The sequence below is a fragment of the Carex rostrata genome, chromosome 30 (genome assembly GCF_964058835.1).
Source record: "Carex rostrata chromosome 30, lpCarRost1.2, whole genome shotgun sequence".
NCBI lineage: Eukaryota > Viridiplantae > Streptophyta > Magnoliopsida > Poales > Cyperaceae > Carex > Carex rostrata.
Window position 1 is genome coordinate 5,910,772 of NC_135947.1, and position 288,358 is coordinate 6,199,129.

General features: G+C 34.2%; 19 protein-coding genes, 2 long non-coding RNA genes and 2 pseudogenes across 30 annotated transcripts; 10 read left to right on the plus strand and 13 right to left on the minus strand.

Annotated features, from left to right (window-relative positions):
- Window positions 1-31,791: 31,791 nt before the first annotated feature.
- On the plus strand, window positions 31,792-32,994 carry LOC144546768 (protein trichome birefringence-like 8 pseudogene; annotated as a pseudogene). The gene is made up of 3 exons (XR_013508876.1): window positions 31,792-32,268; window positions 32,411-32,553; window positions 32,644-32,994. The product of XR_013508876.1 is annotated as a protein trichome birefringence-like 8 pseudogene (transcript).
- Window positions 32,995-35,518: 2,524 nt separating this feature from the next.
- On the plus strand, window positions 35,519-40,054 carry LOC144546708 (uncharacterized). Its single transcript, XM_078295248.1, has 8 exons — window positions 35,519-35,985; window positions 36,452-36,680; window positions 37,292-37,534; window positions 37,903-37,992; window positions 38,305-38,454; window positions 38,847-38,971; window positions 39,075-39,213; window positions 39,701-40,054. Exons 1-8 carry the CDS (start codon window positions 35,690-35,692, stop codon window positions 39,824-39,826), a joined length of 1,398 nt encoding a protein of 465 aa, XP_078151374.1. The 5' UTR covers window positions 35,519-35,689; the 3' UTR covers window positions 39,827-40,054.
- Window positions 40,055-49,600: 9,546 nt separating this feature from the next.
- Window positions 49,601-55,819, minus strand: KIN10 (SNF1 kinase homolog 10). Of its 2 annotated transcripts, none has more exons than XM_078295305.1 (11): window positions 55,682-55,819; window positions 54,863-55,060; window positions 54,264-54,448; window positions 53,784-53,966; window positions 53,570-53,701; window positions 52,669-52,854; window positions 51,299-51,388; window positions 51,133-51,216; window positions 50,586-50,735; window positions 50,092-50,328; window positions 49,601-49,985 (listed from the first exon to the last, which is right to left on the minus strand). In XM_078295305.1, exons 2-11 carry the CDS (start codon window positions 55,050-55,052, stop codon window positions 49,872-49,874), a joined length of 1,551 nt encoding a protein of 516 aa, XP_078151431.1. In that variant the 5' UTR covers window positions 55,053-55,060; window positions 55,682-55,819; the 3' UTR covers window positions 49,601-49,871. The 2 variants fall into 2 exon arrangements, with proteins under 2 accessions (XP_078151431.1, XP_078151432.1); XM_078295306.1 differs by lacking the exon at window positions 55,682-55,819 and adding an exon at window positions 55,391-55,608.
- A 6,953-nt stretch (window positions 55,820-62,772) lies between these two features.
- Window positions 62,773-67,426, minus strand: WDR55 (transducin family protein / WD-40 repeat family protein). The gene is made up of 15 exons (XM_078295351.1): window positions 67,218-67,426; window positions 67,080-67,112; window positions 66,914-66,981; window positions 66,743-66,830; window positions 66,411-66,483; window positions 66,162-66,268; window positions 65,659-65,701; window positions 65,497-65,553; window positions 65,325-65,401; window positions 65,186-65,231; window positions 65,043-65,089; window positions 64,845-64,918; window positions 64,550-64,605; window positions 63,618-63,753; window positions 62,773-63,025 (listed from the first exon to the last, which is right to left on the minus strand). Exons 1-15 carry the CDS (start codon window positions 67,310-67,312, stop codon window positions 62,958-62,960), a joined length of 1,068 nt encoding a protein of 355 aa, XP_078151477.1. The 5' UTR covers window positions 67,313-67,426; the 3' UTR covers window positions 62,773-62,957.
- Window positions 67,427-73,529: 6,103 nt separating this feature from the next.
- LOC144547047 (citrate synthase, glyoxysomal-like) lies at window positions 73,530-79,077 on the minus strand. Of its 3 annotated transcripts, XM_078295655.1 has the most exons (13): window positions 78,760-78,901; window positions 77,290-77,470; window positions 77,183-77,210; window positions 76,657-76,742; window positions 75,969-76,073; window positions 75,827-75,889; window positions 75,366-75,475; window positions 75,122-75,241; window positions 74,972-75,047; window positions 74,707-74,780; window positions 74,370-74,588; window positions 74,172-74,295; window positions 73,530-73,844 (listed from the first exon to the last, which is right to left on the minus strand). In XM_078295655.1, exons 2-13 carry the CDS (start codon window positions 77,377-77,379, stop codon window positions 73,713-73,715), a joined length of 1,227 nt encoding a protein of 408 aa, XP_078151781.1. In that variant the 5' UTR covers window positions 77,380-77,470; window positions 78,760-78,901; the 3' UTR covers window positions 73,530-73,712. The 3 variants fall into 3 exon arrangements, with proteins under 3 accessions (XP_078151781.1, XP_078151780.1, XP_078151782.1); XM_078295654.1 differs by lacking the exon at window positions 77,183-77,210 and having other exon boundaries at window positions 78,760-79,077; XM_078295656.1 differs by lacking the exon at window positions 77,183-77,210 and having other exon boundaries at window positions 77,274-77,470.
- Window positions 79,078-79,546: 469 nt separating this feature from the next.
- On the minus strand, window positions 79,547-81,670 carry LOC144546769 (uncharacterized). The gene is made up of 3 exons (XM_078295318.1): window positions 80,621-81,670; window positions 80,131-80,550; window positions 79,547-79,609 (listed from the first exon to the last, which is right to left on the minus strand). Exons 1-3 carry the CDS (start codon window positions 81,668-81,670, stop codon window positions 79,547-79,549), a joined length of 1,533 nt encoding a protein of 510 aa, XP_078151444.1.
- A 9,857-nt stretch (window positions 81,671-91,527) lies between these two features.
- RLP29 (receptor like protein 29) lies at window positions 91,528-93,147 on the minus strand. Its single transcript, XM_078295503.1, has one exon. It carries the CDS (start codon window positions 92,939-92,941, stop codon window positions 91,562-91,564), a length of 1,380 nt encoding a protein of 459 aa, XP_078151629.1. The 5' UTR covers window positions 92,942-93,147; the 3' UTR covers window positions 91,528-91,561.
- Window positions 93,148-110,378: 17,231 nt separating this feature from the next.
- On the minus strand, window positions 110,379-113,508 carry LOC144546914 (integral membrane protein (Protein of unknown function DUF92, transmembrane)). The gene is made up of 5 exons (XM_078295505.1): window positions 113,076-113,508; window positions 112,443-112,696; window positions 111,339-111,462; window positions 110,757-110,861; window positions 110,379-110,649 (listed from the first exon to the last, which is right to left on the minus strand). The coding sequence occupies exons 1-5, from the start codon at window positions 113,448-113,450 to the stop codon at window positions 110,554-110,556; spliced, it is 954 nt and encodes a 317-aa protein (XP_078151631.1). The 5' UTR covers window positions 113,451-113,508; the 3' UTR covers window positions 110,379-110,553.
- A 5,290-nt stretch (window positions 113,509-118,798) lies between these two features.
- On the plus strand, window positions 118,799-126,314 carry LOC144547048 (uncharacterized). Of its 2 annotated transcripts, XM_078295657.1 has the most exons (5): window positions 118,801-119,001; window positions 119,116-119,173; window positions 120,146-121,938; window positions 124,404-124,608; window positions 125,882-126,314. In XM_078295657.1, the coding sequence occupies exons 2-5, from the start codon at window positions 119,169-119,171 to the stop codon at window positions 126,144-126,146; spliced, it is 2,268 nt and encodes a 755-aa protein (XP_078151783.1). In that variant the 5' UTR covers window positions 118,801-119,001; window positions 119,116-119,168; the 3' UTR covers window positions 126,147-126,314. The 2 variants fall into 2 exon arrangements, with proteins under 2 accessions (XP_078151784.1, XP_078151783.1); XM_078295658.1 differs by lacking the exon at window positions 119,116-119,173 and having other exon boundaries at window positions 118,799-119,001.
- Window positions 126,315-126,444: 130 nt separating this feature from the next.
- Window positions 126,445-128,138, plus strand: LOC144547049 (oil body-associated protein 2B-like; annotated as a pseudogene). The gene is made up of 2 exons (XR_013508974.1): window positions 126,445-126,948; window positions 127,526-128,138. The product of XR_013508974.1 is annotated as an oil body-associated protein 2B-like (transcript).
- A 1,615-nt stretch (window positions 128,139-129,753) lies between these two features.
- On the plus strand, window positions 129,754-131,221 carry HVA22F (HVA22-like protein F). Its single transcript, XM_078295606.1, has 5 exons — window positions 129,754-129,949; window positions 130,351-130,377; window positions 130,484-130,606; window positions 130,741-130,987; window positions 131,097-131,221. Exons 1-5 carry the CDS (start codon window positions 129,903-129,905, stop codon window positions 131,124-131,126), a joined length of 474 nt encoding a protein of 157 aa, XP_078151732.1. The 5' UTR covers window positions 129,754-129,902; the 3' UTR covers window positions 131,127-131,221.
- Window positions 131,222-132,939: 1,718 nt separating this feature from the next.
- Window positions 132,940-136,760, minus strand: LOC144547053 (GDSL esterase/lipase At4g18970-like). Its single transcript, XM_078295661.1, has 5 exons — window positions 136,471-136,760; window positions 135,377-135,501; window positions 134,357-134,602; window positions 133,679-133,931; window positions 132,940-133,369 (listed from the first exon to the last, which is right to left on the minus strand). The coding sequence occupies exons 1-5, from the start codon at window positions 136,724-136,726 to the stop codon at window positions 133,146-133,148; spliced, it is 1,104 nt and encodes a 367-aa protein (XP_078151787.1). The 5' UTR covers window positions 136,727-136,760; the 3' UTR covers window positions 132,940-133,145.
- Window positions 136,761-158,732: 21,972 nt separating this feature from the next.
- LOC144546571 (protein FAR1-RELATED SEQUENCE 5-like) lies at window positions 158,733-161,550 on the plus strand. Its single transcript, XM_078295106.1, has 3 exons — window positions 158,733-158,826; window positions 158,917-161,115; window positions 161,452-161,550. The coding sequence occupies exons 1-3, from the start codon at window positions 158,821-158,823 to the stop codon at window positions 161,548-161,550; spliced, it is 2,304 nt and encodes a 767-aa protein (XP_078151232.1). The 5' UTR covers window positions 158,733-158,820.
- Window positions 161,551-165,419: 3,869 nt separating this feature from the next.
- Window positions 165,420-167,669, minus strand: LOC144547082 (putative methylenetetrahydrofolate reductase (NADH)). Its single transcript, XM_078295687.1, has 3 exons — window positions 167,072-167,669; window positions 166,327-166,579; window positions 165,420-165,771 (listed from the first exon to the last, which is right to left on the minus strand). Exons 1-3 carry the CDS (start codon window positions 167,580-167,582, stop codon window positions 165,435-165,437), a joined length of 1,101 nt encoding a protein of 366 aa, XP_078151813.1. The 5' UTR covers window positions 167,583-167,669; the 3' UTR covers window positions 165,420-165,434.
- A 6,701-nt stretch (window positions 167,670-174,370) lies between these two features.
- LOC144547052 (GDSL esterase/lipase At1g28640-like) lies at window positions 174,371-178,729 on the minus strand. The gene is made up of 5 exons (XM_078295660.1): window positions 178,467-178,729; window positions 177,912-178,127; window positions 175,829-175,980; window positions 175,210-175,486; window positions 174,371-174,735 (listed from the first exon to the last, which is right to left on the minus strand). Exons 1-5 carry the CDS (start codon window positions 178,711-178,713, stop codon window positions 174,464-174,466), a joined length of 1,164 nt encoding a protein of 387 aa, XP_078151786.1. The 5' UTR covers window positions 178,714-178,729; the 3' UTR covers window positions 174,371-174,463.
- Window positions 178,730-180,063: 1,334 nt separating this feature from the next.
- LOC144546868 (adenine phosphoribosyltransferase) lies at window positions 180,064-181,583 on the minus strand. Its single transcript, XM_078295454.1, has 2 exons — window positions 181,074-181,583; window positions 180,064-180,349 (listed from the first exon to the last, which is right to left on the minus strand). The coding sequence occupies exons 1-2, from the start codon at window positions 181,515-181,517 to the stop codon at window positions 180,182-180,184; spliced, it is 612 nt and encodes a 203-aa protein (XP_078151580.1). The 5' UTR covers window positions 181,518-181,583; the 3' UTR covers window positions 180,064-180,181.
- A 7,638-nt stretch (window positions 181,584-189,221) lies between these two features.
- Window positions 189,222-195,415, plus strand: LOC144547050 (subtilase family protein). Its single transcript, XM_078295659.1, has 10 exons — window positions 189,222-189,345; window positions 189,423-189,517; window positions 189,605-189,702; window positions 190,448-190,636; window positions 190,755-190,866; window positions 192,651-193,215; window positions 193,298-193,395; window positions 193,623-193,980; window positions 194,322-194,535; window positions 194,725-195,415. The coding sequence occupies exons 1-10, from the start codon at window positions 189,256-189,258 to the stop codon at window positions 195,252-195,254; spliced, it is 2,349 nt and encodes a 782-aa protein (XP_078151785.1). The 5' UTR covers window positions 189,222-189,255; the 3' UTR covers window positions 195,255-195,415.
- An 11,660-nt stretch (window positions 195,416-207,075) lies between these two features.
- On the plus strand, window positions 207,076-207,456 carry LOC144546770 (protein S40-1-like). The gene has a single exon (XM_078295319.1). The coding sequence runs from the start codon at window positions 207,076-207,078 to the stop codon at window positions 207,454-207,456; it is 381 nt and encodes a 126-aa protein (XP_078151445.1).
- A 17,460-nt stretch (window positions 207,457-224,916) lies between these two features.
- On the minus strand, window positions 224,917-227,444 carry LOC144546568 (uncharacterized). The gene is made up of 3 exons (XR_013508834.1): window positions 226,674-227,444; window positions 225,991-226,391; window positions 224,917-225,889 (listed from the first exon to the last, which is right to left on the minus strand). It is a non-coding gene; the product is annotated as an uncharacterized LOC144546568 (long non-coding RNA).
- A 24,317-nt stretch (window positions 227,445-251,761) lies between these two features.
- Window positions 251,762-252,148, plus strand: LOC144546772 (protein S40-1-like). The gene has a single exon (XM_078295320.1). The coding sequence runs from the start codon at window positions 251,762-251,764 to the stop codon at window positions 252,146-252,148; it is 387 nt and encodes a 128-aa protein (XP_078151446.1).
- Window positions 252,149-258,550: 6,402 nt separating this feature from the next.
- LOC144547036 (uncharacterized) lies at window positions 258,551-259,049 on the minus strand. Its single transcript, XR_013508971.1, has 2 exons — window positions 258,907-259,049; window positions 258,551-258,774 (listed from the first exon to the last, which is right to left on the minus strand). It is a non-coding gene; the product is annotated as an uncharacterized LOC144547036 (long non-coding RNA).
- A 1,466-nt stretch (window positions 259,050-260,515) lies between these two features.
- On the minus strand, window positions 260,516-266,453 carry LOC144546957 (condensin complex subunit 2-like). 4 transcript variants are annotated; one of them, XM_078295548.1, is made up of 13 exons: window positions 266,159-266,453; window positions 265,536-265,637; window positions 264,799-264,916; window positions 264,401-264,474; window positions 263,533-263,593; window positions 263,102-263,302; window positions 262,349-262,668; window positions 262,116-262,260; window positions 261,772-262,028; window positions 261,645-261,675; window positions 261,258-261,406; window positions 260,984-261,094; window positions 260,516-260,879 (listed from the first exon to the last, which is right to left on the minus strand). In XM_078295548.1, exons 1-13 carry the CDS (start codon window positions 266,435-266,437, stop codon window positions 260,661-260,663), a joined length of 2,067 nt encoding a protein of 688 aa, XP_078151674.1. In that variant the 5' UTR covers window positions 266,438-266,453; the 3' UTR covers window positions 260,516-260,660. The 4 variants fall into 4 exon arrangements, with proteins under 4 accessions (XP_078151674.1, XP_078151675.1, XP_078151673.1 ...); XM_078295549.1 differs by having other exon boundaries at window positions 260,518-260,888; window positions 261,772-262,010; XM_078295547.1 differs by having other exon boundaries at window positions 260,518-260,888.
- Window positions 266,454-280,910: 14,457 nt separating this feature from the next.
- LOC144546773 (protein S40-3-like) lies at window positions 280,911-281,261 on the plus strand. The gene has a single exon (XM_078295321.1). The coding sequence runs from the start codon at window positions 280,911-280,913 to the stop codon at window positions 281,259-281,261; it is 351 nt and encodes a 116-aa protein (XP_078151447.1).
- Window positions 281,262-288,358: the final 7,097 nt, after the last annotated feature.

Consider the following 288,358-nt stretch of genomic DNA (forward strand, 5'->3'; position numbering starts at 1 on the left):
TTATAAAAATAAGAAAATAATAAATGGTGTTTATATTTGAAACAAAAATGATAAATAAAATTGTTTACCTTGATTGAAGTAGCAAAGCAGCGCTAAGGGGTTTTGATAAGAATATGAGCCCAATACTTATTAGTTGGGAAAATGACCTCTCTGCAAATTCTCCTCCAATCAAGGTATCGGCATGAATTGAAAAAGATTAATTCAAGTCAAAACAAACCAATATTTTGAACAAATAAGAGCTTCATTAATTTCAGCGGTTATAGAGTTGTGCAAGTGATCCGTCAACCGACTCGTCGCATTAAAAACTGACTCAGGTGTAATGATCGAGACTTAAATTGTCAAAAAATCTCTTGTCACCTTTGCTAAAGTAGGGAACAAATTCGAATTTCTTTTCCACCATTGTTAAAAAACAATTTTTTTTATCGGATTCACCAAGACTTTTAAATCAGAACAATTATATATAGTCAGTTAATACGTTAACAAAAATAATAATATTTTGATTAATATATATTCTTGTAATTCAATTGTTTTCTAAGATATTTTCGAGGTCATTTTAAGTTGAAAATTGATGTTCTATAACTAACTTTTGTTCTTATTTTTATGTAATGAAATATTATATTTCAAAACACACTCGCTCTCTAGTATTTTTGTTGTTGTTGATTTTCTCTAGTTTCTTATTTGAAATTATATATACAATATCATAAATATGAGTAAGGCTACAATGCATTGCAATGTATAGGTATTTTTGTGCATTGGACCATAAATCACCGATTCAAAGTCCAAATGACCGATTCAAACCGTTCATCTTGTTATCCATATTAATATGTGATTGGAGACCAAATTTTACATTTTTGGAATTTGTTACTATTTATTAAGCTACTTTGAAAATCGCTGATCTAATGGTAACAGTAAAATCAAAAGGCACTGTTGGATAAGAGATTTTCAAAGTGGCTTAATAAATAGTAAAAAATATTTCAAAAAATATAAAATTTGGTCTCAAAGCACATATTAATATGGAGAACAAGATGAGCGGTTTGAATTGGTTATTTGAGCTTTGAATCCAGTAATTTATGGTCCAATGCACAAAAATACCTATATATTGCAATGCATTGTAGCATTACTCTCATAAATATAATTAATTAAGACATGTTTTAAATACATTTTATTTAGAAAGTGAAAGTATAATTCTTTGCTACTTGTTCACTTCTTTCTACTGTAACTGTACAGTTGATTAATATTATTCACATATTTTAAACAAAAAAATGAGCAACACATGCATGACAAATCACACAAAACTCTTCTCTTTCTCTCTCCCTCTCCTCTCCTTCTCTTATTTTTGAAAAATTATCTCTCATCAGTCATCACACATGTCAAACTTCTCTGGATGTAAATAAAAAAAATAACCATATTTTTAAAAGAAGATGATATTTCTAATTACTCTAGTTTACTACTTAAATTAGTAAATATAAATTAAAAAGAAAGATAAATACGATATATTATTTTATTCGTTTTTCGTTCTTATTATATATGAAAGTGAATTATATAACAAATGACAATACAAACAAAGCAACAAATAACCGAAAAGTATTGATCTTGTGATATTCTATAGGTTCAACCTGGCTGGACTGGATTTTGTCTTGCTATATATGCTTTCTAAAAATTTTGGGCCGAGTTTGTCTTAATCATCACACTCCAAATAAGTGTTTAACACTAAAGAATCGACAATATATCAGTCAAATTAAGAAGCGCTTTTTCAAGGTATTGACTGCACTAATATCAAATAATTATGTGATTATTCTTCCAAACATGCAAATCAGCTTGGTCACAACGTTTAATAATGACGTCCAACATTAACTTCTTTCTATATCATTCTTCCGATATTCATGTTTGTTGATTTTATGAATTCTGAGCAGATTATTGTATTGAAGTATATTTGTTGTGTTTATTACAAGAGTTTCTACATCTATTTATACTAAAATTCTATCTAAGTTACTGTTTGTACTATTTTGCTATTTATGTCAATACGGTACACGTTATCGTTTATTTTATTTCTAAAAAAGTATATTTCTTATTTCCTTTATTTTTGACCTCTTGATCTATGATGAGTGTTTGAGATCAATTCTTCTATGTTTCTTCTTTATTTTCAACACTCCCTCTCAAGCTAGGAATGTATATGTCATACAATCCGAGCTTGCTAGTGATAACCTCAAAATGTGTTGGATCCAAACCTTTGGTAAAAACATCCGCTAATTGATCTTTACTTCTCACAAATGGTGTTTTTATTTATTTGACTTGGACCTTCTCTCTAATAAAGTGGCAATCCACCTCTATGTGTTTTGTTCTTTCATGAAACACCGGATTTGATGCAATATGTTGAGTGGAATTATTGTCGCAATACATCTTCATAGGTTGATCAAATTCGATGCTCATATCTCTAAGTAGTTGTTTAATCCATATTAGTTCACTTGCGGTGGATGCCATGGATCGGTACTCCGCCTCCGCGCTAGATCGAGTCACGACATTTTGTTTCTTATTTTTTCATATGACTAATTCCCGCCTACAAATGTGCAAAAGCCGGTGGCGAATTTTCTATCAAAGCTACCGGCCCAATTTGCATTGGAATAGCCACATATTTCATTAGAATTATTGTCACACCCCGCGGCCATGGGTCGTAACAGTCCCCCGCCGTAAGCATACAACGCCGTGCATGCTTACAAGGCAATTAACAATTCAAACCAAACAACACGCAATTCAAAACAAGTTTCTAATAGAAAATCAGAGTACACAGTCTGGACAGTAAATAATACAACATAAGTATCTCATCCGGATACCAACCATGAGGCCTACCCTAAAACTATACACCAAAATATCTAGGGTCCTGAGATGGTAAGCTACTATGGCCTACTACTCGCGTGCCTCTCCGGAATCAGTCGCACCAGTACCTGTAAAATAACCGGGAGGGTGGGGGTGAGAATAAATTCTCAGTGCGAATTTGCCACAGTTTAGATTATTGGACTTGCAATCAAACTCTATATTCAAAAATGAAACCCAAACAATAACAGTTCAAACAGATATATATAATCATAAATAACAGAATGCCAATGCTCGACAATAATTTATCAACCTGAAACACAGTTTACGGAATTCCCAAGATGGATTTCAAAACACAACATATCTTTTGGCTTAACTCATTTCATTAGGACTGGTAGCAACCACAGATGTTCTTTCGAGCTGAACCGTTATCAAACCCACATCTGTAGGGTTACAGACGCCTACAGATGGCCAACCGCTGGACCCTTTATCAGACACCCATCTGCAATTGCTGTTTGGCTTAACCATTTCTTAAGGTCCGGTTACAAGTCACCAATACAGGTCAACTTGACAAATGCAATCACACGGAATCAAAGTTACCTATACAGGTCAACTTTTGCTAAATCTCAAGCAAATATATATCAAAGCCACACATATAGGTCAGTCTCGCAAAATCATAACAGGTCAAACGCATAAGTCAGCAGCGTCACCCTATCCAGCCACCTAAACAGGTCGGTCTGGCAAATTCTAACAGGTCAAACGCATAAGTCAGCAGCGTCACCCTATCCAGCCACCTAAACAGGTCGGTCTGGCAAATTCTAACAGGTCAAACGCATAAGTCAGCAGCGTCACCCTATCCAGCCACCTAAACAGGTCGGCCTGGCAAATTCTAAAACACAGGTCAACGGATAGGTCACCGTTACCTTATCCAGCCACCTAAACAGGTCGGCCTGGCGGATTCATTCACATCAAGAACAATTAATAGAACTAATCAAATAATAACCATACCAACATGCCAAGTAATCTTAACCAAACAATTCAACTCATTCTCAGTTATGCAAGAATCAATCTACAGCATGAATTCCAAAATATGCAACAATTAATCATTCAACATGACAAACGAATAAACAGTTTAATTCCTGAAAATAAAGTATCAAACAAGTCCAAGAATCTCGCACCTTATATTGATGAGCGTACCGCTTAGTTACGGATCGGGCGTCTCGAATTGTCTCGCGATATCTTGCTCGACCGAGCCTACACCTATATTATACGTTTACTTGGTTTAATTCAGGTTCAGTGGTCTATACGTTTACTTAGGGTTGGTACAGTCCCAAATCAATTCTTTTCGGTTCCTTCTTTCTTATTAAAAATCCCATATAACGGTGCACAAATGCATCTAGACCCTCTAGCCATATACCATTTCACTTTGGTAACAATCAATCACCGTTTTACTACTTTGGTTCTCAGATCAATTCAATTTACCGATTGGTTAACCCTAATTTGGTCAAAACCTCAAATCAGTCGTTAAATGTTCTAAAAATTCACGATCAGGAGGCAACCCTACCGATTATAAGTCTAATTGGTCGGGTTAAACAAATCAAATCACGATTATGCCAACTTTCAATTTTGGCACGAAACCCTAGAAATCAGATTTCACAAATCGGAAGAAATCGGGAAAAAGATTGACAAACAAACTAGTAAGGAGTGTAGAGGAACTAGTCCTCGAGCAATTCGAACACAAATCTCGAGTTTAAAACGAGAATATGAGAAATCGAGAAAATTCGAGGTTTCGATTGAAAGAAGGAGAGAAAGAAATACCAAATAAGAGGGTTCGGAGAGATCCTCGGCTGCCTACTCGGTTCCAAACTCGATTTCTCGCAACAATCGGAAGTCTGGAAGAAACGGGAACTTCTCACACTCTTTTTCTTCTATTTGGGCGAAAATCTCATGAAAATGGGGAATGGTGAAGAGAGAGAGAGAGAGAAGGTTGGATTTGAGTTTTAGGGTTAAAATTTCTCTGAATGCGGATGCACCCATCCGCACTGCGGGTGGCTTGACCCGCACTCAGCACTTAGTAGATTTTTGGAATGAATTTTAACACAGAAATCACCCGCAGTGCGGGTGGCTTCACCCGCAGTGCGGGTCACTCACCCGCACTCGGGACTTAGGCAAGAGGTCAGAAAAAGTCCGAGCGTAGTGCGGATGAACTCCACCCGCAGTGCGGGTCAACCTCATCCGCACTCAGTACTTAGCCGATTTTAGGAAATTCAGTTCAATACAAGAATTCATGAGTGCGGCTGAACCCATCCGCAGTGCGGGTCACTCACCCGCACTCAGTACTTAGCTAATTTTTCAGAATTTCAAATCAACACATGTTTGAATGAGTGCGGATGCACCCACCCGCAGTGCGGGTCAACCCATCCGCACTCAGCCTATAAAATCTCAAAATCTCGAAATTTCAACGCGGTTTTGATTCATACTTAATTTACTTATTTAGGGGAACCTTAATTAGGGTTTAAACTTCCTTTTTATTAGCAAAATTTTTAATTCTTGCTTTTAAATCCTTTGACTTTAATTACTAAAATTTCGTAACGTAACAATTATTGTTTTTCATTTTTATGCCTTTTTCGTGATTTCTTTTTAAATATCTCAATATTCTATTTACAGCCTCCAAATGAAACGTTCTTGGTGAATGCATAAATTTACTAATTTGACTTACGGAAAAGGAAATATCCGGACCTGTTACCGTGAGATAAATTAATTTTTCTACAAGTCTTTGAAATTGGTTTATGTCTTCTAATGGTTCACCATCCTCGGTATTTAATTTATATTTGGTATCAATTGGTGTAGAGACCGGTTTGCAACCTAGTTTGCCGGTTTCTTTTAGCAAGTCTAAAGTATATTTTCGTTGTGAAATGAAGAGGCATTTATCCGAAAAAACTACTTCTATTTCTAAAAAATATTTTAAGTATCTTAGATCTTTAATGTCAATTTTTTTTTTAATTGGGATTTGATTTTTCTAATTTTCTCTAAATTATTTCCGATAATTATTAGGTCATCTGCATACACCAACACAAGGATTATATTTTTTCCTTCATTTTTGGTAAACAAGGGGTGGTCGGCACTACTTATCTTAAAATTATATGAATTTAAATATGAGCTAAGTTTGTCATATCATGCCCGAGGAGATTGCTTCAATCCGTAGATTGATTTGTTTAACCTACAAACTATATTAAAATTGTTTTTCATTTTATGGCAGGGTGGTGATGTCATGTACACATCCTCTTCCAGTGTTCCTTGAAGAAAAATATTTTTTACATCCATTTGGTGTAGGTTCCAATCATTGTTTACCGCAATAGAAAATAAAATTTTAACGATATTCATTTTTGCTACCGGTGCAAAGATTTCGTTATAATCTATACCATAGGTTTGAGTATATCATTTGGCCACTAATCTTGCTTTATACCGTTATATGGAACCATCACTATTGAACTTGGTTTTATATACCCATTTGCATCCAACATATTTTTATTTTTTGGTAATGAAACAATTACCCAAGTTTCATTTTTCTCAAGGGCTTTTAATTCTTCTTCCATGGCCTTGCACCATACCGGGTTTGTTATTGCTTCTTGGTAATTATTTGGCTCAATTTCTTTTTCAATGAAAGTAAGAAATGCATTGTATTCGGATGAAATGTTTTTGTATGATACAAATTCTTGTATCGGATATTGTACCGTATAGGTTACAAAATCCCTAAGTCCAGTAGATGGTTGAGTTATTATTGAGGATTTTATTGTCATTGTAGTTTCTTCTTCCTCATTATTATTGTTATTATTTTCTTCTTCCTCATTATTGTTATTATTTTCTTCTTCTTCCTTATTATTATTGTTATTATTATTTATTGTTTCTTCATGATTATTTGATTCATTTTCATAGTCCTCATTTGGTATGAAATCTAACTCATCTAAGAGAGGTGCTATTGGTCTAACTTGATCATTTTTAAGTGGTTTATCATTAATCTCACTCTTTTTAAAATATGGTTCATCTTCACAAAATATCACATCTCTAAATACAAATATTTTTTTTATTAATTGGGTCATAGCATTTGTAGCATTTTTTATATGGTGAATACCCTAAAAAAATAGCTTTTGTTGACATAAAATCAAACTTGTTTTTTCTTTTAATGTGAATAAAACATACACAACCAAAAACTCTTAAGTGATCTAGATTTTTTTTTGTTGGTAAAGAATTTCGGTTGGACTCTTATTTTCTAAAGTAACACTAGATAATCTATTAATTAGATATGTAGCACAAATGATGGCATCCGACCAATATATTTTTGGAACATTATTTTGAAATAGTAATGCACGTGTTATTTCTAATAGATGCTTATTTTTTCTTTCCGACACTCCATTTTGTTCGGGAGTGTTTATGCAAGTTGTTTGGTGTATAATTCATTTTTCTTTAAAAAGATTAGTAAAATTTTTATTTACAAATTCCGTTCCATTATCCGACCTAAAAATTTTAAGTTTAGCGTTGAATTGAGTTTCTACAAGACATAGAAATTCTCTAAAATACATAAAAACCTCATCTTTTGATTTAAATAAATACAACCAAATAGATTGACAAAAATCATTAATAAATATCACAAAATACTTAAATCCATTATACGAATTGATTGGGGCCGGACCCCATACATCGAAGTGGACTAAATCAAACGAGGCTTCCCTTCTACTAGTGGAAAGTGAAAAGGGAAGTCTCGTTTGTTTTGCCAACTTACATATATCATAATTAATATAACTAGAATTTGAAATTTTTAAAACATTATTTAAGATCTTGTAGGATGGATGCTCAAGTCTCTTGTGCCATCTATCATAATTAATTGAGCTTGCGGAAGCACAAAATTTTAATTTTTCTAAGTCCAAAAAATAATGTCTATTTCTAAGAAATCCTTCTCCAATCTTGTCCCCAGTTACCTGGTCTTGAAATATTACATTTTTATATGAGAATATTACATCACAATTAAATTCTTGTGTCAATTTTTTAACCGAAAGTAAATTTATAGGAAAAGTTTTTAAAAATAATACCTTACTAATTTTTTTGTTGCTCAAAATAATTTCTCCTATACAATTGATTTTTTCTTTCATACCATTTGCTATTTTTGGGTATTGTCAAATTTTCAAGGAAAATTTTATTTCCAAACATGTGATATGTTGCATCACTATCAACAATTATTTGGTTAAATAAATTAAAATTATTTGAGTGAGATACAATACCACATCAGCTAGCAGAATTTTGAGCAAGCAACACATTGAGCTGTTGGAGAATCTGCTCCATTTGATCTCCTGATCCATCTGACCCGCCAACTCCTTGGCTACTTGAACTTGGTTCATTCAAACCATTGGGTTTATAAAAGAATGGATTTTCACCCGAACCATTGTTTTTATTAAAATATTGGTTTTCATTTAAAAGTGGGTTTTTGGTTTGGGCAGAGAAGCCGATTTTTTTAAAAATACCCAAAACAAAAAATAAATAATTTAAAATATTCAGGTTTCGGACAAAATTTTAAAAATGCCCAAACCACCTCAAAATTCGGCGGTCCGGAATTTTAATTCCGAACCACCAATAAATTCAGCGGTCCGAATTTTTTTTTTTTTTTTTTTTTGCAAATCAAATTGTTTTATATATTCAGATTTTTTGCAATAAAATGTACCTCTGATTTTCTTAGCAAAACAGCTTGAAAAATCATGAAAATGTACCGACATGTAGTCTCGACATCCTAGAACAGCACTGCCAAGTTTCATGTAGAATCTCTGAACAGAACATGAGATATAAGCTCGTAAAAATGGCCCCAACTGATTAATGTTTCATCCGGGGTCCAACTTTGCACTTCTGGTTTCCTTGGTAAAAAATCTCCAAAAATCATGAAAATTTACCGACATATAATCTCGACATCCTAGAACAGCACTGCCAAGTTTCATGCAGAATTTCTCAACAAAACGTGAGATATAAACTCGCAAAAATAGCCCCAACCGATGAATGTTTCTTCCAGGGTCCAACTTTGCACCTCTTGTTTTCTTAGTAAAACATCTCCAAAAATCATGAAAATTTACCGACATACAGTCTCGACATCCTAGAACAGCACTGCCAAGTTTCATTCAGAATTTCTGAACAAAACGTGAGATATAAGCTCGCAAAAATAGCCCCAACCGATGAATGTTTCTTCCGGGGTCCAACTTTGCACCTCTGGTTTCCTTAGAAAAACATCTCCAAAAATCATGAAAATTTACCGACATACAGTATCAACATCCTAGAATAGCACTGCCAAGTTTTATTCAGAATCTCTGAACAAAACGTGAGATATAAGCTCGCAAAAATAGCCCCAACCGATAAATTTTTCTTCCGGGGTTTAACTTTGTGGTTATTTTTATTAGTGTTTTTTTGTTCTTATTTTTGTTGTTGTACTATTTTATTTTAGTGTTATTTTTGAAGTATTTTTGTGTTCTTATTTTTTTAGTGTTTTTTTTTCAAAATTGTTTAATATTTTTTTATTGTACGAATACTATCATAAAACATAGTTTAACCCAAAACTAAAACTAAAACATAATAAAACATAATAAGCTAACTAAAATATAAAACATAATAAGCTAACTAAAATATAAAACATAATAAGCTAACTAAAAACACAAACATAAAACATAATAAAATATAAAACACTACATAATAAACCCCGGAAGTAGTACTGCATGCCGTATGCCCGATTCTTACATTCTAGGAGGTCCTGACTCTGTGTTGAAAAAAAAAACAACATAAAAACTTAAAAAAATGAGCAATTAGCAAAAATTTAAACTTTCAAAAAATAAAGGAAAAAGTAATCAAGTACCTCTCGGGATGCCAGTGAGACTCGATGCTCACTATGAGGTATCCATAATAATGGACTAAAATGCTCCGTGCTGTCCACGGAAATGGGATCATCAGTATGGTCGGGTGGTGGTGGTCTCCTAGGCCGTCCCCTAGCCATCCTACGTTTGAAAAAAAATTAGACATGCTACAATTGGTTAAATTACGTTAATATGAAAAAAAAAAATTGTTCTTTGGGCAAAATATACTAAAATATGCTAAAATACGCTTATCACGGTAAAATATGCTAAAATACATTAATTACGACAAAAATATACTCAAATATGATAAAATATACTCAAATATACTCAACTATCACTAATTATAACTAATTTTGTACCTACATTAACACTAATTACCACTAAATTGGTACCGTAATTAATTAATCCTAATTATAACTGATTAACAATAATTACTATCAAATTTTGGACTAAATAATCCAAAATAAAATTACAACTAACTTTGGCCTCCTCAATTATCACTAATTAAAACTAATTTTGTACCTACATTAACACTAATTATCACTAAATTCGGTACTTTAATTAATTAACACTAATTACCACTAATTAACACTAATTACGATCATAGCTTGGACTAAATAATCCAAAATAAAATTAAAACTAACTTTGGTACCATAATTATCACTAATTACAAATATTTTAGTACCTACATTGACACTAATAACCACTAAATTGGTACCGTAATTAATTAACCCTAATTATAACTAATTAGCACTAATTACGATCAAATTTTGGACTAAATAATTCAAGTTACAATTAAAACTAACTTTGGTACCATAATTATCACTAATTATAAATATTTTGATACCTACATTGATACTAATTACTACTAAATTGGTACCGTAATTATTTAATCCTAATTATAACTAATTAGCACTAACTCAACTAACTAAAAAAAAAATACTAATTTTGATACCTTACTAACATAATTGGACTAATCTACAACTTTTTTACACTACAAATGAAATTTCAAAAAAATCTAGGGACTTACTTGCAAATTGGAAGAAGAGAGAAGAAGAGAGGAGAAAAGAGAGGAGAAATTCGGGTGGGGAGGAGAGAGAGTGAGATTTTGAGAAAATGAATTGTGAGGAGAGAGAAACAGGCTTTGGGGGGTATTTATAGGCCCGGACCGCTGAATTTATTGGTGGTTCGGAATTAAAATTCCGGACCGCCGAATTTTGAGGCGGTTTGGGCATTTTTAAAATTTTGTCCGAAACCTGGGTATTTTAAATTATTTATTTTTTGTTTTGGGTATTTTTAAAAAAATCGGGCAGAGAAGCCCCCATGCACGTATCCCTCTTTCTCTTTCTTTTTCTCTTCGTTCCAGCCTACTCCGCCTCCTCTCTTTGAATCCATCTCTTTCCACCACTTCGACTTGAGGTTTGGATGAAGAAAATAACACTTCTCGGCCTTGTGACCCTCCTCCTTGCAGTGAGAGCATTTCTCACTTCTTGAATTTGGCCAATTTTGATGATTTTGAGAACTAGGGTTTTGGTTATTTTGGGAAAATCTTGCGGAGTGGCCGTGGGGCTCGTGTCCCTCACCATGGCTGGCTTGTGGACCCCCTATAGCCTCTCGCAAAGAGTCTTCTCTTTGAATTTGGTTTACTACCTCGGAAAAGGAAGGAAGGTCGGGTGCTCGAATAATCTGTGACCGAATGACCTCATAGCTTGAGTCAAAGCCAGCAAGGTATGAGAAGATTTAATCCTCCTCTATTCTTTTTTTGAGTTCTTTTGGGTTGGTTGTGAATGGCTGATAAATAGCGAGTTCATCGTATTTCTTTTTGAGAGAGGCAAGGTACTCTAAATGGGTTTTGGTTCCTTTTCTTTCTTGCTGAATTTCTAATTGGAGGCGGTAGACATGAGAATGGTTTTTTTGTTGCCTGTAAAAGGATTCAATCTCCTCCCACAGTTCTTTTGATGTATTACAACTTTGGAGAAACAAATCAGTGATTTGTTGCTCCATAGACCTGTATATTAGAGCCATTATAGTATGATCTTCTTTTTGCCATTTTCGAATTTGGATTTTTCCGGCATCTGTTGGTTTATCCAATTTTTTTGGTTCGAGTCGTTCTTTATCTCCTGTGATGAATTCTATTTTATCTCTGCTACTAAGAGAAATAGTGACTGATTTGGTCCATGATAGATAGTTCATACCGTTTAGCAAAGTCGGGTATAGTTTCGATAGGTTGATAGCCTCGCTTGCTTGTTGCCCCCATTGATCCATTTCTGATGTTGCTTGATTGATGAATCTCTACTATGGTTTTTCTGTTTCTGTTTATAAGTTTATCAATTTACTAGTAAATATCGATTATCGGGTTATAGGTTATCAGAATCGAGCTTGAAGCTCTGATACCATGTTGATTTTATGAATTCTAAGGAGATTATTGTATTGAAGTATATTTGTTGTGTTTATTACAAGAGCTCCTACATCTATTTATACTAAAATTCTATCTAAGTTACTGTTTGTACTATTTTGTTACTTGTGTCAATACGGTACACGTTACCGTTTATTTTATTTCTATAAAAATCTATTTCTTATTTCCTTTATTTTTGATATCTTGATCTATGATGAGTGTCTGAGATCAATTCTTCTATCTTTCTTCTTTATTTTCAACAATGTTCAACAAAATTAAATGCATCCAGAACGGATTTGCAAATATTAGAGTAAACCCAATAATGGACCCACTTTATTCATAATTATGAAACATTTCTATTTTAGTACAACAATATAAAAAGCAATCAAATTTCCTCAGGTTCCCAAGTTTCAACTATAACACCATTGTGTTAATTGTATATTTGTATGATGTTGTTTTTCCTTTTCATTTATTTTTTCACATAATTTTCTCCGGAATTCTGTCAGCCAAAAAAAAAATCAACATTGGTCCCATTTTCAAGGAAAAAAAAAGAGTTACAATAAAAGGTCTTTAATGATAAAAACGCCGCCAACATATTATTAGATTATTTTTCACTTAACAAATTGATATAAGATTTTTTATAAAATTAAAAAATATTATTGACAGTGGCACTTTCAGTTCTTTTTCTTATTGTATATCTATATTTTTTTACGATATAAATCCTATGATTATAAATAAAATCACTATATATAATAAGAGTTTAATTTATCACGTTTTCTTCTTATAAAAAATTTCATTTATTATTGAGTAGTAAAAAAATAAAAAGATATAAATTACTCAGATGACTTCGCATTAATTTGGTATTAAATCAATATATCTTTTTTCATTGTTTTTACCACGATTTTCTTGTTGGTTAATATAGTCTCTGTTGATCGAGTCATTCCATGTAACTGTACGTTATATGAAGCATTTACTTTGGTTTTCAACTTTTATTGGTGTTAAATTGTGCCAAATTGATGATGATTCGTTAAGGAGGAATCCAAGAAGAATTCATTTGAAGTTGTTTACATGATTGTTGTTTTTTTTATTAGATTTCCTTGTAATTTTACTAATGGAAGGTCTAAAAATTATAATCATATAAATACAACATATTTGCACATCAATCGAGGCGTTATACGAGAAGTACTTAGTCTAAAATTGTTACTATACGAAGAATAAATGCAAATATTTAGTAAATATTAGGTTTTCTAAGATTTGAGAAGAGGAAGAGAGCAAGAGATAAAGAGATAGATAACTCAAAGTGAATTGTATTAGGCTTAATTCTCTTTCATACAAAGAGTCTATATATTAAAGATACAAAGTCCAACGAATCCTAATAGCAATTTGAGTCAAAACGTAACAATTTTCACTTTGATTCAAATTGTATCTAAAACAAACTAAAACATAAAACAAATGCATAAAACAAACATAACCTAAACAAAGGTAAACATAAAGATACACTAGCAACATGCTAGAAACAGAACTAGCTCAAACTAGCTAGAAACAAACTGACACCAAGCTTGAACAAAGTTTGAACTTTGCAATTGGAAGAGACTTTGTGAGCATATCGGTCGGATTTGACTCGGTACCAATCTTCTTCACGGCAACCTTGTCTTCCGATATCACATCTCGAACAAAATGGTACCGAATGTCAATGTTCTTCATCTTCTCATGGTACATGCGATCCTTGGTCAAATGTAATGCTCTTTGATTGTCACAAAACACCGTAATAGGACCCTCTAAAGAAGACATCTCACCAACAAACGCCTTGAGCCAAATAGCCTCCTTAATAGCGTCGGTAATTGCCATGTATTCGGCTTCAGTACTTGAGAGTGCAACGATTGCTTGAAGTGTAGACTCTCAACTATTTGCACAATCTCTAAAGCTAAAAACATAACCCGTCAAAGAACATCTCTTGTCCAAATCACCCACAAAATCCACATCCACAAAACCCGTTAGTACCTTGTCATTACCAAACTCCAAACGAGCATCAATAGTACCTCTCAAATAGCGGAAGATTGACTTCATCGCTTTCCAATGCCCTTTCCCAGGATAAGAGAGATATCTACTTACCATACTAACGGCTTGAGCAATGTCGGGTCGAGTACACACCATCAAGTACATGAGACTCCAGACTGCACTCGAATATGGAACCTTTTCCATATATTTCTTCTCATTATCGGATTTTGGGCTTAAAGCGGCTGAAAGCCTCAGCAAGAGGTGTTGAAACAACCTTCGCTTTCTCCATGCTAAAACGGCGTAATACTTTTTCGGTAAAACTCTTTTGTGAAAGAAACAACTTTCTTTTAGACCTATCACTTGTGATCTCCATCTCGAGAATCCTTTTGGCGGCCCCCAAATCTTTCATCTCAAATGCCGAACTTAGTTGCTCTTTCAACTTCCTAACTTTTTTCAAGTTTGAGGATGCAATCAACATGTCATGCACATAGAGCAACAAGTAAATGAACTCACCACCATCCAACTTCTTGAAATAAACACAACTATCATAGTTGGAACGGTGAAAATCAATACTCCATGAATGAGTCAAATTTCTTGTATCATTGCCGCAGTGATTGCTTATAGCCATAAAGGACTTCTTCAAAAGATACATACGGTCCTTCTTTCCCACAACCTCTAAACCCTCCGGTTGACTCATGTAAATTTGCTATTCCAAATCACCATGCAAGAAGGCGGTTTTCACATCCATTTGCTTCAACTCCAAATCTTTCATTGCCACCAAAGAGAGCAAAACTCGAATGGAGGTATGCTTAATCACGGGAGAAAACATATCATTGAAGTCCACACCTTGGACTTGACTATACCCTTTAGCCACAAGCCTTGTCTTGTATAAAAAATTCGCGATATTTGAGCCATCAATCTTCCTTTTAAACACCCACTTGCAATCCACAATTCTCTTACCACTAGGAAGCTTCACAGGAGACCAAGTCTCATATTGTTGCAAGAATTGTAACTCTTCATTCATAGCGGCAACCCAATTGGCTGCATCATCAGAAGAAATAACTTCTTTGTAGGAATATGGCTCACAATACTCCACATCATCTGTAATTGCCAAACAATAAGCAAAGTCGGAGTATCCATACCTTGTAGTGTTAGTTTGTAATAATCTAGAAGTCAATAATACGATAAATTAATCATAAAGCTGTGTTCATGAATTGAATGTTTATTTATATATCATTTTGTTGCCTTGAGTATTATTGCATTTATGGATCATTTCGAGTTCATGACTGAAATTGTGAAACTCCATAATATAGATGATATATACTCTTAAAAGGTCACTGACCAAGGTAATTAGCAGGAACACTAATTACCGCTATAAGGTTAGTATGTGGATTAAAAGATGGTTAAGTTTTACAAACCACCTGACACGAGATGTCATTTTAATCACATAGATACATGTTCTAGGAACATGGTATTTGACAGACCCCGAATGAAACATTAAATAGAATTGTGTTCGTGTCATTAATGTTTTCATTCAGTGTCAAAGTTCTACAGTATGAGGTATTTATCGTTCCCACTAAGAAATATATATGAGTAAGTGTTATCTAACGCTGTCTGTAAAAAGCAGCCATAACGGTAGCATTTCCATATACATAGCTTAGCTGAGGAAGTGATAGTCTGCCAAGAATACTACTTGTCCCTCGTATCTCTATACGAGCTATAGCATCACTGGGCCCCTTGATAGAGTTAGATTATCTGCATGCGGTATAATTACAAGAGTAATTATATTTGATAATCTACTCAAGATCAAGAAAAGATACAGTTAACAAGGATGACACATATCTACCTTAAAACTGATATGATAGCTATGAGACAGAAGAACTGACACAAGTAAATTGTTTACTGGATCGTGATATTGTACAGTACAGCATCATCTGTGTAATTGGATGGTCATGATGTGTTGCCAGATGCCACCCACGACTAACAGAAGTTAAAACAGTTTTAACTCTGTTTACCAACATAACACAGATCCTATTGGGTCACACCATATAGGAGCTACTCGGAGAATCTTACTGATTAATTATAAATTGATTATAATTAATATTAAGATGGTTATAATTAATTATACGTGATATAATTAAATTATAAATGTCATTTAGAATGACAAGCAGAAACAACGGTTAATTTATAAACGTACACGTTACGTTGTATAAAAGTTACCGAACAATAACCGAAAAGAAATATAATTGTACATGACAATTATATATATATGATTTGGAATTTTAATTGTTAATTATGGATTTGAATTATGGGTTTAAAAGCCCAAAATAATCAAAGCCTTAATCAAAATTAAAGGCCCAAAGTCAAAGCCCAAAATCAAAGCCTTTTACTATTCATGCCTTAATGGGCCAAGTGCAAAATGGTCATTTCACACCTATGCCACCTTGCATGACACCTTAGGGGTGTAGAAACATGGAGAAGAGTGTGGAAGGGTGTGGAAGGGGTATTTTGGTCTTTTCACATATTAAAGGATGAGGTGTCAAGGGCTTTTGGTAAATAGATTTGTTTTGAGGGGTATTTTGGTCTTTTGCGAACCTCCTCAAAACACTATAAATAGAGGGGTGAGGGTAGAGAGAAAATTTGCTAATTCACATGTTAATCTGATTACTTTGTTAATCGGTTTTTCTCTCTTCCCTGATTTCGGTTATTACGAGATTCGGAAAAATATATTTTTGCAAACTCTGCGGTATTTCGTGTTTTGCTTTTTAAGTGAAACTGAATAACTTGGAGTCTTAAATATATTTAATCTGTCCCTATTTCGGTGAATAGTGTTTCTGCAGAATTCCGCGGTTTACGGTATTTCTGGCAGAAGAAATAAATCGCTATCCGGTTAGTCCTGGTGGATAACCAATAGAGGTATCACACGTGTGATACTGCGAGTCGATTCCATCCCTGGTGAGGCTCTACTCACTCGGTCTGCATTCCAACTGAGATTTGGAATCAAGGTATAAATTGTTATATTAATATATTTAATTTGTAAATAGATTTAATGCTTTAGGAAATCAATTATGGAGTAGATCTGTGAATAGGATTAAACGAATCTTCTTGATTCATTTAATCCGTAGCTTAAGTTAGATGTAAAAATTTTTGTTTTACTCTTTCCGCAGCTTAAGCTAATTAAATGGGTTTGAACCGTTCCTCGAAACCCAACAGTGGTATCAGAGCACAAGGCTCTCCCGCTATTGATTTTCTAAAGTTATAACTTATGCAAATAAGGTGCATGTACCGCGTATCAGTTTAAATTCTGACATTTGCAGCACAAGTCCAAAACCGATTAGAAATGAGATTTTCTTGGTTCGGTTTTTCCGACTAAGAAAGTTAAATTAGATTTACGCTTTCTTTATGCTTTCTTTATATTTTCGTTTTCAAAAACTTTTGATCGCGTTAAAGTTCATCGAAGAATGTGATGAAGCAATAAAGTACCTTAGTAAGAGCTGTCATTTCCACACCGTAAAAGAGATGGTTCTGTCTAGGAAAGATTGAGTCTAAGCGGTCCTTGTGACCCCGATCTTTCCTGGGAGCCCCTTTTACACGTCCTAATGGCTGGCCGAAAAGGAACTTTGTCACATTACCAAATTGCTTTAACGCTTTTGAAATGGCAAAATTTAGTGTAAATCTTTCGCCTTTTTCGAAAACCTTCGGAAAATAAAGTTCATCGAAGAATGTGATGAAGCAATAAAGTACCTTAGTAAGAACTGTCATTTCCACACCGTAAAAGAGATGGTTCTGTCTAGGAAAGATTGAGTCTAAGCGGTACTCGTGACCCCAATCTTTCTTGGGAGCCCCTTTTACATGTCCTAATGGCTGGCCGAAAAGGAACTTTGTCACGTTACCAAATTGCTTTATGGAACGAAAAGAATATCTGTTTTAAAAACATGTAAACTGTTTATATGCTTTAAACGGTATAGAATAAAGAACTGAGCATAGCTGCAAAATAAAGAATTAGGAACTGATAAATAAATATACCTGACTTGGTCCCGTATATAAGTAAATTAGATTTACTGCTTTGATATGAACTGAATAAATTAGATTTATCGCTTTCATGGAACCGTGAAAGAACGTGATGTCAAAGAAAGATTTGTGAAGGAACTCACCGTTGTCTTTCTGGCAAACGACTTTCACGTGTCCGCTAGAATGTCTAAAGTCAGTTGCAAGAACTGACTGCTTAACAAAAGCTAAGTATATGAAAGAGATACTGCTAAAAGAAAAGAAAGTAATGGAGATCATATTCGGTATTCTTTCTAGACTTCCTTTCCACGACTGCTTAATGAAGCATATGAAAGAGGTCTCTTTAAATACGAATAAAATCATATTAGTCGTTCTTTCTGGCACGCTAAGAATAGAAAGTAATGGGGATCATATTCGGTATCCTTTCTAGACTTCCTTTCCACGACTGCTTAATGAAGCATATGAAAGAGGTCTCTTTAGATACGAATAAAATCACATTAGTCGTTCTTTCTGGCACGTTAAGGATAGAAAATAATGCGATCACATTTCGTACTCTAGACTTCCTTTCCACGACTGCTTAATGAAGCATATGAAAGAGGTCGCTTAAAGATACGAATAGAATCACATTAATCATTCTTCCTGACATATCTCTTTTAGAGATTGCTGGCACTGTTAAGCATAAACACCAACCCATTAAATACTAAGTAGTATGCCCTTCCCACTCTATCCTCCTCAAACCATTGTTCATTGGTTGATGATTAAACTACTCAGTAGACATCGCCTTTTACCTTTGGTGGTCGAGGGTTATGTCCGACATATCAAACCAAATAGAGTGAGGTTACTTACCAATGATTTCCAAAACAGTTTTGGGCTTGGGGCAAAGTCTTCGTTAAATACACGTGATGTTTTAACGAAACCAAGAATCACAAAGAGGTGTGATTAGCAAGTTTGCTTACCTAAGATAACTAATAGCCATGATATGCATACACTGCCTTGGTTATTGGTGAAAATAGGGATCTTGGTCCTACTGCAAAACGGGAATAGAACAAATTTGCAGTGGGAGTTTTATTATTAGAATAAAACATTACATGAACAAAACTAAAATCTTTACTTTTAAAAACGTTGTAGAAATATGGCTAAAGAAACGTCCTTCTCTTTACGCTCCCTACTCGAAAAGATAGACATACGTGAGAAAAGAGAATATATCCTAAATACACCGGTCCCTGCTGAAATAGTAGAGAGCAGCTCTGTCAGTACTCACACGCTTCGTATGACAAGCGATGATGAGAAACTGGAGAAGCTTAACTGTCCGTGGAGCCACGAGTTGGCCATGGAAGTTATCCTGAACTCATTTCCTCCTAGCTATTCGGAGTTCATTGTGAACTCCCATAAGCAAGAGTTGGATAAAAGCTTGCAGGAGCCCCAAGGGATGCTGAGGATCACTGATAAAGACATTGAGAATAGCTCTCATGTCCTCATGATCCAAGAAGGTGGGAGGAAAATAGAGAAAGCCCCAAAGAAGGTGGCTCCGAAGTACAAAGGCAAAAGGAAGTTGGTTCTAGGAACGAACTCTCCCAAGATAAAAGTTTCTGCTAACTTTGACTGCTATTTCAGCAATAGCAAAGGTCACTGGAAGAGAAACTGCCCGAAGTATCTTGAAGATATGAAATTTGAGAATGTCTCAAAAGTCTCAGTCTCAAGTATCAATGTTATTGAAGTTAACGTTGCAACCTCTATTAATGATTGGGTACTGGATACCGGATCATGTGCTCATATTTGTTCAAATATGCAAGCACTGAAAAATAGGAGGAAGCTACATAACAAGGAGATACAACTCCAAGTTGAAAACGGAGCACGAGTTGCAGCCGTAACAGCTGGTAATATAGAGTTGTGTCTACCCAGCGGGATTGTAATGGAACTAGAAAATGTATATTTTGTTCCTAGCATTTCCAGAAATATCATTTCAATCTCATGTTTAGAGATGAATGGTTTCTCTTTAGTAATAAAGGACAATAGATGTTCTATATACAAAGATGAATTATATTATGGATCTTCATATATGATGAATGGTCTTTATATACTGGAAATGAATAAACCCGTGTTTAACATAAATAACAAACGACTCAAAGCATCACATGAAAGCACGACTTACATGTGGCATTGTTGCCTTGGTCATATAAATGAGAAACGCATCAAGAAGTTACATAAAAATGGACTTCTTGGTAAATTTGATCTGGAATCAATTGACACATGCGAATCTTGTATACGAGGTAAAATGACCAAAGCGCATTTCTCCAAAAAGGGCGAAAGGGCAAGTGACTTGTTAAGTCTTATACACACGGATGTATGTGGACCTATGAGTACTTGCACAAGAAATGATTTTTCTTACTTTATCACGTTTACTGATGATTACAGTAGATACGGTTATGTCTACTTGATGAGACATAAGTCTGAATCCTTTGACAAGTTCAAAGAATTCAAGACTAAAGTAGAAAATCAATTGAACAAAAGTATTAAGGCTCTACGTTCTGACCGTGGAGGCGAATACTTGAGTTTTGAGTTTAAAGAATACTTAAAGGAATGTGGGATAGTCTCACAGCTCACACCTCCAGGGACACCACAATGGAACGGTGTTTCTGAGAGACGGAATCGAACTCTGTTAGACATGGTTCGTTCCATGATGAGTGAAGCCACCCTTCCGAAATCGTTCTGGGGGCACGCACTAGAAACTGTTGCACGAACAATAAATATGGTTTCATCCAAGTCAGTAGAAAAGACTCCATACGAGTTATGGTTAGGGAAACTCCCAAATATGTCTTATCTTAAAATATGGGGTTGCGAAGTATTTGTCAAACGTCCGACGTCTGGCAAACTTGATCCCAAAGCTGACAAATGCTTTTTCGTAGGGTATCGTAAGGAAACGAAAGGATATTACTTCTATTACCAATCCGAGAACAAGATAGTTGTTGCTCGACATGGTATATTTTTGGAGAACGAGTTTCTCGCAAAAGGAAGTAGTGGGAGTAATGTAATACTTGAAGAAATTCAAGATACATCACACAATATAATATCTGAACCAGATCAGATTAACCCACCTCTTGATACTTCGGCTGATGAGCATCTGGAAGTACCAAATCCACAAGTAGCTGTGGATGAGGTTCTAGTCCCGAGCTCAAGTACTTCAACGCAAGTTGAAGGAGAACTAGATCCGCAGACTGCTGTGGATCAAGTTCAACAGCCTGAAGAACAAGTGCTACGTAGGTCAACAAGAGTAGTCCATGCACCTGAAAGGTACTTGGGACTGCACGAGATCTCAGCCTATGACACTGAAGATCCTTTGACCTATGCAGAAGCAATGGATAGGCCCGACTCTGATAAATGGCTGGAGGCCATGAGATCCGAAATACAGTCCATGTATGACAACACGGTCTGGAACCTAGTTGTACCACCTGATGGGATAAAACCCATAGCTAACAAGTGGGTTTTCAAAATGAAAACAGACATGGATGGTAAGATGACTATATACAAAGCACGGCTAGCAGCGAAAATGTTTCAAACAAATTCTAGGAATTGATGAAATTTTTCGTCCGTGGCTATGTTTAAGTCAATTCGGATACTCCTAGCAATTGCCGCATTTCATGATTATGAAATATGGCAAATGGATGTCAAAACCGCATTCTTAAATGGAAATTTAAGAAGAGGATGTGTACATGACACAGCCTACGGGATTTGAAGATCCAGAGAATGCTGGGATGGTATGCAAGCTTCTTGAATCCATTTATGGATTGAAGCATGCATCACGGAGTTGGAATCTACGATTTGGCGAAGAAGTCAAAAACTTGACTTCATCAGATGCGAAGAAGAATCTTATGTGTACAGAAAAACTAGTGGGAGTGCCATCGCCTTTCTTAATCTTAGATGACATACTCTTAATAGGAAACGATATTCCTCTATTGCAATTAGCCAAGTCTTCATTAAAGAAAAGTTTTCTCAATGAAGGACTTGGGCGAGGCTGTCTATATATTAGGCATAAAGATCTACCGAGATAGATCAAATAGACTTATAGGTTTAAGTCAAAGCACGTACATTGACAAAGTGTTGAATCGGTTCAGCATGCAGGATTCTAAGAGAGGATTCCTGCCAATGTCTCATGGTGTTCAGCTAAGCAAGACTCAGTGTCCTTCGACTACTGATGAGCGAAGCAATATGAGTAGAGTATCATACGCTTCGGCTATTGGCTCTATCATGTACGCCATGTTGTGCACTCGCCCTGATGTCTCGTACGCTTTGAGTGTGACGAGTAGATATCAGGCTAATCTAGGCAAAGAGCACTGGATTGCTGCAAAGAATATCCTTAAGTACTTAAGAAGAACTAAGGATATGTTTCTCGTCTATGGTGGTGATTCCGAGCTTGTGATTAGTGGTTACACTGACAAAGTGCTGAATCAGTTCAGCATACAGGATTCTAAGAGAGAATTCCTGCCAGTGGATCATGGTACACAGCTTATCAAGACTCAGTGTCTTTCGACAACTGATGAGCAAAGCACTATGAGTAGAGTACCATACGCTTCGGCTATTGGCTCTATCATAAACGCCATGTTGTGCACTCGCCCTGATGTCTCGTACGCTTTGAGTGTGACGAGTAGATATCAGGCTAATCCAGGCATAAAACACTGGAATGCTGTAAAGAATATCCTTAAGTTCTTGAGGAGAACTAAGGATATGTTTCTTGTTTACGACGTTATCACCTAAGATTATAAACATAATAAAATGTTTATAATTAATTATAAAAGATATAATTAATATAAAGGTGATGTAAAGATATGCAAAAATTGACACAATCAGCAACACAGCTGATCCACTCACAAAACCTCTTCCCAAGCCAAGCACGAGATGCTTAATGCTTTTATGAGTCTGGAACACATAGAAGATTGGCTGTGAGATTTTCTCATGATCTACGAGATCTTAGAGAATATAGAGTTTTGTATATAAGTAGGGCCTACGATGATTGGCTCCTAGCTTAAGTGGGAGATTGTTAGTTTGTAATAATCTAGAAGTCAATAATACGATAAATTAATCATAACGCTTTGTTCATGAATTGAATGTTTATTTATATATCATTTTGTTGCCTTGAGTATTATTGCATTTATGGATCATTTCGAGTTCATGACTGAAATTGTGAAACTCCATAATATAGATGATATATACTCTTAAAAGGTCACTGACCAAGGTAATTAGCAGGAACACTAATTACCGCTATAAGGTTAGTATGTGGATTAAAAGATGGTTAAGTTTTACAAACCACCTGACACGAGATGTCATTTTAATCACATAGATACATGTTCTAGGAACATGGTATTTGACAGACCCCGAATGAAACATTAAATAGAATTGTGTTCGTGTCATTAATGTTTTCATTCAGTGTCAAAGTTCTACAGTATGAGGTATTTATCGTTCCCACTAAGAAATATATATGAGTAAGTGTTATCTAACGCTGTCCGTAAAAAGCAGCCATAACGGTAGCATTTCCATATATATAACTTAGCTGAGGAAGTGATAGTCTGCCAAGAATACTACTTGTCCCTCGTATCTCTATACGAGCTATAGCATCACTGGGCCCCTTGATAGAGTTAGATTATCTGCATGCGGTATAATTACAAGAGTAATTATATTTGATAATCTACTCAAGATCAAGAAAAGATACAGTTAACAAGGATGACACATATCTACCTTAAAACTGATATGATAGCTATGAGACAGAAGAACTGACACAAGTAAATTGTTTACTGGATCGTGATATTGTACAGTACAGCATCATCTGTGTAATTGGATGGTCATGATGTGTTGCCAGATGCCACCCACGACTAACAGAAGTTAAAACAGTTTTAACTCTGTTTACCAACATAACACAGATCCTATTGGGTCACACCATATAGGAGCTACTCGGAGAATCTTACTGATTAATTATAAATTGATTATAATTAATATTAAGATGGTTATAATTAATTATACGTGATATAATTAAATTATAAATGTCATTTAGAATGACAAGCAGAAACAACGGTTAATTTATAAACGTACACGTTACGTTGTATAAAAGTTACCGAACAATAACCGAAAAGAAATATAATTGTACATGACAATTATATATATATGATTTGGAATTTTAATTGTTAATTATGGATTTGAATTATGGGTTTAAAAGCCCAAAATAATCAAAGCCTTAATTAAAATTAAAGGCCCAAAGTCAAAGCCCAAAATCAAAGCCTTTTACTATTCATGCCTTAATGGGCCAAGGGCAAAATGGTCATTTCACACCTATGCCACCTTGCATGACACCTTAGGGGTGTAGAAACATGGAGAAGAGTGTGGAAGGGTGTGGAAGGGGTATTTTGGTCTTTTCACATATTAAAGGATGAGGTGTCAAGGGCTTTTGGTAAATAGATTTGTTTTGAGGGGTATTTTGGTCTTTTGCGAACCTCCTCAAAACACTATAAATAGAGGGGTGAGGGTAGAGAGAAAATTTGCTAATTCACATGTTAATCTGATTACTTTGTTAATCGGTTTTTCTCTCTTCCCTGATTTCGGTTATTACGAGATTCGGAAAAATATATTTTTGCAAACTCTGCGGTATTTCGTGTTTTGCTTTTTAAGTGAAACTGAATAACTTGGAGTCTTAAATATATTTAATCTGTCCCTATTTCGGTGAATAGTGTTTCTGCAGAATTCCGCGGTTTACGGTATTTCTGGCAGAAGAAATAAATCGCTCTCCGGTTAGTCCTGGTGGATAACCAATAGAGGTATCACACGTGTGATACTGCGAGTCGATTCCATCCCTGGTGAGGCTCTACTCGCTCGGTCTGCATTCCAACTGAGATTTGGAATCAAGGTATAAATTGTTATATTAATATATTTAATTTGTAAATAGATTTAATGCTTTAGGAAATCAATTATGGAGTAGATCTGTGAATAGGATTAAACGAATCTTCTTGATTCATTTAATCCGTAGCTTAAGTTAGATGTAAAAATTTTTGTTTTACTCTTTCCGCAGCTTAAGCTAATTAAATGGGTTTGAACCGTTCCTCGAAACCCAACATGTAGGTGGTCGAATTTCTCTTCTAGTTCGGTCCCTTGTCAATGCATATGGTTGTGCCTCTTCTTGACCTTCCTCCAAATTGGCATCATCATGTGAGATCACATCATCACCTTCTTGGACCGGCTCCTCAAACTTCACATTCTTCTTAACCTTCTCATTCTTCTTAATAGTCGACTCGGATGCAACATCATTTGCCTTCAATATTGCCGACTCATTGAAAATGACATCTCTCGAGATAAGGAACTTGGATGATTCGGGACACTACAACTTATACCCCTTCATATTTTCGGGATACCCAAGAAAAACACACTTCTTCAATCTAGGCTCCAACTTTCTTTCATTCACATGTGCATAAAGGGGACAATCAAACACCCTCAAATTCGAATAATCGGCCGGCTTACCCGACCACACTTCTTCGGGTGTCTTCAACTCAATTGAAGTGGTAGGAGATCGATTCACCAAATAGCAAGATGTGTTAATGGCTTCCGTCCAAAACTCCTAATCCAAACCCGCAAAGCATGCTGCTAAACCTCTCAAGTAGTGTCTTATTCATCATTTTCGCAACACCATTCTGTTGAGGAGTGTTGACCACCGTTTTATACCGAACAATCCTTTTGGCCTTACAAAAATTATCAAACTACGGTTGCAGAACTCCAAACCATTATCGGTTCTCAATCTCTTAACTTTCCTTTCCATTTGATTCTCCAAATATGACTTCCATTCTTTGAAGGTACGCAACACATCACTGGTTTCTTTCAAGAAATAAACCCAAACCTTTCTTGAGAAATCATCAATGAAAATAAGCATGTACCGATAACCATTACCTTTAGAAGGCTCACGAGAATGTCCCCAAAGATCTGAATGGATATAGTCTAATATTTCCTTGGTCGAATGAATGGCTGTGGAGAAACTCAACCTCTTATGCTTGCCAAATACACAATGCTCACAAAACTCCAAGTTGCATGTGCATTGGCCACACAACAAGTCTCTCTTGCTCAAAATGGTCATTCCTCGCTTGCTTATATGTCCCAATCTCATATGCCACAACTTTGTAGCATTCGCATCTGAGATAGTACCCAAACACGCAATGGCGGCCAAGCCTATGACCGTGGAACCTTGTAGAAAATAAAGAGTTCCAATCTTTTTTGTCTTCATAATTGTGAGAGTCCCTTTAGAAACTCCAAGGACTCCACCTTCACTTTGGAACTTGCACCCCTTTTCCTGAGACCCCAAAGAAATCAAATTCTTTGACAAATCGGGTATATGCCTCATACCCGTCAACCTTCGGACTTTTCCATCATGGAACTTAATTGTTACCAAATCAATTCCGACAACCTTACACATGTTATTGTTCCCAATGAGAACCTTACCATCTGTAGACTCATAAGTTTCAAATCAATCTGTATTTGGAGTCATGTGTTGCGAAGCACCCGTATCCATCACCCAACAATGCTTATTATCAACATTGGTATCTATCACACAAAGAGTATCAACTGTGTCACACTCGGCCACATTGGCCTTCTCCTCTGAAGTACCTTTAGTATCAACCGTGTCTCTATTATAAATCAACATGTCTCTAAATGTCTTATATGATGTGAGTAATGAGCACAATAACAAAAGCGCTTAATCCTCATCCTTCACCTTAACATCAATGTTACCTAAATCATTCAAAATAGATGCAAACTCTGAAATATGATCAGAAATTGATATACCTTCAACCATGCGAAGGGTGTAGATGCGTAATTTCAACCGCAACCGATTAGTAAGAGACTTCTTCGTATAAATGTTCTCAAATTTCTTCCACAAACCCTTAGCAGTCTTCTCCGATAGGACCTCTTGCAATGTCGAATTGCTAAAACACAATTGAATAATGAAGAGTGTCTTATCATCCATATTTCTCCATTTACTATCCGTCAACACATCAATCAAATTATCTCGATCAAAAATGGCATCCTTAACCCCTTGGCTTGACAAAATTGCCACCATACGCACTTGCCATAATGCAAAACTCGTCTTCCCATCATACTTCTCAATATCATACTTCGCCGACATATCCATTCAATTTCTCAAACACCTAATTAATCAATTCCCCAAATTATCAAAAAATTACTCTAATTACTGAAACATCACAAATCCAAATTTGCAGCGATTTGTTAAGTTTTTTAGGATTTGAGAAAAAGAAGAGAGCAAGAAACGAAGAGACAACTTAAAGTGAATTGTATTAGGCTTATCTCTCTCATAGAAAGAGTATATATATTAAAGATACAAAGTCCAACGGGTCCGAATAATAATTTGAATCAAAACATAACAGTAAAGATATTTTTTTCAGCATACCTTTTCTCCAACATATACATGCACATCACAGAACATTCACGTTTGCGATTAATTTAGCAGTTTGAAATTACTGCAAATTTAATTTTTTTAATTAAAATAGTGAAACAATATGAACTAATGACTATCCTGAGCAGCTAATCAACCATCTATATATTCAAAACTAAATTTAAAATAGCTCAATAACTTGAATTATTGCTATTGATATGTGGTCCAAACATATCAGAAACAAAAACTTCCGGTCTCTATTCAAAATAGCAGAGGCCTAAAATAAAGGCCCAATCGTTATCTCGTCCCAATAAACAAGAGCACACAAATAGTCGTCCATACTAAAAAAAATAAAAATACATCAAATAAAATCATCTCCTAATCGCCAATCTTGTTACTGGAGGTATGATGTTCATTAGAAGCACAGTGTCCGCTAGGAAACAATCTTTAAAAAAAAAAAAAAATCATTTGGTTCATCTAAACGGCTAAGTCAAGAACTGGATAGGAACTAAAGATGTTCTTATAATGGAAAGTTATGTTTCAATACAACCATAGATATTATTATCTATTTTAACCATAATTTTGAAATATTTTTATTTAAATACAACAATGTAAAACATTCTGATTTTCTCGGTGTTGGATACCAAGTGTAAGTTTGAAAAATGCTGACAAGTGACAACCTAGATAACAATAATATGGTGCCATTATTCCATTAATCATCACAAATATATTTCTTTTCTTTTAATTATCATTTGGTTGATATAAACGCTGAGTAAAGAACTGGTTTTTTTTTTTTTATAGGAATTGAAGATATTCTTATAATGGAAAATTACGTTCCAACATGAGTACATGGCCATAGATATTACTCTCTAATTTAACCACAATTTTGAAATATTTTTATTTAAATACAACAATATAAAGCATCCAAATTTTCTAGATGTTGGATATTAAGTACGTAAGTTTGCAAAATGCGGATCACAACCTAGATAACAAAAATATGGTGCTATTAACCATCTGACATTAATATGTGATTAAATTGCATCAAGGGTTTTAAAGCATTAACTGATTCTAATTTTTTTTTTTTGATAAAACAGTAGGGTCAAGCCCTTACTTTCATTAACCTTGATTGGTTACAGAGAAAGGGTTTCTGAGAAGAAACCCTGTTGCAAAATAAAAGTACAGTGCATAATAAAAAAGAAACCAAAAAAATTTGCTAAAAGTAAAATAGAAGTCTCTGGATAAAAGAAAATTAAAAGAAATTGTTGGTAGTGAAGAGCTGTCTTTGTTACACTTCTCGCAGCATGGAATTTCTATCTCGGGCCTGTGCCGTTGATGCCTTCCATTGATCAATCACTTCATCGATCAGTTGTTGTGTGCTCTTTCTCTCCTCCTTGAAGATTCTGTTACATCGTTCCCTCCATATTGTGAAGTTTGCGATGAGTATCAGTTCTTTGTCTGTCTTGGGTGTATTTTTGTCCGTCATCTTATTTATGTTATTTTGGCCTGCTGTGTATCCCTCTCCTCGGTGCAACACTCCTCTGTATATGGGTATTGTCTGTGGGCATTCATTGAACATGTGTTGTGATGTTTCATCTTGGTTCCAGCACAAGTAACATATGCCTGCTATTTGAAATCCTCTTTTTTTTAGGTTGTGGGCTGTCAGTATCTTGTTATGTATTAGTAGCCAACCAAATATCCTGTATCTCGGTGGACTTCTTAATTTCCAGATTTTATGGGCCGTTGTTCTTATCCTGGGGCCATTTAGCATTGCCTGATACGCCGATCTCACTGTGAAAACTCCATTCTCCGTCACTGTCCATAATACAGTGTCTGTTGCTGATTCTGGTACGCTATGCTGTTGACTTCTGTACCGGTTTATTTCCTGTTGCAATGTGGTTAGCTGCCTCGATGCTTGGTCTGACAGGTTTGTTCTAAACTGCTGTATCATATCCGGCATCTGTAATGCCTGTTGCAAGTTAGATTCTTGTTGTATTGAGAAGGTATATAGCTCGTCGAATCTATTTTTTAATAGACCCATCCCCCAGTTTTGTTCCCAAAATCGAATTGTGCTGCCCTGATTTGGCATCCTGAGAAAGAAACATTCACACAGTTTGGTAGAATTCTTCAAGTGTGCTTGGAAAAGGTATGATTTGTCTACCCCATAAATGTCAGTATTGCAGTATAGCGCTTGAAAGAGTCCTTTCCATAGTGTGGTTTCATGTCGCTGCCATTGCCATTGCCATTTTGCTAGCAAAGCTTGGTTGAAAAGCGCAAGATCGATTACCCCGAGCCCCCCTAACTTCTTTGGCGTACATATCATACCCCAGTTTGCTAGGTGTATTTTATTCTCATTTTGCTCTGCTCCCTGCCATAGGAAATTCCTTCTTATTCTTTCCAGTTCATTTAGAACCCATACTGGTAAACTGAATACCGACATGTAGTATATTGGTATTGATGAGAGGACCGAATTTATCAGTACCAGCCTTCCTGCCATGTTCAAAAGTTTCGAGCTCCATCCTGTTAGTCTTGCGCTTACTTTTCGGATTAGTGGTATGTAGTCTTGCCTGCTTAGTCTTGAGTCTGACAACGGTAGCCCAAGGTATTTGAAGGGGAATGAGCTTTGTTTGCATCCTATAAAGGTTGCAAGCTTGAGGACTTGAAACACATTTTAGTATTTAGAATTATCATTATGGTGGCTTGTAGTTCAAATTTATAAAAATTGGTCATGCATTTTGAACACAAATTAAAGTCTTTATACTAATACTTTAACATATCAGCAAAATCAAATTTAATTGATAGAGAAAATTTAATTCAATCATAAAATGACTTAGATGTTGAATCATATGAAACTGGTCCAAATCGAATGAAGATAAAATGAGAGACCCAAAATAATTATAATGATCTCAAATTAGTAAACTGATTGCAGGAAAAGTCTCCTATTGGTTAACAATAGTATCTTAAAATTAATTTCATTCGTACGTGACCATAAAATTTTCTGTCAATTTACAAGTTGAACCTAGAAATATTTGGTCTCTTTGTTTAAAAATAATTAATGTGAGTAAAGGTCCAATTTGAGTACATTTGAAATAGATCCGTATAAAGATTGAATGTATAAAATTACACTTCTTATTCTGTATATTCCATATATAGCAAAAAGTATTGAAACAATATATTATAAATCTATCTAAGCAATCCCAAAAATTTGTTTTCTTTCCATAACCTATGTATTTCCACAAGGAAATCAAGCCATTCATTTCCTTCCCTCTCATCCTTCTCATCTCTATCTCTCTCTCTCCTATTTTTCCATTTTTATACCTCCTTTAGCCCTTTCAAGTTTCTTCATCTATTCTTGAACTCAAAAGCAAATTTAGAAAATGATTTCTGTGATTATTCCAATGGAAAATGGGTGTATGATAAGAGGTTTATTGGTTGGTACACCGAGAATTGTCGATTTCTCGATCCAGGATTTCAGTGCAGGAAAAATGGCCGCAATGACACGGGATTTCTCCATTGGAGATGGAAGCCTCGTGGCTGTGATCTTCCCCTGTATGTTATACACAAATTCTAATTGTTTTCTTTTTTATATTTGTTTTCTTCGGTACTTTTTCATTGGCATAGATTTCTGTAATTCTGTTTGCACCATTAAATAGAAGCTCGAAACTTTTAATTGAAAGGCAGAAAGCACGGCGAGCGCTCAAACAATATAAATTATATATTCTCTCTGGCATTTTATAGTAAAATCTAATTAAATAAAATAATTACAAATTGAAATAAAGTTATTAGGTGCATATATACGAAAAGACCTTACAGACTTATTTTGACGGGAATCAGGAGTTTTATGATTAAATATAAATTAATTTGGAGAATCATAATTAATTTAGTTATTAATTATTGTTTCGTGATTGACTGTAGATTTGAAATTTAATGTCTGTATTGAATATGAATTAATTTTTTTTTATATTCGTCCCATTATATATAATTTTTTTTTTACTAATATGATACATAGATGCGACTTCATAAATTGTTATTATTATTTTGTTTTGGAAAAATCATTTTCTCTACTATTGTTACTTTGGTATTTAGATCTACATATATACCTACAATTTGCATGGAAGTTACAATTACAACAGTAATTAGTTGCTTTATATGAATTAGTAATCTTAGTTTACGCATTGTCTAATGAAACTTAACAGGCCATATATAACATACCATCCTGATTTTCATTAAAAATGGAACCAATTTGTAATACCACAAGGATTTATGTAGATAAAGAATAGTGTAATATTCTCCTCATGCACTCCTTTCACCTTTATGATCAGTATACAAAATTCAAACTTGCCTTAAATGATCTATAAAAACAATAGTGACTTGGTTAGTTAACTTTACTCAGATTCAATGCGAAAGAGATGCTAGAGCGAAGCACAAACAAGAGAATAGTATTTGTTGGGGACTCAATTGGGAGAAATGAATGGGAATCCCTGAATTGTATGTTATCTATCAACGTGTCAAACCCGTCAAATATCTACGAGCAATTTGGAAACCCCATAACCAAGCACAGAGGCTTCCTATCCATAGTTTTCAAGGATTACAACCTAACCGTTGAATACTATCGTGCACCTCATCTAGTGGTGGTTGATCGATTCAAACTGCAAAACGTCTCTTTTTTTGGTTTGCGAGGAGCAATACGGGTTGATAAACTTCCGCACTTTGCTTACAAGTGGGCTAGTGCAGATTTACTGGTACTAAATACTGGTCATTGGTGAAACATAGACAAGACTTAGAAAATGTAAGTTTAATTGAAGGGTAATAACCTCTCATGCATCTAAACGACCTCTTTGTCAGAATCTTCAATTTAAGCTATTAATTTTATTTAAATGGGAAATTTGGGCTAACATTTTTCAGATGGGCCAAACTCTCAATCAGACAATGGATATTAAAGAAGCATTCCAAAGATCTATGGAGACGATTAAATCTTGGGCCTTGAATAACCCAAAATTATTTAAGAGTTACATATTTCTTCGGAGTTATGCCCCCATTCATTTCATGTAAGTACGTGGTATCTTGCAAGTAAAAAAGAATTGTTCGCCAAACAAGAGGTAATTTTTCTAATTTGGATTTGTTGGCCTAAATTGTAGGAACGGTTCATGGAAGCATCACGGGACTTGTGCGTTAGAGTCAGATCCCTACCTATACTAACACAAATGGTTTCCGACTCGAATTATGGACCAACCCGATCATATCGAGTACAATAGAACATATGAGAAACCATGGCATGAGAGCTAGCATTTTGAATGTCACATAGATGACAGAATTCCGAAAAGATGGTCATCCTTCGAAGCATCGCGAACCAGGAACACCGCCTGGCGGACCTGAAGACTGTAGCCATTGGTGCTTGCCAGGCGTCCCCGATACATGGAATGAGATATTGTATGCAAACCTCTTAACGTATGGATATGAGAAGTCAAGAACTTCATGATAATTCTTTTCACAGTTGTCTATATTGACGTTAGAAAAAAATACATTGACCAACCAAAATTATTGTAAATTATATCTATAGCATCACGCATTCTTTTTTTTCTTCTTCTTCTTCATATTTTTTTTACATTGTTGAGATAGAGTAATATGATTAAAACAAATTGACATCACTACAAGAATGCGACAGTATCCGCGAATGTAGCTTAAAAAATTGACATCAATTCAAAGATTCGGATATAATGACAAAGTTTAGGGACGTATGTAGAAAATTACCTCTATAGTAATCCAGTGGTCACCTGTAGAATGGTCAACACATGTGACAAAAAGTTTAGACTTTTTATTCTTAAAAAGTTTGGATTTCCTAAGGGTCAACACATATGAGACCCAAATAAAAAATAACTATCATTTGTCTTATTAATTATAATAGTCAAATCTCAAAATCTTTAGCCTATTTTAATAAAACAAAAAGTTTTGAATAGCAGGTGGTTTATTAATGAAGTTTGGATTGTCATAGAGTGAGAGTGTATGTAACAAACGGAGTGGCCGTCATATAATGATTAACAAAGGTAGGATCTGATCAGGGGCAAAATTGTAAATAAAAAAGGATACACCTGGCATTAAGACGGGCGTTGATGCAACTATTTCATGGGTATCCTTGTCAGTAACTAACCTTGTAAGAACTGTCTGGATGCAAAGATCTCCTTCGTAGGTGAAAATGTGAAATGTTATTGCACGTGCATCAAAATGAATATGCGTGTATTGTTTCGGACAATGCAGACCGTTGGATTGGGGAGTAGCATTGTCCATCGTAGTCGTAGATCTTTACTTCTTGCTTCTTCTTCTTCTTTCTTTTTGTATCTTAGTGTACTTAATTACTTTGTAAAAGCTTTTTGGTTATAAGTTACATTAATTTGTTGCTGCCTGTGTTTTTGGTCAGATTACTCGATCGGATGATTATATTTTTGGTATATATATGCTCCACTCTGAATAAGGGCAGCTGAAAACACGTTAATAAATGGTTAACAAAATAAGTACATATATATAACGAAAATGTATAGAATTGTTTTTCTTTTCTTTTCTTTTCTTTTCTTTTTTGAAAATATCAATGCTGAAGTTTAATTAAGAAATGAAAACTTCAATAATGTCATTGTGCAAAGGAACCAAAAGTAAATAATCTGTTAGTATACTTTCTTGATGCATTGACATTTATGGCTCTTGTTGCTTGCACCTTGGTACAACTAGGGTGTTCTTAAATAGCTAGAGAATGTATATTTTTGTACATTGTGATTATTAAAGAACCAAAATACATACATTATCACTTATCCCTTTTATAATATATGCTTTATATCAAATATCTGACAGAATAATTTATTTGGGCTAAAGACATATATATTTAAAAAAAAAAATGAAAATCTTTATATGACCATCTTTTAGATTGTTTGATTAATATGAAATAAGTAGAAGCATATTTCAGCTAAAATAAGAAAATATGTAGACAAAACCATGCGGAGAATAAATCTCCATGGCAAGCAAGGGAAGATGTTTTTTTATTTTTATAGGTGTAATATAAAATATTTCTTTTACTATTTTTGTGTGATGAACAATTTGGAGATGTGATTAACGTTAATTCTATACTTTGTTCATATTAAATGATCAAATAATTAGAGGACAGAGAAGAGGGTGCAATGTGCTCATCCAAAATACATAGCACTAATTCTATGCCAAAAAATAATTGTTACATTTTAGTAAAGTTCTTTTTTCAGGTAGATTTGTTTTCATCCGTGGCCGTGGATCTATGTTGCATTAATACGGGTAAGGATATCATATCGGATACAATACGAGATACAACGATACGACAATTTTTAACATGATATAAGTATTGGGTAATACGATGTGAGTATCGATACGGTAATATGATACGTGTTAGATACGGGTAGACCATGTATAAGGTATCGGGTAATACGATATGAGTATCGATATAGTAATACGATACATGTCAGATACGGGTAGACCATGTATAAAGTATCGGGTAACATAGCCGTGGATATTTCCCTTTATATATCTACTGGAGAAATAGGTGTCTCAACATTAGATTTACCTCACAGGACCATTATGGCCCAAAATGGACCTCTATTTTAGGAAATGAATAAACTGGGGGTGCTTTACATTCAAACAGATAAGAAGGCCCAAATGTCGGCTTATCTAGTCACAATAAAACAAGCGCACCCCAATAATTATCGATAATGGATAGACCTTAGCCCGTCGCTGTGCGCCACTAGGCAGAAGACTTGCCGCTTTCACTCTTCACAACTCACAACTCACGGGCTCATATCGCATGAGGTAACATAATATTTCTGTTAAAATATATACCGTACGATCAGAATCCGCACGATTATTAAAGGATACATTTCATTCCAACTCCGTCCGGATTCTGACCGGACGGTCCAAATATAAACAGAAATATTCCGTTATCTCAGAGGATATGGACTCCTCACACGAGAGTTACAAAGCATTTATTTTCCCTATCCCCGATAAAAAGGAAAAAGAAGTTTTCAAAAAAGAAAAAAAAAAGGGAAAAAAACTCAAATCTCAAACTCGCCAAAACGACGCGCAACACATAAATCCTTTTAGATTTTTTTTTTTACTCTGCCCCTATCCCTCTCTCTTTCTACCAGACCTAACCCTAGAATCTAATCCTGTCGTCTAATGGAGAGGTCGTTCGAGGCTTGGGATGAGGTACAGCGCCATGGCCAAGACTTGATGGATAGAGTGGCGCAGGGAGTCACTGGATTCATACAGTCGCAGATCGTCACCCCTCCAGTTCCGTTCCAGTGGCCTCCCACCCCGGTAAAGGCGCCATTTGTGCTAGACGAGATCGGAGGTCGCCTGGGCGAAGCTGGTGCTGAGATCGGGAATTACTTCAATGGCGTTGTGCAACAGTTCTTTAGACAGCTCCCTCCTCCTTTTCGACTCGAGGAAGAACAGTCATTCATCGAGCCTAGGTAGGTCCTGATTACTGGGAAGTTTAAGTGAAAGGGTTATTTGAGTTAATTTCGAGAAATCTCAGAGAATTGGTAGTTTTTTTTTTTCTAGTTATTGCTGATAAGATTTTGAAGTATATAGTTTGCAAGCGTAGTATTATGTTTATCACTTCTATTGATGTGCTTGGCACTAGGTTAGACTTATCTGATTTTTAATGATTTAGCACTGAGATTGATTTAGGCCTTGGGAACTTTAGGTTTTTTTTCAATAAATAATATGATTGTCCGAGTAGTTAATAAGCAGATAATTGAAGAAGTATTTATGGTTTGGTGTATGGGAAGAAACCAATCCAAATCACAAAGAAAATTCCTGCCACGGGGTGATTCAGAAACTAATCAAAACAAAATTTTACTCTGAAATCCAGATTTCTGATAAGTAAAAGAAATTCTATTCTTATATTCCTACTCTTCTCTTGGGTTATGCCAGGTTAGTTTCTCATTCTTCCACCTCACCATCAGCAGTTGGAAGGAGGTGGGATGTTTCCGATATGGGATTAGTTGTGGCACAAATTGGGAACCAAAAAGTTATTGAGACAGAACAGGTGGTTGATTTGGCAATTGGGACAGTTGGCGAGATGCCAGAGGATGATAGAGATGAAGACTTGGAAAGATTAGATTCTGAAGTCAGCTTTTCTGGGCCGCTCAAGAAGCCTCATGTAAGAAAATTTGATGGCAGTAAAGCATGTTTAGATTTTGATAATCTTATTTATGCTCCCCATCCATAAAGGAAAAATTATTTATTTGTGACCTAAAGTTTCTAGAGTAACTTTCAGGTGGCAGGGTAACTGGTCAATTTCTGTAAAATGACTTCTAGTATGTGTTCTAGGTGTATCTTTCTTGCATGGCAAGCTATTATGCTTCATGCTTATAGTGTGAATCTCTTGGCGTTATCTTGCATGTACATGTAACTGTATGGTATTTGTGGTGCATTTGTTGGTCTGTCTGTGCATGGTGTTTTGCCTGTCTCAGAGTTGCTAAAGGAACAATTTTTGAAAGAAAAAAGATTGAATTTTTTTTTAAAGAAAATTCACTCACCAGCTCTTTCGATCACCTATGCTGGAGCCACTCAGAAGGCGCCACATAGTGCAGTTGACTTCTAAAGAATGGTATGTTGAAGTGTTGGGACTTAGACACTGTACAGGCCATCTCCAAATGCAATTTAGTTGTGCAGCTAAACCCTAAAACTTGGTAGCAGTAGCAGATTGCTAAAGAATGGTATATTTTGACTAAGTTGGTGTAATCAACTGATGACATTATTATAAAACAGGGTACAGTAAACATAACGGCAACCTATGACAGTAGAAATCGGGAAACAGAAACCTCTGTAATGGCAAGAGGAGACTTGTGGAGAGTAGAGGCTTCTCGTGGCGGCAATCTTAGACCTGGCAGCGACAGCTCATCTCTTTTCCTCGTGCAGCTGGGGCCTGTATTGTTTGTTCGTGACTCAACTCTTCTTTTACCTATCCATCTCTCGAAGCAACACCTCCTTTGGTATGGCTATGATAGAAAGGTACAGTTTTTTTGTTTCCTTTTATCATGATGTCATATAATCAGTTAAGTGTACATAACCAAACTAGTACAGTATTTTTGTGGTACTAGACTGATATTTGATGGATGATGAAGTGTTTTTTGGCGTGATGTTGCTTTTCAATCATTGATTGTGCCCCATTGTTACAAGTATAAAACATTAGTAAATATAAGGGGCTAACCAAAACGATTAATAAATGAGTAAATCAAACATGTGTTTAGACCAGTAGCCAACCTATGTAGGTGGAAATGAGGTCACCATGTGATTATTTTTGTTGTGGATTGGAATAGTTGCTTGACAATGGGTTAAGATGATAAATATATTTCATTTCCTGTTGGTTTCTTTTGCAGAATGGATTACATTCTCTTTGTCCAGCAGTATGGTCAAAACATAGGAGATGGTTGCTGATGTCAATGATTTGTCTAAATCCGCTTGCCTGTGTGAGTATTACATTTTTCATTTATCATATTTATTTTCCTTTGATGGAACTATAATAGCCTTGCTCGTACTAAAATATTGAGAATCCTAAATTTAAACAATCATATTCAAGTTAATTACACATCTCTCCCTCATTCATTTATTCGTTTGTTTGTTTATTATTTACTTTTTACTTATATTTTTTGTTTGAGAGGGTTTGTTTGACTGGGAGTTCATGATTGTCTTTCACACACTGTGTTAGGGTGATTATAAGTAAATAAGATCTGCATTTTGGTTGATTCACTTATTGAATTGATTATTTTTTTATGTTTCAGTCATTCATGGATTTGCAATGCCCAAATGGGCAGCTCACATATGTTGCCGGTGAAGGCTTCTCAACTAATGCTTTTGTACCAGTTCTAGGTGGTTTGCTTCAAGCTCAAGGGAAATATCCCGGTGAAACTAGAATTAGCTTTTCTTTCAGGGTTAGTGTCCATATTTCTCCTTAGTTCTCTTTTGCTCATTATTTTGAGAGCTTGTGGGATGTTTCGAGCAAAATGAGAATTATCACTTTTGACATGATAGAAGTTGGAAATGATCTTCATGCTTATCTAGTTTGGAAAAATTCTTTCCTCCTATTCTAGCTTCTTAATTAGTATATAGACACAGCCCTCATATTTCTCCCCTTTATTGAGACAAAACAAGAAGAACAGTTTGAAAATTTGACACGGTCATTGTCACTTTTTAGTTATAGTTTTGTAAATACTAGTTCTTGTTATAAGGTTGTGTGGTATTTTGAGATGTTGCTTGGTGTCTATGAAATTTCTTATCCTCACTCACATTCTTGGACTAACTCTGAACTTTTTTTTCTCAATAGAATAAATTCCGTACCAGGGTAACACCAATGGTACGATGGCCTGATAATTCGTTCTCAGTTGGAGTCGAGCAACCCATGGCATGGAAAGAAAATGGTATCATGATTAAACCTAGCGTTCAACTCAGGTTCGTAGACTGATCATAGTTGTCAATGGGATGTATAATTAACTAGCATATGTTTCACAATTACTTTAGCTGAATAAGTGATAATTAAGATTTTTTGAATCAGCTTATGCCCCACCTTTGGAGGGAGCAACCCTGGTTTGCGTGCCGAGCTAATACACTCGATATATTCCCTGAAAGAGGATATAAATGTGATTTGTGGTTTTGCTTCATCTACACACCCCTCTGTGTTTGCTTCTTTAGCTGTAAGTTAAATTTACTAATAAAAAGGACTAACATAAAAAATAGTAACAAGGCATCAATCAGGCTTCTTTTAAGATCACCAAGTTTAAAACTTCAAATGTTTATATTTGGTCCCTAAAAACTATTGTTTATATCAGTGTGGCCCTAATGTTATCTTGCAGTCATAAATGTAGTATTGAGGTTTGTATTGTGTATTTGGCATTGATAAATATGCAGAAAATGTGAAATGGAGAGAAGTCAATGGTTAATAAGAAGGGGTTGTCTGTAAATCCCCTTCTTACTGGCCCCACCCAAGAATGAATATTAGAGGTTTTTGCTTTGGGAACAAAATAGGAAGATTGGAAGAATGGGGATTGAATAAATTTCTTGTAAGCTGGCAGGGTCCTTTTGAAAAAAAAAAATTGGGAGATGCTACGAGTATTGTCATGTTTTCCAGGGAATACAGGTAATTTTAATGCTTAATCGTTTGTAACTTTTTTGTGTTTACAGATTGGAAGATCAAAATGGAATGGGCATGCGGGTAAATCAGGGGTAGTTATCAGCCTTGAAACCCCTCTTAACAATATTACAAATCCAGCTCTATCTGTTCAGTTGAATGGTAATTTTGAGTTTTGACAACCAACTCGCCAGCTGTACAGACTGTTGTATATATAGGAAAAAAATGCACTAATAAATAGCATTGAAGAAAGAACTAGCACTCTTTATAGTGCATGGAAAATGGTACTCGGTGTAAATAGTGACGCAGTACTTTTTAATCCCCACTAAGCGTGAAATTGTAGTGTATTATTTTGTTACCAGTTAGAGCAACACTTACCATAGTTGACAAATATTTAATGAATTTAAGACGGGTGTGGTAAAGAAGAGCTTATTAGCATGCCAGTGAATGAAACAATGTAATTTTGTCTACTTTCCACGTTAAGGACTCTGTTATCTTGGATGTTACTTATATTGAAAGTGGAATTTTTTTGTCACAATTTTGTTGGCATTTATCATGTGGTTCCACTTATATCTAATAAAAGAATTTGGCTGGGTTCTATCAAACTTAAAAATGCAAGTCTAGATTTGATGTTAGTTGTGACCTCGTGATCGACGTAGTGCTTCATATTCTTGCCACATATTTCTACCATCTATGAAGTAACTAGGAGATTTGATATTGTAAGTTGTGCTTCATTCTTCAACTGAAATCATAAGCAGTACTTCATTACTCACGGATTAACTTAGAGTCTATCTTACATATATATTAAAAATTATAAAATTTAATAGGTACTTTTAACGTTGATTAAATCAAATAGAATTTTGTGACGGTCGTATATTTTTTGACATTTGATGAAACACTAATCAACATCCAAATTATATAATACTAAAGCCAATAATAATTAAATAATTTTAAGTACATGACAATAATAAAATAAGGGAATCCGTGTTCTACCTTTGGTAAATCATAACTTGTTAGCATATAGGTTTTGCACAAATTCTCTGAAATATCTTCTAATATCTTCTACAACTACTTTAAATTGAAATATGTTATCAACATTTTCAATTGATATATGTCATTACTAATTTCAATTGAAATATATCGTTAGTAATTTTAATTGAAATATTTTGTCAACAAATATCTGGCTTTAGTCATGGATAATAAACCATCCAAGAATGAATTAAAGCAATATGTTAGTAAAATTAAGGTTAGGCAAAATGTGTTTGGCTTGTGTATAAATACAACAAACTACTTGCTTCAAAAAGCGGAAAACTAATACTTGAAACGTAAGTTTGATATATTGTGTTAAACAATTTCAATACTATTTTGATGTAATTTTTGTCCATCACTATTAAGTTTTTTTCTTATTTTTGTTGAATAAGAGCTAAATATTAGTTGTATTTTTTTTTGTAAATAAAGTATACCATCAAAGGAGAGAGAAGATATTGCTTGATGTAGCTGATGCATTAGAAGCTAATGAAGCTAAAATCAGAGCAAAAAATAAGGCAAATGTAGTAACTGCGCAGCAAGCCGAGTATGAGAGGGCTTTAGTTTCTAGGTTGACTCTTCAGTCAGGAAAGATAATTGCAAATTGTTCCAAGTTTGTCATTACATGTTTCAAAATATTTATAAACTTTACCAATTTTTTTCAATGTATGCTCCTTTGAAGAGATAATCTTGTAGTTAATTGTATTGATATGTATATCAATTGTTTCGATGTGTTTTTCTACATTCTGAACATATATCAGCCTAGCAAAATCCATCAAGGTACTTGCTAACATGGATGATCCAATAGGCCTAATACCGAAAAGAACAGGATGTCAGTTTTTATATTTTATGGATAAACACTTAAGCAAAAACAATAAAAGTTTACGAATTTTAATAGATTTTGTTCTTTACTTGTGTAGACAAAAATAATTATTACATTAACATGTATTTTCAAGAAAAGCAACTAGGATCAATAATAATAAGAATATGAAATAATAATTCAATATTTTTAAGTACAAAATAATAATGAAATAAGATAATCCGTACAGTCCACCTCGAGCTAATAATAACTTTTAGCATATAGGTCGCACAAATTTGCTAAAATATTTTTCTATAATTAGTTTTAATTGAAATATGTCGTTAATATTTTCATTTGAAATACGTCGTCAACAATAAAAACATGTTTTTATATGAGCTTTAATAGTGTTTTGTTCTTACTTCAAAAATAATTAAATATTTTTAAATAAGAAAAGAAACTAGGGTCAATAATAATGAAATATTTTTAAATACAAAATAATAATGAAATAAGAGAATCCGTACATTCCATCTCGAACTAATAAAAAACATGTTTACACAATTTGTGTGATATTTCAACAACATATTTCACCTTATTTGTATCATTTTGAAAATTATCACATTATCGTATCTGTATTGTAATTGATACAATACTCATACCCGTATTCTTACAATATAGCTTCAAACGAACACTATTCCAACTACAATCAATATTATTTTGCATTATAATCAATCAAATGTTTGAATGCTAATGTGTAATTTTAGTTACTGAATTTGCTTTAAGGGAAAAACTGGGTTCTCTAAAAGTTAAAAATTAAAATAAACTTTAAAATTTCAAAATTTTAATGAATGGGTTATTCTAAGTAATCAAATAAAAAAAATTAGATTGAAGAAAGGAGAAATGAAAAAAAAAAATTGTTTTTAGTGAGCAAATAAATAATTTTAAAGTTTTTATGGAAAAATTGAATATTTAGAATTGTTTGGTGGATATGACAACAATAATCCCTTATAATTAATATCCAGTCTTTCGAATCTCCTTTGGTAAAATGTCGACATCACAAGTTTAAAGATTCCCCAACATTTGAAAATAGTAATTTCTAGATACTTAAAAGAATAATATTTTTTTAAAATATATTAATATACAAATCATTTATGACAAAATAGTATGCCGACAAACTCTTTTATCCGTCAACAATGATCTCACACGAGAGATTTGTTTTAATTTATCAATTCCGCTTGATATAGGGACTTATCCGCATTGATTTGTTTTGCATGTTATAAACGGAGTACAGCATGGTTGGAAGATAAGGATCCAGTGGAAATATTTTTATCCGTTAAATTAATGACTTTATGGCAAATTATGGAATGGATCAAAAAAAATATTTTGATCCATGACAGCATCACTCTTTTTTAGAAAAATTTTACTATTTTTTAGATTTATTGAAAACTGTTGTTTTTATGGTCCAGATTTGTCTGAAAAATAATGATTTTAAATAAATCTAAAAAATAGTAAAAAAAATTTCAAAAATATAAAATTTGGTCTCCAAACACATTAATATTAAGAACAATATGAACCGGTTTGGGTCGGTTATTTGGACTTTGAATCCGTGATTTATAGTCCAATGTATAAAAATGTATATGCATTGCAATGTATGGTAGTCTTACTCTATATATATATAGAGAGAGAGTAAGGCTACCATGCTTTGCAAATTAAAGCGGGTGTTTTAATTTGTACTCATATCTCTAGTTTTAAAGTTTAAAACGTCGATCTGAATTGTTCAAGTTGATATCCATATTAAATTGTGCTTGGAGACCAATTTTTTTTATTTTTTGGAATTTTTTTACTATTTTTTTAGAATTTTTCAAAATCAGTGTTTTTCAAAAAATTCATTCATATTCATATTTAGTAACTAATGAAATTTTTGTAATCATATTCAACTTATTGAATAAAATACGGATATGATAGAGATAAATAAATAAAAGGATGTGAATTAAACCCCCGTTCGTGCTTTCAGCAGAATATGTTTGAAAGTAAAGAGAAAGAATAAAGAAAAATATAGTCATCAAATCAAGGTTATAAATAGCGATTATAGCGGTATAGCAGGGAGAGAAAAAAATTATTGCGAATAGCGTAGCTATAACGAAAGCTATCATACATAGCATTTTTTTTTCAAATTTTATATTCTATATTTCTACTGATTATCAACATAATCATTGGAGAATTAAATAACAATTAAATGACAACTAATTTAAATGTATAATTTTCATTAATTACACAAATAAGAAGAAAAAAAATTAAAAAGTAAAATTACTTAATAGTTCATAGTATTACATATTATAATAGGGAAATAAATCTGCTGTGATTCTAAAGGGATCGCAGGATCTTGTGATTCCAAATCCATCTTTTTACTTTTTGGAATGCACAAATCTCAACAACACTTATTTTTATGCACGAATCTCCAGACAAATAAATGGATGGATTTGGAATAACAGGGTCCTGCGATCCCTTTAGAATCACAGCAGATTTATTTCCTTATAATAGACGGAGAGCAATTAATTTTATAAAGTAAATAAAATCAGTATACATATTTAAATATTTTATATATTATAATAATAATAATAATCAAAATTAGCTTTCAATTGAAACGAAAGATAACAATTTTACAAATGAATATTATACGAAGAGCAATCAAAAGGGAGAATTAATATTTGAATATTTCTCGATATAGAATGAGAGAATAAATCACAAATAAAAACAGAAGCACATAATTTGATTTAGCATACTTATCGTAAAAGACCATGTAGCATTAGAAATAGAAATAGAAGTACATAAACCCATATAAATTGTAAAAAAAAAACTCATGTAGCATAGCGGTAATAGCAGTCAGCTATTACAGCTATAACGATCGTAGCTGAGTTAGCGCACTTTTATCTCGCCACTATAGCTAGCTATTTAGAACACTACATCAAATAAATAATTTTTGTATGGCATTCATGATTCATGCAACGAATTAATGAACTTTAGAATATTTCTTGCGTTGCTAATCAGTTAGGGGTGAAAACGGAGCCGGATTATCCGATCCGAATCCGCTCCGAATCCGAATTATGCGGATCGGATAATAGACGGATACGGATCCGGATAATTTCTTAGTATTCACAATATATCCGGATACGGATTCGGATAAATTCCAATACCCGTAAACGGAACGGATATCCGAATAAATCCGAATTTATCAGCGAACCCGCAAACTCTTTATCCGCGAACCAGTTGGCGCCGAACCCGTGAACCCGCTGCTCCAAACATGGAAACCCACTTTTATTTGAAAATATTCAAAAACTGCAGTTGGTGTGAATCGAGCCCAAGACCTCATGTTTAAGAACCATAGCACATAGCCACTGCACTAAACACCCTTTTGTGTAATTGAAGCATGAATATTTAATATTGGCTATTCTTTTATTTTTCCATTCCCTACAATTTCTTCTATTCTCCCTTTTCCATTTCAAACCTTTTATTTCTTTTCTGATTTGTTTTTCATTTTTTTTTTGTTATTATCTAATATAGAAAATCTTGTATCTTTATATTATTTTTGTATTCCCCACATTATTTGTATATAAAGTTTATGTGACTCAATTATCCGATCATTATTCGTTTTATATCCGTATTCGAATCCGTATCCGTGGACTATCCGTTCCGTATCCGTATCCGTTTAAGGCGGATTTGGTTTTAAATTTTGATATCCGTTTACTATCCGTATCTGTATCCGTATTCGTATCCGCTCATTATCCGACGGATGCGGATATGATATCAACATTATCCGCTCCGTATCCGCTCCGTTTTCACCCCTATAATCAGTGCTAAGCCACTATTTGGGAAAGCAGGAAGTCTTATGATTTATCAATGGTACCTTCAAGGCTTCAACTAGCCAATTAGATTAATCCAAAACTTGTTGACATTCTACTTAAAAAAAAAAAAAAAGGTAAACTATCAACGAGATTGAAAGATACTATCTGAAGATTGTTGAAGCAAACACGAGGCGTGCCTTCTAGAATAATCTACCCAAGGTCCATGGTCTAAGATTTGATAAGGTCCGGATCCTCTAGAACTGACGATGGCAGTTACACCGTGTGGTCGGACTCTGACTTTGGAATTCTCATTTTATTTTTACTTTTACGTTTGTAATTATATTTAGGAGGCTTTATGGGAATTTTTTTCATAAACCATAATTAATAAAACGTTTTTGAGGGAACCAATATGATTGATTTTTTTTTTCAAAAACCATAAGGACCGTGGGGTTCCCACGGTCTCAAATTGTTTTTTTTTTTTTTCAGACCGCGGGGTTCCCATGGTCTCAATTTTTTTTTTTTTATAAAACAGAATTTTTTTTTAATTTTTTGTATTAAAATATTAGAAATGTTGAATATATTTCTTTGAAAATAGATGAAATACAATATAATTTGATTTATTAGAAATACTGCAATAAATAACCCGGATCAATATTTTTCAGGTCGGGTTTTTCGCGGCTGTAAGAAAAATTAATATATTTCTTTATGTGTTATTAGAAAAAAAAAATGCATAGATTCTGAGTTATTGATCCCGGTTCAAAAATCACTTCTAGGTAATCCAGAAAATATTGTGATCCTTCTAGGACATTTAATTTATAAAAAGTTATATCTATTTTGATAATTCTTTTTGAATAACAATTATTAAATAACTTAAAAGTTATTGTTTTTTTTTCAAAAATAGATACAACTTTTCATAAATTAAATTTACTAGAAAGATCACAATATTTTCTGGATTACCTAGAAGTGACTTTTGAACCGGGATCAATAACTCAGAATCTAAGCATTTTTATTTTTTTCTAATAACACATAAAGAAATATATTAATTTTTCTTACAGCCGCGAAAAATCCGACCTGAAAAATATTGATCCGGGTTATTTATTGCAGTATTTCTAATAAATCAAATTATATTGTATTTCATCTATTTTCAAAGAAATATATTCAAAATTTCTAATATTTTAATACAAAAAATTTAAAAAAATTCTGTTTTATAAAAAAAAAAAATTGAGACCGTGGGAACCCCATGGTCTGAAAAGAAAAAAAAAAAAAAAGAAAAAAAAAAACAATTTGAGACCATGGGAACCCCGCGGTCCTTATGGTTTTTGAAAAAAAAAATCAATTATATTGATTCCCTAAAAAACGTTTTATTAATTATGGTTTATGAAAAAATTCCGCTTTATGGTGGCTGGAACGTGAGTGCGTGACATGCCAGATAGGCAGAGACTGTGCTACAAATTCCCTTGAGGCCCTGAATAAACTATAAATTACCTCCGCTTCACAGGCTCACAGCAGATCCAACATTGGATTGTAATTTCATGTATCTCCCTCAAAAACCTTGAAATTCCGTATTTCCCCCTCAAAAATTCATAATATCATATTTACCCTTCTAAAGTTCAAAAACTCACAAATTTACCCAATTTATTGATTTTTCTAATAAAACTCATTTTGATTTTATAAATTACCCATTTTACCCTTCCTCCATGTTTTATTTTTCTCCTCTCTTCGTTCCCAGTGTACCAAACCACTCTAGTCAGGTGCATGCTGCGATCGACAAGCCAGTTGTTAAGACTACATTAGATGTCTCCAATACAAATCCAACTGGAGAGCTAACTGATTAGTCTCCAACGGCTCCTCAGATACTCAGAAGATTATTCCATTGTCGAGTAGTAAAATATAATAATAGTTAGGGTTCTCTGTTTAGTCTCTATATATATATATAGAAGCACTGATGTAATCGATAGTACACAAGATGAATGAATGAAAATTATTTCAAAATCTAATTCTGGATAATTGGTGCATTTCAGTTATAGACCATGCATTAGTTTTAACTGGATATGAAGTTCTAGAGTTTAGTATATCACAAACCAATAAAGCTACAAAATCCCTTGTCTGCTCTTTAGGAATCCCCAATTCAAACCTCAATCCTGCAAATTTTTTTGAATATTTTTGAATTATAATTTAATTCCATCTAAAATAGAATAGAACTGAAAATCGATATAAAATTCCTAAAATTCAGAATATTTTGTCCATTTCGGCCGAATTTGACTTGAATAATACTTGTTACAGAGTAGGTACCTTTTTGTTCCTTTTTCTAACCGGAATAAAGCAAAATAAATGTATTTGACAACCCTTACTACAGTAATAATGTTATGGAAGATCATTTATCTAGAAATTACTTTAAAGTCAGCCTAAAATATTAGAATTAGGAGACTAACAAATTGAAGAACTAACCAAATTTTAATTTTATATTTAGTCTGAACTCTGAAGTAAGGAATTGTTCTGTCTGCAAGATTTAATAATCTCAACTCTAGTAGTAGTTAGTAGTAGTTATGGTAATTAATGAACAAGAAAAATATAATATCAAGCATTTATACGGAGAATACTACAGTAATATTGGTAAATTTGCGATCGAGATCATTAACATAACTGGGCAGCTATTTTTGGGTTTGGCATTGAGAAAATACTCTTTTAAGTTTTATCTTAAAAACATGGAGTGGATGCTCAAGAGAAATATGTTGTTACTCTGGAGTGTCCAGATTACATTAAAGCCGGTAATTCCTTATCGTTGCTTTGCTAAGGAATAAGCTAGGATAAAGTTTAAAATTGACTCTACCATATGACATAGTACTTATAAGATCACATTGGAGTACCTCCATGAGTTTTAATAGAGAAATCTCAATGAGCGAAGAGAAAGGAGAAAAAGAAAAGATGGAGGAAGGGTGAAATTGGTAATTTGTAAAATCAAAATGAGTTTTATTAGAAAAATCAATAAATTGGGTAAATTTGTGAGTTTTCGAACTTTAGAAGGGTAAATATGATATTATAATTTTTGAGGGAGAAATATGTAATTTCAAGGTTTTTGAGGGGATACATGAAATTGCCCCAACAAAAAAAATATAAGGAACCGTAAACTCTCCGTCTCTCCCATCATCCACCCCATCTCTCTCTTCTCTCTACATTTCCGAACCAATGACGGTACCTGTAGCCAAGATCCTGCTATCGCTGTGCCTAATCCTGTCAATTCACATGGTGGAGGCGGGAAAGGAAGTGGGGCCCAAGTGCAGAGAGATCGGAATTGTAAGCGAGTGCCGGATCAGATCCAAGTTTTGTAGATGGTGTCGAAGTGAGGTGCTTGACGATATGTGCTTTGAATTGGCTGAGGCACTGAGGTTGCCTCGCCAAGTTTTCTCTTGTGATCCCGCCATCTCGTAGATTAGATCTGCTTTTTTTTTTCTCCGCTGTTTTGCGATTGTAAAAAGTTTGGTACTTTCTTTTTGTTTATCTGAGGGGTATTTTTGACACCGAGTGTTTCCACTGATCAGTGATGGGTTTTCAGAATTGGTATTGACTATTGAGACTAGATTTTGAGTTGAGGATTCTTTTTGTTATTTGAATTATGGAACTTATTATATGTCATATTGTTATGTACTCATGTTTGAATATGATCGTTCCTCTTTATCTAGATTTCGTTTTCCAATCCTCTCTTCTTTCTACGTATCATGTATGCTGTAATTGAAGATAAAATAGTGAGAGTACGCTGGTACGGAGGGAGTCAGAGAGATCATGTGGTTATTGTAATAGACTAATAGTGTAGTAGTTTTTTATTTTGTAATTTTAAACTTATGATTAAGTAATATTCTAAGATTAGCTAACTCCTACATAGTTAAGTTGATCGAATATACTTTATGTTTTAACTTTTTTTAGCAAATTCTTAACTCATAGCTTGATAGCTTTTCCTAAAATAGAAAATGCATTAATTCACATTAGATTAATTTTATCAAATCAAAATCTTATAAATATAGAGTATGATCCGGATCCCCTAAAGTAACCCAATCTTTGGATTTTGGATCGAGACCGTTCAATTCAAATCCGTCATTCAAAATTGCTTCGCAATTCAAATTCATCTTTCAAAATGTGTGCACTTCACTTCAGATAGATTATCACGGATTCAAATCCAACGGTTCTGATTTAAAACCCAATCTTTGGTTTACTTCCCATTAGCAACAGCCAACAGGCATTGGCTTAAACGTTTTAGGACCTAGTTTTTTCGCAATTCATGCAACAAAAGAAGATTTTGAGATAGCTTAGATATAAAATGGATTTCAGAAGTCCTTATCCATCCGGTGGAAGCTTCAAAAAATTCAGAATCTTCCCTTCCCATCTCAGGTAGCGAACATTACAGCCACCAAATTTTTACGTAGTCCAGTCAGAAAAAAAAAATAGTAAAAAGACAACTCTAGTACAAGCAGCTATATGTACATGTCATGGCAGTTAAAACCAAAGATAGATAGCTACTGATCAGGATGTCGATAAATTAAAATTATAAAAATAAAGTAACATAATTCACAGGACTCTAAGCTGGAGAAGGAAAGCAGCACATAGGTCCATGAAGAGTAGCTGGGGCCCACCCAGCCTCTGCAAGTCTAGTAGATATCTCTCGTCTCTCGTCTTGTAAAGCTACATATTACAAATAAATAAATAAAACATGATGCTTGGTGTAAATCAAGGATACCATTACTTGGAATTTTTCCAAGTCTTTCTTATAGGATAAAAGGCAGCTCACCTGAATTTCAAATTTGACAACATTTTGCAAGTTATCAGTACCACAATCATCATTTTCAATGATTCCAGTCTCCTCCCCAAAACCATGGTTCAAATTCAGCATGGTCTCATTCTGACCAGGGATGTGCCGGGCCCACCTACACTTCATGTTGTAATGGCCAATCTTCTTCCAATACACATTCAGCTCTTGTAGCGCCTTCAGTACCTCTGTCATGATTTCCCGAGGATGTGCTCGAGACTATAAAAATTCAAAATATCAAAAGTAAAGATGGATTGCAATTTAGTCTTGCAATGAAAAATTTAGTACAGTTTTCAGTTCAGTGCAAGTTGTTGTTGATATCAGCATGCATATTTAATGTTTTGGGGGCTCAGGTTTCTCAGTTTATAATAAAAACGAAGGTTGTTGACAATTCATTCTGTTTTATTATTTTTCTAAGATGATTACTATTGATCAGGCACGCTGATACGTGGTCAAGTTTTACAAAGAAAACAGACCTGGAGACCTAGTGCCCATTTTCTTTCTGAAGGAAAGTGGGGTCGCATGGCACCAGACCCTTGTGAATCCATGTAAATGGAGGACCGGGCCGTAATTGTTGAAGTTGGGGCTTCATATGAAGTCATTCGAGACAAAGCCGAAGCAGAATCCTAAGAAAATTCAGACCATCAGATGTTAGTAAATCGTCACCTATAACAAACATTTGACCACAAACTCACCACCACTATTATATTTTGGAATGCATTTCCCCACTGGATATGTTCCATTCCATCACAGACGTCAATCAAGCAAAATAACGAACTTCATTACAAGTATCACTTAACCCTTTCAGACTCTAAATTGAACCACTTGTTATGCTTCAATCATACAAATTAAACTCTTTCTCAAAGGAGGACAATGAAACAATAAATAAGGACATGCCTTCATTGGTATATTTTGGCTGGCACATGCAAGTACCAGAATTAAAATTTAGCAAGGGTAATTTTGCCAAACTTGCAATGGGTAGTAACCATTTTCGTAATAAAAGTTTAGCAGAAGAAAACGAACCATGGCTTCTTGATACTCGGCACCGAGATAGCCGCTAGTGGCACGGAGGCGATTATCTAGAAGTAAATAATATGCCACTGTTGCCTGCACATAAATTAAAAAAAGTTAGAGAGAGAGACAGAGACAAAGACAGAGAAAGAGAGAGAAGGCTTGCTACAACAAGTACCTCATTTTGCATTCTGATTTGGAGTGAATCAACAACCTGGTTTTTGTCATAACCCATCTTAATAACTTCTTGCAGTGTATCTTCATCGATCTACATTATTTGAAGAAAATTAAATGCCAAAATGAACCATTACTAATTAATAGCCATGCAATGCCTATAACGCAACAGAAACCATATAAAATATGACCATTCAGAATAGTGGATAATTATCAAAAGGAATATTGTACAAGAGAACAAGATGCGTCAGAGATTCAGGCACATCAATTATGAGTGCTTATTCAGAAGTGGTTCTAGTATACGTAAAAGATACATAAACCCCTGGAAGTATCATTTCACACACACCCTTCTATGTATATATTGCACTTCCTGCAATAGGTACTAACTAGATTGATACCGGTATGTAAATTTAGCTGGATCAGCTTTCCTATCATAAAGCAACATAGTGATTTTCAAATAAAATTGCAGAAGCTAAGGGTGTGGCTCACAACAGATGGTATAACTATAACCAAATGAGTATTATATAAAAAATAAATAAAAAGGGTATAGGTAATTAACCCACAAAGGAACCCTCGTGGACTAGCAATATAAATTATGGTTCCAGGGAGTAGCCACAGATACTGTCATTTCCTATCAAACTGTTATCCACTTCGAAAGTTCACCTTTTCACCTTTCTAAGGTGACCTAGTCTTTTTATCAGAAATTTTATTCTTTTGGAGATTTTCTTGCGAATTAGACACAAAAATTTGCTATGTTTGGAAGAACACCAAAGATTCGTCATAGCTAGCAACTAATCCAATATTTTTGGAATATTAAAATTATTAAAGAAAAACAATCTCCCACAAACAATTAATTACTGTAGCAAGAGATGGGCTGATGTACATCGCGAATTAAAGCAGTCGATCCGAACTTCATAATAATATTAAATTATTATCATATTTTCGCGTTCGACATGATAATAATTTAATATTATTATGAATTTTGGATCGACTGCTTTAATTCACTATGTACATCAGCTCATCTCTTGCTAAAGTAATTAATTGTTTGCTGGAGATAGTTTTTCTTGTATATTGACAGTGTAACTATAAAGTAATATTATTACGAAGTTCAAACTTGTCCAGTTAGATAGCGAAATACCATTGCGAGTTTGATAATAATCTATGGTGCTATTTATGATATTTTAGTGGGCTTGTAGGGTAACCATTTATTTCAAGTTTTGCAGGGGTACGCATGACATTCTAAGGTTTTAAGAGCATATTGAGAAAATTCCACCTTTTTCTTATAATATGGCATGGTGACTATCAAATGTAAACTGTTCTAACAAGGGTCGTGTTTATACAACATGGTACCATTATTTGTATAGAAAAGATTACCTTTTTGGCTTGTTGAGTGGTGTCGGGAGGCGGCACGGCAAGGTAGCGAGGTAGGCGGGCCTGGAACCAGGGATGCTCTCTTATCTCGCGGATTGTGATTCGCTTCATTGGGTCCACCACCAGCATCCGAGGTATCAGATCACGCGCCAGTCCTGACAGGTGGCTTGGCAGTGTGTATATCCCTCCCTGGAAAAAAAAATAACAAATCAGGAAACATTTCTTTTGATATATTACCTTGTAGTTACAAAGAATTTAACATTCATTTGGTTTCCCCACAAAATTACAGTTCATTGTTAAATAATAAGCGCCAATTTTAATTGCGATACCATAATGAAAACTCAACTAACATATTATAAAGGCCAAAAGTAACTCAAAGAACTTACATAGTTAAATTCTTTTGGTGGGTCATTGTAGAAAACCTCATGTTAATCAAAGGGTGAAAATTAGCTGATAGCTAGGTGAAAATTAAGGTTGATAGCTAATAAAATTCTTAAATGGATCATTGTAGAAAACCTCATGTTAATCAAAAAGTGAAAATTAATGCTGATAGCCAATAAAATTCTTTTAGTGGGTCATTCTAGAAAACCTCATGTTAATCAAAGGGTGAAATCAATGCTGATAGCTAGGTGTATGTTACTATTCCATGGTATTGGAACTAACTTCAATTAAGCCTCAGTTTATAATTAATTCTGGCTGCCTTTTAATATTGCAATAGCCATTTGACCCTCACCAAGCGTTACAAAAGGGTATTATCGGCATCTTTTTGTTAATATAGTAATGGCTGCAAGTCCATAATTTTCTAAGGTTTTGCAAAGATATATTTAAAATTGCACATAGGAATTATGCTTCTACAGAAGTAGAATATCAATATATATTATTCGATGGTAGACTGCTCATTTGCCTTTATTTTCTTGAAAAGGTTGGGGATGTTTTCATCGTCAAAGGGAAGAGTTCCACACAGAAGCGCGTACAGGATGACACCACAGCTCCACACGTCCACCTCGGGCCCGGCATATAGTTTACCCGAAATCACCTTTACCAAAAAGCTTATGTAAATAACATATACTAATCAAGCAATACAGTATACTTTTTAATTATTAATATAGAAACCATACCTCAGGTGCAGCATAGTTGGGGCTGCCACAACTTGTCTTGAGAAAATGGCCATCACGCATTACATTACTTAGGCCAAAATCGGCTATTTTCACATTGCATTTCGAGTCTAATAACAGATTCTCAGGCTTCAAATCTCGGTGCACAACCATGTTTCTATGGCAGTACTCCACACCTGATATTATCTGTTAGTACATTTTTAATTATGTCAGTAAGGAAGTTGAGGTATTACAAGGATGCAATATATAGAAATACATGCAGTGCGTTAAGGCATTTCCTTTGGTATAATACAAAAGTTATACGAAACGTGGGCAGATAATGTGTTTACCATAAATTGCTAACAGTTTCATTGATTAGTGAAGTTTTAAAGGATGCGACTAGCACCTACCAAAATCTATTTCGATAAAAAAAGGAATTGAAGAAGTCTGTCCTGTTATCAGCATAATTTCAAATTAGAGTGTATAGATAGCAAGAATTCATACCTGTTGGAAAAATCGGCGAGCCTCGTCCTCTTGCAACCTACCTTTCTCTACAATATAGTCGAATAATTCTCCTGATTTAACATATTCCATCACCACATGTATATCAGTTGGTGTATCTATGACCTCATACAGGCGTATTATATGAGGGTGCATGAACAGCCTCAATATCTTTATCTCTCTCTTCACTGCAACAAGGAAAGGCACGTCAAATTTAATGTATATTCCTAGTAAACCCTTCCACTCATGTGGATTGCCAACTCTGATGCTATTAAATAGCAAATCCTAGTGAAATAAATATCAATACTCTCATTCTTGTTAGTGAGTTACAAGCACCTGTGTTTCATTACATTACCAGTTGTTAAATACTTTCTAACTTTCCATTCATGCAGGCCTATTAGCATCATGTAACAAGATAAAATAAAATTTTAGACATAGCTTTCTCAGGTTTTGGATGCTTATAAATTTTTCATTGGAAAGTGCGTACAACTAGCACCAAAAATCAATGCACCGAAACAGCTCATAATGTATTTTTATACCTCGAAAGCAGTAAAAAAAAGAGAGTTGAGTGAGAAGATAAAAACAAATCATTGTAAAATTACCTTTTTCTTCCATCTCCATGCTTTTAATTTTACGCCGGTTGAGCACCTTGATGGCTACCTTATGCCCTGTCAGAATGTGCTCTGCAATTTTTACTTTGCCGAAAGAGCCAATACCCAAAGTTTTACCAATTCGGTAGTTTCTCGACAGTGCCTCAGCACCACTGCTACCTCCTTTGCCCGATGCATCCATCTTTCAATCTAGCAACAAGTTAAAAAGTTAAATGTATAAATTTCAGAATATGGTAAGATTTGTTAGACATTGATGGACCTCAGTCAGCAAATAGTAAACAAATATCCAGATGATTCCAGTTATTTTCTAAGTATGCGCTTTAAATTAAGTACACTAAAGAATATCCATTTATACATTGGAGAGTGAACTAATGACAGCAATCTTCCCAATCATAATACGAAAAATTCATGAGCAAATCAAAAATCCGAACAAGTTAATCTCTCATAAAAATTGAACAGTATTTACAAAATCAATTAAAAAAACGGCATAAATTCACTTCCAAAGAAAGAAGAATCCACCGAATTCAACTTATTACTGCGTATTCGAACCAATTTCAGACGGGGGAATAAAATTAGATCAGGATCTATGCGGTTCGAAATTTTCAATTTTGTCTCAGTTTAAAGTTTATACATCCCATGGCATACGACTCTATTACATTGAACGAGCTAGCGCAAATAGATCTACTCATAAGACACACAGATGCTTAAAAGGAAGGAACAAATCCAAAAAATCAGCCAAAACTTAAACGGAAACTACAGGTTAAGAAGCTATATTTAATCCAAAGAAAGAAACACATAGATAAAGCAAACCTTATACGGAAAAGCGGGGAAAGAGAACTGACTCGAGGGCAAGAGAAGGGAATCTGAGAAGGGAGGAGGAGGAAAGGGGAAAAAAAGAGAGATGTGACGGAGGGAGTGATAATAATAAGCCAAGACACATTTGATCGCATCCAGATGCGTTGAACCATGACGTGTTGACACATCATTTGTTCATTTTAATTTTTAAGTAACAAGGATGGAACGAACGGCTATGATGTGGGGGTTAGGTTGAGATGCGATCGCGTCTGTGTTTGAGAATTGAGAATTGAGAATTGAGAACAGTTTATCGCTTGCGAAAAAGGGAAAAGCGATGGGGTACGAATTGGTGCGTTGGAGAGCCTAGCCATTGTCGAAAGTGGAAGGCGGGATCTGAGTAGGCCCACCAGAAGGGACCCTGATTGTTCCAATCCGACCTGCACGAGTCCAGCCAATCATCACAATTCACAATTTTTATGAAATAACAAATACAGCGAGGATAAAGCTAATTTTAAGAGTCAGAATAGTAACTAATTTCATATTTTAATAGATTAGTAAAATAATGAGAAAAGTCACAAAAGATAAATACAAAATACAAATTCGAATTAGTAACTATTCTTCACTCATTCAAGCTCATCTGAATACGTTTGGATCACTCAAGAATAGAGCTAATATTGAATTAGATTCACTTTTCTCAAATCCTGGTGATCCAAATACCAATTAGCAAATTAGGTTAGCATAAAAATAACTCTATTCTACTAACCCACATTTATAATAGCTAGAATAGTGAAGAATAGTTAGAAATGATTGGTTAGCAAAAATAGAACTAGTGGAGTTAGTGATATTAATAAAATATTTTATTCCTCTCAATTAGAATTAGTTTAGATATTACATTAGTATTAAATAATATAATATAAAATTAGATTAGTATTAAATAAATTATTAATTAAAAATATATATTAGTATTAAATAAATATAAAACTAAATTAGATTAATATTAAATAAAATGTTAGATTAAATATCATAGTGCAATCATTTAAATATTAAATGTAATATAATTTTAATATTTACATTTAGAATAGCTAGAATAGTGAAGAATAGTTAGAAACCGATTTTTTTATATATATCCAAAACTTCAATCAAATTACAAAAAATAACCGAAGCACCGGTGAAATTCGATTTTTACCCAATCCGGTTATCCAATAACCGGATTTTATAGAAATGTCCGGTTAACCACTCCCCGGACTCAAAATGCACAAATCCGGTTAATGGTTAACCAGATTTGTGCATTTTGCCTTTTTTTTTTTTTTTTTTTTTTTGAAAACAGAAATTTTTTATTTTTTTATTTTTTGTATTAAAATATTAGAAATATTGAATATATTTCTTTGAAAACAGATATAATACAATATAATTTGATTTATTAGAAAGACTGCAACAAATAACCCGGATCAATATTTTTCAGATCGGATTTTTCGCGGCTGTAAGAAAAATTAATATATTTCTTTATGTGTTATTGGAAAAAAAATAAAAATAATTAGATTCCGAGTTATTGATCCCGGTTCAAAAGTCACTTCTAGGTAATCCAGAAAATATTGTGACCTTTCTAGTACATTTAATTAATAAAAAGTTGTATCTATTTTGAGAATTCTTTTTGAAAAACAATAATTAAATAAATTAAAGTTTTTTATTTTTTTCAAAAATAGATACAACTTTTTATTAATTAAATGTACTAGAAAGGTCACAATATTTTCTGAATTACTTAGAAGTGACTTTTGAACCGGGATCAATAACTCAGAATCTAATTATTTTTATTTTTTTCCAATAACACATAAAGAAATATATTAATTTTTCTTACAGCCGCGAAAAATCTGATCTGAAAAATATTGATCCGGGTTATTTGTTGCAGTCTTTCTAATAAATCAAATTATATTATATTATATCTGTTTTCAAAGAAATATATTCAATATTTCTAATATTTTAATACAAAAAATAAAAAATTTCTGTTTTCAAAAAAAAAAAAAAGGCAAAATGCACAAATCCGGTTAACCATTAACCGGATTTGTGCATTTTGAGTCCGAGGAGTGGTTAACCGGACATTTCTATAAAATCCGGTTATTGGATAACCGGATTGGATAAAAATCGAATTTCAACGGTGCTTCGGTTATTTTTTGTAATTTGATTGAAGTTTTGGATATATATAAAAAAATCGGGTTAGAAATGATTGGTTTGCAAGAATAGAACTAGTGGAGTTAGTGATATTAATAAAATATTTGATTACTCTCAATTAGAATTAGTTTAAATATTACACTGGTATTAAATAATATAATATTAAATTAGATTAGATTAGTATTAAATAAAAATATTTAATTAGTATTAAGTAATATAATATAAAATTAGATTAGTATTAAATAAATTATTAATTTAAATATGAAATGTAATATAATATTAATTAAAAATATATATTAGTATTAAATAAATATAACAATAAATTAGATTAATATTAAATAAAATGTTAGATTAAATATCATAGTGCAGTCATTTAAATATTAAATGTAATATAATATTAATTTAAATATTAAATTAGTATTGAATAAATAATATTAGATTAGATTAGTATTAAATAAAATACAAGATTAAATATAACATAATATTATTTTAAATATTAAATGTAATATAATATTAGTTTAAATATTAAATTAGTATTAAACATAATATTACATCAGATTGGTATTAAATAAAATATCAATATAAATATTAAATGTAATATAATATAATATCAATTTAAATATTAGATCAGTATTAAATAAATATAATATCAAATCAGATTAATATTAAATAAAGTGTTAGACTAAATATAATATAAGATTAACTTAAAAGTTTAATGAAATATGATATTAGTGTAAATGTTAAGTGTTGAATAAAATATAATGTTAGTTTAAATATTATATTAGTATTAAATTAATACAATATCATATTGGATTAGATTAGTATTCAATAAAATATTTTATTAAATATAATAAATATTAATTTAAATATTAAATGTAATATAAGATTACTTTAAATATATATTAATATTAAATAAAATATTAGATTAATATATAATATTACTTTAAATATTGAATGTAATATAATATTAATTGAAATGTTAAATGTAATATAATATTAATTTAAATGTTAAATGTAATATAATATTAATTTAAATGTTAAATGTAATATAATATTAATTTAAATGTTAAATGTAATATAATATTAGGTTAAATATTAATGTAGTATTAAATAAGATATTAGATTAGTATTAAATAAATATATATTAGAGTAAATTAGTATTAAATAAAATATTATATTAATATTAAAAGTTTTAGCTTAAATGTAATGTAATATTAATTTAATTATTATTTTATTCATTCCATCGCTATTTCAAATATATAATTCAAACGATATTTTTACTAAACCTAATAGTTCAAAGTTATCACTATTAATAAACTACTCGGGTTAGTACTATTCTTATCTACTAACTTAAAAATCGCTATTCTTGTGCTAATTCTTAGACGATCCAAACATATTAAAATGCTCTGAACAGGAAACAAAACAATATATCTCGGCCGCAGTGGCCCTAGAAGATCAAAATAGTGTGCATGGTCTCTCCTGAGTCCTGACCCTGTAACAACCAATGAGGTATTGAGGTGCAGTTGCACTCCAGTCTCAGTCTCTGTCGCCTCCTCCGATGCGTTTGGGTCCTTTGGGACCTCATGAGTCATGATCTGGTCCAGGGGTAAACTTTTGAGTGAGACTACACTTCTCGGTTGGGTTGAGAGAGGAATTTTAGGTGCGTGAATAAGTTTAGGTGAGAGTGATTATGGTATTATGCTTTACGATTTATCAAAACAGTATTTTTTGTTTCTTTGTTTCTTTGGTTTTTAATTAACAAATATATCGTGCTTTAAGCTTCTCTTCAACATATGGTCCTTTTTGTAGTAAGTATTCTCCATTTTTCAACACGTGATTATTTTACTGGATTCAGTCTTTTCGGTTTAAATTATACGGCCTCAATTAAAATAGAAAAATCCTACTTTTTTTTTCTAAAAGTATACGGCCTTAATTTAAAATAGTAAAGTTCTACTTTTTTTGTAAAAGGCAGTGAATAAGAATTTTTCTTTTCGTGGGAGTTCTTTTACTTTTTCATGTGAAACCTTTTTTTTAACTATAATTTTTTTAAAACACGCATCTTATTTTGGACACAACAATAATATTGCTTTATTTTCCTCTTTCGCAAATTATTTTTTCAAACTTCAAATTATCATGGTCTTTAAATTACAGAATTCGTTTGGCTACAATTGCAATAGCAGAACAGTAGTAATGCATTACTGTGACTTCAATAATTGTGAAAAGCGTATTGGAGAGTTCGAGATAAGACGAAAATATGCTAATTTATTATTCTAGCGAATGAGCCGAATAACGAATTATAAATACACGGATTAGTGACTATTATTTTTATATTATCTATTCCTATTCCTAGTCATCGTAATTATTATTTTAATATTCATTATCATCATAAATATTAGATAATTATTATATTTATGGACGTGATAACAATCCCTCATATTCAATATCTTGTCAAATTTTCCGATTAACTATTTTGATTGGGACCACTTTTCAAAAAGTTGCTAGCGTCTTCACATTTGGTGCGTGTAAGTCATTGTACATCAGTTAACAACACTAAAGAATACTTGTTACAAATCTTTATACATACCAAATAATGGGTCCGGATCTCCTAAAGTAATTCAACTTTTAGATTTTAGATCGGAACCGTCCGACTTGAATCCGTCACTCGATATCGCTTCGGATTTGTTACTCGGGATATGTGCTCTTTACTTTGTATAAATTGTTGCGAATTCAAATCAGACGGTCCCGATCTAAAACCCAAAAACTGGATTACTTCACTGGATCTGAATTCTCAAATAATCTATCAAATTTTAAACTTTTTCACTGTTGACATACAAATTTATCTAGTTAACAACACTAAAGAGTACTTGTCTCAAGTCTTTATACCTATCAAATAATCTATCAAATTTTAAACTTTTCACTTGACCCATCTTAAACCGTTAAGATTCAACAAAAACGAAATCTACCTAGAATATGAAACAACAAATTTACAAAGTCCTAGCTTTAAAATTTTATTAAATTTGAAAAAATCAAAAAATAAATACCTAACACATCAAGTTTCGCTGTACATATTATATCAAAAGGATGTTTATATACCTAACATTTTAAGTTTTTATAAATAGCATATCTAAGTCTCTATAACATATCAATTTATAACATATCAAGTTTTTATATATTGCATATCAAGTCTTTAAAAAAAATTAAATGCAAGTTTTTATATCTGCATTAATAGCTCTTATAACATATCAAGTTTTTATTAAATGCAAGTTTTTATATCCTTTAAGTTTTTATATATTGCATACCATAGGTTATGTTTGGTTATGGAGTAAGAGGTGGAGTAAACCCCTTACTCCACGCTTAAGGAGTCAAACGAGAAGTAACAAAGGCGGTTTAAGATGGAGTAAGATTTGAGCTAAACCGGAGTAACTTACACCACCTAGAGATGTGGTTTAGCTTACTCCACCAAACATGATTAACTTACTCCGATTTAGCTTGAAGTAAGAAATTTAATCCGGTTTAACTTTACTCCACAACCAAACATGACCTATAGTTTATACTTAATACCTACCAAATAATCTGAAAAAAAAAAGTGTGCACTGAGAAAAAAAGTTGAAAAAAAGTTACAAAAGTCGTTAGCAACTTTGACTGTGCTTGGGAGATTGGACGGGAGATTAAATCCGGAGGACAAAATAATTTCTCTTATATTTAATATTATTATCATCCACTACGCAAATGATTAGTATCATCATTATTCTCATAATTTTTATTAAGACAATATTATTTTCACTCACAAAAATAATATAAAAAATAAATTATTTGGACTCCCATCTAAATAATATTGTTACGCACTATTAATATTTGGTGTTCGAATAGCACTATCAAGTGCTTTCTCTTGCCAAACAGACAAATGTTTTACCTTCGTGCCCGTTGCAAAATCTTGCAAACGAACAAAAGAGAAATACCGCTCAATGTAACCAAAAATAAAAAATAAAAATCATTTGGGCATAATTCTTAGGGGTGTCAATGACACTCTTTTACTCGTTTATTCAATCCGTATCGTATCCGAAAACACGGGTAAGAGAGTAAGAGTAAGATTTTTTTTTTTTTTTTGATTAGCTCATTAGGTACGAATAAGAGTAACGATTTTTTTTCATTATATTACCCATTTTCTTATAATATAATTTTATTTTCATTATATTATCCATTTTCTTATAAGATAATTTTTAAAAATAAAATTATATATAGACATTTATATGAAGATGATACATGATGTAATAAAAATTTGTATTTTATTAAATTTTCATAATACAAATTAGTTGTATTTTTTTTCTTGTTTTGAAAAATATTTATTCGAAAGCACAAATCGAAACATCAATGACACTTTTTTATTCATTTATCCGATCTATATATTTAAAAAAACAAATAAGGATAAAGAATTTTTTTTTTATCATAACAGGTACAGGTATGAAAATGCACCCAACCCATATCATACCCGTTGACACCCCTAATAATTCTTTTCTGACGTAACCACTTGTCAATATGTTGGTTACAATTGTCTAATGTTCCAGCAAACGAAATTCATTTATGGTCTGTAGAGCAAGATTCATCTATGTTTTGAACAAATGAAACTAGCCCAATAAAAGAAAAAGGTTTGGAAATTGAACCCTTGTGTCAGAATAAGAAAATGCTTCTAACCGAATCATGGCTACTTTGAAGAAAAGAAAACTGGCCCCATCCCCACACAATTTAAAAGTTTATTGGTCATCATCAGATAATTTAAAAAATGGACATTTTAGTTTTATAAGACCTTGATAATTGATATTACGGGCTATATAAATAATAAAAAACACATCCACAATTTAATTAATTTCGACAAAATTGGACGCAATTTAATGTAAAGGTATGCACAAAATGTTCTGCATGCAACTAAATTATAAACATAAAAATGCAACTAAAAATGAAATTTAGGACAATAAAACAAGCTTTACTCAACAATTTTTCAGAAAACTCTATACGCTAAATGCAAGGACCAATGACCCTTCGTGGCCACCAGTCAAGATTTAGGACAAATTTCAACTCAACACATAATGCTAATTATAATATAAAAGGCTCTCGTGCATGACATTTGCTACAAATCTGCAAAGAACGAAGAAGTCTTCGAGCTTCCTCCCTTGCTTGACTTTTTACTCTTGGATCCTATTTAGAAACAAGAAATCACAACCCAATATTGAAAGTAGGATTAACACATGAGAATGTCTATTTCAGAGAACAGATGAGAATTTGTATTAATGTTACAGCTGTTCAAATATAAAGTGTGCTATTAAAACCAAGATTAACCATTCCACTACTTAAATAGGATGACTGGGAAATGTTGTACAAATATCAGCATTTTTTCAAATTAAACATCAGGCTGAATCCTTCCACACTTGTCAATTGTCATCCTTATCGTGGGTCAGATCAGGTCATACCACCATATTATAAAGAAAAGAATCATTTCATATATACCCTTACAAAAAATGCACATGCATACCCCTTAGTATGAAAAAAAAGCATCCAATAAACCCCTCTAAACATGAAATATTTCACATCATCTCTCATCTCCAACTTTCTCTGAGAGTTTGCTTGAATCAGCATCTTATTCCTCACTTGCCCAAAGATGAAAAGCAAATAGGGGCACTTTGGATTTTTTTTTTTAAAGAAAAATGAGGGCAGGGGTACCTAGTATATATTTTTATTTTAAGCCTACAGAAGGGGTGAAATTGCATCATCAAAAGTTAATTCCAATTACCTGATGATTTAGGGGGAACTATGTCAATATCCATCTCGTCATCATCGTCGTCATCATCACTATCAGCTTGAAGAGCTTCATTTTCTTCCTGATTATTTTCTTGAGGTGTTTTCAGTAGTTCCTCTAAATCCCATAACTGTAAATCGTACATTACATGAGAAGACGAAAACAAGGTTCCTTGCAAACATGACTCAGCATTTGCCATATTTGCATATAAAAGAACATTTTTTTTGTAGTTGCAATTAACAGCCCCTCATTTGCGAGGTTGTTTGCAAATAAAACAAAATTGGCAAACTGAACTACATATCAATTAAAGAACAACCAAATCGCACAATGACCTTATCTCAACTACAACAACAACAAAGCCTTTAGTCCCAAACAAGTTGGGGTAGGCTAGAAATAAAACCCAACGGGAGTCACAAAACCAAATCTACCTGGCATGATATTCGTTCGGATTGAAGTTTAACTTGCCAAGTTGGAACCACAATTATCAATAGTTTAAGGCAGAAGGGTAATTCGGACATCTTAACGTAATGGCTCACTGACTGTACATTGCAAATGTCGCCAAATGTGTTGAGTGCACATTGCAAATACAAGATACGTTCAGTGTTTTAGGCAATAAGATAGAACATAAATTTTCATTTTGCAGGACTACATCCCATTGAAGTTTGAGTCTGCAGCCTGTGAGATATGTCAAATTTTCAGTTTATCTAAAGCCAGGCCAAAAAAAATTTACGGTGCCTATTTGGAATGCGGGGGGGGGGCATTATTGTGCTTTGAGAGACGTGTAGAAAGGGTTTTAACAGTCTAGATTTTCCACAGATCAGCTCAAAATGTGAGATATCTCAGAGGATGAGAATTCTTGAAATTTGAGGTCTAGTGGCAACAGATATTGTATTTTCCAACAAAATTTGAGGAAAAAGTAAAATCACCTTAAGCATTTGGTCATGTGAGATGCTTCCCATAAATTTTCTATCAGTTGAGACAGCTGCACAACATAACCAAATAAAACATGGTAATGAAGCAGTCCAATAGCTTTTTAATGAAATTTAATCGAGAGGAAAGAGTTAATATTCCCTGTGTTTTGTAGAGTTATAATAAGTATTTTTTTCTCATTTGCAATGTTACGTTGGAACTAGACTATATTGACGTTTTCAACAAAACAGATCTATTCCTAAAAGACAATAAAATAAGAAACACAACAAATTTTCAGAAAGTAGGAATTACCGAGGCGCTCAATAGGGAATTCTGAATGCTCTGCAAGAGGTTGAATTATTTTATTTGGTAGTATTCCCACCAACCTGTACAAATTTCAAATATCAGGTTATTAGACAATCATAAGCAACCAATAAACAGGCTACAGACGTAATATTATTCTTATTTTTCTGTTAAGCCAGATAAAGAAACATTAACGAGAAATTTGACCTGATCACACCATCATATGATCCGGATATTAATCTATCTTCGTCAAGCTGAATAATAATAAACAACATGGAAAAAATGTTAGGAGTAACAGGAAAACAAAAGTTTGTTTGGAATGAAAAGATTTACAATTAAGCTTGCTTCACCTTCAATAGTGTATCAATTGACATTGGATGGCCTACAAACCGATCACTTAATAAACAAAAATGCAAATAAAGTTAAATTGCATGGATAAAAAAATTTAGTTTCAATTAGCATACAAAAAGAAAAATTAAGATATGGTACCTGCAATCTTTAAAATAGCCCCAAGAATACAGCAACAGAGCTCCGGTCTGAGTTCCACAAATCACCTTTTTACCATTCTGAAGAAAACATAATAAATTATAAAACACGTGCTAACCACTTTTATAAAGCTTGAATTATTAATCATAATTAAGCATTAAAATAATAAGATTACCTTCATCACAACCACAGAGAGAAGTTCATCTTCTGAAAACTCAGACTGGGATTTCACCTAGCATAAAAAAATAAAAAAAATCTAAAGAACATAGGAGAATTGACAATCAATTCAAAACCAGAGAAACATCTCAGTAGTTTATATGCAATGAGAAAGGCTTACTTTCTTTTTTTTCAAGCTACAAACTGATAGAGTTCCATCACCACTGTAAATGTGAGAATCACAAGAGATTAGTTAGGTACAACGTTTTTTAAAGAGAAGATCCACATAACTGAAATAATTTAATCTATGACCTTACAAAAAATGTCAAAAAAAATATCTATAAAAGAATGCACTCCTACAATGTGTCCGTGAATCTTTCCTTCACAGTACCCTTTTTCCTTTTGTGAAGTACCTATGCATTCCTCATTTTTCACAGAGAGGAGTATGAAAAATATGCAGCTCAGGGTCATTTGAAGACAGAGTATGAAGATGATAAATTTTTCATTTTTTGGAAGAGAGAACCTATCTTTTTTAGGGTTAGGGGTTAATAAATAAAGAAAATCTCACAAGATCGCCCTGATCAATTTTCTTTAGACACAATCTGGTCAACTGTTTTGTGATTCCTTAAACAGATAGGACAATAATTGCAAGTAAATAATTTGAAGGGCTGAAAAAGATAGTACCTGGTACCCAAGATTTCCTTGGTATCTGGCATATAGGTCAGGTCAGAGACATAATCTTCATGGGCATTAAAGGAATTGCAACAAGCATGCTGTCGGGTATCCCATACCTATAAAACAGTAGAAATTATAAACCAGCAACAAATTAATAAAAATGAACTATTGCCGTTACAAGAAAAAAATAACATTATGCCTAATGAGCACCACAAAAAATCCAAAATACTTGTCAGAAAGAGTGTTCATATTTCATACCTTAATACATCCTTCATCATCACCAGATGCAACTGTTGTCTCTGTCAAAGTAACAAGTCGGTTTACAGCATCCCTGTATTTGTATTTCATCCAATATACAGGTCAGCTAAAGGTATTTACTTTGATGGGCTTAGGCTATAAAAATGAATTAGAGTTTAGATAGGAAACTATGACAATTTCAAACTTTTGGACGGCAAACCGGTAATTTCACCAAACACATACATTTCATGTTTTTCCCTCTAGCAGAGTTGAGTGGTAAGTGGTAACCCAAGCAACAATTCTGAACAGCAAAAAAGGGAAACATAAGTGTGCAATGTGTCAAGGAAAGTTACTCATGAGCATTTTCTAGGCGAGCAATGGTCTTTCCAGTCTCCACATCAGTTGCGAGAATTGAGCAGTCCGGTGAAGCAGTGAGAATTACTATAAAAATATTGGCACACATATTATAAAACTGTAGTATAAAAAGTGTTCAAGTAAAGAAAAGAAAATTACGAGCTCCTTACTTTTTCCAGAGTCAGCAAAGCGAACAGCTCTACAGGATTCCTCTCCATGTGCGTCAATTTCAAACACTCTATAAAAGAAAACATAGAGCAGAATAGTTTATCAAAACAAAATTTACCAAGAAACTAAGAAAACTGAAACGAAATGAGATTTCATCTGTCAATTTACCTCTCAGGTCGAGAGCCCGCTGAGTAGCGATACCTAGAACACAGAAATGAAGTCAATTACTAATACAAGGAAACAAGAATCACAGCTCAGTCTAAATTACTAAAATCAGCATTTGTTCAAGCTAGGTTTTAGACTTACAAATGGAGATCTCCATTGATCAGGCCAGAAGCAACGATAGGAGAGGAAGGATGAAAATCGAGGTCGAAGGGTATGGCCCCCAGGCTCACCTCCATTTAAGATTTTTTTTTTTGAGAGAAACAATGGCGCCGGAGATTATTTTTGAGAGAAACGCTTTATCGTAGGATTTGTATTTGACAGATATTATTTTTCTCCGGTGGCCGCTGCGGAGAGAATTTAGCAAAAAGGCAACGGCACTTCAAAATTAGGGTTTATGTAATTGTGTTGTTTCGCGGGGTATTTTCGGTACTTCAAATTAGAATTAGTATGCACTATCGGGTTCGGGTTGGGTTAGGACAAACAGATTTTTAACTAGTTTTGGTTTATTTCGTTTTAACTACTCGCGCAGAGGAAGGGACAAGAGACGAAGGAAGGAACATGAACAATTTTAGAACTTTGTACGTAGAGTTTCCCTGTAACAGTAGGGTTTTCATTCCTCTGCTCTCTGATTTCTTTGTTTCTGGAGCGAGTAAGCGTGGCAGGCAGCTCCGATCTGAGAGCGTCTCCCCTTCTCTTTAATGAAGGATTTCTCTCCCTGATTGGAGCACAACCTAAGGGAGCGTTTGGTTGGGTCTATCGGAGGTTGATTCCCTGCTATCTAAATGCCCTGAAATTGGATTCCCGCGTTTGGCAATATGAGGAAGGGAATAGACCCGGTAATCAGTGATTCCCGGCTATTCTGATTACCACAAATCTGGCTATCGCGATAGCCAAAAAAAGACGGAATTTTCATTCCCGACTGACGGGAATCAGACGAGCGGCGCGCTTCTTATTTTATTCGCGAGAGAAAACCTTCTCCAACTCCGACTTCTCTCTTCGACCTCCGTCACCGATTTCTCCGATTGCAGGTTCTCTCTCTGCACTACCCTTCTCTTCTATTGCAATCTATCGCTATTGTCTCTTCTCTTGAAAAACGCAGCCAATCGGTTTGTAAAATCGCCAAAATTGATTTGATCGTGGCTGCCAGGACAAAACAAAAGTAGAGATGCGTTGTTTCTCTTTGAGTTTTGGGTGTCATAATAGTTCAATATCGGAACTAAATTGATAAATTAGATGCTTTATTTCCCAGAAAGGGTTGAAGATGGAAACTTTGAATTAAGTTTAATACTGGTTTTATTTGGTCATTCTCTACAGGGCAGGTATATCTATATAGAGAAATTAATATATTGGGTTGTGATAGGCGCTTTTGTTTCAAATTGAAGGGCCAAATTGGATCATGGGCAATTTTGAATCCACAATTTCTCTTGTTATTCTATATACTGAAATCATTGACTGGTACCGTGACCATAAAGTTCTACTAGTACAACACTTGTCTTAGGTAACGGCATCATAAGTTCTACTGGTACTGTCACCTTGTGCTACTGGTGCATGTTGACAAAATTAAGTATGTAGAATTATAATGTGTTTGATTTGTTTGATTATATAGATGAATTCTGCCTGCACTGTGAAACAATGGACGAACCAACCAATCTCCACACAGTTCCTGTTACAGTTTCTGTTACCGCTTCATACTTTGAGATGCTCTACTTTCAGATATTTCAAGCTATCTTGTTATGGTTGGTGTTGATGTGTCGTCGGACCTCGTGGGGTGGTCGTTATGCTTTGGAGAGACACTCTATTCGATATATAACTCTACGAAAAATGATATTTGATAGTGATTTGGTTTGTGTTGAAAATACACGCATGAACCGAAGAGCCTTCTATAGCCTGTGTGACTTGTTGTCAAGTGTGGGGAGGTTGAGATGTGATGGGAGTATATCAGTTGCAGAGGCATCCAACTGCTACAGGATTAAGAACAAAGTCATTTCCCTTTTTGGAGCAGTGGTCTGTTGTCTTTGGCAAGGATCGTGCCAATGGATTAGGAGCAGAGTCCCTAGCTGATGCAGTAGAAGATATTGACCGAGAGGAAGCAACTAATGAAGGTAGAGGAAGAAATCGTGAGGTAGACATGAACAATAATTTAGACAATGAGGAGTTGGATGATAATCCCGTTGACGAAGGCCAATCAATCAATTCACCAACAGATAGAACTGAGAGTAGCACATCTAAAGGAACTAGAAAAAGAAGAATTTCGAGTACAGACTCACTTAATGAGTCAATTGCTAAAACAATATGCTCTATGGAGAATAAGTTTGGAACAGCTAGTGACAATATCGCAAAATTAGCCGGCTGTTTTCAATTCATGGCAGATGATGCAGCTAAAAAGGATGGAGTGTCTGCTGAGATAGATAAAATACAAGGCTTATCTTTATTAGATCGTATCAAAGCTGGGGCTATCATTTCAGGAGATACTAGTAAAACCAATTATTTCTTTTCTTTAGCGGATGACAAAAAGTCAAAGTATGTGATTTGGATCCTAGGTGGTTGTCAGATGTAGTAATTTTCATAATCAACTATGCTTTTATTTTTTAATTTAAGACAAAGGGATGTTATTTTATATTATTACTTTTTTTTTGTTGCTGAAGTAATTTTCAATGCCTAGGATGTTTTTTTTAGTGTTTTCACGTTATGTGTTTTTTTTTTACATTAATATAATTTCTGATTATTAATTTATCTTCGAACAATACATAAAAAATTAGATAACATAATATTATTTAGTTAATAATTAAAAAATGGTGAAGTTTTGTGTATAGCCATTGTAATACTTATAACGCGAACCAAACATGGGAATGCTCATTCCAGGGAATATTGAAGCAATGGTCATGCGCGAACCAAACATGGTAATGATACATGCCCTGGAATGACATTCCCTGGCATTACATTCCCTGGAATCCTTCTATTCCCTGGAATGACCTATAGCGCGAACCAAACGCCCCCTAAGTGTCTCGGAAGGGTGAAAACAGATTCAAATTATTCAATTCGAATTCGGCCAGATCTGAATTTAGATAAATGGATTTGAATAATTTTTGGGTACAAATCCAGATAATATTTTAATAGGAAGAAAAAAATTGAATTCAAATTCGAATAATTTGTTTATTTGGTAAACATATTGGATATTCGAATCTATCTGGATCAAAAACTCAATTAGTGGTAGCACACATTTCATGTGTGCCATCACAGTGGCAGTTTAGAATAACTAGTAGAACCGAGAGAGATTGAACATAAAGCGCAAAAGCAATCAAACGACAAAAGACTAAACAATGATCAAACACAAAATATATATCAAAGTATCATGAGTAACAAGGTTTATGGCCTAGCTCTGAGAAATATGCTTAGCAGCAGAACGACATGTTTATACTCCTCTTAACTAAACTATAGAGAAAAATACAAAGTAGATCTAAGATATCCTTTCTCTTCAGTCCAAAAGTGTATTTATAGGAGGCAGGGGCGTTGACAATGAGTTGGAGTCCAATAGATCTGATCTGGATACAGCTGGAGCAGTTATTCTCCAAAGGACGCCTCCGATTACAGGCTACTTTTACCCGATTATCCAAATCCGATCCGGAACCAAACCGGATCTGATCCGAAATCAACCCGAATCCGATTAATTTGGATGGGATATGGTTTAAAAAATATAACCGATTAAATTATGGATATGGTTACAAAATTAATAATTTAATATCTGAACCGGAATCGATATTATAATGGGTAGGATATGGGTTTCATTTAATTATCCGACCCATAACCGAACCCGACCCGATACCCGTATAAATACCCGATAAAACATATATTAATAACTATTAATATATAAAATTACAACTTTGCATATTAATTTTTGCATAAGCCGTGGTGAGCCTAGTACTTTTTCACAACTTGAATGTGAGAAAATATAATGCAGTCACATATTCGCTATGTTTATACACACAGATGGATGCCAAATTTATTCCTTCCGTAACAGCTACATTAATTTTTTAAATAAAATTTATTGCTATGAATACATCATTCAACATTTGCCTTAATATCCTCTGCATAGTAATGAAAATTTATTGCTCTCATTGATATGTCATTTCTACAAATTATTAGTATTTTATTCATTAATTTTTTGAACCATTGAAAAGGAAATCGTCATCTCCAATATTTTACTTTCTAAAAATTATATCTATTATTCAATATTTTTATTTTCAAAAGCTATTTCTCTCCATCCTATTGAATTCAAAAGCCATTAGCAAAAAACAAAAAACTTTTCAATATTTTTTGTTACATCATGAGTACTCCAAACATTCAACAATCAAATTCTAAAAATAATCCTACCCAAGTTCCACAAAATATTATTGAAGACTCTAATGAGAAAAAAGAAAAAAAAAATCTGTAGTATGGAAGGAGTAATTGCAAATGTTGAATCAATAGGGTAGTATTTTTTAATTTAGATAGATAACTAATAATTTAGAGTTATTATTTTTATTGTGTTATCTAGCATGATATATTTTATTATTTATGAACAAGATCAATAGTATAATTTTTATTTTGCAGTAAATTTTAATTTATATTTTAATGATTTATTATATGAGATGTTTAAGAAATTATTATATTTAAATGTAAATGATTTTTCAAATGTTTTGGAGTTGTGACATATACCCGCTCTGGATTCAGAACCGCCCCGTATCTGAACTGAACCCGATAATCTACAAACAAGTTATGGGTATCTATCTACCCGGAACTGAAAGACTAGACTCGAAATATCTACAGGTAGATAGGTATCCGGATCTAGACCCAACACAATTTGAAACAAATAAGTATATGGATCGAAATTCGGACCCGAACACTTTTAGGGTATGGGTCCAAATATAATAGTATCCGGACCCGACCCGATCCGATAGCACCTCTAGGCTGATACAGTTTGTAACCATACAGTGTCGCTGCTGGATTTGGCTATCTCCTGGTCCGTAATGGGCTTGACCTCATATTGGTTGATACAGCCCGTAACAGAGCCCTAGAACCGATGCTGCGTTTTTCCGATCAACCTGATTCTTGCTCCATTTGATGTAAAATAGCCTTAAAACATAGTTTCCGCATTTAAACATAAACTTGAGCAATGATAAGTGGACTCAATAATAAATAGAGCATAAATGTGAGAAAACAATGCAAAATCTAAGGCAAAACCCTACGTAATTTCGTCACAAATAAATATGCCTTGATCAATTCAATGAAATCCTTAGGTGCATTCGGAACACATAACCTCTCGTTTGTATCTATGTGATAGAAGGGTAAAGTCAATTTGAATAAGATGTATTTATTTTCTTGCAATTTAATTTTTCAATAAAGTTGCATTTCTACTATTAGCACACTCAGACTACAAATCTTTCTATTCAAAGAAGGGATCAAAATTCAAGTAGGATGGAAAAATTGAGTATTTATTGATTTTAAGATTTTTTTTACCATAATGATTTTAAAACAAGTTGTCTTCAAATTATTTATAAATAAAATCAGAATATTGTGAATACAAAGGTTTTCATTTTCTACAAATTTCACATGTACAAATATTAGAAATTAATTGGACATTTTTGTATTAAGCCAATACTTACGAATTTTATTAATAATTTCAAAATCATGTTTTGAGAGGATACTTTAGTAAACCTAATCCATAGTTTTTACTTTATTTGTTCGAGGATGAACAAAAGTTTAAGCTTGGGAGTGTGATAACGCCAAATTATATAACGAAAATCATTATTTTTTAGCACGAAAAATGGCAAAAAAGCGAATGCAAAGTAACATATTTTCCGAATTATTTACCGCAAACATGTTTTTATGCTATTTTGGCAGGTTTTGTAGAAAGTTGAATATTTAGATAAAACATAGCAAAAATGTCATGTTTAGACGATTTATGAAGATGGTGCCAAAATAGAGCATGCAACACCTCACACAAAGTGCACAACATACAAAATGGTGAAAAACACAAAAAATACACTAAGTTAGGAGCCATACGGCTTAAGATGAGTCCACATACAGGTTAGCCCAATGGTCACACGAGTCCATCCGTGGACTATCTTAATTGGATTAAATCTCAACCGTTGACGCAAATTGTGAGTAGAATCTTTCTAGAAGGACGCACACATTTCACCTCCAAGTTTACTGAGCTATTTTTGGCTACATCTACACATGATGAATGAGCCCCCTCCTCATCCCATGATCTCCACTACTTCTACCATCCCTACACCTTTAGGATTGCTATAAATGTTCCTTTTGTAATGGAATTTAGTGTGCGTGAATTTAGCGTGCGTGTTTAATTGTGTTAAGTCCAAAAATTAGGATAGACTAGAGAGTAAAATCTAAAGAGAGAAGGACAGTCATCGAAGCCTAAAGCAAAAGAAAAAAGACGTCATCTAATAAGACAAGTGCCGTCAAATGCTTAAAGCATATTTTGAATAAATAGCTCAAAATCAAATAACTTTGTCGTGATACATGACTACAAATATATACCATGGAAGAGATTATTGATCTTATTTTCCAATTCCAGTGCACCACCAAACTGCCATGGCGATACCTAAAACTATTTTGTTATTTACATGACATAATAATCTACATCTTAGACCCGGAAAGCCGCCTCTTGCTTGCATTAGAAACAGCGAGCTGACCAAGCTTGTCAGATTCACCAGTAAGCATTCTTTCTTGGACGTGCATATAATGCCTGAGCCATACGCCCGTGTAAACCTAGGATATCATATAAGAGGAAATAGTTACTCATATATAGTACTTACTGAGTACTAATTCATTCAGTACCAAGTTGGCACAGATAACGGATATATTTTGCACATTTTCTGGCTTCCTTTGCCTTTCATAATTTGTGCTGTGCAATTAATCAAGGCAAGTTTAATTAGATTATTATAGAAAATTGGAGTAAATTGAGGCTCAATTGGGCTTGACAAACATATCATAAAACAGGAATCTATACCATATATACAGACCAAATTAAACAGGACTCTAATTCCCCAAATGCAAAGCTGAAGAAAAATAAAAAGGATACAAAGTTTAACAAACTTGTTGAGGCCTCATTATCTTAGTATCAGGATCGTCAAGCGATTCCCTCCAATGCGCCAAGTAACCAGCCATGCGTGGCACAGCAAATAACACTGGGAAAAACTCAGTAGGAAATCCCATAGCCCTAATAAAAATTGAAAAAAGTTAATCACACTATCAACAAGTAACCTTATGTTCAATTATCCACTTATACACTACCTATAAATTAAACCCGAATAGAAGTCAACATTGGGATAAAGCTTCCTTTTCACAAAGTATTCATCTGATAATGCGGCCTTCTCCAATGCTACAGCTACCTCAATAAGTGGGTCCCGCCCAACGATGGAGAACACTTCCTCAGCTAATTTTTTTATGACCTTGGCACGTGGGTCATAATTTTTGTACACCCGGTGACCAAAACCTGACATCTTGCGCTTTCTAGTGCAAAGATAAATATAAAAAAAGAACAAAAATCAACAAGTAGAAGCATACCAAATAACTTAATATTAGCTGAGATAAAAAAAATAGCAAAAATCATCTATTAAAAAAAAATTACCTATTTTTCACTCCTCCAATAAAAGTAGGGATGTTTTCCACACTTCCAATCTCACTAAGCATTTTAAGTACAGCCTACAAGAAAACAGACAACAAACAAAAAAAATGCTAAAATTAAGAGTTAAACCTACTTTCAGTAATGTTAGGTTGAGCTTATGGGCTACAATTCAAAAGATTACCTTGCAATTACCAAATTATTTTAGATCCCTATTCAACGAAATTAAACATAACTACAAGAAATTTGCAATTAAATATTTGAAAATGACCTCATTTGCCCCGCCATGAAGAGGCCCATAGAGTGCTCCAACTGCTCCCGCAATGGCAGTATAAACATCCACCCCACTATAAAAATATAGCAAAATATTAAGAAAAACAATACTGAAAATTTGCCATGATTTGTGGACCAATCTATGTACCTTGAAGCAAGATGCCTTGCGGCAGAAGTAGAGCAGTTCATTTCATGCTCAGCGTGTAATATAAAGAGGATATCAAGTGCTCGAGCTAGCCGGGGGTTAGGCTTGTATGACTTATCACCCCTGCACCAATTTAAAAAGTAAAATAGAACTGTTAATGCTCCTTGAAGAACAAACATCCATTTTTCTTCTCTCACCAGTGTTCTTAGAAAATGCATGATTTTGCATAGGATATAAGTTAACTTACAACGAATCTAACATATACAAAATATTCTCAGAATAAGAGAGATGTGACGAAGGAAGAACTGCAGGCCTCCCTGCTAATCTCAAATAAGCTGCAGCAGCAATCGTAGGTGCCTGTAAATGCACAGGTTTATATCAACCAACATTGTATTAGATGTGAAATGTTTGTTCTGTGAATTTGAAGCCAATTTAGCACAAGTAGAAGCAAAAGGCACAGCTTTTTGTCTTAAACGTGGCTTCTATCACTTCATGTGTACCCACCTGTACCCTTGGTATTTTGAATTCTGGTAAAGGTGCTAACAAAGGAGTTAATTTAACAAAACTAACCAAATATTTAAAGACTCAACTGAACATGAAGTTTATCAGGGGCAACAGTTAACAAAAATTGGGAGTTTAGAACCCAATTTCTTTTTTGCAATTTCCTTAGTTTTATATGTATTTGTAATGTGTAAACTCCACGAAAACCTTTGCAAGTATCCGCACGATCTGTTTGTCTCTAACTTGCTTTGACTTGTACAGATCCTGACCCTGCCAAAAATAGAAAAAAAAAACATGAAATTTTTACAAAATATTTGAGAACCTAATATAATGCAAGGTAAGTGCTCACCCTCAGAGCAGGATTAGCATCTGGATGGAACACCGAAAGAGCACTCATTGCACTAATAAGCACGCCCATAGGATGCGCATCATGAGGCATGTCTTGTATTATATTCTGCTTGTAGAAAACAATTTTTCAAACTCAAATATATCAAAAGAAAATTCAACCTCCACGATTGCTTTCAGAAAGACCATTGAGCACTAAAAAAACTCCTTTTCTGACTAAATCTAATGTTGCCTCCTCTTATTCTGGAATATAAACTGCACAGTGTTTAGTTCTTAAGGTTTTAGTTTACAATTTCATGGATTAAAATAAAAAGAAAAAAGAAAGGAAAGCAAGCAATGCTAGAGGGGAAGGATCAAATGAGAAAGAGATCAGACAGAGTCACGGTCTCACGGAGACAGCATGAGAGAGAGATGGGGGTCGGGGGGACACAAAACGGATACAGTACTTCAGAAACAGCACCGTCAGATTTTAGTTTTGTTCAAAAAGAGTTTTACGTTGCTGGTCCAATTCCAGACATGCTAATGTTGGGGCATCATTTTTTTATTTTGCAGGGTCCAAAGGGTCCTGCTAATGTTGCTAATGTGATCTCTGGAATGATTTCAAAAGGATGGTCGAAATGGTTACCGTTTACAACAATTTGTTATTTTAGAACATTTCATATGAATTTTATAAGATAGATGAATGTGTTTACCAATAGACCCTGAGGCACAGCAGAGTGTTGTGAAATGGCAAACTCCCAATCTGTCAATTGACTCTCAGAAGGCAAATTTCCATACACTGCAGTAAAGGATAAAGATCAAACATTTGCTGAAAATACACCATGGATAAGGTATCAGTGTACCAAAATTTGCTACTGTTTGAGACGCACACAAAGTTTGCGAAAAATAAACAGCAACGTCACGGGGTCAATAAATGATCAAGCAATATACTCATCAAATATGAAACTTACAATTCATACTTCTTCTTTTTTTTTCTCAGAGAAAATATAAATTTGTGCAGCTATGAAACAGCTCAAGGTGCAACATGGCAAAATAAGGTTTGACATATTGGCATGCTTAACCAGACATGTTGTAACATGCCAATTTGGAGCCCGACACAAATTTCCATTATGTTAGTGGTTTATTGTTGTTTAATTTACGAGATTCTGTAAATCAACTGTTTCATTTTACTATTAACTTCAGTTCATGTGACAGATGACTTTCTGTTAGTAAGCTTACTGGTCAACCACTGCAAGAACCCAATTCGCGGAAATGAACAAGTATTAATAAAAAAAAGTATAACAATAACCAAGATAAATAAAAATTTTACTGTTTAGTTGGCTTACTGAGTAGATATGCAACCTCCATAAAGGTGCTATTCTCAGCCAGTTCCTCAATTGGATAGCCTCTATACCGAAGAATACCCAAATCTCCATCAATATAACTTATAGAGGATCGAACTGGAGCTGTGTTGAGATATCCAGGATCATAAAGCTTTATTCCCTTGTCATTCTTCCCAGTTGTTATCTAAAAGTAAACATAGTATAAATTAGCTTTTTTTTGCTTCTAAACTGACAAGAAAGCGAGTGAAATCCATACAATATGCTTTGATAATGTCTTCAAATCCATTTTGTTGTCTTTTGCATTAAAAAATGGACATTTCTCATTCTTACATACACGATCCAGAATTTTGAGGTTTGTGATATTATTTGAACATTTGCAATTTATACCCAGAAGATAAAAGAAGTTGATGGAAAGGTATATATGAACAAATAATAATTGTCCCTAACTTTGTTGAGCCATTTTTAAGCCTAATACTAAAATACAACAAAGCCGTGAAGATAAGATGTCTTTTCATAAGTTCATATGAGCTAACTACGGAGAGATCCGATTTTAATTAAGATGAACAAGTTATAGCATTTTTTGTCATTTTGTATTGATTTAGTCTTGTTTTAAGATCTGGGAATTGTTTGCAGAAGTGAGAAAAATAGGAGCTTTTTCTGACACATACTGATACTAGGTGCAATTTGCAGAAAATAATAATAATAATGTAGTTGGTTTACAATAGGGTCAGCAAGTGTAGTTAAAAATATCAAATGCATGCTTCTGATTTTGAAGATAGCTACTTTGAGGCTCTGAAAAAGTTCGAGATTTCCATTTTAAAACATTCAATTATAACACTCTTACCTTTAGCTCTGTTGGATCACCCAGTAATAAATTTCATCAGTAAAGTCTAATTATTTCTCAAAATTACTTAAATCTGCACTTATACAATGTCAATAGGCCAGTTTGGCCATTGACATTGTATTAATAAAAAAAGAGTTTGTACACACTATTTAGCTTATGTATGAAACTTTAACTGCAGAAAATAAACTATTCTATCAACAATTCACAACCAAATAGAGTGGAAAAACGTGCCGTGCCGTGACTAACACACCTTGACTGGGCAGCTGGGCCATGGGCCTCGTGAGTTGTCCTGTGGGCGGCTGGGCCATGGGCCTTATGGCGAGAGAGGTAATAAGCGTAAACCAGTGATTATTTTAGTAAATGATACAACAATCGAAGTGGCTTTTTGGTTGCAGAGCGAATGAGTATAGAAAAGGGGGCATTATAGGCCGCGGGGTGGGGGGGATTGGCTTTTGCACCTTATTGGCGGCAATTAGGGCTACCTAGTTGTCCTTTTACAATTTTTTCTAAGACATGTTATCTGGGCTGATTGGCTTGTTTCAATTTTCTGTATATAACTCTTTTATTAATGTCAATTCAAATGTTGGTTCGCCCAACCTTCAAAAACAAAGATTGTGAAAAAAAACAACCTTCTTAAAATCAGTGGCCTTAACGGTGCCTTCTTCTGAAACCTTGATCTCAGAGCGTTTCCCAGTTCTCCAGTCGATGACAGTCAATGATCCGGCAAGGTTCGCCGGACCGCCGTCTTGTGCGGACACCAGAGAGAGCTCCACGATCGGCGCGACATCGCCTGAGAAGGAAATGGCAGTGAGGTGGGAGGAAATCGCCGCGAGGCGCGCTCGAGCTCGGCTTGACTGGTCTGATCTGTTCGCCATGTGAAAACTCGTCTCTTCTTTGCTTTTGATCGAGCAGGAAATCGGGATTCGGGAATCAACCGGTTAAGCTCTCTACTATATTTTATTTTTCTTTGCAAAATTAGGAGAAATGCACTGTTAGGCCTGTTCGGCAGCTTACTATTCATCGTGGCAAAAAAAAAATTCACTCAGAGCCAAATTATTTTTCCCACGATGAACAGTAAAAAAAATTTAGTTCAAAATTATTGATTTCCATTCTCATTCTCATTTCTTAGCAGGCCGCCGAACAGGGCCTTAGTGTTAGGCGGTGCCGAAATTTTTAAATATACTATTTTAAGAAAATAAATAAACCAAAACACCATCGGTGGCTGGATTTAATAAAAATAGCATGGCCGCTTTGGCGCGAAGCGGGTACCCTGAACGTGGCCGCTATGGTGGGAATCGGCCACTATATTGGGCCGGCTTTAGACTCAGCGGGGTGGCCGCTTTGGGGGGTAGCGGCCAGGGCCGCTTCTTGGGGTAGAGGGCACCCTGATAAAATATATATATATACAGAGTTGTATTATTGAGGAGAGAGATATTCATTTGACGCACAGAGGTCATATGCCACTAGTGCCGCTTCACCCTGTTGTTTGTTTTTGTACTTTTTTTACTCTAGTGTTGTCATATACTGTGATTTGTTATATCAGGATGCTTATCTTTCTTTCATGTTGTTATTTATTGTACTATTTTGCTTTTATCTTTCATCATTTTTCGTCACAGTAAATCTGAACGTAACGATTTGTAAAACAAACAATAAAACAACAAATAAATCACAAATAAATCAAAACAAACAATAATAGTGCGCCTAAATAGGTGTATGCATGTTAATACAATAAACGAGTAAACAAACAATAAATCACAAATCTAAACTTGACCGTCGGATAAAAATACATTGCTTGCCTCTTTCTCAACTTGAAAATTTAATAACAAAAATGTATTGTTACTCCTCTTTCTCAACCTGAAAATTTAATAACAAAAATGTATGAGTTAACTACCTCGTGCATCTCGAGCAGCTCTATTTTGTTGTTCTTGTGTATCCCGGCGAGTCTGATGTCCTCTCCTTCTATTATGAAGTAAATCAAGCCACATCGGAATCCTATTAACTCGCCTTCGACCCAAGGTAATATTTTTGTCATTTGGAACAAGGATTGGGCCTTCATTTTCGGGCCAATCAGACTGATTCTCATACACATGCCATTCACCCAGCCATGTGTTGATAAGTGTCTGTATGTGGTAGTAGTAATGTACAAACCTTCCAGGGTCAATGCCACGGAGACGGCACACTGCCAGAACATGAGAACACGGTATTCTGTTTAATTGCGGCTTCTGGCATGTGCATGTAACCGTGTTCTCATCCATGATTACCACCGTGTATTTATAATTCGCTTTGGTAGACCGGCCAGAAGCGTCTTTCATGTATGCATTAACTTTCTCTTGTGTGGATGTTATCTCAAACTCGTTCCAGTTGCCAAATCCACCGAGCGTCGTCATAGATTGTGACCTCCCGCACCGTTTGTTAATCAACTACGAAAAATACATTGCTTGAAATTAATAAAAATTACAAAAATAAAATAATTTAATTAAAATAACATACCTCGTGCACACGACATGAGAACTGTTGACCCTGGCTTGCTTCAAATTGCGCTTTTGCCCTCCTTTGAGCAAACCATTGCTGACATTTGTAAAACGTGTCCTCAATTATTGCTGCTACCGGCAACCTACGAGAAGATCTAAAAACATTATTGAGCGACTCGGACCCGTTCGTCGTCATAATTCCCCAACGGAAACCCCCATCCAACGCCTGGAATATCTTCCATGGTTTAGGACATTCGTTCTCATCTTGATCTAGATACTTACCCACACCACCCAACCAATTCAGAGCCCGATCACATACATCTCCCATTGCTTGCATTCCTTGCTCATATCTCCTCATTTTTCTCTTCGCCACACATATCCTGAAGTACTTGATTGCTTCTTCATTGCAATGATTCTTTTTCATATTTTCTGCTATGTGAGTAGCACAAAGACGGTGAACGCACTCATCCTCATCTTCCTCATTCCATCCCAGATCATCCTGTCGAAACACCTTTTTTATGCCCTTACCCCTATCAGTGATGACACACACAAACCTGGAGCGAATTACATTGCGCCTCAACCATTGCATGAACCATGCACAATCTTCAAAATTCTCTGTATCTACCAATGAAAAAGCCAACGGGAGGAGCTGATTTTCTGCATCGTACCCGGTTGCAATCAACATTTTACCTTTGTACCGGCCTGCTAAGAAACAGGCATCAACAGTGATGACAGGTCTCAGGTGTTGGAAAGCCTCTATGCATGGTCCAAATGCCCAAGCCGCCCTATTAAAGTACCTGTAAGGTCCAGGCTCACCAGTTGGATATGAGGTAACATCAAACAATGTACCTGGATTTTTTCGCTTAATTGCCTCCAATAAGGGGACTATAAGCGCATATGACCCCTCCCAACTACCAAATTGGCGAGCAATTGCCAACTCCCTTCCACGCCACAATTTATTGTACGCTGGTACCTGACCGTTGTACGTTTGTGCACATGCTATTCTGACAGAAGTGATACTTAAATCTACGTCATTTCTCATGTGCGCCGAGATGCAATCGGCAACCATAGCAGCGGTCAACTGTGCATGATCTATTCTTGTGGCATCCGCATGACAAACATGTTTTGTTGGGCACTTGGATACTTTCCATTGTGTACCAAAACCAGTGACCCTTGCATTAATGTACCAACCACATCTGGGGTCCTTGCACTTGAACCTAATCCGTTGTTTGTCACTGTGCGTATTCTTAATCTCTTTATTACAAAGAATGTGAAACTTGTAAATTGCAGCTTTCATTTCCTCCTTTGAATCATAGGTTTGTCCCTCTGACAATTCATTTTCAAACTCTGCATGTCTACCAAATAACCCCACATTTGCTTCCTGAAAACCTGACAGGTCATTGAAAGCTGCAATCGGGTGCTCAACCCCGCGACCCATTATCCGAAACCCTTTATCAACCTTGAATTTTTTTGTCTGCCCGAGCACAGGCCTCGTATCTGCTGTGTCACTGTGATCGCTCATGCAATCATGATCAACATCCCCCCAATTTTCCTCTGCATCTTGTATTTCCGGATCCACCGTCTCCTCAGTTTCCTCCGGATCACAAGGCTGGGTTCGGGATCGATGGGAGTGCTGACTATTAGACGGTCGGTCCCTCTGGACTGGGGCTTGACTACTCTCAGGCATGTCAATCGACAAAGGGATTCGGGACCGACGGGAGGGCCGACTAGTAGACCGTCGGCCCTCCTGAACTGGGGCATTACTACTTTCAGGCATATCAATCTGGAAAGGGGGTTGGGACACTGGACTTGAGGAGGTTGAGGCATTAGCCCGAATAGCACCCCGGATTAACCTTGCAAGGGGGTTAGGACGCTGGACTCGGTTAATCTCCACAAAGAGTTCAATTATCTTGTATCCACCCCCAGAAAAACTAATTGTCTGGTTGTACAGTACCTGCCAGACTCCATCATTCTGAACAGGAAAAAGTTGGAACCAAGTTTGGCCTGAACCAGTGGGCATGCTAATTTTGGCCTCAATATCAAGGTCATATTGATCCTGATTCAATCCGAGGTTCTGAGAAATAATCGATTTCAGAACCAACAAATCAGTACCCGAGATTACAGGTATCACAGAAACAGGCCCGATACTGTAATAAACCCCATTAGGGCCTGTTAAAATCTCACCACCAGTGTAAATAGATACCATAACAGCCATTTGGTATGAGTATAAGAAAACCTAAAATTAAAAATTAATTAAATTAATTATAAATACTAATTTTTTTTTTATAAGAAAGAAAATAAAATACTTACAGCTGAAGCGGCACTAGTGGCATATGACCTCTGTGCGTCAAATGAATATCTCTCTCCTCAATAATACAACTCTGTATATATATATATTTTATCAGGGTGCCCTCTACCCCAGGAAGCGGCCCTGGCCGCTACCCCCCAAAGCGGCCACCCCGCTGGGCCTAAAGCCGGCCCAATATAGTGGCCGATTCCCACCATAGCGGCCACGTTCAGGGTACCCGCTTCGCGCCAAAGCGGCCATGCTATTTTTATTAAATCTAGCCACCGATGGTGTTTTGGTTTATTTATTTTCTTAAAATGGTATATTTAAAAATTTCGGTAGGCGGTGAGTCCGGCTCGTTGAAGTAACTCAAATTTTGAGTTTGGATCCGGAATCTGAGTCAATCGATGTGCTTTAATAATTGCGTCCAAACAAATCAGACGGTCTGTATCCAAATTTAATATTTGACTTACCTCAGGTGGTATGAATTCTGGATATGGAAGCCACTAGTAAGCAAGCTCTTTTTTTTTTTTTTGAATTGCCCCTAATCCCCACACACACTATTTTTTGTCTTTGGAAGGAATCGAATCCACTCTCTCAAGGGAGAAGTGGGGTGTCTTACCAAGCTGTTATAGTCAGCAAGCTGATCACCAGTCAAAACATAAGCAATCTTTCTAATTTGTAACATTAATGTCGGAACTCGGAAGCAAGTGGAGAAAAAATATTGTGGGAAAAATGATTAAATTGATTCATTTAGAGAACACATAGGCCTAGTGAGGCTAGCACATAAAATTATGGAAGCCCATATCCATATACCACCAATTTTCAGACCATTGAAGCAAAATCTTAAGGCCGTGTTTCAGACAGAGGTAAAAATATCTTCATTAAAAGGAAGGAATAGAAACGAAGAGAAAGAGGAGAAGATAGCGAGCTGTCTACATCGCGACCCTGCTCCAGAGGAATGAAAAGAACGCGCTACTGTAGCGAGGGTAAACCATTGTGCAAAGCTGCGAAATTTGTAACCTCCGATTTGGAGTGTAGAATATCTGAGTTCAGTGTTTGTGGAACACAACCTAACTGCAAGACAACAGCTCATTCTTCAGCGCGGGAATAAATTCAAGTAGGGGACTAGGGGTACTTAAATTTTTCTTTGTTCTCATGTAACTTCCTTTTTAAAGTTTTATTGGATAATTTGAGTAGAACAAAGTGTTATTGAGATCACCAATTTTTTTTATGAGTATAACTCTAAAATTTATCAGAATTAAAATAGTAAATTTAAATCGCTAAAACCGATATATTTTATGAGAGATACATTTACATATTAAATTTATAAATTTTGGACTTAATTTCGAATAAAATCAAGTGGTCAAAAGATAATTTATAAGTTAATTTTAATTTGTTCATTGTTCTTCATTTTTTGACAGCTTGATTTCATACTAAAGTTGAAAATTTACAAGTTCGACACATAAACGGAGTAGAACTAGAGTGTTCTTAAGTTCATCAAGTTTCTCTGTGAACTCAACTCTAAAATATATCAGATTGGATTCAAATGACGAATTCAAACCGTTGAAATTATTCTACCTTACGAGTGATATGTCTACAACTCTACATGCGAAAATTTTAAAATTTTGAATTAATTTTGTATAGAGTCAAGTGGTCAATTAGAAGGTTTATAAATTAATTTTAATGCATTCATTCTTTGAACGTTTTTTGACCACTTGACTCTATACAAAATTAATTTAAAATTTTAAAATTTTCACATGTAGACACATCACTCGTAATTTAGAAGGTCAATGGTTTGGATTCCTCGTTTGAAGTCAATCCGATAGATTTTAAAGTTAAATTTACAAAGGAATTTGGTGAATTTAGAAACAGCCTAGTTTTACTTCACCATAAATGCACCTCTTAAAGTTGATCGATTTCAACAATTTAAATTTATGGTTTTAAATAATTTCAATATATTTTTAATTAAGCTCACATTGGTGAGCTTAAAAGTGCCGTAGTTCTACTCGGATATTTTTGCTATCAGTTTTTATCAACGACACACCGCACGCCGTGTTGTTTATAAATATTTATTTTATTTATATTAAGTGATAAAGACGCAAATTTGCTAAAAAATTGTTAGTGATAAAAATTATTAATTCTTGGTACAATTTCCTTTTATCGAGTCACTAAAGTAAGTAAAGTTGACTCACAACAATTATTAATGAGCTGCTCAAATAATAAAAGTTCTAGTAGGTTCCAATTTTCAAGAGACATCAAGCGTTGCAAACTTGCAACTAAAGTCGATCCTTCATTTGAAAGAATGGTAACATAATGTGGTTCTTATGTGCTTATTGATTGATAGAAAATTAGAAATATGATCTAGCATCATCATTTCATTAAAAAAATAGACAAAAATATTGATATTTAGTTAAAAATAATAATTCCTATCGTTAATAGTATATTTATACTCAAGAAGACAAGTTAACTAACTTAAATAATTAATAATCACTTAATACTTCATAAAATAAAAGAATTGACACCCAAAGAATTGAACATTGTTAATGATTGTTTTCCAAAGCAGCAAGAAAAAAAAATTGCACAACAAAATAATAAACAGAAACCCACAGCAAGAAAACCAAACTTTTTAATACCTCTACCGCTAAGTCCGGCGTGCTTTGTGATCCTCATAATTTAAATTTTTTTACATGTATATTGACATTTAGTTAACTTTTTTTTTAAGTTTTTATATATTTTTGTCCTCTTTATAAAATGTTAAATGTATTATGGTAATCTAATAGTTGGATTTCACTCTGTAATTGTGAAAAAAAATATTCAAATTTTAAGAGGCACACATTATATATATTATGTTTCAGACCTCTAATATAAATTTTGTAGTTTTCCTAATCTCTCCTTTAATTTTTTTTCCCCTCAAAATAATGTTTGCTTTCCTAACAAAATGACCATAAAAGGAAACACGAGCTCAAAAGAGCGCCAATCGGCCATTTTTATTAATAACCCAAAAATTTTTTTTTTACAAAAGTAATCCCAAAATCTGAGTTTTTCCAAATATAACCAAACCGCCAGAGATGCTGGCGATCCATTTCTATAGCGGACCGCCAGGGACATGGGCGGTCTGCTAGGGACCAGACCGCCAGCGTTCTGGGCGGTCCGCTTTTTTTTTTTTTTTTTTTTAAATCTGATTTTTTTCTCTTAATATTTTCATTTGTGAAGTTTTAGTTTTTTTTGCTTAGAGTATTTGCCAAAAAATAAAACATTTGATATATTTATAAGTGATGTCGTAACTCTTTATAACTTTCAATTGATTTGTCAGTTGGATATCACGAGTCTAAAAATAACACTAATTAAGGACTTGGCATTGATTCAAAAAATTTCAAGCTCTGACAGCTTGTTGATCTTCTTCTCTATATTTATGGTACTAAAACAATAGTTTAGAGATACCGAGGCGTGTGCAGCCGGATAGGGAGCTCAAAGGCAAAGCAGCTACTAGGTTCAGTCCTAGGGGAAGAAGCATAAGAAATGATTGCAGTTTTTTTATGATGTATTTATTATGATTGCAGTTTTTTTATGATGTATTTTGGACTGTAGTATTATTATGATTGCAGTTTTATTTTATATTTCATGTTGATTTTTATGTTTTTTCTGCTTTACATCGAAACGGTCTTCTGAAATTACAACGTATCTGTTTCGTAAAATTATAACTAATCAAGTGTTAAAACTAAGCAATTCCATCGAAACGGTCTTATACCTGTAGCAATCGCCTCAAAATCGCCCAAAATTATCCAAAATTGAAACAGTCTGCTATTTTTTTGGCAAATCAAATCAAACTGACAAATCAAATCAAATCACATCAAAGCAAATCAAATAATAAGTTCATCTTTCACGACGTCGGAATAATAAGTTCACAAATACAATTAAAGTTCAACGATACAACTGAAGTTCACAAATATTCATAACTTAGTTCACCTAAGTAAAATAATAAGTTCATCTTTCACGACGTCGAAATAGACCCAATAGACGAGAAGATTTTCTGGTGCCAGCTGCAGGAGCAGCAGTACTTGTAGACCCTTGGTTACTAGATGATTGGGTCGCAGGAGGTGGTTGTGTTCTACCAGTTGCTTCAGCAACAACTCTCGCATTTTCTCTTTCATTGTGTTCGTTTATGGCATCTGAACATAACAACATAATTCAGTTATTAATATAATAAAATCATAAATTAATTCTGAAAAATGCTACATACCTGCCCTGCGCCTGTCAGAAACGGAACGGCGAGCCTGATTTCCCGATGGCCTCCTACCACCCATCTCGTCCATGGTCATTATAGCACTTTTGTGTCTCCTCCTCCCCTTCCTTATCCATCCTTCTGAATGGAGTATTCTATCACCGACATACGCAGGCCACTCATGCTGGTTGGGATAAGAATGGAAAGATCCACCCCAAGTAGAAGCAAGGTAATCGGTACGATACATGTCAGCGACATAGTGATCCTCGCAGAAGTTTCTCACTCGGCATACCGCCATCACGTGACTACAAGGTATTTGTGTAAGTTGGGGTCCTTGGCATGTACAGATCACCTCTCTTGCCTCTCGGAATTGCACTACGTACTTGAAAGCCCTCTTCACAAACTCCATAGTGCCATCTGGTCTACGGCTGGAAGGAACGTACTCATTTGGATTGTGCACTTCGAATTATGTACCATCATTACCCATCGGGATCACGGTCATAGTTGCACCTTTGTTCCTGTGTTTTCTTAGTTTCTCCTCCACCCTTGTTGAAAATGACTGGTTCATCCTTATTAATTCTGCGGCCTTAGCACGCCGTTCCTGAAACCAGGTATTTAACTTGTAGAAAGTGTCTTCTACAAGTGCAGCCATAGGCAACGTCCGGCTCTCCTTGAAGACTGCATTCAGCGATTCATAACCGTTGGTGGTCATAATTCCCCAACGGTAACCTCCATCACGTGCTTGATATATTTTCTCGTATGCTGGTGACTCTTGGACATCTCTGGGATTATTTTTGCCCACCTTCATTAAGTAGAGATTTGCTTTCGGCATATACTACATATAAATAAGGAAATAAAATAATATAAGTAAACAATTAAAATAAAAATATGTCCACGAAGTACAATAAGACATGTAAACATGAAAGTGGTTCCTAGTGGACTGCCCAGGGATACTGGCGGTCTGGTCCCTAATGGACCACCCAGGTGCCTGGCGGTCTGCTATGGAAGTGGTTCCTTAACAAACCAACATGAAATATAAAATAAAACTGCAATAATAATAATAATACTACAGTCCAAAATACATCATAAAAAAACTGCAATCATAATAAATACATCATAAAAAAACTGCAATCATTTCTTATGCTTCTTCCCCGAGGGACTGAACTTAGCAGCTGCTTTGCCTTTGAACTCCCTGTCCGGCTGCACACGCCTCGGTATCTCTAAACTATTGTTTTAGTACCATAAATATAGAGAAGAAGATCAACAAGCTGTCAGGGCTTGAAATTTTTTGAATCAAGGCCAAGTCCTTAATTAGTGTTATCTTTAGACTCGTGATATCCAACTGACAAATCAATTGAAAGTTATAAAGAGTTACGACATCACTTATAAATATATCAAATGTTTTATTTTTTGGCAAATACTCTAAGCAAAAAAAACTAAAACTTCACAAATGAAAATATTAAAAAAAAAAAATCAGATCTAAAAAAAAAAAAAAAAAAAAAAGCGGACCGCCCAGAACGCTGGCGGTCTGGTCCCTAGCAGACCGCCCATGTCCCTGGCGGTCCGCTATAGAAGTGGACCGCTAGCATGCCTGGCAGTTTGGTTATATTTGGGGTTACTTTTGTAAAAAACTTTTTTTTTTGGGTTATTAATAAAAATGGCCGAGCGCCAATTAACTCAACCGCATTAACACACGAGCGAATGCCCAGTTGAAACTTGTTGAACGAAGCAATGACCCTGGTCTACCCCACATGCACGTGCGACGGTGCGAGTCATGGTTAAATTTGTTTCTTTGACCATGAAATGAAATGAATCACCTGGTACATGCTTTTGGCACCATCTCCTTGCATCGCTGATCGCTCTCACTTTCCTTCCTTATCAAACCAACCAGGTAACCCACCCGTGCACCCCTGCCGCGCGCTTTATTATCTCTCTCTTTCACACACAGGCTATCTATATATGTTGCCTTCTGCCTTTTTTCTTGTTTGCTGTGTTTGCCAAATAGTTCATGCCAGAGATTTCGCTGTTTCTTTGCCTTTTTCTTGCTTGCAACTTGAACCTTTCAATAGCTACTTCTCTCTCAGGACTCAGGCCTCAGCAGTTTCATTATATTAGATCAATTGGCAGTTCAAAATTTGAAATTATGCAATTGTAGAATGAAAATCTTCTTTAAATTCCATACTATAAGCATGAAAGGTTGCAAGTACATCCATATTTTTTTTTTTCTAAATTTTTATGGTATGATAAATTTATTTAATATCTCCAAAAGTATCATTCAAAATTTCAAATTTTAAATTGTATTATAGATATTTTTTTTCTTTAAATTGACCATGTATAAAATGGTAGATGCATGGTTTATTATTTTAATATTATTTTAATAAATAATCATTACATTTTAAAGTTAGTTAATTTTTTTTTTTTTAAGTTTTGCAGAGGGTGCGAAGTGGTGAGGAGTATAGTCACATGATTCGCGAATTAAATCCGAATAATTCGTTTTTTTTGTGATACCGAACCGAACGCCGAATTATTTGGTTGACCAAACTTTGACCAAATTAAACCCGAATAATTTGCGAATTTTATGAAATTTTTTCGAATTTTTCTTAGAACATTTTTTTTTTTTTTCATTTTTGCTCTCTTGTAGAACTGAGATCTCTGGTTTGAATCATTTTTGAATTATATCCGAATTATTCTCGAATCACGAATTTTTGACCTCGCCAAACCGAACTTGAATAATTCATTTGTCACTATGGTGAGGAGGGCTTGAACTCTCTATCTCTGGGTGCATTTGGATGGGTGAAGAATAATCACTAACCTGGGTTAGCACTGAGCTACAATTCTCTGTTTGGGTGTGTTTGGATTAGTAAATATATACTATTTTTTGTCTTATTTTTTTTTTCAATTTTTTCACTATTCAACTAACCCAACAAAAAATTGAGTTAGCTACTATTCTCAATCTTAGAGGCAGTTAAGTCTATTCTTACTCTATTTCTTATTTCATCCAAACGTCCTCAAATTTGTTTGCTCAATTTGAATGATAAAAGTGCGTATATCTACAATTTGAGAATTAGCATTCTAGTAATAAAAACAATATTTTTTCGTGTAAAAAGTTACATATTCGAAATTCAACTCAAAATCGCTGTGAATATTAGATAATCGAATGACTTCAACCCCAACCCTCTTCTCGAAAATTTACCAGCAATATATTTTAGTTCTATATATAGTTTTGACAATATTATTTGTGATAATATTAAATGGATGTACCCTAAAAAAGTTATAAAAAAACATAAAATTGCAAAAGAACTAGAAGCCCAAAACATTTAGATATTCGTTGTTCCTGTCATGCATGCATAGGTCTTATTATTGTGTCTCCACTATTATATTCTCTTGTTTTACGAGAAACCGAATTGTTTGCCCCCCGGGGGGCAGGAAATTCCTGCCCCCAGAGTCTCTGCGGGGTGGGACCGGTTACTGTTTAAGGGTTTAACTATTGTTACTGTTTTTAAATGGGCCCCACCCGCAGAGACTCTGGAGGCAGACGATTCGGTCTCGTTTTACGATAGGCATCTTTTTGGAATGCTTCATCTCTTTACATCTCACATTTCAAAGTATACAGAATGACAAATATTCCAGCTCTCTGGTTAGAATCTCCTCAAAAGAGTACTACTATTATTTTGATGGAGCAAGAATAACATTAACTTGAGAATAACACTATTTTTTTAAGCTATTCGATGTTTGGATGGAGTAAGAATAACACTAACTCACTATTATTTGTTTGCCTTATATAGATTAGCTCAATTTTCTACTAATTCAACCAAAAATTAAGTTGGCTACTATTTTCAAATTTAAAATTAGCTCTATTCCTTATTTCATTCAAACATATCCCGTGCACTCTTTTTCATCTTAATTGCAGTTTGCTAGCGGAAGCGATTTAATAGCAATACTGTTTTCCGAGGCGAGTTAGTTCAAAAGATTCTGTTCATTTTACATTTTATTGCACTGTTAGATTGGCTTGTTAGGCGCAATGAATGAAGTTTTCATTTAACGTTGTGGAAGCACAAAAAAAAAAATTACAGAGGAGCTGAAGTGCTGAACAGAGTACATACATGCATGACAACTAGATAATATTAGAGCTGATTCAAACTTTGCCAAGTCTCATATTAATATAATGTGTTTGACATTATATTTTGGCTTCAAAAATAGTGTCAAAGAAATAATTTTAATCACAGTCAGATTGCACAAGACTAGGTGCAAATTTCATGCTAATAGAAACATAATTTATTAGCTATTAATAGCTTCATACGGACATAAATAGATACACTGAGTAATATAACAAATAACTACCCACCAAGAAGAAAATTCTAGAGATAAAACAAAAAATTGGATCAATGTAAAAGGATAAAACTACAAGAAAAAAAAAAAAATCAATATAACACATTTCATAATATTGCTCATAGCAGATAACAATAAACTCCCCAAAAACCTAATACAACCATTATATCGGAACAAATTCTAAATTGACAAATGCCCAAATTCCTAATTGAACCGCTATTACTCTCATTCTCCATTAAACCGGTACCAGTACTGCTGCCATGATCCCCACACAAGCCAACTCCAACATCGGCACGCTCATAATACCTGTCTGACCCGTTTATGCACAAGCCTGTATTGCCGCTCAAATCCATGTTTCTACCAAGTCTCTTCACAAATCCGGCATTGAATGGTACCACTCCATTCAACATGTTTCTACTAAGATTCAAGTGGTACATCTTGCCGAGGTTGGTTAACCCGACAGGTATTTGTCCAGTCAATTTGTTGTTCTCTAGAGAAAGAGTTGATAGGTTGGTTAACCATGTAAAACTAACAGGTATAGAACCCGAATAACCCGAATTCGCTAGACGAAGCTCTTGCAACCTTGTTAAGTTACCAATTTCAGATGGAAGCGGTACAAACATCGGGTTGTCATCCATTATGAAATATTGTAGATTTTGAAGCTGGTACAACCCGTTAGGTAACTTGCCACTTAACCTATTGTTGTTTAGTGCCAAGAATGAGAGGTCCGAGAGAGACCGAACTGCTTCCGGTATTGTACCAGTAAGTTTATTCGAGCTCAAATCCAATTTCTGAAGCTGGCCCAAGTTACCAATTGATGCTGGTATTGATCCAGAGAGAGAATTGTAGCTGAGATCAAGACCAGCTAGGTTTCTCAACAGACCTATATGGGCTGGTACTGTACCGGTTATTGAATTGTAGCTCAAATCAAGATGTATGAGAGAGGTTATACTAGATATAGAATCTGGTATCTTAGCAGATAAGTTGTTCTGAGAAAGGGTTAACACTTGGAGAGATTTGAAAAAGGAGATTTCAGCAGGTATCTTACCAGTCAAAGAGGGGTTTGACTTGAAACTGAGCTGTTGCAAAGAGTTATACGAGTTGGGAGAACTCTCATTTAAAACGGGAAAAGAGAGAGAGGTTCTTCTTTCGTTGAAACAATTCATGAAAAACAGAGACTGCAGGTGTGGCAACGAGAAAATCAGAGAAGGAAAGGTGGCGTTTTGCATGCACCTGGGGTTGAGACCGAATCCAAAGTCAAGTCGAGTTACGTGTAAATAATTATCCGTACCGGTTTTGCACTCGATACCGGGCCATGATTGGCCTGAGGTGCAGGGTTCCGGGTTGGAGACCCGCCAGACCCGGTCTGGTGACATGGAATCCATGACTTGGAACAGGGTTTCTTTCTCTGATGGTTGCATGGTGATGGCAGAGAGACAAAATGGGAGGAGAGAGAGAATGGCGACGAAGAGGAGGAGGAGAAGGAGAAAGGTGGCCATGGTTTAAGAGGCGTATGACAGCATGAAGAGAGGAGAGGGAGTGCATAAGAGCTTGAGAGAGAGAGAGAGAGAGAGAGAGAGAGAGGTGATGTGATTTGATAGGATGGGAAGGTGGTGGGGCCGGGATGTCGGGTGTGAAGTGAAGAGAAAAGGGGTTCTCTTTTTCTTTTTTGGAAGACAAGACAAATGTAAGGTCCGAGTCAAGAAGAGGAGTGGTTGGGTTCGATCACTGCTGGTACGGTGCATTTTACACGGACAGTCTCTTCTCTCTTGGCTGTTTCATAATATCACTTACTCCTATATCTAAATATATCTTCACAATTAATCAAAATACACATGCAATTTTTAAGTTTTTAATCTAAACAGTATTATTAAAATATATGAATTATGAAAGTTGAATGCACATAAATCATAATCATGTTATATATTTTTCTATTGTAAAGCCAAGCAAAGATAATTTGCAAAATTGAACCAGACATAATACAATGATAACTGATAAGATGTCCCTCTGCTTTGGTCTAACTACGACAAACCTACAACCACGCACGGATTGAAAAGTTAAAACGTGGGTCCCTGAAAAATATTAATTCAAACACTAAACAGGGAACATTGGGGAAAATACTGTTTGCGTACTGTATGCAAAACCCCCTTTCTTTTACTTGTAGACAAGGTCATGTACAATTTACCCACACCTGTTACATTCGAGCCCGGCTTTTTCAAAAAATTAAGTTCTTGGCTGATTTGCTTTATGCAGGGAGATTATCAGATTATAAATCGATCATACTGAAATCATTCCCCAAAAAAAGTTAAACAGATGTGCAAATCGCAATTAGTTTAGGGTTTAGGATTTAGGGTTTAGGGTTTAGAGTTCTATTTAAAAAATGTGAAGTGTATGATTTTCATTCTTTGTTTTGCAAAGTTCTCTCTTATCAAACCGAGATTAAGAATATTTGCTTTTATTGTCCAATGATAATTTACACTATTCAGGAGAGAATGCACAAAACGAGAGAAACCCTTGTCAGATAACTTGATTAATTACACACTCAAATTTTATATTCTTATTTTTCTTTTAGGAATTTTTAATAGAGAGAAAACCCTTATTAGATAAATTCAAAAATCAATGAATTACCCGAGCTAAAAAAAGCTAAAAATATATATACTTTTTATTTTACTTATAAGACGTCAATATGTAAAATATATTGAATGATTCGGATTGAAGAGAATTGAAGAGAATTTTTAAAATCGAGATTTAGAGTCAAAAGTACGGCTCAATTAGCGCTTCACATAGCTCGTTATAGTTTTTAACATTACTAACATAAATTGCATATGTAGTTAATTTCCTCAGTTCTGAATTTTCTATTTAATCAATTAAGAATGGAATTAAAAAAGAGGAGGATCCACTTACACTCTTTTCTGGTGACACCGAATTACACCTTATATTTTTAAAGTCCAAACAGTTGATACAAATTGTTTAACACTATAAATATGTTAAAATGTACTTGCAGATCAAATTTTATATTTTTTTGAATTCTTTTTACAATTTATTAAGATGGATACAAAATTTCAATGATCTGAATATAACGATTTTGTTAAATACTTAATAAATAATAAAAAAATAAAAAATTTGATCTGCAAGTACATTTTAATATATCTATATTGTTGAACGTTTAGATCAATTATTTGAATTTGAAAAACTTTAAAAATAAAAAAGTATAATTTATATAAAAAAAATGTGTAATTGAATCCCTCTCGTTAAAAAGACAAGTATTAATATTTTGTGTTGAAATTGCTCGTCTCTTTTAGCTTTAATTTTATTTGGAAGAAAAGCATCATAAAGGATTAGGTGGCTGAGATGTGCATGTGGTGACCGACCTCCACGTGTGGATGTGACAATTTTTTTTTTTTATTTCAATGTGGATGTGACAATTGACTGCATCGCTTTCTACGTAGTACCTTATTTACGATCTATGGCTCTCTTCACACTTTCACAGAATCACAGATCCGCCTGCTGTGAAGAAATTACAGCATAAGCTGACTTGCCGAGTAAAAACGGTGAATGGTGCATATTTATTTTTTTATCGCAAGAAAATGATATCGGTTGTAAGTGGCTGCAAACGATAAGACCGAATCGAACTTACCTCGCTTTGAGTTTAGTTTAAATTAATTTTGAATCAAATTTTTTTCGAACTTAATTTCGAATTTTTTGCAAACTTTTTTACGACAAGGAAGAGTGATCATAGTCACCGAAAACGAGAGGTAAAAGTCGTCTGAGATTTTAAAACTGAGAGCGAGAGTTACGACTTTACGAGTTATGACTTATGTCTAGACGGTCCTATGTTTTAACTTTTAAGTCATTAGCGAATATAAATCATCAGCGGAAATCAACGGTTCACATTACTTTGAATTTCGAACTAGAATAGTTCAGGAACCTATTTCGAACGAACCAGATCCAGTTTGAATTTAGTTTGAATTAATTTCGAACTATTTCAAATCGAATTTTTTACGAACTTTTTCGAATCAAACTAGAATCGAATCATGAACTACCAATTTTTTGTGCAGCCCTGGTTGTAACAATAAAGGTAAGCGTAGTTTTTATTTATCTACAAACATGTTGTAAACAATTTTCTGGGACAAATGGCCGGCCAGCTCTATTATTATTAATCTATAAAAATTAAAATCGTAAATTGAAACTTTATAAAGGCTAAATATGAATATAGAACTTATAGCTTTTTCCATTTAGTAAAAAAGTAATTTAAGTAGAAGAATTAAATAATAACTCCAAAACATATCATCAAATACATTCCATCTTTGTATAGATTTAATGTAAGTATTTTTGTACTTTGTAGAGACATGGTCACGTGAAGATAGTACAGGTTGGTAGTTTTTAGTTCTTAATTGTGCTTCTCTAATCAAACAATAAATTCTAAAAAAAATTGATATATATGATTTTATAGACTTGCCTAGCTAAGAGTTATAAAACATACAGCTAATTCTCGAAGATTTTTATACAATTTTGATTACTAAATATTAAATAAGCATCAAAAGTTAAAATATTCATGTTGTTTGACTAATATATAGTAACCAAAGTACACGCCAATTTAGTTGTTTTTTTTTATGTCTAGCCTGATATATGCAGTGACAAATTTAAGTAGAAGGCGGGGTCAATTGGGATCAGCATCATCTGTGGTATCGCACGGTCCAACTCACAACTTTACGTTCTAAATTTATTTTCAATCAAGTTAAATTCAATCTGGTGTCTATTTAGACGGTAGGATTTCCTTTTAAGATTCATCTCAAGTTTAAAGAACAGCTCGGATCCACTAATTGTATAGAACAATACCTCTCTAGTATTCTGAAGATACAAATTCAGGTTAATTAACTCTCATTTTTTTTTTTTGTATATTTGCATAAACTTTTTCATAATTTAAAATAAAATTAGATATTATGGTACTGTAAAATTGAAATTCTCTACAGAAAAAAAAATTATATGATTGATCACTAATTTGTATTAATCTCCTATTTCAAAAATCTTGCTCTTCATCAATGATGTTTGGATGATATTTTTAAGCTCATAAGGACAGTTCACAAAATTAATATTAAAAAAAGAAAGAGTCGGCAATTTAAATCGTGATTTATGAAGGACTAAATTTGCAAATGGTGATTATCGGGATCTAAAAAAGTCACAACGTGACCAAATACATCACATCATGACATAATATGTGTCAGTTACGTGTTGTGACTCGTATGTTCTGTGTCATGATCATTCGCGTGGTGTAATTATTTTTCAAAAATTTGGCATAGTACAGTACGACACATCACTCGAAAGATCTGATCAGGGCACAACACGTGGTCACACGAGTCACGTGTAATTAGGACCATTAAATCTTGATCGAATGGTGAATCTTAAATAAACCAACTTAAATTATAACAAAATAATTAAACATGATCAGATGTGATAAACGTGACCAATCACGGCGTGACTAATGTGCCATGACCATCATTCCAAATTGATCACAATACGTACAAATTTAATTTGATCACGGCACTGCATAACATGTATTGAAAATCCTAGTAGCCATTGAAGGGCCAAAATTTGAAATAATAGTGGATAGTTCGGAGTTTAATATAGTGATCTTTAATTATTTTATGTTTTTTTTTCAAATAGAAAATGTTTAGGAATTGAAATTTTCAATTACGATCCTCTAAATTGTAACTTTCGTTTAAATATTCCTACACATTTATTTAAAAGTAATGTCTTAAATAAAACAAATCAGTTTCATACAAGTTGCAATTACTAATTAATTTATTTACATCACCGGTGATACCCGTACTTCTGAAATTATTATTTTTTGGGACTATGATCGAAATATCAGAAAGAGAATATTAAAATGCATTTGCATGATCAAGACAATGGTTCTATAATTGATCTGATCAACTAAAGAACATGCTTGTTGTGCAATACCAATTTACATTGACAAAGATGCATAACATAATTTACATAACATTTGGTACTGCCAAACACGATCATTTTTTACTATATTTTACCAAGATAATTCTAAGTGTTCTTTACACGAAGACTTAACAAAATGTTATTTACACGAAGACTAAACAAAATGTTAGTACGTAGAACCAGGACGTTTGTTATTTTTTAAGGTTTTAAATGCCAACTAATAATTTTATTAATAAAAATTATATTTACAACGAGTTAAATGACTCTAATTTCTAAATTTATACTCATTTATTCTCATTAATTTATCTAAATTACTTTCACCAACTAATCCTCCTTATTTACACTCTTCAACACCCTAATACATTATTATCTAACCCTCTTCGTGATTGGATTTGTTTTCGTTCGATAGCAACTGCACTCCGACGGTCCGAATTACTCACCGCCATGCTTTGACACTCATCGTCACTCTCCGACAATCCGATCTACTCACCGCGGCACTCCGACGGTCGGATCTACTCACTGCGACGCTCCGACGGCTGGATCTACTCACCGCCGCACTCCGATGATCGGATCTACGCACCATGGTGCTTCGACGATCAACTCACAGCCTCGCTCCAATCGAAATGAGTAAAGACTATACACTCTAAGCTCCGACGATACCGCGCTCTTGGCTCTGGTCGACTCCGCTTGGCTTGGCTATCTCCCCTCTCTCGCATTCTCTTCTCCACTCAAAGAGATAGGGACGGAAGAGGGGAGTATATTAGTGTGTCGGATTGAAGTCTAGAAGAAAATGAGAGGGATGAAATGGAGGGGTAGAAAAAGGAGACGGCTAAGTTAATCTCCCTTTTTTGGTCTCTACGCGATAAAGCAAAAGAAAACCCAAGGAGAACTAGGGCGTTTGTTAAGTTGTTCAAGTTTTTAGTGGGCTTAATTTTATTTAGAGGATTTATTTTAAATGGCGAATTCAAACCGTTGAAACATATCCTTTTTCACGAATAATATGTTTTCGTATAATAAATTTTTGAATTTATTTAGTATTGAAGTCAATCGGTCAAAAATGATGAAAAATAAACATATTAAAATTACCTTGTATAATGTCATTTTTTTGTCTATTTGTGTCACACCCCGCGACCACGGGATACGACAGTCTCCCGCCGTAAGCATACAACGCCGTGTATACTTACAAGGCTATTCAATTTATACTTAACAATTCAAAACTAAATAATATAAACCAAGTTTATATATACACAAATCAGAGTACACAGTCTGGTCAGAGTATAATACAACAAAAGTATCTCCTCCGGATACCAACCATGAGGCCTACCCTAAAACTATACATCGAAACATATCTAGGGTTATCAAGTGGTAAGCTACTAAGGCCTACTACTCTCGTGTCTCTCCGGAATCAGTCGCACCAGTACCTGTAAAGTAACCCAAAGGGTGGGGGTGAGAATAAATTTCCAGTGCGAAATTTGCCACAGTTTAGATTATTGGACTTGCAATCAAACTCTATATTCAACAATGAAACCCAAACCACAACAGTTCAAACATATATATATTCATAAATAACAGAATGCCAATGCTCGACAACAATTAAGCAGATGAATCACAGTTTACGGAATTTCCAAGATGAATTTCAAACACAACGCATATTCTGGCTTAACTGGACTCATTAGGCTTGTAGCAATTACAGATGTTCTTTCGAGCTGAACCCTTTATCAAACCCACATCTGTAGGGTTACTGACACCTACAGATGGCCAACCGAGCTGGACCCTTTATCTGACACCCAGCTGCAATTGCTTGGCTTAACAGTTATTAAGGTCTGGTTCAAGTCACATAAAGAAAATTCTCTTGAGATGTCGTTTCCAATATTCGCAATATTCAATTGATCTTCCAAATGCATTAACACGTAGGAGAATGCCACCGAGCCACAGACGTTACACATTAGTCACCCACGATCTCAATTCACACATCATAACATAATCACCCTCCCTCGTCCCAACCGGTACTGGGAAACATTAAGGGCCGTTCACCTAAGGCCATAAGGATCCTGGGAATCAAAGTCAGCATACAGCCCGACTTTGCAAATTCATTGGACCCAAGTGCTTAACTTCGTAAATCCATTCACATACATATCAAATCGTGGTGACTTTCAATCAAATCATATCATAATAGATCGACACAACCTACAACCATACCAGCATGCAAATCACTCAAGTCATATCAATTTGAGTTTAATTTGATTGGGCTATGCAAATGCTTTACACAATTCAATGATGCAATCAATGATATTCAACATGACAAACGAATATACAGTTTAATTCCTGAAAATAAAGTATCAAACAAGTCCAAGAATCCCGCACCTGAATACGACGAGCGTACCGCTTAAATTATGGTTCAGGCATCTCGAAATGCTTCGCAACGTCTTGCTCGACCGAGCCTACACCTATATTGCACGTATACTAGGTTTAACATTGGTTCACGATCGAGAGGCTTACTCGAGTTACTTCTAGGGCTTGTACCTTCTTTAATTAATTTCTATGTTTTTGGTATCAATTTGTTCGGTTCATTATTTCTTACCGAAATCCTCTAAAACCGCACACAATCTCCTCTAGGTCCTCTGGACCATACAAACTCTCCATTTGGTAACAATTTAGGTACCAGTTCTCCAATTTGGTTCTCGTCACAATTCGATTTACCATTTGGTTAAACCCTAATTTGGTCAAATCTCAAATCAGCCGTTAAATGTTCTAGAAATTCAAGATCAAGAGGTAACCCTTCCGATTACAAGTCTAATCGGTCGGATTAAACAAATTAATTCACGATTATGCCCAATTTCAGTTTTGGCACGAAAATCCTAAAAATCAAAATCCGAAATCGAGCTGAAACCGGGAAGGAATCGGCAAATAAACGGTCAAAGAAGCTCAAGGAGCTAGTCTACAAGCAGTTCGAACACAAATCTCGGGTTTAAAATGAAAACCCGAGAAATCGAGAAAATTCGAGATTTAGAGAGAAACGGGAAGAGAAAAGAATACCGAATAGGAGAGCTAGGAGAGATCCACGGGCGCTTACTCGGTTCCAGCTTCGATTTCTCGCAACAATCGGGGGTTAGAGAGGAAAGGGAAGCTCTCTCACTCTTTTTCTTCTCTCTTGGCGAAAATCACAAAATAATGGGAAAGGGGCGGAGGGGCGGAGGGGAAGAGAGAAAAAGAAAGAAATTTTGGGCTTTTATGAAAAGATACCCTGAGTGCGGACGCACTCAATTCAGTGCGGGTCGGCCACCCGCACTCAGCACTTAGAACAGATTTTCAGCAGTTGAAAATACACAGAAATATACACGAGTGCGGACGCACTCATTTTCAGTGCGGGTCAATCACCCGCACTCAATACTTGGCAGAATTTCGGCAGCTTGAAAACACAGAAAAGAATACTCCAGTGCGGACGCACTCAATCCAGTGCGGACGCACTCAGTACTTAGCCAAATTTTCATAAAAACGACACTGAACAAGGGAAATGTCTGAGCGTAATGCGGACGCACTCAATTTCAGTGCGGGTCGGTCACCCGCACTCAGTACTTAGACGGATTTTGGAAAGAAATTCAATCAACACAGAAGAATACTCCAGTGCGGACATACTCAATCCAGTGCGGACGCACTGAGAAGAAATTCAGAAAACAACTCAAGAAAAACAGAATCCAGTGCGGGTCAGTCACCGCACTCACCACCAGTGCGGACGCACTGGACCTATAAAGGTTCAGAACTTCGAAATTCCGACGCGGTTTCGATTCATACTTAATTTACTTATTTAGGGGAACCTTAATTAAGGTTTAAACTTCCATTTTGTTAGCACGATTTTCAATTCTTGCCTTTAAATCATTAAAAATTAATTGTAAAAGTTTCGTAACGTAACAATTTGACTATATACAAAATTAATTTTAAATATATAAAATTTGCATGTAAATATATTATTCGTGAATTAGATCAGTTTCAATTATTAAGAATCATCTTTTGAAACTAATTCAATAAATTTTAGAGTTAAAAACTCATCAAAAGCAACAGTAGGAACACTTGTTTTTATTATCATCATCATCGTTATGATTATTATTACACTATATTATTCATAAATAATAGTTTTAATACAAAACCTAAATATATTGTTGATTAGTATAAGGTGATTATTTGATTCACAAATATTGTAATACATGATTACAAATATTACTTCAGCAGTTGGAATTACTTAACTGTGTAAATTTTACTGAAAGTCACTAAATTTTGTTATTTGTACCGAATTAGTCACTCAAGTTTGATTTGTTCATTTTTAGTCTCTCAATTTTGTCATTTGTCCAAATCAAGTCACTCTATATTTTTCCGACCAAAATACTAGCTGAATATGCTCATTCCGTTATTATTTTGAACCAAATATGTTCATTGTGTTAGTATTCTAGACGGAATGGGGATTTTTTTTTAATATAATTACTTTTAAAACTTTCAAGAGAACAAGCACGCTCTGCGTGAAATTTAGAAAAATAGCCTCCACCGATCCTAGGGATCAGTGGAGCCATTTTCTCACCCCGCCACAGCATTTCGCACAGTTTGCCACACCAAATATCTCCATCGGTTCTGTGGATCGGTGGAGGCTCAAAAAATGTCTCCACTGATCCCTAGGATCGGTGTAGCCCCAAAATTTTTGTAAATTTTGTAAGGGAGAGATGAACCTGGCGGGAAAATTTTGTAAATTAAGGCTCCACTGATCCCTAGGATTGGTGTAGCCCCAAAATTTTTGTAAATTTTGTAAATTTTGTAAGGGAGAGATGAACCTGGCAGGAAAATTTTGTAAATTAAGGCTCCAATGATCCCTAGGATCGGTGAAGCTAAATATGAGATCTTCTGTGGCGTTCTGTGGCGATGCTATGGTGAGGTGCAAAAATGGCTCCACCGATCTTAAGATCGGTGGAGAAAATGGGTTTCTTGCTCCACCGATCCTAGGGATCGGTGGAGGCTATTTTTCTAAATTTCACGCAAAGCGTACTTGTTCCGTTAAAAGAATTAAAATGAATTATATTTAAAAGAAATCCGGAATAAGTATATTCCGTTAATGTTTTAAACAAAATAAGAATATTTCGTTAATATTTTGGACGGAAAAATACAGAGTAATTTAAATGGACAAATAAAATTTAAGTACCAATTCGTAACAAATAACAAAGTTAATGAACTCCAGCAAAATTTACCCTAATTAATTAATTACAATTACAAATGTTACATGATAAGTTACTTTATGTATTACAAGTTTACAACCAACGACAGGAAACATTAATTTATATCTCGCCCCATTCTCCAATAGTAGTAAAGAAACACAAATACAAATAAAAGGTTGATTTAACCCACGTTGAAGATAATATTTATTTTTAGCCCCTAGTCATGTCAAATAGTTGGCAGCGTCACTCACCGTCAAACAAATAATGTCTTGGCCGGTCACAACTCACAAGACCTCCATGTATGGAAAGCAATAATGCACTTTGCCTAGTGGGAGCAATTCATCCCAAAATATGTTTTTTTTTTTTATCACATCAAATGATCAAAATATGTTATTGAGTTTGGTTATAGAATCCTGCGACAAAGGCAAACCATTGACACGTGAAAAAAACACGAGGCATCTGAGACAGATTTTTGAAGCATAAAAGAAGGGTTTCAAATCAGCTTTCCTCTGTCGGAACCAGATTCCTTCAATGCGAGTATGTATGCAACAAAGGTGCAAACCAGGCTAACTAGCGGGTGCATGTGGGATCCTCTACATTGTCTGGATCACACAATTTTTTGTTTGTAAAAATTATATAAAAATAATATTAGAGATTTAGAGTATAATATAGATTGTATTAATAAATATCACACAAGGAACTACTTTTTCGTTTGATTTCTTTTAGGAATCTCAAGGGAATTGAAAAGAAAATTCAATTTTCTCATAGACCATATCACCTACTGCGCAGACGTTATAAATAATCTCTAAAGAAATCAAAGGTGACAAAATCGCTAAATTTTTATGCATAATTCGCCTTCTCTTTTCTTCTTTCCGTCCGATCACTTCTGAAATTTACCCCTCTAGAATTAGTAATCAGCAATGGAAGGAAATAGCAAATCATGTTTAAATAGCTATTCGGATTCAAATTCATTAACTAACTGAATACTAGATAAAAAAAAACAATACTATAATTTCTAATGTTATGATTTTTAATTTTCAATACTCTAACTTCTAATTCTAATTACCAATCAGAATTCAAATAATTAATCTTAATTTTAACCCTAATTACAAATTAGAATTTCAGAGGGAGACAAAAACAATTACAAAAGAGAGCAACAAAATTGGTTTGAATCTATAAATCTCCATAGAAATTTAAAATAAAGTGAGCAGTTACCTCTTAGTTTTTACTAAACCCGCTGCTGCTAGTAATTGACTCTGATCAAATCCGGTCAGGCCTTCATTTTTCTTCACTGTCCTTCCTTTCTTTCGGGTACCACCTCCTGAAGCACACCATAAAGAATCGAAAAAAAAACAATTGACTCCTGTAGCTTAAAATATTAATACAATTCATCTAATATCGTATATTATTTTTATATAAAAAAATTCATTGGAGATTTCTTTGCGACAGTAGTTTTCACGAGAGTAAAAAGTAATTTTTTGCAACAGACTACCGTCATAAATATGTTTTTTTCTATTCGCGAGAGAGTACCGTCATAAATGTGTTTTTTTCTCTCGCAGATAGTATCTACTTTGTTGTTGTGACGCCTGGAGATGGACCCGGCTCTTGCGTTTGTACCATAATAGAATGACGCTAAAATTATTCGATTCAAACAAGTCTGGGGTTGCACATAACTATCTTCATAGATATTAGATGGTCAATCGTCTCTTGAGGAACTGAATGAACCTAGAATGACTGATGCAAACCATAAATGCATTGCTTTGATTTTCATTTCTTAAAAAAAAAAAATTCTCAGAACTAGTATCAGTCAATATTTTTTTTCCTCGTATCTTTGTTAAGGTAACGAGGGCAATATGTAGACAGATTGTCAGATTGAGCTCATAAATAGGAAATAGCAATGCAGGGAAAGAAAATGTTCTCCTGAAAATATATATGAATTTTTATCAGTTTAAACTTTAAAATTAATATATGCTTTCTAAAAAAAACTTCTTAAAAAAAATTAATATCTGTATTGGAATGAGACGAATAATTTTATTCCTCGTATACTTATAAAATACTAATTACATATATGTATGCATTTACATAATAAAATTGTCATCTCGTTACAAAATTTGATGGCTTACATGCCGTACGTGTTGTAAGTTTATAGTGTGGTAGATGATAAATTGTACAATTGCGGTACATCAAGTCGATACACTAAATTGTACAATTGCGGTACATCAAGTCAATACGACTATACAAGATCAAAAAGGCTCTTAAATTTCCAAGATCATTTTACTGTTAAATAATAGCATGGATTTGAAAAATAAAATGAGGTGCAGTTTCCAAAGATTGGTCGGGTATTTGATTAATTATTAGTCGGCATGGGCCAACTCAAGTTACGGTGGTCCAATCAGCTGAGTGGCTATTTTCTCTCTCAAAAAAAAAAAAAAAAAGCTGAGTGGCTATTTTCAGAATTTTGCAACCATAAAGTAGAAATGAAGTTATGGTTTTTCTAACTTTTTAACTTTGTAGAAATTAAAAAATATTAATTTTATCAGAAATAAGATGGATTTTTTTGCTTCCATAGATAGGACCGAATCATGATTCGGTGATTGGAGTATCTAAATTACAAGAACGAAATTAATAGTTCGGTGTAAGTAGTTATCATAAGTAGCAATGTGATTTTGCCACAAAATATTTAAAAATTTATATGATCGAACTATTGATTCGGTCCTAGTAAGGATTATTTTAAAATAACATGTGACATAATCAGTGTGCATATGCATTTGCAGTAGCAAACCACACAAATATCATATAGCCTCATTATGCAGATTTGCGGCTATATACGAAACTGTAGTGAATTTGTGTGGCCCATATACGGATCAGTGAATAATGTGCCTGCACAAGCTTTTTGCTACTTTTTTGTTTCTCAAATACGCTAGTTACTATGTGAAGGTTCCAAATAAAATTTGTTATTACTTGTAGGACTAACAAATTTAGTGAATTCAGTCAAAAAACAAATTCACATATGAGCCACATAATTCTTTAAATGAATATATCATTTTAAGTATGCATTTTAATGTCGCTGCATTTATTTCTCTTCGATTTGAACAATTTCTAAACACTCTTCTTCATTTTCATTTTCATGGATATCTCCATTTACTTTTTTTTTTCTAAGTTTCTGATTTATTTTTCTTAATTTCTTAATTTTTTTAATTTTATTTTCTGATTTCTTTATTAAAAGTTGTCACTCTTCTTCATTTCCATTTTCATGATATCTCCATTTACTTTTTTTTTTCTTAAAGTTTTTTATTTGTTTTTCTTAGTTTCTTAATTTTTTTAATTTTATTTTCTGATTTATTTTTTATAAGTTTGTATAATCTGGTTGTATATGTTGGTTAATTAATTAATTTGATTGCAGTTAATTTAATTTGATAATTTAGTTGTATTTTAAAATTTGCATATATGAAATCGTATTAAAATCCGCATATGCGGCTGCATACTGCACATGTGATATGCAGTGACCTTCCGCATGCATGAATAAAATCGTATTTTATAACATTGGACAAAATTAATGGCTTAGTCTCATTGATTTTCCACAGTGTGTGACTATTGGTGTAGTAAATTGTGAAAATCAGTTGTCAAATCATTAGTTCGGTCACATTCATTTATTGAGAAAAAAAACAATCCATCTTATTTTTGACAAATTGATTTTTTTTAAATTCTATAATTAAAACTTTTATTTGTCTGCTCATAAAGCCCCTACAGAATTCAATATTTTATCCACCATGCTATTATAACCAAAAAAAAAAAAAAACCACCATGCTACATATTCCACAACTTCATATCCCGAGTGCTTTGTGTTCCAAACAGTAGGATGGATGCTAACAGCAGTACCCACTCGCACTTTTTAATTTGAATGCATGTCAGTCTAACATTTATCAGAAATTGACGTTATTCATCTAAATTTACAAATCTTCTTATAAGCTACGATTCTAATTCTCGAGTAGAACCAGGGTGTTTTTAAGTTCACCAAAGTGTTTGGTGAGCTTAACTTCAAAACCCATCAAATCGGTTTCAAATGATGAATCCGAACTGTTGAAATTTTCCTACCTTACGAGTGATGCGTCTACATGTGAAAATTTTAAACATTCAAATTAATTTAGTATAAAGTCAAGCGGTCAAAAAACGTTCAAAAAATGAGTGCATTAAAATTAATTTATTAACCTTTTAATCTTGACCTATTGATTTTATAATAAATTAATTTGAATATTTAAAATTTTCACATGTAGATGTATCACTCATAAGATAGGCAGATTCCAACGATTCGGATTTGTCATTTAAAACTGATTTGATAGGTTTTGAAGTTAAGATCACCAAAGTGTGTTTGGTTCTCTGTTCAATTTTTGAAATAGGATAAGAGTTATTCAGCTCAATTCCCAACACGAGCACTGTGTTTCGAATCTGTGAATATCTTTATCATAGAAGTCCAGTTATAATTTTGATTATCTTCTAAAATATATCAAACGCCAATCGTAGATGAAATTTAGTAAAATTTCGCTGCTAATTTTTTTCAAAGGGAGAATTTAACGTGCACTACTTCCGTTCCATAAACCGTGAACGGTACATGCGAGCACTATTCCGAACATATTTTTCTATCTTTGTTTTCTTGAAGAGAAAAAGTAACGTCACCTGAGTTACATTCCCTCAAAAATCTCTGTGTACAAAAACTTTCTCTTTTTAACTTAGTTCTGACGCATTTTTAACTGCTACAACTGCCATAATTTCAACTGCTATAATTTCAAGTACACTATATATGTTTACAGAATTATATGTGTATGTTTATAGGACAATATGTGTATGTTTACAGGATATTATGTGTATGTTCATAGAAGGTGGTCCCCAACAGCTGTCATGCGTTTTTAACAGCTTTCACGTGTTTTTATGTTTACAGGATTTGTTGAATTAGTTTACAGGATTTAGTATTGATGTTTACAGAATTAGTTGAAAATCTTCGAGGATTTTTGGGGGACTGGAGTTGGGGGAATGTTAGCTACTTCCTTTCTTGAATAATGCAGCCGGGGCACATATAAATTACTAAAAAGAACCAAAATAGAAAGGAAGCGGCCATTTTTATTAATACCCTACAAAAAAACAAAATTTTAAAGATAACCCTGCCCCGACTGCCTGAGCCTGGGGCAGCCCAAAAATCAAGCAGACCGCCTGGGCCTGGGGCGGGCCACACCCCAACCAGACCGCCCCTGGCAAGGATGGTCCTCTTTTTTCTTTTTTTTTAAAGAGATCTTAACATTTTTTATTTAAATAATTTTGTGAAGAAAAAGTTTTCTTGTTTAGAGTGTATGAAAAAAAAAACAACATTTGATATATTTATGAAGTGATGTCGTAACTCTTTATAACTTTGATTTAGTTTGTCAGTTGGATATTACAAGTCTAAAGATAACACTAATTAAGGATTTGGCCTTAATTCTAAAAAAAATATTTTATTTACATATACACAAGAAAATATAGTTAGATTGCCTCAATGATGTCAACTTTTTTTTTCCTTTTCTTTTTCTTTTAGAGAATATTTGGATTATTTGCTAGCTGTCAACATATACCATTTGCTCAGAGATAGGCAAACGAACACAATAAATAGTAAATGCATTTTAAAATAATTATATGGATAATTCTTGAATAATCTCTTAGGCTTATGACTAAACAAAATACTGATCGTTGTATGTCTACCATCGAACGAAAACTTAAATTGAGTTTTTGAGGCACTGAACGACGTTTTTTTGAAATTCTGATGCTTCGGATACGACGATGTCCGATATTCTCCTCGGGCAAAATCGGATCCGTCTCGTCCTCCCCTTTTCGAAAAGTGCTCATACACGTAAATCCGACTTTCCTAGCCAAAGTTATGGCTGTTTAAAATTTTTCTGAAAATTAAACTTTAGAAATTCATAACTAACTGTAGAAAAATCCAAATAAGTTGAAATTTATATCAATTCTGTGTATTTTTGAATGCTTTACATGCTGATGCAATCACTTTTGCAGTTTAGTCCCTGTATCAATCCATACTTGCTGATTTACCAGCAAATGTCAAATTTGATGTTTTTAGTGCATTGCACTATACCAGTGGCCTTTGCTTAATGCTTGGCTGCTGAGTTTGGACTTGGTACCATACCAGAGGTCAATCTAGGATACTTTGTGCATGGACAAAGATCTAATTTAATGTTTGAACATATTTTAGTAGCTCTAAACTACTGTTTTAGTACTATAAATAAAGAGAAGAAGATCAACAAGCTGTCAAAGCTTGATATTTTTTGAATAAAGGCCAAGTCCTTAATTAGTGTTATATTTAGACTTATGATATCCAACTGACAAATAAAATCAAAGTTATAAAGAGTTATGATATCACTTCATAAATATATCAAATGTCTTTTTTTTGGCATACACTCTAAACAAGAAAACTTTTTATTCACAAAATTATTTAAATAAAAAATATTAAGATCTCTAAAAAAATAAAAATAAAAAGGACCGCCCTTGCCAGGGGCAGTCTGGTTGGGGTGTGGCCCGCTCCAGGTCCAGGCGGTCCGCTTGATTTTTGGGCCGCCTCAGGCTCAGGCGATCAGAGCATTTTAAAAAAATAAAATAACTTGCGGGGTTATTTTTAATTTTTTTTTTTGGAAGATATTAATAAAAATGGCCGGAAAGGAAGAAAGTGATAGCAAATAGTACGTACAGGAAATACTGCTGCTTGGAAAATCTATTTTAGATATAGTCGTCGTAGACAACCAAATAGTCCAATAATCTTCAATCAGCGTGGATACAGTGCTTGTGTTTCCATTTCAGCGCAGACTGGAAACAAACAGTAGCAAAAACACACTGTAGCAAGAAAAGTAAGCTTGCGACAAGAGAACCAGTCTTACATTTTCTTGCGCAAGAAAGAGCAGCAGCATGCAGCTGATGTATTCACTGTGGATATGTTTGGTTGCAATAAGAATAGACTATTTTTAAAAATAACCTATTCGGAACAAGCTATTTAGTGTTTGATTGAGTTAGAATAATTATAATAGAGAATCAAACTTGTTTATCTTATTAGAACAAACATTTTAATAAGACAACATCAATTTTATCATTCTAACTATTCTAATATTACAACCAAACATACCTCTAGATTGGTACCCCCATTTGGTTTTTGCCTAGACCACCAATCCTGGTAGCAGTGTTAATGTCCATTTCAATCAGCATTTCAGGATAAGCAATTACTACATGTTTTACAAGGTGCTTACTAAATAGAAATGTAATATATCTAATACTGTGAAACTGATAAGATAACTACACTATACAAGAACATTCGGAACTAGATTAAATAAACAATAACAGTATATTAGGAACAAATTAGGAGACCCTATATCAATGCAACTTCTCATTACCAGAACCTCAGGATATTGAGTAAGAATCAAAATTTGAACTTAAAAAATAGAGTTAATAGGAATTTTGTTAATTAAATAGCCTGAAAAAATTTCTGGATTTGTGTAGGTCCGCTACTACTCTGCCTATTATGCTGTCAATATAAATACATGTTCATTTCAATCAGCATTTCAAGATATGTAATTACTACATGTTTTACAAGATGTTTACTCAATGGAAATCTAAGATATCTTTGCTGGGAAACTGATACGTGCTCATTTCAAGATAAGAAAGCTGCAGTAGACAATGAAATTTTTTAAGATTAAAACAGATTCGTAATTTGATAAAGTAAACATTAACAGTACATTAGGAATGCAAATTAGGAGCAACTATATCAAGTTATCAACACAACTTCTCATTACCAGAACCTTAGGATATTGAGCAAGAATCAAATTTTGAACATAAAAATTACAATAATTAAAAAAATATATAATAATAATTAACAACTAAAATCAAACGATGGTTTGTCTTCGCTCAACACTACTCTAAACACTAATGTGGCGACTATTTCATTGGTTCCCACTCCAAAGCAACACTTGTTGTATGAGCACAGCAAGAAATGTGCCGGTGGTGATATTTATCACATTGACAGCATCATTGTTTAACTACATCCAAATAAATGCAATAACATTTTTATAAATTTATTCATTGACGACTCCCAACAAAAAATAATTAAGTGACCAATATAATTTGGGAGGAAGCATATACTAACCCACTGAAAATCTTCTTTATCTTGTAGAACTGCACCAATATAGCTTTCCACAAAATTAGCAATTTGAGATGCCACAACACAAATCACAGCTTGTGGTATATCCAACTTAAAAAGAAAAAATACTTATTCAAAAGTTGCACCAAAAATAGCCCCATTTGCAAATGGTAATGAACTACTGTGTTTGGGGCTTTCATGTTATTTTGAAGTTGAGACATGTAATTTAAAGGCATATTAAATTATTTTTTACCAGGTCAGCTGCTTTACAGTAAACAATATTTAAATTCACCTTGCTTAGTATTAATTTAGTCAGTGCTTCGGAAAAGAAATCTATTGGAGTAAGGGTTAAAATTACAGGAACTTAATGGAATATACAACTTAAATAAGCTAATGGTTGGGAGTGAGTTGCAAGCACCTGAAATTTGGTCGGTCAAAATGAATACATGAAAAGCAAATGTTCAGTTTAATTTGTAAATCCGGTAAGTTCAATTAAAAAAGAAACAAGATTAACCGCCAAAAGAAGAATAAGTAGATATAAACAAAAGCATTATGGACCACAGCGTGTAAGTATTTTTAGAAAGAAACCTCGCCAAGGTAATAAGCGATAGTGGAGAGAAGAATGGAAGCGAAGAAACCAGCAATGGTACCTTCAACACTAACAGCCCCCTCGGTACCTCTTGGTACCACTTCAAAATTTGTCACAAGGTACCTGCTCTAAAGACAAAAGAAAAAAAAATTATGTACTTTAAGAAACTGGATCCTAGATCTATTTCAGATTTTGGTGCGATCTGACTGTTAGTCTGTTATGTTGTTTTTGGGTATGGACTTCCATTGTGTTTAGTTGCACGTCAGAGGATTAAAATGAAGAAATACAAACTTAACTGAGAGCCAAATTAATGCTAATGCCTTGGAATAAAAAACAAAATTAAGATAAAACTTGGATCTATTTCAGATCAGTTATAGGTAAACCGTTGGATCCGAGAGTCTACGTAACGATTAAATTTTAAGACAAGCAAAGATTTAGAGCAAAGAGATAATGCGCAATCTGAAGTCTAAAAGTGAATCTATTGTAGACTTAATTAAAAAATGAAGGGTTAAACAAGGCTCAGTGCAGTTAGTTTATAGCTGAAATCAAGTAACCAGTACCTTACCATTAGTAGGGTTGTTCATTGGGTCGGTTCGGTTAAAACTGAATTAACATATTTTATTCGGTTTTCAAATGTATAACCGAACCAACCGAATTAAACTTGTCAACCAAATAACAACCGAACCAAAATAACCAAAGTAAATTTCAGTTTGTTTGGTTGAACTGAAACAAGAGAGATTAAATTTTAAAAGGTCAAACTCAATACGTATACAAATATATTTAATAATCATGGAAGTAAATATGAATTATATACACAAGTTGTTGACATAACATGCATTGTTCAATTCCATACAACATATGTAGATGTTGTAAAATATCCAAACCAAAATTTGAACCATCAATCACACTAAAGCATGGAATTGAACCAAAGTTCGGTCGGTTTGGTCCTTTCAGTTTTGAAAAATCTAAACCAATCAAAATATAAAAAAACTGAAGAAATTCATAAATTCAACCAAACCGAGAAACCAAACCATTTAATCCGAAATTTTTCGGTTCGGTTGAAAACAAAATAAACCGGACCCAATACAGTGAGCATAACTTACGCTGTCTTGCCATATGCCTTGCCGATTTCACTAGAAGCGGTATCACTCAACTTTGTACAGAAACTCGCAACAAACCCTAGTTGCCACAGCCCGGCAAAAGTTTCCCCTCCAATACCAAATATTGTCAGAAGAGCGCACACACAGCCGGCTGTACCGGAACCAATCACACTCCCAGGACCCCTCCTGCCTCCTCTCTTCTCTGCCACCCCCATTGCCTCTTTCTGTGTTATCTTGAGCTTGGTTGCAGCTGTTCCCTGTTTATCTAATTGACGTTTAAATCAAGGAATATTAACTGCGTGAAAATTCTAAATACAAGTAATTTAATTAGTGTATGGATTAGAACTAGAATTCATACTGGCATTGGGATTGTGTTCCTAATTAGTAATAGTATTTTTTGCATCGAATTCAACTCCAGGCCTAAGATTTATACTCTACTACAAATGAATAGAAATAATGAAAATACGTTATGGGAGTGCAACATTTTACTACCAGCTGTTTAATTTCTTGATAGAAACATGTTCTTCTTTAAACAACTGACTAGAGTTAGCATCTTTCGTTTGTTTTGTTATAGATAAACCGTCCCTCTTTTTATATTGGTACTGTAGTACATAGTAAATCTGGGATTCAACTTACCAGAACGAAATAGGATGCAACAAGGAGAAACCCCGACGAGCCAAAAGCACGCCACGTCAGACTCCCTAGCAGGAAAGCTGCTCCAATTCCTGAAATGGAGAGTCCAGTGGCAAGGATCGGCGAGCCAAGAATAAATATTAGTAGATTACTTCCAATGGACGATTTCCACGTCGGAGGAGATGCTTGAAGGATGCCAATTAGCGTCGACTGTAGCTCGGGAAGGCTGGAGAGAGAGACGGCGTTTAAGGAAATGGAGTGGTTATGACTGGTGAAAGAGAGGTAGGAGGGGATCCGACTGGAGAGGAAACGAGGACGAACTGAGTAGAGACTTTTCGGCGTGAGGGGATAAAGCGGGAGGAGGAGGCCTGACGCCATTGTTGCCGCTTGCGCAAGTGAACACTTTTTTTTTTTCTTTTGAGAAGAGCGAGTGAACACTGTTGAGTCCGTGTAGAGGGCTTTGAATCCTTTGATGCAAGAAATAATAATACTACTGCATTGTATGCTCGGATTAGGCGAATTTGGGCCGTCGATAGCGCTGCAAAATTAAAAGGGATCGACTAACTGCTTTAGTTTTCTTAAGTCTAAACTAAACTAACTGATGTATAAAATACAACAGAGACCATTAATTATCGGGTTAATTATCTATTTATCTTCAAAAACTTTTTTGATTTCTTATTTAGGCTTGCACTCTTTATTATATATAATATACCCCTTAACTCTATTTATCATTTTTTATTTAGTCATACAGTTAATTATTTATAATTTTATTTTATTAGAATTTGTGTTTTCCAATTATACTCTTCTCTTAATTCTTACTTTTTTTTCCTTTCTCCACATCATCATCTTCTCTCTGCACAACAATAATTGCTCCCAGTTTCCTCTTTCATGGTGGCAACCTTTATCTACGTTTTCTAGAATATTTTGTCAGAAAGGAGAAACGATAAAGAATTCTCTCCTCATAGAAGGCTAAAATGCATATATTCTGACTTTCTGAGAGTTAGTTCTTAAATTTTGAACTTAATCTCCATTTTTGTCTTTGTCTTCCTTTTTCTTGTTTTTTTTTAAGGATAAACGCCAATATGATTGCATTCAGTTTTGACTTTTGAGAGATAAAAATGCTGGTTACGAAAGCATTTAATTTTGAATGTAGTAATATCCATCGGACATTGCATTTTGCTCAATACTTTAATAAAATTGAAATCCATAATTTATTCATCAGATTAAGCAAAATTCTAAATCCATAATAAATTGAAATAAGACGATTGATTGAGTTGGTCAAATTAATGAATTAAATTTGTATTTGATGTATCTTCTATTGCAATTGGGTGTATGTGAACATGTTTGGGCAAAGTGAAAGGAGGACTGGAGGAGCAGGAAGTTAGAAGGAGAAACCAATCTCTGCCAAGGCCATTATCATTATGGGCTTCAAACACTTCTCTATGCTGAATGAAAGGAACAATGGGTCACATAACGCAACGACACTGATGTGGGTTTCGGTGACACTGCCTTGTCTAAAAAAATTGAAGCACGACATCAGATTTCTCTGGGACTTGAGGTGAGACGAGTACCTAGGTGGCAGGGTTGCTTGATTGGTGGAGAGGTGCATGATTGGATGGGGTAATTTACCACAAATTAGAAACTGGAGCTGGAGGTAGAGGTAGCAGATGGAGTGATGTAAAAAAGAAAGAGTTTCTACTTCTTAATAAGAATGGGCATTTTTATCTTTTAATATTTTAATTAATGTTTAATTATATATAACTTCAAAATTATTGTATAATGGGTAAAAAGGAAAGAGTTTCAAGAGTTAAGAGGCAAATAAGATATATATATATATTCAAGTGTTTAGGGATAAATAAGAAATTAGAGAAGTCTAAAAGGTATATGAAAAATTAACCCTTAATTATCTAAGAAAATTACTAATTATTTGGGAACCACTTATATTTAAAAAAATTTACAACTGACATGTCTATGTATGGATACTTGTATGCACAAATATTGTCATATATATCTAAGACATTAAGTATTAAAAAAAAAATGTACATCAATTTTCTTTTCTCTCTAATCACACACCCATCTTTTAGTGTGTTTTTTTTTTGTCTATTTAATCTCATCAATATTTCTAATAATCCGTGAGAAATTTTGCGAATCTAAAACCACGAATATCTTCTACGTAATTTTCTTTTTAAAATGAGATCTATGACGAAGTACTTTCGGGTTCTTCATTGTTCAAGTATTCATACCTCGATGTGCAAGTATTCATACCTTGTCAAGTATTCATCTCTAATATGTCTAGTATTATTCTCTCAACTGTCAAGTATTCATACTTAGTAAAGTATGCATATTTATGTTGTAAAGTATCTATGAGAAACCCACATACGTGTCTTTGGCATTAACTACTTGGGGACCACTACTAACCTGGAAGGGGTGCAAACGTCGCTTGAAAGCGATCACGATAAAGACCACACGCTGTCAACGTTGTAATTATTGTGAACGTTCATTTTTAAAATATCAAGTATTCATACTTATACATTAAAGTGTGAATTTTTATGTTGTAAAATATTCTAGAAAAATCCCTAAATGTGCTTCGTGAATTAGCTACTTAGGGGACCACCACTGCACAATCACCAACACGGTAGTTTTTGTAAAAATAATAAAATATTAATATATAAAATTTCAAGTATTCACACTTACGCATTGAAGTGTGAATTGTTATGATGTAAAATAACTTAAATTAGCAAATCAGTTAATATATTTAGTGCTTGAATGTATTGATAGGTACTAAATAAAGTATTAATAATTAATAACTGAAGTATGAATTGTTTGCATATGACATTTGTATTTCTAAAAAAAAATATATATAACATATCAAGTATTCATACCTAAGGTAAGTATTTCTAAAAAAATATTAATATATAAAATTTTAAATATTACCAAGAATAAGCAAATGTGTAACAACCATAAACTAAATAAAGAGGAACATATTCATACCTCATTGAGCAAGTATTCATATCCAGTCAAGTAATTATTTACAAATACCTAACATACTTCTAAAAAAATAGGCACAAGTACGGATGCCTATGCCAGCAAGTATTAATATATAATGAAGAGGGATTTAATTACACCCTTTTTTTGGTGACACCGGATTACACCCTATGTTTTTAAAGTTCAAACAGTCAATCCAAACCGTTCAACATGATGGATATGTTAAAATGTGCTTGTAGATCAAATTTTACATTTTTCTGAATTTTTTTACTATTTATTAAGATGGATACAAAAATTCAATGGTCTGAATATAGCGATTTTGTTAAATACTTAATAAATAGTAAAAAAATTCTAAAAAAAATGTAAAATTTGATATGCAAGCGCATTTTAACATATCCATTATGTTGAACGGTTTGGATCAACTATTTGGAGTTTAAAAACTTTGAAAATGGATAGTGTAATTCGGTGTCATAAAAAAAAGGTGTAATTGAATCCCTCCTCATATATAATATATTAAATATTCATACCTAATATATTAAGTATTTTTAATAAAATATTAATATCTAAAATTTTAAGTATTCATACTTATAGATTGAAATGTGAATTGTTATGTTGTAAAGTAACTTTAAGCAGTTAATCGGTTTGATGCTTGAATGTATTGATAGATACTGAGGAATGTATTCATACTTATAATTGAAGCATGAATTATTACGTTGTAAAGTATTGATATCTATGCATCCAACTCCTATTCATATATAGAAGTGTTGATCCATATACAAAGAAATGTTGTTACGTAAGAATTCAATTCTTCCTAGTATAATTACTTTACATTGTATCAATTTTGCAAGTGTTTAAGAATTGATACATATATTTATAAACAAAAATATACACACATAAGAAATAAAGTATTCATACCAAATAAGAACCAAAATTATTCATCACAAATAAATAAACTAAATGCATTTTAATATAATGAAACTAATTGGAACATTATCCTGGGGCTACTTCGGTTCATACCATAGACTAAAGGTTTAAATAGCGTTTACCGCATCATAGTGGACTGGTTGAAAAAACAGCGCTATGCTCAAATAGCGCCGATAGCGTCATAATTTTTATGGTACGAAAACACTATAGCGACGCTATTTAGAACCTTGCCAGAGATAATTGGAGACATCATATGTGGGGTTTGGGAACCCATTGGTATTTTATTATATGATTGCTTTGATGTCATTGCAACTCCTCTTATACTAGTGCCCTGACCAGAATTCGAGTTACCCGCATCCAATTCCACCTCATTGTTACTATTACAATTAGATGTTTCAGGTAATTCTTTCAAGAGCCTACTTCTATCAATGCCCCAAAATTATTCATAACAAATAAATAAGAGAAATTTAGATATATACCCATCATAACTTCATTAATTAAATATTTACCCATCAAAACTTTAAATTTAGTTATTTCTCCATCCAATTCCATTCATATTATTTATATCCCCATTTTGTGATTTAATCAATTAAAAACACTAATTGATATTGATTTAAAAATAAAATGATATTTTTACCCTTATGCATTCTTTCCCTTTGCTAACAACCGGTTCTCTTCTTCTCCATTATTTATTTGATTTCTTTTTTTTTTTTGCAAAAGAAGAACTTCTGATAAAGACAACAGGTTTCTCTCCGCTATCCATTAGGAAAATTGATCAGCTGTTCATCGAGGAACCAATAATACATGCTCAGTTTGCATTAAGCTCGATTAGTAAATAATGGACTAGATATGCATGGTATCATTTTCTCAAAAAGAAAAGAAAAGAAAAGAAAAGAAAAGAAAAGAAAAGAAAAGAAAGATATGCATGGTATCAAAATCAAGAGTTATTAAATGAGCTACACTTTTCCAATGTTACAAATTACAAATTTTGGACACATAATGACATTGCAAATTATCTCATGGATAGGGAAGGTCATTATCAGACTAATTGGTTCCTCAATGGAAAACAAGAATTTTTAGACTCAGATCAACTTTCCTAATGGATAGTGAATAGAGACCTGTCGTCTTTCTCAGAAGTTCTTTCTTTCGCAAAAAAGAAACCAAAGAAATAAGTAACGAGAAAGAAGAAGATTGGTTATTAGCAAAGGGAATGAAAGAACAAGAGTAAGAAAGTAAATTTTTTTTTATCATGTTTTTAATTTGATTAAATTATAAAATGGGAATACAAATAAGAGTGAGTCTATGGTACTATGCATATTACGATTTGGCCCGTAATATGTCTCAATATTTGACTTTTCAAAATCCTAACGGTCGATCCGAACCGTTCATCTTGTTCTTCATATTAATATGTGTTTGGAGACTAAATTTTACATTTTTTGAAATTTTTTACTATTTTTTTAGATTTATTGAAAATCACTGTTTTTGGATGGTCCAGAATTTTCAGATCAAGTGATTTTCTAAATATCTAAAAAAATAGTAAATTTTTTTCAAAAAATGTAAAATTTGGTCTCCAAACACATATTAATATGAAAAACAAGATGAATGGTTCGGATCGACAGTTAGATTTTTAAAAAGTCAAATATTGAGCTGTATTACGGACCAACCTGTGATATGCATAGTACCATAGACTCGCTCTACAAATAATATAAATGAATTTGAATAGTTAAATTTAAAGTTTTGATGGATAAATATCTAATTTATAAGATGTGGGGTTTTATTGGGCCGTCACTATTTATCCGCTGAATCTCTCTCCCGTTCCGGATTTCTTTCCGCTAGGGTTTCATTTTCGCCTCTTTTCACAGATTCGCCGGAATCTCTCGATCGCTTTGCTTCGTTTCGCCATTAGCGAGATAGTGAAATCTCCGTCTCCTAATTTAGTTTCTAACCATTTCAATATTTCCCGAAACAAACAATTTCCTTCTTCGGAGCTATTTATGGCCAAAATTGTTCTCCATCACTGGTACTCTTTTCAATTCCTTCTCGAAATGTTATTTTTCCGAGATAATTTTCTTTGCTACTGATTGGTTGTGAACTTGCTTTGGTGCTTCCGTTTCTGTTTTTTTTTTTCTAACAGTGGTGTTTTGTTGTCAAAGGTCCTAAACCCTAAATCCAGGCAATGGTTTGTTTATGAAGTGAGTGTTTTCAGTAGCGTCTCGGTACCTGCTGGTACTGGCATGCACCAGCTCAATTTTTTGCTGGTACTTGATTCCGGGTGTTTTGTTCAATTGCTTTTATTCAGTGTTTCTGGGTTTTTCTTTGTTTTTTTGAATCTTACTTGGCTTCCTACGCGCTGCTTGGAGCAGGATGGAGTTATAATCTTTTTTTGAAAACCTGGCAGAAGCTGCCACGTGAAGGATGGAGTTATAATCGCTCATCAAACCATACAATTTTCTTTTCGCACTTAACTTAAAACTACTCGATAACTATTGAATTTAATGTGTATTTGCCAAATGATGTTGGGATATTGCGCAAGGGCTTCGAGCACTTGTAGGGCTTTCCCTATTAAGCTTCTATGAGATAAAATTTTATTACTCTTCCCTTCTGATGGTCCGTTTTACTATGAACAAAAAATTGAAGTACTCAAATTTTCTCTACTTATAAATATTCTGTGAAAATGTTAAGGCTGTTGGTTGATGACGTTGTATTTTCCTTATAATTTTACACCTCTCACTTTTGCGCACGCACGCACGCATGCACTCACACATTGGCATGCATGCACATGTAAACACACAATTTTAAGATTTGGCATTGAAGTCTGCCAGATGATATTGGGATAATTGTGCAATGGCTTTGAGCAATTTCACACTGGAAGCAATGATATAAATGCATATTTCTGTACCTTCCCTTCTGATGGCAATTTATCAATTTAACTTTGGGGTTTTAGGAGTTGGGAATTTTGTGAATTAAATAGACTTAATAGCAATAATTATCCAATGTATGTCTTGCAACTAGCTTTAATACTTTATTTTGTTACCATTTCAGCCTGTTTCAGTACCGGGGCTTATGTTATATTTTCTCTGACCCTAGTTGATTTCATTCCGCTTGTATCCAGCATATATATTTTTTTTTCTCTTTTCTACATTAATCTTTTCTTTCCTTTTCAGATCAAATATGCCCAGAAACTCTACTCCTAGTTCTTCTAGCCCGTCATTAGGTGGTCGATCTGACGACCCTGCATGGGCCCATGGAAAACCTGTTGCAGACTCCAAAAACAGCAGCATCTGCATTTATTGTGATAAGAGGTTGAATGGAGGTGGCATCACCCGCCTCAAGTACCACCTAGCGGGTGTAAAGGGTCAGGCCCAGGTTTGCCAAAATGTGCCAGAGAATGTTAGATCTCAAATGAAACGGCTAATTGCCAACTTAACCACCCATCAAACACCAAGGAAGAGAAGAAAATCAAAAGTAGACAATAATAGTGATAATAATAACACTGATAATAATAATGCTATAGTTGAGGATTCTGGTAACTTAATCACACCCGCTAGTAGATCAGGCAACTTAATCACATCTAGTAATAGGTCAAAGCCCAGTGGGTCCCGGCGCAATGTAGGTCTTCTTACTGCGCTTACAACCCCACGAAATGAACCTTCAGCAAAAAACGGGTCACATGTTGAACCCGTTCGTGAAGCCCAATTGGCCATTGCAAAATGGTGGTATGATGCAAATGTGCCCTTTAGCGCTGCCAATTCGAGTTACTATGAGGCCATGGTGGATGCTATCGGAAGAGTGGGCCCAGGTTTCAAAGCCCCCAATTTTAATGATTTGCGTGGTCCGCTTTTAAAGGAGGTGGCTTTTGACATCAAAGAGTATATTGCTAATATCAAGAAAGAATGGGGGGTTTATGGGTGTTCTATAATGGCTGATGGATGGACAAATCAGAAGCCAGATCCGATTATCAATTTTTTCACTTACTCTCCTGGGGGTACAATGTTTTTAAAATCAGTTGATGCCTCAGGGCTCAACAAAAGCAGAGAGGCTCTATTTGAGATTTTTGACCAGGTCGTTAGGGAAATAGGTCCCGAGAATGTAGTGCAGTTTGTCACGGATATTGATGAAGAGCATAAGAGGGCTGGTACAGCCTTGCAACAGCGGTACGGCACATTCTTCTGGTCTCCTTGTGCTGCCCACTGCATTGATTTAATTTTGGAAACCTTTTCGAACCAGAGTTTCTTCCCTTTTATCGATGAAACGCTAAAAAAGGCCAGGAATGTCACGAAATTTATTTACAACAATGCCTCCATTCTCTCCATGATGAGAAAAGAGTTCACCAATGGTCATGATCTGTGCCGTGCTGGTATCACCAGGTTTGCAAGTCATTTTTTAAGCCTCCATTGCCTCCTCAAGTTCAAAAAGGAGGTACGCCAGATGTTCTCTTGCCGCAAGTGGATGGAGTCACCTCATGCAAGTGGAAACACTGGAAAAGAAGTTGCTAACATCATTTTAGAGGATAAGGAGTTCTGGGCCCAGTGTCAGCACATAGTTGAGGTAACTGAGCCCATAATTCGTATTCTCCGGCTGGTAGATAGCGAAGAAAAGCCTGCCATTGGGTACATCTATGAAGCAATTGAAAAGGCAAAAGAGGCCATAAAATTGCGGTTAAAGAACAACACGTCAGTTTTCGGGCCGTATCTAAGAGTGATTGACACCATTTGGGAGAAGGAGCTTTGTAGTCCCTTGCATGGAGCAGCGTGCTTTTTGAACCCATCAGTTTATTTCAAAAATGGATCTGGGAAACAGAGTGATGTTAATAGGGGCTTGCTCAACACAATTACTAGGTTGGTACAGAGTGATGAAGTCCAAGAGAAGATTGGGATTCAGTTGGAGGCATATAAAAGGTCTACAGGTGATTTTGGTTTGCCTCTTGCGATTCGACTACGTGACAAGCTCAGTCCAGGTAGAGATTTGAAAAGCAATTCATTTCATTTTAAGTTAATCAAGTTTATAAAAGGTTTTTGGCAATATTACACCCAAATGTTTGCTGTATTTGCAATGACTATCTCCATTTCTCCTAGTTGCAATGGCAACCTATTATTTTTCATATTAATAACAAATAAAGGGTACATTTACTGAATGAATGAGAAATGATAGGTTTCTATAAAACATAAAACTTCTTTCTGGGAACATTATTAATTTTTGTAGTTCAGCAGCATCTTATGATAGAACTATAGGAGGGTAAGTGGAGTATATGCAGTCCAAAGGAATAAATAGTCCATTAACTGAATTTCTTGATTGAATTCCACTTCTTTTGGATATTTTGCTGTAAATATTGGATGCCAACACCTTTTTAAAAAATTATTTGTAATCTTGTGTTTTTTTTCCATGAATGTGTGTTTTTTTCTTTGATAAATGTCATAAACTTGCCCCGTCAAACAGGATCACAATCAGAAAGAAAATTACTAAACTACTCCTAGCATTTTCATGCTAACTCTAGCAATCTATTATAGATCTTATACAAATTTCATAACCAAAACATTATAATTTGCTTTGCTTAATGAGTTGGCTTTAGAAAAAGGAGCTTGGAAAGGTGATTTTCATGGGATCTGTATATACCATCACAATATGCTAATTATAGATTACTAGTTGCAACATCTCAAGGATGGTTTGTTAGTCGCACAGTAGAAATGGGCGTCAAAAAGGACAAATTGCATTATGCTACCCAAAAATGTGTTATTTCCAAATTGGTCCATCAACTTTAAATTTGTTCAAATGACACTTGGAACTATTTTAGGAAGAGTCCAAATTGCTACATTCATTGAGCTGTTTTAGGAAGTTTCGATAATGTTGCTGCTTGTTTTCTTCTGGCATGGGCATGTGATGTCGCATCTGACTAGTGGGTCCTACCACCATTTCCTTTCCTCCTTTTTCCTCCTTATTATTTTTTCCTTGTTTGTCTCCTTTCTATTTTTGTCCCTCCTGACATGTATCTAATCGATTACCTCCATACAGTTTCACTTCTACTACACCGCCACTGTCTCTTCTCAGTTAAGAAGGATAAGTACTGGGATGTAATGGAAAGGTTTTCCTAAGGGAAATTAATACTTCATTCCATCCATTATTTTGTTGGTTGTAGAGTTCTTTCCTTCCGTTCCATTACACCCTATGCACTACAAAAAAATACGCCCCACTTTGGTGACTACAGGAGGTAATGAGTTTCCTTCTCCAGTTTGTTATTTTTTTTCTTTTCTTTTTTCTAGACAATATCAGAAAAGCTAGGGGATAGAGTTCAGGTCAATTGATTAGTTTTCTTTCCACCTTTCCAATTCCTGCATTTTTGACTTCTGTTCAACAAAACATATTTGCTATTCTGTGACTCACCCAGAAAAATCTGAAGTTGTCTACAGGCTTAGTTCTATGTAAATGCTTTCCAACATTAAAATTAGTTTAATTAGAACAACTGGGATTTGTAATTAAAAATTGGGCCAAATTTGAGCACTTAAATTAAGCTGTTAGTTATCTGATTATTGAAACGACTTCCTTTTAACTTTTCTCTTTTGAAGTATTTGGGGCCTATGTAGTAAGACCTCATGTGCATTGAAAGAAGAATGGTTCTTGAGAGAGAAAAATTAGAAAAGAAGAGTGAAAAGAAAGAGAAGATTGGTGTGGACCCAGTAGTCAGATGCCATGACATGTGAGTTGACTAAACCAACTTGAAGTATACCATATAGTATAGTAACCAATGTAGTCAAAATAAAAGTTTAGGGGGACCAATCAAGAAGTCCAGTAACATGTTATATAAGAAGAATGTGAAGTTTCAACAGAGTCTATGCAAGATAAGCTATTAAGCTAAATTAAGTGATACAAGCCATCAAGCATGTTGAATCTTCTAACTTCATTATTACTTTATAGTGAGCTTGTTTAATATATTTGAAATTTATTTTGAATTTGAGTATAAAAGTCAGTCACGACCATTGCAGATAATTCTAGTGGTCACGAGTTTCGTATTGTTAAATCCAATCCCTAATAATTAAGGGGAAATAATTCCTTTGGGGCCGTTCGGCAACAAAGGATTAAGGCTTAATCCGCTTCCTTTAGCTTCCTTAGCCACTTAATCCTACTGAACACTGGTTCCTTAGCGCGGATTAAGAACACCTCCTTTAGCTTCCTTTTGTCGGGATCTTAATCCTCTGTCCAGACTTTAAGGCACCCATACCCCTTCCTTTTGCTTTCTTAGCTTTTACCCACGGATTAAGACAGCTGAACATCAGTTCCTTAGCGCTCCTTAATCTCTTAATCCTTCACTCTTAATCCTTTGTTGCCAAACGGCCCCTTTAAGGTTAGGGAATGAGAAAAACTGTTGAGGATGGCGAAAAATAATTTAGGGTGGCATGTTGATCATCATGTATGCTTGGTTTATTGTAGTTGCATGGTGGGAGCAATTTGGGAATGAAACACCAGAGCTGCAGAATTTTGCGATGCGGGTGCTGAGTCAGTGTTGTAGTGCAACAGGATGTGAGAGAAACTGGAACACTTTTGAGTCCCTTCACTCCAAGCGGCACAACCAGATTGAGTACCAGAGACTCACTGACTTGGTCTTCGTTCGCTACAATTTGAAACTCCGTGAGAGGTAATGAGAACATTTTTTTTTTGTGTGTGTTGTGCATGGGTAATTTTATTATAAGTGCGACTATAGTCCTATGCATACTGCAGATTGGTACGTACTATGGATCAGTATCTCCGTTTTCGAAGTCCAAATAGTCAATCTTAACCATTCAATATGATTTCCATATGAAAATGTGCCTGGATGCCAAATTTTACATTTTCTAGAATTTTTTTTAATAGGTACAAATTAACTTGATATAAATATTCTACACCATTCAAAGTAGTGATTTTCTACCTATCTAAAAAAATAGTACAAAAATTCTATAAAATGTAGAACTTTGCCTCCAAGTATATTTTCATATGGAGATCATGATGAACGGTTCGGATCAACTATTTAGACTTTGAAAATGAAGAAATGGATCTGTAGTACGGATCAAAGTGTGCTATGTATAGTTTTGTAGCCTCTCTCATTTTATTATGACTATGGAAAACATAACAGCATCATTTCTAACCATATAATATAGTAAACCATACATGAACTGCATTTTCCTGTTAAAATGGGTTAACTGTCACATATCCCCAGTCTATTTAAAGAAGTGCTGTACCCTCTTCATCATTTGAAATAGGAATGAAGAGGGATGAATAAGAATTTACTCTGTTTGTTGAAAAAGTAAACTTTTTTTTTTTGGCATTCTATCAAGGTTGCAATGAAATTTTAAAGCTTTACTGGGTTCATGTACGACCTCAGGGAAAATAGTAAGAGCATCTCCAATCCAGCAATTGAAATTAATTGCTAAACAACGGTTATAGAAGTTTTAGGAATTAAACTAATGCAATGGTGCAATTAATTTTAATTTCTTTCTATGTCCACATCAGCCCATCTTCCTTTTTTGTTAGAGAGAGAGCACTAAGAAAGAATTTGGACCAATTAATTAGCCAACGTGTCATTAAACAAATGTTTTCTTTTAAAGCAAATTTGCTAATTTAGAAACTGTGGTACATCCCAACAATTATATTAGCAATATAAAATAAATCACTCTTGTAGATGCTCTAATGATATCTTGCATTTGCATACCCCTGAAAACTTGCCTGATAGAATCACAAAGAATCGGCCGAACATGTCAATTTTTTAGATTTTTTTTGAGTAAATATGTTTACTTGAATACTTGCTGAGATTTGCTTTACATCCTTCATATCTAGTCATCACAAGGAAAAATCATCCAGTTTTACGTCTTCATCTTGCTTCACCTGCACCAAAAAAGTGTTTTGGTGATAATGTTCATATAATATTATTACAGGTTCTTGAAAAAAGGCGCCCCTGAATTGTCCGATCCCATTAGCCATGACAATATCAACTTGTTAGGAGAATGGGTCACTGAAGAGCCAAGCCTGTTTGATAGTGACGATTTAGATTGGGAGACCATTGACGGCCCAAGTGCACCAGTAAACCTAGACTATGAAGAATTGCCATCTTCTGATGGCGAAATTGTTGCTTATGATGAGAATTCCTCATTTATGACGACTCCTCAGCGTTTCGACACTTACAATATCACTTATGATTAGCAATGAATATAGGTAATAAGGCTATATGCAGTGATGTTGTTTGTAATGTATGTAATGAATAATTTTACTGTAGATCGTAGTGTAGCTCCTTATAGACGCTGTACTTGATTTCAAATATGTTTGTATGTATCCTGTACCTCTAGAAAATGTCAATTTAGCTTTTGACCCTAGATTTTTTTTCATAATTTTGTTATAATGATAAAAAGTTGGGCTCTCCAGACTCGAAAGGGTGCAGCAGGCCAGCAGCAGCAATTGAGAATGGGTCAATAAGGATTTCGAGAAGTTGGGCTTTTCTAGGCACTAAAGGCCCATGAGATTGGTGTTCTGGTCAAATGGTGTCATTTTGTTTCAACGAAGTCAAAAGGCTAAAACATCTCATGCATGCGATACTCCACGTGACCGAAAATCACGTGTCTGAAGTACCACGTGTACACCTTCCTCTGTTGCCAGATGACATAGTTCTTGGGAGTCGAAAGAAACACAATGAAATAGGGAAATAATTTCTTCAAGAAATCTATGGCTTCAAGTGATGAGAAACCAGGCTCCACTCCGATGATTGGACCGGGGCCCACACTGCCTGGGAAGGCGAGAACTCTTGGTTCGAAGCTTGTTGATACTGGTGCTCAGATGTTACAGTCGGTGAAGCCCGTGAAGCAGATGAACATGCATGCTTGAACCTTTGCGCTGTACGGGCACGATCTCAGCCGTCAGATTGAGACCCATCACTTAATTCAACGGGTCAACCAGGATTGCCTTCAATGTGCCGTTTATGACTCGGATAAACCCTCTGCCCGTCTGATAGGTGAGCAATTTTTCTAAAGTGCTGTTGTAGTTCTTTCGAAAAAAGCACACAGTTTTAGGTTACTGGTTTTTTTCTTTTTATTTTTTTATTTTTTTTTAACAATTTAAGGCCATATGATGGTTAAGTTGGGAATTTGGAATTGCCTCCTGATTTTATTAGGCATGGAGCGTACAAAAGTCTAATTGTACAAATTGTAGCATTTTTAGTGTTTCGTTTGTGATTTGTCTGGGCCTTCTGTGGGTATTGAACAATGGGTTTTGTGCTCATAATTAAATAAGATTTATCACGAGTTGATAAAAAATTGATTTTGCATAAGTGTATGCCTGTCCTCAGGAAAATTACTTTTATCCCCAAATCTAGAGAGCATTAATCCTCTATGAAGGACAAACAAAGCATTGAACCATTTTGTCCCCTGGTTTTTGTTTATCCACAAACAATAACTGATGGCAAAAGCAAAATGAATGTGTGAAACTGATATATTACTATATTAATTTCAAAATAACCTAGATGAACTTCAATTTCCTTGACTCAATTAACACACTCGATTGGCTAGTGTTCATCCTTGTTGGCATGGCAGGCATCGAGTATATTGTATCAGACAACATCTTTGAACCCCTACTGCCCGAGGAACAAAAGCTATGGCACTCACATGCCTATGAAATCAAGACGGGTCTATGGACTCTACAAGGCATGCCCGAGTTACTTCAAGACCCGGAACACAAGTCCCTAACTAAGACATATGGCAAGTTCTAGTGCACCTGGCAAGTCGACCGTGGAGATCAGCTCCCACTCGGTGCACCGTCCCTTATGATGTCGCCGCAGGCAGTGGACATAGCACGTGTTAATCCCAAATTGGTAAAAGCGAGACTTGAGGTATGGGGTCTCGGCCGGAGATGTGAAGGAAAGCAGGGTTGAGATGGATGAACCAGAGTGGATTAATCCCAATACAGATTACTGGAAGCATGAACCAGAGTGGATTAATCCCAATGCAGATTGCTGGAAGCAGCATGGAAAAGGGTTTGCAATTGATGTGGTGCAGGTGGAGATGAAAGGCACTGGTGCATTGATTTGAATTATAAATGTGAGGCGAATGTAAACTATAAGCTTTACGCTGAGAATAAGATCAATTGTTCCCTTTTGTGTTTTAACGAAAAAGAGACAATATAATTTGGCTTGATTATTTGCTGATCTGTTGATGAATTCGTTATTTAGATCATTATTTCTTAAGTTGGCTACTTTGTGAATGCAAATCTGAAATCTATGGAAAAAAAAAATGGGGAATCCAAGCGACAAAAAACGGAGAATTGAAGCTGTTGAAATCTATTTACTTGTAAGTCAAATGTATTATAATTTTAAATTTTGGAATTAATTTAGTATAAAGTTAAGTGTTCAAAATTAAATGGTTTATAAATTAATTTTAATGTATTTATTTTTTGAATTTTTTTAGCATTTCACTCTATATAAATTAGTTTGAAAATTAAATTTTTTGTATGTAAATGCATTACTTCTAAAATAATTTTAGATGAATTTTAACAGTTTAAATTTGTTATTTAAAATCAATCCAAAAAATTATAGAGTTGAGTTCACAAAGTAACTTTGTGAACTTAAAAACACTCCAATTCTATAATTAATTTGACTCTTTGAAAATTTCTCCATTGTACTCAAATTTCGTTGATAACATTTATTACATAACCATAACACCAATCAACTGAGCTTAAATTACAGATTTAATCAAAGGGAAAAATCTGATGTATATCCTTTAAATTTTTGGATTTACGTATTTTTCGTTCTGAAATTTTTAATTTTTCTATTTTTGATGAAAGCTTATTTTAAAAAAAAGATTTAATTACAAAATATATGTATTATATTTGAGATAAATATTCAGTTTTTAGTTAAGTTGTTTGTGAAAACTGAAAAGAAATAATTAATTTCTTTACTTATAATGCATGCAAATTGATATTTATATACATTTAGATATATGTCAGAGAGGAAAATAAATTATTTATTTTTACGAACAATTAATTATATATGTTACATAGTTTAAATTTTTTAATGAAAAGGATAATAAAAGATATCATAAAAATAATAAATTGAATAAATTTTGTGAATTTTTAAAATTTAGAAGGACAAATATGAGATATTATGAATTTTAAAAAGAAAAAAAATGTAATTGTACATAAAGTTTCACTATATTTTATATCATTGACACTTCAATTAAAAATAAATGTCAATTTTAATATCAATTTGGTCAAGTTTACCTCAAAATTTTGGCAGAGTATCCATATGATCCCATGAGATTCCACAGTTCTGATATAAAAACGTGAGGATTGGAAAGAATTAATATGTTTCTTTTTAGTGGTCCTAACTTTCCTATTCTAATTTGGAATAAAATCTTTAATTGTCAGATTGTTCCGTAGAAACACAGGTTAAAACCAAGCTTTTTTAACGCATAATTCCCTTAGCACCTTTGTTTGAAGATACGAAGCAGTATAGAAACTGCTTTTGTTGTCTACTTGTCTTCAGAGCAGGGGAAGAATCTGAACAGTTGGCAGGTAACCCAACATTAATTAGTCTTCATTTTACTATGATTTCTTTTTTTTTTCTCAGGTTAGGTAATCAAGTAAGCTGTTAAGGTATCATATTGGGGACATGTTAAAGGTGGTGAATTTGTTTATTCCTGTAACTGCCGTACGTAATGCAAATCCTTTTGCAAACTTTTCATATATTCCCTCTTTCCTTGTTCGTTGGGTCAAGAAAAGAAGGCTTTTAGTAGCATATCCAAGAATGCTTTCCTTCAATTATTCTGCTAGGATATGCAACATATCTGCTTTAAAAATTGAGCAATTTGCCATAAATTTTATTCATCTCATTTCTCTGTTTCTGTACATTCTTCAGATTGAGAGAGAAGGAATTTCAGAGCATCCAAAGGGAGTCCTAGTGTTGACAAATAAATCATGGGTTTTCTCGCAACCTTGGTAAAAAATTTACATGGTCTTGTTGGGTAAGATAATTACAACTTGCTTCGAATGTATCTTTTTTTTTCTTTTTTGACTTTTTACTTGAATGTAATTAAGATTAGGTTGAATGAAATGACTACAAATTTCTGCATACCTAGAGTGCTTTCAAATTTGAAGATTTTAGTTTGTCTTTATTTCAAACCTTCTTCCAAGTTCATCAAAATAACACCGAGTCAAAACTTTTCCTTTTAAGAAAGACTCCTTAATTACTAGAATATAAAGGCTTTTGTGAATAGAAATTTGCTATTTATAATAAATTCATTAGTAGTATAATTATTGAATGAAATTAAATTTTCTCTCTTTTCTGATGTATTACACTATTGTATGATAATTTGGTATTTAAAACTAATGTTAACTTTCCATTATGTACATGTTGGTGCGCCAGTCCGGGGGTGACTCTAATCTATCCACTGTAAGTTGATCTTTCTTGAGTCTTCTAATAATTTTTGGTACCGATAAATTGTAATTTGATCTTTCATTATATATGTTGTAAATTAAATCAATATTTTCATAATCAGATATGCATCGGTTCGTGCAATTGAGAGTCCATCTTCAGTGGATGATCAGCAATGGCTTACATATTGGGTGATTCATTCCTTTATCACTATTTTCGAGCTCACCTTCTGGAATGTTCTAAGATGGTATACTTTTCAACATCTACCGCAAAGAAACTTCTGTCTGATAATTTAGATTAATAACCTTTATGAGCAAATTACAAGTTCAATTACTGTTTTTCTGAACAATTAATTTACATTTGTCTATTGCCATCTAACAGGTTTCCTCTTTGGCATATCATGAAACTATTGTTTTGCTGCTGGTTGGTGTTGCCGGTATTTAATGGGGCCGCGTACTTATATGAAAATCATGTGAGAAGATATGTTAAGATCGGTGGCCACGTGAACTCAGTTTACTCAGAAAGGCAAAGAACGGCAATGCAAATGATGAGTCTGGATGCAAGGAAGGCAGTTGAGAGATATATCGAGAGTCACGGCCCTGATGCTTTTGATAGAGTCATCCAAGCGGTAACAACAATAACAAAAACCTTTGACCTTTATATGATTTTGAAGCATTTCAGGATGACAGTATTGAATATGCATATTAATTATGAATATGTTGTAATGTCTTGTGCAGGCTGAGAGGGAAGCAAGGCGTTCAAGCTGATAACTTATATCTCAGAAGAATTGTTGAAGGACATTGGTTTACTTGGTTGGGATCTTGGGAAAAAAAAAGAAGGTTGGGGTGTGCTTGTGTGTGTGTGTGTGTGTGGAGAGGGGGTGAGGGGGATAGAAAACATGGAGTCATGTATTTTAGCCAAATCTGGAATCGGGAGAGTCTGTTTATAAGCTTTGAGTTTGTGTTTTTACAATTGAGATTGACATATAAAGGTAGTTTTTCTACTTGCAAAAACACAACTGTTCATTTTATCACCTAAACTAATAGAGTAAATAAGAGATAATACCCATAGCCCACTGGGCCTATGTCAGAAAACAAGCATAATTATTTATCTCTATAGTATACTATATATTCCTCTTGGGCTGAACTCCTAATAAACCAAGCAGGCCCAAAATTAGTCTGCCTTTCAAATCAAGTGCCATATATCAGGGAGAAAAGTTTGGTACCGATGTTCATTGCAAGCAAATTTGAATCGGATAGACATTGAAGCTGTCTGATGTTCATTGCAAGCAAATTTGGGTCCGATCTTAAATGACCTCCGATGCCTATTGGACCCAAACTGCACTATATCAGGGAGCCTATTGCCTTCCGGAAGCATATTCTCTGCGGAGTCGTTCCGTGCGGAACTGTGTGGAGCTTTTAATCTTGTCCGTTTGTTTCGGATCAAACGGACTAAATTAAAAGCTTCACAAATTTTGAGAATTTTTTTTTCAATTCGGATAAGATCTGATCTGTTCCGTCCGATCCGAAACGAATGGACCAGATTAAAAGCTCTGCACAGCTCCGCACGAAACGACTCCGCAGAGGATACTATTCCATTGCCTTCCTACATTGCATTGCATGTCTAATTAATCAACTCTTAAAAGTGTAATAACAAACAATATTAAAGTATAAAAAAATAAGAATAAAAAAACAAAGAAAGAGCATTTACACCAATGGTCCTTTAAGCATGAGAAGTAAAGTTTCATCATTTTTAAATTGGAGTCCTCTTTGGTCCCGTCTCAGTGGAATTCGTATCCTCTGCATTAACTCAAAATGGAATGTTTTGAGTTAATGTCAACCGTCTGATTTCAAACAGAGTTAATTCGGCACCTACCTATAAGTCTATAACATAGTGCGGATCTAATCTGCACGAATCTTAAAACAGATAAGACGCTTGAGATTCAGATTCTCTTTTGAGTTAATGCAGAGGATACACATTCATCTGTGTCCAGAGTAAAATTTGAGACAACTCCTGTATCAACAGTTTATTGTTTCTGAGATCTAGACTTTAATGTGATTATTTCAGTTACATAGATTGTTGAGCTTTTCTGACGGTAGATTAATTATAGAACTTTTTTTTATAAACCATAATTAGAAAAACCATTTTTATGAAACCAATATGATTATTTATTTATTTTCACAAAAATCATAAGAATCGAAATGCCACTTTGGTCCCGAATTTTTTTTTTAAAATTGAAATGACAATTTAGTCACAGGTATTTTTACAACTTTTTAACGTATTTTTTTCTCGAAATATGTAAAAACGGCTAGGACCGAAATGACAATTCGGTTCCCCCCCAAAAAAAAAGAACTAAATTTCATTTCGGCTCTTATGATTTTTGTAAAAAAAAAAAAGGTAATCATGTTGTTTCATAAAAATCTTTTATCTAATTATGGTTTATAAAAAAAATTCTAGATTATAGATGGACATTTTTTCAAATTAAATCATAAATCATATTGTAAAAAAAAAATGCCGCCACCTCACCCGTCACCCGAAATGGTAAAAAAAACAGAGAGAGTAAAAGATGCACACAAATTATCTTATTCAAACTCGTACAATCTAATAAATGAAAGCACAAGTTCCACACAGACATATGTTCACACCTTCAAAAGAACACCACATACATTTATCAAATGCATGCTTAATACTACACACACGATACATGTCAAGTCACTATTGTATCTATAAAAAAGAATTAAGTTCGCTTCGATCGATCAAAGGGATTTAATACATTGCATTACAATTTAAATCTGAGCAAGTGTCCGAATGTCCATCGGATACGAGTCTCGGTCGGACTGAGCTTGGTACGATCTTTTGCCGATGATTATGTTGGCCGCCTCTGAGGGGTGGAATGCATCCCAGAAGAGGTATTGATCCCGGTTTTGGCACGGTACTTGGTACGGGAGGCAAGTGTACTGGCCATTGTTCCTTCCTACTCCGCAACAGCCTTTATTTACGACAGTTAATCCTGAAACCAATACCAAATAAATATTTTAGCCCACAAATTTATTAAGGCACAATTAAAAACAGAATTCATATCACCTAAGGTAACAAAATATTTCCTTTTAGGTCCGGACCGTCAGGATCTAAACAAAATATTAAGTCACCTGAGAGGATATGGATTCATTAAAAGCATGGGATGATGTACTGTAACAAATCTGGAAGCACACATGGATCACAACAGAAAATACGAAATACCAATTGGCGCCAAAAATAAAAAGCCCGAGACAGAAGAGTAAAGGCAACTGGTAAAGAGCATTAAATCAAGGAAACCTACCCATTGATTGTGGGTCCCTCGCAATATCTTCAAAGATATGGTAGGCATTAATGTACGTAAAGTGTGCTCCTGGCAGTGTGTTAAACTGGTCCACTAGACCGATCAACTTGTTATTGAAGATTTGAATCGCACTGTCGATGTTTGCAACGCATGTGACACCATCTGAGCTACGCTGAGCCAGCTCGTTTGGGCTGCACCCGACTTGGCCTACTCCGATCAGGGCCACCTTCCGCGCACCGTTCTCGTATAGACTCTACATAAAATGGTTGCATCTTTTATTACTTTTGGTAACCTTGTTTATTAATTGCAACTTCTCAAATAATTTACTTGTGAATGTGGCTATGGTACTATACATAATGTGGATTGGTCTGTACTACAAACTAATATTTTTGTTTTCAAAGTCGAAATAGTTTAAATTTTACATTTTTTACCTTTCTAAAATCACTTCCTTTGACTGGTCTAGAATAGTTAGATCAAGTGTTTTTCTACCTTTCTAAAAGCTATAAAATTTGATTAATTACATTTCAATATGGATATCATATTGAATGGTTTAAATTGATTGTTTGAGCTTTGAAAATTGAGATATTAGTCCGTGCTCTGTAGTATGGATCAATATGTGCTATGCATAATACGTATACCATAGCCTTATTCTTAACTTATAAAGGATTAAAAACTTACCCTAACAAAAGTTGTGTACCGTTGGATGAGATCATCGGCGTACTGCTCAGGAGTGTACCGGGTACCGGAGTTGTAAAACATGGGCATGAAGTAATTATTTAGGTAGTCGTTGGATCCCATCCCAACTGAGAAGATGCATTTGCTAAGATAATCCGCTGCGCTATCCTCATCTCCTAAAATGCTAACCATTTGTTGAACCGCTGTTTGGTAATTTCGGACCTGACCACTGAATGGTATCCTTGGACCCTGTTAATTACAGCAGAAAAAAAATTATAACCTTAATTAGTTCAAAATTTTAAGACTTACTTTTGTTCTTTACTAGAGGTTGGCAATAAATAAATTGAAAGAGACATAAATAAAATTAAGGAATATATGAATAGTACAAGTGTACAACTGTGTAGGTTCTGGCTTAAATCATAATAAATGTTGCAACAAGAAAATGTTAGTAGGTAAGCGGTAAGCCTTGTACAAAGGTCGATTTTCTATGTTCATCTTTGCTTTTTGTTTACTTTTACGTAGTAACATGCATGGCCTTCATACCGATCATTAGGACCATTTGTCTTTTTTAGAATTTTCCCTAGCTAGGGATATTGGGCACCATTTTCTGTCTGATGAAGTGAAAAGAAGTGAAAGAAAGAAAAAATAAGCATGCATGCAAATATCAAATTAAAAACATTTCGAATCCAATAACTTTGTATTATGTAGAAACCAGTGTCATAACATTATTTGTGAATAAAAAATAATGACGGAGAACCTTCTAGTTTTGAAAAAAAATAATTCAGTTTTCTTAGTTCATTTTTCTAATTTATACATGTTAAATTATCAAATAATAAAGTGCGATATTTGGTTGGTCTGTGTACGCAAGTGACACAGTGCTGATAGCCTGATACTTTTCAGTTTTCAGCGATTAATTGATGAGGATACCGAAAAGCATGTGCTCGCAATAAATTACCAGTTTTACTCAGTTAACTGTTCACCTCTTTAATTAATGTAAAGTTGAAAACTTCAAATTGAGCGTACCAGTTGTTGACCGGTTTCTTCTCTGATTCCAGCAGCAGCTGAAGCGAAGTTGACGCCCGTGAGAAGCTGATCACCGTTTGTACTTGCATATGGTGGGATGTAATTGTCAAATCCAAGGAGCTTCGCTGTTTGTGTAAAAAAAAAAAAAAAGGAAAGAAATTATTGTTATAGGAGCTCCATATAAAATGATCAAGTTAATTTCATTTTTGATAGAGCAAATATTTTAACAGAGCACAGTTTTGACTTCATGCAGCGCTGTTTTGTAAGAAGCCAAAACTGCTCTGTTAAAATCATTACCCTTTTTGAAACCCTAGACTGGATGGATGGGCATTTAATATTTATTATTTAGCATAAAATGAGAATTAAAACTCTAAAACCAACTTTATATGAGCATTAAATTTTAAACCTACCTTCCATGCTCTCATGCAGCATGTATTAAATGAGAGTTGTATTTGGTTATTAATGATGCCGTAGGCATCATCCCTAGTTGTCTGTCTAATTTAAAATGTATGGATCAGATTTACACCATTTAATGACTTACAGCAAATGTTAATTAATTTTTTCACCTGGATAATGCATAAAATTCCCTATAAATTTAATTATTGATGGAATAAATAGCATAGTGAAGGAAAAAAAAACTAGCTGATTTTTGAAGCCCATGGCATTATTGGGTAACCTAGTACTAACACTTCATACATTAATATTAATATGTCTTTGTCAAAAAGTTCGTTAAACGAAAATATAATCTTATCATATATACCTATCCCATCGCCATTATAATAGTGTCAAATCATTGTATGGGATGACAAATAAGTTTCCTTATTAAACTCAAAAAGGTTATAAATAGGCCCAGAAAGCTACGGAAAGTGACTAACTTATAATTAATTGAGTACATAACAACATATATTCATAGTTTATTAACAATGCAAACAAAAAAAAGGGAGGATATATCTATCCTTTTCTAAACCTGATTTTGTACCATTGGTCTGATACATTTCATTAATAAACAAATTAATGTATCTTATTTGAAAAAAAATGATAAATTAATTTTGAAGCCGAAGAAGTTTTTTTATCTGTTGGCAGTAAAAACTTACCGATAACATCGACAGTGGTGAGTCCATTAGTGAACCTTCCGGAAGCTCCACCAGGGAAGTCGATGCCGTAAGGCGGGTAGTTTGCACGTGCTAGCGATGCCATGTCGTTGTTATTGCCATTATCGACAAGTGAATCACCAAAAATGAAGTAACATGGCACTTGTGGCTCGGACCAAACTGGACCCGAGAATAGAGCTAGAGCTAGGAAAAGAACCCAACACACTCTAGGCAAGAGTTCTCTCCTTGAAGAAGCCATTTTTGATGTTTCAGTGAATGTGGAGAGAAAGGGAGAGGTCTGAGGTATTTAAAGAACCAGGAATGTAGACTTGGTCAATGGAAATTATTGCCAATTTTTATTGCTAGTTTTAATTTTGCGCGTTAACTTGCATGCACCTTGGTTTTATTTTTATTTTTGGGGTTGATTTATTTTGGTTGGGTAGGAGGCGGTTGGGTGTAGTTTGATTTCATTTTGGGTGCATTTAATTCTCTAGTATGGTGCATGTCTTTTGGGTTTAGTTAGCACCATGCTTTGTGGCAGAGTGGCTGTTTGGCTCATCAGTTATCTGTTCTAAGTTCTAAGTTCTAAGTTCTTACCATTTGATACTTTTGATTATAAATAGGATTCGGATCGGAGCGGATTGGATTCGGATCGGATCGGATTGGATCCGGATGTATTGATCGATGCATCAATGCATTTTAGAGGCCGGGTGCTATCAGAATTCATATCACCTTAAGGTATCTCAAATGTTGAGTTTGAAACTTTGAATTAATCCGATCCATTTGTTATATATTAACACGATTTTTAAAGCATTTCCCGACTGGATTCTAACCCGACAGTCTGGATTCAAACTCGAATGGTAGGGTGATGCAAAATATTGGACTCGTCCTATCATGTGTCCGTCTAGTTGTGATGACATCTAAAATAATTTGGGTGAATCTACATAGAGTGAATTAATTCTCATTTATTTTCAAAATTTATGTGCTTAATTATTCATGATTTTCTATAAAGTTTAGAATAAAATAATATGTGTACTGTAAAATTGATCTTCATACTCAACATGAATATAATATATAATTGATCTCCAACTTGTGTTATTCTTGTAACTTGAAAATCTAGCCCCATCTTTGAACATAACATATGTTATCGTGTGTGTGTGTTAGCAAGGACTGAATGTTGTTAGCTTGAAAATCTAGCTCCATCTGTCACACATGCTTTGGTTGTTGTGTGTGTTAGCAAGGACTGAATGTTGTTAGCTTGAAAATCTAGCTCCATCTGTCACACATGCTTTGGTTGTTAGCTTTTACCCTGTTTATCTCATTGAATGTTGTATTTTACCAAGATTTTCGTTATAAATGTAAACCCTAAATTTAACGAGGGGACTAATTAAGTACTTTTGTTAAAGAAAAATATATATATAACTGTGTGACTTAATTTTAAGTTTTTAGCAGAGCAACCATTTAGTTACATTCAATGACCTATATACTGTCCATTTGATTTTGAGCGCTGGAGGGTAAAAGCTAACAACCGAAGCATGTGAGCATGTGTCAGTGTGACCACAGTATGGCAATTACTATGCATAGAGAAATGAGTCGGCCATGTCCCCACTATTTCTATTTCACCAAATAAAGGCTTCATTTATATATGTTAGATTTTGAGTTCTCGCTGGTTGCTACTAGCTAGATGCTACCTTAAATGATGTTCACGAGTAAAGTGGCTGTGAAATCATGATAAATGAAACTTAATCATCCTATCCACAATTCCACATTAACCTCTAAGCATTCCTTACATATCGTAAGTAAAATGAAAAAAAATGAGTACTTATTTCTAATTATAAATTAAAAATGTATTAATGTTTGATGATGATAATGATAGTAATAATAATAATAATAAAACACCTTAAAAAATATTAATGTTTGATGATGATGATGATAATCATAATAATCATAATAATAATAATAATATTATTAAAACACCTTAAAATATTTAGATTACAACCATTTTACTTACTAAACACACATTGTTATGTTTTTACTGATTGTTAGGCCTCCAGTCTTTAACCCCTTGCGACGATTGAAATATTTCATGTAACATTTAATTTATAGGCTGGGGCGAAGCTCTAAGGAGCTGCACATATAAGAGCACAAGTACCAAATTTATAGCAAGTGAATATTACCTTTACAAAAAATCTAGAAAGGGACCAAAGCTGTACATTCTGGGTACGAAACATGACAGAACGGGAACAGAGGTGACGAGTCGAATGTTTTTATGGATTCATATTAAGGAGGGTTTAAGTTATTCTATATTTTGTCCTTTCATTTTTTACAAAACATAACATATAACCGACAAATAAATTTTAGATTACTTGTAGTCTCTTTTAGACATATTTGATGCAAATGAACCATTTAGACAATATATGTGTTATAGTTGTGTTGTACTCACATCTGTATCAGCGCGAAGGTCGTTTGTTCTACATTACATTATGTATAAAAGTTAAACGACTTAATTTGACGAGCTTTTGATCAGTAATCAAATAATTCAAAAATCAAACTAAATTTAATATACCTCTAAAGTTTATCCCCACTATTAAAACTACTATAATTTATTTAACACAATTTTCGAAACTGATAAAATTAAAGCATTTTTAGGTGATTAACTGTATGGGCACTAGATTGCAAAGAAAAAAACTGGAAGGGCACTTATATTTTAGGAAAACAAAAAGGCAAACTGGAATCCCTCTAGTAATTAGGGGTAAAGATTTTAACATAGCAGTTTTGACTTCATACAAAACACATACTATAGAATTAAAATAACATTGCATATGGTATGTGCTCTGCGTGAAACCAAAACAGCTCTGTTATAATATTTATCTGTAATTAGCTCGTTAATTAAATCATCATATCAATCACAATCAATTAAATAAAAATATTTTTGTTAGCAGGAGCCAACTAGAAACATATATCACTAGTGGAGCATTAAATGAACCTCTATATATGTGCCTCAGGCTCAGTGCATGAGATCCAAAATTTAGTGGATCAAACAACCTATTAGCTGCAAAAATCACTAGATAGTAGATAGAGAGATTAATTGATACCCCAGCTTAATCAATCAGCCTCTCAGAGGAAACAAACCATTCTAGACAGGGACAAATAATTGCCCCCTGTTTAAGGGCATTTTAATTAGCCTCTATTGGATGACACGTGTCCTGGTATTAGATCATGTTTTATGGAGGGGGTGTACATACATACAGCTATGTATAATGTATTCCACCAAACCTTTTCTTTTGCATTAATGTTTCCTTCCCAAATAACCAATTTTTCATCCATTGTGACTAGCACAATTAATTGCTGCATTGAAATGATTAGACATCTCTCCACAGCCCCCCCACAGTACTGCCATGTCTTTTATAATAGGTAATTTTGATGGGACCACAGTAGACTTATTTATGTTGATGGTTCTTTTATGGGATCAAAATCTGCTATTATTTTCGTGCATAAACAGTGTTCTTACTATCTTTGCATTTTCAAATTCAGTCATTGAATTATTTTGAAATGTGTGCACATAAAAGTTTTGAAAAAAGTTGCTTTGAGATTCGTTCCAAAAAAAATTGAATGATTGGATTCGGAAAAGTAGGGATAACAGGGTTACTGTTCACGGGAAGATAATAGCAGTGGATTTTTCATTCCTCTTTTACAAGGCAACCTGCTAAATATGTATATGTTTTATTTTTACTTTTGATGCAGTATATGGTTTATTTGCTTCTATATATAAGGTTGCATCCTTAGAGCATCTACATTTCTGAAACTCCTGGGGTTTCTAATCTGATGTGGCAGTTTTTAAACCAGTTTTAGGGATGTATACGAGTTTTTTATTTAGTAACTTTGCTCGAAAGTTTCTAAATAAGAAATCGTTTATAAACTCTGACGTGGTCAAATAATTTATTGAAATTATTTTCTCATGTAATTTATTTGCTGATGTGGCAATTAAGAAACTATAAATTTTAGTTTTAGGGATGTGGGGGGTTTAGAAACTTTTAGAGACAAAATTTCTAAAAATTAGTTAACAGTTATTTAGAAACTCCAAGAGTTTCGGAGATGTAGATTCTCTTATTGTATAAAGAGAACAGTTAAATCGGATTCACAACAGTACTGAGTACTGACGGACAGCTATTTTTTTGCTCTAACATTTCCTTTTAAAAATAAGTAAAATAATCCAAACGAAAAATGCAATAATAAAACAATTCCAGTTATGCAAAATAATTGTTCTCCGAGAAAGCTGACAAGTTCTTTTAGTTTCAGTAATGGAGAAAGTCTAAATAATAATATGACGACAGACTTATTAAACTGTTTATTGGTCTGAGCAAACGTAAGCTTCAGGGAATGATTGGGATTTTCAAGTGCTCAAGTTGAAGAAAAAATAAAATGTGGTCACGTTAAAAAATAAATATATTACCGTTAACTAACAAGAGTATGGTTAAAATGCTTCAATGTTTTCGTGTTCCATATCATGCTTTGCATTCTTGTTTCTGATATCATATTAAAATGTGTCAGGAAATCAAATTTTTATATTTTTTTAAAAGAAATTATTATTTCTTTAGATAGGCACAAAATTACTCTAGATGATTCATAATCTTTAGAAAAAACAATGATTTTGTACTTATTTAAAAATTAAAATTAATATATATATATAGAGTAAAGCTAGCGTGTAACATGCTCACCAAGAAAGTTTGGTGAGCATAACTTCAAAAGTATATCGGATCGACATCAAATGCCAAATCCAAACCATTGAAATCCATGTACTTCATGAGTGATGCATATACATGCAAAATTTTGAAAGTTTCGAGTTTATTTGCTACACGGTCAAGTGGTCAAAGAAATGAACATTTTATTATAAGTTATTTTATATATTCAATTTTTATTATTTCTTTGACCACTTGACCGTGTAGCAAATAAATTCGAAACTTTCAAAATTTTGCATGTATATTCATCACTCATGAAGTACATGGATTTCAATGGTTTGGATTTGACATTTGACGTCGATCCGATATACTTTTGGAGTTATGCTCACCAAACTTTCTTGGTGAGCATGTCACACGCTAGCTTTACTCATATATATATATAGAGAGAGAGAGACTAATGTGCATTCGAATGTATATGGGTCAAAATACATATGGTCCAAATTCGACTTTTCATAATCTAAACGATCAATCCGAACCGTTCATCTTGTTCTCCATATTAATATGTGCTTGGAGACCAAATTTTACATTTTTCTGAATTTTTTTACTATTTATTAAGTATTTTACAAAATTGTTGATCCAACGGTGGCGTAACAAAATAGTAAAATCAGCAGCCACCGTTGGATCAACAATTTTGTAAAATACTTAATAAATAGTAAAAAAATTCAGAAAAATGTAAAATTTGGTCTCCAAGCACATATTAATATGGAGAACAAGATGAACGGTTCGGATCAATCGTTTGGATTTTGAAAAGTCGAATTTGGACCATATGTATTTCAGTTCATATACATTCATATGCACATTAGTCACTCACTCTCTCTCTCTCTCTGTATATATTTATATATATAGAGTAAGGCTACGCTACTTCGCGAATTAAACGGGCTGCTTTAATTCGCGCTCATATCTCTAGTTTCGTAGTCCAAATAGTCGATTCAAACCGTTAGATGTTTAATCTATATTAAAATGTGCCTGGAGACCAAATTTTACATTTTTTGGAATTTTTTTACTATCTATAAAGATGGTTTGAAAATCGCTGTTTTTTAATGGTGCAGAATTTTAATAAAAACAGCGATTTTCAAATCATCTTAATAAATAATAAATTTTTTTTTCAAAAAATGTAAAATTTGGTCTCCAAGCACATTTTAATATAAATTAAACATCTAACGGTTTGGATCGGCTATTTGGACTTCGAAACTAGAGATATGAGAGCGAATTAAAACAACTCGTTTATTTCCCGAAGTAGCGTAGCCTTACTCTCTCTCTCTATATATATATAAAATTTGCTCTCGAATTACATTTTAATTTGGAGATTATTTTCATCAATTCGGATCAACTATTTAAATTTTAAAAATAGAAATCAAAATGTGAGACATGATTGGAGCATGAAAATAACTTAGCATTTGAACCCTACTCAACTAATAATACTTGAAGGATGGTTTATAGCAGTAAGATAAGGGAAAATATATAAAGGCTGAAATTTATTAACAATATTTATTAGGTAATTTAAAAAAAATCAAAATAATGTTTTTAGCTGTTAAATCCAATATAGAAAAAATAATCAAATACTATATCAAAAGGTCAAGAATTGTGGGTCCGAACAACTAATATTTGCTTCCAATGGGAAGTTGGGTACAGGCCAGCCAGCTATCAATTCCGGTGATCGCTCCTTCAAAAAATGGTGAAGGTAACAAGGTTTAGAGAAAGGCCTCTTGTCTTGTCCAATTCGTATCCTCTGAGATATCTCAAACTTTGCGTGACTTTTTGGAATCTCTCAACCGTTTAAATAGTTTTGCACGAATCTCAAAGCAAAAATAATACTGCCCCCTGCGCTATCCCCGAATAGGCACCGGACACATCGGTCACGCAAAAATTGAGATATCTCAGAGGATAGCACTCTGTCTGTCCCCTATTTCAAAACGAGGAGTCTGGATCCTCTGCATTACCTTTCCATTTGAGTTTTAATCCATACCTTCTGATCAGAATCAGGGTCAATCAAGTCTAAACTTGTAATCATGAACATCTTTAAGATTCGTGCTAATATATAACTAACGGATGATCAAAAGGGCTAGATGTCTTAGAAAATATGAATTCCACCAAGAAGTAATTTATCGGCGCAGACCTACCTTTCAACCCTCGTCAATTAATGCCATTAAATTTAATGGACATTGGGAGGTTTTTCTTTTTTCTTTTATGTTTTTGCTCTCCTCTCGGTGTGAGGTTATCTATTTATTGTCAGATTAAATGACCTAATTTTGTGGTTTAGGTGAGCGAATTTTATGTATTCAATGAGCTAAGAGCAAGTACACGGTACACCCTCTCGCATGCTCCCCGAAATTTTTAAATATACCATTTTAAGAAAATAAATAAACCAAAACACCATTGGTGGCTGGATTTATTAAAAATAGCATGGCCGCTTTGGCGCGAAGCGGGCACCCTGAAGGTGGCCGCTATGGTGGGAATCGGCCAATATATTGGGCCGGCTTTAGGCCCAGCGGGCTGGCCGCTTTGGAGGGCAGCGGGCTGGCCGCTTTGGGGCGTAGCGGCCACGCCTCAACCCATGGCAGCGGCCATGGTACCATATAAATTCCCACAGTTACGTTTTTTTTATATCAATTCTCATTTCTCATTTCATCCCTTCAAATCAGGTAATTTTCTTCTTCTTTCTAAATTTAAATTTTAGTTTAAAGTAGGAGTAGGAGTAGGAGTAAGAGTAAAGTAAATATTCAGGGTTTAGGATCAGGTAATTATGAAATTGTACCAAAATAATTATGAAATGGTATGAAAATTTATTATTGATCAAAATAATTGTAAAATTGTACCAAAATTGATTATTTGACCAAAATAATTATCGCATTGTACCAAAATTGATTATTTGACCAAAATAATTATCGTATTGTACCAAAATTATGAAAATTAGTTATTGACCAAAATAATTATCGTATTGTACCAAAATTATGAAAATTAGCTATTGACCAAAATAATTAATACCCAAACTATAATTATTTTTTGAAATTTAATTTGAAATCCTAATAAGACCAAAATAAATACAGCATGGCATCTATGGGATCTGGACCGTCTTCTAGTAGGGATGTACCTTCTTCCAGTAGAGGTGCACCAGTACCCACTCCATATGAGATGTCACAGTATGTCGATGCGGCATTGACATCTGTGGTCCCCGGTATCCGGCACCGCACTGATCGGGTATCAGACTTTCTCTGGTACCCGAATGCGGAGCACCGTATCTTGGAGGCTGCCACTGGAGTAAGTTTTATATTATTAATAAAATTATAATTTTATTTCAAATTTTATTTCAAATTTTATTAATATATATATTTTTAATTTAGGGACTAGATACAGTTACAGTACGCCACAACAAAATGTGGCTTAAGTACCAGAAGACATATGCAGGGACGTTGCGTGCCATGGGATTGTACCAGCTATCCCAGATGGCCGAGGAGATTGCCGATCCGGGATTGTGCTCTGGGCTCATTGAGCGATGGCGTCCCGAGACCCACTCATTTCATCTCCCCCACGCTGGTTAATGGATGATACGTCGCGTTGATGACTTTTTTTCAAAAAAATACAGGCCTTATAGAGATTGGTATCAGGAGTGTGGCGCGTACACAGTGTACTTAGAGGGGTGTATCACCGACAACCCTCACGAGCGTGCACCGAGGCCGAGGGATCGGCGAGGACGAGTTCATGGTATCATTCCAGCCGGCGCACCGTTTGCATCTACGGTATGTTCAGTTTTAAAAACTTGTAAGATTTACATCTGTACAACATTTATATATTGTACTTATAATTTTGCAGGCCTTATATCTTGTGAAGAGCTGTGTCATAGTGGCGACAATGGCCACAGTGCGAGGCTGGAAGAGACTCGAAAAAGCCATTCTAAAGCACAATGTACCTGCGGTCTGCCAATGTGGGTACAAGACGCGCCTAGACTCTCTCTTGCGATGTGCAGGTTTGCCTGGATGTGATCAGATTGATGACATATCGGATGAGCCTGATATATACGTCCGATACGGTGGTGACGAGGCATTGTGGGCTTCAGTCCAGGATGCTCAGACTGTCGGTCAGGCGTTCGACAGAGGGCAAGAGACGCTTAGGAGACGCGCTGCAGAGCAGGCTCAGGAGCAGGCCGTCCCTACTCAGGAGCAGATCCCTACTCAGTTTTTCTCTACGCAGGTAAGTTATTTTTTTAATATATACAACTTGTGCATTTAAAAAAAAAAATGATGCATAACTTGTTTGTAAATTTGTAGGAGGAGGAGGAGGGACTCGGCTTCAATATCGACCCAAACCCTAATGGTTTGTATTCTCCGGGTTATGATCCGACCCAGTCGATTCCTCCTGCATATCTACCAGGGTTCACTATGCCGCACCCCTTTCCACCCTTTCCTGGCAGCTCACAGCCTACGCAGTATCCTCCCATTCCGGACTTTGCTGGCACCTCCACACAGTATCCTCCCATTCCTGACATCTCCATGGATGATCCTATCGTGAGAGCTGCCTACGGTATGTTATCGACTCAGGAGTCTGGACACACAGTTGCATTTGGTCCTGCAGTCCAGCAGTCAGCTGAGATTGAGGAGGTCGAGGCCGTTGAGTCAGATGATTCTCTCGACCACACGCCACTCGCAGTGCGGATTAAGGGTTTGAGGACTAGGAAGGCGAGGTGCCCATTCACTCCTTCTGACTTTTAGGTTGTTGTTTGTTTTTGTACTTTTTTTTACTCTAGTGTTGTCATATACTGTGATTTGTTATATCAGGATGCTTATCTTTCTTTCATGTTGTTATTTATTGTACTATTTTGCTTTTATCTTTCATCATTTTTCGTCACAGTAAATCTGAACGTAACGATTTGTAAAACAAACAATAAAACAACAAATAAATCACAAATAAATCAAAACAAACAATAATAGTGCGCCTAAATAGGTGTATGCATGTTAATACAATAAACGAGTAAACAAACAATAAATCACAAATCTAAACTTGACCGTCGGATAAAAATACAACTCTGTGCGTCAAATGAATATCTCTCCTCTATAATACAACTCTGTATATATATATATTTTATCAGGGTGCCCTCTACCCCAGGAAGCGGCCCTGGCCGCTACCCCTCAAAGCGGCCAGCCCGCTGGGCCTAAAGCCGGCCCAATATAGTGGCCGATTCCCACCATAGCGGCCACCTTCAGGGTGCCCGCTTCGCGCCAAATCGGCCATGCTATTTTTAATAAATCCAGCCACCAATGGTGTTTTGGTTTATTTATTTTCTTAAAATGGTATATTTAAAAATATCGGGCATGCTCCCTCACAAAATTTGAAATTATGTATTCCCCCTCTAAAGTTCATAATATCATATTTACGCTTCTTAATTTCAAAAACTCACAAATTTACTCATTTGATTGACTTTCCTATTAAAACTCATTTCAAATTTAAAAGTACCCATTTTACCCTTAATTAAAAAATTAAAAAAAAATGTATCATGTTTAAGAAAAATGTTAGTCTTCTAATTTGTCGGTTTTCAAGAGAAAAACTTTTATTTACCCACTTCTAACACATACACAAATACATACCTAAATCTTAGTGTGTAACTGTGTATACGATCAAAAGCGGATAAATAAACTATTTACCTTACAAACTGACCAATTAGAAGACTTGACATTTTTCTTAATAGGCTACATATTTTTAGTTTTTTTTAATAAAGGGTAGCATTGATATTTTATAAATTTAATATGAGTTGTAAATGAAAATAGAATAAAATGTATAAATTTATGAGTTTTTTAAATTTAGAATGGTAAATCTCCATTCTATTATTAAGCACGTTGGGTGTCCGATCCGCCAACGACTACGATTGAAAGTTGAAACTTCAGATTTAATCTCAGTCCTGCAATTACATAATTTGTCTTCTTTTGATTAAATGCATATGTTTTATGTATAGAAGTCTGAATTTAGTTAAAAACATACTCACCACAAGTGCTGCCACACGATACGTTACGATTAAAATTGAACAAAATCTGAAATTTAGCGATATATTTATCAATTTCCTTATTTCTTTGTTTTCATATTTCTCCTCTTCAATTGAGAAGGCTCCACCTTCCACCTTCCACCTTCCGTCTTCTTATTTCTTTGTTTCCTTTCTATATGAATCACAATGGAAATCAATTTATTTTGAGTTGCTTATTTCTCTTTCTTTGTTTCTATACATATTGTTGTGGGCAATTTAGAATATATTTCCAATATAGAATATATCAATGTGTGTGTGTATATATTCTAAATTGGAAACAAAGAAGAAGAAAAAGAATATAAATTGGAAACAAAGAAGAATATAAATTGGAACGTGTGTGAATATATATTTCTCTTATAATTAATATGTGTGTGTGTGTGTATATATATATCCTATACATACACATGATAACATTTTATTTATGGTTTTTGATATCATATTATATGTCGATATAAAATTGTTGTACGAATATTTGATATTGGATTCGAATCGAGTTATTTGATATCATTGGTACTTAAAAATAAAGAATCATCAAATAATCAAATTGTTATCAGAGATCACGATTAAAGTTAATTAAAGATACAGAATCATATAAATTTTCTATTAACACGTGTCTTAACTTTTGGAGAATTATTATTTTCATTGATATATATTTTTTCTTATAATATGTCTCCGTTGCAACGCACGGGTATGATACTAGTATGATAGTATAAACTTTAGAGGGGGAAATGAGTATTTTGAAGTTTATGAGATGTTTAATAAAATTGCTCCTAATTATTTTAAATTCATAAGCGAGAATAAAATATTATGAAATCTAAAATACTTTAGATTCTAAATTCGCAGCGTAGTTAGACTAGAAATTATTATTAGGAAATTAAAAAAAAATGTAAAATTTGGTCTCCAAACACATTTCAATATGAAAAACATGTTGAGAAGTTTGGATTGACTATTTGAACTTTAAAACTTGAGATATGAGCACAAATTAAAACACCCACTTTAATTTGCAAAACATTGTAGCCTATCTCATATATATATATATATATAGAGCAAGGGTTGGGTGCTATGGATAACATAGAGGGCTACGGTGCTACGGCTCAATATTCGAGTTTTTAAAATTCTAACGGTCGATCCGAACCGTTCATCTTTTTCTCCATATTAATGTGTTTGGAGACCAAATTTTACATTTTTTGAAATTTTTTTACTATTTTTTTAGCTAGGTAGAAAATCACTTTATCTAAAAAATTCTGCATCATTCAGATATTTGATTTTCTACCTATCTAAATAAATAGTAAAAAATTTCCAAAAAATGTAAAATTTGGTCTCCAAACACATATTAATATGGAGAACAAGATGAACGGTTCGGATTGACCGTTAGGATTTTGAAAACTAAAATATTGAGTCGTAGCACCATAGCCCTCTATGCTATCCATAGCACCCAAGCCTTACTATATATATATATATATATATATATATAGAGAGAGAGAGAGAGAGAGAGAGAGAGAGAGAGAGAGGAGGGTTAAAATGTACCCTACCTTTTGTGCTCCTAACGTGCACCCTCCCCTCATATCTTCATTTTCAAAGTTCAAATAGTCGATTCAAATCTTCCAATGTGTTCTTCATATTAAAATGTGGTTGGAGACCAAATTTTATATTTTTTGGAAATTTTTTACTATTTTTTCAAAATTTTTGAAAATCATCACTTTGCTGAATATATATATATAGAGTGTGACTAATATGCATTCGGTAGCACTTCGGCCGAAGTGCTACCGATTCATTTTCCAATTTTTAAAGTCCAAATGATTGATCCAAACCGGTAGATGTCATCTCCATATTAAAATGTGCTTGGAGATCAAATTTTACATTTTTTGGAATTTTTTTACTATTTATTAAGCCACTTTGAAAATCGTTGATCCAACGGTGGCTTGCCAAACATTAAAAATCAGAAGCTACTGTTGGATCAGCGATTTTCAAAGTGGCTTAATAAATAGTAAAAAAATTCCAAAAAATGTAAAATTTGATCTCCAAGCACATTTTAATATGGAGATGACATCTAACGGTTTGGATCGATCATTTGGACTTTAAAAATTGGAAAATGAATCGGTAGCACTTCGGCCGAAGTGCTACCGAATGCATATTAGTCACACTCTCTCTCTCTCTCTATATATATATAGAGTTAGGCTGGGGTGCTATGGATAGCATAGTGGCCTCTATGCTACAGCTCAATATTCGAGTTTTCAAAATCCAAACGGTCGATGCGAACCGTTCATCTTATTCTCCATATTAATATCTGCTTGGAGACCAAATTTTATATTTTTCTGAATTTTTTTACTATTTATTAAGTATTTTACAAAATTGTTCATTCAATGGTGGCTGCACAAAACAGTAAAACCGTTGGATTAGCGATTTTCAAAGTGGCTTAATAAATAGTAAAAAAATTCAGAAAATTATAAAATTTGGTCTCCAAGCAGATATTAATATGGAGAATAAGATGAACGGTTCGGATCGACCGTTTGGATTTTGAAAACTCGAATATTGAGCCGTAGCATAGAGGCCACTATGCTATCCATAGCACCCCAGCCTAACTCTATATATATATATAGGACTTGGCTACGGTGCTATGGGTAGCTAAGAGGCCTCCCGTGCTACGGCTCAATATTCGACTTTTCAAAATCCTAACGGTTGATCTGAACCGTTCATCTTGTTCTCCATATTAATATGTGCTTGGAGACCAAATTTTACATTTTTTGGAAATTTTTTACTATTTTTTTAAATTTATTGAAAATCGCTGTTTTTCAGACAAATCTGGACCATAAAAAACAGCGATATTCAATAAATCTAAAAAAATAGTAAAAAATTTCCAAAAAAATGTAAAATTTAGTCTCCAAGCACATATTAATATGGAGAACAAGATGAACGGTTCGGATCGACCGTTAGGATTTTGAAAATTCGAATATTGAGCCGTAGCACGGGAGGCCTCTTAGCTACCCATAGTATATTAGCCAAATCCTATATATATATATATATATATATAGGCTAATATATAATCGATTGTTCCTAGTCTCCCGTGCAACCAAGTCGTTTTCCGATTTTTAAAGTCCAAATGATCGATCCAAACTGTTAGATGTGATCTTCATATTAAAATGTGTTAGGAGACCAAAATTTTCATTTTTTGGAATTTTTTTACTATTTATTAAGCCACTTTGAAAATCCTTGATCCAGCGGTAGCTTTTGATTTTACTGTTTGGTTAAGTCACCGTTGGATCAACGATTTTCAAAGTGGCTTAATAAATAGTAAAAAAATTCCAAACAATGTTAAATTTGGTCTCCTAGCACATTTTAATATGAAGATCACACCTAACGGTTTGGATCGATCATTTGTACTTTAAAAATCGAAAAACGACTTAGTTGCACGGAAGGCTAGAAACAATCGATTGTATATATATCAACTAGTACACTGTTTGCCTCACTTTGCTATATTTTAAAAGGCAAGATTATTTTGCATCGATCAATTAATTAGAGATTTAGTAGAACAAAATATTAGAGGAAATCAATGCATAACTTCGATTGACGCATTTCCTGTTTGGAGATTGTTGAGCAAAGTAATGCGATTAATTCGGGAATTTCTGACCGGAAGATGGTCAATGAAAAAGAAAAAAAGTAGTTTCCTTCAATTTTTCATACTTAGTTTCATTTTCAAATAAATCAAATAAATCTATATAGTGGTTGGTTTAGGAGGTATACCGGTGAAAATACTGTTTGGTCGTTATTTTTAATAAATTAGATTATTAATTCAATATTGGACTTAAATCTTAAATTATTATGTATGCCTATTTCATGTTCAATAAAAATGATCAATAAGTTTAGACTATTTTATTATGGTGTCATATAAGATATGTATTTTTTATTTGTACAATTAAGGAAAGTATATTCATATTATTGATGGTGTGAGTCTATGGTACTATGCATATTATAATTTGGCATCGTGCTACGGCTCTATATTTGAGTTTTCAAATCCTAACGGTCGATCCGAACCATTCATCTTGTTCTCCATATTAATATGTGTTTGGAAACCAAATTTTACATTTTTTGAAATTTGTTTACTATTTTTTTAGATTTATTGAAAATCACTGTTTTTGGATGGTCCAGAATTTTCAGATCAAGTGATTTTCTAAATATCTAAAAAAATAGTTAAAAGATTTCAAAAAATGTAAAATTTGGTCTCCAAACACATATTAATATGGAGAACAAGATGAACGGTTCAGATTGACCGTTAGGATTAAAAAACTCGAATATAGAGCCGTAGCACGGTAACAACCCGTGATATCCATAGTACCATAGACTCACTCTTATTGATGAGCTGAAATGAACAATTATTAAGTTAATTAATAGATTTTCTGATTTATTTAAGAATTTGATTTTCAGAATGCACAACAAATTAAACTCTCTCACAATCACTTTATCAAATTAGAGAATAAGAAATTTTGGAGAAGAACTCTCTCTCAATCACTCAAATCTTTGAGAGTAAGATATATTCGAGAAAAAAACAATGAAAAGTTAATCCGCTCCTCAAGAAAAGGAAAACCCTCCTCTCTCTCTATATCCTACTCTCTCTTTCTCTCTTTCTCCTCTTTTTTCTCTCTATCTCTCTCTTAAAGGAGGACTCTCGTATTCTCAAGAATAAAAGCAGATTCTCAGCTCTATTTTGGAAGCTGAATTGTATCAACCTCTCATGCTTAAAGAATGATATTAAGAAACATGTATGTAATTCGAAATTGCAGCCATGACGCTCTCCAACATTTACTTCATTTTAAAAAACTCAAAAATTCTTCACCAATTGTAAATACTTGTAAACTTGAGGACTGCATTTCTAATTAAACTGAAATTCAATTAAAGAGGCGCATGACATATTAGAAGGATAATTATGCATGTTGGATATGTAATCTCTGTTGTAACTCCTACCCAATTACCGTTTTGATCTTTCTCACCTTTCTGTTTTAATATTTCATTTCTTTATTTTTTCAATTAATAAACAACTAGATATTGCATAGTTATTGTTAGTCGCTTTCAGAAGCAGATATACATGTATAGAATAAGAGTCAATTAGAGGTGAAAATGGAATAGATAATATTTGACCCGTATTAAAAAATTAGATACATATATCCAATATGTGAATATATGTAGTTTGTACGGATCGGACGGTTAAGATCGGACGTTAGATAAGATTTTGTCTAAAATTCTTTTGACAAAAACTCCACCATGGAGATTTATTTAGTTTTTTTTTTTTAATGCAATCAAGTTTACTCAAGTGCAGTCAAGGTTGTAATCTAGTTTTATTTTATTTGCCAGTAAGTTACCTTTGTTGATATTGGGCTTAATATCGAGCTGTCCATCTCAACATGGGCAATTGATAGTCCTCTTTTCTATTTTACTTATTAAATTTGGGCTTATTTATAATATTAATATTTATTGGGCTGGAGTACTAGAACATGACCTGCTTGCAGTCATACTGGCAACAAGAAAAGAGAATTAATATTTCTAAACGTAACATCTCATCTCAACAGATATTTCTAAACGTAGTTCAATCAGCTCGTGACGATATCAAGCTGAGATTTAAGCTCGGACCTAGAAATATTTATCGGTTCAATTTGAGACCGAACCGAACTAGACAAATCAAAGTTATAATTCGGTTTTTTCAAAATAGAACCAAACCGAACCGAACCAAAGTTTTATTTTGGTTTGTTCGGTTCAAACAAAAATATATTATTTTTTTATTTAAAGCAATTGATTTATAATAAATCGAAGTATATTAAGAAATAAACCGCGGTATTAAGAAATAAATCAAAATATTTAAAACAATTGATTAAGAAATAAACCGAGATATTAACAATAAACCCGCGTATTAAGAAATAAACCGGGACAATCCGGACCAAATTTATAATATATAGAAGTTTGGTCGGTTTGATTATTTCGGTTTTAAAAAATTTCAAACCTAACCGAACCGAAGTTATAATTTGGTTTTAAAAAACAAACTGAACCGAATCATTAAATCGAAAAAACTGAACCATTTGGTCCAAACTAATTCAGTTCGGTTCAAAACTGACTAAACTGGACCCAATGAACACTCCCTCGAACTCCTAAAATCAACTCACTTGTAACTCGATAAGTTAACTTATAACAAGTTCAAACTAGACCCAACTTGTGATGAACCATGTCATTGCCAACCCAAGTCAGTGAGGTTGTATTTACACAAAATCAGTCATTGAACTTGCGAAAAGATACCGAGTTGAACATTCCACTTCCAAAATATCCAAAAATTAATCCTTTGGATGCCTAATACAAAGACTAACTTGGTTATTTTGATAGAATGAGAAATATTATGAAATTTAAATCAGGAGCTGGATAAGAAAATTGAGATAACAATACTTAATAAATAAGTGTTATGTAATTTTATTTTATAAGAGATATTACTGAAATATTTTTTAAAAGGAAAAAAATGATTTTTTTATTAATTTATATGAGATGCTTAGCATGCTTTCCCCTTTATCTATTTTTGTCCCTTATTTAAATACTTCTAAAATGTAAATGGGTGCCGGTTTATCTCAATGACAGATTTTGGGTTGGGATAAATGCCACCAAAGGTTGAAAGTATGAATTCATTTTTTGACAACTATCTCAGATCCAAATCAACTTTTGTTGAGTTGGTTGTCAACTTTGAATCTGAATTGAGTAGAATTTGGCAGAGAGAGCATTATTTGGATCATAAGAACAAGAGCACAACACCTGTTCTAATCTCAAATTTAGAGTTGGAGAAGCAGTTTTGTCGTGTATATACGAACAAAATATTTTATAGGTTTCAACACGAAATCAGACAGTCTTTGACTCTGACTTATGTCTTTAGGGTGCAACTAGATGACAATACAAATGTTTATGAGGTTCAGGATATCTCTGGGAATAGTTTTGGTATTCAGTACAAGGTTGATTTGAAATTTTTTTTTTGTATTTGTAAGAAGTTTGAGACATCTAGTATTTTGTGTTCTCAATCGATCATAGTTTTGAAGCATGAAAAATAATTGTATGTTAATGATAAATACATACTTGATCGATGGAGGAAGGACAAGATTCATTTTGATTTGATTCCTGCCGGGTGTCCTGATGGTAGCAATGTTGAAATTAATAGGTAATATATTAATTTCTAATGGATTTACTTATTAATTTTACAATATTTGGTGTTAATTTTTTTTTATATTTTAATGTGATTTTTTTTTTGTAGGAGGTATGATCTGACAAGGAAGATGAAACCAATAATTGAAGATTTTCTTAATTTTGGATTTTGGATGAGTTAGTGATGAGAAGGAGAATGAAGTTCTTAATAGTTTAGAAGATCTTCTAAATAGGCTAAAAAGTTAATTTCTAAATAATTTGTTTATTATTTTCTATTTTTATTGTAATTTGGGAATAAGTTCCTTATTTCATTTTTTGTTTGTTTTTGTTTTAGGAGAAGTTATTTCTGAATCTGTAGTTGAACATGTTTTAGATGGTACTTGTATAAATGAAAATGTTGGTTCTGGAGGAAGGGGTTCTAGAGGTAGGGGAAGTGGTTCGTCAAGAGGACAAGTACGCAATGGTTTTGCAGTCCCCAAAAAACGAGTCAGAGGTATTGTTCAACATTTTAAAGTATTGGATTAAACTGATTACAGTATTTGTAGAAGAAATTTACAATATTCACATAAGTGTAATTGTATTGTCAGGTCAGACAGTGATTGGTGAAATATTTTTCTCATAGCATTATGTTGTAATTTTTAAAGTTTTTGTATATTAATTATACAGGATTGAAACACTTATAAGTTTATTAACAAGCCAACCAGTGACTGGTCAAACCAATGGGATGTAAATATTCAAGTGGCACAACTCAAGGAAGAGGTAATATTGAAATTAGTTTTGTACTTTTAAAAAAAAATTTTTACACAGTATTCATTGTAAGATGTTATTGTATTTGTGACATAAATTTGCAAGATTTATAACTATTATATTTTCCTAGAGGTATCTTATAGGATTTAAGCAATAGCATTTTTTTTACAGGCCAACCATTGACTGGGCAAACAAATGGCGATATAAACCTAACTTCAATTGACACAAATAGAGGACAAGGTAATACTTTAAATATTTTGTATGTTTGCAGAGTAGTTTGTATTTTAACATTATTAAGAAGATCATTTTTCTGTATATTTTGAAGTGTTTTAGAGGATACAGAACATATAAGTGGATGAAATATATATATATATATAGAGAGAGAGAGTGGCTAATATGCTTTCGGTAGCATACGGACCGAAGTGCTACCGGTCCAAATTCGATTTTTCAAAATCCAAACAGTCGATCTGAACCGTTCATCTTATTCTCCATATTAATATGTATTTGGAGACCAAATTTTACATTTTTATGAATTTGTTTACTATTTATTAAGTATTTTACAAAATTGTTGATCCAACGGTGGCTTAACAAATTAAGAAAAATACTTAATAAATAGTAAACAAATTAAGAAAAATATAAAATTTGGTCTCCAAGTACATATTAATATGAAGAACAAGATGAACGGTTCAGATCGACCGTTTAGATTTTGAAAAATCAAATTTGGACCGGTAGCACTTCGGTCCATATGCTACCGAAAGCATATTAGCCTGATAAGCTGAAGTTGTATCTATTGAAACCTAGGGTTTGTTATGTAAATTAAGCCAAGTTTTGATTAAATTAGGTTTAATTAGGTTAGTCCAAAAGTTCAAGTTACTGCCCTAGTTATGTTTGTTCTACAGGTAATCAAGTGTTTGGAGCTTAACGAAGCAAAACGGGTGAGTTAGCACGAAGATTGGAGCAACTGCCAACATCCATTGCGGCCCGTAAGGACTTTTATTGCGACTCGCAAGGACCTTTATTGTGGCCCGCAAGGACCTTTATTGCGGCCCTCAAGGACCTCTCATTTCTGCACTTTTATTGCGGCTCGCAGGACCTTTATTGCGGCCCGCAATGACCTCTCCAAAATTCTTCTGCGCAGGCTGTTAACTACCTCCACTCATTGCGGCCCGCAATAAATCCATTGCGGCCCGCAATAAGTCGGTTCAGAGCCCGAATTTGCTATTTTTAGGGAGTTATTCTTAGTTTTTATGAGGGGTATAAAAGGGGGACTTGTAGAATAGATAAGGGGACGTTTTTTAGGCAGAATTTCTAGGGTTTCAACAAGGAAGAGCAAGGAAAAGCTAGAAGAGAGAAGAAGGAAGAAGAGATCATCATTGATCAACCGGTTTTATTATTTTCTTTCCTTTGGAACTCTTTTATTCCCTTGATTTGATTTGTATCTTAGCCATGACTGGCTAAGGGCTTTTCTAGAGTTGATTAGGGTTGTACTTGAAACTTTTGTTATGATTTAGTTGGTTTTATTTTATATATTCTTGTTCTTTGTTATGATCTATTCTTTATTTTAATTGATTGTGAGGACTTAATCGAAATCACATGAAACCCTAGGATTTGGTATTTGCAATTGAAAAATTGAATATTAGGTCCAGACCATAAGGAATAGAGTATTTCATAGGCTAAGTACCGAGAGGTGACGCTTGTCTTATACGGGCTTCACCTAATAGTTTAGAAAATTGTGCCAAGTACCGAGAGGTGAAAGATAGTTTTCTAGATCAATTGGGACAGCAAGAACTTAATGACTTTAGATTAGAGTAGCCAAGTACCGAGAGGTGACGTTTATTCTAATTGAAAGATGGTATTAATATAGAGATATCACTTTGTACCTACAACACCCAACTGTGCCTTCATAAACATAAGAACATAAATTTATAAACCAATTAGTCGTGACATTAGTGGATAGGAACCCTAAGAAACCCTAATTTCTCATTCTTGTTAAAAACCTAATTTTGCTTTAAAGACTTAGTTTAATTCAACTAAATCGCAATCAAACCAACCAATTTAACAAACAAAAACCTCTTTACTTTCTTTTACTTTCTTTTACTAAATTAAATTGTTAGGTTAGACTTAGATATTCCGACTTGTCCCTGTGGAGACGATCCCTAAGTACTACTCGACAAGGTTGTACACTTGCAACCAAATTGAGCGTAAATTAGGATTTATTACTTGTGTTGTAATAAAATTTCACATCATAGTCTCTCTCTCTCTCTCTCTCTATATATATATATATATATATAGGGATAGGCTATTATACATTGCAATGCACAGAGGGGTCTGTGCATTGCATTGTCAGCCGTTGGATCGTTGTTAAGATTCGTGCAATGCTGATAGATCTGATTTTTAAATTTGTCGCTGGATTTTAAAATTTTCGGAAATGGAGGGTCCATTTCACAAACCCTTCCCACCCGGTCCCTTCTTTCTCTCTTGCGCGGAAAAGGAAAAGGCGACACCCTAGGCGATCCGGCGGCGATTTCTTCTTCCTCCACGCGACCTCACCCCAGCCCCGACCCTAGACACGGCAGAGAGCTCCGACCCCCATTTCGCAGATCCTTCCCTTCCCAGTTCCCACCCAGTCCCTCTTTCTCTCTTACGGCCCAAGCCAACCCTAGGCGATTTTGAAACCGCTCCTCTTCTGTCGGCGCCACCATCTCCCCGATCAGAGCCGACTGAGAGAGAGAGAGCGGCAACACCATCTCCCCGATCAGAGGCTACTGACCAGCCCAGCCCCGACCCTCCTCCCTCGGCGATTACCGGTAAACCGTCTTGTCCCTTTTTGTTACCTTGAAATATTAATTTCTGAAAATTTGTGTGTTAATTGCTCGTGGTTTAGGTCACGTTGTTGATATGAATTTCCATTTTTTAATTAGGACAAATCTGAGAGAGTATTGCTGATTCTCATGAACTCAAGAAAGTGAAAAAGCATACGAAGGTGCTGGTAAGATGAGGTGTCTCAGTGTGTAAATTGTGATGGTGCCGGTTCTCTGACTTATACCACCTGTCAAGGGAGCAGCATACAACCACGCTACCTTGATTGCAGGTAAAATAAATTGTTGTTTGCACACAATTAACCCCCTGGGAAGTATAAGTAAATCAGCAATACTCTCCTGTATGTATAGGTAAATCAAGTGATCTGTAATTTTTTTGTTGTTTTATAAAATTTGTTGTTTCATGGTAACCCTAGATTGAAACTAGAGATATGATCTTAACTGGATTTTAGTAATGTTGAATTTAGTTGTTGGATTTAGTAACTCCAGCACCCCCAAATTTAGTAATGCTGGATTTTAGTTGCTATAAAATTTGCTGCAATATTAATTAGTTGATCATTATTACTACATATTTGGTTGTTTGGTTGTCAGATTTATGCCTTAAAGGAGGGTAATTTAGTTATTATGATATGATCATAATATATGCATGCCTTGTAATATGCATCTATTATTTTTATTTTTTTATTTAAGTTGTTTAATAGTATTGAAAACCATAGCAAACCGTTCTCCCCTGACTTGTACATTTTTTTTTTGTTGATCAGAATTTTACTATTATTGTGTTAGGATGTTAGCATGTGATGCCCCTGATAGTGTAGAGGTAGGCTCAAATGACCTTTATGACGATGGAGATGGAGATGAAAATAATCCGAGAATTCAGATGCAGGTAATTTTTGTTATTTTTCATTTTTAAAACATTTACAATTGCAACTTAAACAAGAATGTTAAGTGATTACGGTTTGCTTATTTGTAACAGTCAGATATCAACGATCCCTACATCCATTATTATGAAGCAACACAAGCGGATGAGCCTTTGTCAAATGATATAACTAAGCCGTATGTCGGTATGGAGTTCAATACACCTGAAGATGCATACACTTTCTACAACAATTATGCATGTTTTGTTGGATTTAGCGTTCGAAAAAATGCTTCAACAACTAATAAGAATGGGTTGTCATCGGTTCGGTATGTTTGTTCCAAAGAAGGAAAATCAGGTTGGCATAAAAGAAAAGAGATGCGTATTGGATGCTCGACGGATGTTGCTGCACCTGAGAAAGAACATGGGATTACGAGGGTTGAATGCAAGGCCTCATTTAGAATTAGAAAAATGGCAAGTGAAAAATGGAAAGTGAGCGTTTTTTTGGAGGATCACAACCATGAGCTGATCACGAGCCCTTCGAAGATTCGAAATTTGCGATCCCATAAGCTCATGACGGCAGGTCAGAAGCACACCATCCGTAAATTGAGTGCTCAAAATGTGGGAACAACTCAAATTATGGAAATTATAGGTACCGAAAATGATGGTAAGGGGAATGTTCGGTTCAAGAAGAAAGATATAAGCAATCTGATAGCGGGAGATAATGCAAAGCTCATAGGGGTTGATGTTCATAATACTTTGATGTATTTCAAACAGAAGCAAGAGGATCCCGAGTTGTTTTATTCAGTATTGGCAGATGAGGATGGTGTTGTGAAGAATATTTTTTGGGTTGACGATAGAGGAAGGAGAGCTTACAAAGAGTTTGGTGATGTTGTGACTTTTGACACCACCTATCAAACAAACAAGTACAACATGCCTTTCGCACCGTTCATTGGAGTCAACCACCACCGTCAATCCATCTTATTTGGCATGGCTCTTCTCAAATGCGAGACGGCAGACAACTTTTGTTGGTTGTTCAAAACCTTCTTAGAGGCAATGTACGACAAGCATCCTTCTGCCATTATTACCGACCAAGATCCTGCGATGAAGAAGGCAATTGAGTTGATTTTTCCAACAACTGTCCACAGATGCTACCAGTGGCATATAATGAGAAAGGCAAGGGAACGCTTTGCGAAGCTGTACCATGAGAAGGCCGGTTTCGAGGATGAATTAAAGGCTACAATCATCCGTAGTAAGACGGTTTCAGATTTTGAGAAACGTTGGAAAGCTATGTGTGACACGTACAACGTGCACAATTCTAACTACATCAAGGTGATGTACAGAAATCGGGAGCAATGGGTGCCAGCCTATTTTCGAGACACTTTTATGGCCGACATGTCAACTACTCAGAGTGAGAGTATGAATGCTCTTTTTAAGCTATTGGTAAACAGCCACAAATCTATTTATCAATTCGTATTGCAGATTGAGAAGCTAATTGAGGGTATTTGGCAAAAGGAGAGTGATGAGGATATAAAAACCATCAATGAGGTGCAGCAACTATGGTCAAGATACAAAATAGAGGTCAAAGCACGCCAAGTTTATACACGGCAAATATTCTTGTTGTTCAAAGAGATGGTACAAGATAGTACACTTGGTGTTGTTCTCGAAGTTGAGAGAGGTGCCTCTTATAAGGTTAATATTTTCGAACATCCTGAAATTTATAATTATGTACCCAAGTCATACACGGTAAAAGTGGACAAGGAAAGGTGTAGGGTTTCTTGCGATTGCAAGGGGTATAATGCAAGTGGAATTCTTTGCCCACATGCAATAAAAGTAATGCAATACGTGGGTATAACAGATCTACCCGACCATTACATTTTGAGACGGTGGACTAAAGGGGTTAATGCAAGTGCCAAGAGACCCATTAGTGAGAGAAGTATGGATTCGGGAGAGTCGGCAGAGTTGCTGACATTGAGGAAAGCTTCTTTAAAATTAGATTGGATGGAGCTTACCGAACTAGGGGCTGTTAGTGCAGAGGCTTTTATTTGTATGAAGGAGATAATTGCAAGTGGAAAACAGAAATTGTTGTCGGTGCTAGATAAGCAAGCGCAAGGAGGTGCCAGCTTCTTTGAAAAAGCGCAGGGAGATGCCTCCTTTGAAGAAGCACATGCCAATCCCATATTTCATGATCCACGAGAGTTGCAATGTAAAGGTAGAAAGAAGATTTCGACACGAATGGTGCCTCCTTCTTTGAAGAAGCTCAGAACTTGTAGCATATGCGGCGAAAAAGAGGGTCACAACGCAAGAACTTGCCCAATGGTTCAATTCTATTTACATCTTTTTCCTTAATTTTAAGTTTTTTTTTTAAAATGCATATTATGGAGCTCACTGTTTATCCTTATGCATAGTATAAATTGGTAGATGCATATTAAATGCATAGTAAAAATTGAACCTTGAATAACTTGATAGATGCATATTAAATGCATAGTATAAAATTGGTCTGTACTATATATGCATAGTATAAAGTGGTACTACCAGTGTTGTAAAGGCAAACGAAAGGTTATTGCTTAGTATAAAGTACATAATGCATAGTATAAAGCACCAATTACATATTTTTTAACTCAATTTTAATTCGTGAATTGCTCATTGTAATAGCTAAAAAAAAATGGAAAAGGCAAACGAAAGGCTAATGATGAGGAGAGTGGTGTTCAACATATGGAAGAGACAAACGAATCTGACGAAGAAGGCTTATGAAGAGACAAACGGTAAGCTGCTCAGCAATGGAGAGTGTAGTTGAGTTGTCTCTGATGGCACGCCACAATGCAGAAGCATCGGGTTGGGAATTTTGGGAATTGTTCTTTGTTATGTTAAGGTTTGCCGAGGGTATTTTGGGAATTGTTCTTTGTTAATGTTTGTTTGTTATGTTAAGGTTTGCTGAGGGTATTTTGTGGAATTGTTCTTTGTTATGTTAATGTTCTTTGTTATGTTAAGGTTTGCCGAGGGTATTTTGCCGAGTGTTCTTTGTTATGTTAAAGAGAGTTCTCAAACTGCAGTTTCTGTGCACTTTCTCATATTTCTCGAGTGTCATATGGAAAATTGAAAAAAAAATATTAACAACAAACATGTATATACTAAGGCTTTACAGAAAACAACCACATATTAGCAACAATGCACAAAGAGATGCTAGAAACGATATTATCCACACGTATCATCATAGAGCACCATCTCCCCTAAATCATTTGATTCTTAATTTCATGAGAAGGACAATGCATCCAAAATATGCCAGAAATGACATCAACCACACATATTACAAAAACTCCAATTGTCAACCCAATTTCACATTAATTAACTATCCTTCAAAAACCATGACATACTTCTTTAATGAAAATATTAATGGTGAAGAGGCAATGTTGTCATTAAAATACAAGTACCATCAAACTTCTCAGTAAATGCAAATTCTTTTTCATACAACATAAATACAAAGGATAAATTAACAAAGAATATACAAGCACAAGCAAATTAATGATAATACTATCGGTACCAGCAAATTAATGATAACACAGTGAAAGATCCATAACAGGAGCACAAGCACAAAAACAATCATATGTTCTATTACAACCTTTCTAGATACACCAAACTAGTACATTTCCTACTGTAACTCTTTTTGTCAAATTAAACTCCACTTTTTAATCTACCAAAATGCAACCATGAATTCACTAAAGCACTCCTTGTGCAATTCCCTGAAAAGAAAAATAAAAGACAATTTAATTAAAAAGATGATAAGATGATTATAGAAAGATCATGAACTTTTTTTTCTTCATCACTTGTTATAAACTATCATTATACATGCAATTTTTGGTTCATTGTTTCACATTTTAACAGCCAAGTTCAACATTTAACATTTTTCAGTGAAGTTCAACATCAGTTGAGTTAAGGGAGGGACCGAAGCCATTTCGACAAATTACAGTAATTGGAGGTTTCTATTTTCATATGTATTTCATGTCAATAGCCATTTCGACAAATTTCAGGCACTTATTGAAAACCCAAATTTCATGAAACCCAAATAGATTGGTTAATTATTTCCTTGGATGTAGATTGCAGACTTAAGAACCTGACCTTTATTGTAAGCACAAAAAGTTCTTATCATAACCAAATACATATCCATCTGATCTTTGATATGTACAGACTTACAATTAATGGCACCATAATTATAGCACACAAACTATTATTGTGCTAAACTTTAATTAGATCTCGTAATCATGATCCCAATTGAGTGGTTGAAGAACCTGACCCTTATTGCCTAGCTAGTTCACATAGGTCGTACCTGTGGCTGGTGAACCTCGGTTTCGCCTAGGGCTGGTGAGTCGAGTTCGCCTAGGGCTGGTGAGCGTCGGTTTCGCCTAGAGCTGGTCAGGCGAGGTCATTGGTGTTGGCGCCGACGGGAGAGCTGGTGAGCATCGGCTCTGATTAGGGAGGAGGGTCGGGGCTGGGCTGGTCAGTAGCCTCTGATCGGGGAGATGGTGTTGCCGCTCTCTCTCTCTCAGTCGGCTCTGATCGGGGAGATGGTGGCGCCGACAGAAGAGGAGCGGTTTCAAAATTGCCTAGGGTTGGCTTGGGCCATAAGAGAGAAAGAGGGACTGGGTGGGAACTGGGAAGGGAAGGATCTGCGAAATGGGGGTCGGAGCTCTCTGCCGTGTCTAGGGTCGGGGCTGGGGTGAGGTCGCGTGGAGGAAGAAGAAATCGCCGCCGGATCGCCTAGGGTGTCGCCTTTTCCTTTTCCGCGCAAGAGAGAAAGAAGGGACCGGGTGGGAAGGGTTTGTGAAATGGACCCTCCATTTCCGAAAATTTTAAAATCCAGCGACAAATTTAAAAATCAGATCTATCAGCATTGCACGAATCTTAACAACGATCCAACGGCTGACAATGCAATGCACAGACCCCTCTGTGCATTGCAATGTATAATAGCCTATCCCCATATATATATATATATATATATATATATATATATAGAGTACGGCTAACGCGCTTCCTCTAGCATATGGGCCGAAATGCTTCCGGTGGAAATTTGAAATTTCAAAATCCAAAAAGTCGATCTGAACCGTTCATCTTCTTCTCCATATTAATATCTGCTTGGAGACCAAATTTTACATTTTTCTGAAATTTTTTACTATTTATTAAGCCATTTTGAAAATCGCTGATCCAACGGTAGCTTCTGATTTTTACTGTTTGGTAAGCCACCGTTGGATCAGCAATTTTCAAAGTGGCTTAATAAATAGTAAAAAATTTCAGAAAAATGTAAAATTTGGTCTCCAAGCAGATATTAATATGGAGAAGAAGATGAACGGTTCAGATCGACTTTTTGGATTTTGAAATTTCAAATTTCCACCGGAAGCATTTCGGTCCATATGCTAGAGGAAGCGCGTTAGCCATACTCTATATATATATATATATATATATATTACAGGTCAGCCATGGTCAAACAAATGGTGATGTAAATCTTACTTCAACTGCCACAGACAGAGTATGAGGTAATAATTCAATTATTTTTTGTTATATTTGTTTGATATTTTTAATTATAAATGTTTACTGTATATGTTGAAGTAATTCACAGGATTGAGAACCATTTAGTTGATGAAATTCCTTTCATCAAAATAATTTTTTCTTTGTTTTTTTTGCAGGTCAGACATTGACTGGTCAAATAAATGGTAATATAAATATGACTTCAGGTGCCACAAATAGAGGAGGAGGTGATAATTTCATTATTTTCTTATTTTCTTATGTTTCTTAAAGTAATTTACAGGATTCTGAACCATTTTTCATATTTTCTAATTTTTCATAATAAATTCCTTGTTATAGTTGGCTATCCAGTTCCTCAAGATTGGCATGAACTCATTAGATATCTTGAATCTATTGCCAGAGGTAATAGGGATTCAATGCCTGATTCTCTTGTTAGAGGTAATAGGGAGTCCATCTCCTTTAATTTCTTCAATTTATTACATACATTTTTATTTATAAGTTGTTATGTTAAAGAATTTATGTTATTCGAAATTGAAATTTACATTATACTAATTACATGTGATGAAATGCCCATGCAAACTTCGTCAAGTCATCATGAAGAATTGAATAGTACTACTAATGAAGTTTTAAATGCTGCACCTTTTATAAATATATTACCTCTGCAGAATTCGAAAAGGAAGGCACAACCATAGAAACATGCTTATAAGAACTCGATGGGTGTTAATGTGAAGAAGAATCGCACACAGTAGATAGATGAGATTTTTTGTTTCAATATAGAAATGAGTATTATAGTGTAATTTTTTTATAAGTTTCAAAAGTCTGATTGAATTGTTTGTTTCAATATAATATGGAGTTTCAATATTGTATCTTGTTTGTAAGTACATTTCATTTTGTTATTAAAAATGTTGTTGAATTTTCATAATAGTAGTTTAGATTATTTTTTATTTACACAAGAAATTGAATTGTTGATAAAAATAATAGTTCGAATTAGTTTTTGAAGTCTTATATACATTGTTTCGAATAATATAATATACACAATGATTAGATTATATAATTTGTTCATGAATAATTTTGTATGTACAAAATTACATTATTGTAATTGGATATTTAGCGCTTACATATTAGAATACAGCACACCGTCCTCTAACAGTTTGTGCATATAGGGATGTGAGTTTCTTAGCACCATTAGCCACCGATTTCTTCTCCTCTCCCTCCTCTTTCACTGCCAACACTCTAGGTACGGTCTCATTCTCACCTCCTTTGACTAACCCGAGACGCTGTAATACTGCAAGGGTAGGTTCCTCACGGTTCATTGTGTAAAAGTGCAGTTCCCTGATCCCACGTCGCAGGATCTCTGCGCACATCTCTGTTGCCAGCTGGATCCCGTATGCTGCTAGTGCAATCTCGTCCGATTTCAGCTTCTCCACTGTCTCCCTAATCTCTGTTGGCACCTTTGTCCTGTCAGTTTCATTCAGAGATGTCAAAATGCTACCTTGAACTTTCGACATATATATCAGCTTGTAATTGCCATAAATTAGAAAGAACATTTAATAAAAGAAATGTGCACTTTGATGGAAAATTAAATGTTACTGAAGCATATCAGAAACTTTTCGGCAGTATAGATGAAAATAGCCTAAACGAATTAATAAACCATGATGATCTAGCTCTGCCTTTTTTTGATGTAACATATATAATTTATTTTTTACATCAAGCTAAAGGGTTGTAAATCTATTGAGATGATTATTTCATTTTGCTATTTTCATGCATCACAATTTCACAACTCATTTAGTATTTAAGTTGCCTAATGGCTGATGGTCAACCTCTAACTGAACTTGTTCAACACACCAAAAAACCATCATGTTTGTTTAAGAACATGATTAAATCATACACCTATTCATTTTATTTTTTTATCTTTATTCTTCTCCATTTTGAAAAAATAAAAGCTGTCTTTCCCGGCACAAATGTAAGAAACACAATAAAAAAAATTATGTTCAGAAAATATTATATCTATACCTGCATGTCTTTGTCATTGTCTGAAAGCTCCTGTAGCTGACAATTGGGAGTATTCCCGGCACAATTGGGCATTGGATACCAATTCTTCGGCAATCATCAACAAATTTGAAAAAGAAAGACATGTCGTAGAACAATTGTGTCACGATGAAGTGAGAACCGGTATCTACCTTTTTCTTTAGGTACACAAGGTCTTCTTCATATCCTTGTTTAGTGGCAACATCGCTTCCTTCAAGTATCTTGCTTGGGTGTGCCTCTAATAAAATAGTTTTGCAAATGCTGCTATTAGGTAATTTGTTAATGGAATACAAAAGAGGCAGCAAATATTTCACGAAAGGGTTTCATTTTTTTTTTTCATACAAAAAGATAATCAGATCTCCTTGGACAAACCAAATTTAAAGAAAAGCAACATGGAGATGTAAAAATTAAATAAAAAAATTGGCAGAGACTTTGTTGTATATTACGAAAAATGTATATTGCTTGATTGGTAGCTTATTCCTAAAATTTCCTTTTCTACCTCTACTTTGAATAATCTTTTTAGCTCTTTCTTTTTCCCCCTTTTCTCTCCTGTGAGGTCATTATCGAAATTATTGCATCTGAAGAAGAAGCCTTTTTCTTTCCTTCTTTGCAAATAACACCCAATATCTACCCAATTTTGCAATGTAGACAATTCAACTCCCTTTCTGAGCTATATTAAACCATATTGATCTGAAATAAATAAAAAAATATAAATACAATTCATGCCAACCTGGATATCCTGCAACGCCAAGACCGAAGTAATCACCATGTCTCAACCTAATATGCTCCACCATATCCAACCCACAAACCGGCACACCTTTACCATTCACCTCGGCCGGTTCCACGGCTGCAGCAGCCGGTGCAGCAACCGGCGGATCTCCTCCAAGCGCGAGAATGTTGCTAACGCCACGCGACTTGGCGCCATCTATTGCACGGTTTATGCCGTCGAGCGTCATGCCGAGACACGTCAGATGCATCATGGTATCGACACCGATCTCAGTTTGCATTCTCCCGGCGAGGTCGACAGTGACGTCAGCACTCGTCGGTCGCCACGTGATGTCACAGAAGGAGGCACCGTGTGCCGCCATGCGAGCGACCTTGGCAATGAACGCATCGGCGATCTCAGCGAGCGCCTCGGCGGTGGCTGATTTCGGGAATTTCGGGGTGAAGTACTCGAAGGAGAAGATGACATGGCTGTCGTCGGATTTGGTGGATTCCTTTATTTTGTTGATGATATGCATGGTTAGTGGTGGTAGTGTGTGCGGGTGGGTGGGTGCGTGAGTGTGTGGTGGGTAGAGAGAGTGGGATTGACGAATGGCCGATGAGAGAGCTCAGAGGGCAAAGGGAAGGTGGAGAGGAATAATTCAGGGCCTGTTCGGCAGTCAATTTTTACTGGGAATTTTGTTAGGATTGGGTCAGATCAGAATATGATCCCATGCAGGCGTTCAGCTAGGCTGTACAAAATTGATTGGGTCAGATCAGAATATGATTCCATGTAGGCGTTCAGCTAGGCTGTACAAAATTGTTTGAACTTGCAACTCACTCATAACTCACTTGTTAATAGCTTGTTTTAACTCGCTCATTTACAACTCGAGTTGACTGACTTGTTTAATAAATGAGTTGAGTTTGAGCTGAGTCCAACTCGCTCATTTATAACTCGAATTACATAACTCGCTCATTTAGAACTCAACTTATGTACTAAGTTGTATGAAAAATTGTTGGATTCTAAGTTGTTGTTTGCTTTGAGTTGACTTATTATCTCTGTATTAGATTGTTTGTATTTAGTTTTTTTTGAGTAAAAATATGGGTCTAGCCCACATTCCATTGAAATAAAGTCAGTTACAAAGTTGATAACTAACTTAAAATAGAAAAACATAGAGGCTCAAAACAGTTGAGCTTAAATAACGGAAATTAAAGAGAAGTAGAAAACCGGTGTACAGTTACACCATAAGAGAAAAAGAGAAAAAGAGAAAAAAAAAAAAAAAAAAAAAAAAGGCCATTATACTGGCACTGAGCCCTTTTGCTGCCCGGTATCAGTTTTGATACGTTTAGTTGTATCTTATTTGTTGTTTAATTTCTTCGATTAGATCCGCAATGCTTTTTTCTGATTCGTTGAAGATCCGTCTGCACCTTTCTCGCCAAATGATGAACTGTGTTATTAGCATTAGGCTCCTGGTGTTTCTTGGGTGGTTGTGCAATGTCACTTCTTCAGTTGGTACCAGCATTGTGTGAATTGGCGTACCAGTGGTATGTGCCACCTGACTGTAGACTCCTTTGGAGAATGGGCATTCATTGAAGAGGTGTTTTGTTGACTCCAGGTTGGCTTTGCACATGATACACCGATTGACTATACACCATCCTCTTCTCCTTAGATTGTCGACCGTCAGAATTTTATTGAGATACATGAGCCAACCAAATACCTTGATCCTAGGTGCCACCTTGAGCTTCCACACTTCATGTACTGTTGCATTAGTTCTTGAGCCTCTTTTCATTTCCTCGTATGCTGATTTCACCGTAAAGATTCCTTTGCTGTCCCATTTCCACTGGACATCATCCTTTTGATTTGTTGAGAGTGTCGTAGCTGACAACAATCTTTGCACTTGTTGTAATTCTTCTTGAGCTGTTACTGTCATAGGTTGCATGAATATGACCAGGGGCAATTCCGTCTCTTTTGCCCTTTTTAGTGTTATTGTTGCATCTGTTGTGTGTGAGTATAGGTAACAGTACCTATGCTTTAAAATACCATGCCCCCAGTCTTGCTCCCAGAAGATAATTGTCGACCCATTACCTGGTACATATAAAACCGAATTTAAAAAAAATTCTTTTTGGATTTGCTTGAACAAAGGTGAGTTCGGCCATGGATAACTTGTAGTTGATGTTATGCTGAAAATCGGCTTCCACAATCTATTTTCAGGTTTTGACCAGTACCATGCCCATTTTTGAAGCAGTGCTTGATTAAAGACTTTGAGATCATGCACTCCCAATCCTCCCACTTCCTTGGGCTGACATACAAGCTGCCAGTTCGCAAGGTTCATTTTCCGTTTTTCTTGCGTTACCCCATGCCACAGGAATGTTCTCCTTATTTTATCTATCTCCTTTATGACCCAATCCGGTAGTTTGAGCACCGACATGTAGAATATTGGTATGGCCGTTAGAACCGCGTTCAATAGAACTAGCCTACCCGCAATTGAGAGAAACTTGGCGGCCCAGCACCCCAATCTAGCATTCAACTTATGTATGAGTGGTATGTAGGCAGACTTGGGAAGTTTGCGATTTGAAAGTGGCAACCCCAAGTATGTGAATGGAAAGGTCCCTAATTTACAACTCATCAGATTTGCCAAGGCCTGTTGTTGTGCTATGGGTACATGCGAGAAAATTATCTCTGATTTTTGCAAATTTATTGCTAAACCTGAGACTCTTTCAAAGGCTGTGAGTAAGACTTTTAGTGCTTGTATCTGTTGCCCTTCTAGTTTCACGAAAAATAGCGCGTCATCCGCATATAAAAGGCACGGTTTCATCCCTTCAAAGGGTAGTCTAATTGCTCCTGTTATCGCTAAGCGTTGCGCCCATCTTGCTATAAAATCCATAGCTATGATGAATAGTAATGGAGAAAGGGGATCCCCTTGGCGGACACCTCTTTTAAGGATGATCTTTTTTCCAAGTAGCCCGTTTATTAGAATCTGAGATGAACCGGTCAGGACTGAATTTTGAATCCAGCTAGTGCACTTGGCCGAGAAACCCACTTTTCTTAGAATCTTAAGCAGAAATGACCAGCTTATTGTGTCGAATGCTTTTTTGATGTCTGCTTTGAAAATTCCCAATGGTAAATTCATTTTGTGCGAGCAATGCAATGCTTGTTGAGCGTATACGAAACCCTCAGTGATTTGTCTATTTTTAATAAAGCCGGTTTGTGCTTCTTCCACCAGGTCTTGCATGTGGCCTTGCAAGCGCTCTGCTAATATTTTTGAGAAAATCTTTTGAATTCCATGAAGCAGACTTATCGGTCTAAAATCATTGGTGTTTAGGGGAGCTTCTTTCTTGGGAAGGAGAATTATATAAGAACTGTTCAGAGGGTATAGGGGCGTGTGGAGCTGTGTTACGGAATGAAGGGTCGCATGTATATCCTGTGATAACACATCGACAAAGCTCTTATAAAATTCACCCGTGAATCCGTCCGGACCGGGGCTCTTATTGTTCGGCCAATAAGCAATTGCATTCTGAATTTCCTGAACTGAAATCGGTTCTGACATGTTTCGGAGGTTTTGACTGTTCGGGTATAAATTATCCCAGTGGATGTCTGGTACATGGTCTGATTCTGCTCCCATTAACTCCTTGTAATGTTGAAAAAAAACTTGTGCCTTTGTTTTCTGATCCGAGTACTGTGCTCCCTGAAATTCAATATGTTGAATTGTATTTGACCTTCTTTTTCTTGATTCCACCGTATGAAAGTAGTGGGTTCCCCGATCACCTTGTGTTTCCCATCGAACTTTTGCCCTTTGACGCCATATGTCTTCCTCCATGACGGAAAGTTCTGTAAACCTCTTTTTGAGCACACAAGCAGTCAGTTTCTCTAGTTGGGTCGGCTGCCTGCTCTCCTTGCATTTATCCAACCATTGTAAAAATTCTTTGCAAACTTTCAGTTGCCTTTTGATTGTTCCTATATTTTCAATTGTTTGTGTATATATAAACACATATTAATGTATAATAATATCTAAGAACTGACTGGTTAAATGAGTTATAAACGAGTTGCGAGTCATGGTTAAATGAGTTATAAATGAGTTGCGAGTCAATTCAAGTTGATAACGAGCTGAGTTTAAGTTGGCTCTACAGCTCGTTATTACCATTTTAACTCGAGTTGACTCGCTCATTTATTAAATGAGCTGAGTTCGAGTTGAGAATAACTCGCTCAAACGCAGCTTATTTTGTTCTCATAATGTTCCTACGATAGCAGTATTTTCGTTCCCATTTCAGTGTAATTTGGTGGGCTCAAAAAACAGAGCTCAAACATCATTTTTTTTCTTCTCAATCTTCTCTCCTTCTCTCTACTGCTGGGTCCCACACTCTCTCTCATTCCTTTTCTACCTCCACGTGCTCTCTTCATATTCTCTTTGAACTCTCCCCCTTTCTCTTTCTCTTTCTCTTATATATAGAAGGAACCTAGGTATATTTGATTTTTAGTTGTGAGACTAACAATTGATATGATCCGGATTTTTTTTAATTGTTGTTTTCATATTTTTTTAAATTACATATTTTAACTATTTTCTTTCTTATTTTTGTAATTACATATTTTAAATATTTGTTTGTTTATAATATTTTTTAAAAATGTTTTTAAATGCTTATTATTAAAATGCTTTTTAATTATTGTTTTCTCATTTTATTTATTTATAAATGTTTTCTTATTTTATTTGTACCCATTTTAGTAATAATTTTTATTTGAAATGTTTCATCTATTTAATATTATTATTTTATTAATTTTATTTTATTACATTATTGTAATTTTATTAATAAACAATTAAGCAAAATGGAAATATTGTATTAATCACCACAATGATTATTAATTTAATTTAATTAATAATTATTTTATTGATAACAAGTATTTTAGAAAGAAAAGAAGAATTTTCATGATTATTCCCACGATACAACCGAACACTCATTCGGTACATTCCCATAACTATTCCCGTGCATACTTATGAGTATGGGTTCCTGCAAATGTAAAAGTGAGTTTCCGAACCCATCAAATTCCATCCCGCACAATCCCGTGACAAATAAACAGACCCTAAAGGTTAAGGGGGTAGGTGATGAGAGAGGGAGTGGTTTCAGACGTTCAGTAGCTTTCGTTCTCCCTGGTTGTCACCGAGTGGAATCCTCTGCATTACCTCACTGTTTAAGTTTGAATAAAGACCGTCAGATCATAATTCGGACAAATCCGATCCAAACCTGTAATAGACAATCTTTTAAGATTCGTGTTAATATCTAACGAACCGACTTAAAGAGTGAGGTACCTTAGGATAAGATATGAATTCGGCTGTCCCCTCGTGCTACTTTCGTTTTCTTTTTCAGAAAAAATTCTGGAGATTTTCTGTGTATATACTATATAATTTTACAAAAATCTCAGCATGTCACGTGGCCCATGACACTCGGACCAATTTTGAACATAAAACGGTTAAAATGTAGACGAGGGATTAATGTTCGAGGGTGTTTACTGGACTGGTTTATATAGTGTTTAACCGAACCGTTAACCTTTGAGTGGTTTGATTTTTCGGTGTAAATGATTTTGTTCGGTTGAAACTTTGAATTACTTTGATTTGGTTTAATTTTTTATTTTTATTTTAATTCAACCGATGCATATCTTGATATTTATATTTATAATTATTAAATATATTTGTGTATGTATTGTATTTGAGGTTCCAAATACAATACATTGGAACCTATTTATTTGATCCAGATGTTATCCCTCTCCAGATTTGAAAGCCCAGAGAGGAGGACCTGCAGATGGTGCTTTACCAATCTCCCTCTGATAACTCCTCTTCCTCTACTGCGTAGAAGAAGAGCTGCATGCCAATATGCCATAGCCTAGATTATATTTTATGTTTTACTTTTGATGCAGTCTTTTATATTGTATGTTTGCTTTTGGTTATTTGTTGTATGTTTTGATATATGAACTCTAGTTAGTGCTTAGGTTGCTGCTGAACTAACAGTACGTTTTGGATCTTTTTATGTTTTGTACTCCTCAGTTTCTGAAATGAAACGGGCGAAAAGCCTTTTATCAAAAAAAAAGGTTCGTTAAAGGTAACTTTCCATCTTGGACATTACAGAGTAATTTTAGACTAAATATGGAACAATTACACACTTTATTCGAAGGGTAAGGGAATTATTTAAATTTTTTAATCAGAATGGCATTGTTGGAGTTTGAGCTTCGACATCATAATTCATAAACATGCTAAGCATGTTCTAGACTTTCCCAGCCATACCCCTGATCATGACAGGTACCAGTACAACAATTCCAGTACCAGCAGTACATCCTAAATCTTCTAACATCATAGCAAAACCCCCAGTACAACAATAAAACAAAAGGTAGAGAGCTGTTGAAAATTTTGAAAAAAAAACGACAAAAGCCAAAAAAGAAAGCATTATTTGGACGGTACTTGAACTAATCCGGTTCCTGTACCACTCTCTCTCTCTCTCTCTGTTGAAACGTTTGACAGTAACCTTTCCTTTTATGTGATGTCGTCATTTAGCGGCACCGTCATGAGCTCAAGTAATGGAATAGCATCTTATTCTCTGACTCCAGAGACGCCAACTTTTCCTCAGTTTTTCTTGGGCTGCTGCCTGCTGCTAACATGCCCTTGATCTCAAGAACTTCAGCCTTGATTAGAATTAGAAGATGACATGAGAATACATCAGGTTTTACCCTTTTCCTTTTTTCACCTTAGTTAATTAATACAAGAGTGTTCAGAAAGCTATATATTAATTAAGCTTATTCTTCTTTTCCTAATTTGACCTAACAATTGGAATGGTCAAACAAATTAACTTGAATGATCATATATACGGGATAAACATTTCGACCTGAGGAGAAACCTTGGATTAGCCAAATCATTTTCCTTAAATTTTGCTATTGATTCCCCGAGGGATAAGATTCAGGTGGAAATGCGGAATGGGAAATTTTGAAATTCCGACTTGTAACTGTAGAAAAAAGTCATTACGTACCTTCAATATTGAACATAGCTAGCAATAAAATTTGAAGGCTTGACCTCAATTTTTTTCCTTTTTTTTTTAATAACAAAGAAAAGATATGGCTTGAAATTTGAGAATATAATTTATAGACCTGAACTTGCGCCTTACTCCAGTACAACAGTTCCAATCTTAATAAAAAAAAACTATTTTGGTCTCAAGCATCATCCAAAGGCAATTGTAATATAAATTGACCCAATCTGTTTTTTTTTATTTATAAAAAAAAAAAAAAGTCTTTCAATGGAAAGTCTTGCTATTCTTTCAATCTAAAACATTTCTCAGTATTAAAAAACAAAGGAAAAAGAAGTTCAGATTTCTTATAGTTGCCATTTGGGTCAAAATAACAATCAAGATTTAAGAATGGTTGCATATATGTTGTCTATCTCATTCATTACATTGTGTTGGAGGGAACGAGAAGAAGGCTCCCCGAATCATGCATGATATTGGAGCAAGTATTACTTATGGAAGGGGAAGAATATGACCCTCGTAGCACTCTATGTGCAATTGCCTTGTAAGCAGCCTCTGTCAAGTGGAGCCCATCCCATGCTATGTACTTTGATGGCTCTGAACAAACTGTAGAACCTTGGTTTCCGCATGGTGCAAATAATGAGAAATTGTAAGGGCCTTTGGCCCCGCAACATGTCATTAAAGTGTAACTGAAACCTACAGAAAAAAGTGGCTTAAATAACTAGCTTATAAATACACATGAGAAGGATGTTACCATTTTAGTATAGCGATCTAATAATGGAATAAATTAAACTATATTACCCTGTATTTATAATTATTTTAGTGAATCTAATTAGTGCGCACGATAAATAGAAGAACACTTTAAAATATTTTTTATCTGCTTGAAAATGATCCTTATGCAAAAACAAATATAAGAGAATGTATAGCTCAGCAAAAAAGAATCACTGAGTAATGAGTATGTTATTTTCTTTTGCGGAACAGGTAAATAAGTTCTTTTACAAATGAATATTTTTTTAGTTCTATTTTGCAATTATATATCTTATTTGAATCCTATAAAGTCGATATCAAAGTTTTGAGGACCATATATAGCGACACAATAATCATTATTCCAAATTAGATTTTGGTGGCTTGTTATATGTATGACTTGCTGATTTTGATTGCAAATCTCACCTAATTTCTTTGGATTGCGAATGATGCTCATGAAAGCTTCATAGTAATCTGCATAGATAATAGTCACATCATCATAGAGAAGCCGAATCTTTTCAATCTCCTCTAAAAGCATTGCATTGTGGTACTCTGCAAACTCGTTTAAGCGCTTGATGCATCCTGTTTCTGGGTCATAGTCTTCCTTTTTCTGGCTTTGGAACAGCGTAAGATACACCGGGAGGCATCCTATCGGGAAATTATTTGGAACCAGTAATGTTTTGGCTCCATGACTGATCAATTCCTGTATAATTGTATATTAATTAAGATCCCAGTCATACACTGTTAGTTTAGCATTGGCATATTCCTGTACATCAAATAATTATTACTTTCAATATCATGACGTGCTGTCTTAAAAATACATAGATTCAGAGATACTAAAAATCAATCAAGCATGTTAGCATGAAGAAAAACAGTTTAAGCAGTATAAAACAAATTAAAAAGACTTTTCTGATGCAGAGGCCAGAGTGTAAGGTATAATGAGAGCATGTGCCCCAATCACATGCATGTTTAATAATAATAATAAGCCTCAAAGGTTTGAAAGTTGACTTGAAACTATGCTAAGAGAAAGGAAAAGAATGCGTACATGGATGGTTAAACTGATGGTTCTGATTACATCAGGGACAAAGGTTCGGACTTTATCTAGTGTTCTCCCTTCCAAAAATGGATGGTTGTAGTCGTTTCCTCCTATCTCACCGACCACAAACAGAGCACTGCTTATGACAGAGCTGTCGCATCCTGCACAATTCAATTTTTTTTTTTGGTTCCCTTTTCTTGTCTTTTGGGTATGTATTTTGTCTGCTATTTGTTATTTTTATTTTATTATGTGGCCTATGCTATTATTGTGCATCAATTTCATATAAAGAAATTAACGAAAAGGCATTTGAATTTTTGATGGAAAAATTCATATTACTATTAATAAATGTACTGGTTCCAAATATTGCCTCAGAATATATAAAAAGACCCCTTCTCTATTTGGACAGATGCCATTTTTCTAAAAAAAACGTTTTTATGCCATTTAATTTCAATTAAAAAAAAAGATTGATTGATTGATTAATTAATTAATCTATTGAATAATTAAATTAAAGAGGTGCCTGATGAGAAGAGGCGTAAGATATATGCCTATTCATTTTGATAAATCAGGAATGGCCCTATTCATTTTATATAGATAAAAATATACGGCTCTATATATATATCTCTCTCTCTAGTCTCTCTCTACAAAAAAAAAAAAAAAAACATAGTAATAAGAGATAGATTAAAGTGGCTAAGAAGAGGAGTTTCAATTCAGAACTGATATTATTCTGTAAAACTTTACATCCATTTTGAAAGAGAAGTAAAGAAAACGCAAAAGGGTCTCCATCATTAGATCTGAGGAAAACCGTTGAAGATCAATACTAACGCTTCCGCCTAAAGATGTCTTCAATTCAGAACTGTAAGATTTAAATTTCTTTGCTATTTTATTTTTAAATTTACGGATTCTGGATTGCGTGTTTTTTAATTGCAAAACACTTCATGATGTTAATTATGTCTATCACTATTGCTTTCACATCCCATTTTCTTGACAAAGCAGTTTTGCTTTCTGTTTTTTTTTTGAAGGTCAGGAATCAATGTTTCTGACAATTCATTGATATAAGAAAATTATTTACAAAGCTTTCTGTTTAATCATTAGAAACAGTTGATGAGAAAGAACTAAAAGCTATCACTAAGCATGGAGAAAATTTCCAATTAACTCTTTGAATAGATAAATGTATTCAGGAAATCATGTGGGGCGTGCTGTCTTGCATGAATAAAATACAACGGGACAGCATGTCACTATACCTGCCATGTCACATCTGTTTAAGTTGAATTGGAACATCTGAATTATTGGCTTATATTAATTATTTGTTGGCTTTAATATAGAGGTATTCCTCTCCGTATGACTTTTGAGGTCGATTACATCCAATAACAAACAAAAAATGAAAAAAATGGTTAATAAATGAGTCATCAGGGGTAGCATTTCTTTGGTTGAACGCTTGCTAATGTAGCAAGCACAGAAGGCAGATTGGGGAGTAGTGCCGAACTGCTGATCATGCATGCTGTTGCATTGCTTTAATCAGTGTTTTGTTTACCATTTGACGTACAAGGATAACTTCTGATGTAGCTCCTTAATTGAGGTTCTAAATATTTTTTCTTAATTTAATATATTGTTAACCGGCTTCTTTCCAGCTGACCTAGCTTCAAATAAAAAAAAATATGAAAAAAAGTATAGTTTAACAATATATTAAATTAACAAAAGTTATTTACAACCTCCATTAAGGAGCTACATCACAAGTTATCTTTGTACGTCAAATGGTAAACAATACACTAATTAATTAAAGCAGTGCAACGTACATCGTGCATGAACTGTCTCTGTCCACTGATCTCTCTCTCTCTCACAACCCGCGCGCGCACAAACAAAATTATAGTTTAAAAAAAATAAAAATAAAACAGAACTACGAACAGAACAGATTATAGAACTAGAGATTTTTAATCAAAAAAAAAGAAAACCAGAAACTAATCACACAAAAAGTACCTAGTGCATGCTTTAAATTAATCAATTTTATTTGTTGTACTGGTACTAAGCAAAATATATGCTATGCACCCATGAGCCACAAATAAACATAAAAAAGGAGGTTTCAATCGGATAATACCTGGTTCTTCCAAGATTGAAGGTAGTAATTTCTTGAACCACTCAAGCTGAGCACCAAGCGAGTAATTTGTCCAGGACACCTCGATTCCATTGGATTCAAAAAAGGAATTGTCCAGTGCTGTGGCGCCAGCAACAGCAAAATTCACACCATGCAGGAAGTTCTCTGTGCTCTCTTTTGAGAGATATGGCGGGATTAATTGCAACCCGTATTCTTCCGCTAATCAATGTAATATAAGCCGGTCAATCTCTTTGCTAAAACAGAGTTATAGTAAGTTTTTCCTTATTCATTGTCTTAGGGAATTTCCAACAGGGCCACTAATCTAAATCAAAACTGGTGCAGCTAGATTCTGAGGTTGATTTTTTTTTTTAATTTTATTCATTTAACTAAATTTGTGTAATTTTCTTAGGAATTATTCCGGTGATCCTATTACATATTACATTTCCTTGGGTACCAGAACTGAATTCATTCTATATGTGTGAGGAACTTGTTAATTAGTTGATAAGAAACAACTCAGAATAGAAGGAAGAAATTTAATTATGAGTAAAGTGCACTAACCAATAAAATCGAGAATTAACCGTCCATCAGAGTAGCGGCCAGTGGGGCGATTGAAATAAGTCTCCCCATATGGCAGGTTACCGACGGGGTCATAGTTGTCACCAATAGAGTTGAGGTAGTTCCCAGTGTCGCTGATCGAGTCGCCAAAGCAGAAAATGCGGGTGAAGCAACAATTTCCCGTTTTCAAAACTACAAGGATTGTGAGTATAGGAATGTGAAAAGACAAACGAAGGTGACCGGCAGCCATGAGAGACAATATTGTATTAGTCAATTTGCGGGATGCGCTTGTGTGTATATATATATATATATATATGTGTGTGTGTGTGTGTGTTTGTTTTTCGAGAGTTAGCACATGGTAATAAGACAACTTTATATAACGTTGTACACAAAGGAAAAACGTCGAATGTGTTTTTCTCATGATGGAAATTAAAGGCACACAAATTGGTTACCGTATTGTATCCGCACCTTCTTCTTCTTCTTTTTTTAAATCTTAATTAGTAGCTTATTATTTGAGGGACGTGCTGAATTCAGAATTGTTCAATATATTGCTTATATTTGAATCAGAAATTAATTAATTAATATGTGATTGTGGATACTTGAATAAATGTTTAGGAAAAAAATTTAGTGTTGCATAAAGTTAAATTAACGTCTCTATAAAATAGGAGGAGAACGAGGTGGTGGTTATTTTTTAAGCTCACAAAGTCTTTTTTTTTTTTGGTGAACTTAAATCTAAACCTATCAAATTGACTTCAAACGACGAATCTAAACCGTTAAAATCGTTGAAAGTTGTAAATTTGTAATATAATCTTGTTTTATTTGTTAGTAAAGTTCCCTTTCTGATATATTGGGCTTAATATCCAGCTGCCCATCTCAACATGGCTATATATAAATAGTCCTCTATTTTTTGTTCACCTTTAAAATTTGGGCTTATATACAATATTTCTTATTTATTGGGCTGGACTACAACACATGCGTCCATACCAACAAGAAAAGAGGATCAACATTTATAAATGTAAACATCTCAACAGATCATAACGGAAACAAAAACCAAGAGAAAGGGAACAGAAAAGGTCGAATGATAGTCTCCATCAGTATATATACTTGCTACTAAAATTACCCAATAAATAAAAAAGAAAGGAATAAAGTTAGGATGGACCATTGCCAAAATCTCTACATAGGAAAATAATAGACAATACAGCACTTCTTAGAAAAAGGGTTTAAAAAAAAAAAACAGAAAAATCAGGTTTTAATCCCTGAACTTCTCCAATAACACCAACTTGGTCCTTACCTATCATTTGCACAAAAAATTTCTGTAGAAATTTTGAAAAATACCAAGCTGGTCAACTCTGGAAAAAGAATATATTTGGTCACTGAGGTTGTATTTATACAAAAGACTAACTTGGTTATTTTGAGAGAAGCTGAAGGACTAACTTGGATAACTAATACAAAGAGTAACTTGGTTATTTTGAGAGAAGCTGGAGGACTAATTTGGTCCAAATGAAAAGTTCACGAATTCGAGAACCAAGACTTCAACAACTTTTCCGTATAGAAAAAGAGGAAAACAAACACAGTTACCACCTGGACTGCAAAAACACTAAGAGATAACTTCAAGTTTGCTTTCCAAAATTGGTATTATCTTTTACACAATCCTAAACAAAGACAGTTTGTAAATTTTTTTCATAACAAAACCAAAAACAGACGCAACTCTTATCACATCAGAGCTCACTCTCACGAGTGGAACCAGAAGGAGAGAAAGAGGAAAATATATTGCTTATTCGTACAAACCCCTCCAAATCCCTTGTACCGACCTCGAGACAGTCCTTCAACAAATCTCCTTCTTCAATTTCCATTTTAATTGCCAGGACTGCATCTCTAATCGCCCCCTACAAATTTGTTCTCATATTATGGTCATTATCTATACAAGAGTGAGGCTATGGTAATATGCATATTACAGATAGACCCGTCCTATGGTCCATATCTCTATATTTAAAGTTTAAATAGTCGATCCAAACCGTTAAACATGATATCCATATGAAAATGTACTTGTAGACCAAATTTTACATATTTTATAATTTGTTTACTATTTTTTTTAAACAGGTAGAAAATCACTCATTTTGGATGGTCCAAAATTTTCAAATCACGTGATTTTCTACTTGTCTAAAAAAAATAGTAAAAATTCTAAAAAATGTAAAATTTGCTCTTCAAGTACATTTTCATATGGAAATCACGTTTAACGGTTAAGATGGACTGTTTAGACTTTAAAAATGTAGATACGAGTCCATAGTGCGGGTCATTGTCTAATACACATATTACCATAGCCTCACAATATGAATTATATTTCTGAAGCCATACTAGTCTGTATTAAACTGATTTCAAGTTATCAAGGACTCAAGGTGTTGGTTATCAGATAAATTTTGACCTGATTTATGCTAAAGTGGGAGCTGATACTGAGACAAACCCAGATTCTGGTCCACTGATTCCTACTAGTTACACTGGTCATGTCTTTAAATTGGAAATACGAATAACAATTATTGTAAGGGTTTCAAACTTTAAGCGCAAAGATTACACTTCTGGCAAGTCTCAACTCCAATTTTGTCAAATACTTACAGATTGAGAGAAACTTCGAAGAAGACCTTGAATCACTGACTCAGATAACCGCTTCAAATCCGAATAATTTTCACTAATCCACATAATCCGCTCGTTTGATCCAGTACGAGAAGCTTCCAACAGCTTCTTCGCTAGGCGCGACATATCCTCAAGTGGGAGTTCAAGAGAGGAGGAATAGTAATTCCATATATAATCCCATCCGAGAGAAAAGATTCCGACATTTCCTGTCAGGAGGCTGAGGTTCGAGGCGAGGTGGCGTACTCGAGCGGCTCCGGAGAGGTCGCCTCGGGCGGAGCGCGCATTAGCGACGCGCGAGAGAAGGGAGTTGGAAAGTGAAAGAAGAGTTTGAATTTGGTAGAAGCCCAGCGCCGAAGCGCCTGGTGGCGATGGGGTTAGGAGAAGACAGAGAATGAAGAGAGGGAGGCCGAGACGGAGTCTCGCCATTTTTGCGGGTTATCGGTGCATGAAATCATTTCGATTTGGACCGAGTTCATTTTTATTCAAGCCGACTTAACTTAACCCCACATGCCAGTAAAACCTTGCTTAGATATTGGGCTCCAAGGACATTGTCACTTATATATTGGGCCTTCTGTAACTGATATGAAAGCCCAAAAGGTAAACTGGGAGCAAGTGCGCCTTTTGTCATTGGGAGTGCTATACTGAGGACTTAGTTTCTGATTTTGAGAGCTAATTGATTTTTTTTTCTTAAATACCGATTTTACCCTTTCAATTTCTCTCACTCATTTAATGAAAAATTTAATAAGAAATAACTTTAAAGGAAATTCTTACAAAAATACCCTAGCAGCGAAAACCCACAGAGAGACCAATATTATATCAAAACCTACAAACAACAAAACAGAAAAACACACAAAACAAAATATAACAACAAACTATAAAAGTAGAAAATAGCAGTCAAGACTCTCCATCTTCCATAGATGCCCAAGGCACCAACTGCAGTCCATAGTTATCATCCAAAGCTGTCCCTCCTCCATTCGTAAGGATTGGCTTAAACTATTGTAATTTTATACTTATGATGTCAAATTAATAAAATTTAAACAAAATCTCAACCATTCGTTCTCCCTGATGACCTGTTAGTACATATATACAGATCAAATTAACATTTAAGCAAAAAAAATAGTTTTGTATATAAACGAAGATTCGAACTAGGTATATACTAAGATGAAGTTATTATTTGGTGAGGCAGGTACGGATCAGAAATTTTTCAATACTGATATACTAAGATAAAGTTTGGATATTCATTTAATTCAATACGTTCATTGTGAGTTTCTCAGCAAGATATATAAGAAAACATTCCTTAGATGTGAAATATAAAAATAACCAAACCAACATACAAAACATTCCTAGCTATGTCAAAACTTTTGAACATGATATGATCACATGAAAAATCACGGAAGAAGATTATGGGATTTAGATCACATGAAATTTTGGATGAGTTATGGGACCCCTCTCTCTTAACGGATCTGTTTCTCATGGGAGAAAAAGGAATTTTCCTTTGAAGTTATTTTCTTATTAGATTTTTTATTAAATGAGTGAGAGAATTTGAAAGGGTAAAATCAGTATTTAAGAAAAAAAATGTCAATTAGTTCTCAAAATCAGAAACGAAGCCTTCAGTATAGTACTCCCCTTTGTCATTTTATATTTTCATAAAAGGTAAACTGGAATACCTTTTGTGATTTATGGCCCTTTTTTTTTTCCCTACAACTGGTTAAGATTGTTTTTAATGTTGTCTCGAATAACTTCTACCGGATAGTCTCAAATAAATCTAAACCATCAATTTAAATTACATGATTTTGATCGATCCTAATCCCTACTTGCATTTCTTCGATTTCTATCTGAAACATGCTTGAAATGAACTGAACTCAAAATCTCCACAACAATCCACTAATTGTTGTACATTATTAGTGAATAAAGGTTTTTCTCTACTATATGGGAACTGAGGAATTGTGTGGTTTAATGGGGCAATACAAATAGCCTTTATTTCAAGGAACGAGATCACCTGCCCCTAGGGGTGCAGAAAATTTTTGTCTCTAGAGTCACTGCTGGGTAGTGCCGGAGTCACTTTTAACATTTAAATATTTGATCTAAAACTCACTTTGAACTCATTCACAGTGACTCTAGGGGCAGGAATTTCCTGCTCCCAGGTGTAGAAGATTCGGTCTCTTGTTTCAAAGGAAGCTTTCCAAGCGTGCTTGGTACAAGATAAGTAGAGATTGCTACTACTAGAGTTGAATTTTTTAGAAGGAGAGATGATGCAAAGATTCCATATTGCCATTCTTGTCTCACTTGCCCTTCTTAGAAAGGCAGTATCAAATCAGAGTATGGCCCATTGTCACTCCCAAAAAAAAAATATAGAGATGAATCCAAAGTGATATTTTGTTATCTAGTTAAATGGACTCATTCATTTTGGTATCTTATGATCATTGACAGAAGGGTTGAAAAATTAAAATCTCAATTTGACTAGTATATATATATGTGGGTGTGCAACTTGAGTAATGATATTTGATGTAGACATAAACTCCTATTTAATCTTTTCATGTTAACTAGTTTATTTGTTACTAATTTTGTTATGCATTGTATTTACAATGATCGATTTAATTATTATTATTTTATTTTCATAGAAGTTCTGAGGAAATATTTTCATAGAATTTTTGTAGTTTTAATTAGTACACTTCGGATGTAAAATGAAAAATATTTTTTATTGCATTTAATACGTGGGTTCAATATATTATGCATTTTTTTTCCTAACATGATGTAAGCATCATAATTTAAAAATAATTCTCTGTCGTATGTATTAGATTTTTTTAATGTAAAGTGGAACAATGTTGTATTTAATTTAAGGGTGATTTCTAAATGTTTGAAATCTTTATTCCAATATGTAAATTTAAGCAATTAAAAAAAAATTATGGGCAATCATAAGCAGTCCCGGTAAAAATATTGACAGAGTTATTTTCACTTCATGCAACAAATTATTTATATATTTTTTTTTCATTTTGTCTGTACGAGTAGTGTGTTGTATGAAATCAAAACAGCTGTGTCAATATCTTTAACCCAGGAGCTCTTCATGATAAATTAATGCATTGTGTACAAATATGTAGTTACGCACTTACTAATTATGACAGAGAATGATACTAATTTGAAAGTTCCTGCTCATCTTTCAATTTCCAAGCGTGACTGAGCTCCTAAAAAGTAGAAACAGACATCCAACAAATTAGCTGTGGAACTTGTGTGCACCGCCTTCTAAACAGAGCTTATTTGCTTTTAATTAAGCGATGATAAAGAAAGGAGGAGGTGGCTTACTAGAATTGGATTTTATTATTTATTTTTTTAAGAATCAGTTTTTGATTTAATAGAAAAGACAATACTCTTCATGTAGGAGGTCACATATTTAAAATCCGAAAGAGTCATTTTTTGTGGATATTAAATAGTTTGGTGACTTAATTAAATTGCAACCTTTACTCATAAAATTTGATTTTTTTTTTTTTCATATTTTTTAAAGGCATGGATATATGAATAGCACATATTTTGGACCGTTCTCGATTAAGATATTATAATTATAATAAAAAATTTATGGATGGTTTAAATTATATGTTTTCTGTAAACTACTGTAGTGGTGTGGATTTGATCGGTTCATTTTAAAATGGATGTATCTAATAGCATGATATTATTTTTTGTGACTAAAAAAAGCAAATACGATATGTGACAAACAAAGTTGTTTCGGATTGTTTTGGAGTTGATGTTATGTCAAACAAAGTTCAAATATGTTCGGATAATTTTACATAACAAAATGCCAATTGCCTAGTTAGTGACAGTCTTTATCATTGTTGGTTTGTGACATTGTAACCAATACAGAGCTTGTGACTCACCGACCTCGGTTGACTATTGTGTTCTCGTTTTGTTAGTTTCTAGTTGTTTGAGGCTAGTTAAATACTAAACTATCATGTTTATTTTAACACTTGCAGATAGTTGATCGAGAGGTACAAATAATTTATTAGAAAATGTCGATTTCCAAATTAAGTTTCGTTTCTTCGTGGCATAGAATATAAAATTTTATTTTGAGAGAAAAACATGTCAATTAAAGTTATCAACCTTAAATATTTGAGCCGGATATATCGAACATGTATAGTTCTTACTGTTGATTTTATGAATTATGATGGGAGTATTGTATTGAAGTATATTTGTTATGTAACTTATGTTTATTACAATAGTTTATACATCTATCTATACTTAAATTCTATCTAAGTTACTGTTTGTACTATTTTGCTATTTATGTCAATACGGTACATGTTACCGTTTATTTTATTACTATAAAAGTTTATTTTTTATTTCTTTTATCCTTTATCCTTGATCTCTTGATCTCTTGATCTATGACGAGTGTCTGAGATCAATTCTTCTATGTTTCTTTTTTATTTTCAACACTCCCTCTCAAATTAGAAATGTATATGTCATACAATCCGAGCTTCTTAGTGATAACCTCAAAATGTGTCGGATCCAAACCTTTGATAAAAACATTTGCTAATTGATCTTTGCTTCCCACAAACAGTGTTTCTATTTCTTTGGCTTGGACCTTCTCTCTAAAAAAGTGACAATCCACTTCTATGTATTTTGTTCTTTTATAAAACACCGGATTTGATGCAATATGTTGAACAAAATTATTGTCGCAATACATCTTCACAGGTTGATCAAATTCGATGCTCATATCTCTCAGTAGTTGTTTGATCCATATTAGTTCACTTGTGGTGATGTCATGACTCAGTACTCTGCCTCCACGCTAGATCGAGCCATCACATTTTGTTTCTTGCTTTTTCATGTGACTAGATTTCTATCTACAAATGTGCAAAAGTCGGTGGTAGATTTTCTATCAAAGCTACCGGCCCAATCTGCATCGGAATAGCCACATATTTCATTAAAATTATTGTTTTTTTTTTCATTTTTATGCCTTTTCCAGGATTTCTTTTTAAATATATCAATATCCTATTTACGTCCTCCAAATGAGGCATTTTTGGTGAATGCATAAATTTACTAATTTGACTTACGGAAAAATAAATATCCGAACGTGTTACCTTGAGGTAAATTAATTTTTCTACAAGTCTTTGAAATTTGTTTATGTCTTATAATGGTTCACCATCTAATTCATTTTTGTAGTCCTCATTTGGTATGAAATCTAAATCATCTAAGAGAGGTGCTATTGGTCTAACTTTGTCATTTTCAAGTGGTTTATCATTAATCCCACTCCTTTTAAAATATGGTCCATCTTAACAAAATATCACATCTCTAGATATAAATATTTTTTTATTAATTGGGTCATAGCACTTGTAGCCTTTTTTATATGGTGATAGCACTTGGGTCATAGCACCCGAAAGCTATTTTTTTAGGGTATTCACCATATAAAAAATGCTATAAGTGTTTTGACCCAATTAATAAAAAAAATATTTATATCTAGAGATGTGATATTTTGTAATGATGGACCATATTTTAAAAAGAGTGAGATTAATGATAAACCACTTGAAAATGACCAAGTTAGACTAATAGCACATCTCTTAGATGATTTAGTATCAAATGACGACTACGAAAATGAATCAAATAATCACAAAGAAGTAATAAATACATATTCAACACTTATACGACTAATTTTTATATATCTATATATTGCAAAGACAATACTGTATATACTGCCTCCATGTCCTACACTAATAATTAATGTCCGTACTTAATTCATTGGTCACTTTATACATGTCTCGTGATTAAATGGGATCAAGTTGTGTTATAAATTATAATGTTCAACATTAACATATTTGAAACCGAATTCAAAAAGTCCGATTTTTTTATTAATATCCAAAAAATAAATAAAATTAAAAAAAAAATACACAAATCCCGAATAAATTTCAAAAAATACCCAAACCGGTTATCCAATAACTGGATTTGGGACAAATGTCCAGTTAACGGATTCCCGGATTCAAAAAATAAATCCGGTTAACCGTTAACCGGAAAGTTATATTTTTATTTTTTTATTTTTTTATTTTTTTAACACATAAATCCAATAACACATAAAGAAATATATTAATTTTTCTTACAGCCGCGAAAAATAAAAAATAAACCAAATTTTCAACCTGATCAACCTCTTTTATTTTATTTTTTTGAAAAATGGGGGGGGGGGGAGTTGGGGATGTGCATTCTAATTTTTTTTGTTGTTGATCGAAGTTGAACGTCTAGCATTTTAAATTTCAATATAAAAAAAAGGATCTCCCTTTCGAGTTAAAAATTGCGATCTTCAATACGAAAAAAATTAAAGACTAATTCAGTTAATCTAAAAAAAAAATAGTTGGACAATATCCACCCATGATTTAGTACCTGCGCTACTTTTGGAAAACTAATTTCTTTGAAATTTCACAATTTCTCGGATACAGTTTACAATTTATTAGTTTGGAAATTATTTTAAAAAAAATCAAGTATTGGTTTGGATTAATTCCTTACATTTATAAGTATTTATTAGTGGGATATTTTATGAAATACTACATTTTTGAAACATCAAACAAAATATCTTACCACTTGACAGTCACTGTCAAGTTTCTAAAATAATCTTACTCGAAAATTTATTAACAAAACGTCCTGATGAAACACAAATTTATACTCTCTTTTACCCTTTTTTCCCTCCCCTCGTATTAATTACCAAAGTTGTAAAATTGTAGAAGAAAAGAAGAGGAAAAGAGAGGAAAGGGAAACTATGAGCCCACAAAATAGTTTGTAAAATAATTGAATTTTTAAATTCTAGAATTATAATTATCAACATTAACATAATTATATTTGTGAAGAAAAGAAGAAGAAAAGAAAAGGGGAGAGAAAAAATGAACATACAAGGCTGATCATGTTTTAAGAAAAAATATGCAAAAATCACTATTTTGGAAAAAAAAAAAAAATCCAGAATAATCAGGTTCACAGCTATTTGCTGCATGCGCAACCAATTTTTTTTTATTTCAGTTCAATTGAGATTGATTCAAATGAGTAAAAAAGGGAAATCATTAGGTGGGCCCCAGATGCAATTTGAGTATTTGACGAAATCAAGGTTTAAAAACAAATGTCAATTTTGTTGCGCAGCTGACCTGGAAATTATGATTTTTTTCCTAAAACAATGGTTCGTTTTTTTTTTTTTTTCTTAAAAAGATGGTAAGAAAAAAAAGGGCATACAAGATCATATAGCCAAAAATATGAAATGAGGGTATTTGTCTTAACCTTTTAAGGAGGAAATGAGAAAGAGAGTACAAGAAAATACTTTATATATATCTGAGTCTCACAACAATATTTGCTAATAAAATTAAAAAGTTTAACACTTTATAAAATAAAATTCATTAATTAATCCTTAAGGTAAGATCAAAGAATCCTCATTGTATTCGATACCAAGTAACAACAATGATCGACAAGTGAACGATTCTAAGTTGTAACATATATTGGTAACAGAACTTAATTTCTTTTTAAACAATTTAAAGTATTTAGATGAGAGTCAAAGTCTTGATATCGGTTTTTGTGCGGATTTTGAATTTCGAACTTACTAAAACTTCTTAACGAATACTCCAATATTATTTGAACGATTCTAACTTCTAACATATATGGGTAAGATACTAGCATGACATATTTTATTTTATTTTTTATTTATTAGTGAGACTCAAAGTCTTCATATCGCTGTTGGTGCGAACTTGATCTCATTGTACTGAGATCAATACCATAGTTATATATATAAATTTATTAAAAAAAGTATTTAACTTTAACTTAGATTTTAGAAAATAAAAAGCAATGTAAGGGGAACACTTTGATATTACATATAAGCACTTGTTAATTCAGATATAAACAATTTAAAAATTAAGTATAAATATTTTTTATTACACATAAGAATGCGGACGTAAAACTAATTTCTTTGAAGTAAAAATAAAGCATGAATGTATAAATTAACAACGCTCTTAAATCACTACCAAGTTTTCCCAAAAAAACAAAACAACAACAACGCTCTTAAAAATGGAAAACCTTTCAAAACAAGAATACAATCTAATTGGTTCATATATATCCACATCTTGTAGGCCCCACAACGGCTCAATTTTGCTGTGGTATATAGAGAAACCAAGCAAACAAACTTGGACTTGTGTGCACACTACTCTTTATCTAATTTTTTTGAATGACGCCTTTTATCTCCTACTTTCATCTTCCTTTGTTATTCCTCTTTGCTTTCTTCTCCTTCTCATGTTATTCTAAACAAAGTCACAAGGTTAGTAATTCAGTATTTTGGTTCCATTATTCTCTGATAAAATATATTCTTGATAGAATGTCTTGGTATTGTTAAAGGTTTATGTCGTGTACCTAGGCGAACATGGTGGAAGTTACGCAGCCGAAGAAATTCAAGAGAACCACCATGCCCTTTTATTTTCAGTTAAAAATAGGTACACAACCAACTAACTTTTTGTTTTTATGCTTAATCTTTATTTAAAATTATTAATTATAATGAACTTTTGGCAAATGTTTTTTAGTGAAGAAGAGGCGAGACAATCTATGTTGTATAGCTATAAGAACAGCATAAATGGATTTGCTGCTTTGTTGTCTGATGAAGAAGCTGATATCCTTTCAGGTGAACAGCTAATTAACATAATTTTGTTGAGTCATTTGAGAATAGTTCAAATAGTTGGTATTTCTTCCTTTGTAACTGGATATATAAATCTCAAATTAGTGGTCTATCTCTTACTATTTTTTTGACAGATATTTACAAATATGATTATGAGAAATAATATTGGAAAATATGGACTGAGAGGCACGAGGAATAAATATTTGGTAATATGATCTTCTTTCAAAATTGCATCGCCATTAGTTGGGATTCTTTTGGAGAAATTTCAAGAATAGATTTTGTTCAAAGATTTTGTAAGGGAGTATTCATGCATTGAACACAACATCACCATCATATCTTGTTGATCAATTCAATTGAATAAATCCAAATAATAATTACAATTGTGCTATGTATAATAATAATTACAAATGTACATTTTTGGGTGATAGCGCGTTGATTTTTTTTTGTTCACCTCTTTATTTTGAATCGTACTAGCTTCAAATTTTTTTGGCGAATAAATATGTCTTATAACATTTGAAATTATTAATGTAAAAATATCATAAAACTAGTTGTTATTTTTTCCGTTTACAAAAAAGAAGAAGAAGTTACATAAAAAAAAAACCGTGTGTAAACATTCACGTTGAAATGTCTCACAACACAAAATACTACTTGACAAAAATTGTTACTACAAGATAATGACATCTTTTATAGTGGTCGTCAATTAATACAATATATAATTACATTTACAATTAATGTCATAATTAAATTGTAGCTAGAGAGGAAGTAATTTCGGCCTATCCAAGTGAAGGGAGGTACTGGGCCCCACACACAACCAGGTCATGGGAGTTCATAGCAGGCTATGAGGGGATAAAAGAGAGAGGCTTTGGATTTGAAGAGAGCGATTGGCTACCTTCAAAAACCAACCATGGCAAGGATGTCATAGTCGGAATGTTGGATTCTGGTGCACATACTTCCATCTCTCAATTATTAATTTCTTACATTGCTTTCACAAGAGGAGTTATTTTCTTCTATTAGACTGATTTAATTAACAAAATTGATGTTTGCTCTAATAAACACAGGTATCTGGCCTGAATCCAAGAGCTTCGGCGATGAAGGTCTCGGCCCTGTGCCGGCGAGATGGAGAGGAATTTGTCAAGAAGAACATTCTTTCAAGTCTTCATCATGTAATAGGTAATTTTTAAAAACAAACAATTATTTAAAGACAATCAAAAGTTAAACAAATGTCACTTTTGTAAAAAATTGCAATTTGAAATTTTGCTGGAAGATTTTTTATAAATATTTAAAGTTTGAAGGTTTAACGTCCTTCTTTATCTAACACAAATAATAATAATTTAAATACTCTAATGTAAATGGTGGATTCAAGGATGTTTTGTTTCACATACATAATTAATTATCTAAATTTGTTACAGTTTTAATTTGCTGGTCTGAAAATATACACTCCTCTATTTGTTCATACTTGCTGAAAATTTCCAGCCGAAGCTCAGAACTGGACTTGATCTGTGATGCCATTTCAGAATAAAATAAAAAATAACAAATTACTTTATAATTATACTCAGCATGCAGATAATATGCAAATGGCTCTGTTGAAGACATTGTACAAGTCTTACATGGATAAAAAAAAATGACAATGAAGGTAACATAAATGGCAGGAAATTAAAGGCCGATATTGTCCACACCTCCTTGCCCATATATGCAAAAACCTCTCAAGTTTCAAAATGCTTATGCATTCTCTGTTAACGTTGGTCCCTTTCTGAAACCGGGACCCACCTCTTCCACAACAATACATGCTCGAGTACAAGCTACTATAGGAGAGCATAAGAGAGGACAAAAAAAGGAGCCGTGCAAAGCCTTATTTTATGGTGCAGAGACAAGTTCTATTACAAGGTCTCGTGACCTTCTCCTTAGGCTTAGTCCCACCATGCCATGCCTTGTCTGTTTGATCCTGTAGCGGTGTAGTCTCTTTTTGTCTTTAGTAAAGGTTTCTAAGAAAACCGTTTCTTGATGAACCATACATATCAAACGTAGATTCGTAATTAACCGTTGATTTCTCATCGGATAATAGTCAAGATCAATAAATTAAATAGGACGACCAAATATATATGTACGGGGTTTTTAATGAGATTGACCTTTGGCCATTCGATCAGAAATAAAAGGTTAAGATGTACTTGTGATATCTATTAGAAAAAATTACTCGTGGAGAGGCGGCGGACCGACTTCTGCACAGAGGTAATTTAGAGATTCACACATAAATATGAACCCTTCGTTTCCATTAAACGGTCACGTCGTATCTAAGCCGTCCAATTTGGACTGGTTGGATGTTGATTGATCGGTCTTGCGCTGGACCATGCCATCATGGCAACCTTTTCAACATTTTCAATTTGTTAAGGATTTTCTTTCTCCAAGGTTCTTGTTTGGGATGTTTTGTGGAATCCTTTTAGTTCTTTTTCATCTTTTAAGACCCAACTATTTGCAAGCTTAGATTGTTGGGCTTTATATTTTAAGCGTTTGTTAGATACTAGCCCAATACAGAACAAACAAGCGCGCTATTTATTAGTTTAATTTTATCAATGATGAACCACATCAACAAGAACTTGCAGTATCTAAATTATACACTAAATTCACTTATTTTATTTTATTTTAGTTTAGTAAAATTAAGGGTCAATCCCTTACCTTTCCATTTGATTAAAGTTTAAAAAATAGTACAAAAATAATGTAAAGATAAAGTTTATTAAGGTTCAGAACAGCTGAACCAGTATTCAGTAAAGTAGTGAATGTAAGAAAAAAATTGTGAAAATAAATAAGAAGAAGAAAGAGAAAGCAGAGGAAGATAGTCTCCCAATTCATTTATCCTACTATAATTTTTTTTTTTTTTGCTAGTACAGCCTAAATTGTGTACTATTTCTTTATGGGTTTGTGTAAACTTGAACAATTTCTTCAGCTACTTCCCATTGTAGGAAGATCATTGGAGCTAGGTACTACCTCAAGTCATACGAGGCCTACTATGGATCCCTCAACACATCCTATGCATACCGATCACCACGGGACCATGACGGCCATGGGACCCACACATCTTCAACTGTCGCTGGTCGCACAATCCTCAATGTGTCTGCCTTGGGTGGCTTTGCATCCGGTACAGTTTCAGGCGGAGCACCTCTTGCACGACTGGCAGTGTACAAAGTGTGTTGGCCAATACCTGGCCCAAACCCCAACATAGAAAACACGTGCTTTGAAGCCGACATGCTAGCGGCTATAGATGATGCTATTGGTGATGGGGTCGACGTATTAAGCATATCAATTGGATCTGTAGGGAACCCGGAAAATTTTTCAAAGGATGGAATTGTAGTGGGTGCATTGCATGCAGCGAAAAGAGAGATAGTAGTGGTATGTAGTGCTGGTAATTCTGGTCCGAAACCTGGTACTGTATCAAACCTCGCGCCATGGATGATTACAGTTGGGGCAAGTAGTATTGATCGAGTGTTTACTGCAGAGATCAGGTTTGGCAATGGCATGATTCTCACGGTAAATTTTACTTTAACTCTTTAACAACCGAAAGGAAGAAACTATAGTTTTTTTTTGCCTAGTGTAATTTACTGAATTTCAGGGACAAACTGTAACACCGTACCAACTAAAAGGGAAAGACTATCCTCTGGTTTATGCTGGAGACGCTGCTATTGCTGGAACACAAGCTAATCTTACAGGGTAAAAAATTGAGTTTTATAAGTAATATTTAATTAATGCTAAAATTCTCATGTATTTCTATTTCCCATGCTCTCAACCTTTAGCATGCGGAAATATTCTATAGAAGCTCCCATGCAAAATCAGAATTGAAAGTATCTCAAAATAGGAACCATATATAATATTGACTTTAAAGGGGAATGCAAAGCATTTAGTATATTCCTGACATGAACTGTTAAATTTTGTTGTAGGCAATGCCTACCAAATTCTCTATCTCCAGATAAGGCAAAGGGCAAGATAGTGGTATGCTTCAGAGGTGCCGGCCTACGTGTTGAAAAGGGACAAGAAGTTAAAAGAGCCGGTGGGGCTGCCATAATTTTGGCAAACCCCCCAGCCAACGGAGATGAGGTACCAGTTGATGCACATGTACTACCAGGAGCAGGGGTGTCAGCAAGTGATGCCATTAAGATCTTAACTTATATCAACTCGAGTGGCAATCCGACGGCTGGCTTGGGCCGAGCAAGAACAGTTGTCAATGTGAGGCCATCCCCTTCTATGGCTCAATTCTCATCCCGAGGGCCAAATGTTCTTGAGCCTAATATTCTGAAGGTAATAATTTTGTGTTTTTTTTTTTTCGAGTTGATGTGTTTACTATTTATTTTGCTAATTTGCCCTTTATTCTAGATAAGACAAAACCACATGGCAAAAGCTATCATCATGGATAAAGGAAAAAGAAATCGAAACAAAGAAAAAATAAAATGTAAAGAACAGTTTTCACAGAAAAATAGGGAAACAAGGCAAATAATATAAATAGTAAAATTGTTTTTCTGAAATTATCAGACAAACTATGAAAAGAACAGTTTTCACATAATTGTTTTTGAGCTTGCCTCATTGTTTTATCCAAAAAAAAAAAGGTTTTGACTTGATTGTAAAACATTTTTTTTTTGCAGCCAGATATAACAGGACCAGGCTTGAACATACTTGCTGCCTGGAGTGAATCATCGTCGCCTACAAAACTCGACAGTGATAAAAGAAGAGTAAAATACAACATCATGTCTGGAACATCAATGTCGTGTCCCCACGTGTCAGCAACAGCTGTGCTTTTGAAATCAATGTACCCGCATTGGAGTTCATCTGCAATTAGATCTGCAATGATGACAACAGGTACATTCATTCTTTCTGAAATGTGCAAATTCTCCTTTATTTTTATTTTTTTCCAAATTTCCATTACAAAATTTTTGTTGCCATCAGTTTCTATTCTAGCAATATACGAATTTTAAGTCGACTTAATTTGAGTGTTACTAGTACCTTCTTTTTTTCTAATTTAAACAATATATGCTCATCAAATTACAGCTACAATAAACAATGCTCAAGGAGGTCCATTCATGAACGGAGATGGAACGATAGGGGGCCCCTTTGATTATGGATCAGGCCATATAAGGCCCATCCATGCCGCCGATCCGGGTCTAGTGTATGAAGCCTCCTACCAAGATTACCTTCTCTTCATGTGCGCAAGTGCCGGCGTTCAAATGGATTTCTATTATCCTTGTCCTAAGAACCCGCCACAACCGTATTCATTGAACTACCCTTCTATTGCTGTATATGGACTCAATGGTACTGTTTCTGTTGTCAGAACAGTGACCAATATGGCCAATGGAAGCGCCCGATATCAGGTATCGATAGTTAGTCCCAATGGAGTTTCAGTTCAAATTTCGCCAAGAGAATTAAAATTTAAGGATGTTGGAGATAAGAAGAGCTTCAAGATTGTTCTCAGAGATAGAGGAAGTGTCATGAGAGGGAATGGTACTTATGTTACAGGGTCATTTACGTGGAGGGACGGGGTGCATTTTGTTCGGAGCCCTATAGTGGTCTCATTTGGGTAATTTTGTATATTGATTCTTCAATAATTCAAGATGTAACGAGAAACAAAAAAGAAACATAGTAATAACTTGGGTTGTCAAAAGATGGATCCTGGTAAATTCAAAAGAATTGAGTTGTTTTCTTTTTGTATTTTGGAATGAGATTCGAGATTTTTGGGATGCAATTAATTTGCTATGTTTTTACTTTCCATGGAATGCTAGCTCATAATACAAAAATATCAATGACAAGAATGAAAAATAATTGGTATTCTTGTCATACATAGTTGTGTTGATCAGGGGCGGATCTACTGTAGCACAGGGGGGTCAGCTGCCCCCTGCTGGATTTTCAAAAATAGTGCTAAAAATATGCTTTTTGGACCTCTGCTCCTCTCTGGAATTCAAATTGCCCCCATGTAGCCCATTTTGGAATTTTAATAGACAGAACGGAGCCCATATAAACTCGGAGCGAAACAAATTAGCGGATCCCAAATATCGAAAATTAGTTGAACCAAAATATTTTTATTTTTTATTTTTTTTGAATTCAAAGGCAGAGGCTGCCAAGTTGAACCAAAATGTTGATTTCAAATTCCCTATAAATGTTGAATTGTTAATTTTTTTCAAGTAATTTAGGATTTTTATTATATTGATTGGTATTTTTTTTGTTATGTTGAATTGTACCCGATAAGCTATTTGCATCCGATTATTGTCCCGCCCTGACAAAAATTCTGCGTCCGCCCCTAGTGTTGATTAAATATTGCATTTTAGATCACTTATTCACTATATTCTTTGTATCTTAGATTAGGCTTAAACAAAGAAAAGACTAGAAAGGTAGTTGATGGCTGGGTAGCTGATGAAGATTTTGTCATTTGTTCTTTTTAGAGGGTTTGTATGTAATTTTGCATGCTATGTGGAGGTTTTTTTATTGGTTCGGATCCAGTTTGAGTGATGTATATTGATCTGTGAGGATGGAAGGGTTGGCTGAGATTCTGTCGAGGAATACAGATTCTATACTTGATAAATACCAGATTGATACTGAGATTCAGGTGTATTTATTAGATTATATATTCTGATATTGGTTAGTATGGTCCTTGATATTGTTTGAAGTCTGATTGCAATGGTTGTAATAAACAGTTTTTTCTGTAAATAGGATTAAGTGGTGTGGTGGGACCATTTATTCCCAAAAAAAAAAAAAAAATCAAAAAATTGTCAAAATTAAAAGGTTCACAATGGAAGTCTTAATTAGGGGGCAACAAATGATATTTCAAAAGCTAAAATTTCGAACCTGTGAGTTTAGTTCATAAATCAAGCCTGTGAGGTTTTGGTTCATATTTGGGTAGCGCAGGGGTGTATTCGTCCCCAAAAAAGAAAAAAAAAAAAAAAAAAAACTGGAGTATGTCGGAAAAGCTTATTTCAATGGGTTTATAGCCAGGTCGTTTATTCAAAAGTTCAAATATGGTGACAAAGAGTCCATGTATTGCATGACCTGGCATGCCATGTTTCCCAGAGGGAATGCTATTTAATTGAAATTGCATTTATGTGCAACTTCTAAAGCAATTGATGTTCTACGGAAGATGAATGGTCTTCATAAGTTGCATAACTTGATGCTTATAAATTCCAGTTGGGAGGCCCAAATGGGTATAATTTGGGGGCTAATATTGATCCAACTAATGAAATTATGAGCACTTCAGGTTTTCTGCTGGTTTTTTAGTCTTCTAGATTATGGGGATGCTTTGTTTGATGTTTTAAAGATAAATTGTAATTTGTTTGCGCGCTTATTGTTGTGCTAAATTTTGTTGTGGCACAAGTGGGGATAACTTGGGTACATTAATTCTTTAGCGGGTAAACAGGCTTGGTACAAGGATTCTTACTCTTGGTTTAGTACTTGGGGTAATATATTCAGTAGTAATTTTAGATTAATTGGTTTAAATGTGAATAGAAATTGGTGGTATTGCCACTTCTTTCAACAAAAATAAATAAATAACTTCCAATTGGGTATTCTAAAATGCATTTACAGTTCTTCTTTGTCCATATTTTATGATTGTTAGATTATGAAGTTATCTGTGCTCAAACAAACATATACAACTAACATTATGCATAATTGTTTTCTAAAATACATTCAGTGTATTCATGTATGTCTGTTTAAAATTTTAATATGTTTGAAACATTTATAGTTGTAAAATCACTTAAAGTTTTGTCTGTTCACATATTACGCAAACAAATTAGCGGAAGGCATTTATAATGGGTTGCTACTTCAATTTATATTTGAAACCAATAAGACCTTTTATTTCAAGTTATATAAACATCAACTCCGACAAGTGACCTCAAAATATTTTGATGAACAAGCACATGTTCTTCTTTTGTTGTAAATTAAAATGATATGTTAAATATTATGCAAATATATCTGCTTAATTTATTTATAACAATTTTGGAGAAAAAAAATAAAGTTTGCTAGAATTGCCACCAAACTGAATAGACGCACTTTTAAGATATCATATGTTGGCATTATAGGTCTGGGTCTAACTCTCGCCATAGAAGTGAGGATGGTTTGATAGGCATTGGATTAAATTTTATCTGATTAATCAGAGTGTTTAATTTTTATTAAGATTTGTACACACTGGATTAACGTAAATCTTAATACATATCAAGTGTCTCTGATATAATATTAGACTGAATTTAATCCGATGCCTATCAAATCACCCCCAATTGCCTCACCATGTACTGTCCGGCTTAACTAGATTTAAACGAGATAAATGTGCTATACGGATGACTACATAATAAGTGCCGCAATATTTGCCTTCACGTGGAGAACACGTTTCTCGACTTAAAAATTTGTGGCCTACATAATTGTTTATTAAAATTAATTGGAGCTAGAAAGTAGAAACCATTGGTAGCCTAGATTGCAATAATTAATATATCACATGGTAAGTTTTATTTCTTAGAAAACTTCAACGCGTTATTTAACACGCAATTATCTTATTGTCATGTTTTGAAATTTTGAAAAATAATTTCCGTAAAAATAACACTCGAAAATGGTAGCAGTTTCGGTCAACCAGGATATCGATTTTTTTCTTCATTTTGAATAATTACAAACAATATATCAATTAAAGCAGTGTTTATATTAATTGAAGCGTATACCAATTTCTTTTTCTTTTATTATATGTCTTTGCTGCTTCTATAATTCTATGGCTTTTGTGACTACAGCTTGTGTCTGCCTCCTCCTTAAAAAGAAAAGAAAATAATAATGATGAGTCAGTATTATCCGAAGACTAATATATTTTTGTGTCACTATTATCTGACAACCGATTTTATCTCCAAAAAGTATGTATGTCACTTATTTTAATTTTAGTTTACAATGTGTTCATCATCATCATCATCATCATCATCATCATCATATTTTCAACAATCATTACTTTCGGATGTTCTAAATTTTTTAAATCAAGTGATTTTCTATTTATTTAAAAAAATAGCAAACAATTCTAAAAATATAGAGTTTGGCCTCCAAGTATATTTTTATATAGAGATCATGTATAACTGTTTAAACTTTGCAAATAAATATATGGATCCGTAGAACAGGCGGATCCATAACATGCATATCACCATAACCTCACTCTTTATTATTGTTATTATTATTATTGTTACTCTTATTATTATATTTATTATGGAGTAGAACTAGGGTGTTCTTAAGTTCACCAAGCTCTTTGGTAAACTCAAGTCTAAAATTCGTCAAATCAGTTTTAAATAACAAATTTGAACCTTTGAAACCCACCTACCTTACGAGTGATGCATCTACATGTGAAAATTTTAAACATTCGAATTAATTTAGTATAAAGTCAAGCGGTCAAAAAATGTTCAAAAAATGAATGCATTAAAATTAATTTATTAACCTTCTAATTTTTACTGCTTGACTTTATACTAAATTAATTCGAATGTTTAAAATTTTCACATGTAGACGCATCACTCGTAAAATAGGCGGGTTTCAATGGTTCGGATTCGTCATTTGAAGCCGATTTGATGGGTTTTAGACTTGAGTTCACCAAAGAGCTTAATGAACTTTAGAACAGCCTAGTTCTACTCTTTATTATGAATATTATTTATTATAAGCATCATCACCAACTAATCACCACCATGATATCCATAAGGCTTATCAAGGAATAATTAATCTTAGTAAATAAATGAGTGCAAGGTTGCAAGCCGGGTCAATTTATTGTTTTACCTTATCCTCCAAATCATTTTATAATCACTCATTAAATTAAATACTAAATATTGAATTAAGAGATTAACCTTGCAAGAATGGGTAAAGGTCCCACATAATAAAGACTAAAAAATATAAACCCCTCCTCTTCAATCCCTTAATTCCTTAACCTCAACCAAATTAAAGAAGATAAAAGAACATCGATCCCATTCAAATCCAAATAAAAAGGCTTCAAATGGAAGAGGAATTTGAAGAAAGAGATATACTATTTCCAGAGGAAACAAATGGTTTTTTTGATGATGAAGAGTTCATGAACTGTTTGAACAACGAACCAAATCGGCGTGAAACAGAACAAATTCAGCGTAGAGTTCAAAGTTCTTCCCCGATCAACATACCCGGTAGAGATCGTGCCGTCGATGGTATAGCCTTTCGTAGAAATAATGATACTGGAAGTGTGATAAGCAGTAGAATTTTTGTACCTCCACATATTATTATGGAGCGTAGAGAGAGAAAGAACATGGCATTTTTGGTGCAAGCGCAAACGCAATATGCAACTAATAAGAGGATATATGCAACTAATGAGAGGATGGTTGATGGAAGGGGAATACCTCCAATTCGCTTGCCGATGATTTAATGAAGGTAGATATTTTGTGGAATGGTTTGGTCAAATTTTGAGTTGCTTCTTTTTTAGTCCTTTTGTTAATTAGTGAGCCATTTTTGGAAGATCAACGCATGATTTTGTTAATTTGAAAGGATGGGGAATTGGGGATGCTCGTATTTTTTAAGGCCAACGCATGGTTTTTGTTGATTTACAGCTATATATGTACAATTTTTCAATATATATTTTTTTGGTGCGGAGTTCTTTTTGAAGCTATAAGTGTAGAAGGATTATTTTGAAAATCCTCCTCCGAGCAAAATGTAATATTTGAAAGAGTTTTTTTTTTTTTTTTCTTTCAGAAATATTTCTCATATATTTATTTTGGTGGGTTTGTTATAAAAATGCAATTCAATCAAATAAGTAGTTTGTAACATATTAACAATGAAATTGAAGTTCCTTTATTCGATTAGTAGTTCAATTTTAAATTATGTAGTAGCAAGTTAATTCTCTATTTATTTTTATTTTTGGCTTTTTGTCTGCTACATTCTTTAAAGAAGTTGGTCTTATGGAAATCTAAAATCTCCTACCAAAAATAACAAATCAATTTTTTTAATTTTTTTTTTTTTATTTACGTCTGACTGCATGTGTCAATGGCGATAAGCGTGTGTTTCTGGGATAATCATTTGTACAATCAGCAAATTTTCCTAATTAAAATGTCCCAAAATGAAAGTAATATATTATAACCCATCAGAGTTAGTATTCTTTTGTACACGGTATTCATTTTTAAAATACAATTCTTTGAATTTTCAGCCCCCTAATTAATAAATATGGATGCAAAGGAGCTATTAAACAATTAAAAGATAAAAAAAATGGTTAATTGCTAATGTACCCCTTAAAATTTTAAGTCCCCATCAACATGTAAAATAATATTTTATTTTTCCATCAAAACTGTAAAATATTCTAGTTTGATGAAGGAATAGAATATTTTTAATGTTTTGATAGGAAATTTAAAATTTACAAGTTCTGATAAATACACTAGTAATCAATTCAAAATAGTTTACATAAGAATGTGTATCTGGTATTCTGGTACGTTGCACACGAATAAAAGCGTGGTAACTGTAGCATTCTATTTATATTTCTCATTTTAATTAAAGAGATCACTGTGGAGGACATAGTTGTAATTTTTAGTTTCTAATCAAATTATTGTAATTAACATTGATGATATTTTTAAATTAATTCCCTTAACATTTCACACAATGTAATACATTATATATAATTTGTTGGAGCAAGATAATTATGACTTTTAGTTCCTAACTTCAATCATAATAAAATGTCAGAAAGTGTCTGATTTGGTGGGCATTTAATTTCTAAAACATATATTTTTATTTTTTTTCCTACCAAAACGAACTCGAAAAATAAAAACTAATAATATAAACGTTTAGCTTGCTGATTACTAATTAGATATAGGTCAATTGTAGAATTTGTTATTGGAAGCCGATTGATTTTTTTTTTTTAAGTTAAGCTCATGAATCTTTATTGTGTACTTAAGTTCATACATTTTTTTAGTTTCATTAATAATAATGGTTAAATATAAAATCAGAAAATTGATGGACATAGAAACAAATAATTTCATTTTTGTTAAACAAAGGAATGTATGGATATTTTCTTTCTCTACGCTCGAAAAAGCACATGGTGATATTTTAACTTGTCATTGGTAAGACCCAAGAAATTTTCCAATGTACAGACTAATTAAGCAAATAGACTGCGCAAGAATAATTTTTCCATCATTGGTTTACTAAGCAAATTTAGGCATAATTGATTGATTTAACAATTTTATTAAAAAAAATCAATTTGAATCTTTCTTAGTTGATTGTTATAAGTACTCAAGTGCATCCTAGACTCTAGATAAAATAAATAATTATAATGAAACAACTAAGTCTATGCAAAACCCTTCATCCTAATTAAAATTTCGATCCATCTTACCTGATCCAAGGACATTGATAGTTTGAAATTTCAAGTTTGAACTGACCAGTGACATGTAATGTTTGCCCAAAAATACCACCCTTCATCCTTCTCTTTTAAATTCTACAGTATTTATAAAAACCAAACTTTATGCTATTAAGAGAAGAGTTAAAACAATGAAGAAAAAATAATCAGTACACAATAATATGATCGAATAATATTGATAAACAATTGCTTAACACTGCTGATATTTTAAAGTATTAATATCAAATATTACAAATATTTATACCTATGCACCGAAGTATTTATACTTATGTGGTCAACTATTTTTGTTAAAGAAAGGTTGACGCATGGACGATTGAGAAAGGTTGATGCGGAGATGTGGGGTCCACCATTGGAAATAAATATTTACAAGTATAGATATAAATACTTGTGTGGTGAGGTATAAATACTTGTGTGGCGATGAGTCTGAAAGTATGCCATCATGAATCTCATTTAAAATATAAAATTGCGTAGAATACGTTTGTTGTTTTAGATTCGCAAAATTTCTCATAGATCATGAGAAATGTGGACAACATTGAAGAAAAAAAATCCACCTCTAAAAACATATATGGTTCTTCTCCCCATGTAGTTTGAGTGGTCTCCTTATATAGTCATATCAAATTAGACATGCAAGTATTAATAACTTAGTTTACAAATTGCAAGTATTAATTTATTATCTTCCAAGTATTCACACCTATGAATTTAATTAAACTTGGGAGATCATAGTGTTTTGAATAAATTTAATTAAACTAGTTAATTAAATTAGTTTATAGAAATTAAAATCTGTTTAAGAGATAGGAAGATAATGAGGGAATGAAAGTAGGGGTTTCATATAATTATTCATTTTTTATTGACATCCTGAGTGTCAAGTCTCAAATTTTATTAATTAAAAGTTTGAAACTGAAAACAGTGATGTTGACGTTCACCAGTTCATTAATTTACCTTTCACCAGGTACTGTTCATGTGATACATCAAATTTATTTGGATCAATATATCTTGAAATTCTATTATTTGGTACAGTTGATGGTGCTTTTAAGTCCACCTGATCATTCTACAGCTTTGCTCAGCCAACATGATCTCATAGTCCATTATGTAGACTACACGAACTCAGCCCACAGAAAATCTCAAATTAGCATTACGGATAAGCTTTGAAGAATAATTAATAAACTAACAGTGGGCTGAGCAATTAACCGAATCTACCGACTAGCCTCGCTGTCCTTCTTAAGTTGCGTCTATTGCGTATATTTTTTAACAGAGTAGTTTCGACTTCATGCAGCACACCAACTACATGCCTTAATTCTATAGGCGGTGTGATGCATAAAGCCAAAATTGCATTTACTCTCTATTTTGCATTGTTCAAACAAAATTTCTCAGCTAAATCAACCATCAACCACTAGAGGAACGAATATGGCTCCGCCACGTTGTTGCCTTTTGAGGTTTTTAAACTATCACATTCTGATTTTACACAACTCAAATTTATTTCTATCAGTATGGTAAAATAAAGAATGTTCAATACACATGTAAAATTATTCTGATTTTATATTCTGTCATAATGAGTCATAATCTAATAAACAAATATTTGGATAAATTATATATTTGAAATTTTTGAATGAGATTATTATTTAATCTATACATCTTTTGCATTATATTACCCTTCTGATCATCCAAACTTTCGGAAAAGGCGAAGTATGAAATTCTTATAAATTGTTTTATTTATGAACAAATTTTTTAGGCTTGTCACTGTGATTTAAGATATTTTATTCAATTACAAAAAAAAAATGTTTTCTACTAGAAAGAGAAGGGATAGATGAAATTGCAAAAAAAAAAGACTCCGCCGCATCAAATAATGCAGTGTGAGAGTGAAAAAAAGTCTCACACAACAATTACGCAGATAAAAAAAATGCTCACACCACACCAATAAAATCAACTACACGGATCAATAAAATCTTAAAAAATGCTCACACCCAGTATATTGACACCTCTACCACCAATTTGATGTGTTTTTTGTGTTAACTACATTTTGCCTTTTCATAAAACTTTTACAATTTTTCAATTTTTTTCTCAGCGTTTTTTTTTTTCCCTAATGTCTGCAATATTTAAATTTGGTCAAAATCAGTGGACAATTTTCTGTGAAGTACTCATTTCCTATATTTATTTCATACCTTTTTTTTCTTATATATCCGATAACTCTTCTTAATTATATTTTCTGTCAGGGCCTTAGTCATGGTACAAGCTATGTTCCGAAATTTTTATGAATACCTAAAAATATTATAAAATTACAAAATCTACCCAACTTTTCGTAAGAATTCAAAATCTGCCCTTTTCAGCGACTAAATAACTGGACCAAAACCCTATTTCTGGTTATTTAATCACCGGATCTAAAAATTGGTCCGGTGACTAAATAACCTGTTTTGTGTTTTTTTTTTTTTTTTTTTTTTTACAAAACATATTTTTTTTAATTTATTTATTTTTTGTGTCGAAATATTAGAAATGTTTAATATATTTTTTTTAAAATAGATGAAATACAATATAATTTGATTTATTAGAAAGACTACAACAAATAATCCGGATTAACATTTTTTAGACTGGATTTTTTATGGCTATAAGAAAAATTAATATATTTCTTTATGTATTATTGAAAAAAAAAATGCTTTGAATGTGAGTTATTGATTGCAGTTCAAAAGTCAATTCTAGATAATACATAAAATATTGTGATCCTTCTAGTATATTTAATTTCTAAAAAGTTGAATATGTTTTGAGAATTAGTTTTGAATAACAATCATTAAATAACTTAAAGTTTTTATTTTTTTTCAAAAATAGATACAACTTTTTAAAAACCAATTTTTTTGAAACTTTTTTGAAACTTTCGATCTTTGTATAACTAGAGATTTAGGACATTTTTTTCCTAACCAATTGCTCAATTGCTGCTACCCATTTGAATACTTGTAAATCTTGACGATAGTAAGTGAAAAAAACTACAGCAGCAGGATGTGAAGCAGCTATCTTGCAAATCTTGCTCGCCATCTCTCTACAAGAGGCCTTGATTGCATGTATAATTACATCTAAATCCCCCTGTTAATTATTAAGCCTTGAAGAAATTTAATCTGGCCCAGCCCAATGGGCCCAATTGTGAGAAGCGCAAAAGGGAACTTGGATTTATGGAGCATGAGTTCTAACTTTATTGTCAAACAGATGGTCGACTGCTGAATCAATGCATGGCCCAGATCAGGGGCCGATCACTGTTAATTTGAGGTTTCAAGTTTTAAATATATTTTATATATGTAATAATATAATAAGGGTAAGGCTATGGTACTATGCATAACATGAATTGGTCCGTGACACGGATTCATATTTTTGTTTTTAAAATTCAGTTTCAAAACTGAAAAGTACACTTGTAGTGTTGGGTTTGAATTTAGCTAGACTAGAATCGAGCAATGTCCATCTTGGAAGTTGGAACTAATTATGTGGTCTCTAGTTCTTATCAATATTTCATTTGTTTGCAGTAATGTGTAATCTTTATTTTTATCTCATCATGGACGGATTAAAACAAAAATTAGTAGCATGCGTTTTGCACGAATCTCAAAGCACAAATAATACTGGTCTCGTGCACTATCCCGAATAGGCACCGTACATACGCACGCCTCAGGGTAGAGATGCAAATGGATCGGATAGTGCATGGTAAAACCATATCCGTATCCGCTTTTGTTTTTCGAATACTGATCAGATATTAGATATCCGTAGATATATATATATATAAATATTTTCATAATATATATTAAACTATATAGTATATATCTACTATTCGGATACATATAATTAAAAATCAAAATCATATCCATATCCATATCAAATTTTTGGATACGGATCCGGATACGGTTGGATTTTATCCGACCGTTTGCATCCCAACCACAGGGTCTCAGCTTTACAAAGTGCACCAGTCAACAATACACATTATAGTTATACAGACAATGTACAACAACTAACCCACATAAGATCTAGAACTTATAATTTTGGATAAGCCTAATATAAGAACAAATTAAGTGGGTCCCACACATATGGACTAACAGTTCCCCAATCATTCGTTCACCTCAGCTTTGGCTTTCTCTTGAGAATCACTTTAAGCCTTGTCATATATAGCTTCTTGCTTGGGTCCTTATTAGGCGCTTTTCTAACCTTGTCGTTATTTTAAAATATCTTAATTAAAATCCCAAGTCCCCAACGTTTATGCGGATCTCTGTGATTGGTCGCCATTAATTATTGAGCATGCATTACACGGTTCTCCTTCTGACTAGCTTTAAACACCCAAATAATTATTGGCAAAAAAAATAAAAAACTAAGAATCCGAATTCATATCACCTGATGAGATAACTCAATTTTTTTTGTTTTCAAACAAGTCCGTTCAATATATATTAGCACGAATCATAAAGAAATCTTATGTATTACATATTTGAACTGAATTAGTCCGGATTAAAATTCAAATGTTACATTACCTCATAGAATCCGCACTCAAGAATTAATACTGCCTTATTCATAAAAAGCTGACTGACAATTTTCTTGCTTACAACTAGTATTCCTCTTGGCCTCATTTTTTTCTAGATTCAGATGTGATTAAAATTAAAATGACTTTGTTAGTTGAATAAAAGATCGTCGTTAATTTCAAGACCCCAAAGTTTTGTGTGAAGGAATTCTCAAACTTATTATAAAATTATTTTACCAAATATATTATATATACGTACGTGGTTGCCATCTAAAGTCTAAACTGATTTCATATAAAATAATTATTTCCACTTATATGAGGAAAATACGTGTGGAAGGAGAATACTTCCCTCATCAGTATTACCTCTCCAATAGAAGCAATTTATTGATATACGTGGTTGGTCAAGGACATGCCACATCAGCATGGTTATTCCTTGGTTTCCTTTTTGCGCACTCTTCTCTTCTATATAAATTAGACCCAACTCCAAGCTTTTGTTTTCCAAATAGCAGAAGCAATTAATTTCTCAATAGTACTCAAAGAAAGCAATTAATCCCAGTTTAGCATTTCCCACAAAATGGAAGAATTCCTTGAAGCTGAAGTTTTGTGGCCGGAGAAAATCTCTAAAAAATCCTCCTTTTCTGAAGAAACGATATCGAACTTCGCTGATCGACGCAGCCGAGACGTGCAACATAATAGTGAAATCCCTCCTTCGTCTCCTATCACCATACCATGTAGTCCATCAAGTCATCATCATTTTTCACGCGAGAGTACAAAGTGGGGCTATGAGGAAGAGTGCACCGAGTTGGTGCCGCCTCATGTTATGGTGTCCCGAAAGAGTAATGGTGGCGAAATTGCAATTTCACTCCGTAGCGGTCAAGGCCGAACGCTAAGAGGCCGTGAGCTTCGGCACATTCGAAATGCAGTTTGGAGGATGACTGGTTTTGTTGATGGATAACTCGTTAATAGCTAGAGAATTTATTTTCTGAGTATAATTTTATTGTTTTATTAGCCAATGATGATTTTTGATCACTGGAAGGTGGCTTTTGTAGCCCAGAAAATTCCCAAGTTAAATTTGACAATGTAAAGAATTGATCGAAGACCATTTTCTATGGAAATAGAGTACCGTCTGATTTCAAAATATTTGAAATAGAGATTTTCTTTCTTGCCATTTTTATCCCTGTGATTTTCAGATCTTGTTGCTAATTAAAAATACTTTCTGCGGATCGAACTTAATTAGTAAACAGGGATGAAGCTTTCGCCTTTCGTGGTATGCTTTGCTAGTAAACAAATAGTTATTTTGTATGAGAATAGACAAAGTCTTAATTATATTTCCAAAAAAATAAAAAGAAGAAGACAGTCTTTATTAGTAGTTATCTTGCTTTCTTGTAGGCAACAAGATTGGGTTTCCATGACATGATAATCTTAGAAGGAAAGGCAAACAAGTAATGATTGGGAAATAGAGTGTAAGACCTAGAAAAAATAAAAAGGTGGCTTTTAGGGAGTATTAACTTGGTTAGTCTTTTGTTTGAATAATGAGGATTTATCTTAATTTGGTTTGTGCTTTATTTATTTATTTATTTTATTTCTCTACTCCGTGTAATTCCAAAAATTGTATCTTTATCAAAAATCAACTTTTAATTTAGTGACAAAAATAATGTTTTTTGTATGACAGGTCATATGTTTGAAATTTGAATTTTTTTTTTTTTAGATATTAAATAATTAAGTAGTTTTATCTTCAATTTTTTACTCAAAAGTAAAATTGTATCTTTATCAATAAAAAAAGAGAACCTTTCTATTGTGGTTGTTTTCGAGATACCTACCTGAAATGCATGGCATCATACTCTCTGTTCCTTATGTTACCTATTTTTATGTTTAAATCTTAACTCACTTTGTTGTTTTTTTCATAAATAATATACATAAATTAGATAAAATTTCGTAGAACAATATGTAATTGAGTGAAAGCCTAATTATTAACGTCAAATCATCCGCTTAAGTGGAAAAGAGAATATACTCACTACATGCAAAAGTAGTATTTTTTTTAAAACCTTCGCGGAGGCTGCGAAATTGTGAGAGGAAATTCAACTATCGATCTTTGGGTAACTAACAATTCTAAAACTTTTTTTCTAAGCAACTATACAATTAATTTCTTATGCAGCACAAAAATTGAAGTTCTCATAACCAAAATTATAAAATAAGACTTAAAATTTCTCCTAACTTAGCAATTACATCAACAAATTAACTTAAAAATTATAACAAAATGCTTAAAAATTTGATTTATTTATTGCATTCACATGTTATGAAAATTATAGCAAAATAAACTGGTGGTGATAATTTAAATGCTCACTGAGAATATCTAATATATATTTTTTGAGATGATTATTCAGAACTTGACTAAAGTACAACGATCAAGAAATTGGAACAAGTAATGGAAAGATAGATTTGGTTCTGAGATCACACAGATTCTCAATTCTTTGATAAAACTGATACATAAAAACTAACTTCTGCCAAGAGACATCACGTCTGTTTAAATACAAACCCTAAGAACAGAAAATTCATAAAAGATACATAAAAGATCCTAAAAACGCTAAAATTATAAAGAAAGGTCCAAAAGCCCATGAAGGAAGGCTTGGATCGCGAATCTGAGCCCGAAAATGGGTGAAACGAATCTATAGATTGTTTTAGATCCGGTTTTGGATTGTGGAGTTCCTGTTAAAATTTCAGTCCGATCCGACGGACGGATCAAAAGTTACACTCATTTTTGTAAAGCATGCGCATATTGCATCAACCCTAGTTATCCCTTTGGTTGTTCTACCTTGTTAGCTTTGGTGTCGCACTTTTTCCTGATAGGGACTTTAATGTCATGTCATTCTCGCCCTTTGCGTTACCTTCTGTGCTCGTGTTTACGTGTTAAGTTTGAATAATTTATTTTTGAAAATTTTAAATAATAAAATAAATGAATTAGTAAATTTAACGAACTTAATAAATCAATATCAGAACTATCTGGGAATTTTATCAAATATCGACAAATTAATTTTTAATTGCTCACGGGCTTAATTTTATCTTCTTTCTAAATTTTTTATTATCCTTATATATATTATAACAATAAAGAACTACCCAAACCATAAATGCATTAATTAATTATATCCACATTATGAATTTGGACATTGTTGAGTTAATTTCAAATTTCGAATTTAAAACCATGTTATTTATCTGTTTCTGACTTTTATTTGAACTAATTAATTAATCCGTACATACATCATGATCTATAAGGTGGAATTTTGGATTAGTCCCAAAATTTTCTAAAACGGAGATGTCTGGGGTTTCTTTTCTAAACGTAATCTATTTGGTACTGTCACCAGCGTGAGTAGAGATCATTTGTTTTGATGCTACAAATTTGTTTCATGATGCTAGCTGTTGACAATTTTTTCTTCCAATCAAAATAAAAAAAAAAGACAGTTTTTTCTCCCCACCATGGCGTCAGCGTAATCTAGATATTGTTCAGATAATGACAATAGCCTCCTCACTAATGGTATAATTTCAAGATATTAATGCTCCACTTGTAATATTTTTTTAATAAGCTTTTCATATGTGGCAATTAAGTGGTGTCCCACAATAAACTACAATCCTTCAACGCTTTGGGTATCCTTGGAGGTATCTAACTAGCTAGATGCCTTGTACTTTTGCTTTCCTTGCCTTGTTATTATTTCAAAATATGTTAATTTTATCATTGTGTGTATATATCTCTGCCATTGGTCCCTCCCGGCTATTTTTATTAATATCCCTAAAACAAATCAAAATTTTAAAAATGCCCCTGCTCCCAATTTTTTTTTTAAAATGCCCTGACCGCCTGGGCTTCGGGCGGCCCAAAAAAGCCCATGAAGCGCCGGCCCAAATGGCGGCCCACAACACCAGTAAGGCGCCCCCCCATCTGGCGCCCCATAAGCCAAGTGAGGCGCCCCCCCATCTGGCGCCCCACTGCCCAGCTAATAACCCCACCCGTGAGCCGCCCCTCCTCTCTCTCCCCCATTGCTTCTGCCGAAAAAAAGAGGGAAAAAAGAGAAAAAAAGAGAAGAAAGAAGAAGAAAGAAGCCGTTCTGAGCCGACCCCTCTCTGCCTCGCACCACGCTCGTCACTGCCTCGCGCCTCAATTCGCTTCTCTCTCGATCGAACAAGTGAGTTTTCTTTTTTTCGATTCGATTAGGGTTTAGGGTTTAGGGTTTAGGTTTCGGTTAAATGTGATTAAATGATGTAATGTGATTCGGTTTTGTTTGATTCGATGTTTAGGGTGAAATGTTAGTAATTAGTTGAATTGATTGAATTGGTCGAATTGGTTTGATTGGATGCTTGAATTAGATGATTGAATTACTTGATTGCTTGAATTAGATGGTTGAATTGCTTGATTGCTTGAATTAGATGGTTGAATTGCTTGATTGCTTGAATTGGATGCTTGAATTGCTTGAATTGGTGCAATTGCTCGAATTTAGGATTATGATTTATGGTAAAATTGCTTGAATGACATATGGTTGAATTTAGGGTTTGTAGTTGTGAATTGTGATTTTTTTTTAAAATTTAGGGTTTATAGTTAAATTTAGGGTTTATGGTTGTCAATTGTGAATTACTTACAAATTTAGGGTTTACACTTCAATTTAGGGTTGGAATTTATGGTTCAAATGGTTGAACGGCTTAAGAACTTATTTTTTGGGTTTATGATTTAAAAATATGCATATTTATTTTTTGAAAATTATTTTTGTGATAGTTTATAAAAAAACATGTATATATGAATATAAAAGATTTGAAGTAAAACTAATTATTTTGAAGTATATCAATATTTGTTTAAAAATGATATATATATTTTTTTATTGTAAGTAAATTGCATCTATATCTCATTTTTTTTATTGTAAGTAAATTGCATGCATTTGTTTACAAAAAAAAAATGCATGTACATGCAAAATTAATTTTGTAAACAAATTGCATATACACCCAAAAAATAAACCCAGAATTGTATATGCATTTTTTTTGTAAAGTTTATTTATTTTCAACAAAATTAATTTTTGTAAAAAAAAAAATGCATATGCATGCAATTTACTTACATGCAAAGTGTAAATTAATTGTATATACATGCAAATGCATATGCATGCAACAAAATTAATTGTATATGCATGAACATCATATAAATGCAATTTATTTACATACAATTATTTTTGGATTATATACATGCAATTCTTATTAAAAAAAAATTATATAAATTGTATGTTTGCATGTATATGATTTTCAATAAATCTAAAAAAAGTAAACCCAGAATTGTATGTAAATTGCATGTATATGCATTTTTTTTGTTTAAAAAAATTGCATAAATTGTATATGCTTCTTATTAATTATGTAAAAAAAGTAAACGCAGAATTAATTATGTAAACAAATTGCATATACACCCAAAAAGTAAACCCAGAATTGTATATGCTTCTTATTAAAAAAAAATTTATATAAATTGTATGTTTTGATTAATATTTTTTGGCAAATGTAGTATGCCTAGAGTTAGACGGTGGGGAGTACGAGCTGAGCCTGCAGAGGGTGCAGATCCTGTGGATCCGAGTGGAGCTGGCACGTCCTCGGTGGATCCGACTGGAGAGGGCCCGTCGTCGTATGATGATACGACTGGCAGGGGTTTTGAGGATCCGACTGCAGCGGATCCGTCGTCTCAGGCCGATTTTCCAAATGGTGTGCATGATCCTGACACATTTAGTCCTCTTCTATGGACCCATCATGTTAAGCACCGCGTCTCATTGGCATCTCTTGAGGTACGTGAATTTTATACTTTAAAAAATGACATTCTGTTGAGTTATTAAAAAAAATGCACGATTTGAGTCTGACAAATTGATAATAAATACAGGACGATGTCATGCTTACGGTGAGGCACCGCAGGTCTGAGATTCCGTACGTCCCCCATAAAGAAATGCAGCGATACATCTTGAACCTCGGCTTGTATCAGCTTGCCACCATGCCGCAGAGTAGGATCGATGTGTCTCTGATGCAGGGTTTAGCGGAGAGATGGCGACCTGAGACTCATACATTTCATCTCCCGGTCGGGGAGATGACAGTCACCCTTGGTGATGTGAGCGCCTTATGGGGTTTACGTATCGATGGCAACCCCATAGGCGGCATCTCAGACCATCCAGAGCTGCAGAGGATGATACCGGAGTTGTTAGGGTGTGATCCGAAGGCTAAAGTCGACTGGAGCCAGCATTTCGTCATGCAGTACAACTGGGCTCGACATCCGGAGCAGCACTTATGGAGCCCGCCATGTACTACATCGTTGGGTGCTGGTCCCGGGGATCTGAGATATGCCGTATGGTACCAGAGATGGGGCATGCCGTCAGTCTACCTGACAAGCCATTATGGCGAGACCCTACGTCGTAGGCTGATGGATTCATCCAGCAATTATATGCCCTGGGGTCCGATCAATGCTCGCGCGGTAAGTAAAACCGAAACATACTTTAATTTTAAATTGCAAATTTTAATTACTTACTGTAGGCATAATCATGTTGTGTGCAGCTGTTGACCGCTATGAGAGGAGTTGGACACAGCTTGGCGTGCATGGCGAAGGATGCTTGGCGATATATAGGATGCCAGATGCTCGAGCACACTGCACCAATCGTGGAGACAGGCGGTTTTGAAGGCCGCCTCGTTGTCATGCTGCGCGATGCTGGGGAGAACATCAATTGGCGGGAGATACAGTCTGCACCGCGAAATCCAGATTATCAACGAGTCCCTGTCTACGGCGATGAGATGCCGCAAGCTCCTGCAGGTAATTACAAGTTAATATTAAAAGTACGACACACACAATATTCTTATTTTCGTTGAATTGTTCGTTCTAACTCAGTTAACTTCCAATTATGCAGCTGATGACTCAGGTTGGGCGTTCCACGACTGGGTGTTGAATACCCAAGGATGGGATGCTTATAAAAATAAATACGGAGTTGCAGTAGAGCTTGGCACGGTCAGTCGCCAATTATACCATTATTTGTTGCAGAGTTCTTTGTATGTAGCAAAACTAACATTATTTTAATCTAGGATGGAGCACCTCGTTGGAATGCCGATCCCATATTTAGCATAAATGAGCTGGACCCGGCAGATACAGATGCAGAGGCGTATGGCTCCCACAGACCACGATATGGAGTGGAGATGGAGCATGACTTTGAGGCTGGTGGGAGTTCATCTCAGACTGCAGATGGCTTTGTCTCTGCATTATTTGGCGCACCGCCTCCTTCCACGTATTCTGCAAGCTGGGAGCAAGATCCATGGGAGCTGCGTACACAGCCCGCCAATGCAGAGTCAGCTGCTGGATTTGATCCATGGGCAGGCAGGACAGGTACGCAGCACATGTATACGGGGGACGAGGATGAGGATATGGGGGACGATGAGGAGGATTTGGGAGAGGATGCATTACGAGATGTGAGTCCGCAGAGGCGCGTGCAGCCGCACAGGCATGGCAAGGGCGTAGCGGCTCCTAGGTTCTCTCTATCCGAAAGGAGACGAAGATGATGATTGTAGAGTTTTTGTTTATTGTGATATATTTCTGACTGTAGTATTTTGACTCTGGGACTGCTGTATTATGTTGACATTACGTTTTTTTTATTTTATGTTCATGTTGGTATTATGTTGTTTGCACTTTACATTTCATTATTATAACACAGTTCAACAATACAATTAAGGTTCAACAATATAATTAAAAGCTTAACAGTATACTTCAAGTAATTACATTCAAACTAAGAAATTATATTCAAGTAATTACAATTTCTTCACTATTTGCTAGAGTCCTGACCGCCTGGGCCACGGGCGGTCCACTAGGGATGCCTATTTATTCGTTTTTTCTCTCTCTCTTCTCACTCCAACATCAGTCTACCTTCCACCTCAAAGGCAGAAAGAAGGGAGAAAGCGCTCAAGGCGATTTCGGGCGATTTCGGGCGATTTTCTGGGCGACTACAGCTACAGGTAATTTAAATATTTTTTAAATATTTTTGGTAATTATTTTTTAAATATTTCTTTTAATTATTTTTAAAATATTTATTTCAATTATTTTTTACATATTTTCTAATTATTTTCTAATTAGCCGTTGATTACTGTACAGTTAGTATTTAATTACGCACATAATTAGCCTTCCTAATCAATTGCTGTCACTTGAAACCCTAGTTATAATGGCACCCAAAGTTGGAAAAAATAGAGGAAGAATTGAAACCGAACGCGAAGCAAAAAGAGCACTCATTAATAATTTTTGGACGGCTGAAGCCTACACGATGAGGAATTTGGAAAGATTGTTTTCACCCAAAAATAAAGAAGCATTTCTGAGCACTCTTGATCCATCAATTAGAAAAATGCTGATGGAAGGCTGGGTGGACAGGGTCCCTCCACCTGGATGGGGACAGTGCTGCTTATGTGAGCTGAACGGAGATATGGTGGATATGTTCTTCTGTTATAAATGTGGCAAAGCTGTTCATCCCAATTGCATGGACCCGCATGCAGATCTGCTGAACGACGCTCGTCTCACTACGTGGGAGTGTCCTGCGTGCGTCCGTCGGGCTGAGGAAAAAAAGGGAGCAAGCTCCTCGTCTCGTAAGGCTTAGACCCCAATTGTATGTTGTTGTAGTATTTTATGTTTTAACTGTAACGGTTTGTATAATTGATATTTGAACTGGTTGTTGCTGTATGAATTTTATGTTACCTTATTCTATGGACTCGACGGTACTGTATTATTTAGTAATGTATTTGAATTTTAAATTCCTGGATTTATTATGAATTTTAATCCGTTTTTCTTCACAAAATTCTTCAAATCAAAATTAATCTATATAAAAAAAAAAAACAAAAAAACCATGGGGCGCCCTTAGGGCTGGCGCCTCACTTGCCTTATGGGGCGCCCCAGGGGGTGGCGCCTCACAGGGTATTTTGGGCCGCCCTGGGCCCAGGCGGTCAGGGCATTTTTAAAAAAAAATTGGGAGCAGGGGCATTTTTAAAATTTTGATTTGTTTTAGGGATATTAATAAAAATCGCCGGGTCCCTCCTAACTGCCGAGCATAACTTCCACGGTTCTCCTAACATCCTTCTATATCCATGTAACTAATTAGATGCATGCTATCTATTATAATTTTACAAATGGAGATAGATTATAATAGACTAAATGTATCCCCCCTTTCAAACATTTTAATTTAGGTAATTTTTTTTACGTAGACATTTTACAAAAAAACTAAAATACAAAGATATTGGTCCATGTTTATATTTAAAGAACAGTATAAACTATTTCCAAATTAATTTAAAGAAAAATGGCTCCTCCATTTTCGAAAAATGGAGCAGAGTGTTCCTGCTTTTGCGCACCTAAAAGAAGCCATCTGATTTGTGTTGGCCAAGACCTTGGCATTTAAAACTTCCCTTTCCTTGATCCCCATTAATTAATCTTAGCCTACGTCCGGCTCCTCCATTTCCTTGATCAAATTAGCGAAGTTGCACATTAGGATGGCGACTCAAGGAGCAGGAGCAGAGGCGACTCAAGGAGAATGGCAGCTAGTCCAAAGTAGGCGTCGATACCCGGAGCACTGGAAGCAGTCAGTCAGCCCTCCTCCGACCAAGGCCATCCCCTACGTCCCATATGCCAAGACCTACGCACAAGCAGTAACCACCCAGAGAAAAACCCTTGTTCAGACCCAAGGAACCACTCCTCCCATCGCCCCCCCCTCAGCCCCTGAGAATCACATCACCCCCAATCCCCCAGAACAAATCTATGCCACCACCCCTGACTTCTACCGTAACCCATCCCCAGCCCACCTACCGCAACCATCCTCCACCACCACTGCAGCTCCATAACCACCCCAATCAATCTCAGCCCAAACCAGCCTATGTCTCCTATGTCTCTCCCCATAGCCCTACAACACTTCGTTTTCCACCTTCTCTGGCCTTTCCTGAATGGAAAAACCGTTGTTTCAGATGTTGCAGACATGGCCACACCCAGGCCAGATGCCGCAATCCAATGAAATGTGGGCGATGCTGGAAAGATGGTCACCCGGGTACACGCTGTCTCACTAAGAAGAAGGCGCCAGGAGAACAGCCAGCTCGGAACCCACATAAGCCAAGCCTAGAGCCACCATTTGAACCCCTGTTTGATGATCTCCTCGAGGGTCCACTGCCTCACCGCTGGCCGGACATGCCGACTAACAGACCCGAGCTGGTGTCATGTTTTCTGGACAAGGATGAGGAATACGAAGAGGAACTCATCCGGCTCCGTCAAGGTGTGGTGGTGCAGGCAATAGGATGGGAAGGCGATCTCAGGGTCGATACGGTGGTGGACTATGCGATGGCTACTGAGTTAGTTCAACCTGAGGAGATAACAGTAGCATCACTCTCATGCTCTTCATGCCTGATCCATCTGCCACCGGCATTGGCACCAGACACATTCCTACGGGCCATACCAGCTAGAATATGGGACTTGGGGCTTGAGTTTCAGCCATGGAGCCCCTATTTGGAGGCTACTGAGGTAATGCCGGAATACAAGGTCCTCCTAGAACTGAGAGACTTGCCGGTCAGGTTATGGAGAGAGAGGAATATTAAACGCCTGGTAAGTTCCTTTGGGGTGTTCTTGGGGTCGATATCCCCTCCTCATGCAGTGGACTATTCCGCCTGGAAGGTGGTTGTGGCGACAGACAAGCTAGAACGCATTCCCCACAAGGCAGAGATGACCATCGGAGGTATCAAATCGGTGGTACGGGTGCTTCCGATCAAATGGTCTCAATCACCTATTTACAGACAGGAGGATATGCCAGTACGGCCACCGGAGTTTTCTAGACCTTTGCCAGTCATGTCCCCGAATGGAGGCTCTCCAACCTCAGATGACTTGCAGCAAGATGAACAAGACATGATTCGTCTACCTAGACGAGTTGTGATGCAGATGTGTACAGGCAGAGATCTGGGCTCTCTTCCGCAGGATATCCATCAATACTTCAACCTTACTTCCATGTCAACGGCGGCCGGTGGAGCTCAGGAGTATCAACCTCTAGGCCCATCACCACAGGGAGAAGTCACAGAAAATCCGGGCTCCAATAATCCAAATGACTCTCATGCAGGAGCCCAGAGAAATCCTGTTCCCGAGGAGGATACTGCGCACACCACGCCAAAAGGGGCTCAAGTCACCATTCTCCAAAGAAACAGTGTTGAGGCGGGTATCCTTACTATGCTATCGGCATCCGCCACACAAAGAACTACACCGCTCGTAGCAACTGCAGACCCGGACGAGAGGAATACCGTGGGGAACAATGTGCTGCTGACACCACCAGTTAGCGTAGAGAATCACTCAGAACCTTCTCCTACCAACCTGTTGTCTCCTAGTGCTGACGTGGCACCTCTAATAAGTGGTGATGAGCGTTTAATCACCATGTGTCCACAACAGTTACTCATCCAGAAGGGAAATGGGCCTCTATTTGGGCCTCGGGCTACAGTCAAAAGAAAGCCTATGACTAAAGGTAATGACGAAGCTGGGCCGTCTAAAAGAATGGGTGCTGGGCCTGACATCTCACTGGGCCTGGATGGATATCATGAAATCCAAGTGACAGATTCATTTCTAGCCTAGCTAGCTGAGGGTTGGGGTCTACTACCTGAGGCAGTTAGAAATGAATTGATAAGAGATAATGCAGAAAGGTTGAATTTGGTGAGTCAAGTCCCGGAAACGCAATTTGGGAATGGTGACACAGAGATAGGACTAGACGGGGAAGGGAGGGACTCCGAAATGGAGCTATAAAGGTCCCTACTCGACGGATACTGTTGGAGGAAGCACTAATTCTAAATGAATCTAAAAAAATCAAAGTTATGACATGGAATACGAGAGGATTGGGGGGCGATGAAAAGTGTAATGTGGTGAAAAATACGATTAAGGAGTCCAGGTGTGATATTTGTTGCTTGCAGGAGACCAAGTGGAGTACTAATGACCCGATGTGCCATGCAAGAGCATTACCAAATTTCTTTGACAGAAGAGGGGCGTCACTTTTGGCAATTGGCACCAGGGGAGGGACTATCATAGCTTGGAAGTATGGCTTCACCCTTTTAAATTCCTGGACGACACCTAACACGGTGTCTGCACTATTAAGGCAAGAGTCGTCGAGTGGAGTGTTCTTGGTTACCTCAGTGTATGGACCGAGTGTGGATGATGTGGGGATCAAAAGGGCCTTCATATATGAACTAAGGAGGTTGGCAGACATGGTTAGACATCCTTGGATCATTTTGGGGGACTTCAATCTAACAAGGTGGCTAGTGGACCATCCTGGAGACCTTAGGGGGTTGTCTCTTATGCAGTGTTTTAATGACCTCATCAGAGAACTCGAGTTGGAGGAAATACCGTTGCAAAATAGGGCCTACACATGGTCAAGTAAGCGCCCAACTCCAAACTTTTCAAAGATTGATCGAGTCTTCATGACGCCTGGGTTCAATTTCCCCCTTGTAACCTTGCAGGCGATGGAGATGGTCATCTCAGACCATTGCCCCCTTGTGCTCACATGTAGCCAGAGGAGGCCGGGTAAGAAAGAGCCCAGGTGGGAAAATTTCTGGTTCGATTATCCGGAAGTTCAACAAATAGTGGCGGCAGTATGGAGGGATGCTAGTCTAAATGAGGAGCAGGGTACACAATGCTTCTATCTCAAAACCGAGGCACTGAACAAACAATTAATACTATGGCAGAAGGCAAAGTTTGGTATTCTGGCTCGAAGGTTAACATTGAGTAGACAAGCGATCTTGCTATACGATAAATTGGAGGAAATTAGACCTCTCCAAGAAGGGGAATTCAAAATAAGGCAAGGACTAAGAGCTACGGTGTTTGAGCTGGCAAATATCGAAGAAAAACGATGGAGGCAGAGAGCTCGCTGCCAGTGGTTGAAAGAGGGGGACAATAACACTGCTTATTTCCATAAATTCGCCTCCTCTAGGGCTACAAGAAACTTGGTCAACACATTGCAACATGATGGAGTTCTGTTGACCAGACCTGCTGACATCTTGAGTGCCTTTCAATCTCATCTGAGGAATATTCTGGGTACAAGGGCCCAATTGGAGGCTTTTGATGCAAGCAAACTGTATCCACAACCACTGGACCTAGATAGCCTGGGAGAGAGGTTTACAGAAGCCGAAATCCAGAATGCTATTAAGGGCCTGGCGTCCAACAGGGCTTCGGGCCCAGATGGATTGAGTAATGAATTTCTCAGGAAATACTGGGATATAATTAAATTGGATTTTATGCACATCTTTCAGAAATTCTATGAAGGGCAGCTGGATCTGAGGGATTGTAATACGGCCAACGTGATTATGCTTCCAAAGATGGCACAGGCAGAGACAGTGAAGGATTACAGGGCTATAAGTATAATCAACCTCGTGCCCAAGGTTCTATCAAAAGTCCTATCTAATAGGCTCAGTGGATTCCTACCGATGTTAATCTCTGAAAAGCTGTCGGCATTTATTAAAGGAAGGTTCATCTCTGAGAATTTCATTTCAACGAGGGAGCTGCTCCATCATGTTGCTCATTCAAAAAGGCCGGCGATTTTTGCAAAAATTGATTTCAGTAAGGCGTTCGATTCACTCGATTGGGGTTTCCTATTCCAAATCATGCGGGTCAGGGGGTTCCCAGATCGTTGGATATCATGGATTACATCACTACTTAATTCAGCATCCACTAAAGTCTGTGTCAATGGCGAATCAACAGACTACTTCATGCATAAGAGGGGTCTTCGGCAGGGGGATCCCATATCCCCTATGCTATTTATACTTGCGGTGGATTCATTACAGCAGATGGTCAAGGTGACCAATACGATCCTCAATAAACCTATTTCAAGAAAGATTGGGGAGTCCCTGCTAGCTCTACAATATGCAGATGACTCAGTCTTCATCTCCAATGCTGATCAACCATCTCTGGTGACCTTCAAGCTCCTTCTCAGAGCCTTCTCGGCAATTTCAGGTCTCCAAATCAATTTCTCCAAAAGTTCGATAGTGACATTCAATATGAATGAGGACCTAATTGGAGAAGCAATGGCAATACTGGGTTGTAAGCGTGAGTACCTTCCGATTACATATCTTGGCATGCCGTTAACAATTACGACACCAAAGAGGGCGGACTTCCTGCCGCTTATCGAAAAATTTGAGAGACGGTTACAGGGATGGCAGGGAAGACTGCTGTCAAGAGGAGGTAGGGCACAATTAGTCAATTCAGTTCTCTCGGCGTTGCCGGTATATTTCATGAATTGTTTCAAGTTGCCGACTTGGGTGGTACAGAGAATTGATTTCATCAAGAGGTCATTCCTTTGGGGAAAGAAGGAGGGGGCTAAGAGGGGGATGTCACTGATTAAGTGGGAGACTGTTTGCACACCTAAGGAATGGGGGGGAATGGGTTTGATTGACCTGCAATTACAAAATATAAGTCTCCTGCTAAGGTGGTGGTGGAGGCCTAATACGACAATTGGAACCATTTGGTCGGCTACTATCATCAGGATCCGAATTACAACTGTTCATGATGTGAATCGCTGGAATACTGGAGGGTCCTTCTTTTGGAAAGAATTGCTCAGATTGCTGCCAATGTTCAATTGGTCTTGCACAATGCATAATGATCAGTTGAGATGGAAATGGGAGAGTAGTGGTTTGTACACATCCAAATCACTCTACAATTCAATCAAGGCGCTGGGCAGGGAGAAATGGCCTTTTCTCAAGGTCTGGAGTGCAAAAATACCTCAAACGGTCAGAATTTTCTGCTACCTGTTGTTGCAAGGTCGTATTCTGACAAGAGATGTGCTTCACAGAAGGCATATCCCATGTCCAAGTCACTGTGTAATGTGTCCCTCTTGCCCTCAAGAGACAGCTTTTCACTTACTTTTTACATGCCAATATGCTAAAAGGGTATGGAACTCGGTCTCAAGACAAATGGGGATCTCTCTTGAAATGGTCGATACTGATATAGTCACATCATGGAGTAAAACTTGGAGAGGCTTCTCTGGCAGGGGCAAAAAATTCCTTCAATGGGGTTCCGTGTACTTCATTAGTATCTGTTGGCATATATGGTTGCAGAGAAATAACCTAATTTTCAGAGGGCAGTGCCTTCCACCGGAGGTCACTGCATTGCAGGCAAGAGATTTAGGGAGATTATGGCTTTATAATTGCTAAATACAATTGGTTTTAGTAATTCTGTAAATAGTGAAAGTGTAAGGGGTAATGTGTAAATCAGCAAGGCTGTATGTACAAAGGAAGGCAGTACCCTTGCACTCTGAAGGATGTTTGTAAATCTTTTTCAATTCAATAAATTATGGCAGAATCTGCCTTTCATTCAAAAAAAAAATTAATCTTAGCCTCATTTTCTTCTAGATATATTAATTAAATCAGAATCTTCTTATATGAATAATTAATTAATCGTTATTTTCAAGAAACCCAATTTAATTTTCTAAAGGATATCAAGTTTTCTTTTAAAAAAAATATTGCCAAAACGGTACACGTGTCTTTAATTATAATCTAGATTAATTTATTCAAGAATATTTCATGATACATATATAAGAAAGGCGTGATTCACTTATACAAGAAAATTATATATGGAAGGAGGATATGATTCATCAGCCCCTTTCCAGTAGGAGGAGCTCTGGACACGTGGTTTATTGAGGATGTGCCAAGTCAGCATGAAGATAACCTGCTGAATTTTTTTTGAATAAAAATATGGGTGTAGCCCACATTCCATTGATATGATTTTTTTTTAATAGATTACAAAAGAAGAAAGGGTTGCTCTTGAGTAACCTTTTATATATCATGCAATCTGATCTACTCCTAACTTGTCATTTCCAAGAGTAGAAGCAATTTCTCATTACCACTCGAACATTTAAAGCATTTTAAATTCCTAATTAGCATTTCTACAACATGGAAAAGTTGCTGGACTGCTGGAATCAGAAGTTATGTGGCTTGAAACCCTTAATTCAAATTCAATTTATCTTTGAAAAAAACACATTGATCGAATCAGGCTGATCGATGTAAAGAGCCGAAACTCGGTGCCATGGTAATGGAAGCACTCTGCCATTCCAATTAGCATATATACCATGTTGAAAGTGGCGTAGCTAGGGTTTGAGTCAGAAGTTGGCAGAAATCGGGTTTGAATATTTTTTTTCTTAACGGGTTTGGATTTGAATTGCCTCTATAATTCTCTTCCCACCTCCGTCCGCCTATCAAATTGCATCTCTGCATATCGAATCGGTTGTAATTTTTAATAAATTACTAATTGATACCAAAACTACTAAAATAATTACTTGTAATTTCTAAAACAATTGGTATTAATTGAGCGGAGGGGAATTGCTACTCTGAATTGAACAAAGATTTAAAAATAAATTTATTTTCTAATTAGATTAAACGACTTACAAATCATCTCTGAAGTCTGAACTAACAATCGTTATTTTCGAATTGAATCCAGAAGCAGGCAGAATCAAATTCAGGGAGGCAAGACCTATCGAAGAACCTAGTCAAAAGAAGAATTTTTTTTTCAGAGATAGACAGGTGCTTACCCCTGCAACATTGTGGCTCCGCCACTGCATATTGATCAAGTCATCATCTTTCACACGAGAATAGCAAGTGATGCAATATATGACAAGTTCACTGAGCTTGTGCTGCGGCAAGTTATCCTGTCCTGTAGAAACAACGATCGTTCGATTTGTACATCAATAGGACGCTTTTGTGCTACATAATATATCAATAGTTTGAGAATTATAACGATAGGCTCTATGAATATTGGGAGGGAGAACACACAGTATTCCAGTTGCTTTGGTCCCATATTAATTATTGAAGAGGTAATTAGTTAACAATTAATTCCTTATTTTTGATGATTTAATTTGACATTTTTTTTAAAATAAATGTAAGTTTCAAATTAATCCAACATTATAAGTATTTAACCAATTCATAATTGGTTCTAAATAAGTCATACAAAAATACATCACCATAGCTAACTAATTAAATATTACAATCCTTAGGAAATATAAAAAATTATCAAGAATCTCTCACCTAGTAGCCCACAAAATATTTTTGATAACTCCCCTAACCTCATCCCCTACCGCACTATCAATAGCCCCCACATCTCCCAAAATAGATGTATCACCAATAGAAATATCATTTTGCACAACTCCATCAAATTCATCTTCATCTGAAACACGTTGAAGTTTATTGTGATGATTGATGAAATTATGTAAAATACAACATGCAATAACAATTCTAGCTTGTGTTTTGAATTTATACCTACGCATCAATTGCCAAATTTTGAATCAGTTTTTTAAAATATCAAATGTTTTCTCAACAATGTTCCTAAATTGTGCATGTCGATGGTTGAACAAATCCTCTGCACATTCATATTGGTTTGAGGTTCGAGGTCTCCTTTGAAAAGACGCCAAGTGATAAGGTCTCCCACGATGTGGGCTTATGAATTGCCTTGTATTTGCGTAACCTTCATCAATAAGATAGTATTTATTAGGTGGTACTACAAAACCATCTTCTACTATCTTACGTAAAATAAAATTATCGTCAGCTGATTCCTCCCAACCAGCTATTACGGCTATAAAATTATCATCAAAGTCAACGACTGCCATAACATTTTGTGAATAAACTTGCTTCCTATTACGAAACTGTTCCTTGGGTTTATCATGCGGGAATGTGCGTACCATTGATTGCTCCCAATGCATCCTGTAAATAATATTTAAATTGCAAACATATATGGCATTTTTGATATACTGTATATTTATTTTGTATTAATTCATTCTTAACATTTTACCTTGAATGGAGCATGTAATGTCCCCTCTGATACTTTTGGATGTATTGGTGCATCCGAACCTGGTGATTTTATGTAATCTGCTTGCAAAGTAAGATAGAATGCAATACTTTATTGAAACATCTTCACACCGTTTCTTTGAAATGTTGGAAGTCCTCGCCTACTTTTTGCATAGGATCAAAGTGTGCAACAATATGTAGAAACATCCCCACCTGTTCTTCAATTGCTACATCTTTTTCTGTTATTATTCCTTTTTGTCGCACTTCATCGCACAATATCAAAAAAATTTATGTGTTCATGCGGAAAGAATCATGACAACGTTGGTGATAACCTTCTAATATGTCTTTAATATAATCTTTGCTTGTCATTTTCCTTTCATTCCTCACTTCCTTCAAATCAGTACTGCACATTTGCATCGCATCACAATACCAATTGTTCAAATTGATAATAGCATTTCGAACTTTAAACATCATCTCATCTCCTTCTTCATCAATCGACATTTGCTGATCAGTCAACATTTGCTGCAAGGTGTATTCACATAACTTTAGAACTTTTAACAACATCATTTATTAGAGATAGCAAAAAGAAATAATATAACTAGTAACAACTGAAATAGTAGCACAAGTAACTAAAAACATCTAAAAAAAATAATTCTCAAATACAAGTTCTCAAGTAACTAAAAATCACTTAAAACAACAAGTTCAGAAATAGTAGCACAATTCATAACTAAATTATGAAAATAATAGTACAACTAAATCCTACAATAATAGTACAAGCGAGTTGTCATTGACCCGGTAGGCGTGGATTGACATAGAAAAAATTGAAGGCATCATTTACTCCATTAAGAAACGGGTTTCCTGGTTGCTGGTTTAGTGAACTTGTTCCTTGTGAAGTGAATCCAGGTTGTGGGGTGAAGCCATATTGTGGAGTTATACAAGCTATCCACTCCATTATCTGTTGAATTGATGCCTTCAAGAAAAATCGTCTTTGCAACGAGTCTTCAATTCTCTGCATAACCAAATTCTGTTGGAGGGGTGATAATTGTAAATTGATCAACTTTCCAAGAGCTTCATCAACTTCCCACTCTTTATCATCTCTTATCTTATTTGAGTGTTGTGATTCTTCCTCTCTTATCTTATTAAAGCGTCGTGTTTCCTCAACAAGTTGCTCATTGACTTGAACCATTTTGGTACCATTATCTGCCATCTGTTGAACAACTTTATTTTTTGGAAGAAATTCTTTTTTGAATTTTCTGCCCCCGAGACATCCCCACACTGTCATCTATGATTTTTCTCTTTTGTGACCCTAAGCTCCCACTAGCTGGGATAGAGCTCTGCGCAACGTGCATGAAACTAGTGTTAGTCTCATCACCGGGATGTGAAAATGGCTGCTGAATAGTGTCTTCTGTTTCATTATCCATTGGCTCGTCATCTCGAGGATCGTCAGAACTACCGGTACTACTACCAATAGCACAGAGTTGAGTGCCGGAAGCACTGATGTGATGACCCCCGTTAGCCATTCTGCCCCCACACATTGTCGTCATCAATTCATACCAGGGATATTTTTTTCTGTCATAGTACTTCAATCGTTTCGGTTCACTCTACATACATGTAAAATAAAATTATGTTATAGAAAATGATTTATAAGAAATTATGAATCAATGAACAATTAAAATGAATTAAGAAATTTGAATTGTCTCACCTTAATTAATTCCGCAAAAACATCAGGACTAGGTGGTATTACCATATGGTTTTCATAGTCCCAGCTCCAACCACTTTTTGTGGACAACTCTCTAAAAACATTGAACTCTTTTTTCATTGTTTTAAGCCTATTGGATAGATGAAGCTGCGTCCGTAGGATTCCTTCGTTATTGGCATAATAAAGTTCATTAATTTGTTGCATTTTATGTGTGGTGAAATTGAGGTCGGTCTTCCCATTTTGGATTTGGATCTCTCTACATGCTGCCAATAACATATCATACTCTTCTTTGTTGAAGTTTATGGACCTGTTTTGCCCAATCTCTTGAACTTCCGCCGGTTGACCAGATTTCTTCCTTTTTTTTGTTACCCCGTCCCAAGGCTTTACTAGGTAATTCCATGATACTAGGTTAAAGATTGAAAGTAAGGGCAATTATCAACATGCTTGTACCATTGAAAATGAAGACATCCAAACAGAAAAAAAAAATTAACTTGTTGACAATAATTTTTTTTTGTAAAAAAAAATATATGAAAAGACAAGTAAATTCAAGACAACAATTAATTTAGACTAGTAAATTCAGATTAAAAAAAACAGCAAGTAATTCACATTTGGACAAAGGGTCGAAGCCCTCATACCATCACAAGGCATCGTAGAGATGAAGGAAACAAAAAGGACATGAAATTTACCTCTGCCACTACTGTCCACCGTCTCATTTATCTCTGCTGCCACCGTCTCTCGCTGCTACTGTAGAATTACAACACAATCTGACAATTACATGAAAACAAAAAATTAGTCAAAAAAAATTGCATACTTGGTTCAAGTTCATTTTTAGATTTGAGCATGTAAGAAATAAAAACAAAAGAAAACCAAACTGATACTATAATGGCACCAAAATTGCCCATTCCGACCTCCTGTTACTAAACTGATACCAATAGTCAAACCAAATTGAAACTGGTCAAACCCTTGTACCAGTAGATAGACAAGACCAAGATAAGAAAAACAAAAAAAGAATCAAGAATCATTCAATTTGGATTTTTCTACAATTTGTAGTGAATTTTCAAAGTTCAGGGTTTAAACACAAGTTTCAGCTCACAAAAACAGCATATCAGTACTAAACTGACCATGAAAGGAACTTAATTTGACATAGTTCTAGGTCATGAAATGAATTGAAAATAAATTATGGTGTAGGTCACGACTCCCTGAAACTTTAGACGCTAAGAACACTTCATTTGAATCTGTGATCTGTTCTACACGAAAATGAAAAGACAACATGCTAGAAAACATAAAAAACCGGTACCAGCTTAGGCTAACACGAGTTCGACCCAGCTAGAAAATTTAGAAAAAGGTGAAATTTAATAGAGATATAGATCATGACTTTTTTGAATTTTAGAGACCAAGAACACCCAATTCAGAGTTATGAGAAGCTCTACACAAAATTCACAATCAGCTCATCTCTACACAAAATTAGGAGTTATAAGACCAAATTAGCCTAAACCAACTCCAAACTGACCCAAATAAAATCCTACATGCTTCTAAATTAACTTGCTTCCAACAAAATTCACCAAGACTAAATCAAACAAAATCAAATTCAAGCCAAACAATCAATTCAGATGTTAGCAAGAAATTCAAACTTTGGAAAAAGGGTCGAAGCCCTCATGCCATCACAAGGCATCACAAAGACATAGGAAATTTACCTCTGCCTATACCTGATTCATCGCTGTTAAAAGAGGAAAATATATTACGTTTGAAGATAATGATTAGGTTATATTAGATTAGACACTGAGTAGGATATTCATCGCTGTTAAACAGGGTGTACCAGAACCCACGCTAGGCACAATATATCAAGCAACAAAAACAAGCAAGCACCAGTAAAGCCAAACCCATAGTTAGACAAGCACCAGACTGCACCGGTAACAGTACCAGTAAAGCCAAACCTAAAGAAAAAACGCCTCAATTGGTACCAGCAACAGTACCAGTGAGGTCAAAGCCCCACTCACAAGGCCTCAGCACCAAGGACAAAGCAACAGTCAAAGATCAAGCACAAGCCAGTGACAAAAACACGAGCACAAAGAAAAATATTTCATCACAGGTAACACCAATGTCAAGCCGGGAAAATCAACAACCCGCGCAAGACTCCATCCAAATAATCCAATCGATAAGCATACGCAAACATACATCAAGCATCAAGTAAAAAGGGCTCAAGTATTTACCCGATATAGGTGCGAATCACCGTTGTCGTCTCTCCATAGATATTGGCTCGTGTGAGAGCTATATACTCCTTGTTACACCGAGAAGACAGTCTTGGCATTGATTTCGATAATTTTGCACCAGAGAGTCGGAGATCTGAGCACCGGCGTGATTTCTCAAGAGGTGAGTATTGCTCTGTGGAGAGAGTGGAGAGAGAAAGAGCAGTTGAGAAGAATGAATAAACAAAGACATAAAAGTTATTTTTTTTTATTTCTTTCGCTAACCTGAGCGTCCCCAAATTCGCTAAACCATCTCTTGGTAAGAATAGCAGAAGAGCGCTATTCTCGTGCTACTCTTACTTTCTGTTTTACGTTTGGATCACAGGATTTCAAGAATAGCGGAGCAATTCTTGGATTAGCGCTATTCTACCCCAATCCAAATGCACCCTATATAATTTAGAGCATCTACATCCGTGAAACTCTTGGACTTTCTAAATAATTGTTAACTAATTTTTAGAAATTGTCTCTGAAAGTTTCTAAACCCCCACATTCCTGAAACTAAAATTAGAGTTTTTTAATTGCAACATCAGCAAATAAATTACAAGAGAAAAAAATTTCAGCGAATTATTTGGCCACATCAGAGTTTATAAACGATTTTTTATTAAGAAACTTTGGAGCAAAATGGCTAAATAAGAAACTCATCTGCATCCCTGAAACTGGTTTAGAAACTGCCACATCAGATTAGAAACTCAAAGAGTTTCAGGGATGTAGATGCTCTTAGCCCCAACTCCCAAGTTCTTGTTTTTCAAATAGCAGGAGCAATTAATTTCTCATTAACACTAAAAAAAACAATCAAAGTTTAGCATTTCCCAAAAAATGGAAGAATTTCTTTGAAGTTGAAGTTTTATGGCCTTAGACCATCGCTTCAAATTCATCATTTTCCGAAGAAAGGACATGGAACTTCGCTGATGGACGTAAGAGCGAAAGCACTCCTAGCCTTCATCTCCGATCACCATACCATGTAATCCATCAGGCAGTGGCGGAACCAGGATTTAAATTTGGGGGGGGGGCCGAGCCGCTGTGCCTTTGCCTTCTCTTCTCTTCGCCGCTGTGAATTTCAGAGCCAACGAAGCCTCTCCATTTCTCTCTCTCGGTCCTCTCCCTTGGCAGCTTTTGATTTTTGAAGAAGACCTTTTAATGATATTGCATATTGGGCTATCCGGCTATGGGCCTTGTATTTTTGAAGAAGACCTTTTAATGGGCCTTGTATTTTCCATTTAATTTATTTGGGGGGTGCCACTGTTCTTAAATCTACTGCAAATCAGAAGTTTATGGGGGGTGTCTGGCCCCCCCTCGCACCCCCTCAGTTCCGCCACTGCCATCAGGTCACCATCATTTTTCACGAGAGAGTACAAAGTGGCGCTATGAGGAAGAGTGCACCGATCGAGTTGATGCCGCCTCATGTTATGGTGTCCCAAAAGAGCAATGGTGGTGAAATTGCAATTTCACTCCGTAGCGGTCAAGGCCGAACGCTAAGAGGCCGTGAGCTTTGGCACATTCGAAATGCAGTTTGGAGGATGACTGGTTTTGTTGATGGATAACTCACTCGATCGTTAATAGCTAGAGAATTTATTTTCTGAAATTATAAAATAAGACTTAAAAATTTATCCATACTTAATAATTACATCAAAAAATTAACTTAAGAATTTTAACAAAATACTTAAAATTTTGAAATTGAGCACTTGAAATGCAATAATTTTTTTTTTTTAGTCATCAAAAGCCCGTAGGCAGTACAATTACATCTTAATATCACTCAGAACTAAAATATAAAGTTTCCCAGTTCTGTTGCAATTGAGTACTGTTTGAAACAAGGTAGAGTATATCCAGAGTAGTCCCATCCATTCAATCTTTCATTCTTCGCTAAATTATCAGCCAACTCGTTGTGGCTTCTTTGCACATGTAAACATATGAAAGATTTGTTTTCTTGCAAACGGCTCCAAATCTCCAAGATTTCGTCAAAAGCTCTCCAGTCCGAATTGATAGGAGGTGCATTGCTCGAGCAAATGTTTACTAATTCCAAGCAGTCAGAATAGAAAGAGCAAATGCAATAAATTTTTAATTTTATTATTACATACACATGTTATGAAATTATAGCAAAGTCAGCTAGTGGTGGTAATTTAAATGTTCAGTGAGAATATCTAATGTTAAGACAGTAGGGGCAAAACTGACAAATGATTATTCAGAACTTGATCCGAATTTTTTTTAATACCATAATAAAGAAATAAACCAAAATACCTCTGTTTTGGAAGATTTTGATATTTACCCGAATTATACAGTCAATCTGCAGTTCATTTATGAGGAGCTGCATATTGGCTTAGAGTTCTCCAAAAATATAAAAAAATGCACTGCAATATTGAATATAGTTTAAGTTTTGATGACTTCTAAGCTAATCTTCCCCCCCCCCCCCCCCCCCCCCCCCCCATAAATGTACTGTATATTAGCTGTGCGGCTCAGATAAATGTAGAAATTCCCAAAACAAAGGTGTTTTGGTTTTTTTTTTTTTTCGATTATGGTAAGAATAAATTTTTCGGGAACTTGACCAAATGTATTCTAGTTATCCCTTTGGTTATTTTTCCTCATTTGATTTTGGTTGGTGTTGCACTTTTTCCACAGAGGGACCTTAATGCCATGTCATTTTTCTCCTTTGTGTCTCCTTATGTAGTTGTGTTTACGTGTTACGTTTGAAACACGACTCGCTATTTATTTATGAATATTTTATTTTTGAAATTTTTAAATAATAATATATATGAATTAGTAAATTTAAATTAGTATCAGAAATATCTGGAAATTTTATAAATATTATCAATTATCCACAAATTAATTTTTAATTAGCTTTTATATTCTTTCTAATTTTTTTAATAGGGTTATATATATTATAACAAAAACGAACTACCCAAACCATAAATGCATTAATTATATCCACATTATGAATTTGAACCTTGTTGCATTGTTTTCTAATTTCGAATTTAAAAATATATTATTTATCTGTTTGTAACTTCTACTGAACTAATTAATTAATCTTTCCTAAAAAAAGAACTAATTAATTAATCCACACATACATCTATAAGGTGGAATTTTGTATGTTGTCCCAAAACTAAATTACCAAAACGGAGATTTCTGTGGCTTTTTTTTAGTAAACGTTCCCTATATGGTACTGTCAGTCTGTCACCAGCGTGGGGGCAGAGATAATTTATTTTGATGCTACAAAAAAAAAAACTTCATCTTATTTTATTACATTGGTTTGATGATGCTGTTGACATTTTATTCTCGATCAATTGACCATCTCATGTACTCTGGTCACCATGGCGTCAACATAATCTACAGTTAAGATAATGACAATAACCTCCTCACAAATGGTATAGTTTGAAGATAATGCTCCACTGGTAATTTTTTTTTCTAATAAGCTCAGCTTACGTGGGAATTAAGTGGGTCCCACAATAAAACTACAGTTCTCCAATGCTTTCAAGTATCCTTGGGAGTTGGGACTACCTACCTATATAGGAATTTTTTTATAAACCATAAATAGAAAAATAATTTTTAGAAAACTAGTATAATTTTTTTTTTTTTGAAAAATTACAAAGACCGAGTGGAGCATTCGGTCTCCACTTTTTTTTTTTCTCCAGACCGAATGCTCCACTCGGTCTCACTCTTTTTTCAACTTTTTTGTACGTTGCTTTTGTAGCTTGCCTTGTCATTATTTTAAAATATCTTAATTGTATCCCCATGTGTATCTCTTCCATTGGTCCCTCCTAATTGGCGAGCATGACTCACACGTTTCTCCTAACATCCTATTCCAACCATATCCATTAAACTTTTCAAATGGTCTTTCATGAAGGGGAGGATAATTTATAGTAAAATATATAGCATCCTCCAATTGGTCAAGAAATGGACTTTGCGCAACTAAAAGAAGCCATTTGATTTGTGTTGGTCAAGGAATTGGCACATTTCCAACTTTCCTTCACGATTAGGAAATTAATCTGATACGGTCCTAAGAGATTGTAGGGTCCCTACAATTTCAAATTCAATCTTTCATTTTTTTTTTAGTTATACGAATCTCTATAAAAATTATTTTTTTATGCACAAATCTCAAAAAAAATGAAAGGTTGGATTTGGAATTGTAGGGACCCTACCATTCTAAGGGATCCTAGTAGATTTATTTCCTCCCTTAATCCCCATTCATTGTAACCTTATTTTCTTCAAGATACATTAATTAAATCAGAATCTTCCTAGATAAATAATTAAATCGTTATTTTCAAGAAACCCTATTTTATTTTCTAAAGGATATCAAGTTATCTATTAAAAAATATATATATTGCCAAACGATACACGTGACACGTGTCTTTATAATCTAGATTAATTTTTTTAATGAAGAATATTTCATGAAATATAAAAAAGGCGTGAGGCACTTATACAAGAAAAATATATGTGGAAGGAGGATGCTTCATCAACCCCTTTCCACTTTTCCAGTAGGAGGAGCTCGGGACACGTGGTTTATTTAAGACGTGCTTAGTGGAGCAAAATCTACAACACTGCTATTTTCCTCTGATTAAGCTGATATTTTCCTCTGATTTGACAGTCTCATTTCTATTCCAGTTGTCGCCTTACTATCTCTCTCCAGTCTCCTGTCTTCACGCAGCGCAGGAACAGACACAACCATGGCAGTAATTATTGATAGTCGAATTTACGAGTTCGCAACAACCGCTTTAATCAACATCTTTGATTTTCCTTATGCTTCGGTAATATATGCGCTTCTCTCTCTCTCTCCCGACCGGCAAGAACACAATGCTCAACTAATACATATATATCGCACCTTAATTCAAAACGTTTCATTTCGGCCGTGAACAAAAAGTGAATTTTTGCTTTAAGCACGACGTGGAACACATCTTCGAAAGTTAGGATCATGATATAAAAAATATATATATTAGATGCTTCCAAGAAACATTTGAAGCTCTCTCGCTTTTTCTCTTTCAAATCATCATTTTTAGTTTAAGAGCAATTTTATAAAATTTGGAGTGGAAAAGGAGAAAGAAAATCTCAATTTTAAAACAGAGACAAAATAGACATTTAAATTTTAAGGGATTAGATGCTTCCAAGAAACATTTGAAGCTCAATCTCTTGCTTTTCTTTTAAATCATCATTTTTAGTTTAAGAGCAATTTTATAAAATTTGGGGTGAAAAAGAAGACAGAAAATCTCAATTTTAAAACAGAGACAAAATAGACATTTAAACTTTAAAGTAAAATTAATTTATAAAATCAGTTTAAAATTTCAGATTCATTCAATGCACGAAGAAATAAGAAAGGATTTTAACTTTTAATGGAGAAATAAGAAATTTTAATATTTTGATAAAAAAAAATTGGCTATCTTTAACTTTTAAAATTTGGCCGTGATCTTCAACTGCTAAGAAGTGCGGTTTGGAGGAGGACCGGCTTTATCGATGGATGACAATGTCAAAGAGGCATTATTAATTAGTTTCTTTTGTATTAAGTTATGATTTTTGTGTGAAAGGCACGGATACAGGCATCACAACAACAACAAAAAAATGTTTCTTTTTAAAATATTAATTACATTTTCATGATCAGGTCAGTCATTAATCTTATATATTAATTATCTTTTTTTTTTTTTACCTCACAGTGAATATCATTTTCTTTTAGTGATAACATCTTATTAATTTATCTATCACTAATTAAACAGCATCTCCGTTTTTTATTTCTTCTATAATATTTTGAACCAATGAAACATCAATCTAGCTAAGGGCAGTAGATTATATATATATATATTTTTTTTTTTGGATTAACTTATTGAAGGGTTTATAGGCAATAATATATAGCCCTGTATATATTTTATAGGCAATAATGCATGGGTGGTTCTAAAATTTTTACAATTTATTAAAACATGCTGTAGTAAAAATAATGATATATATTACCCAAGTGTCTTCTTCTCCAATCATTCAAATCCCTCAATAGTCGGCAGTCGCCAAAAAAAAAAAAAGAACCTCTCTAAATTTCTCAGTAGCAACTTTTACATCGTCAAAAATAATTGTGTGGTTACATTATATTTGAAATAAAACGAAGAAGATTTAAGTGCACTGTATTTTGTAAGTTAAATATTGTCAAATAATATTCCTCAAGTTACTGTCAACCATGAAAGATCTTAATTTGCACGATGACAATTTTGTCAGTAGTCAGTACATAATTTGTTCAGTCGTTTTCAATAAAAAAAAAGGAAAAGGCACGTGGGCTTGTAATGAAAAAAAAAAAAAGCAAATAAGTTAGAGTAGAACTAGGGTGCTCTTAAGCTCACCAAAGTTTTGGTAAGCTTAACTCTAAAACTAATCAAATCGATTTCAAATGACGAATTCAAACCGTTGAAACCCGCCTACCTTACGTGTGATGCATCTACATGTGAAATTTTTAAACATTCGAATTAATTTAGTATAAAATCAAGCGGTCAAAATTAGAAGGTTAATAAATTAATTTTAGTGCATTCATTTTTGAACATTTTTTGACCGTTTGACTTTATACTAAATTAATTTGAATGTTTAAAAATTTCACGTGTAGATGCATCACACGTAAGGTAGGCGGGTTTCAACGGTTTGGATTCGTCATTTGAAATCGATTTGATGAGTTTTAGAGTTAAGCTCACCAAAACTTTGGTGAGCTTAAGAGCACCCTAGTTCTACTCCTTAAGCTCTTAAGCTCACCAAAGTTTTGGTGAGCTTAACTCTAAAACTCATCAAATCGATTTCAAATGACGAATACGAACCGTTTAAACCCGCCTACCTTACGTGTGATACATCTACATGTGAAATTTTTAAACATTCGAATTAATTTAGTATAAAGTCAAGCGGTCAAAATTAGAAGGTTAATAAATTAATTTTAGTGCATTCATTTTTTATTTTTGTTATAAAATAAAGATAAACAAACATAAACAAGATAGAGAGACTGTAAAGAGTGACTATCTCTTTATTCATATATTTTTCATATGTAAAATATAAAATTATAATGTCTCTATTCATAAGCCACACATTATAAAGAAAAAGTATTTACAATAATAAATAAGAAAATAAATTTCAAAATAATAAATAAAGTAGTGAGAAAGTGAATGAAAATTAATATTAGAAGTTACCAATTATTTGGAACATTCTTTATACTCATAACAGTTTTCCATATGTTATTAAACTTGCTCCATCGACTTATATTGTTCATTTCTTTGATTATTTGGTTGTCATCAGATCATAGTCAACGCACAGAGGTAAGCAATTTGATTTAAGCAAAATAAAACAAATTGCCACATAGTGACATAGGATTTCTTATGAGGAAGGCTGTTGCTATGGATAGCATAGTCATTCGTTCTATGGCCTCAAAAACTTATCATATAAACTTCAAATTTCAATTTAAATAATTTAGTAAATTAATTATATAATAACCTTGTAGAACACCAATTTTTACTATTTTTTATGATTTAAGAAATATGATAAAAAAATAGTTCAAAATATTGGTAATTTTCTATTATTTTTAAGTCATTTTTTGCCGTCTTTCATAAATTATAAAAAATAGTAAAATTTTTGTATTCTACAAGTTCATTATATAACCAATTTAATGAGCTACTTATATTAAAATTTGAAGTTTATTCAATAAACTTTTGAAACCGTAGCTAGAAAGACCTCATGTTATCCATATCATCCAAGTCTTAATCATTTCTTATTGTCATCTTCGAACATATATAAAGGAGTGAGTCTATGGTACTATGCATATCACGGGTTGTTACCGTGCTACGGCTCTATATTTGAGTTTTTAAATCCTAACGGTCGATCCGAACCGTTCATCTTGTTCTCCATATTAATATGTGTTTGGAGACCAAATTTTACATTTTTTGAAATTCTTTTACTATTTTTTTAGATATTTAGAAAATCACTTGATCTGAAAATTCTGGACCATCCAAAAACAGTGATTTTCAATAAATCTAAAAAAATAGTAACAAAATTTCAAAAAATGTAAAATTTGATCTCCAAACACATATTAATATGAAAAACAAGATGAACGGTTCGGATCGACCTTTAGGATTTGAAAACTCAAATATAGAGCCGTAGCACGGTGCCAAATCGTAATATGCATAGTACCATAGACTCACTCTATATAAAGTCTAAAACATGTACAAATAAATACAAAAATGTATGGCCCAAAATAGTTTTAGAAAAGAATGAATAGGCCCAACCCAGTAACATGTCTATCGAACATTAAATTAATAATTAATTATTAAGACACGGATTGGGCTTCTCTCGGAAATACGAATTTCACTGAACCATCTAGAGCTGTCAATTTTGGATGGATAAGTTGGTCACTTTAAGGAAAGATCGAAAGAACCCCGCCAACGGCTAGTTTGAACATTATTTTGATAACTTTGCTATAAAATTTCCTCCATAAGCATCACTTTAATTAAAAAATTTAAGGGCAATATAATTTTAAATTTTACAATGATAAATATGAGATCTAGTTCTTGCGTTTTAGACAAGCAAATATTATATTATATATAAAGTTTTAGAGAGAGAAATAATTATTTTAAGATCTATAAAAGTATATATGAATTTCTCCCATATTATTATTATTATTTTTTTGAAATAGCTTGTCAGTGACGGAAAAGAGTTTTATTTATGAAATTGAAAAGGTTGGGTACGTAGAGCTCTATGCCTCTATCATATATTACAAGCACAAAACACAGAGATGGTCAGAGAAGTGTGCCAGAGTAATTAGAAACCCAAAATTAGTGTCAAAGCATGCAAATAAGGACCCACGCTGTCAGGAATGGAGTAATAGTTACTGAAGGCGAGACAGCTGTTTCAATTATGCTTGTTTCTCATGATCATGAACCTTTTGAGAAAGGGAATCATTAAATTAGCAGTTAATGTATTGAGGATTATGTTATTGACTTATGAATAATTGATATATTACAATTTGTTCCTTTTTTTTTCTCGTACATTTATTATCCAAATTCTTTTATTTCTTTAAATTACAATCAATTAGAAGCAGTTTATTGGTATACGTGGTTGGTCAAGAACATGCCACGTCAGCATGGTTTATTCCTTTGTTTCCTTGTTGTGCACTCTCTCTTCAACTTCAAGTTCTTGTTTTCCAAATAGCAAAAAGTAATTTCTCATTAGCACTCAAACAAAGCAGATCCCAGATAACATTTCCCACAAAATGGAAGAATTCCTTGAAGCAGAAGTGTTATGGCCTGAGACCATATCTTCCAATTCATCATTTTCGGATCAAGAAACGATATTGAACTTCGCTCATCGACGCAGCCAAAACATCCAATGTAATATCGAAAGTCCTCCTTCGTCTCCGATCGCCATACCATGTAGTTCATCAGGTTATCATCTTTCACGCAAGAGTATGAAGGGGCACTATGAGGAAGAGTGCACCGAGTTGGTGCCGCCTCATCTTATGGTGTCCCGAAAGAGCAATGGTGGCGAAATAGCAATTTCACTCCGTAGCGGTCAAGGCCGAACGCTAAGAGGCCGTGAGCTTTGGCACATTCGAAATGCAGTTTGGAGGATGACTGGTTTTGTTGATGGATGACACATTACTAGAGAATTTATTAATTTTCTCAGTTTAAATTTATTGTATTAATTAACGCAATGATGATTTCTGTTTACTGATAGGTGGCTTTTGTAGCCCCGGAAAATTCCCAAGTTAAATTTGACAATGTACAGAATTAAAGACCATTTGCTATAGAAACAGAGTACCATATGATTTTAACATATTTGATATATAGATTTTCTTTCTTGCCAATACTTTTTATCCCTGTGATTTTCAGATCTTTTTGCTAATTAATTAATTAAAATACTTTCTGGGACTTAGTAAACAAGGAAAAAGCTTTTATGGTATGGTTTTCCTAGTAACAAAAAAAAAAGTTATATAGACAAAGTCCTACTTAAGTTTCAAAAAATAAAAGTGACAAAGTTTTTATTAGTAGTTATCTAGCTTTCTTGTAGACAACAAGATAGGGTTTTTGATGATAATCTTACAAAGAAAGGCAAACAAGCAATGATTGGGTCATAGAGTGTAGGATTTTTTTGTTATTATTTGTTCATAGAGTAGAGGCTTACCTATATATAATTAAAAAGGGAGCTATTAGGGAGTCTTAACTTGGTTAGAGTTTGGTTTGAATAATGAGGATTAATCATTGATTTGTGATTGGTTTAAAATGAGACTTGTGCCCTTAAACATATAATTAGTAATGATATGATGATTTGTCTCATAATAACACAAACGGATATTTATTCGGTACCGATTTATCGATTGTAGTATTGTACCAGTAAATACCTATATATTCTCCTTATCAATGAAAAAATAAAGCACTTTTCTTCATTTTATATATATTCTCTTTACCTATATATATGTTTAAATTCTTATTCAATTTGCTATGTTTCATAACTAATGTAAAAGTTTTTTTTTTTTTTTGAAAACCGGATAGTAACTATCAGATAAAAAAAAATACAACCTAGTACCGGTACTGTACCTCCAAACGTACCAGTACCCATACCGCCCTCAAAATTAAAACTGTCAACAAAAAACAAAAAATTCAGAAAAACATCCTAAACACACCTAATATTATATCTACCATATTTTGTATTGCTCTTCTGGCCCACTCCATCCACCGTCAGCTCCAAAGGGAAAAATGCAGAAATTGCAAAATTCCCCCTAGAAACATCTAAAATCACACCAAGCATATTTCAACAAAAATTTGTAGATATAATTGCTTCCTTTGAGTAGAACTAATGTAAAAGTTGCTCCAAATAAAATAGGATAAAATTTTGTATTATAATACGTGAAAATATAAATGAAGTGGGAAGGAGTACTTTATGCTTTCATGCATGTTGGATATTTAATGTTTCAAACGAAGCTATAAATTGATCCAAAGCCTAATTATTAAGTATCATACACACACTTAAGTGGAAAAGCTAATATAGCTAGCTCCCTGGCACCCTCCCAAAGTAGGATTAGTTTACAATTAATTTCTTATGCAAACAGAACACACAAGTGAAATTATAAAGTAATACATAAAAAAATCACATAACTTAATAATTAAAGCAACAAGTTAACTTAACAATTATATATAACAAAATACTTAAAATTTTGAACACTTTTTTTTTTGAAAAATAGGCTAAAAAGCCCTTCCATTATATAAAATGTAATTTTTTTTTTTTTTTTATATAAAATGTAAAATTTTGAACACTTGAAATGTAATAAATATTTAATATATTTATTTCATACGCATGTTACGTAACTATTTAACTCCGTTACTCTGTAATAGAAAGCTCGGTTAATAGAAACAACTCAATTGTATCCATATAGAAATGTCATGTGGTGGTAATTTAATTGTTTTGTGAGAAAATCTAATGTCGTTAAGACAGTGGGGACAGAGCCGGGAGATGATTATCAGAAATTGACCAAAGATACTCTCGTTATCCCTTGGTTGTTCTTCCTTGGTCTAACTTTGGTGTTGCATTTTTTTCCCGGGAAGGACTTTAATGCCATGCCATTCTTTCCTTTGCGTATCCTTTTGTCTTCGTGTTTACGTGTTAAGTTTGAAACACGATTTGATATTTATTTATGAATAATTATTTTCGAAACTTTTTAAATAAATATACGAATTAAATCAATTTCAAGAACTTTAAAAATTTATCTCAGAACTATCAACAAAATTTATGAATTATTCACAAATTAAATTTGAATTAGTCACAGAATTTTATCTTCTTTCTATTTTTTTTAATAATTATATACATTATAAAAAAATGACTAAACCCCAAATTAATGATTATAAATGTAATGTATATAGATGAGAGTTTAAATGTCTTATGTCATTCATTCATACTTCAATTGTAACATTTTGTGTTTAAAGTTTAAACAATCAATCCGAAGAGCTCAACATAATCTTCATATTAAAATGTGTTTGGAGACCAAAATCTATATATATTTTTTGGAAAATTTATATTAATTTTTTTAGATAGGTATTTACTATTTAGACCTTGTTGAATTATCTTCTCACTTCGAACTTGCAAATATGTAATCATGTGTTCTAACTTATATTTGAACAAATTAATCCATTTTGGATGTAGTCCAAAAAATTTCTGAAAAGGAGATGTATCTGACTTCTTTATAAACGTTTCTATTTGGTACTGTCATCAGCGTGGGGAGATCATCTATTTTTATATGCTACAAAATTTGTTTCATTTTATTTTATTACATTGGTTTGATGATGCTGTTGACAATTTTTTCTCCCCACCATGGCGTTAACATAATCTACTGTTCAGATAATGACAATAACCTCCCCACTAATGGTCTAATTTGAAGATAATGCTCCACTTGTAATTATATATTTTTCTAATAAGCTTCACATATGTGGCAATTAAGTGGATCCCGCATGAAAACTATTGTTCGAATGCTTTGGTATGGATATCTTGGGAGGTAATAACTAACTACCGTCTACCTATATGCCTTGTATTTTTGGTTTTCTTGCCTTGTCATTATTTTAAAATATCTTAATTGTATCACCATATGTATCTCCGCCATTGGTCCCTCCTAATTAATTATTCCCAGCATTACTTACACGGTTCACCTAACATCCTTCCATATCCATATAACTTGTATGTTCTCTGTTATTCTAGAAATGGAGAGGAATTCAAACATATTAAATATATATAATATAAAATAAAATTAGGGAACAAACATTCTTTCCTCGGAGTCGTTCAACCCCCACCCTCCCGAATTCAGATCCAATGAAGTAATTCAAAAGTTGGGTTTTAGATCGGAACTATTTGATTTCAATATGTGATAATCCATTCAAAGTAGAGTGCACACATTTCGAACAATGAATCTTAATTTCGAATTCTGAGGTGATCTCGAGTGACGGATTCGAATCGGATGATCTCGATCTAAAACTCAAAAGTTTAATTACTTTAGAGGATCCGGACCCCACCCTCCACCCTCACACCTCTCTTCCTCTTTCTCTTTTCACTCGACTTTATTATTTTCACTTCTTGTAGTCCTTATTCCGAAACAACACCTCTCCTCTCTCGGTTCTACCTTCTCGAGCGGAGAGGAGAATAAGGGAGAGGGGAGGAACCAGAGCTGAGTGGATTCGATTGGAGCCGAGAATACAATATCGTTGGAGTTCGGAGCGTAGAGTTTTTATCTCAATTAGAGTGCGACAATCAGTAGATTCGGTCACTATCGAAACGCAGCGGCGGTCTAAGAAACAAATCTAATGTGGAGCGAGATGATGATTAAGGTATTAGGGTTATTACAAAAAATATATATATATTATATTAGTTTAGATAATTTTATAAAAATAAAATAATAGATTTAGAAATTACAGTTATTTGAATCATTATAAATACGTTTTTAATCAATGAAATTGTTAATTGGCATTTAAAATTACTAACCTTTAAAAAATATTAAATATAACCCCCTCAAACATTTAAGGGATTTTTTTTAACATAAATAAAATAAATCGTTCATGTTTCAAGTAAAGTCCTTTAAAGAATTTTCAAATTATGACCTTTTTTTCAAGAAAATCAGAACGGTCTAATGCACATTAGATCAAATTTGATTTGATGTTCCATTTGAACTATTCAATTTGCATTATTATTTGCACAAACATCTTTAAAATTTGTATTGATCAAGTACGGTCAAATCTTGACACGAATCGAGATGTTACCGTCAGATATTAGACGGAATTTTGTCGGTCCATCGTGCCCCCCCCCCCCCCCCCCCCCCCCCCGCCCCCCCACCACACACACAAAAAACTCATTATTCAAGGAAATGGGAGAATTTTAAGAAAAGTTTTGTCCTCCATTTTAGAAAAGAATGGAGCAGAGTTCTCCTGCTTTTGCGTACCTAAAACTATTAAAATAAACTATCTAATTTGTGTTGGCCAAGACCTTGCCACATTTCAAGAGAACAGCTTGGGTCCGATGGCCATTGGATCCAAAGTGGTTCTAATGGGTTTGCTCACTATCGGATCTGATTTAGGATTCGCGTCCACACTTTTGCGTATGCTTTAAAATTTGTGCGCATGAATTCTAAAACAGATCTGATGGTGAGCGAACCCATTGGAACCATTTTGAGTCCAATGACTATCGAACCCAAGCTGAAGTTACATTTCAAACTTTTCTTCCCTTTTTCCTCGTTCATTGTAACCTCAAGTTTTTCTAGATACATATAATTAAATCAGAATCTTCTAAGATGAACAATTAATTAAATCGTTACTTTCAATCCCAATTTAATTTTATAAGGGATATCAAGTTTTCTATAAAGAAAAATATTGCCAAAACGGTACAGGTGTCTATATAATTTAGATTAATTTCTTTGAGAATCTTTCATGAAACATATAAGAAAAGCGCGAGTCACTTGTACTGTTGTACAAGAAAAATATGTGGAAGGAGGGATGCTTCATCAGCCCCTTTAACGAGGATGTGCCAAGTCAGTATGAATAAATATAACTTTTTTCATAGATTACGAAAGAAGAAAGAGTTGCACTTGAGTAACCTTTTATATATCATGCAATCTGGTCTAGCTCCTAATTAACTTGTCACTTTCAAGTAGTACAAGAAATTTCTCATTACCACTCAAATAAAGCATCCTAATTAGCATCTCTACAACATTGAAGAGTTGCTTGTATCCTGAAACCCTTAATTCAGATTCCATCTATCTTGAGAAAACCATGTCCAATAAGGCAGACGACGTAAGGAACTGAAACTTGACGCCATGGTAATGGAAGCACTCTGTTCTTCCAATTAGCGGAAATAAATCTGATGTTATTCCAAAGAAATAACAGAACTCTGTTATTCCAATTCCAACCGTTTAAATCTTTTATAATAGCATACTAACCCACAAAAGACAAATAAAGAATAGTCTTTTTTTGCTAACTCAAACACATTCAAACATAAAATAATAGTTCAAAATAGTAGCTAATCCGAATTAGCACTATTATTTGCCTCATCCAAACACACCCTTAATGTGGAATCAAAGTCTACGGGATTGGGATAACTCAAAAACAGAAGGGGAAAACTTCAGACGACTCAAAGTCTAAGATTTTGATAGCCACCACCCCTCCTCTCCTTCGATTCAACTTCATTCTTTTCACTTCTTGTAGTTTTCATCTCCGACACAACATCTCCTCTCTCTCTCAGTTCTACCTTCTCGAACGAAGCGGAGAATGAGAGAGAGCAGAGGAACAGGAGCCAATTGGAGCATAGAGTCCCCATCTCTATTGGAGCGCAACGGTGAGTAGATTCGGTTGTTGTCGGAGCGAGGCAACAGTCGAAGAAGCATATCAGATCGTGGAACAAGATGGCAATTAAAGTATTGTTGTAATCAACATCTCGATTGAAGCGTGACCGTAAATAGATCTGATTGCTGTCAGAGTCTGACGGCGGTCGAAGAAACGAATCCGGTTGTAGAGCAAGATGAGAATTATAATACTATATAGTTTAGAAAATTTTATGAAAATAGAAGAGTTAATTTTGAAATTACGGTCATTTGATCTATTATAAATACGTTTTTTATTAATGAAATTGTTAGTTGATATTTAAAGTCACTAACTTTATTCTTAAGGGATCAGCTGTGGTTGAGGTTGGTTTTGCTAGGAAATTAGGTAACGGATCAACTATTCAATTCTGGCATGATAGATGGATTTTTTATCATTCTTTATCTAATTTGTTTCCTAATTTATATAATATTTCAACTGATCCTGATTTGCTTGTAATTGAAGCCTTCTCGCACGGTTCTTTACATCTTTCTTTTACTAGACAGCTAACTGGTATGTTACTTAATGATTGGATTGCATTATCTTCTTTATTACATGATTGCAATCCTGACTCTAGTTTAGCAGATTCTTTATTATGGCGATGGTCCTCTAACGGGACATTTTATGTGCATTCTTATTATCTTTAGCTTGAGTATGGTGGGATGGTCAATACTGAATTTACTGCGATTTGGTCTTCCAAAATCCCTCTTAAAATTAAGATTTTCCGTTATTTGCTCAAACGAAACAAGGTTTTAACTAAGGAAAATCTGATTTTGAAAGGGTGGACTGGTGATACCTCATGTGTCTTTTGTGATGCTTTTGTGATGCTTTTGAATCCACTGATCATCTCTTTGTCCATTGCCCTTTCACTATTCAAATTTGGCGATGGATTTCAGCACATAATAACTTTACTTTTGAAGGTTATACAATGGAAGATATTTGGTATATTAATGCTTGTATCCCTCTCAAGAACAAGCCATTAGTCGAGCTTGTCCGTGGGGCTGTTCTATGGTGTATTTGGCTTGTGCGAAATCAAATATGTTTTCAAAATGTTTCAATTCCTTCTTTGCATGTGGTGGGTTCTAAGATAATATCTTTATCTACCTTTTGGTGTAAATCATTGTATGATGGTTCTTTATTGCCTTTATCTTTAATTTTACATTTACATACTAATGATGTCACACCCCGCGGCCACGGGTCGTAACAGTCCCCCGCCGTAAGCATACAACGCCGTGTATGCTTACAAGGCTACTCACATTTCAAACCAAACAACAAGCAATTCAAACAAGTTTCTAATATATATATCAGAGTACACAGTCTGGTCAGCATATAATACAACAAAAGTATCTCATCCGGATACCAACCACGAGGCCTACCCTAAATCTATACAACAAAAGATATCTAGGGTCATATACTGGTAAGCTACTAAGGCCTACTACTCTCGTGCCTCTCCGGAATCAGTCGCACCAATACCTGTAAAATAACGGGGAAGGTGGGGGTGAGAATAAATCCTCAGTGCGAATTTGCCACATTTGAATTATTGGACTTGCAATCAAACTCTATATTCAATAATGAAACCCAAACAATAAACAATGCAAACAGATACATATAATCATAAACATAAATAACAGAATGCCACTACTCGACAACAGTTAATCAACCTGAAACACAGTTTACGGAATTTCCAAGATGAATCTCAAACACAACATATATTTTGGCTTAACTCGATTCCTAACTCAGTTCAGTAGGGCTTGTAGCAATTACAGATGTTCTTTCGAGCTGAACCTTTATCAAACCCACATCTGTAGGGTTACTGACACCTACAGATGGCCAACCGCTGGACCCTTTATCTGACACCCATCTGCAACCGCTTGGCTTAACAGTTTATTAAGGTCTGGTTCAAATCATGTAAAGAAAATCCACTTTAGAATCGTTTCCAATATTCGTCATATTCAATCGACCGTTCAAATGCATTAACACGTAGGAAAATGCTACCGAGCCATAGACGTTACACAAGTCAACCACGATTTCCAATCACACATCTCATAACATAATCACCCTCCCTCGTCCCAACCGGTACTGGGAATATCGAGGGCCGTTCACCTAAGGCCATTTAGGATCCTGGGAATCCAAGTCAGCATACAGCCCGACTTGGCAAATTAATTGGATCCAAGTGCTTAACTTCGTAAATCCATTCACATACATATCAAATCAAATCAAATCAATCGTGGTGACTTTCAATCAAATCAGATCATAATAGATCGACACAACCTACAACCATACCAGCATGCAAAATCACTCAAGTCATATCAATTCGAGTTTAATTTGATTGGGCTACGCAAATGCTTTACACAATTCAGATGCAATCAATGATATTCAACATGACAAAACGAATACACAGTTTAATTCCTGAAAATAAAGTATCAAACAAGTCCAAGAATCCCGCACCTTAGTATGACGAGCGTACCGCTTAATTTAAGGATCGGACGTCTCGTATTGTCTCGCAAGTTCTTGCTCGACCGAGCCTACACCTATATTATACGTATACTTGGTTTAATTTGGATTCAGTGGTCCATACGTTTACTTAGGGTTTGTACAGTCCTAAATCAATTCTTATGTTTTGGTATCGATTCTTTTCGGTTCTTTCTTTCTTACCAAAATCTCACATAACGGTACACAATTCCATCTAGGCCCTCTAGCCTTATACTATTTCACTTTGGTAACCATCAATCACCGTTTCACTACTTTGGTTCTCGGATCAATTCGATTCACCGTTTGGTTAACCCTAATTTGGTCAAAACCTCAAATCAGCCGTTAAATGTTCTAAAAATTCACGATCAGGAGGCAACCCTACCGATTACAAGTCTAATTGGTCAGGTTAAACAAATCAAATCACGATTATGCCAACTTTCAATTTTGGCACGAAACCCTAGAAATCAGATTTCATAAATCGGAAGAAATCGGGAAAAAGATTGGCAAACAAACTAGTAAGGAGTGTAGAGGAACTAGTCCTCGAGAAATTCGAACACAAATCTCGGGTTTAAAACGAGAATCTGAGAAACCGAGAAAATTCGAGGTTTCGAAAGTAACAAGGAGAGAAAGAAATACCAAATAGAAGGGTTCTGAGAGATCCTCGGCTGCTTTCTCGGTTCCAAACTCGATTTCTCGCAACAATCGAGAGTCTGAACGAAACGGAAACTCACGGGATCTTTTCCTTCTCTCTTGGACGAATTTCACTTAGAAATGGGGAATGGTGGAAGAGAGAGAGAGAGAGAAGGTTTAATTTGGGTTTTAGGGTTAAAATTACCCTGAATGCGGATTAGCCAATCCGCACTGCGGGTGACTTAATCCGCACTCGAGACTTAGTCGGTTGTCAGCCGAATCCAGGAAAAGTCCGAGCCTACTGCGGATGAACCTGATCCGCACTGCGGTTCAACCTCATCCGCACTCACTACTTAGCCGATTTCAGAAAAATTCAGTGCAATACAGAAATTCATGAGTGCGGCTAAACCCATCCGCACTGCGGATCCCTCACCCGCACTCACTACTTAGTCATTTTTTTGTCAAAATTCCAGAAAAAGTCTTAGCCACTGCGGATGACTTCCACCCGCACTGCGGTCAATCTAATCCGCACTGAGTCTATAAAGTTCCGAAATCTCGAAATTTCGACGCGGTTTCAATTCACAATTAACTTACTTATTTAGGGAAACCTTAATTAAGGTTTAAACTTCCATTTTATTAACACAATTAACTTGATTCTTTCTTTTAATTCATTTCAATTTAATTGTAAAAATTTCGTAACGTAACAAATGACATTCCCTGTCAGGTCATAATTCCATTAGAGGAAGAGGTGGATTCATTAGAAGTGGATACAATCGAGAGGGATTCAATGGTGGCAGATTCAACGGAAGATATAACCCATATTCTTGGGTTAGAGCTCCTAAATAGTCTGTAGGTTGTTTGTTTTGGGTAGTTTTATGGTGTTGCATCACATGTTTAGTTTCCCTTTATTTTAGATACTTGTTAGGTGTACTGTGTTTTTGGTACATGTGGTTGCTTTGGCTGTGATAAGGCTATTTTGTTGTACTGTTTTTAGTTTGACTGCTGGCTTGTCCCAGCTATTGTATCTGTTCTAGTTCCAATTTTTTGAAATTGGCACAGTACGACAATTTGATTTCTAATAAAATCGGTGGGAATTACCCACTTTCTCAAAAAAAAAAAAAAAAAAATCACTAACTTAAAAAAAAAACCCTTTTAATGTGGAAATTTCAACGAAAATCAACAATTGAAATCGAATTAACAAGTTACTGTTATTCCTTTGAATAACAACGGATTTATTTCCCCAATTGGCATATATAGCATGTTGATATATAAGTCATCATCTTTCACGCAAGAATAGCGAATGGTGCAATGACGCAGGAGTTCACTGAGGCTTCTGTGTTACAGAAAATATCAATTGTTTGAGATTTTCTACTGCTACTGCTATCTGATCAATTGGATTGATTGACCAATGGCAAAATAAATAAATAAATAGATTATACCAATCACATTTAGTTACCACATAAAAGTTATTCGTTTAATTATCATACAATGTGAATATTCATCAACTATTTGGTGCTAATTAAATAAATCATCTCTCATATTAATATAGGATAATATGTCTCAAACATTCATTCCTCGGTGGGTTCTCTCAACTAGTTCAACTCTTAACTATTATTTTTTACTTAATATGTCATCCGATCATTCACGTCCATTTTTTCAATAATCAATGAGAAATTTTGCAAATTTAATGTTATAAATGTTTTCTGTTAGATTTTGTCTAATGTTAAAGTACTTTTAAATTATATTTGTGCTGTTATTTTTTTTTTCTTTTTGATATGTTATATATAAAAACTTGATGTATTGTGTTTAAAGATTTGCATATGTAGGTTTAAAATATTTCAGGCACCAACTAGCGTTGTAAATACACTAGTGACCTTCTAAAAAGTTATTATGCTCAAAAGTAGTTAGAGTTGAAGATTTAACCAAAATTGAGCATGAAAAACAGTTATCAATTTAATATATATATGTGTATGAAATATATGTTGGCTAGCTATATCAACACGAATCAGAAGCAAGAAAAAAAAAAAAAAAAAAAAAGGTTAATTCTTTTTAGAATGTGTTGTTCCTATTTGTGCAAAAGATCGAAACTAAATTGTTTTCTTCAACTCAAATACCAACCGTAACAATATTTAGTTGCTAGTAGTGAAGCAAAATTATTGGTGTGAAAATGAAACGGGGTGCTTTAAAAAGTATCCCAATTATATATATTATTTTTTCTTTCCTGTTTTGGCCTCTGCTTTCCCTTGAAAGGAACCTTAATTATGCCTTGTCATGTACCTCTGGCGTCTCCTTTCAGATCTCCACAAACCACAATTTTAATTTCATTATTTTCATTAATTTAATATGCTAATTAAATTGCCCATATGTTGCTCTACGGTTGGTTGCTTCTAATCTATTGAGCATGACACATTAATAATGACACCTATACATGCTTCTCCGTTCAGACTTTTTCCACGAACTAATTAATTCGTAGAAGCAAATAAGCGATCCACGTTAAAGACGATAACCTCAATTATTTGGAAAAATGGAGATATTCATGATTTCAAAACTGTACGTAAATACCAGAAGCGGGTTCAGATGATGAGAGGAATGGAGATCAACGAGAGCGTATCTAGAATTTTCATCGCAAGAAAATAGCGAAGCAAATTAAATAGCTATCGGACTCAAATCCATTAGTTAATCTTAATTGATACTTTGATTGATAATTTCGAAGAAAAAAATGATTAACTTACTTAATTTGTACATACAATAAAAAAATTCAAGTAAATTAAAGCTTTGGACTTTCCCAAATTAAGAAGGTCAAAATTATTTTCATGAGTGGACAAAATTATGTAGGCGTACATATCTTCTACAAAATTTTAAAATTCAGGGGTGTCAATTGTCCATCCTAAGCTCACTTGGATCCGCCCTGAGCTCAATTGACCTTCATTTATGTCTCAAATAATTGTGTTTCTATGTGTTTTGTATATATCTTGGAAAAATATTATAGTTTCAACTTTCAACCATTGACTATACAAATTATTTACTGTGTTAATTGTTAACCCTTCAAATTATAGTTTCTGTCTCAATTTGAAAGCTTGATATAATATTAACCTCCAATGAAATTTTTTTGTCTGTCATTGGTAAATACACTTTCATAATTATGAAAAACAACATTTGATCTAATAGCAAAAGACAACATCTATGTGGGAGGTCGTGAGTTCGAAATTTATCATAAGGAAGTTTTTTATGAAAATTAAATGGAAGGTGAAGGTCTGGACTGGAGGTGTTACCTCCACCTTTCTATATATATATATATATAAAAAAACAAATTCTAAATTCTTGAAGAAGTTAAAATTTCGATGGTTCTTGGCTTCTTATTATGCATGTAAAGATGAAACTTTTGTAAGTGCCTCTCTTTTCATGAATGGTTTAATGTTAAAGGAAAATGGAGCCCTCCTTTTTTATCATGAATTGTGAGAACTAAGTACATCTGAAAGCTTACTGATGTTTTGCCTCATATATATGTGCAAACGGCCAATGACTTCAGACCTTGGCATGTCTCCTTTCCCTAACACCTGTGATATCTCTTGACCTCATTTCTTTTTTTTATAATTTTAGATAAATCATCAACTTCTGAACTTAATAATTAAATTAACAATACTACTTAGATAACAACTTCCGTGTGAAGAAACCCAAACTTTGCGTTGAAATATAGACCATGCATATATACAATCTACGTGTTTACATGTCTACTAGTATCATACCCGTGCGTTGCAACGGGCACATATTATAAAAAACAAATATATCAATGAAAATAATAATTATTTAAAAATTAAAACACATGTTAATAGAAAATTTATATGATTATGTATTTTTAATTAACTTTAATCGTGATCTCTGATAACAATTTGATGATGTGATGATCTTTATTTTTAAGTACCAATGATATCAAATAATAGCTCGATTCGAATCTAATATCAAATATCATACAACAATTCAATATTAACATGTAATATGATATCAAATAATAGCTCGATTCGAATATAATATCAAATATCATACAACAATTCAATATTAACATATAATATGATATCAAATAATAGCTCGATTCGAATATAATATCAAATATCATACAACAATTCAATATCAACATATAATATGATATCAAAAAACATAAATAAAAAGTGTTATCATTTGTATGTACAGGATGTATACACACACACACACACATATTATAAGAAAAATATATATTCACACACATGTTCCAATTTATATTCTTCTTTGTTTCCAATTTAGAATACACACACACACACACATACACACATTGATATATTATATATTGAAAATATATTCTAAATTGTCCACACCAATATGTATAGAAACAAAAAAAGAAAAATAAGAAAATTAAAAAAAAATGATTTCCATTGTGATTCGTATAGAAACGAAGAAGTAAAGAAACAATAAATAAGAAAATGGAAGGTGGAGTCTTCTCAATTGAAGTGGAAAAAATATGGAAATAAAGGAATAAGGAAACAAATAAATATATAGCTATATTTCAGAATTTGTTCATTTTAAATTGTAACGTATCGTGTGGCAGCACATGTGGTGGGTATGTTTTTAACTAAATTTAGACTTCTATACATAAAAGAGATGCATTTAATCAAAAGAAGACAAATTATGTAATTGGAGAGCTGAGATCAAATCCGAAGTTTCATCTCTCAATGGTAGTCATTGGCGGATCGGACACCCAACGTGCATAATAATAGAATGGAGATATGCAATCTAAGAATTTCAAAAGGTAAGTTGGCAAATTAAGCAAAACAAGAAACAGAAGCTTGTAATGTCATACGATATATATATATATTATTATAAAATGTTTAATAAGGAAAGTGCGTCTGTGTTGTTGTCCCCCTCCATTCCTCCAATAGCCTTGGTTGCCAATTATTAATGTACACGTGCATTGTTTGTCAAAAATCCTGCCACTCTAGCAGGAATATTCCTTGCATGATTAGTTTTGTAACATCTTCCATTATCCTAGCTTGTTCTATCTCTTCTATAAATTCAGTGCAACTGGACCCTTTTTTTAAGCAGCAGCAACTATTTGATCCTCGTTAGCATATCTTAACATATATGGAAGAGCTTCTTGAATCAGAAGTTATGTGGCAAGAATACCTTTATGCAGATACAAGCGACTCCGATGCAAACTCCGATGACATGTATCTACACACTAGACTTTCGCATCGTCAAGCCAACAACAGCATTCCCTCCTCTCCAATTGGCATCCCGAGAAGCGCCTCTAATTCAAGTGCCAAGTTTTCGGGTGATAATGGTGGTTGGTGCAATGAGGAGGAAGAGTTCAGCAGGCTGGTGCCGCCACATGTTCTGGTGGCCCGCAGGAACAATACAACCAGAGTGGCATTTTCACTTTGTAGCGGTCAAGGTAGAACGCTGAAAGGCCGTGATCTTCAACGGCTACGGAGTACTGTTTGGAGGATGACCGGGTTTATCGATGGATGACAATGTTAATGAGGATTGCATTATCAATTAGGTTCTTTTGTATTAAAATTATGTTTTTTTTTAATTGTTTGAAAGGCATGTATACAGGCAACACAGGAAAACAAAAATTGTCTCTGTGTGAAATATATATTAATTGCATTTTCAGGTCAGTCATTAATCTTATATATAGTAACAAATTAATTATCTTTTTTTTTCCCTCGCAGTGAATATCATTTTCTTTTAGTGATAACATCTTATATATTAATTTATATACCACTAATTAGACAGCATCTCCGTTTTTTCATTTCTTCTATAATTCTTTAGAACCATTGAAACATCAATCTAGCTAGGAGTAGATTATTTTGTTTGGATTAACTTATATTGTAGGGTTTATAGGCATTTTATTTTTTAGAAAAAAAAAAGGCTTGATAGCCCCGTATATTTTATAGGCAATAAATGCATGGGTGGTTCTCAAAACTTTATAATCCATTAAAACATGTCATAGCTGTGTGCTTACACTATATATATATATTTGAAATAAAACGAAGAAGATTTAGGTGCATTGTATTTTATGCGCTAAAAATTGTGAAATATTTCCTCCGAGTTAAAGGCCAATACAAGTTAAGTGAATGAGGTCAATTCATCCTCATTCATTTTCAATTTTTTTATAATTATACATAGATTTCTTCTGAACTTTAAAATATTATTGGTACTGTAAAATTGATTCTCATACATAGTATGAAAATTGTATATGATTAATTATCATTCAAGTTTGACCCTCATAGCTTAAAAGTCTCGCTCCGTCGTTTGCACGATAATGAAAGTTACTGTCAATCATGAAAGGTAAGACCTTTGCACGATAATTGTTCAGTACATAGTCGTTTTCAATAAAAAGAAAATGCACTTGGGCTAGCAATGAAAAAGCCAATGAACTTTGTTGACTCTGTCATTGTGCAAGAAGTAGATTGTTATCAATCAAAAGGAAACAAAATTCATGATAAGACTAAGATGTTACGTACCTTGCACAGCCGTCATTACAACGGCAGCTTCATATGCGGACAATTGATCGCACATGTCGATGGTAATTAACCTTACAAATTCAAATCATATAATATTATGTAGGGACGAATTAAAAAAGATTGCAGCAAGAACAACATAGGATATGAAAATTAAGGTTTCCCACTTGTGTAATTAGTTGCATCCGCGATTTTTTTTTTTTCGATGTATACTAATCTAAATTTCTTTTCCAGTAAAACGTACACTGCATCTTTGGGTTTATTTATAATTATGATAAGCAAGCAGATCATCTCAAAAGGTATCTGCATGTGAATTATAATATTGTCATTAGTTTGATTATTTCGGCTGGAAAAAAATTTCTGCTATCAGAGCATATAGCTAACCAATGTCATAAATATCGATATTTATAACAAATTCCCTAAAAAATATAGTTCATATTTTTGCTATCAGAGCATATAGCTAACCAATTTCCTAAAAAATATAGTTGATATTTATAACAAATAAAGTGGAAAAAAATAACAATACTAGTTGATATCAACTAGTATTGTTATTTTTTTCCACTTTATTTGTTATAAATATCAACTATATTATTTTTTAGGTTAGTAACCTTAATTGTCTACTAATGATTTTATTGATAATAAAAAATATATTTACAACACGTCAAAATAATACTCGTTTCTATTCTCAATCTACTTTTTTATTCTTTTCAATTCCTATAACTACTCTATTTTTTTATTCTTACATATCTACACTACATATTCTCTCTATTTTACCGATTCTCGTTGTTCATCTTCGTTGTCAAACCGCAATCGACGGTCGAACTATAATGAAATAATTCAAAATTTATTTTGAAATGGTCAAGGGAAAAATTGAAGACAACCAAAACCGAAAAAAATTTAAAGTCTGATTATGACTGAGCTTCGATCCAACATGAAATTTTTGTAGCCCTTCGATGTTTAAATATTCCATTAAGTGGATGGATAGGTAAGTGAAAATAAAATTTGATCAAACTTCGCTACGAGTCTATACGTGGAATGCTCTTTAATTTCAACGGTTAGGATCAACCAATGAATGATTTATTTACGTGTGTCTCCATTGGCTCACAAAACTAGAGTTCATGTTGCATGTTTATGCATACATGATAAAGAGTCATAAACTATAGTTTTGTGAGGTCACGAAGACGCACATAAATATGTCGTATGTTTGTCAATCTGAATCGTTCAAATTAAAGAGTATTGCATTCATTTTAGTTTAATCAACTTTTATGTTCATATAACTGTTGATGAAATATTGACACTTCACATTGGATCGTAGTGTTGGTGATGGGTGCATGGTCGATTCGTTAAATTTGATACATTCATTTAATTATTTTGTAGTTATATATTTTTTGGAATAATTAGAGAGTTCAGAAAGAAGAAGTATATTTAATATTAATTAAACAAAAACTTTAAATAAACCTATAAGAGATTGGCCAAGTCTATAATAAAAGTTCCTTTTTATTTTATAATTTGTGCTTTGTACATAGGGCTGCTAATGAGTCGAGCCAGCTCATGAATCAATGAGTTGAGCGGCTCAATATTTCATAATGAATTGGACTTGAAATTGAAAAAAGTCCAAACTCAACTCGGCTCGATTTTGAAAGAAAAAGCTCGCTCGGCTCGATTCATGTAAACACTTGACAATTGGCTCGGCTCGATTCGACTCGCGAGCCAGCTCATATTTTTAAACTATTAACTGAATTTGTCAAATCGGCTCGGCTCATATTTTGTCAATGATCATTGTTTCTCTGCGCCTTATTATTCGGGCGTCGGTGCTTTGTCTGTACGCAAAAGAATTCATATCATCTAAGCTAACTGAAATTTGAACAGACCGTCCGATTTACCTTGGAACAAATGTTAAAGCGATCGCGTGCATTTAATCACGGGACGAATGGTCCATATTCAAACTCAAAAATTGAGTTAGAGAATACTTATTCTGCGCAAAACCGTACTATAAAACGCTTTGTATTCTAGTATTAGTTTTTACAGTTAAGAATTGTTCCCAGGGGTATTAATAGATTCTATGTGAAACGGAATGAGAATATGAGATGCTTTTATTTATTAAATTTATGTGCATTTTATCGTTTTCATTAAAATTAAATAATAGCTAACAAGTAAATATCGAATAAATCAATAATTTACATTTTTTTTTTTTGAAAAAGAATAATTTACATAATTTAACTTCAAATTATAGCGAGCAAACAAATATATTAAACACTTCTTGTACATAGTATTATCAAATATAAAATTTATAAAATATAATTATTAGTTAAATAAAATGATGTAAAATAGTGTAATTCAATTTGTCATAAATTATTAGCTAAAATAATTATATCAAAAATGTTGTATACATTAATTTTATCATGTTTATTGCATTAAAAGTTGTTTAAAATATTCTATCAATTGTCATCATAATAATAAAAATTATATAATTATATCTATAAATAAAATAATTTTTATATAATTTCAGATCTATTCATTTCCCTATTAAAATAATGGATATAAATAAACTCTTATTCAAATCATTACTCGATAAGTTAACGAATATTTTTTATTATCTGCATCTTAACCTGTTAAACTAACGAAAATAATTCTTACTTGTATCCATCTTGTCAAGTATGATTTGAATAGGATAAAAAATTCCTTAATTATTTAGCAGCAATTGTATCGATTTAACATTAAAAAATCAACAAATTTGAGTAACTTTTCTAATGAGGTTAAATGAGAGAGGCTGTTTTGGCATCTATTTTTACTGTATTATTTTTGCTACTCTGAGATCCGGACACAGGACACTTAATCAATTCTAAAAATATGAGTCGGCGAGCTTGCGAGCCGAGTCGAATCGAGTCAAGTGTTTACATGAGCCGAGTCGAACTGAGTTTTTTCTTTCATAATCAAGCCAAGTTAAGAGCCGAATCATTTTGCTTCTCTTATTGAGTCGAACCGAATTTGAGCCAAATCTTAATCATTAGCAGCCCTATTTGTACAGCCCAATCCAAATCAGTGTACTTATATTTTTTTTTTATTTCCGGGCCCAACCCAAGTTATTCCTTTCATTTTCTGTTTTCTATTTTAGGGCTTGCACCAGCCCAGTTCGAAGAAGACCTTGGCCCAGTTTCCATTTTACTTTAGGTTTGGTCTTAGCCCAGTTTATTTGATTCGTTCAATAACCAGACCCAAGGCCCAAAACATGGATTTTAATTCAAATCGGCCGAAACGCCTCATTTAAAATTAGGGCTGTAAACGAGCTGGCTTGGGCCGAGCTGGGCCTTAGCTCAGCTCGTTTATTTTGGCCCGAGCCTGGACCGAGCGAGCTGGACCTAGGTCACCCGAGTCAAAACCCTTGGCTCAGCTGGTGACAAGCCAGCCCGAGCTAGCTCGCGAGCTGACGAGCTGGCTCGCTGGACTTATTGGACTGCTATTATACAAATTCAAAAATAAAAAAATAAAAAATCTCATTCAAAACATTTAAGAAATTGTCCAGCAAGGCATATCTTCAAGCAACTAAAGCCATATCCTTTCTTCCCAAACCGAAAATACATCAATTTTGCATAATTGCGCCTTTGAAAATGGGACTGGACTTAAAATTATACGGGACTAAACCCTAAATTCACTGTAGCTTAACGAGCCGAGCTGGCCCGGTCCGAGCTGACTCCTGGCTCAGCTAGTTTATTTTGGCCCGAGCCTGAGCCGAGCTGGCTCGTTAACAGCTCGGTCCACTATCGAGCGAGCTGTTAGCGAGCGAGCTAGAGGCGAGCCACGAGCTTTTTTGACAGCCTATTTAAAATTTCCAAATTTTACATTCGGTCCCCCTGACAAGTGGTAATGATCAACGCCCTTACAATTAACATATCAGCCCTTCAGTTTATACTTTATACACAATTTCAGGTTAGTCTCTGTCATTAATATCCTCTACCAGAAATCAGATCAGAACATGGATTCTACTGGTACGACTGCACAAGAGTCCGAATACTCTGCATTAACGTACCGTTTATGGTTTTCTGAAAACCGTTCGATCAGAACCCGGATAAATCTAACCAAATATGTAATGCACGTGATATTTAATATTCGTACAAAATTAAATCGGACTGTCCAGATCTACATTTAAAATTTGAGTTAACACAGAGGATACGAGAGTACTCTCAGACTTCAAAATTTTTACAATGGACTGCCACTGGTTACTGGATACCTGCCGATTCAACCATCAGTTCTGCGCGTCACTTTCATCCATCCGAGTACGTATCCTCTGAGATATCTCAACTTTTGCGTGACCGACGTGTCCGGTGCCTATTCGGGGGTGATGTAGGGGTCAGTATTATGTGTGATTTGAGATTCGTGCAGATCGTATTTAAACGGCTGGGATCTTTCCAAAAGTCACGCAAAGTTTGAGATATCTCAGAGGATACGAATTCCATCCTGACGAGGTCATCCTTGCGGGAAATAAATCTGTTGTGATTCTCACAAGAATCACAGACCCTGCTTTTCCAAATTCACCCTTTATTTTTTTAAATGCACAAATCTCAGAGTCTGTCGTTTTATATGCACAAATCTCAAAACAAATGAATGGGTAGATTTGGAAAAGGTCCTGTGATTCTCAAGAATCACAGCAGATTTGTTTCCATCCTTCCGCGCATACAATTTTTTGGTTTGTTTATTAGCCTACGCCCTACGGGCATTAATCTTAAAATGTTTTTTATTTTTTTATTCTTAAGATAAATTAAAATCATTTTCACTTTTTTAAGAAATTTTTTTTATTCGGATTTTAAATTCATGCCGTTAACTTAGAAAGTACTATTTGTAGATGCTGGATTAAATTTTTATATCATTTGGATATTATTTTTCTTAAATTTAGTCCGCCGAAAACTGCAAACTATCTTTTAAAATATGATATTGAAATTAAATATATTCACAATTTTATTTTGAAAACCATTTTTTTTCGGTATTTAGACAGCAATTTTGTCCGAGAATTATTTTGCCTTCCACGTGTTTGTATTTAGAAGAGGTTAAGTAGACATTATGACAACTTCATCATCCAACATATTTTTTTTTTTTTTGAAAAATAGTTAATCTATAATATTTACCTTTTCTTTTTAATGTTTAGAAAAAAAAATGGATGCATACCAGAAATAAAAACATACAAATTTATTCTTTAGATGATAGTTTTGTTTGATGAATTTTGTTTGCTAAAATTACATGCATCATTTGATCTAAATTTTGTGATGTTAATCTTCTACTTGTTTAGTTTGTTAAACAGGTTGAAGCTAGAAGAGCAACACAACTATTATTTCTTTCTTTCAGTAATCGTAATTCAAACACACACAAGAAAAAAGTACAAGATGAATAAATTTGATAAGGAAAAATGCAGGAGTAGAGCTTATAAAGGATTTTTATCCCATTTATTTGACCAAGAAAGAAACAACAAACTTGGTTTAATAACAACACATTGGGATAACTTGAGCTTCCATTTTCATTAAATGGAGAAATAGGTAGATGAAAATCAGTTTGGAGGAAGGTCAGTCCGGGCAAGCTCAACTGGCGGTGGCGGACTTGCCCCAAGAATCCTCGGGCAGCAGCAAATTTGATTGCAAACACCTGAAAAATAATTTGAATTATCTCTCTATGTATGTATGAGTTCATAAAAAATATTTTATTTTTGTCAGATTATTGAAAATTAAAAATACTGGATTGACAAAAAAATATGTCTTTAAATTAAGAAAAAGTCACCCAAGTAAGGAAATTGTTTGAAAGATGGGTTGGGTCTTGCAAGCACAAATGAGGTAGGACTAGGGTGAGCAGAAAAGACTACAAATTTGATTAGTGTGATGGTGAAGAGCTCCATTCTACTTCTACCCATCTCTCTACTTTCTTTCTCTCACTTGTTTGCAAATATGACTAGAATCCCATCCCAATGTAGCCTTAGGGCGTGTTCGGATGTCACGGGATTACGGAATGGGAATTCACTTTTGAAAAAGTGGGAACCCACGGGTATGGAATGTATGGAATTAATTATGAAAATATGAGAAAATGAGTGTTCGTTTGTATCATGGGATTAATTGCGGAAAATTTTGATTTATTTTGAAATATGCATATTTATTTAATTGTTTTGGTTTATTTAGTTATAAATAATTTTTTATTTAATTATCTTTTTTGAATAGTATAGTGTTATGTTCTGATTTTAACCAATTAAGTTAAAGTTAGCTTAATATAAAAAAGTAATTAAATATAAATTGTTTTTATATTAATTAAACATAAAATTACAATGAAAAAAACTGTCGTACCACCATCTATTTATTTAGACCAATAATATATTGTAAATTTAATATTTTAATGGGTTGTAAATTGTAACATTTGGTAAACATAATTTTATATAATTATTTTAATTAATAAAATTGTTACATATAATTAATTAAATAAATTGAATCATAACATATCATTATTTTATAAAATACAAATATTTTTATAATTAAATAAGGTGTATTTAATCAGTATAATACTTGTTTTCTTCTTATTACTTAGTTTACCATTATCATGGTTTAATTTTTTAATCTGCATTATATAATAAATAAAGTACATAGAGAGAGCGCCAACAGGAAATATTTAATGATGTCTGAGTGAATTTGTGTCCGAATCAGTTTAGGTCTTTAGTCCCACCATTAAAATTATAGAGAACAGAGGGTGCTTATATATGTACAAAGCACTAGAGGAAAAAGACAAAAAAAAAGTTTAGTTTTATTTGTACTGTAATTTGCGGAAAGAGAAAAAGAGAGGGGATGGGAAAAAACAAATTCACTCCGAGCTCCGTTTTTAATTCCTACCAAATTGCATTGATATAGGAACTGTGGTGGGAATAAATATAGGAATAATTGAAAAAAAATTGTCTGTCCGAACGGGTTTGGGAATTTAAGTGGGAATTAGTAAGTTCCTGGTGTGAACATTCTAATTCAGTACGTAGCCGCCTCGGCCTCTGCAATAAAATTTCAAGTGATTGTTGAATTTCTCAATTCAGAGCCGCCTCTTAGTAAAACTGTTAAAATAATTTCTGAGAAACCAAAAAATTGGATAAGAAAAGCATGTACAAATAGGAATTTATATCTAAATGCAATTAATTATAAGGTCAAAGTAGAGTCAACATTGGTTGATACAAGGAAAAAATGAAATAGTTTTAATTTATAGTCGACTCTTGACTGGGCCTCGGCTGCTATTGCAATCTGTTATATATCCATCGTTATCAATTTAAGGCTGCCTCGTCAGCAATGAGTCATATAACTAGTACAAGTTGAGAATTCTCTCTCCTTTAATGAAATAGCTGTAGATTCATTAGCATAAAGTTTAAAAACTAAAAGCTTAAAACTTAACAATCATGACATTAAGATATTTATAATACACAGGTTTGGCACCGGGTTTAGAGAACCTTTTCCAAGGTTCTAACAATCATAGAACCACAACCAAATACAAAAAAGCCAAGTGAAATTTAAAGATCATGTGACGACGGATGGAGAAGAAGAGGGAATGACAATGTCAATCTCATCTAATGTTGGCCGATCATGCAAAGCCAAGCCGTGCTCATTTGCCAAGTGCAAAAGACAAATGAAGAATAGATGTGGCGAAATGTCCCTATCTGGGGATTCTTTCAGGAATTGATGCAGAATCACAGATAGGGTCACTGTTGCCTCCTTTTCCTTCTCTTCCTCATTTTCCTCATTTTCCTATCAAGATAAACAAATGGAGATATTAGTATTGACTTCAAATATCAAGCGTAGGGAAAGTGTTTGATTAGTTTATAGTATGTATGTTAACTCACAGCTTGGACATCTTCGACAGAGTCTTTTATGTGGCCCCATAACATGTCCTTCAGGGCATGCACATCCACCTGCTTCGACACCTTGTCATACTTTACATCTATCTTGTTCACCTGAAACCGATATACAAATTACTAGTAAGAACAATTAATATAATAACCAATGAAGAGCAACCAGTTCTTAACTTGAGCAATCGACACCACTCAAAATTGGCCCAAAGTTGAGATGCTAAATCAAAACTACAAAAAAGATGAACAAAGGAAACAAGAAGAAAACCTGGCGAGGTTTACAAAGCAGCGATCCAGGCTCGCCCATGTTATAATCATTTCCAAAGCCGTGCCCATTATCACTCATGACATCATCATGATCCCACGATGATGGTGGTGATTCAAAGTCATCATAATTCTCATATTCTCTCTCTTCACCTGTTTCAAATTTCAAATCAATTTCAAAAAACTCAATTTTAAATGCAGGCAAATCACCCAGATCAACACCACTTAAAATAAATTTTAAGATCTAATTTCTTCAACTGCAACCTTTTCTCATTTTGCGTCTTTCTCTCTGATTACTTGGTTTATTATATCCATACTACGGCATCGATTCTTATATTAGTGAATAATAGATTACAAAAAACAGAGAAGAAGAGAAGAACCACTAACTCACCAGATGGTTTCTTTCCTTTCCTCCCAAGGCACTAAAAGAGATAACAACAAAATTTGTCAAATTAAAGACAGTCACATATACAAGAAGAAATGAACGTTGAGATTGCAAAAAAAAAAAAAAAAATTACCATTGTATCAGGCAGGAGAAATAGCTTGACAAGGCTATCAGGCCGGTAATGGCAATCTTCTGGAAGCCTGTTACTACAAGCAGCTCTATTGGCCGGGAGCAGCAAAGATTTTGGATTTTTTGGGGGTGCAAATAAAGATTCCAAAACCTGCTTATCAAGAGGTTTTGTAAAATCGATATCCGGTTGATCTCTTTTGCTCTTAGACCTTTTTGGTGCTGTTTCTGAATTGCCGGCCGAAACTGCATTCAACTCTGATCCTGAATCAGATATTATTACAGTCTATTTCAACAATTACTATACATATAAAATACTGAAAAGTGAATGTAGAGAAGATTTTCTAATACCTTTGATTTTACGGAACTTCCAATGGTCAGGGCCCGCCCAGGCATTGTTCTTTGAAGAAAAACCTAAACCTTGCACCAAAAAATCGGTAATTCTCTCCAACTTTTCATCCTCACACATATCCCGATGCATGTACTCACCATCTCCCTACAATTGAGCAGAACTTAATTAAGTCACTGTACAGTTTTGCTGATCTTCAAACAACAAAAAGGAAACATAACAGAGGCAAAAGCACCTCTTCATTAGAAGGAAATGTGCTCTCATCAACCACGCTCTCTCTATCATCATCATAGTTAAAATTATCATTTTCATTATCAAAATTCCAAGAGGGCCCACACTCAGCAAATCCATCTCCACTGACACCAGACCCCATATCTGTATTACTAGCATCTCCATCTATCGTCTCCTCTGTGAAAACTGGGGCTTGATCCAAAGAAGAGATGGACTCAGAGGGTGGCCTTTGATTCTCTTCATCAAACTGTTCAACAATAAGCCTCAGGGTAGGAGATATCTCTTTTTCATTAGGCATGTCAAGCATCATTCTCTCAATTGAATCTGTGCAAACAAAATGGTGAGATTTGGAGCCTGATGGCAAGTATTAAGCATTAGGAGAAATTTCAGAGATGTAATGAAATGCATTACACTTGTTGTACTTGTACCAGTATGGTTTTACTGATAGTGAGCATTTCTTTTCTTTTTTCCTTCATTTGATTTGAGTTGGCTTGGAGTTTTCTAACTAAATAGTTTTAAAAGTAAATGGAAACCTGATAAAAATAGCCATGAAAAAGCATAAGAAACATTGTTTGGACTTCCTTATCTAAAAGAAAGATATTACTTTAATAATGGTATACTAAATAGAGAAGCATATTTTGAAATGAGACTTCACATATATGAATGGGATGGGACATATTTAATGAATTTGTTCAGGTGATCAAATCATAAAAAATGAGAACGAGAAATTGAAGGGGAGGAAACAAAAAGACAAAACCTTTGGCAAATGATAGATCAATCGTTGCATTCTTGTAATTTGGTGCATCAGTTAATCCACACTTCTCAGGTACTTCAAACGAATCAAAGAGCACACGACACCCACCATACACCCCCAAATTGTACAATAGGAGACCCTTGGCACCACCTTCATCAAACTTAGCTGTCGTCTGGTGGTATAGCGGGTCCACCGTGAATGCAACTAGGGTTACAGATTAGACAAATAATGATTAAAATGATAGTAGAGTAATAAGTTGAGAGGGATATGGTTGACATCTTCAGAGAATAATACAATATTATTCAAATAATCTCAATATGTGTTTCCCAGATATCATTTTTTCAATATGTGTTTACCAGATATCAGTTTTTCATAGTCGGGACAATTGTAGATAAAATTGATAGCAAAATACAAGAAGGATGAGGTTAATGTACCATCAAATTTCTTCACATTAAGGGCCTCAAATGAAGACTCTAGAGTTGACATGGGAGATGCCTGCTTTGATATGAAATAATTATGTAACTTGTTTGTAGATACACAAATATATATATATATATATATATAGAGAGAGAGAGAGAGAGATAGGCTAATATACAATCGATTGTTCCTAGCCTCCCGAACAACCAAGTCGTTTTTCGATTTTTAAAGTCCAAATGATTGATCCAAACCGTTAGATGTGATCTCCATATTAAAATGTGCTAGGAGGCCAAATTTTACATTTTTTGGAATTTGTTTACTATTTATTAAGCCACTTTGAAAATCACTGATCCAACAGTGGCTTAACCAAACAGTAAAATCAGAAGCTACCGTTGGATCAGCGATTTTCAAAGTGGCTTAATAAATAGTAAACAAATTCCAAAAAATATAAAATTTGGTCTCCTAGCACATTTTAATATGGAGATCACATCTAACGGTTTGGATCGATCATTTGGACTTTCAAAATGGAAAAACGACTTGGTTGTACAGGAGGCTAGGAACAATCGATTGTATATTAGCCTCTCTCTCTCTCTCTCTCTCTCTCTCTCTCTCTCTCTATATATATATATATATATAACACCATTGTTTGTTGCTGATTACCTACACCTGACTGCACAAATCGGCACAAACTTATACTAAGTCAAATTGAGGTTAACTTGGTTTAGATGGCGCACAGGCACAATTGAGGATTACTGAGCATTCTAATTGCACAATTGTAGTTAATTTTTGGTACTTAGCGGCTAATTTGGGAATTTCCAAAAATTGAATCAAGTACAAGTGAAACTTAAATGTTTAGATTCATTTATCTATATATGGAGTGCATACCTTACTATTAGTCTCCTTCTTTGAGGGACCCTCTTCCCCTGCTATTGTAGCATTATCTTCATTTGCTTCCAGATCTAAAATAAATCTCAATTGGTGTAAACCGTCAAAAAAAAAAAATCATATCCACAAAAATAGAACCAAAAAGGGTTTTCATATATACATAGATTTTCCTACGAAACATCACAACAGATTAAAAATCTATGATTATCAGTGTTGGATCTTCTCCAGGGAGTAATTTGGTTTCGCTCTTGTTTCAATAACAATGTGAGCATAGTATTAAGGTTTTAAATGATCTCTTTGGTCAAAACCTGAAGTTTAATTTTTTTTATGTTTGTTATTTCTTTATTTTTTTAAACTTTAATTTTACTTTGTGTTAAGGTTCAAGGTAAAACTCTAACCTTTGTCATCATCTCTACCAGCACGATTGATGCCACCAAGCACCTTATATGCCTCAGCATGAACTGAATCAACTCTTAATGAATATATCTTCACGCCTGCCTCCAGTGTACAGCTCGCCTTCACATTACATGCACATTTAATCAACTCATACCATCTTTGGTCTCTATATGTTACAACTCACAGTCCAATGGGCAGTAAAAAAACAACAAAAATATAAAATGACTTCTTAGAATAGGATATGCTATTCTCACTTTGGTTCTTCTGAACTCAACTGGGCCCAATAAAAATGATAAAGGCCCTTATAAAAGTTGCACCAGAACTGTGACATTAGTAACCGAGATCCAAATTTCTTGAAGTTCTTGCAAGACCCAATAATTAGATGAGTAACAAGGAACAATTTTTTGAAAAAATGGTGACTTCTTTGCCCCTACTTATAACACAGTTGTACCATAAATCAAATTTTAAGAATTCTTTTTTTGGAAAAAAGAGTAAATTTATTTTGAGATGTTTAGTTTGTACTGGTTAGAAAGCAATTTTATTGACAAAATATGAAGCTAGTGGCAACTTTAATATTGTTTGTATTTAACATAAATTTCAACAGTTTTCTGTTATTTGTGAACATCCCAGAAAATGTCAAGTCTCAGTTCCACATAGAGAAATTTTGGAATCTCTTTGGCAAAAATGGTATAAGATCACTATGTAGTTTAAAACGAACAGTTAAGAGAATAGAAGTTACCTTCTGAAAGTTGGTTTCAGTATCTTGCTCTGTATCTGCTTTGATAACCTCGCTTAAGTGGTCGATTAGACCAAGTTCCCATGTATTCTTTTGGTTAATTTTCTGCATACATAGAGAAAATAAAAATCAAACAGAAAATAAGAAAAATGTAATAGGGAAGAAGAGAAAACCGTACAGACATTATCTGAGAAAAGCTTCAGGCAACGGTCATACAACTTTAGAACCTCATCCCCGTTCATTGTATAGTTCCTTTGTTAATTTCAAAATTTTTAAGTATTCATATAAAAAGGAAGATTTTGCAGGAATTTATGGGTAAAGCGAAAGAATTTTTTTTTTCCAAAAATAGATAGGGGAAAAATAAAAGGCGGAAAGAGTGTAAATTTTTTTTTCAAAATCAACCTTTAAAGAAAGTAATTCGCATATATACCCTGGAGACACCCAAACGGTGCTTCCAAAAACTATTTAAGAAATACCAAGGGACTAATCGCAAATAAATTAAGAAAATCATTTTTTCGCAGAGAGAAAAAAAAGTTGTAGGGGTGATTGTACAAAAATAGCACAGTACACTTGGCGAAGGTATTTTCTGAAGAGAGAGAGAGAGAGAGAGAGTGTAGAATTCGTACATTCTCTGAAGCTAATCGGATGCAGTTCTGATACAACTCCAAGATTTGTTCTCTATCCATCACATCCGACTTCGCATTCCCTTCTCCGTTGGCTTGACAAGCAGCCGCGGCTTGCGCGTACAATACGGAGAGGGAAGACCGGCGTCGGCGCGCGGCGGCTCTCGCCTGAGCACGCTCAAGTTCGTCGTCGTTTGAGCCGAGTGGGGCTATCCGATCGGGATCCTGAACGCGCGCTGGTCGAGGGTTTTGCAGATCAGCTTCTGCTTGTGGATCTCTCATGGTGAAGAGAGAGAGAGAGAGGAGGTTTTAAAGTTTTTTCGATTTTCCCTCCCTTGGGTGTGCTCCAGAAACTTTAGAGGGGAGAGCAAGGGACGGGACAGAAGGGGAAGTTTTTTAAATGATTACTTGCTCTACAGATGTAAGGGAGGGAAGGATAGTCAAAATTATATCTATGATTTTAAACTTATATTTTATCTTATATAACTCTTTGTCCTCATATGGTATTACCCGAGATTTTTAAAATATATATATATATATATATTTTATTAAAAATAATCAGGTTTCTAGCTAGATTTTTAAAAATACTCAGGTTGCGGAAAAAATCCGCACTCCAAATTTTTTTTTTTAGAGTTTGGAGAAATAAAATATTCATAGTTTGGTTTTTTTTTTTATAAACTCGTTTTTTTTATAATATATGTATAATATATGTATATGTATATATATATATATAGAGTTAGGCTGGGGTGCTATGAATAGCATAGTGGCCTCTATGCTACGGCTCAATATTCGAGTTTTCAAAATTCAAACGGTCGATCCGAACTGTTCATCTTATTCTCCATATTAATATCTTCTTGGAGACCAAATTTTATAATTTTCTGAATTTTTTTACTATTTATTAAGCCACTTTGAAAATCGCTAATCCAACGGTTTTACTGTTTTGTGCAGCCACCGTTGGATCAACAATTTTGTAAAATACTTAATAAATAGTAAAAAAATTCAGAAAAATGTAAAATTTGGTCTCCAAGCAGATATTAATATGGAGAATAAGATGAACGGTTCGGATCGACCGTTTGGATTTTGATATATGGTGCATTGCAATGCATGAACCCTCTTATGCATTGCACTATAAATCATGGATTTAAAGTCCAAACGACCGATCCGAACCGTTCATCTTGTTCTTCATATTAATATGTGCTTAGGGACCAAATTTTACATTTTTTGGAATTTTTACTATTTATTAAGCAATTTTGAAAGTCGCTGATCTGATGGTCCAGAAAATTTTACTGTTTTTACTGTTCACAGCAAAACAGCAATTTTCAAAAATGCTTAATAAATAGTAAAAAAATTCCAAAAAATGTAAAATTTGGTCTCCAAGCACATTTCAATATGGATTAAACATCTAACGGTTCGGATCGGTCGTTTGGACTTTAAATCCGTGATTATAGTGCAATGCATAAGGGGGTTCATGCATTGCAATGCACCATAGCCCATCTCTCTCTCTATATATATATGGAGTTAGGCTGGGGTGCTATGGATAGCATAGAGGCCTCTATGCTACGGCTCAATATTCGAGTTTTCAAAATCCAAACGGTCGATCCGAACCGTTCATCTTATTTTCCATATTAATATCTGCTTGGAGACCAAATTTTACATTTTTCTGAATTTTTTTACTATTTATTAAGTATTTTACAAAATTATTGATCCAACGGTGGCTGCACAGAACAGTAAAACCATTGGATTAGCGATTTTCAAAGTGGCTTAATAAATAGTAAAAAAATTCAGAAAATTATAAAATTTGGTATCCAAGCAGATATTAATATGGAGAATAAGATGAATGGTTCGGATCAACCGTTTGAATTTTGAAAACTTGAATATTGAGCCGTAGCACGGGAGGCCACTATGCTATCCATAGCACCCCAGCCTAACTCTATATATATGTATGTATATATAATATAATATATGTAGAGTATGGCTAAATTGCTACTGGTAGCACTTCGACTTAAGTGCTTACGGGGTCATATCTTCGTATTTGATGTTCAAACAACAAATTCAAATCGTTAGATGTTCAATCTATATTAAAATGTGTTTGGAGACCAAATTTTACATTTTTTTGGAATTGTTTTACTATTTATTAAGATGGTTTGAAATCGCTGTTTTTTAATGGTACATAATTTTAATAAAAACACCGATTTTCAAACCATCTTAATAAATAGTAAAAAAATTCCAAAAAATGTAAAATTTGGTCTCCAAGCACATTTTAATATAGATTGAAAATCTAACGGTTTGAATTTGTTGTTTGAACATCAAATACTAAGATATGATCCCGTAAGCACTTAGGTCGAAGTGCTACCGGTAGCAATTTATCCATACTCAATATATGTATATATAATGATGAGGGATCAAGTTACAACAAGCATTTTCTACATTTTCAAAGTCCAAATCGTCAATCCAAACCTTTAGATGTGATCTCTACAATAAAATGTGTTTGGAGACCAAATTTTATATTTTTTGGAATTTTTTTACAATTTATTAAGATGGGTACAAAATTCAATGGTCTGAATTTTACTAGTTTTTGTACCCATCTTAATAAATAGTAAAAAAATTCCAAACAATGTAAAATTTGGTCTCCAAGCACATTTTATAGTAGAGATCACATCTAACGGTTTGGATCGACGATTTGGACTTTGAAAATGTAAAAAATGCTTGTTGTAATTTGTTGTAACTCAAAAATTGTTGTAACTTGATCCCTTCTCATATATAATATATGTATATAGAGTAGAACTAGGGTGCATTTAAGCTTACCAAAGTTTTGGTGAGCTTAACTATAAAACTAATCAAATCAATTTCAAATGACGAATCCGAACCGTTGAAACCCGTCTACCTTACGTGTGATGCATCTACATGTGAAATTTTTAAACATTCGAATTAATTTAGTATAAAGTCAAGCGGTCAAAAACGTTCAAAAAATGAATGCACTAAAATTAATTTATTAACCTTCTAATTTTGACCGCTTGACTTTATACTAAATTAATTCGAATGTTTAAAAATTTCACATGTAGATGCATCACACGTAAGGTAGGCGGGTTTCAACGGTTCGGATTTGTCATTTGAAATTGATTTCATGAGTTTTAGAGTTAAGCTCGCCAAAACTTTGGTGAGCTTAAGAGCATCCTAGTTCTACTCTATGTATATATATATAGAGATGGGCTACGGTGAGTTGCGAAGTAAAGCGACTATTTTACTTCACGCTCATATTTTGCGATTTTGATGTTCAAAACGTCGATCCGAATCGTTCATCTTGTTCTCCATATTGAAATGTGCTTGGAGACCAAATTTTACATTTTTTGGAATTTTTTTACTATTTATTAAGCAATTTTGAAAGTCGCTGATCTGATGATCCAGAAAATTTTATTGTTTTTTACTGTTCACAGCAAAACAACAATTTTAAAAAATGCTTAATAAATAGTAAAAAAATTCCAAAAAATGTAAAATTTGGTCTCCAAGTACATTTCAATATGGATTAAACATCTAACGTGTGGACTTTCAAAATAAAAATACGGCGTAAATTAGAAACGCGTTTTACTTCGCAACTCACCGTAGCCCATCTCTCTCTCTCTCCCTCTCTCTCTATATATATATATATAGAAAGAGAGATAGAGAGTGGCTAATATGCATTCGGTTGCATATGGACCGAAGTACTACCGGTCCAAATTTGATTTTTCAAAATCCAAACGGTCAATTTGAACCGTTCATCTTGTTCTCCATATTAATATGTGCTTGGAGACCAAATTTTATATTTTTCTGAATTTTTTTACTATTTATTAAGTATTTTACAAAATTGTTGATCCAACGGTAGCTTAACAAAACAGTAAAATTAGCAGCCACCGTTGGATCAACAATTTTGTAAAATACTTAATAAATAGTAAAAAAATTCAGAAAAATATAAAATTTGGTCTCCAAGCACATATTAATATGGAGAACAAGATGAACGGTTCAGATTGACCGTTTGGATTTTGAAAAATCAAATTTGGACCGGTAGCACTTCGGTCCATATGCAATTGAATGCATATTAGCCACTCTATATATATATGTATGTATGTATGTATATCAAATTTGACCTTTACTGGTAAATCAGCAAGTCTGGACTGATACAGGGACCAAACTGTAAAAGTGATTACACCAGCATGTAGAGCATTCAAAAATATACAAAATTGACACAAATTTCAATTTATTTGGATTTTTTTACAGTTAGTTGTGAATTTTCAAAGTTCAGCTTTCGAAAAAAATTTAAACAGCCATAACTTTGGCTAAGAATGTCGGATTTACGCGTATGACCACTTTTCGAAAAGGGGGGGACGAGACGGATCCGATTTTGCTCAAGTGGTACATTGGGAATCGTCACATCGGAAGCATCAGAATTTAAAAAAAACATCGTTTAGTGCCTCAAAAATTCAGTTTAAGTTTTCGTTCAACAGTAGACGTACAACGATCGGTATTTTGTTTAGTATAATTTAGATTTTTGCATTTAGAGTAATTTAGGTTTTTGTATAATTATATTATATTATATAATTATACAAAAATCTTAATTATATGTAATTATATTATATATAAATATAATATATACATATATAATATATGAGGAGGGATCAAGTTACAACAAGCTACAACAAGCATTTTTTACATTTTCAAAGTCCAAATCGTCGATCCAAACTGTTAGATGTGATATCTACAATAAAATGTGCTTGGAGATCAAATTTTACATTTTTTGAAATTTTTTTACTATTTATTAAGATAGGTACAAAAACTAGTCAAATTCATACCATTGAATTTTGTACCCATCTTAATAAATAGTAAAAAAAAATCCAAAAAATGTAAAATTTGGTCTCCAAGCACATTTTATTGTAGAGATCACATCTAACGGTTTGGATCGACGATTTAGACTTTGAAAATGTAGAAAATACTTGTTGTAACTTGTTGTAACTTGATCCCTCCTCATAATATATACATATATTATATTATACATATATTATATATACATATATATATATAGAGAGAGAGATGGGCTATTGTGCATTGCAATGCATAGGCCATGGTGTGCATTGGATCATAAATCACCGATTCAAAGTCCAAATGACCGATCCAAACCGTTCATCTTGTTCTCCATATTAATATGTGCTTGGAGACCAAATTTTACATTTTTTGGAATTTTTTTACTATTTATTAAGCCACTTTGAAAATCGCTGATCCAACGGTGGCTTCTGATTTTACTGTTCCAAACAGTCACCGTTGGATCAGCGATTTTCAAAGTGGCTTAATAAATAGTAAAAAAATTCCAAAAAATGTAAAATTTGGTCTCCAAGCACATATTAATATGGAGAACAAGATGAACGGTTTGGATCGGTTATTTGGACTTTGAATCGGTGATTTATGGTCCAATGCACACCATGGCCTATGCATTGCAATGCACAATAGCCCATCTCTCTCTCTCTCTCTATATATATATATATTATACATATATTATACATATATTATAAAAAAAAACCAAACCATGGATATTTTCTTTCTCCAAACTCTAAAAAAAAAATTTCGGGGCGCGGATTTATTCCGCGACCTGGAATAAAAATTCCGGGGCGCAGATTTTTTCCACGGCCTAAGTATTTTTAAAAATCTGGCTGGAACCTGGTTATTTTTAATAAAATAATTTTTTTTTTGGTATTTTTAAAAATCTCGGTGGTATTACTATAGTTCACCAGGCATTTTCACATATTGTAACCGGTTACGAATGGCTGTCTTTTTCTATTTATTTCATATCTTTTCCTATTCCTCTTACTTGTGAAAATATAAAAGAAGAAACACAAAAGCATTTTAATTAAGGAATCAACAAGAATATAGATAAAATAAGACAGAAAATAGATGGAAAAGATCTACAAAGCAACTTCTTAACTGTGGTACCATTACCATCACTAGGGCTATAAACGAGCTGGGTCTTGGCTCAGCTCGTTAATTCTGGCCTGAGCCTGGACTGAGCGAGCTGGACAAGTCTTCCGAGTCAAAAGCCTTGGCTCAGCTTGTGACAAGCCAGTCTAAGCTGGCTCACTGGACTTTATTGAACTGCTATTATACAAATTCAAAAATATAAAATAAGAAAACTCATTCATACATGCAATAGCCAAGCCCACTAAATATTATAAATACATGCAATAGTCAAGTCAATTCATGCAACAACCAAGCCAATTCATACAATTAAATTCATACAACATATAAATCAACACAAAAATCAGCTAATGAGCCGAGCTGGTTATGGACCGAGCTGGCTCGGTCTGAGCTAACCTCTGGCTCAGCTTGTTTATTTTGGCCCGAGCTTGAGCCGAACTGGCTCGTTAATAGCTTGGTCCACTATCGAGCAAGCTGTTAGCGAGCGAGCTAGAGGCGAGTCACGAGCCACGAGCTTTTTTGACAGCCCTAACCATCACAGCTTAAAAGTTTGAACCAGTACGTTAATACCATGTCTCAAATGTGTTATACATGTGGCTAATCTTTCATTAAAAGAAAATGCATAATTAAAGGATAAAATGCTATTTTCAATCAGGCCAAATTAACACACTACAAAAAAACTTTAAAAGTATTATAATAATGTAATTTGATTATGTACGTGTACCAGCAGCACCTTAGGATGCAAGCATCAAAACAAAAGACAACTTTTCATTAACAACAACAACAACAAAAAATACAAACTTCACGATACATAGCTCAGTGCAAAGACAAAAACAAAAAAGTTACAAATATCACAATACTGTACATACTGTAAATAGCATTTTAGTGGTACATATCATACTTTTATAATAGCATTTTATAATAACTATTTTACCCTTCGGTTCAGCTTTTTATAGTTTCAGCAACTTCATTGATGCAAATAGCATTTTATAATATCTTACACAAACTCTATCTATCAAGTGTAAATTGTTTCCCAAAATGGTATAACCAGCGTACCAGTACAGTTGGTACAGACCACAAAGTACCAGTACAATTTTGTATATACCTCCAATCTTTTCATAATTACACAAACAAAAAATAGCTCAAATGTTTGTTACATGTCCAGATAGTATTTACACAAGCTCGATCATACAATCATTATGAAAACTTGGTACCAGTTTTTTTTTTCTTGTAATGCACCTTGTAAGCTCTAGAAGCAACATCAAATGTGCACCGAATTTTGGATAAAGCACGGACAACCATCAGAACAACAGCAGCAAATGCTCTTAACGAAGTAGTAATATTAGGCAACAGTCGTAGAAAAATGCATGCAGAATCCTCTCCTAATAGAGAAAAGCAACTAGAAGCAAACAATGCCACAATAACATGCATTCAAATTAAAAAAAATGAGAACAAAAACATTAGAGTGAGATAGGTGTGTTATGTTGTCAGTCCAGAATTAAACTAACTATTCAAATAGCTTTGCACGTGAAAGAAATAAATCAAGGCCTAACTAAATCTTGAGTCTAAGATAAATAATAGCTTATATAGACATTGCATCAATTAGAAGAACTATGCAACCATGCATGTTCATATTAAAAATTGGTGCAGCCTGAAAAAAACCCAATTCAGTTGTTCTTTTTTGGTGCCATAAGAAGAAAAAGAGGTCAAAGAATGCAAAAAATTACATAGTTTTAACCTCAAAATTGTAACTCAATGCAAAACTAACTTTGACCCGGTTGTACGTTGGTTTAACTATCTCACACTACCTTCCAGCACTATTATTAAGCAAAATTCACTACTTGCTACAACATGTAAAAAACTGGATCTCCATGTAAAATTGAAACTAAACACAGAAGATTAATTGATCAGCAATTGAACTTTTCTTAGTCATAGTTATCTAATTACCTCCCAATTAATGACATATTGCATATATTCTAACAAAGGCATTGCATCAAACACCACATGTGCATCCTTATACACCCACAATGTGCATACATACTCACTAAGGCTAAACCCAAATAATAATTGAAATAAATCTCATTAATAACGATTGAAGAATAGATTTGTTTAAATTAGTTATCTAATTTCTAGGAGTTGTTTTGGAGGGGCATGGTATTGGAGGTACAAGAGAACTAAAAATATTAGAGATTAGGAGTAATGGAAAGTTTTAAGTGATGCCTTGGTTTTTTTAGCCAGTAGGCACAAACTAATCTCACGATAAAAAATTATATGTAAACTATAACTCGTTACTAGTGCTCAAATAGTTTACTGTATCAAAGATCATCCACGGAGACCATAAAAACGAAGACAAATCACTACCGTATGAGAAATACGATCTGAGAACAAGAGCGGAGACAGCGAAAATGGAGATTTGACGCACGCGGGAAGAGGAAGAGGGTAACTCACGAAATTAGCAAGGTGGACCCTCTTTTTCTCTTGCTACACCCCCGATTTGGGGGTGACGAATTTCGTACTCTGTACGTATTTCCCTTCCCCCGGACTATGAGTTGTGGAGCAATTAATTCCTCAATATTTTACTCGCCCTCCCGTTCCCTCCAATTGGAGCACACCCTTAGGTATTAGGTATTGTTGTTTTTGAATCCGACGATTTCAATTCATCAATTCATTCAAGGCCCAGTTCTGCATCCCAGCCCAATTATATCAAATCAGAAATTGGGCCGTATTGGTTTTACTTTTCTTGTTTCTTTTTTAACAAATCAATGGGAGTGACTGCTGATTAGAGTGGGAAAAGTGGCCAGGTGGAGCTGGCTCCGACACGGAACAGCACGGCACGTGTGACTGTTCCGTGCTGTGTGCTTTTGAAAAATTTGGCACGGCACGTCAAGTAATCACGCGAGTCACGTGTAATTAGGACCGTCAGGTCTTAATTAAATGTTGAATCTTGAATAAAATAACTTAAATTGAATAAACTAACTTAAATTATGAAAAAAATAGTTACATGTGAGAAACATAACCAATTACGTTTGGACACAGCATATGAATAGTCATGGCACGCAAGTCACGCGAGTCAACGTGAGAAATGTAACCAGTTACGTTTGAACACATCACGTGAATAGTCACCGTGACTCACATGCCGTGACCACCCCTTAACATTTTGATCACGATACGGCACGTGTCATTGTTCACTTGGTCACAGCACGGCACAGTACAAGACCAAAGTCACGGCATGTTAATCACGACACATTATTAGATAATCACTTGAAAAAGCTTAACCAACAAAATCGGATCTCATTAAATGATTAAAAAAAAATGAAAATGATAACAATGGTCTCTTGAATAAATAATTATTGTTCTTCAGAAACAAAGGTCTTTTATTTGGGCCAAATACGAGATTAGGCCTGGAATTTCTATTGGGTTGACCTTATGCTGCTATTCAATTATGACATGAAATTGGCCCTTATAATAAAAAAAATGGGGCATAATTAATTTCCAATTGGGCCGATAATACGAAAACAAGTTATAAAATTTCAATTTATCTCCACAACATGTTCATATTCACGTAATATATATAGCTGTGCATCTACATGACTTGTTCATTGTGCCCATGCAAGTCATTCAGGAATTCACATCAAATAAGGTACCTCAATTTTTGAGTTTGAATCCGGTACGTTTGTTATATATAATACCCGAATTCTGATCGGTTGACGATCTAGATTCAAACTCAAACGGTGAGGTAATGTAGAGGTTCCAGACTCGTCATTCAGGATATATGGGTCTTTCAGTATTTCTCTTTGCTTTGTCACTAAGTATAAGTTTGTTTTTGAATCAATTTCTCATGTCCGTCAAATTTTTTGAAATTGAAGATTTCTCCCTCAAAATTTTTGTGAATAAAATTTTGTTTTTGTAGTTACTCATCAACATTACAAAATCATTCATATTTCATCTTTTATTTATTTAATTAGAATAATCTTAGCCCGTAAATTTTAGCCGCACCTTTCCAATATTAAAATTACTGTACTTCTAATCTTGATTAAATTTGGCTTTACAACAAGTTTCTTATGTGTACATAGAAGAAGAGGGAAGGAGTGTTTTGCATGATCTATCATACATGTCTTATTTCTTTTATTACCCCTTGAATTATATAAATAATACCAATTATAATTTATTGTATATAGCAAAAGAGTAAAAGTTCTCAACAAATAAGCATATTTTATTTCTTTCATAGAATGTTGATTTGACAACTAGTGAAAAATTCTCAACAAGTAAAAGTTCTCAAGTCTCAACAAACAACTCATTATTTTTATTTTTACGGAAGGTGATTTGACAACTAGTGACACCACAGCATAACTTCACCTCATTAAAGGCCTGTTCGGTCTCCAATTGAAAATGGGCATGGGCACAGAAATTGAACTAAAAATTACTATTTTTGTGGGGAAAAAAATTCAATTTGGGTTGAAAATTACTGAAAAGTTTGAACTGAAAAATACTGAAAGGTTGAAAAGTTTGAAAAGTATTGAAAAAAATTCAGTTTGAACTGAAAGGTACTGAATTTTTTTTTTCCGGAGAAAAATAGTAACGCAACCGAACAGGGTCTAAGGGCGTGTTTGGATGTCAAATTTATGTGGGAAATTTCATGAGTTTACCTGCGTCAATCTTTCTCTAACAAAAATAGTTGACCACATAGGTATAAATACATAAATGCATAGGTATAAATATTTGTAATACTTGATATTAATACTTTTAAATGTCAGCAGTGTCATATGTGAAAAATACCAGGTATAAATACTTAGATGACGAGGTATAAATACTTGTATAACAACGAGCTCGAAAGTATGTCATCATGGATCTCATTTGAAATATAAAATTGCGTAGAAGACGTTCGTGGTTTTAGATTCGCAAAATTCCTTGTAGATCGTGAGAAATGTGGACGAGATTGAACAAATAAAATTATGGAGATAATGGGGGACAATTATGAGAGCCCAAATTATTAATGAATGAATATTGAAGCTTAAATTCAAAATCCAATATTTAAGGTGGGACTCACATGAAATATAATATACAACATAGGATATGGACATTAAGGTTTGCTAGTGTGTTAGTTGCATATGTGAATTTTATCTCATTGTTCTGTTTTGGAGATGTTTACTAAACTAAATTTATTTTCCTGTAAAAGCGTACGTACAACTATTACATTTTTGGGTTTATTTTTAATTATGAAAATAAGCATATCTCAAAATATATCTGTGAAGTTTTTTTTTTTTTTTTTTTCTATTTGTTATTTCAACTCGCTCCATCTAGTTTCTATGTCACTACTTCGATTATTTCGGCTGGAAAATAATTCTTATTCTCAGAGCATAGTCAACAAATGTGCAGAGAGAATATTTCGCAATTTTATTCAAGCAAAAAAAATTTGCCTCAGAGGACTTCTTAATTCTTATTCTCAGTTTGAACATTCAAAAATGTATGGCCGAAATAGTTTTAAAAAAGAATATATAGGCCCAACCCAATACAATCTCTATCGGGCATTAAATTTTTTTTTTTTTTTTAAGGTTAGCGGTAAAGTTTGCCGATATTGATAAAAAAAATTAAGGTTATATTTACATAAATGCAACAAAATAAAATTTCTATAATTTCAATAACTTCAACATCGCTCAATACAAAGCGAAATATAAAAAATAGACAGCTCCGCTGTTTTAGAAAGTTAGCCAACAAAAAATTGGCTGTCGCTACTATCTGTTTTTTTTTTTTTTTTTTTTTTTTTTTATATATATATTTTTGTTAGCATTTTGTATTTAAACTCACGAGATTCTATAGTTAATCAAAATCTTCAATCCGTTTCTGGTATGGATATGTGCATCTGTCAAAGTAACAATGATGAACTGAAGAGTGGGGCCGGAGCAAGTAAACCCAAAAATAAAGTGTAAAAGCATGCAAATAAGGAGTTGAGGACCTATGCTGTGGGGAATGGAGCTAGGGGTGCAAAGAATTCGTATGCTCTGCATTAACTCAAAAGATTCTCTTTCGAGTCATATCGACCATTTTATTTGTTTTAAGATTTATGCGGATATAATTTGCACTAATATATTAAAGGACTCTTATTATAGGCAAGAGTCGGATTGACTCTGTTTAAAATTAGAAGGTTGAGATTCATTAACTCAAAAAATTTCCTTTTGAGTTAATGCAGAGGATACGCATTCGGATGCAAACAGGTTGAATATTATCTGATTGTATTTGAAACTGTATCCGAAAATTAGATACGGATATCTGAATATTCGTACAGACAGATATGATTTTAAATTTTAATTAACTATATCTGAATAATAAATATATTCTATATAGTTTAATATATATTATGAAAAAAAATTATGTTATTCACTATTATAAAAAACGGATATATGTATCCGTATCTTTTTGATATTCAAACTGTATTCGTATCCGTCTAATATCTGATATAAAAGCGGATATGAATATAGTTTAACCACTATCTGATTCGTATTTTTCCACCCCTAAATGGAGCAGTCTTAAGCAAAAAAAAATTACTTAGCACATTAAAAAATTGTAATTAAATGATTACCACCCTAATCAATATATTTCAAAACATACCACCCATGCTAATCCAGTCTGCGCACCAAATTGGTGATTTTTATTTGCATACTGGGTAGCAGTGGCCAATTTGATGCACCAATCCAGTCTATGCACCAAATCGGTGCGCATCCCTAGTCAGCGCACCAGCCCAATTTGATGTGCGAACTGAATTGGCGTGGGTGATATGTTTTGAAATATGTTAATTAGGATGGTAATCATTTTTTTTTTTTGAAAACTTGGTAGTAGCTACCAAGGTTCATGAGGGGGAATTGAACTCTCGACCTTTGGGTATAACAACTCTAGGACATTTTTTTAGTCAATTGTGCTACCTCCCCTTTCTCATGGTAATCATTTAATTTAATTACGATTTATTAGGGTGATAATTAAAAAAATTTCGGCAGTATTAACTGGAGACGAATGGAGGAGACAGTTGTTTCAATTAGGCTTGTTTTTCAAACCTTTGAGAACAGTGAAGGGGAATCTTGCTATTTTGAACGATTGAGATACTACAATTTGTTACTTTACAATTTTCCCGTACTTTTATTATCTAAAATTCCTCTATTTCTTTCAATTGCAATCCAAAATTTATCTATTTCTTTCAACTGCAATTCTAGATTAATGTACAATTATAATTTCAGATAATCAAAGATGAGAATTCAAATATCTTTATTTTTTTGTGTCTCTATCCTACATCCACTTTTTAACTTTCTAATAACAAAAATCATATAATTTATATGTCAAAATAGAAACATTAAATGTAATTTATGTTAATTTTTCTACACGTACATAAAAAAACTATCCTTTTTTATTTTGATTTTATATGAATTAATAAGTTGAAAAAACAACATTCATAATTTATCCACATTGGTGTATTTTTGTAAGCTCTTCATACTATTCAAAAAAAAAAAATCGACATGTAATCTTTTTATATATGCAAAAAAATACTATAAATCTTACTTAACAGTTTGTTTTGACATTTAAATTTTAAATTATTATAGTTTTAAAATTAAAAACATTATTGTTTAAAAAAATAGAGACATGATAGATACAAGAAAAAAATAGTTGCATTTGAACCTCCTCGAAATGAAATTACAGATTAAGTCGATCATGTACTCATATTTGAAAGATCTAATTTAATTGTTGACATCTTGTAACTAATATTGCCTCAATGGTTGTTTCAAAAAATATTCAAAGCAAACACTCCATTGAATTCTTGAAAAAAAAAATTAATATATAAATTTAAGGTATTTCTTGCTAATCAGTGTGACCGATACATACAAGGGAGAAAAACTAACATAGCTGCACTGTACAGACTACAGAGTACACCTTGTTAAACTTGTGTAAGAATTAGTAAATTAACCCGGTAAAGATTTTCCTCATGGTGCAACTGCAAAACTTTTTGACTTGCAAAATATAAAAAAAAAAAAAAATTAATCTGGTTTAAATTCTGCCAAGTAGTCTAATAGCATATTATCATCACCCTTATGAACAAATATAGCAACTAAAGTTTGCTTTTGCTATTCTTAATTTTGCAAATAGGGCTGACAACAATTGCTGCACAAACAATCCAGCATTTTTTATTTTTAGAAATTAAAAATTTTAAATTTTGGAAAAGAGATTGATTGTTTTTTCTTGAAAAAAAAAAAAGTTTTAGTGGATGCATATTTCTGGCCACACCATCTACTATTTTTCAGCTGTTAAATCCATTCAGACTACAACTCTGTCTAAATATTGTTGGAACCATACTATTGGTCTGGTTCTCGCAATCTGTCCTTGTGGAACCGCATCAATGACGAGGTTCCATCCAGAGGTGGATCAGTAGATTCCTGTGTTATTTTTTTAATTTTGTATATTTGTACCTTATTTCTATATAGTATAGTTTAGAGTAACAGTTATAGGTAGTGGAAAATAGATTCTTATTCACAGCTAGATATTTGTATATGATTGATATGTATAACTTAAAAATCTGACTCCTCTCTTAGTTTCATCTAATTTTTTTTTTAAAACGATCAATTTCTTTTTCGAAGATTTAAATTTTTAATTTCTAAAAAATAAAAATAAAAAATCTACAATCCATTCAACACTTCCTCTCATCTCCACAACCTCATGATTGCATCATCTCTCTCTATAAATTCTGGCCACTCCGACCTCTTCTTCCCAAATTGCACTGCTAAATCATTACAAGCACTAGATAGGAAAAAATAAAAAACCCAAAAGAACATTCTTTGTCATGGAAGAGCTTCTTGAATCAGAAGTTATGTGGCCTGAAAATCTTCATACAGATGCAATCTGGTATGAAACAGTCACCAATCCCGCTAATCAACTCAGTCGAGCATCGAAATACGGTAATGGCAGCACTGCCTCGACTCCAATTGCCATACCGGGTACTTCGACCAATTGGTTGAAAGAAGAGGAGTGTAGTAACGAGCAGGTGCCGCCGCATGTTCTAGTGTCACGCAAGAGAAATACCGGCAAATTGGCATTTCCTCTTTGCAGTGGTCAAGGCCGAACGCTGAAAGGACGCGATCTCAGGGATGTGCGCAATGCAGTGTGGAGGATGACTGGTTTCCTTGATGGATAATGAATTGATATATAGGAAATTGTTTATTTCTTTCTGCAACTAGATGATTAATTTTATTCTTTCATAGGCCTTGTGTAAAAATTGAAGAAAGTTCTCAAATTATAATTGAGAATTATAAAGAATAAATATTAATTGCAAACAAAAAGATGGCTTGCGTTCTTAAATTATTTTCCTTGTGGCCATGTTGAACCAAAACAGAGAATGGAGTGTTAATTAAGACTAGTTATGTAATTAATTCGCATTATTTTGAGATTTTTATAAAAAAATTAAATTATAAAGCAATTCATTTCCTTAGATTCATAGAAAGTAAAGACTCACTGACAGTGACTTCGACTGATCTTGACCAAATCCATTATTTAAGGTGGGACTCATATGATATATAATATATGCGTACAAGTACTGTTGTGGTTTGGCTACGTTTTGTTGTTCAAATATGATTTCAAATTGGATAGTTTAAAGTACATTTATTTTTTCTGTACTCGGATTTGATATTTTGAAAAATATTGTTCAAGTTAAAAAATTAAATTTATAGATGCATTATTTATTTATTTATTTTAAAAAGCGTGTGTATCAAATTTAGACCAATTTGATTGTCATCAAACAATTTAAAAATTCTACCAGTGACGTTTTAATTATTATTTGATGAATGATCGATTAAATTTTAAATCGATTCAAATTTGGTACGCATTACATATGGATATGATTAAGAACACATCCACAAGTTATATTTTATTTTAATTTAAACGATATACCATGTAAGATACAAAATAGATATGCTATGTAAATTGGATTTGCTTTAAAATTATCTTCTTAATTTTTTAGAGTTCAAAATTTTCACCACCTTTCATAGTTCACTATGCTATGCTATGCTAATACCTACTCAAAATTTGTTAAAACTATACGAGTAATAACATATAATTTTTTGTTTGATTTTGAAACTTTCGTTTTGTCTGACTTATAAAAAATATAATTTCTAAATTTGAGATCTACTTAGTCGTTCTCTCATCCCCACCTCTTTTTTTTGAGTTTTCACTTTCGATACAACGATACATTTTTTTCTCTATCTCGTCTCTACCTTCTTGAGCGGAGAGGAGAGGGATTCGTGCCGAGCGGAGCCAATCAGAGTTGAGAGCGCAGTATCGTCGGAGCTCAAAAAGTAGAGTTCTCATCCCGATCGGAGCATGACAATGAGTTTGTCGAAGCGCTATAGCGGTCAAAAGAGCAGATCTAGTTGTGGAACGAGATGAGATTAAGACATTAGAGTGATTATGAGTGTATATAAGTAAAAATAGAAGAGTAGATCTAGTAAAATAGTATTTCTAGGACTTTAGAGAGTGGTTAAAGATGATTAGAGTAATTTTGAGTAATTTAGAAAATTTCGTAAAAATAAAAATGTACATATAGATATTTATAGAGTTACTTGACTGTTATAAATATATTTTTTTATCGATCTAATTATTAATAAACATAAAAACCACTAACTTTAAAAAATATATATTGTCAAAATATCTCTAAAACTAACACATTTACACCTCCATAAATCACAATTCAGCTAAGAGCTTCTAAATATCTATGTAAGGTATCACAATTAATGCATAACAGCATAAGCAAAAATAAATTCTCTGCTCACAGTACATAAAGAAAAATAGCAATCATTGGGCCACCACTTCACAGTCAATTATCAATCCCTTTCTCTCTCTCAAGCGACACAACCTGCCAAACAAATGAGATACAAATTAAGAGCAGAGATATCATGTATAACGGAATTTAGGCCCAAGAAGCGGATTCAACCTAAAACTCGGTATCTGGGATTCCTATTGGCTTTGGTTAATGCATGTGCATCCAAAACTGTCACTGAAAAGATTTGGCTTGGTTTGGAATAAGTGTGATATTCAAGCCTTCAAGGTATAGTAGTTACTAGTAGCAGCAAAAGAAAAGCGTCTCAAATCCTAATAATCATCAAATACTAAATTAAGAGCAAAACTAGGGGTGTGATGTGTTCACCAAGAGAGATTGGTAAGCACACCTCCAAAAAACTATCAGATTAACTTCAAGCTACGAATTCAAACCATTGAAATCTATAAGTACTTTGTGAGTGATGTATGTACATGTAAAAAATTTCAAGTTTTGATTTTTTTTTAGCATAAGATCAAGCGATCAAAACAATGAACATTTTGTAAGTTAATTTTTTAATTGTTTTATGTATTAATTTTCTCATCATTTTTTTGACCGCTTAATTATGTACTAAATGCATTCGAAACTTTAAAAAATTTACATGCATATACATCACTCACGAAATACTTGAATTTCAACAATTTAAATTCGTAGTTCAAAGTCAATATAATAATCTTTTGGAGACGTGCTCACCAATTCTTCGGTGAGCACATCACACTCTAGTTTTGCTCCTAAATTAAACTCTCATGGAAAAGAAGTCAATTCAAATCATGCATAACATTGGAAAGCGAAATCAATTCAAATCATGTACTAAATACCGATGGATTCGATATGCTTTTCATGATTAATAAGATCTATGTAAAATGAATGCAATGCGAGTATCATTATATCTTAGTTACTCTTTGACACCATGGTTAGTTTGGATCTGAATCCTCTAATTAAAGTAGTCCAAAGTTTGAGTTTAGATCTGGACCGTCCAATCAAAATTCGGACCAATCCAGTCTGAGGTGGAAAGTTCCACCCCTTTAAAGCATATTGGACGGTCAGGATCGAAACTCAAAACTTGGGTTAACTTGTGGCTTTTCCCTAGAAGAAATCATTATATGAAATTATAAATGGAAAAAAGAACTAAAAATCATTGTGATATGCACTCTGTTGGAGAAGATATTTCAGCTAAAATAGGAGGGGTACCCAACCGAATTGAATTTTATGTGTCAATTTTTAGTTATTTTGAGTTTCTATATTCGATTCATTAAAAAAATATATATATATTTCAATCTCCATTAATATTGATGATTCCCGGAGCAGATATCTTAGCATTTTTAGTATTTATTAAGATGTATACAAAATTATTGTTTTGAGACAATTTTGAACCATTGAAAAATAATAATTAAAAAAAATTCTAAATAAATAGTAATAAATTTTCGAAAAATGTAAAATTTGGTCTATAAGCATATTTTAATATGGACATCAAAATCACAAAAATGACTTATAAAAATATGGTGTCAAGATTTGTCATCATAAAATGGTGTAATTTTGATCTCTGATAATATGGGTATCAGCGACCGGTTTTAAGTATCTGTGACCGTTTATTTTGGTCGCTGATTCCTTTTCCTGACGTTAGCAAAAACTAATAGCGACCAAAAAAATTTGGTCGCTAATAACTTATCAGTGACCGGATGACGTCATTCAGCGACCAGTGACGTCATCGGGAGAGCATCTGTGACAATGCCTTCAGCGACCGGCGCCTCTACTTTCAGTGACCGAGATCCCGGTCGCTGAAAGACGATTCTGCTGTAGTGTACTGTAGGCCAGTTCTAGAGTAAAGTTAATGAGAATTTAATAGCTTATTCTATCTTACTTTATATATTTTACATATTATTTTGTAGTTTAAATTAATCTGTTTAAAAAAGTACGGTATGTTTGTTTGGATGAAATGATAATAACTAGAATAGAGGGCCATTCTAGAATAGGGCCTATTCGGAATAGCAATGTGTATCCAAACAATATTTTTACTATTCGGAATAGTTAGAATAGCTGTTATTCTCTATTCCTTGTAAATGTCGGAATAGCTATTATTCGAAAGTGTGAAGAGAGAAAAAAAATGCTTCATTCTTGAATTTTCGCTAACATAGTCCCGAAATTATAAAATTTACTCCACTTCTGTTATCTCCACGTCGTGACAATTCGTTTGAGACCTCACTTGCCTATCTTTCTTCTTAATTAGCACCTTGTTAATTAATACTATTCTTTATCGGTTACAGCTATTCACTATTTCAAATGTACAATCCAAACAATATTTTTACTAATCCGAATAGCACAATTTTTATACTAATCTGAAAATCACTATTTTTTTTCTATTCTCATTTGCTATAGTCAAATTCATTTTTTTTTTTTTGTAAGAATAGGCTATTCTAATAAGACAACAGAGTTGAATTAATTATTCTAATTATTCAATCTCATCCAAATAAAGAAGTTATTCCAAGTAGTCTTGTTCTAAGAATATATATTCTTACTCTAATCAAACATACCATAAGATGTTGGAATAGCCAAACATTGAATTCTACAAGTGGAGTTAGTGTAAAATAAATTAATTTATCTGAAAAAATAAAATAAATTAACTCAGATAACTCAACTTTTACTATACTTTATTTTTTTTTTCTTATAATTCTTATTTAAAAATCTAAACATGGAGTAAAGATTTACTTCATCTGTTATTCTACAACAAAACATTGATATAAAAAAGTAACGAGTATAACTGTTCCACGCGCTGCCTGCTCAGTATTTCTTCGACTGATAGTCTGATATAGGGGTGCACAAAATGCTCATGACTCAAAACTCAGTTCGGATTCAACTCACTATAACTCGAGTTAAAACTGACTCAAGTTTATTGACTCGGTTGATTTATGAGTCGATTCCAAGTTACCTCCAACTCGGTTCGGAATCAACTCGGTTGGACTCATCACACCAAACCCAAATTCATATATTTTCAATTTTTGAGCCCCCAAAACCTTATACTTGCTTTTCAAATTGTCGCTTAAAACTTAAAAAAAAAAAATCAGAGAAGCGACTAAACCTAATCCCCAATTCCCCATTCTCCACTTTATGTCCGCCTCACCTTTTAATATTATGTACTATTTAATTATGTGTTGGTCATTATCTCATTATGTATTGTTTTTAATTGTGTATTATTTTAGTAAACTATGTATTATTTTTTTTTGTTATAATTAAATTAAACTGTCTCACTATGTACTATATTATGAGTCACGAGTTGACTCACTTCGACTCAAGTTGCTCGCGAGTTGATTCCAAATCATAGTTTTTGACTCAGACTCAACTCGGCTCATGAATTCGAGAGTTGAATCCAAATTGTCCCCAACTCGGTTCATGAGCAGCCCTAACCCTGATGTGGCCCGAACAATCCCCTTCTCCAAACAATCCTTCAATGACCATATAAACCGTACTAATGGGTCAAGTCTGGTCAGCTTTTGTCCCATTACGAGTCGTATAATCGCTCAAGAGCGGATCTATAAATACCACATTCGTTACTTTAAAAATATCAAAATTAAAAGGCATCTTAATCATTGTATTTAAAGCAAAATTCTCACAACAATAGCCGTGATTAGTTCTCTTCAATCACAAAAAGACGTACTAAAAGAAAAGTTGTAGCTACTTAATTGACTCTACCTTCTCATTCCTGACAATAAAATTTTAATAACAAACAACTATGAACATCAACAAAAAAAACAAACGACCAAGGGTTAACTCACCTATTTTTCCTTTTGATCCCAAAAGAGGACTTCATGGTTCAAAACAGTGATTGAAAAGATTTGGCTTGGTTTGGATTTTGGAATAAGTGTGATATGCAGGGTATATGACTAGTAGCAGCAAGAGAAAGTGTCTAAAATCCAAATACCAATAAAATCCAAATAATCATGTACTAAATTAAACACCCATGGAAGAGAAATCAATTCGAATCATGTACCATATACCAAACACCAATGTAATCAATATGTTTAACATGATTACAATGATCTATGTTATCATTAGAATTTAGTTACACATGGTCACCATTAGTTTTAACTCATGGCTTTTCAATAGGAGAAATCACTATAATATATGAAATTATGAATGGAAGAAAAGAACTAAAAATCATTATAATACTACAGCAGTGCCTCGCATTACTTCGGCAGTGTTAATTGTGACAAATTGTATGAGTTGTTGATAATACCAAATATTTGAAAAATACAATACAAATTAACAACAAAAACAAAACAAAATATTGTGAAGACACTCCATCTATACTGTTTCATATGTGAATCATTTGCATCCAGGCAAAGCGTCATTAACATTCAGCGTATCTTTAAGTGGGCACACATTTGTTGCATTATATACTATCCAGTGTTTGTAGATTTTTTTCTGAATAATCGACTGATTATTTCTAATTATTTCTGTTTATTCTTGTTTAGTCGCTTTTTTGTGATTACAAGATCAGTAGGCCTTTTAATCAGACATTTATTAGACCGTGATCCATTATATATTGGGTCGTTTAGTCCATCAAATTAGACGATTTGTCCGATTAATCCATTACATGCTTTGTTTTGTCTTATCTGGACTTTTTCTAAATGACAATTTCATGAAACTTTATTATTTAACAAGAAAACTAAGTTAAAATAAGTTTATTTGATGAGTTTGATTAGTTAAATTAATTATATTTAATAAATTATGAATATTTTAATGAAAACAAAAAAGGCCATAAATATACCGATTCATCACTTGACGATACCCCGTCCGTCCATCCAATGAGCGTAGACCATTATTTACAATACTGATACTATCTATGCTTCATCTTTGTGGAGCAAAGATGCTGATGGATAGTTGATGTCAGTGTGAATAACAATTTATTATCAGTCAAAATGAGATAGCAGTATTTATTGTGTACATAGTGCAAGAGTTGATAAATGAGTATGGATCGTAGAATTTTGCATGTATGAGGAGCTGATATAATGAAAAAGGTACCAATAGTTAAAATAATTCGGGAAAAAACGAAGGATATGGGTTGAAGATCATTTGATATATACATATTGAGAGAAAAGTTGTTTATAAAAAACTTGAAATCATACTGGAAGAAGAACATTAGGGATGTTGCAAATTGTCACTTTTTTTCTGACAAAACAGCTGTGTAAAACTCTAAACTTCCAACAGTTCGAATTTGAATTGGAGAAGATATTTCAGCTAAAATAGGATGGGCACCGAACCAAATTAAATTTTATTTGTGTCAGTTTTTAGTTCTTAGAGTTTCCGCATTCGATTAGTTAGAAAAAGCGTAATTTAGTCTCCATTAATATTGATGATACCCCACCTGTAGCAGATATTTCAGCATGAGCATTACTCTTTTTTTTTGGTTCCTTGACATTGGATTG

Bases quoted from the DNA above. Each gene is read 5' to 3' on its own strand.
- LOC144546957 (XM_078295547.1), bottom strand. From the start codon at position 266,437: ATGAGAGATCCACAAGCAGAAGCTGATCTGCAAAACCCTCGACCAGCG. The intron at 262,029-262,115 runs GTATTAGAAAAT...TATCTGATTCAG, and splicing joins GAAGTTCCGTAAAATCAAAG to GATCAGAGTTGAATGCAGTT. The intron at 261,095-261,257 runs GTTTTCTTCTTG...TATCGGTTTCAG, and splicing joins TGCTTTGTAAACCTCGCCAG to GTGAACAAGATAGATGTAAA.
- LOC144546868 (XM_078295454.1), bottom strand. From the start codon at position 181,517: ATGGCGAGACTCCGTCTCGGCCTCCCTCTCTTCATTCTCTGTCTTCTC. The intron at 180,350-181,073 runs GTAAGTATTTGA...ACAAATTTGTAG, and splicing joins TTCGAAGTTTCTCTCAATCT to GGGGCGATTAGAGATGCAGT.
- RLP29 (XM_078295503.1), bottom strand. From the start codon at position 92,941: ATGGCCACCTTTCTCCTTCTCCTCCTCCTCTTCGTCGCCATTCTCTCT.
- LOC144546770 (XM_078295319.1), top strand. From the start codon at position 207,076: ATGGAAGAATTCCTTGAAGCTGAAGTTTTGTGGCCGGAGAAAATCTCT.
- LOC144546914 (XM_078295505.1), bottom strand. From the start codon at position 113,450: ATGGCGTCAGGCCTCCTCCTCCCGCTTTATCCCCTCACGCCGAAAAGT. The intron at 112,697-113,075 runs GTAAGTTGAATC...TTAGATAAACAG, and splicing joins TTGCATCCTATTTCGTTCTG to GGAACAGCTGCAACCAAGCT. The intron at 111,463-112,442 runs GTAAGTTATGCT...TCTTTAGAGCAG, and splicing joins AAGGCATATGGCAAGACAGC to GTACCTTGTGACAAATTTTG.
- KIN10 (XM_078295305.1), bottom strand. From the start codon at position 55,052: ATGGATGCATCGGGCAAAGGAGGTAGCAGTGGTGCTGAGGCACTGTCG. The intron at 51,217-51,298 runs GTACTTGTTGTA...ATTTATGTGCAG, and splicing joins AAATCAGAATGCAAAATGAG to GCAACAGTGGCATATTATTT. The intron at 50,329-50,585 runs GTCTGTTTTCTT...GAATTTTTATAG, and splicing joins AATGGGCACTAGGTCTCCAG to TCTCGAGCACATCCTCGGGA.
- LOC144547047 (XM_078295654.1), bottom strand. From the start codon at position 79,005: ATGGCGAACAGATCAGACCAGTCAAGCCGAGCTCGAGCGCGCCTCGCG. The intron at 75,890-75,968 runs GTGAGCACTTAC...TATTTTTGGCAG, and splicing joins ATGCTAATCCTGCTCTGAGG to GGTCAGGATCTGTACAAGTC. The intron at 73,845-74,171 runs GTTTGTTAAACT...ATGATATCCTAG, and splicing joins AGATAATGAGGCCTCAACAA to GTTTACACGGGCGTATGGCT.
- LOC144547082 (XM_078295687.1), bottom strand. From the start codon at position 167,582: ATGCATATCATCAACAAAATAAAGGAATCCACCAAATCCGACGACAGC. The intron at 166,580-167,071 runs GTTGGCATGAAT...CTATTTTATTAG, and splicing joins TGGCGTTGCAGGATATCCAG to AGGCACACCCAAGCAAGATA. The intron at 165,772-166,326 runs GTATAGATATAA...TGAAACTGACAG, and splicing joins ACAATGACAAAGACATGCAG to GACAAAGGTGCCAACAGAGA.
- LOC144547048 (XM_078295657.1), top strand. The intron at 121,939-124,403 runs GTAGAGATTTGA...GGTTTATTGTAG, and splicing joins ACGTGACAAGCTCAGTCCAG to TTGCATGGTGGGAGCAATTT. The intron at 124,609-125,881 runs GTAATGAGAACA...ATATTATTACAG, and splicing joins AATTTGAAACTCCGTGAGAG to GTTCTTGAAAAAAGGCGCCC.
- LOC144546773 (XM_078295321.1), top strand. From the start codon at position 280,911: ATGGAAGAGCTTCTTGAATCAGAAGTTATGTGGCCTGAAAATCTTCAT.
- LOC144546571 (XM_078295106.1), top strand. The intron at 161,116-161,451 runs GTTCAATTCTAT...TCATTGTAATAG, and splicing joins ACGCAAGAACTTGCCCAATG to CTAAAAAAAAATGGAAAAGG.
- LOC144546708 (XM_078295248.1), top strand. From the start codon at position 35,690: ATGGAGAGGTCGTTCGAGGCTTGGGATGAGGTACAGCGCCATGGCCAA. The intron at 37,535-37,902 runs GTACAGTTTTTT...TTTCTTTTGCAG, and splicing joins GGTATGGCTATGATAGAAAG to AATGGATTACATTCTCTTTG. The intron at 37,993-38,304 runs GTGAGTATTACA...TTTATGTTTCAG, and splicing joins GTCTAAATCCGCTTGCCTGT to TCATTCATGGATTTGCAATG.
- HVA22F (XM_078295606.1), top strand. From the start codon at position 129,903: ATGGGTTTTCTCGCAACCTTGGTAAAAAATTTACATGGTCTTGTTGG. The intron at 130,378-130,483 runs GTAAGTTGATCT...TTTCATAATCAG, and splicing joins GTGACTCTAATCTATCCACT to ATATGCATCGGTTCGTGCAA. The intron at 130,607-130,740 runs GTATACTTTTCA...GCCATCTAACAG, and splicing joins TTCTGGAATGTTCTAAGATG to GTTTCCTCTTTGGCATATCA.
- LOC144547050 (XM_078295659.1), top strand. From the start codon at position 189,256: ATGACGCCTTTTATCTCCTACTTTCATCTTCCTTTGTTATTCCTCTTT. The intron at 189,703-190,447 runs GTGAACAGCTAA...ATTAAATTGTAG, and splicing joins AGAAGCTGATATCCTTTCAG to CTAGAGAGGAAGTAATTTCG. The intron at 190,637-190,754 runs GTGCACATACTT...TAATAAACACAG, and splicing joins AGTCGGAATGTTGGATTCTG to GTATCTGGCCTGAATCCAAG.
- LOC144546769 (XM_078295318.1), bottom strand. From the start codon at position 81,670: ATGGTTGCCGATTGCATCTCGGCGCACATGAGAAATGACGTAGATTTA. The intron at 80,551-80,620 runs GTATGTTATTTT...TATTTTTCGTAG, and splicing joins TCTCATGTCGTGTGCACGAG to TTGATTAACAAACGGTGCGG. The intron at 79,610-80,130 runs GTTAATAGGATT...AACAAACAACAG, and splicing joins TTACCTTGGGTCGAAGGCGA to GGTGAAGCGGCACTAGTGGC.
- LOC144546772 (XM_078295320.1), top strand. From the start codon at position 251,762: ATGGAAGAGCTTCTTGAATCAGAAGTTATGTGGCAAGAATACCTTTAT.
- LOC144547053 (XM_078295661.1), bottom strand. From the start codon at position 136,726: ATGGCTTCTTCAAGGAGAGAACTCTTGCCTAGAGTGTGTTGGGTTCTT. The intron at 133,932-134,356 runs GTAAGTTTTTAA...CATTTTATGTAG, and splicing joins GGTACACAACTTTTGTTAGG to AGTCTATACGAGAACGGTGC. The intron at 133,370-133,678 runs GTAGGTTTCCTT...TATTGGTTTCAG, and splicing joins GAGGGACCCACAATCAATGG to GATTAACTGTCGTAAATAAA.
- WDR55 (XM_078295351.1), bottom strand. From the start codon at position 67,312: ATGGAGGTGAGCCTGGGGGCCATACCCTTCGACCTCGATTTTCATCCT. The intron at 65,702-66,161 runs GTACTATCTTTT...TCACATTTACAG, and splicing joins AAGGAAATCTTGGGTACCAG to TGGTGATGGAACTCTATCAG. The intron at 64,606-64,844 runs GTAATTCCTACT...TATGTTGTGCAG, and splicing joins ATTCCCTATTGAGCGCCTCG to CTGTCTCAACTGATAGAAAA.
- LOC144547052 (XM_078295660.1), bottom strand. From the start codon at position 178,713: ATGGCTGCCGGTCACCTTCGTTTGTCTTTTCACATTCCTATACTCACA. The intron at 178,128-178,466 runs GTTAGTGCACTT...TACATTGATTAG, and splicing joins GTTAATTCTCGATTTTATTG to CGGAAGAATACGGGTTGCAA. The intron at 175,981-177,911 runs GTATTATCCGAT...TGAATTGTGCAG, and splicing joins TTCAATCTTGGAAGAACCAG to GATGCGACAGCTCTGTCATA.